Source organism: Oreochromis aureus, linkage group 5 (genome assembly GCF_013358895.1).
Source record: "Oreochromis aureus strain Israel breed Guangdong linkage group 5, ZZ_aureus, whole genome shotgun sequence".
Lineage (NCBI taxonomy): Eukaryota > Metazoa > Chordata > Actinopteri > Cichliformes > Cichlidae > Oreochromis > Oreochromis aureus.
Genome location: NC_052946.1, coordinates 25969806 through 26221524, shown reverse-complemented (window position 1 = coordinate 26221524; position 251719 = coordinate 25969806). Strand labels below are relative to the sequence as shown.

At 40.1% G+C, this 251719-nt stretch overlaps 13 protein-coding genes and 1 long non-coding RNA gene across 30 annotated transcripts in view; 7 read left to right on the top strand and 7 right to left on the bottom strand.

Annotated features, from left to right (window-relative positions):
• appl1 (adaptor protein, phosphotyrosine interaction, PH domain and leucine zipper containing 1) overlaps positions 1 to 3986 on the bottom strand; it is a 17344-nt gene extending 13358 nt beyond the window's left edge. For both annotated transcript variants that reach the window (XM_031751763.2, XM_031751764.2), the window contains exons 1-6: positions 3785 to 3986; positions 2294 to 2392; positions 2122 to 2181; positions 675 to 746; positions 441 to 528; positions 130 to 171 (exon numbers count right to left, since the gene is read on the bottom strand). In XM_031751763.2, the coding sequence (XP_031607623.1) occupies positions 130 to 171; positions 441 to 528; positions 675 to 746; positions 2122 to 2181; positions 2294 to 2392; positions 3785 to 3838 (415 nt within the window). In that variant the 5' untranslated portion in view covers positions 3839 to 3986. The remainder of the gene's footprint in view (positions 1 to 129; positions 172 to 440; positions 529 to 674; positions 747 to 2121; positions 2182 to 2293; positions 2393 to 3784) is intronic.
• A 1929-nt stretch (positions 3987 to 5915) lies between these two features.
• Positions 5916 to 12864, top strand: LOC120440158. 5 transcript variants are annotated; one of them, XM_039611969.1, is made up of 8 exons: positions 5916 to 6281; positions 7965 to 8074; positions 9295 to 9504; positions 9622 to 10668; positions 10794 to 10962; positions 11049 to 11911; positions 12030 to 12089; positions 12189 to 12252. In XM_039611969.1, the coding sequence occupies exons 4-6, from the start codon at positions 10131 to 10133 to the stop codon at positions 11179 to 11181; spliced, it is 840 nt and encodes a 279-aa protein (XP_039467903.1). In that variant the 5' UTR covers positions 5916 to 6281; positions 7965 to 8074; positions 9295 to 9504; positions 9622 to 10130; the 3' UTR covers positions 11182 to 11911; positions 12030 to 12089; positions 12189 to 12252. The 5 variants fall into 5 exon arrangements, 3 of the variants coding, with proteins under 3 accessions (XP_039467903.1, XP_039467902.1, XP_039467904.1); XM_039611968.1 differs by having other exon boundaries at positions 5916 to 6286; XM_039611970.1 differs by lacking the exon at positions 5916 to 6281 and adding an exon at positions 7402 to 7644.
• Positions 12865 to 15305: 2441 nt separating this feature from the next.
• On the bottom strand, positions 15306 to 21218 carry LOC116315265 (kelch-like protein 10). 2 transcript variants are annotated; one of them, XM_031733517.2, is made up of 5 exons: positions 21003 to 21218; positions 18167 to 18656; positions 17060 to 17671; positions 16235 to 16384; positions 15306 to 15665 (listed from the first exon to the last, which is right to left on the bottom strand). In XM_031733517.2, exons 1-5 carry the CDS (start codon positions 21146 to 21148, stop codon positions 15312 to 15314), a joined length of 1752 nt encoding a protein of 583 aa, XP_031589377.1. In that variant the 5' UTR covers positions 21149 to 21218; the 3' UTR covers positions 15306 to 15311. The 2 variants fall into 2 exon arrangements, with proteins under 2 accessions (XP_031589377.1, XP_039468657.1); XM_039612723.1 differs by lacking the exon at positions 16235 to 16384.
• Positions 21219 to 24993: 3775 nt separating this feature from the next.
• il17rd (interleukin 17 receptor D) lies at positions 24994 to 57816 on the top strand. Of its 2 annotated transcripts, none has more exons than XM_031733527.2 (16): positions 24994 to 25157; positions 37485 to 37539; positions 42490 to 42612; positions 45350 to 45468; positions 46570 to 46690; positions 48278 to 48322; positions 48660 to 48811; positions 51249 to 51314; positions 51481 to 51535; positions 52467 to 52577; positions 53017 to 53201; positions 53307 to 53422; positions 54091 to 54339; positions 54423 to 54974; positions 55131 to 55402; positions 55599 to 57816. In XM_031733527.2, exons 1-16 carry the CDS (start codon positions 25038 to 25040, stop codon positions 55724 to 55726), a joined length of 2469 nt encoding a protein of 822 aa, XP_031589387.1. In that variant the 5' UTR covers positions 24994 to 25037; the 3' UTR covers positions 55727 to 57816. The 2 variants fall into 2 exon arrangements, with proteins under 2 accessions (XP_031589387.1, XP_031589385.1); XM_031733525.2 differs by having other exon boundaries at positions 24995 to 25157; positions 55131 to 55408.
• Positions 57817 to 58767: 951 nt separating this feature from the next.
• Positions 58768 to 92354, top strand: arhgef3 (Rho guanine nucleotide exchange factor (GEF) 3). 3 transcript variants are annotated; one of them, XM_039611772.1, is made up of 12 exons: positions 58768 to 59033; positions 67838 to 67904; positions 71678 to 71740; positions 85140 to 85247; positions 86396 to 86656; positions 87408 to 87470; positions 87562 to 87658; positions 88140 to 88216; positions 88304 to 88561; positions 88679 to 88849; positions 89452 to 89641; positions 90424 to 92354. In XM_039611772.1, the coding sequence occupies exons 1-12, from the start codon at positions 58999 to 59001 to the stop codon at positions 91134 to 91136; spliced, it is 2103 nt and encodes a 700-aa protein (XP_039467706.1). In that variant the 5' UTR covers positions 58768 to 58998; the 3' UTR covers positions 91137 to 92354. The 3 variants fall into 3 exon arrangements, with proteins under 3 accessions (XP_039467706.1, XP_031589367.1, XP_039467707.1); XM_031733507.2 differs by lacking the exons at positions 58768 to 59033; positions 67838 to 67904 and adding an exon at positions 69492 to 69952; XM_039611773.1 differs by lacking the exons at positions 58768 to 59033; positions 67838 to 67904; positions 71678 to 71740 and adding an exon at positions 80582 to 81275.
• On the bottom strand, positions 88444 to 92461 carry LOC120440112. The gene is made up of 4 exons (XR_005612971.1): positions 92353 to 92461; positions 89429 to 89577; positions 88672 to 88828; positions 88444 to 88549 (listed from the first exon to the last, which is right to left on the bottom strand). It is a non-coding gene; the product is annotated as an uncharacterized LOC120440112 (long non-coding RNA).
• Positions 92462 to 98162: 5701 nt separating this feature from the next.
• Positions 98163 to 133258, top strand: tasora (transcription activation suppressor a). 4 transcript variants are annotated; one of them, XM_031733530.2, is made up of 28 exons: positions 98163 to 98868; positions 106290 to 106435; positions 109464 to 109556; positions 109816 to 109888; positions 110476 to 110567; positions 111962 to 112093; positions 113105 to 113235; positions 113598 to 113629; positions 113777 to 113882; positions 114875 to 114978; positions 115164 to 115267; positions 115873 to 115945; positions 116696 to 116770; positions 117068 to 117264; positions 117348 to 117626; positions 119050 to 119233; positions 119553 to 119681; positions 119840 to 119994; positions 121255 to 121435; positions 121793 to 122281; positions 123283 to 124676; positions 125048 to 125170; positions 126717 to 126876; positions 127061 to 127169; positions 129243 to 129421; positions 129814 to 129963; positions 130186 to 130975; positions 131290 to 133258. In XM_031733530.2, exons 1-28 carry the CDS (start codon positions 98601 to 98603, stop codon positions 131792 to 131794), a joined length of 6453 nt encoding a protein of 2150 aa, XP_031589390.1. In that variant the 5' UTR covers positions 98163 to 98600; the 3' UTR covers positions 131795 to 133258. The 4 variants fall into 4 exon arrangements, with proteins under 4 accessions (XP_031589390.1, XP_031589389.1, XP_031589388.1 ...); XM_031733529.2 differs by having other exon boundaries at positions 98164 to 98868; positions 123286 to 124676; positions 129814 to 129972; XM_031733528.2 differs by having other exon boundaries at positions 98164 to 98868; positions 129814 to 129972.
• A 766-nt stretch (positions 133259 to 134024) lies between these two features.
• On the bottom strand, positions 134025 to 150160 carry ccdc66 (coiled-coil domain containing 66). Of its 3 annotated transcripts, none has more exons than XM_039612046.1 (21): positions 149999 to 150160; positions 148775 to 148833; positions 148514 to 148536; positions 148107 to 148346; positions 146136 to 146394; positions 145887 to 146037; positions 145577 to 145671; positions 143560 to 143612; positions 143058 to 143150; positions 141702 to 141839; positions 141387 to 141619; positions 141174 to 141258; positions 140938 to 141096; positions 140715 to 140793; positions 140017 to 140094; positions 138822 to 139044; positions 138513 to 138723; positions 138324 to 138376; positions 137839 to 138005; positions 136900 to 137009; positions 134025 to 136374 (listed from the first exon to the last, which is right to left on the bottom strand). In XM_039612046.1, exons 1-21 carry the CDS (start codon positions 150007 to 150009, stop codon positions 136234 to 136236), a joined length of 2661 nt encoding a protein of 886 aa, XP_039467980.1. In that variant the 5' UTR covers positions 150010 to 150160; the 3' UTR covers positions 134025 to 136233. The 3 variants fall into 3 exon arrangements, with proteins under 3 accessions (XP_039467980.1, XP_039467981.1, XP_039467982.1); XM_039612047.1 differs by having other exon boundaries at positions 140017 to 140091; XM_039612048.1 differs by lacking the exon at positions 148514 to 148536.
• Positions 150161 to 156035: 5875 nt separating this feature from the next.
• ip6k1 (inositol hexakisphosphate kinase 1) lies at positions 156036 to 192345 on the top strand. Its single transcript, XM_031757566.2, has 9 exons — positions 156036 to 156253; positions 175199 to 175446; positions 178739 to 178884; positions 179170 to 179296; positions 184357 to 184597; positions 184896 to 185077; positions 186625 to 186800; positions 187226 to 187459; positions 187575 to 192345. Exons 3-9 carry the CDS (start codon positions 178768 to 178770, stop codon positions 188070 to 188072), a joined length of 1575 nt encoding a protein of 524 aa, XP_031613426.1. The 5' UTR covers positions 156036 to 156253; positions 175199 to 175446; positions 178739 to 178767; the 3' UTR covers positions 188073 to 192345.
• A 1661-nt stretch (positions 192346 to 194006) lies between these two features.
• On the bottom strand, positions 194007 to 207885 carry LOC116334264 (dynein heavy chain 12, axonemal-like). 2 transcript variants are annotated; one of them, XM_031757647.2, is made up of 14 exons: positions 207811 to 207885; positions 207620 to 207706; positions 202120 to 202298; positions 201758 to 201807; positions 200692 to 200826; positions 200447 to 200605; positions 200089 to 200334; positions 199762 to 199933; positions 198554 to 198659; positions 198094 to 198273; positions 197547 to 197675; positions 197329 to 197457; positions 195724 to 195877; positions 194007 to 195637 (listed from the first exon to the last, which is right to left on the bottom strand). In XM_031757647.2, the coding sequence occupies exons 3-14, from the start codon at positions 202257 to 202259 to the stop codon at positions 195459 to 195461; spliced, it is 1779 nt and encodes a 592-aa protein (XP_031613507.1). In that variant the 5' UTR covers positions 202260 to 202298; positions 207620 to 207706; positions 207811 to 207885; the 3' UTR covers positions 194007 to 195458. The 2 variants fall into 2 exon arrangements, with proteins under 2 accessions (XP_031613507.1, XP_039467930.1); XM_039611996.1 differs by lacking the exons at positions 207620 to 207706; positions 207811 to 207885 and adding exons at positions 202406 to 202478; positions 204013 to 204260.
• Positions 207886 to 209945: 2060 nt separating this feature from the next.
• Positions 209946 to 212009, bottom strand: rps23 (ribosomal protein S23). Its single transcript, XM_031757563.2, has 4 exons — positions 211897 to 212009; positions 210724 to 210883; positions 210460 to 210580; positions 209946 to 210139 (listed from the first exon to the last, which is right to left on the bottom strand). The coding sequence occupies exons 1-4, from the start codon at positions 211898 to 211900 to the stop codon at positions 209993 to 209995; spliced, it is 432 nt and encodes a 143-aa protein (XP_031613423.1). The 5' UTR covers positions 211901 to 212009; the 3' UTR covers positions 209946 to 209992.
• A 3526-nt stretch (positions 212010 to 215535) lies between these two features.
• atp6ap1la (ATPase H+ transporting accessory protein 1 like a) lies at positions 215536 to 225445 on the top strand. The gene is made up of 8 exons (XM_039611792.1): positions 215536 to 215657; positions 221989 to 222011; positions 222141 to 222214; positions 222762 to 222830; positions 222970 to 223124; positions 223288 to 223338; positions 223434 to 223671; positions 224486 to 225445. Exons 1-8 carry the CDS (start codon positions 215569 to 215571, stop codon positions 224741 to 224743), a joined length of 957 nt encoding a protein of 318 aa, XP_039467726.1. The 5' UTR covers positions 215536 to 215568; the 3' UTR covers positions 224744 to 225445.
• Positions 225446 to 229186: 3741 nt separating this feature from the next.
• Positions 229187 to 235333, top strand: pde12 (phosphodiesterase 12). Of its 2 annotated transcripts, XM_031757618.2 has the most exons (9): positions 229187 to 229342; positions 229764 to 230170; positions 230507 to 230934; positions 231018 to 231123; positions 231740 to 231884; positions 233496 to 233574; positions 233677 to 233799; positions 233952 to 234157; positions 234686 to 235333. In XM_031757618.2, the coding sequence occupies exons 2-9, from the start codon at positions 229779 to 229781 to the stop codon at positions 234803 to 234805; spliced, it is 1599 nt and encodes a 532-aa protein (XP_031613478.1). In that variant the 5' UTR covers positions 229187 to 229342; positions 229764 to 229778; the 3' UTR covers positions 234806 to 235333. The 2 variants fall into 2 exon arrangements, with proteins under 2 accessions (XP_031613478.1, XP_031613477.1); XM_031757617.2 differs by having other exon boundaries at positions 229187 to 230170.
• Positions 235334 to 236642: 1309 nt separating this feature from the next.
• On the bottom strand, positions 236643 to 238380 carry LOC120440337 (lymphocyte antigen 75-like). Its single transcript, XM_039612664.1, has 5 exons — positions 238341 to 238380; positions 237877 to 238251; positions 237362 to 237766; positions 237202 to 237281; positions 236643 to 236771 (listed from the first exon to the last, which is right to left on the bottom strand). Exons 1-5 carry the CDS (start codon positions 238378 to 238380, stop codon positions 236643 to 236645), a joined length of 1029 nt encoding a protein of 342 aa, XP_039468598.1.
• Between the last annotated feature and the right edge of the window lie 13339 nt (positions 238381 to 251719).

Genomic DNA, 251719 nt, shown 5'->3' with positions numbered 1-251719 from the left:
TATTAACATCAGCACAAACCCTGTCTGCCAGAGGCTTCATGGGAAGGGCTTTCATGACTGGAGGTGCAATGCAAGCGTAATGTGTAGGCGATAAAGTGCACTGACTGTAGTTTATGAGGTACAGCTTACCACCACTGGCTATTTGGAAGACTTCTTTAAGTGTAAGGATCTCTGGGGAGACAAAAAAACACTCACATTAGAGAGTAAAGTGCATCTGTTTATGTAGCAAGGGCTGCTGCTTCAAATTTATTCTACTACCATAAATATTAAATATGTATATTAAAAGCAAACAACTAACATAGCAATGCACAAAATAATTTAAATTATGTGTCACTGTTGATGGCAAAATAAAATTTGTAAACTGAAAATTGACATTATGCATTATTAACGTCTCTAAAGCAGTTTCAAAACTGGGTGAAAGATCTTAAAGTGTTTTCTACCCTTCAGGTCTCGCTCTTTAAACTGAGTAATGGGGAACATCATGGCATCAGCAAGCTGGGTGGACAAGACAGCATGACAGGAGCTGAGCTAGAAAGAGGAAGACAAGGGGGAAGTTAAAATCCTAACCATGAATCAGATCAACAAACACAAATATAACACTAGTTTTTCTTATTCTTTTTATTTTGCACCAAATTTGCCTGTTTGGGACATCAAAACATGCAAACCTAACTCACTTCATCGATGACTTTTGCAAACTGTTGCAGGGTAGAACTCATCACCTCATCATCACCCCCGAGAGGAAAACGCTGCAAACAACAGCAACAATAAGGAAACATTACACAGCTGAGATTAACACACAGATTTCTGGATGTTATTAAAATCGCTGATATTTTCTATTATGGTAAAGAAAAAATCTGAATAATGCTGATCCAAAGCTGTTTCTAGAAGACAGGAATGGCCAGACTAAATTTGACAGAGGTGTGGTAAAGGCAGATGTGTGTGAAGTAACAGATAAGAGCAGAAGGCTCGTTGTTACAGGATTACAGTTAGGGTGATAAGTTTAATGGATGGTGTTACAAGGCTGACATTTAGTATTTTATTGCCCTTTTTTAAGGGTCTATTGGTATAACAAAGATAGGCTGTTATAACAGTGAGGCTATTATTATACTGTGTGGCCTGTGGCTTGTGTGATAAGACTGGGAAGCTACACCAAGCAGTGCCAAAACCTGCAGTTCTCCCAACTGACCACATAAAGCTGGCTCCAAAAATGTTTTTCAGAACAGTGACTTCGAAAAAGGCGGAGCATTCTTAGGGAAATTGGGGTAGCTTAAAAGAAATTTTAAAAGTGAAACTACGGCAGAATTAACAAAACTTTTAGAAAACTCAACTCAAGAGACGAGATTCTGAGACCGCCCAAGTGGAAGCCTTCCGCCACTTGCCTACAACCTAGAAATTCTGTCCATAAAAATTATGAACAGAATCAGTGACAAAGGGCAGCCCTGGCAGAGTCCAACGCCCACCAGGAAGGAGTCTGACTTATTGCTGGCTATGCGGACCAAGCTCTTGCAACGGTTGTATAAGGATCGAATGGCCCGCAGCAGTGGGCCAGACAGCTTCTGGAGTATTTTGAATTGCATGAATCCTCCTTAGTTTCCAAAAATCAGTCAAATATTGAGGCACCACTGGGAGCTAAAAACAGTCCAAATTCTTTCAACTCCCAAACGATTCTCCAGAGAAGTGACTCTAATTATTGTCTAATGCTGATTTTTATCCTTATTACCATTTATCTTCTATGCTTTGTATGGTGAGTTTGGGTTTTAAAAAGGCGCTCACAAATAAAATGTATTATTATAAAACAGGATTGATGAAGTTTAGCCAAGTTAGAAGTTAATAGTGAGGTATCTCAGCCAAGTCAAACTTCCCCCAAGGGAATATGTGAAACAATCCATGCACAACACAAAGTTAGTCATTTATATTTTGCCGGCTGGCTATGAAAAAGTCCTGATCCTAAGCTTAATGTCCACACTGAGATCTCAGTTGGTTCAAGGGTGATTCATTTGTGAAGCTTTCAGATATTTAGTGTCCAGCACTTCTTTGTAATAATAATAAAAATAATAAAATAATCTAGTGTTTGAGTGTGTAGACTTGTGCTGCGGTTGGGGCAAATATGGTGTTTCCTACCTGTTTGTCGTATTCTTTCAGCAGTCTGGAGGTCAGGTGTGTTGCAGCACTCAGCTCATTCTGGAAGACAAATCAGCAGCACTAAGAGCTGGACACACACTATCCAACAGCAGCACATTATTGATTTTGTGTTTATGTGAGTGAGTGAGTGTATGTGTGTGTACATGTGTACCTGTGCATCATAAATCCTCTGCATGGCCTGATACAGTTGTGTGCAGTAGTTGGAGATGGCTGCAGTGTCCTCCTCAAAAACTCCCAGCAGAGACCGTGTCTGCAAACAAAAACCATCAAAAACAAACAAACAAACATCATGCAGCTGATTTAACTACATGATCTGTTTTTGAAACCACACTCAGCTTACTTGCTCCCGATTATTTCCTATGCAAGTGCCAAAAACTTCACCCGGATCCATTTCTGCAAATCAAACACCTGCACCCACTACTGCTGCTCTCAAGGTGTGTCTTAACATCCTGCTGGTCCCTGTCATTTTCAAGGCATTAGTCACTGTGAGAAATAAATCACACTCTCAGGCTGTTTTCCTGAAAGCTGAATGGTTGCAACATGTTGTGTGATTATCCTGAATGTATTTCACCCTGCTGTAAATCAGATTTTACTGCTGCGGTAACCTGGTTTCTCTCCAGCTCCCACTGTTAAATTACAAATATAACAGAGCAGACGCCTAATGTACACCGAGAGAGTTAATAAGAGACTGGAGTGGATGAAGCATAAATCATTAGTTATATAGACTAAAAGATTTTGCAAAGACTGCAGAGTCATACCAGCAAATCTGAAAAGTTCCCACCCAAACCTGATAGAGTCAGCTGATTTTTTTCTACTCTATAACTTTAACATATCATGCAAAACTTTATCTTTGTATTATGAATATGTCTGAGTTTCAGTCCATCAGAGTACAGGCAGTCGTCAAAATTAGTTTCCCTTATTTTAATGCTCTTAGAATTTCTTAGAAACATGAGATAGCCACATTACATTTTCAGGGTTGAAAGAACAGTTATGCAAATTCTTTTGGCTCTTGCAAATGATTTCTGTGCTTGACGGCAACAAGAATTTCCCTGTGCTTTGAGAGCCGATACCCAGATTATCCTGACTATTAACGTAAGTAAATCCTGGGTATGTGCAGCTTCAAACCAGGTAAGTTTATACACTTTGACCACACCTCAATCCGTGATGTCACAGCAGGTGTTATTCCTAAGATTTTCAGGAAACAACATCATTGCTCGAGTTGTTTTTCTGTCCATCTGCAGCAGTGCAATTGAAGCTTTGGGCACGGTGTGACACCAACAGAAACACAACACTGGTGTTTGACCAGATAACCATCACTGGGCAAGAGGGAGGAATGATTAGCGAAGTGGCTACGGAAGTTGCAGGTTAACCGTTGATTTATGTGCTAACCAGCACCAAATCTGACATTTCAGGATCTGACAGCTTGGCGAAAGCTTCCACCACCTGATCCATAAAGCAGTCAGTTTATGATCCCACTGCATAGCTGAAGTATCCAGCTTGAGAAGCTGTGATTAGCTGTGCCGTTAGCGATTAGCATCATTCCGATGGATGTTGGCAAACAGTCTACAAAGACAGTTAGCCTAGCTATAGACGTGGCTAGCATTAGCTTTTAGCTAAAGCCCTCGGGGAGTAGAGCTGTTACCTGCGGGCTGTCCTCCAGCGTCTCCTCTATCGGTAGCTTCTCTATCCCGGGCATAGCTGTTGCAGGCGTGTCGATGATCTCTGAGAAACGCAAGACAAACACACAACAAATCGGTCCGACAACTCCCACTCAGGATTTCTGGGCTACACGGATTCACAACACCCCAAAACAGCTCCTCCCGGTTCCACATGCCACGCCCTCTACGGGGTTTTGGATTGGATAGAAGAAAATGAAGCCAATGTGATTGGCTTATTTTTTTAAAGGAATATTCACCATTTTGGCTCTAACCATCAGTTCAGTGATAGAGGGATAGCGCGTACACGTCAGAGCCGTAATGGCGACTACTTCGGCGAGTTTCCTGTTGAGATATTTTTTTAATCTTATTCAGAAATTTACTGACGCCACATTGTGTACAATATTTTAAAACGCGTTTTTTACGGATAGTATTTTTGTAACAGATATTTAAATTTTGAAATGTTCAACTTTCCAAAATTATTACCACAAACCATATAAAATGACCATGTTTACAAATATAATTGTTTGTTGAGAAATGATGATGATGATGATGAGCTGAATAATAACTCTTCTTCTTTTAGCGGCTCCTTTTAGGGGTTGCCACTGTGAATCATCTGCCTCCATCTCATCCTATCCTGGGCATCTTCAACCTTCTGCAGGTCCTCCATAACTGCATCCATGAATCTTCTCTGTGCTCCTCCTTTCCTCCAGCCTGGCAGCTCTGTATTCAACATCCTTTGTCCAATATATCAACTGTCCCTCCGCTGCACATATCAAAACTTTCTCAGCCTTGCATCTCTAACTTTGTTTCCAAAACACTCTGAGTTGTCCCTCTCATACAATATTCATTCCTAACCATGTCCATCCTGTTCACTCCCAATGAAAATCTTAACACCTGCAGGTCCTCCTCCTGTTTCTTTTGTCAGTGCCACCATCTCCAAACCGTACTTCATGGCAGGTCTGATTACATTCAAACCATTCACTCTTGCTGCTATCCTTCTGCCACAAATCACCCCAGACACTTGTCTCCACCTACTTCATGCCTGTCTTCTTCACATCTCTTGTCTACGCAGTCTCCGTACTTTGGACAGTTGACCCCAGATATTTAGACTTCTCCAACTTACCTCTGGTCCTTGTAGCCTCACTGTTACACCTTTCTCCCTCTCATTCATACTCGTACTTGTTTCTGCCTATACTTTAATTTTCACACCTCCACTGCTCCAGGCTTTCTCCCAACTTCTCCATACTCTCACAATGACATCTGCAAACCTTATAGTCCAGGGAGACTCCTGCCTACATCTTCTGTTGACCACTGTGATCACCATTGCAAATATCAGTGGCCTCAGAGCTAGACATCACTCTACACTGTAACAAAAGTCAGTAAAATATACAGCAAAACACCGTCAAATTCCAACGGTAATGGAGCGTAAAACCAAAAACTTCCTTTTACTGTATTAAATAGATTGAATAACCGTTAATTGTGAGACTGGATAAAACTTTGTTTTTTACTGTAATAAAATGTTGAAATTATAAATATTGTCTGTGAAAACAAATAAATATGCATACATTTTACAATTAAATATTGTAATGTTGAAAATGTCTGAAAAACTTAGATTTTACGGTATTATTTGAGTAAAACTACATGTTTTGGGGTTGTGCACATTGCAATTCACAGTATAAAGCTGTGGATTTTTAAGCAAACAAAACCATTCATTTTTACAGAAGCAAGATATTAAAAAATAGGGTCCACTGTAATAATACAACCAGTAAATACCTTAAAAAAAAAAAAAAAAAAGCAAATATCAGCAGTGAAAGACAATAAAATTGATAGTATTTTTTTTTTTTTTTTTTTTAATTCAGATACTGATATACTGATTAAAAGTTAGGCCTGCAGTATATCATTGTTAACCTTCTGATAAAAAAAATCAACAGCAAAAGAAGATGTTAAAAATAAAGTTCATGGTTGTGAATAAAATTGATTTCAATAATCTTTTTTAATTATTATTTTAAAACAACTTTATGTTGTTGTGTTTCACGCCATATTATCAGACCACCTTAAGTGGGTCCGCCTTAAATTTCGAATTTGTTTGATCGCTGTTGATTGGTAGCTAAACTGCTGGTAAACTGTGTACAGACTTTTTACGTTCGAATTGCAGAGAAAAAAAATTCTGGTAGCAACATTGTGCAGTATAAGCGAACCATTTCACCAAAAAAAGGGGACGCAAGGCAAGACGTGGCTGCAGCGGTCTGCAGACATGACTTCTGATCAAATTCGAAACTCCTAAAGAAACAAAGAGCGACATTACATTGCGGGATGACGTCACCTGAAAATGACCAATAGCGCGGCGCGCTGCTGAAAACCGCTCTTTTTTTCATGCAAGAGACTCAAGTTGGCTTCGCTAACGGACACAGTTTTGAACTTTTATATTAGCACCATTTATTGCGGCTTGGACCACAGCATCCTGGCAGCTTACAATTAGAGGTGAGGTGAGTACATGCAACTTCAAGTTATCTCTGTTATAAAAATCCACCAACCCAGCGTTTATAGATAATTTTAGCAGTTCGTTTTTTTTATGAGTGAGGTTGTGAATTTAGTTAGCATTTGTGAGTTGAGTTAGCATTACTGTCGCGAGGGAAACATTGCTCTGGATTAGTTTCTGTGTTTGGCGTGCTTAATTCGCTAGGGAGGAATTACCAAAGTACATGAAGTTATGTTAACCTGTAATTTCTGTGGTAAGGTAGTTCAGTCATCAAGGGGCTACATGCTTCATTGTAAACTGCATCGGAATGAGCCACGTTGTTTCTTTCGGTGTATTGAAGCAGGCTGCAAGCAGACATACACCAGGTATGGCTCGTTTAAGGCTCATTTTTACCGAAGACACTCTGCCCCCACCCATGTCACTGGTGTGGCGGTGGTTTCTTCGTTTGCATGTGCAATGGCGATGTGTCAACGTCAGTGTCAGAACTCCAAAGAGTTAATAGCTCATCTGAAGAGCCATATTGTGGAAGGACACGTGGTCACTTGTCCAGTAAGAGGATGCACAAATACCTTTAGAGTTAAATCATCTTTTACTGCTCACATGTCACGTAAACACAGAGAGTTTTCAGACAGCAGCATTGGTAATTTATATAGAGAGTCTGCATGTCAATCATCATCTGTTCCAACCACATCAGATGACTTTGTACCCTTGATTTCCGAGCCTGCTGCACAGTCTATTACAGATGAAGATAACATGGAAATACCCCCTGAATTCTGTGATCTTTTTCTGAGAAACGTTTTACTATTCTACTTAAAATTGCAGGGTCAGTTTCTACTGCCTGCTTCAACCATACAGAACATTGTGGAGGAAATGCAGAACATACATGAGTTGGGACAGACATACAGTTTGGGTAAACTTGCATCACTGTTAAAAGATGACACATCATTATCAGAGGAGGACATCAACAAAGTCTGCGAGTCTGTCAAAAGCTATGATCTTTTTTCTGCATGTCATACCGGGCCATTGAGGACAGTGCACTCCAGAGCTCAGACCTTTAAAAAAGCCTTCAACTATGTGGAACCAAAGAAAATATTTTTAGGGAGAGATGAAAACAGAAAAGATAGGTTTGCCTATTATGTGCCTTTAAGAGAGACTTTGAGATGTCTGCTAGAGTCTGATCTGTGGCAGAAATCAGAAGAGCCCTCTACTGAGCCTCCTGCTGATGTTCTGTGTGACATAAGTGATAGTAAGCTGTTTAAATCAAATGATTTTTTTGGTCAAAACCCATCATGTCTCAAGCTAGTACTCTACCAGGATGCCTTTGAAGTTGTTAACCCTTTAGGCTCTGCAAGGACAAAACACAAGGTATTAGCTGTATATGCATCAGTGGCAAACTTGCCACTTCATGTACGCCAGACACAGATCACATGTCTCTTGTCTTACTGTGCAGGGAGAAAGATTTTAAAGAGTTTGGTCATGCTAATGTGTTCTCTGAATTACTGGCAGACTTGAAAGAATTGGAGGACAGTGGGATTGTTGCATCAGATGAAACTAGAGTCAAAGGAACTTTGTTTTGCATTGCTGGTGATAATCTGGGCTCTCACTGTATTGGTGGCTTCACTGAAAACTTTAGTTCTTCAAAGTACTTCTGCAGGTACTGCCTGATAACGAAATCTGAATTTCAGGGTGCTGACCCAAATCTGTGTGGACCAGAACGTACCAAAGAGAACTACAACTCTGCTGTTGATCGCCTCCAGATTGACAACACACCAGACGTCGAAGGAGTGAAGTTCAGGTCAGTGTTCAATTCACTGAAATACTTCAACGTTTGTATGCCAGGCTTGCCACCATGTCTAGGTCATGATATCTTTGAGGGAGTTTTGGCTTATGATGTGGCACTGTATCTGAAATACTTCATAAAGACAAAAGCATGGTTCACTTACTCCACTCTGAACCGACGCATCAAACAGTTTAGTTACCATGCCTCTGATGCTTCTACAAAGCCATCTGAGGTCAGTCCTCAAGCAGCTAAACTCTCAGGACAGGCTATACAGAACTGGAACTTCCTCCAATTGCTGCCTCTCATAGTTGGTGACATAGTGACAGACCCCACAGATGATGTGTGGAACTTAACTCTGCAGCTGAAAGATATTGTAGACATGGTGTGTGCTCAGAAAATTTCAGTGGCTCAGGTAGCATATCTTGATATTCTTATTCAAGAATATTTAGAGTCAAGAAAAGCTCTGTTCCCAGAATGCAACCTGAGACCAAAACACCATTTTCACGCCATTACCCAGCACTGATTCTGAAATTTGGCCCACTGATAAGATTATGGACAATGCGCTTTGAAAGTAAGCACAGTTATTTCAAGAGGTGTGCCAGAAATCTGAAAAACTTCAAAAACCTCTGCCATACACTCTCTGAAAGACATCAGATGTTTCAAGCCTATCTTGCAGCAGGGTCATTGTGTCAGTCTGTCTTGAAAGTCAAAGATGGTTCTCCATTTTACTCAGTGCTGTACAGTAAAGCCATTCAAGAAGCAGTTCAAATGTTTGACTTAAATGAAACCAATACAAAGGTCACAGTAGAAATGATGTACAAGGGAACACAGTACAAGAAAGGACACTTCCTTGTCACAGGGGGCTCTGACTCTGTTGAGTTTGGTGAAGTAGTTCTCATTTTGATTAAGAATGACAGTGTTTATTTTCTGGTGTCGGTGCACGTGACAGAATACCATTCTCAGTATCATCTGCACTCAGTGAGAAAGGAAAAAGAAAAGATGCAGTGTGTGAACATCATTGACTTAATTGATTTCTATCCATTAACATCTTACATGAAGTATGGGTACCAAATGGTTCCATTGAAACACAGTGTGCTGTCACAATAATGGTGCTGTTAGTTTGGTACTTACGAAACACTGTATAAAAGTGTAGTATCAAGCAAGATCAGCTTCATATTTTAAGACCAAAGGTACCACTTGGTGTATATTGACCTTTATTTACATTCTTTTATCAGACATCTCGGAAATGGGGGACAGCATAAGAAGTTCCATTACTAAGGTGCTGCCGGACCTGTCTGTCTCAATCCTTGAAATTGTACTGGAGGCACTACAATCATTAGGAGTGGAGACATCTGAGGACTTGCAGTTCATCAGTGAGACTGATCTGAACTCTGTCCTGAGACCAGTTCAGGCAAGAAAACTGCTGGCTGCCTGGAAACAAACCAGTAAGTATTATGATTTCATTGCACAATAGCCATGAAGGGCTTTCTGTTTTTTCTATTATGCTTTGGCCAAGGTCCAAAAAGTACAATTAATCTATTGTTTGTGATATTGTTTTACAGCACCAAATATGGAAATTTCAAGCCAGGCCAGCATATCGTCTCCATCTTCTTGCTCCTCATTTTCTGCCTCCCCCTCACCCAGTCCAATATATTCTCTAGACTGGGTAGATAACTTTAGAATTCCAAGTGAAGATTTTCCAGAAGACTTGATCCAGTGTCTTCAGAGAGAGAAAAGACCAAAGCCTCGACTGCGGAGGGAGATGATCCGCATCATTGTGAAGGAGATGATGAAAGCCTGTGCCTCTCCAAGTAGAAGAGCCTCGACTGAAATTGCAAAAAAACTGGTTGCGATGTATCCCAAGTCACTGCAGGATGTCATAGAGGGGGATGTGGTAGGACAGGGGTACCACTCTTTGGTAAAACAGATTCAGGCACGAATTGAAAATGTGAAGAGGTCTACTTTACCAGTGTTACAGAAGCGCAAACAGGGAGGATCAGATGACACCGATGAAGTGACACCTGAAAAGTGAGCATCTGTTCAAGACACATATGGCTGCATAAAGTGGGACATGAAGTTTTTGCCAGTCAGTGAGACACTGGAAACCCAGCAGGAGAAGAAGGAACGTATGAAGATTCTCATTGAACAGACAAGCTTCAGTCATGAAGAAGTAAAAACTCTAATGAAATGCACCTACTACTCTCAGCGCAAAGCAATAAACAGCGGAGCAGACATGCAAACCCTCAAAGAAGAGTGGCCTTTTTTGTTTCAGGCGATTGGAATGACAGTCCATTTTGAAGAACTTACTGGGGTACCGCTGAAAGAGACTTTCCTCACCAGTCTGGAAAAGAAGGGAAAACGGCTTCTGGACTTTCTGAAAACCACTTGTGCAGACAAGAGCAAGCGTGTCTTGGAGGCTGTCATAAAGCTTCGAATGCAGAGGGGACAGCTGAAGGGCTGCTCAGAAGACGTGAAAGATATGATGCTCCTCCTCCTCTCCTATTTTGATGAAAAAGAGGAGACCCTCTTCCACTATGTTGATGAAACATGTCTGGCAAAAGAAGTCCAAGTGGAAAGCCTGCCTGTGACACCATGTATCATTGTTTGTGGTGAGTTGAAAATCAGTACAGTGTTATGCTATATTAAATGTCTGCACTTTCACTATTTTAAGACACATTTGAATGGTAAAGGGGGTTTTACAGTTAATTCTTTTACACTTGTATTTCATTCCAAGGATCCTCCTGCTTTGCATCGAGACTGTTCATGCTCAGCATTGACCACAAAGTTGTAAATGACCAAATAACTGACTTCATCTCTGCAATCTGTCTGATGCTTGGTAGCTACTACTGCCTGAACATCCACTATCCCCTGGAACTTGGCTCCACACTTGAATTTCTTCAGAGGTAATTCTTTTACTTTTCCCTTGCCTTTCCCTTTCTTTTTTTTTTCATTGTATAGTGTTTTATTATGGATTATTGTGTTTATCAAGGTGTTTCTTCAACATTAACCCAGAGAAGGGAACAAAAGTTGAAAAAACTAAGAAGAAGACACTGCATGTGAACCCAAGAGTACTCACCCTCATCGCCGATCTCTCTGATCACGAGTGGCGAGAGACCGTTTAAAGACATTTTGAACAGATCGGTACAGTCAGTTTAACTGTACCTTGACTGGGAACTACTGTGTTGTTTATGTTTTCAGTTATCCCAGCTGATATTGAGTACTGTGCTCTTACCTGATTTCTGTTATCACAGGCATGCTTTTCAGAGGTTTTGACCATATATCTTTAAACAATCCCTCTAACTGGGGATTGTTACTGAGAACTGTACTTTTGATGTTTCAGAGATGTTCTATATTCTATACAACAGAGTTTAAACTATTTGAATTTTGTATTGCCCTAATTAGCAAACAAGTTAAGTGTTGCACTGAACTGTTAACATTGAACTTTAAACAGCACTGTCTGTTACAAACATTACTTGACTTTAATTGTTATTATAGCATTTTGTAACTGTACGTTTCTGCAAAAGTGATGTCGCAAGCTTATGTGCTTGTTCAAATTCATGTTTTCCTGAAAATGGTTAATATACATTTGTTAGTTGACTATAAGTGTAGACCTTAAGCAGTTTTGGCTTTCTTTTTTCATAATGCCAGGAGAAGCTTTAGATGCTTGTTTTGCCTTTATTTGTTTAAAGCAATATATTTGACTAGCAGCAAGTGTGTGGAGGTCAAAATATGTTCAAGACAATAAAAATGTCAGTGAAGGACATCTGAAATTCTGTTGCAGTGGTTTTCTGATGCATGTGTTTTAAGGTTTAAGGGTGGTGGCACAGCTAAGACCCAAGAGTCTCTTTCAAGGTTAGTAAAGTAAACGGATTCAAGAAGATATTATACACATTTCTTTGTTGTCTGTCTCTAAATCTTATTTTGTCTTTATTATGTTTAAAAAGGTTTGTTTTGTTCCTGCCCTTTTCAGACACTGAATTTGAGCAGAAACCATAAGGATACTCAAAGGACCTGTGACTCTCAGGAAATGGTGAGATTTCAGGTCATAATCTTTTTTCCTTTTTTTTTTTCCATTAAATTCATTTTCCTTTTTCCCTTTACAATATTGCTGTTTTGTTTTTGTAAACAGCATCAAATGAGAGGGACAGATGAAACAGTTTCAAGACAATGGCAGGAAAAACATGCTGAAGATTGAAACAAACCTTGGCTGGAAATATTTGGTATGTGTTTTACCGTAAATCAAATTGTTGAAAAACATTCAGCTACACTGCAACACAGGGAAACTTGATTTGCACTTATTTTGTTACTTTAATTTCTTGTCTCATTATTTTTGTCAGTTATTATTGTTTATGGTGTATGCCCTTCTTGTTTTCTTTCTGAATGCAGAAGGTATCTAGCCAGTCCACAATGAAAGCTTCGGTGCACCCCATGAGACTTCTGGCAGAAATGATGGCGCCTGTATTCTTTGGTTTCCCTAAACATCACACCCTGCCTGTTTATACGAGGCTCTTCAATTAAGTCTGCACCCAAAGATTCAATAAGAGGTAAGCAGTGGTATTATTCAAGTTTTGCTAAAGAAAGATGGACAGGAGACACTAATCTTAATCAGCCGAGCTCAGGTTCATGTCCAGGTGAGCAGTTTCATACGCTATAAAATGTAGATTGAATGATAGGTCTCATCACCATGCATTCAGCCATTAACTTCAAGTTCTATGATAAATCAATAGGAAACTTAAATACGTTTTCCAACAAATTATGATTGTGATTAGGGCTGCGTTGTCTATGTATCACTTTTACATAAGTAGATTCAAAGGATAACTATTGCCAAAACGCAACCTGGGCTGTTTTTTTTTTTTTTTATGTATCGATTTTGATGCGCTCAAATTTATGCCCTGGCCCCTAGTATTCCCATTCACTGGCTATTGACCACAAAACAAAATCACGGTCAATCTCAAAAACGGCTTGTTTGTCGTAATTATGCTTTTAGATATATGTTTGTCTCTGTTTACAGTAAAAAAAAAAAACAGCCCAGGTTGCATTTTGACAATAGCTATCCTTTAAGAACTGTATATTTTACACTTAAGAAATCATTTATCATTAGATCTGTTTTTGGCAGCACGTTTTGTTCATTTCTGTGCATTTTGCTCAAGCACTGATCAAACTTTGTCCATTTTTTGCTGCAGAGGGATCCTGCCAGTCCAAAGTGAACTCCTGATGGACATTGAAGTACTCCTGCAGAGCTTGTATCTTCGACACCATGCGCATTAGAAACTCCACTGAGTCCTTTCCTTCACCAAGGCAGGACCCAGTGACTCATTACTGTTGATAGGTCAGGGCAGGTAATATTTTGTTTCATGTTTATTCATTCCTCCATGGATTACCAGCCATATATATGGACACATGCTGTATTCTCAAGATCTATGCTGTTTTGTAGGAATAGAGAAAATGATATGTTTATTCTGTTTTCAAATAGTATGTCAAATTTTCTCATTGTTTATCAGTAATATTCACTACCTTGGCTATATATGAGCATCTTTAGGTTTTTCTATATTTAGCGGTTGCAAATGTAAAATGTACGGTAAACCATTTATGTTCCTCATATTGTACTGTATTTTTAGCGGTAAAATACCGGCAGCTGTGGTTGCCAGGAATTTACCGTAAAATGTATCTGGTCAAAATAAAATGCTGTAATTTGTTATACAATTTCACTGTGTTTTTACTGTCAAAGGTTTTAATAAGGTTTAACATATTTCTGTTATTTTTACATTTATTTACAATAATAGGGTCTATCCTATTACTGTTAAATTAACAACAAATTACTGTAAATATTATTATATCATAACCTTTTTTTTACTGCAAATATCCGTAAAAAGCTATGGAAAGTTGCATTTTTTACATTAAATTGCTGTATAATTGACAAATATATTTGTTTTTTTCTATCATGATTTTGGTAAAATAATACGTTGTCTACCTTAAAATTTAGGGTTACAAAACCAGTATACCGTATTGTCTTTTACAGATTCCACATTTTTTTCACGGTATATTCCTGGCTACCACAGCTGCCGGTATTTTACCGTAAATTTGACAGTTTTTTTTTTTACAGTGTACCCCAGCAGTCTCACTAATCCTCTACACTTCCCGATCCACTAACTTTCATCCAACACATCCTCTCCTCCCTCTCGTTTTCTTCATTTATCAGGTCCTCAGAGTACTTCTGAGTACTTCTCAACACACTCTCTTCACTTGTTAGTACATTTCCATTCTATTCTTGATTAATCTTTTCCAGCTTGATTTCACTGCCTAGCCAATCAATACAAGTTATTTCTCCTTCCTCAGTGTCCAGCCAAAGATATCACTTACTATAAACCTTTAGAGTAGGGGTGTCACCACCAGGGGTCCGCTTGCGGCCCACGTCACTCCTATTTGCGGCCCATGTATTGAAGTGAAGAAATATAAAGCAATTTGGCCCTTGAAGTAACTTTTTTGTTAGGGAGGATTTGTTTTAGTGTTGAGTGCAATGTTAAAATAAGTTATTTAGAAAGCAAATAATTATTTAATATAAAGGCAATATGAGCAGAGAGTACAAACATGTTGAGGGATTGGTTGTGTTAGTTCAGTGAGAGAGTTAACAATTTTAACTAGCAGTCAAAAACTAATTTGTACACTTATTTCTGCATTTTTATTTTGTTATATACAAACAAAATTATAGCAAAGAGGAAAGAGAGTAACAATTTGTTCATTTGGTAGTTCAATGAATGGCTTCAGTTAAGTGTGAGAAAAAAAATATTTTGCTCATGTTTGCATTTTTGTCTTGTTATACAATATTTGAAATATAAAACAAACAAACAAAACACTACATTTTCTGAAATATTTGTGGGGATTTTCTTGTTTGTTTCTTTTGTACTAAAGTGGCGCTCCAATGAGATGACAGTGCCAGCATTGGCCCACAGCTCATGAGATCCCTGCTTTAGAGGTAGAGGTGCATTTGCTATGTTTCTTTGTGCTGTATAACCAGCCTCCCAGTAGTCCTGTCTACTTTCTTCAGCTCCCTCACTAGCCCACTTTCTCTTTATATATACTGTATGTATACTTATCCATGATATTAATATTAATATTAATATAAATCTGACCAAAATCATACTATAATACAATACACATAAAACATACAAATATATAGATAAAGTAATAATAATGCAAAAAACTTTTATTATTAATTAATTAAAATGCTACTATGATAACAGGCAAGCTGAAGTCAGAAGGTTCCACCTTCCTCATCCACATTAGGCAGCATTAGGGGATCACGAGGGAACAAATTCTCCGCCAAGCTGTAGAATCCATGTAGCACGCAGCAGCTCAGGCCACTGCGGGACTCCGCAATGTCCGAGGTACTGTACCACCAACCGGCCTCCCCATCGTAGCGCTCCACAGAATACATACCGTGATAGCCACCATATCCTCCGACCACAAAGAGCTGGTCATTCACAACTTCAATTCCAAAGTGGCTGCGGGGGTAATGCATAGATGGCAGGAGGCGCCATCTGTTGGTGATAGGGTTGTAGGCCTCAACAATACGCAGCGGGGTGTACCCATTAATGGTGCCACCAACCTGGGAGTGGGAGAGTGGGATGAGTTCATAGGAGAAAGAAGTACCACTGAATAAAAAAAACTATGAAATACAACTCTTTTGGACATGTTTTCCTCACTGCAATGCTGCGACTGGCCACTAGGAAAAATTTGTTAGTAAGTCTGAATGACTGCTCTGTATTCATGTTCTAACCTTCAGCACTTTAAGGGACCTAACCCCAGTGACCAGAGTCTAAATGAAGCTCCTGAGAAAGGAACATGAAGTAAAGGAAGAAGAAGACATGCAACAGACAACAAAGCACCAGGATAGTTGTTAGATCTGACAACTACCGTGGGGAGACTGTGGATGATTTATGTCATGCAATCTATGCCCTATAATGCTAAAGTCAAATTCATGGTGGTATGTTTCTTTCAGCTTGTGTAGGTGTTTGGCCCTGCACAGTGCATGATTTTATGTATGCAATCTACATTAACTAAGCAATGAACTGGGAGCTGCGCCAAGGCTCAGTTTAAGAGAAATAACAATTATTTTAAACTGTGAAGCTTGCAAAGTTACTCTAGAGTACAAGAAAATTACTGTGGTACACTTACTGCATATATCTGGTTTTTGTAAGCAATAACCCCCAGGCCTCTTCGCCTGCACATCATGGGAGCAATTGTGGTCCACAGGTTGGTGTCTGGATTGTAGCATTCAGCTGTAGGGAGGCTATAAGTTTGATAGAAACCCCCACAGATATAAACCTGTAGTAAGGATTAAGAGAAATTAAGAGCAAATTATTATTCATGAAGCGCTAGCCCCTCCCACGGTGTAGTGGCAACACAGTTGTAGTTAAGACATTTGCTTGGCAAGTGAAAGGTTGCTGGTTTCATTCCAGCAGACACAAATTCCCTTTGAAGTTGTGACAGGAAGGGTATCAAGTGTAAAACTGCAAAATCAAACCTGTGGAGCTATTTGTAGTAAAAGGAAGCAGCTGAAAGGGAAAGTAGCTAATTATCCATGAAGAGCTAATCAGAGTTTGGTAGGCAGGTTCAGGAATAAAGATATATTATCTAATAGCGGAAAAAGAAATGGCAACAATTACTGCATTTTTACAGGACATACAGAGAGAGGTTAAAAATTCAAAGAAAAAATGGAAAACAGTGTAAGGGTATCTGTTATCTCTTTAATGGTGGCTTTGTTTGGGTCCACCTTGGAGACAAGTGTCAGATCAATAGAATGGTGCTCTAAATGAAAGAAAAACCTCTATTCTGATAGGAGTGGTTGTTTCTAGGATGATATTACACCATTCACTGAGCCTGAAAAGTCATTAAATTGTTCCTATAGTCTGGCTTAAAGAAACATGTTGTCAGGCTGAACAATGAAGTGAAAACAACATAGTTTGGTCACTGCTTTCAGTCATGTCTCCTTGCAAGTACCTTTCCATGCAGAACTGTGGCACTGGCTGCAGCTCGCTGTGCATTCATTCTTGCCACGATGGTCCACTGGTCAGTCTCAGGCTTGTAGCACTCAACACTGCTCAGGGATATTTCTCCGTTGAAGCCTCCCATGGCATAAATGCATCCATTCAGCACAACAACGCTGACATAGCACCGGGCATTGTACATGGGTGTCACAAGTTGCCATGTAGAGCTGCTGAGATCAAGTCTTTGCACAGTTTTCAAGTTAGTTTCATGGTTGCAGCCACCAATTAAGTAGACAAAGCCATCCAGGGTAACGGCTCCATGGTGAGCACGATGAATGTCACAGCCCACAGTGGCCCAGCTGTTGGTTCGGTAATCATATGCCTCATAGCTGCATCGTGCAGTGGAGCGATTTTTGCCTCCAGTGACCAATAAGATGGAAGAAGGCAGACGTGGCCGGCTCAGCAAGCTACTGTAAATGAATTGTGGACGTCTGTTGAGACCACAAGCTTGAAACACCTCCGCCACTTCATTGATAATGGACATGCATTCAGCATTGTTCTTTATCATGGCATTGTTCATGACGCTGTTTTGGAAGTATTCAGAGGTCATCAACGTGAGCCGTACCTGGACAAATAAAGAATGAGGGTTTAAGGCAAAGGTGTCAGGCTAATTTTTAATTAAGTCACATGCAGCCTAATGTGATCTCATAATGGCCTCAATGAAAAAAAGTCACTCCTCTAAATTTTTTCTTGCTTTAAGTGTAAAAAAATACAAGTGCGTTGTGGAAACACTGATTTTCACACAAAATGATCCAACTCCTGACTAAACTGATTGTAATTCAAATTAAACCACTAGTGGGGAGCAATTTAACATATGTGTTGATATGTTTTCAGATATAATATTCTGCTGTTATAACATTTGACATTTCTTTTTAACCGTAACCCCATTTTATACATACAAAACACCTGTTTTGAAGTAAACACTTTTGAGTTGGACCCTCTGACGGGCCAATTATGGTGCCTGGACTACATGTTTGCCACCCCTGGGTGTTAGTATACATGTTACAATACATGTTTTATTAAGCTGACTACAGCTACAGTTGATTTGTGGTTAAGTTACCTTGGGCAGCAGCACAGAGATACTTCCTTGTCTTTGGTCAGGCATATGGTCAATCCACAAGAGGATGACTTCAAATGCTGTGTTTTCACATTTCACATTGAGGTGATCGTTCTCAAGTACAGCGGCTAGCTGCTGCTCAGAGAGATCAAGCAGCTCCTCTGGGGTACCGATGATTTCTTCAAAGTGATGCAGGATGTAGAAGAAGGCCCGTTTCCTCAGTTCAGGGCAGTAGTAGAAGTCCACCAACTTCCAGATGCCAATGCAGTTCACCGGAGACAGCTGGTCCTCCAGATAGGAGCAGCAGGCCCGAATTATCCCCGGGACCAAGAACTGGTCTGCAGCTGCTAAAATGGGCACCACATTATCCTCTGTCAGAGGAACAGATTTGGTGTAGGCGTAATTGATGATGACGTTCATCATCTCAGATGACACGCCAGGGATGGTGTACATCCGCTTCTCCGGAGTGGCCCAGGCTCCAGTGAAGAGAGTGCTGTGTGATTTAGAGGACATCAGGTTTTCAGAAAGTATATGTAGCACATAAACTACTGCTGGATCAAACAGGAAGTTGTTAATTTGGCATGAATAAGAGGTTATTTACAGTAAAATTTATCTAGAGCTCAAACCCAACAATCTTCAGTGCACATTCATTCACTAATAATATGACCATATCCAGAGAAGGGGACTGGGTGACAATGCCCCCCCTAAAATAATCCCATACCAATGCCATTGGACTAATGGACACAATTTTATAATATTAGTTTAGTACTAGATTATGCTTTAATATTAAAAACTAAAGCTTACATTTAAGTAAATAACATTTTCTCCAGCTGAAATATTAAAGTAATGTACACATTAATGAATTAGTAACTGCAATCTAATATAATGTCTTGATGCATGCATCATCCAAGTAAGGAAATCCCAAAAAAGTTGATTCTGTTCATCTGGACGTAACGTTTTCAGTGGGAGAAACATTTCATCACTCATCCAAGCGACTTCTTCAGTGTAATAATAAAATGTTTATGTTTGTGCAATATGAGAACCTTCACATTAGGTACTTTAAGTATATCTGAACACAAAAACTTTTTGTTTCTTTTCTTTACTCAGTGGAATTGTCACTTACTTAAATATGTGAGGATATCCTGTAGTCAGACTAACAGCAGATTTAGAAATGTGATGGACTTCAAGTGCCCACAGATATATTAATGGTCACTTATTGTTCTGACCAAACTCTATTTCTCCATTTCTTCAATGATACACAGATTTGCAACCCTACCAACAGGAGAAGGTGTGAAAGGTCGCGACAGGTCCTGACAGTTAAAAATGTACCAATCCTAGGAACTATTAAAGTATTGCACTCTGATGAAACTGCACACAATTAACCTCCAATGAGTGTGTTGCCACTTCCATGGTGGTTCTTCTTGTAGGTGTGGTTACACCAAAGTGTTGCACGAATATAAAAGGTGGCTGCACAAAAGACTTTTTTTTTAATAAAAACTTTTTACTCGTACACGTGACTGTGTTTTGTTTTGTTTTTTAATCTCAAAGGACCTCTAGATATTCGCAAGTGAAAAACAGAGTTTGTTTGGTTTTAGTTTGTTTTGGGGGGTTAAAAGCAAATAAACTGGAAAAAAAGTGCTCTTTGGCTTTGCATGAGTAAAATGTCAGGTGCCCCTTGATACATATTCAAAAATATATGATATATATATATCTGCTTTGAATAAATACTTTTTTCTTGATAAAATGGAAATTTAATTTGGTTAAAAATGTCTTAAAAGGACATTTAACACTTCTATGACCATGCAAATTTTTGTAGAAGTTTTGCTGCAGGACAGAAGTTGTCTCCATCATGGTTTTAAGGTAGACTTTTTGCAATGCTGATTTCAAGTTTCAGTATCCCATACTGTGTAATCTGTTGGACCAGGATTCTTTCCCATACCACATGTTGTAATACCACAACAAATACTCCCATTAATCGTAAGCCTTGAGGAACTTATGCTGTCACACATATCACAGTTGGTACAGTGAAGGCCAAACAACCAAGAAAACTGACCAAAACAAATTTCTAAATCAGGGCCTGGGGGCCACTTGCGGCCCACATCACCCCTACTTGTGGCCCGTATAATGACGTGAAGAAATATAATGCAGTTTGGCCCTTGAAGTTACTTTTTTTGTTAGGGAGGATTTGTTTGTTGTTGAGTGCAATGTTAAAATAAGTTCTTTAAAAAGCAAATAATTATTTAATATGAAGGCAATATGAGCAGAGAGTACATACATGTTCAGGGATTGGCTGTGTTAGTTCAGTGAGAGAGTTTTTGTAAAGAAAACAATTTTCACTAGCAGTTAAAAACTAATGTGAACGTTTATGTCTGCGTTTTTATTTTGGTAAACACGAACAAAATTATAGCAGAAGTCCTGCCACATGTCTGGCCAGAAAGAGAGTAACAATTTGTTTATTTGGTAGTTTAATGAAAGACTTTAGTTAGTTAAGAGTGAGAGAAAGACATTTCAGTTCATGTTTTCAGTTTTTTTTTGTTACACAATATTTGACATTTAAAAAAAACAACCAAAACACTACATTTTTGGAAATATTTGTGGGTGTCTTCTTGTTTGGTTTTTGCACTGCACTAAAGCGGCCATCCAGTGAGGTGACAGTGCCAACAGTGCTAACAGCTCTAAGTTTGAGACCCCTCTTCTAAATAGAAAGAAGGACTTGAAAATGATGACTTAAACTGCATTTTGTATTAGTTTTCACAATCAGAGACATTATGTACCTTCGAATTTGGTTACTTACAGAGTTTTTTGCTATACTTTAATCCTGCTGAGATAACCTACTCACCAAAAGTATGAGCTGCAGCTACTGAGGATGATCTTGTGGGCGTCAAACATAACATTGTCCACTACGAGCACCACATCACACAGTTTTCCATCCAGAAGGAGTTTGCTTGGGGCTGTGCATACCGAGTCGCTCATCTTTTTCTCCATTTCTCTTCAGTGAAAATTTAAGTCTGTGCAAGTTTTTTCCTGTTCTGTCTTCTTTGACATGTCTATTGGTAACCAGGTCAGCTTAGTAAAGTAAATCTATGAAGAGATTTTTTCAGTTGGAAGTGTGAGTCTGTTCACAGAGTTTTAGAATGTTACAATGTGACATCACAGAAAATCATCAAAATGTATTACATCAGTAACTAATTTACATAAATTTAAATAATAATAATTAAAAAAAAAACTAGAAGAATGATGAAGACTAACTGAAACAAAACTGTATACTTTTCAAACTAAACTATATTCCATTTAAAGTATACAGGAAAATAATTTTAAGGGAAGTAAGGGAAAGAAACTTAAGAAAAAACATTTTGGTTTAGTACATTTTTACTGAGACTGAGGTGTCTGTGTTGCTAGTTTAATTTATTTCCTGTCTGCAGTTTCCTACATTTGCCACTTTTTGCCTGTCACACAGCCAATCTTTAAAAGTTTTACCTATCCTGAACTTTGAAAATCTTTCCACTCACAAATACTGACCTTTTGTGATAATAAAACTAACAGAAACTAAATGTAAAAGAAAAATTATCTATTTTAAGTGTCAGCACCAGTGCTGTTACTTCGTTTGGCCACAAGATGAAGCTGTCTCATACAATACAAGATACATATTGAGAGTCCAAGTAAGAACATACACAGCAGGGTACCACTTTTCTCTTTTTTATTTATTTGTTTTTATTTCCTGGACTTCCTCGTCTTCTTTACCATCCATCCTCTTGCCTGTGGTGTCTCAATTTCTAAAGGAGAGGAGAGCTAGGACATAACAGGAGTGTACACATATACACAGGCATACTTTACAGAATTTTTAAGGTTTTCTTATTTTATTTATCCAGACTGTATGAAAGAACACACAGTTTTGAAGAAAGATGTGTACATATTAAAGTTGTCACACTGTAATAATAATTACACATCTCTGAACTAATAAAATGGACAGAAAGCAGTGTCAGTTAAATATGATTAGCACCACTCTTCATATTTAATTCACACTGCTCCAAACCAAAGATCTCTCCTTCCCCCTTTCTCATTTCTGTTTGTACATCCTTGAATCCTCTTTTTACCTCCATTCCTCACATCCACCAGAGATTGAGGCAGAGGAGGCAAGACACACACGGAGAGAGGAGCTGAGACAGCAGGCATTTAATGAGACATCTTTACTTTCATCCATCTTCTTACATTTATCTTTATCAGGGTCACTGGAGCCTATCCCAACTACCACACGATGAGAGACAAGGTCACCATTCGGACGCAGGGCTAACACAGAGCACTGTTCTGTTAGGGCTCAACTACAGCTGTATTTTATCATCTCAGCCAGACAACCATTCACATCTATGGGCAATTTAGAATTACCAGTTAACCATGTCTTTGTCAGCATGTCCAAAGACAATGTTAGAATGTCTTTGTACTGTAGGAGGAAGCTGGAGTACCTGGGGAGAACCCACTCAAACACAGGTTAGAGTTAAGCATATTCTCTCAATGTTAGGGGGGAAAGCTCACACAGAAAGGCCCCAGCCACACGGTGGAATTGAACTCACCTGCTTGCAATATCAGTTAAATATGATTTGGCACAGCTTCAGAATGCATTGTTCTGTTAGAGTTCAACTACTGTTGTATTTTATAATCTCTGGTGTAAAACGAACTCTAAACCATGACATTTCTTTTTTATACAAGGCAACTTTGAATGAAATTTACAACTAGCACAAAGTGACAAGATGATGCACCTTTTTCTGTCACACACATAAACCATTTTTGATTGCACGGTTTATCATTTGCAATGAGTGAAGCATATGAATACATAGGAATAATTGTTTGTAGAGTCCTCCACCCTCCTTCGGTTGTATTCTCCAGCTGCATGCCACACCTCTTTTGTACACCGAAGTCAAAAACACTTCCACCAAGGATATACCTGTGCATCCTCAGATATACCTTCTTCTGCAGCCACCTCACTCGTCTGTCTTCCACACGCATTTCAGAATTCCAGATATCCTTCAATATGTTGTAACAAGATTGATGTCAGGGTTGTAGGCAGAAACATGGAGGACACAGAACACAAAGATGGACAAATGAGGTAAATGAGAACTGCATATTTGGTGGGAGGGTCTAAGGCACAAGCAGAGGAGGTGGGGAAAAGAATTGAGGATGTAAAACCTGATGAAGGGAGAAGTGGGGAAAGAAAGTCTGCAGTGACATGGTTGGTATTGATTTCATTATGTGTGCATAATGGCAAGTGTGGTTCTGGAGACCCCTTATTAAAGCAGGAACAACCACACTGGCTCTGAGGTTTTTGAAAGGGGTTTATATGCCACAACTATGCAAGATTCAGTCACAGAGCTTAACAGGTGTGCAAATAAAGGCTCATTTTGAAGATGGGTGTGGTTCAACCAGCTGTTAAATGAAGCAAACAGCTGTTAAAGGAAGTATATGTAGTGTGCAGGTGGGATTTATATGAGAGTCTCCTCCTATAAATCATATCTTTATCCAGTATGTAAACAGATAATGTTCTTACCTGCAGAAGGCATTGTTTGAGTCTTTGTGTCTGCGTGTGTGAGTGTCAGGATGCCAAAATGACTTCATGCAGACACCAACTGAAGCAAGAACTACCACAAAGGTTGCTTTGGGTGCTTTGGCAGGTGTTTTTCTGTGGTCATACAGTCAAAAACTGTGCAGGTGAGATCAAACTGAACTTTGAGTATAGGTGTGGTCTGAAAACTTATCTGTGATATGGCTGGTGTCATCTCATCCCAATCCCATCTCATGGATAGGTTTTCGTTTTTTGATTTTGTTTACTTTGTGTTTTGATTGATAGCCACCCCAGACGCAAATGTGAATTTCTGAAAGAACCAATAAAAAGTAAGCAAATACCTCAACCTTCCACCCTATTCAAGTCATGCATTGCTCCAACGTGTAGTTACATTCCTCAGGGTGTGCATGCCAGGTTACATAGAAGGTTAAGACGCAGAGTTAAAATGGTGTAAGCTATGACCTAGATCTGACGCAGAAATACAATTCACATGGTAGACCACCATGTGAAGGTATGTCTCAATGGCTAAGATGTCCTTACTCCCCAAAGTACAAATCACACAAACACAGATTCATCCTTTTAACCAATTAATGGATTTTCCAGCCTTCTAAACCTAACTCTTATCTTATCCAGCCTCTCCTTTTTAAATCTGATTCCTAATATCAGATTTCACACTGCTGTGTGAAGGGGTGAGGGCATCTTGAGCACCAGCCAAGATGTCCTCAACCCACAAATTATAATTCACACAATGCAAATTTGTCTTTTTAATTATTAATGGATTTCCCAGCCTTTTACCCGATCTAAATCTGATTCTAATCTGCACCAAAAATCCCGTTCTGAATCCCTCAACAACCACCCAAAAATTGGCCCAAAAGTGAAAACTGGCCAAAGAGCTACACCCCCAAAAGTACAAAGCTCACAACCACAAAAGACTAGCTGTAACTTATGAATGCCTGTTTATTTCCCATTCTTTTAACTTAAATCTGAATCCTAAAACCAAGTGTGCAGTCTTGCACTGGCCTGTGAATGTCTGTCTCAAAATGAGCACTGGCTAAGATGTCCTCAATCCCCAAAGTACAAATCACACAAGATCAGTACTGCAACAATATTTCCCAGCCTTTTCGTCCTAATCCAAGGGTGGAACCTAAAAAACACAGGGGGAAAACCCCTTTGAATATCACTTCAAGAAGGTGAGTACTGGCCAAACTGTCCCTGTAGGTCCCCCACAAAGATATGCGTGCGCAGTACACGCATGCACGCGCGCTCACCTCCTCCGTCCTCTCCTCCTCGCTCTCAGAGTTGTTCAGACTTGAGGGAGGAATGGCGGCCCCTCAGAGTTTCTTCATCTCTCTCTGCGGTTTATACCTGCTTTTATATTTCCCATGTGGATCTACGACATCGGGCACCAGAAGAGCGAATCAGGATCGATGCGGGTTTAAGGTAAAACACAGAATTAAACTTTCTCCGCGGTGTTCAGCGACTTTTCGTTAAAGCTGTCGCTGCGACGTCTCAAGTGTCCAAAAAGTTCCGTTTTCGGAGACGGTCGTGTTTTTATGTCACTTCTGCAGTATATGCAGTCAGGTTCTTGATGAATAAGCCGCCAGTTTAACACATTCACGTGTGAAGTTACAGTTATGCTCGCTTTTTATTTAATTTGCTGTGTTTTTAATCTCAGGTTGCGTTACCTTTACCTGTCTGTCTGCGGGGTTCTAGCTGCAGGTCTTTTGCGTAAGGCTGCGGACCAAACTCCGTTGTAACAAGAATTTATTTATCTTTTTCTCCTTTTATTGGAAATTTGCAGTCCCCTCATAAGCAACTTCAGATATTTTCTGAATGAGTCTGATATCATGTTTAATTCGGCATATAATAAAATAAAAATGATTTTATTAGCTTGACACTATTATCCTTTTCCTAATCTCCTGTCTGGTTGGTAGCGTAATTCAAAGAGATAGCAAGGGGGGTGTTTTAAAGTTTATAAAATAAAACTTATTAATGATATTTATGTGTCGTGTTTGCCGAGTTGAACGTGTATTTTTCTGCTTTTAACCAAAACGCTTTAAACATATTGTCGATATAAGTTTTGCCGCTTTGTGGCAAGTCTTAATATCCTTAAATTATTATTTGTCAGTGTTTGGTGTTCCCTTGTTCTGTTCGGCATTTATGTAATGCTACAAAGTGCACATCACTTGGTTAAAACTCTAACCCCAACAGCCAAAGTCGAGGCGATATTTGCAGGCCCTGTAAATTATCGTAGGTCGTAAAGCTGATTTCCTGCCTTTTGTGTAATCTTTTAAAAGCAATTGATGTGGAAAACAGGAATATGTGAGCTGACCCACCGCCTCCAAACGCTTGTCCTGCTTTTGTACTTCACAGCAGCCTTGCTTTTGGCCATGAATGAACCAGTGTTTGGTCTGTGCCAGTTCAGAATAAGTCTCTAGATTCCGTAAAGGCCAGTGTGCATGAATCTCACTGCAACGTGAAAAGAACAAGTCTCAGAGATTTTTCATTTGTGGGAATTTCTATAGTTTCTATCCTCAGGCTTGTTTTCTCCTCCTCTCTGTAATGATTTTAAGCATCATAAATGTTAGTTTATTTCAAAGATCCCAAGGACCTCACGTTTGTGTTGGGTTTTCTTTATTACCGAAAAGGGTAGATTTTGTGGCCATTAGACTTAAGGTCCTGCAGTTGATGATTCAACATTGAACATTTGTTGTTTTTGGCCGAGTAAAATTGTATCATATGCTTAGGCTGCACTATTAAATAATTAAACAACTAAATATAGAAAATTTGATAAAGGCAGTGAAGAGTTGTCCATAGTTATTTCTTTCAAATCTTAATTTTTTTTTCTTTCTCTGAATCACACCAACAGGTCAGGGAGCACAGACTAAGCTAAACTAAGATTAACTGATAAGTTTCAATCATTGCCAGTTAATCTGTAAACCCATCTCAATTTTTCAGTCATTTATTTTAAATTTGGCTCATTAAAGTTGCCAAGAGTGCCAAATGTGACGTCTTCAGGTTTTTTTTTAGTGTTGACTGACTATTATTTACACTGATCATATACTCTAGTTACTGTCATATATGACAGAAAAGATAAGCAACCTCTCACAACGGAGAAATTGAAGTTCAAATATACTTGTCAGTTTATCTTCCATAAAATAATAACTCTATAATGAAGTGTTAAGAAACAGTTTTTTGTTTCCGTGTTTTTTAAGTGAAATAAAAGTTTCTCTGGTTGCATGTGTGTCCACTCTGCAGGTTTTAATTTTCCTATGTTGATAGATGAGTCCTACATGCCTTTGATACGCTCACTCTCCGTATGTGTGTGTGTCTGTGTGTTATCCTGGTTTCCTCTTCGGCTTTGAAGTGTTTTCTACAGGAAGCTTCACACTGTTTACTCTGCTGAAACATTCCTTCCTGCAATATCCCCCCCCCTCCACACACACACACACACACACACACACACACACACACACACACACACACACACACACACACACACACACACACACACACACACACACACACACGCAGTCTGCCACCTCCCCCTCTCTTCTTCTGCTTCCTCTCCTTTCACACACACTTCAAAGGCTGCTGGATGGGGGTGTGAGGGCCTGCTATTCTACAGGTGTGAGGTTATTAGAGCTGCCTGTGTGTGTTTTTGACTGTGTGCTAGTTTTACGTGTCAGCATCATGCAGGAAAAGGCTCCTGATTCAGGATAGATGTATTTATCAAGTGTCATTTTAATGACCTCTTGGTTTCAAACACTCCACCTTCTTCCCACAGTCCAGTGACATGGATGATGTAAGGATGCACTTATCCAACATTTTCCACTTCCAGCAGAATATTGATACCTTTGTGTTGTACTAAATAATAAAGCTATATCAGGAACAGACTGGGAATCATTCCTTTGTTAGGGACATGGCTGCTTTGATTATCATGTGTCCAGGTACAGGTTGTGAATGCCAGACCTCACCTAGTGTCACTGAGCTGTATATCTACCCTGTGTTCAAGATATTGGTGCCTTGTAGAGTATTTTTTAATCAGACTAATATTCTGGCTTACTTTATGGTACAGAGCACGCAATAAGTCTGAGATTCAGTTTTTGTGAGTAAAATCTTAGTATTTCATTAATCTCTTAATTAACAGGTATCTTTGTGTCTGTTAATGGGTGCAGCTAGCTAACCCAGCTTGCCAGTGCTAGCTGATACCTTGGGACTGAGGCTTTTTGATCAAATCTGGTAACTTCTGGCTGGTGAAAGCAGAAAAGCACCAGAAAAACCCAAACTTTGAGGCGTCAAAACACAGTCTTAAGCCAATGGGTGATGTCACTATGGCTACCTAAATCTTTCATACCCAGTCTCTGGTCCTGAAACATTTGCAGATAGTACTCTCTTTTTTTGTTAGGGTTATCAGAATCTGAATAAGAATCAGCATACTTTATTAATCCCTAAGGAAATTATCTGGGTTACAGTTGCACCATTATAAATACCAGTAACAGAAACAGACTGGACTATTTAACAATACAATATGTTACAGATTTAAGAAATTTAGGAAATATGAACAATATATATGAATTGCTCAATAATGAATATCACGGATTAACAGAGGTGATTATAAATAACTAGATATATAATATAAATCACTCGATACAGATATCCTGGAAAATACTGAATACCATTTTCAGTGGTATCAGTTGCTGCTTAAATAGTTTTTGGGTTTTTTTTTAAGGCAGGATGCTGTTGTCTTTTTTGCTGGTAGACTTTACAGACTTTAAACATTACAGATGGGCACGACTTTAAGGCTCCTTATCGTTTTATTTTTAGCTCCTAGCTGCTAACTTAACAGATGGCTAATGTGGCTGTCAGACTAACGGTTGCATTTACGATGTGTCTTTAATACTTTACGGACCTCCCGAAATTGCTCATGACATTTGTTCTGTGTCGTGAAGATCAACAGCTTCAGCTGTTAGTGAGGGGAGGGGCTGTGTGCCTGCTTGTCTGTAGCATGGTGTGTGATGTTGTGCGTTAATACTTCTGCAAATAAGTATCTCATCCGTTTATTAGTATCAATTAATATCAGAGTTTTTTGATAATCCTACTCAACATTCCTGCTTTGAAGAGCTACATGTTGGTCAAACTCGATGGTACCATTGTAATCCAGATGTTGGCTGCAGTGCCTCTAATGATGCAATGAAGTTTATTTTATTTAATTATCTAATGTAGCCTGTAAGCTCCAAGCCTCTACATTTATTTTAACTGTCTTCAAATTGTTTGCTCAGATTTCTTCAGCTCCCTCTGGAGCCTTGCAAGACTACTGCAGTTTTTTCAAAGATGGTGTATTACTCATCAAAACCAATAAACAATTTTTTATGTGTGAAAACAATTGTGTTTGTCTACATGGAAAAATTGTAGTTTTTTTTCTATTAAAATTGCAAATGTGTTAAAAGGAGGTTTGATATTAATCCTGAAAATCTTGGAGGAAACCTCCTTTTTTCCCTACATCATCCAGAAACCCGATTAATGCAGAGAAAGACAGAATGATTTAAGTCAACGTAAAATCTCTTTTTGTAGTGAAACACATCTGCTGAAGCCATCACATCTGTCTCAGCGGAGGAAGGAACTCATTCGGCTTCCTCCTCTCTGTATCCCTCTCTGGATTCTTCATCCTCCCGTCATTTTTCAAATAAGGTTTCCCCTGTGAAACCATGTCACATATCTAGGGCGTCGGTGTGTTTTTGGCATCAGGGAGCCTCAGAGGACATCATGGCTGGGTAGGCGTCGGATGGGAAACGTGTGTTTTCTGATTTCTGGCGGCTGAAACAGGCAGAAGGTGAAGCGTGAGTGCTGGAGCTCCACCTCGATCATAAAACAGCTCAGGGAAATATTTTTCATCGCTGTCCTCTGAGGCTTTCTGAGGAAAAACTGAGTTTTACTACTTGAACTTTACTTATGTTCGCTCTGGAAATGTCCTAAACAGTCCTGAGCAGAAGTACGAGGTAATAAAAGGAAAGTGAGGATGCTTTAAAAACTTATGCATAGAACAGTTTTGATTTATTGAGTTAATATTTGGTTCTTAAACCTTTGGAAAACTTGCCACAGTTCTTCTGTGGATTCAGGCTTTGTCATTGTGATTCCATCTCTTCATGTCTTCATGAGTGAATGATGTTAAGCTCTGAGTACATCATTCTGTTCCCATTCTGCTCCAGTCTGCATGCCAAAGTCTTCCTGGTACCCCCAGTTGATCTATGTTGCGTTTGTCAGAGTGTGAAAGCACTTAGGTAAAGAAAAAAGTGCATGTGTGGATGGTGAGTGCTCCAGTACAGAAGAAAAGTGCTATATAACAACTAGTCCATTTGGGATTCGAAGCATCTGCTATTCTTCTGGGTGAAGACGGGGTTTTTGGGGGGGGGTTTCAACACATGTACTGCAAATCTTAATTTTTCTAGACACCTTAACAGAAATATAAATGGTCTTCGGTGGTCTTCCAACTTGGGTCGTCTAAAGTCTGTCGTGGTTCACCTAATCCTGTGAGAATAGAGCAGGTAATTGGTCAAATCACAGCAAGCTAATGGAGTCTCTACTTAGGAAGTAGTGTACTTTGAGAAGTGAGAACGTGTCGGGCGTGCACTTTCTCCTGCTGTGTGGCTACACGTGTGAAAGGGAAACATCAGACAATGTCCCGACCTGATTCCTCTGACGTTGTCAGGAGCTCATGTGTGAAAATGGCCCACAGCTCTTGCTTCAGAGTCAGTTTTGTTGCAAAGAGATGGCCCCCTGACGGTGTTGGTGGTGGAGAATTTCATTGTGTATGTTTATGTCCTTCAAACAAAGAAGAACTTTGTAGTGAAAGGAAGATGTTGGATGTTAAAATCCTAAATGAAATTAAAATGGAGTTTTCTTTGGTTGCAGCGTCTGCAACCTCAGGTATTAAGTGAGCGTCACATGACCTCGTTCTATAGATTTGGACCGTCACTCACTACACATGTATAGTGTTGTCCAGGTCGTGTCTTTTCAAAGGAAGTCAGGATTTGGCCTGCTCAGAGTCTCTTAAAGGACAAACCGTCACAGCGGGAGTGAAGCAGCTCCTCCTGGGTGAGGAGGAGGAGTCCTGATGAAGAGGGGTGGGAGGGGTTGGGGGACATTGAGGAGCAGTCATGCAGGAGGAGGAAGCCGCAGGTTTTGTTCTTGCGGTGGGAAATCTCTGGTTGGCTGCTCCCGAGCTCACACTCACACAGAGTTTGTATTGTTGGACCTCACTTTTGTTTCCAGCTTTTTCTTTCTGGATTTGGTGCCGAACCGAGATCATACATGATTTCATGTTCCTGTTCAGCAGTTTGTCATGTGACAACAGATGTGTGCGTCCCTGCTCTCCGTGTTTAGCCATTAATAAAACATATTGACTGGACTGCGCTCACTGATTGGCAGTTCCAGAGTCGTTGATGATGCACAGTTTAGGTCATTTCTAAAGATGATTCACCAAAGTCAGCCTGTTTATGAAGTACTTTGTGTCTCCAGTTTTCATCTCTGCATGTCTGACAATCTTTATCAACAAGTACATGCTCCTCACTTTAGATGCGTCCTCTCCCCTGTGTCCTTTCTCTGGATGGATTCACACTTCCTCACTTAATCTATGATCCCAGAGGGTTTCCTATCAAACTGCGAGCATGGTAACATTAAGTTTTAGGCTTTTACTATTTTGTATATTTAATAAGTAGCAGAATATTTTGCTGTCTTTTCATCTTGGTTAACTTATACACTAAAGGGATGAAATGATTCAATTCAGTGCCGTGTGGAGGCAACAATCTATCTACACTTTTAAGGTGGAACGCTTTCATCCATCCTACTCAAGCTGACTGAACAGAATCTATGAACAGATCTCAACATAACAGTGTTTTTACTGGCTGCCTTGTATTAAATATGCTTTAGTGGGGATTGAAATGTAACTGTACTATGCAAGAATCAGTTTGAGTTATTAAAATAAACACTGGAAATCTCATAGTGTGTTGAATTGGTGTGTTTTATGCATTGCATGTTGAATATCTGTTCCCTGTGTCTCAGCAGTATCTGGTTCTTTCATCAGTATCACTCTCCCATGATTTATGAGGATGAAGTTAAACTATTTCTCAGTGCATGCTGAAACTCCCAAAGCACTAAAAATAAATCCTTTAACTTTTCTTCTGATAGAAGAATAAAATCAAACATGACTTCATTACATGAGAAAGATTTGATCTCTACAGCACGATGCTCTGCGCTACTTTGTCACTTCTGGCCACACAGTTCGTGTGTCCTGACATAATTTTAAAAAACAAAGTTCACCAGGTGATCATAATAATTACAAAGTGCATAATTTTCTCTTGTGTAAAATACCAGTTTACAGGGAAGGAAAGAAGGAAAGTACAGTATCAGCGTTGATTAAAGGTCTCCATCCGCCTCAGAAACAGCCTTTTTTCCCCTGTGATGATGATCACGAAGATGATGCAGCGATTCGTCAGAACTGACAGTCTGCATCTGCTCCAAAACGGTATTTTGCACACAGTGAACAAGATCCTACAAGACCAGAGCAGACTGAATCCAACTCCGACTCAGGGGCTTTGTTATCAGCGGCCTTGTTATGCCATATGGAAGTGTTTGGAGGTGTGTGTTTGTCTGTAAAAGGCAGGAAGACATTAAGAGGGCTGAGTTTTTAGCCTCGAGGCTTTTGCAAGAACAAGGACCTCATCAGCTTCACACGGTCTCGCTGTTCTTTGTGTGCAATGAAATCCTCAATGAAGTTTCAATGAAGATAAAGTTAAGGTGGATTTTTTTGAAGTAGTTGCCATAAAGGAGCACCTTTTTTTTTTGTAAGTCTCTGGTTGTTTGCAGAAAAAAGTGGTTTGTATAGCGTCTCATCTCACCTGTGTGCAGAAAACAAGTTCTCCAGAAGCAAATACTCAGAGACAGACTCAGAACGGGAGATGAGTAAAAATACATTAATTGTAGCTCAATAATATTGACATAATTAACATGATAGGAGTAATCTAACTCAACTTTGCACTTAAAGAAGAACGATCACATGTCCCCGACCACATGTAAGCGCACTTCATTTTTATTATGGCGGACCTAATTATTCCTTGGGATCAATCTAAGCAAATATTTATTGATTACACTGAATAAACTGAAATAACAGCTGGCGCTCTCTGAATGTTGATTGATTGTGCCTAGCAGTCTTGAAAGAAATAAAACAGAGAACCAGCTCTAACTTTATCCCTCAGGTCCTTTCAGCTGGGCATGAATGTAGGATGGCTGGTTTAAGATACAGCCCACTTCAGACTACTGGACCATCACACAAGCAGCTGTGATTATTGCCATATTAACATCCAGGCCTGGCAGTGGGCTGGTAGTCTCTGGGTGCTGCTCAGAGCTTTGGAGATCCACATCTGCATGTTGTGGTTACCTGAGGGCAGTGTCAAAGACATGTAGAGGCTTTTCACATTTCCTGTAAGCTACTCCTGTTTATGTTTGTGGTTTTGCTGCTTCTTTAGCATTGACTTAGAAGTTATAATAGACAAAGAACTTTATTTTATTTTCAGTGAAGTGAAACCAAGTGTTGAGGATGAATATAGCTTTAATGTGCTGAAGAGCTTAGTCTCATGTTTTATTTTTATTTATTTATTTTTATTTACCACAAACCCTGAAAAACTATTTGGTCATCAATCTCGGCCTCTTCAGCTTTTTATTAGCGCTGTCCATGTGTAGCATATCTAATGTGTATGTTAGCCTAACCATTAGTTAGCCCATCACTACATGTGAAGTTCAAAGTTACAGTTGTGCTGTGTGATTTTTAGAAGTGTTTCACTCAGTACAAGGTAAATCATCTTTATGTGGAGACTTCCTGCCTGCAATTCAGCTGAAAGCTTTACATCTTCTTTTTTCATTGATGGAAGGATGTTAAACTTTATTGTAGCACCTGGAATAACAGCGACACTGAAAGAGTTTGGACTGTTTTTAACTCTCGGTGGTGATTGCTTTTGCCCAGTGTTTGTTTGCTTTTGGGAATTCAAGGACCATTTCAATACGGAAATACCCGATGACGGCAGAGTTAACAAGCAGATAAAGATAAGATAACGTTAATGGCTGTATGAAGACTGGTTGCTAACCAGGCTTTAACCCCACCTTTGTTGAGGACACTACACCCTTGTAGGCCATATGGACAAAACTGGAGAGAAGTCTGAACATTTGGACCTGAGCTGCCTGAATTCTGGAAGAAGTGGAAAAATTGTTGTCTAAACGCAAGTAGCTGCACATGAGCTTACATGGAACTGCGTTTTGAAATCTGTGATTTAAATCTGAAAATATCTGAGGAGCAAGTGAGCAGCATCATAAGTGATGGTGCCTGACAGACGCTCTGCTCTGCAGGCACTTCAGCTCATCGTGCAGCTCTAATCTTCCTCTAATCTTCCTCCCCTGAACGGAACTTTTGTTTATGCTTCAGCCCAAGAGCAGTATGTTGATTAGAGGTCAGCTGGGAGTTTGTCCCCACATCTGGAACTGGTCTGGCTGGCCCAAACAAAACGAAGCAGAGGAGAAGTCTGCTAAGTGAACCTTAAAAGCTGTAATTGAAGAAGTTCCTGTTTAATCAGATCCCTCCTTCTTCTTTCCTCCTTCCTTCCTTCCCTTTTTCCTTCCCTGCAGGCTCGGTCATTACTTCTCCCATCATCCTTTACTCCCCCATTCCTCTCCTCTGTCCTCAGATCCTTTCCTCCCTTGTGTGCGCTGATTAATTACTGTTTCAACTAACTGAGCCTGCAATTAGCTGTCTGATTACCACAGGAACTGATTGTGTGTGTCTGTGTGTGTGTGAGATGTTTGGGGATTCCCGAGGGAAATTCAGTGTTTCTTCAAAAGTTTTTATGTTGTTTAAAGAGTTTTGTTCTTCTTGTCTGAAAAAGTGAATTATTATTTTTTTTGACTGGTTTGTTTATGTGTCTGCGGACAGGATGTCAAACAGCTGCTCCTCCGGTCATTTATTGTGAGTGATAATGAACTACTTGTATTTTCAGTTGTTTACTGATGTGGATTCATGTCTGCTCAGGCCTCAGGGGGTGTGCGTATATTTGTGTGCATGGATATTTGTGGGGAGAAGCATAATGATTATTACTAGTGAGAAACACCTGGCAACAGGAAAGAAGAAAGCTTTTTGTGTGTGTGTCTGCTGTAAAGTATTAAAGTTTGACTCACAGCGGTGGGCGGTTTAACTGGCGGTGAAGAGGGGTAGAAATAGTTCATTAATTCTGAATTATCTAAGTATGCAAGTTAGTAAAAAGTCCAGGTGTTTTTACACAGCTGGTTAACTTTAGGATAGCTTAGAGTCGCCATTAGTTGGAATGTGAAATGAACAAGACACCTTTGACTAAACACTGAGATTTAGCCCCTTAGAATCAGGGCTGGGTGGATAAAGCACTTAATGAATGTATGGTTAAATCTACCTTGTAGTCTCAAGTCCTTTGAGTCCTCAGTAAGACTAGAAAAGTGCTACACAAATACCAGTGAATTTCCAATTCTTGTTTTATAAATCAGGTGCACCCCTTTCCTTTCCATCTGTGTACCGTCTCTCGCCGTTTAGTTCATCTTGACCCAAAATGGCTAAAAATAGAGCCCTTATTCGACAGGATCTCAGTAGATGTCACAACATTTTTTCTGTAGGTGAACCAGTCGATGCTTTTTCCCTTCAGATCAAAGGTCTGCCAGCTGTTCAGCTTTTCACGGTACACAGTCAAGGTGTTGGTTGGATGCCTGCTTTGGCCCTTCGTTGCTCTTCCTGCAGCTAAGGTTGTCGCATGGGCCTCGCTTTTCTCTTACTGCCACTGCAGATTTTCTGCCCTTGCAAGATGGCCAGTATAGTCAGAGTCTGGGCCTGACTCCCTGTTGGATGGCTTTTACTTATTTGTTTTTCATTTGATTTGTTTTTAAATTGCAAGGAAATTCCTAAGGCTTTAATGAAGACACAATGTTTATACCATGTTAAATGATTAACCTTAAATTTGCTTAGCAAAATAACATTTGCTTTGGATTGGAAACAAAAGAATTCATAACCAGCTGTCAGAGGGTGGAGATCAGAGAAGAGTCAAGTGTTTCTGTCCTGTAAGATGCTGGAGTGTTTGGAAGAGATACAGGAAACGTTGTAATGCAAAACCCATAACAGAGTAGGAGCGGATCAAAAGTACTGACTTAATTATAATTTATGTTTTAAGACATCACTATTAAATAGACTATTACTTAGAAAAAAATAAAAAAATTAGACATCAGACATTAGTCATTCTAATCTACTCTCATGAGTTATTTTATTTAATCATAATAAAACCACTGATGCTTGTCAGTTTTTCCACTCCAGCACAGTAAAATAATAACTGTTGACAAGTGAATTCAGCAAACTTTGTTTTCCAAATTGTAAACAAACACAGTATAAAACAGTGCTACGGTGTGACACGGGAAACTGAACCTGTCAATCACAGAGGCTGTGGTGACACTGCTGTTAAAACAAACCAAACCATGGGAGAAAGCTACAAGTTGTGATTCGTACCAGAGTGAACGATCTAATTTGAGGAATTTAAATACGTGTTCGCAATGAGTACTTGCACCTGTGACGTTATACATTATGTTTTATCTTGTACGCCATTTTTGGCAAAAATGTAGTTCCATGCAAAATCAGGTTTTTGTGGGTCAGTGCAAGAAACCAGGAAGTCTGTTTTTTTTGTTTTTTTTTTGTTTGTTTTTTTTTTGTGCTGTCGGTGGAAAAAACGTCCCCCTTGATTTTTAATTAGCCTTTTAGTTCATGCTGCCAGCGGGACACGTGCACACACCACAGCGTATAAACTTCTAAAGGTCAAAGTTCACACAGCAGAGGCCAACTTAAAGCCCAGCGTATGATTAATGCAAACATGATTAGATGAAACTTTGTGTATTTTTGTCATTGTTCTGTTGCCTTTAGGTGGTTTACGATCGGGACAATGAGGGACTTCACAAGTATGTCATTAAAAGTGTGTGTGTGTCTTTTTGTATGGATGGGTTGTGTTTGTGAGGTACAGTGGCTGCTAATAAACAGCACACCGTCAGGAACACTCGCACACACTCAGCTGGGTGTCTCTTTGATTGGTTTCAGGTGTGTGAGACCAGTCTGACACCTCTGTAACAAGCCGGGGGGGGGGGTGTGTGTGTGTGTGTGTGTGTGTGTGTGTGTGTGTGTGTGTGTGTGTGTGTGTGAGCGAGTGAACATAAAAAAGGGTCAAAGCCGTAAAACTGCTGAAACAGTTGAGGCTGAAACATGCGTAACGAAAGTCCTCATCTTTGTGTGGGAACGTGGAGAATGGGCTTCTGGGTAATTTTAGCTCACAAGGGAGCTGATGTCTCGTCTTATCTTGCTGCTCATCATGTGTTACTCTATCTGCTGCTCTTTGTATTAAATAGACCTCATGGGTGAGGTTGCAAGGATATCCCAGTCCCGTCTATTAAATGGAGATTTGGTGACCTTTCTCAGGCGCCAGCTTTTATCTTACAAAAATGTAATTATTGCTAAGATTTCCACTGCTAACACCATCTTAAGACCAAGTAGACTTAACATCTGTTCACCGTTATTGTCATTTTGTTAAAAAGAAGTGAAGCAGCCATGCTTTGACATGCTAGGTGACTGGTTTGCATAATCTTCTGCTAAAAGTTTAAGCTTTTTCACGCCTGTCATCAGGAGTGGTTACTCTCATATGTCTCATATATCTCTGTTTTCTCCCTCAGGTGCCTTCAAGTGCAGATGGAGGCCGCAGGCTGGCGGTCACCTTCAGAGCCGACAGTGAGTTTCTCTCAAACATCGTAAATCTGCTACAAAGTGGCTGACTGAATGTAGCAGAAATTGTAGCACACGTAGTACTTTTCCTCTGGTTTGCACATTGCATTGTCTGCATCAGGTGTACTCTCTTAATTCTTTACCCATTAAAAGCATACTAGGATTAAGTAAGCCTCGAAGCTCTGCTGGTGTCCGTCATATTTCAGGCCTATAGAACAAAGTGATTGGGTGGTCATCGGAAGTTGGCAAGAAGATGAGCTTTTCCTGTTCAGATACACTTGGAAAAACATGTAAACTATTCTAATGGTCATGAAACCACTTTTGTTGATACATACATAGGTGTCAAAACTTGTCACTATGGGTACAAGGGAGGTCATCAGATGTTATCTGAAAGGGGGTGGGGTGTTGAGGTAGACTCCATGTGTTGCTGTTCAATTATAATCCTTGTTTAACTGACATTGGATCGTAGTGAGCCCATGTATAAAACAAGCTGTTCAGCTCTTCACCCCTCAAAGTCAGCTTCTTTCTGATTGGCTTCCCCTTGTAAACACGAGCTTTGAACTTAATGAGCTGAGCTGTGAGCCTGAGATGGCAAACAACAGTCTGAAAGTGTTAAGAGCAGTTAAAAGCTAAGCTTTTAATTCGCAGACCTCATTACTGGACACTCTGGCCATGTTTAACACCAGCCACTGGAACATTAGCTGTATAACAAAAAATAATCTAATCTAGTTCTGATTATGTTTGCTCTACCTAACTTGAATTTCAAGGTATTTATTAGTTAATCCAAATGAAATCATATTTTAATATCAAATTTGAAGCATTACAGACTAGAAGAGAGCTTTCATGCAGGCATTTTATGGAGGTCTTTTTGTATTTGCCGCTTAAAATCCTCCACAGGTGTGACCTAAAATCTTTCACAAAGATCAATTTGATCATAAAATTGTTTACTTTCTGTCATATTTGATATGAAAATCTGCAAGTCCTCCTTACCCTCACCCACATCATCTTCTCTCTCCTCCTCCTCCACCTTTTCCACCAACACCCTGTGCCTCCTCTTCTTCTTTTGTTCTTTTCTGTGTAAAAGTCAAGTTCCTGAGCCGTGGCAGATCCCTGCCTCCCCTCTTTGTCTGTGACCATGAGCGAGGAAACGCTTTCAGATCCCTCAGTCTGTTTGTGTGTGTCTGCGTGTGTGTGTGTGTGTGTGTGTGTTGTCTGCAGTGTTATTGCAACCCCTGCAGCTAACAACTACATGTGGTTTAACTATTTTAATGGGTTTGCCTGTCTTGATTGAGGTTTGTTTTTTTTTTTTGTTTTTTTTAAATTGTTATATTTGTGCGAAAGGAAAAATGTCGTCATAAATACAGATAAAATTTAAATAAGAAAACCTGTCTTTGGATCCAGGGACTTGATACGTGGATGGAGTGAACAACATCATTATCCTTGGTGGACATTATTAGTCTGTGTTTCATCTAATAAATGTAAAAAGTCCTCCTTCTGTAAGGTTTAAGATGTTTTTTTATATTTTCAAAGTTAGTTTAACATTGCGTATGAGGGGAAGTGCAGTAGCAGATTTAATTCATTAACAGTTTCTGCTGTGACTGCAGTTCCTGTCTTCAGTGACTCTGAGTTGATTCACAGTTTTAGTTTTTTAAAAAGTTAAAGTGATTCTGATTTCCTAAAGATTTCCGCCCCTGTGTTTGGACACCGTTAGGTCACCTCTTTCCTTGTGTCTCCAGCACTTTAGCTACGCTAACATGTAGGTTTGTATTTGCTGACAGTTAACTGCAGATTAAACCAAATGACAGTTTTAACACGTATTATGTAAGCAATGACGTGTGGGTCAGAGGTCAGAAGATCCTGTGAATTCTGAAGATCAGATGAAATGAAAACACGCTTGGAGCTAAAGTGAAGCGCTGAGGTGTTTTAGCATGACAATCAGAGAGAGTGTGTGTGTGTGTGTGTGTGTGTGTGTGTGTGTGTGTGTGTGTGTGTGTGTGTGTGTGTGTGTGTGTGTGTGTGTGTGTGTGTGTGTGTGTGTGTGTGTGTGTGTGTGTGTGTGTGTGTGTGTGTGTGTGTGTGTGTGTGTGTGTGTCACACCTCAGTAGTTTGAGGATCAAGGAGAGCCAGAGGCTTCCTCTCTCACACTCTCCCTGCTGGAGGTGATGTCATGGGGATTATAAAGCGGGGTGACCTTTGACCTCCAATAGGTTCCCAAGAAAGGATTGTGGGATCAGCGATACTTTGAGCATGGAGTTTTAGAAACTCCTGGATATTTTGTCAAATTAAAACTGTACATTTGTAAGCTGTGTTAGATACCTGTCCAGTGTCATGTTTGGGATATTTTCTGTAGCTCTAAGTTACAGACGCACCATAAACTGCTCACGTCCCGGCAGTCATTAGTCGTGAAAGTTGTGGAAACATTTTTGCCAGAATATTAGACCTCCTCTTTCAGATGATTTCAAACCTGACATCACACTTCCTTGTGTAAACGAGGATGAAATATGAAGCTAGCGAGCTTCATATAGCAGTGAACAGGTGCCTTATACCTGTACAAATACATGTCTCCTCTGGTCATGTCAAGAAAGAATACATAAAGAATAAGGTCGATGCATAATCTTAGGAAACACTTTCCTGATGAGAGGAAAGATTTACAGTCTTTGTTGCTGGTTTCAGCACTTACTTAATGCACCAGTTTCAGGGGGCCAAAACTGGAGACTAGTTTTAAAAAAACAAAGCTAGTCAAAACATTTATTTGAGTTTTATGGAGTTTCATTCTCCATGGGTGATGTCAAAACAGATACGTCCACGAATTTTGTTGCAGATGGGATAGGTTCCAGCACTCCTTAGCTGAAAAAACTTAAGAAAATTAAATGATAACTAATTGTTGGCTTTGGTCTTCGTTTGCTGACAGTACGTCCAGGCAGAGCAACCAGTCTGAGTGCTTGAAACTGTGTCACGTGCTCCAGAGGATTTAACCAAAACTAAAGATTATGCTTTATAGAAATCTGACAGCACCTCACTGTCATTGAATTATGTTAAATTTCTTACTCAGACTGAAATCTGCTTCAGAAGAACATCAGCTGAAGCTGATACTTTAATAAAACAGTACGTTCAAGTTGTCATAATTCTACTTTGAAGGATGAAGCGTTCTGTTGAAAGGAAATGAGGATCCATAAATAAATGGAGCAGACCACTGTGATGGTCTCCTTCAGCCTCCTCTTCTTCCCATGCTTTGTGTGAGCGCCTCCTCCTTTGCTCCTTAAATTGGAAAGCGAAAAGGAAGAAGAAAGGAGACATCTAAAGAAAACGGTTGCTGTGAACTTTGGCCCTCTTTTCGTTCTTCTGTCTTTACGCTGCTTTGTTTTATAAACGCAGAAACCAAAGATTAGTAAAGGAGGGAGAAGAGTAAAAAGAACTGCAGCCTTCCTCTCCTCCATACATCCTACGGAAGATGGAGGAAGAGGAGCAACCAGCTGTGACCTTCTCCTTTAGCCCTGAACATGACCCCGCTTTGAGGAGGATGATGAGGCGAGAGGAAGAGGAGCAGTGACTCGTGTCCGCTGCTCTTCTGACGTTCTCTCATCCGTCTCCATCTTTTATAAGCTCCTCTCTCCCAGCTTCTTCCTCCTCTTCCTCACTTCTGTCAATAGATGGTTAGCAGGAGGAAAGGGAAGCAGTCAGTCGTGTCTGAGTTCACGCCTCTTTTCTTTCTACATCCTAAGTCCATCTTTTTTCCTCCAATCCCTCTCGGTTCATGGCTGGCTGCTCCTCCTCCTCCGCCCCTCCAACTTCGTGTTTCTCAAGATAAAACAAGAGAAATGTTGGAGACGAGAGGAGGTGAATGACAAAAAACCCAGAGCGATTGAATTAATGAAGGTGCGGTTAATAAAATATGGATGACAGATCGGACAGCTGTGGAATCTGCTAATAATGCAGATTCTTAATTTAACTCAAAGTATCTCCTTAGAGGGTTATCTAAGGACGAACACACACACACACACACACACACACACACACACACACACACACACACACACACACACACACACACACACACACACACACACACACACACACACACACACAAAAGATGTCAGCCATATAACTTTTAAAAAAGTAGACCTGTTATGTTTAGTAGTTCTCTCATTACAGAAGCTTTGAACAACTCACAGTTCAAATTAAGCCTTTCTTATCAGTTCAAACAAGCGGTTTTAGCTCCGCCCTTTAATTCTAACTTTCTTCTGATTGGCTGCAGAAACTTTAACCAGCAGGTTTATGAAGCTGTTGAAGTGAAATGACGACATATGGACCTAAGAATAGAAATAAATGTCTGAAACTGAGTGTTTGTATCAGTCTGAAGTCTGAGTTTAATCCAGACCATTAAGGAAAGCTCGATAGTGCAGAGGATCTCACACCAGAGCTCTGGACCATAAACTTTCTTATATTTTAAATTCTGAATTGCATATCCTTCATTTTAACATGGTCTTAGCCTATTGTTACCTTGATCAGTTTTTATAGTTTTGTGGTTTTATTTGTTTATTTTCCCATTTCCTGTTATGTATGTATTATGTTTAATTACTGTACTAATGTATGTCTCAAATTTCAAGTTATTCTCTCAATTTTGAGTTGTTTTCTCAGACGTTTGAGCTGCTAAGTAGAAATTTCAAGATACTTACTTTTAAATTTTAACTTATTGGATGGTAACAAGCTGGAAACTATAAAAAAAAAAAAAGACTCGTCAGAGTGGACAAAAGTCCATAACCTTCCTGCAATTCCTAGAATTGAGCTTGAGTGGTCCTTAAAGGGCTGTGAAGATGTTAACTGCAGTCTTTAATCTTTACTCTGTCCATCAGGCTCAGATTTCTGTTTCAAGAACCATTAAATTTGTAATCTTTTGTTAAAGTGCGGCTCTCTGTGCTGTTGTTAATCTCTTTATATCTCTGTTTCTCTCTGCAGACTGCTCATTAAACTACCCACTGGGGAAGCACATGATCCGTGAGGTTACCAACGTCTCCTTCAGTCATCTAGCCTGCGACGATCAGGCCGCCGTGGTCGTCCACTGGTCTGCGAGCCCACTAGGTCTGTTTACCTGTCAGCCTGCCTGGTTGCACGATCATCCGGAGAGACAGTTTTAGAGAGAGAACAGGGAAAGTTGAGGGAAGAGCAAGAAAGTTCAAAGTGCTCAAATCCGTAAGATTACCCAGCTCTGTGCATGTGTGTCCCTTTGATCGGGGCCGGAAAGAGGATCGCATCTCACACAACAATGCCGCGATTTGACCGTGAAGGAATGTGTGTGCGCACAGTGTAAGGTGAACCTCTGCTGCCTCTCCCTCTCTGTGACAAAACGGCCTGTTGTTTTCTCACACAGAGAGGGAGAGGCAGAAATCTCCCTGAAATTCTCCATGTCATACTCACATGTTGCCAGATTTCCTCTTTGAGATCTGCACAGCTTAAAGTTTCTGCTGTAACACAGCCAAGACTTTACCGACAAACCCAGAATTTATCTGAAACAAGGCTGAAGGCTGTGGCAGACCAGATGAGTAAAATTAGGGAGTTGGACAGGAAGACTTCACAGATCCCATTCAAAACTTTCATGGACAGAATTCTTAAAGGGTGGAGGTTGTCGGATTCAGAGGTCTCAGGATCTTGTGTGAGTCTGTCGGCTTTCTTGAGCCATGACCTCCACGGTGTGCTGAGTCACAAGTCTGAGGCCATGGTTCTTAGCCAGGATAGGGTTTGGGAACAAGCTGCTTCCCCCGGGTAGGAGTAGTAGGAGTCTTGCGGTCTTGGCCTTGAGTGATTGGTGTGGTTGTCTGCAGTGATGCTGTACAGGTTTGCTGTGGTGAAGAGAGCACTAAGCATGAAAACAAAGCTGTCAACTGGCCGATCTACGTTTCCACCCTCAGCTGTGGTCACGAGCTGTAGGATGGGTGGCTGGACTCAGCCTTAGAGACTTAGAGGGTCTGGGTATCTCTGCTTAAGCTGCTGCCCGAACGACACAGGATAAGTGACAGATAACAGATGAATGGATAGCTGGTTAGATATTTCCACTGTGTTTTTCCCAGAGAAGGCAAAGCTTCTACTGTTACGTACCAGGGATAAATAAGACTAGTTGTTGGAGACATTTAGCATCATCACATTGAACTGAGCCTAGTCTTAGCGTTTAACTTCTTGCAGCTACATTTAATCTTCAAAAATAATGTCAGGAATGTTAACAATGTCTATATTTGCTGATCACTCAAAGCAACTGAAGTACAAGCTATTTTTACCCATACTTTCATTCTTTTTTTTTCCAATACATTTTAATCCTTTGCTCACATGCGGAGCCTACATAGAATCACAGATTAACTTTAACATGTCTTTGGGGTGTGGGAGGAAACCGGAGTACCTGTAGGAAATCCAGGAATGCAGGCTCCTCACAGAAAAGCCCCGGCTGAGCAGGAGATTGACACAAGAAACTCTTTCCTGTGAGGCAACATAACCATCCATGCCACAATTCAGACTACTCGATCGACTTACAAAAAAACGTCCACCACAAACACTAAACTCTTTACATGTGTCCGATCTTCTAAAAGAGGTGAAAAGGTGTCGTTTTAGATTTGTATTTGTGATGAACAGACACTTGTGGTTCTTGTTTGATTGGTATTGAGTTTGAATAAAGATTGTCCAAATTTATACTGAAGAGAAGGAGAAAAAGAAAAACAGATCAAATCTGACCTCAGGCTGCTTCTGCTGTTAAAATGCAAAACATCAACTCACAAAGAGGGAGCGAGAGAGAGGTGTTCAGAAATCTGCCTCAGGACAGAAAAACCTGCTCTACTGCATCTCTCTCTCATGTTCCCTGTCTTTCTCTTGGAGAGCTAATATGAAAAACATGTCCGGTCGATGTATAGGTATAATTAAAAGACAGGTGTGCTTTCAAAGAGGAGGGACGAGGGTGTTAGGAGTGGAGGATTGAAGGAGAAGTGAAGAGGACTGAAAATAAGGAGGGTGGAGACGAGAGGAGATGCATGCAAATGAAGGAACAGAGTGGAGGGGGGAGAGAAACGAGAGCAGGGGGATAGGCGGAGATATGAGGAGGCACAGGAAAGAAGGAAACAAGAGTAGGTTTGAAGCCTTGTTATCACTGTGTGAATTAGCTCTGCACACTATTTGGTTTTTAGTTGTAGCTATCTGCCGTGACTGGTTGCTGTTTAGCTGGGATGATTCCCAGCTACGCTGACTGGTTACGTATCAGAAAGGATAACAGAAGAAAGTCCCCAAACTATATTATCCCCATAATGTCAGGAGTTCATGCATAAAAGTGGCACAACACATCAGATTCCCCCCTTTTCAGTCTTTTGCCTTTTTCTGTCAGGAAATTTGTCGAGTAGCTGTGACAAGCACGTACTGACAAGGTATTGCGATAAATCTATTTCTCCTGTGTTTATATCAAGGTATTTTCATGCACCTCCACCATGACCACCTAAAAATCCCACCTCCAATCAAAGAGGTACTAATACAGTAGAAAATTTACTTAACTGTGCAACAGAAATGAGTGCAGCAGAGAAAAGGGGAAAGATGGATGAAGAGGAGGGAACAAGGAAAGGCAGAAAGGAGAGTAAGAAGAAGGTAGGAATGAAACTAGATCTGGTTAGGAGTGGAGTGTAGAAAGTGAATGAGGTAAAAAAGGGAACGAAAGGAATTAGGCGAAGAGGCAAAAAGCAAGTGTGTTGGTAAAAGTCAAGGAGAAAAAGACTGGTGAGGACAAAGGAAGAGAAAAGATGGATGCTGACGTGGTGAGACTGAACTTCCTGTTGCTGTTGCATCTCTGCAGGGATTGAACACATTAAAGGCTTCAGAGTTTACCTGGAGGACAAGAATCCAGAAGGGAAACAGTGTCAACACCTCATCCTCAAAGACCCACGACAGCTCAACTTCTCCTACAAGAACACGGTAGGGCCATTTCCACAAAAACACTTTGAACTGCCAGCTTTTCACATTTCCCGCAGTAGCACATCGCTCAAAGGATAAGATGCTTCTTCCAAATGTAAGCATGTTAGAGGTGGCTATCAAGGGTGCTGGAACCAAGGGACAAGGAGCCCTGAAGAAAATCTTGATTTCAGGGATAAGCATGTTAATCCCTGCCCACTTTTGGTAAAATGAAGCAGACATGCATAAACAGGCAGAACACTCCTAATTCATTCTATTTTTCAAAATAGGGATTTGTAATTGACGCCATTCTGGGTTTGCTTGGGAGTGGACAGAGAGTTTGGGTCTCCATAAGGCATACTTTTGGATCTGCATCTGCAGTGTCTTGGGTTGCTAATGCATATTAGGCCTTAACATCATCAGTTTTCATCAGTCATTGTGCAGACCTCTCAGAATATAGTGTTGTGTATTTGGTTTACTTTATTCTGTTGTTTTTTGTTGCTTTTTGGCCCTCGATCTATATGAAATTACTTCAGCTCTTTTGGTGGTTTCAGTCAATCCTTTCCGCTACAGGCTGGCTGTGTAATAATCTCCTCCTAAGCTGACGGTAATGTACTGTAAGAGATCAGGAACACAATCTGCAGTCTTCATTCTTCCAAAATATCGTCATTATAGGACACTGACAATAAACTCGCACATGACTGCCTGGACAAAGATAAACACTTGAATCCTTGAAACATCTGTGGCCCTGAAGCCTTGAAATAATTACCACACAGTGTAAGCTGGCTCACTGAGTCACTCTTCTGTTGAGATGTTGTATTTAATAAGTACACATATACGTGCTCGTTAGAGTCTGCTTTTATCTTTTTTACTGCTTTTAATCAATGCATGCCTGCAGCCCACAGATAAAAAATGTTGGCACAATGACCTCAATTAATGTGCACGGTTCCCGATGAATGGATGAAGCAAACATGCTGTTTGTGTTTTATTAACTCAGATATTTACTCTTGCTGCTAAACTGTATTATTATTTAGATTTACTTCATTTCCTCTGAAGACTGTTGCTCATCATTTCCTTCTGATTTCACTGTTGAACGTTTGTGTTTGTTAATGTTTTCCTGTACAGAAGCTGAGCAGTCAGCCGTTCAGCGGTTTGAACTTTGACACCGACTACATGGTTCGTGTGGTTCCCTTTCCATCTCAGATGAACGAGAGTTTCTTCCCTCCGTCTTTCCTCAAAACTAACTGTGAGTCCTACATGCCTCACAAATGTATGGGACTGAGCTTTTAGCCGATCAGCTGATTCATTGATTGTTTAGAAAAGCCTTTTCAGGCGCCTCTTACATCATCTTACTGTTCCAAATCACAAAAAGCCACCTCAAGGCACTTTACACTTTAAGGTAAAGGCTTAACCAGACTCAGGGAGGGGCAGTCATCTGCCACGACTGGTTAGAGGTGAGCATAGTTTTACGTTTTCTTTGTTATAATATAATTGTTCCATTTAGGCTTCGAAGGGACGATAAAACAGAGTATGATTTAGGACGTGGCTACCTTAGGATGCACAAGTCTCTACCAGTGTTTATATATAGTTATATACAGTCTATATGTAATACCCGTGACAACATAAACAAAAACAAGATACAAGATGCTTTGTTTTTATGTTTTCTTTTTCCATTTAAATCAGTTCAATTCAGTTTTATTTATAAAGGACTAAATCACAACAACAGTTGCCTTAAGGTGTTTTATATTGTAAGGTGAAGACCCTACAATAATACAGAGAAAACCTCAACAATCAGATTAGCAAGTACTTGGCAACAGTCGGAAGGAAAAACTCCTTTTTAACAGGAAGAAACCTCCGTCAGGACTGCTGTGACTGGTTGGGGATGAGGGGAGGAAGACAGGACAAAAAAGAGCCAGGGAAGAGAGCCAGGAGATTAATATTAACTCATGATTAAATGCAGAGAGGTGTAAACACGCATATTGAGTGAAAACAGATGTGAAAAAGAAAGAAAAAAGAGTGAAAAAGAAACACTCAGTGGATCATGGGAAGTCCCAGCAGTCTAGACCTATTGCAGCATAACTTAAGGGAGGATTCAAGGTCATCTGATCCAGCTAAAACTGTAAGCTTTATCAAAGAGGAATCTTTTAAGCTTGGTCTTAAAAGTGGAGGGGGTGTCTGTCTCCTGAAAACTGGGAGCTGGTTTCTACAGAAAATGGGCCTGAAAGCTGGAGCGACTGCCTCCCATTCTACTTTTGAATACTCTAGGAACCACAAGTAAGCCTGCAGTCTGAGACCAAAGTGTTCTAATGCGGTGATATGGTACTATCAGGTCATTAAGGCCTTATATATGAGAAGAATTTTAAATTTGATCCTGGATTTAACAGGGAGCCAATGAAGAGACGTGACATCAGTGTCGTCACCTCTTGAGACAGCTAAAAATTACCGTTCTGAAGAAAACTCTGCTTACTTTAATGCTGGAGTCAGATGGAGACATGTTCATTAAATACTGGAAGCAAGATAAAAACAAAAATGCTGCTAGACTGACAGATTTACTGCACTGCTCCAAGATGCATGCACCATCTTGGAAGCGAGTTTAAATGCATCACAAGACAGAACATGCATAAAACTTTAGGGTTGCTGTGAGGTTGTGTGTTTCACTATGTGCCAAGCCAGACTAGTTTTCTGTTAGAGGATACTAACTGAAAGGGCAAAACATCCCCTTTTTTTAATAAGCTGAGACAAAAATGAGTCTATACAATGAGAACAATAAAACAAACTTTGTAACCATCTCTCTGTCTGTGTGTTTTGTTTTGTTTTTGTTGTTTCCCTACAGCGTGCGAAATGCTCCTCGGCTCAGACAACCTGGTCTGCAAACCATGTAAGTTCCTCAGTGTCGTCGTCATAACCAGAGCCACATGTAGGCCGACTTAGTCGGGAGCTGGTTGCACTGCCATAGCTGGACCCAGCCCCGCCTCGCTCTTACATCAGTTTATTGTGAATTAGTTTTTGCACAAACAATTTAAGTTTTCCTGTGTAGTTGAAATGGTGAGAAATGGTGGAGGCTACGGTGACCTTAAGTGGAAAAAGACAACAATGTGTTCCTACATTTCTGAAATGTTGTTGTATTGTTTGAAAGGTTCTTCTTCTTGTACTTGTTTTATTGCAATATCTAAGAGGACGTGGGAGTTTAGAGTTCTTATTTCTTGTGTTTGCAGTCTGGACACCAAAGACGCTGAACGTGTCTCAGCTCGGATCGAGCCTTCATGTGGCCTTTGATCAGGCTCCGCCCTCGTTTGGTTTCCATTTCTACTACCTGTACTACAAACTGCGACCGGACGGATCCTCCAAACTGCAGCGCTGCAAACCGGTAAGATCAGCTGTGTTTAATACATTTTGACATTGATCGTCAGTTAAGTTCAGATTTATGAAAGTTTTCTAAAACCCGCCATGTTCGAGCAGGTTTTCAGTGACTTCACATGAGAAACGTGACAGTTTTTGTAATAAATACCCTAATAAATCTCCGTAAACAGATTCAAATGCAAAGGACTGTGTAGGCGAATGAACATATACTGGGTAGCAGTAGATGACAGAACCTGAGGGACTGGTATCATATTTAACCCTTTGTAATCACCTTTTGCATATCTAGACCAAACAAGTTACAGCAATAATTCTTTCTGCATGCAGCCGCACTTAAATATCACGAGATCAGCTGTCCCAGAGCGCTGTTTCCTTTGGTACTGTATTGATCTGACCAGCTGTTAACAACACTTCTTAAGTTGAAATATACGTCATCTCGTTGTCAGCATGAACCGCACGTGGTTTTCCCGCAACAGCGGGGAAATTGTCATTTTCCGAGGAGCTGTAGTATTTTTTTTTTTCTCCAAGGCCTATCACAGATCCACTGTGGCTGCTGAAATCTGTTTAACTTTGTTCTTTGCGCATATTAGCTGGACACGTAGAACTTTGAGTGCACTACTGGAAATAGTTCATTTTGCTGTACATGGTGTGTTTCTTCAAACTGCATATGCATTTTATTTTATTTTTAATACAGTTTATAAAAACGAGTGCATCACAAAAATTTATGAACACACTCAAGCTAAATTTCCTGTTTACAGTTTTGAGGGACACACCCATGACAACTCTGTATCTAGAAAAATGTGTAAAAAAAATACATATTTTATTTCACTTTTAGTAATGTATTTGGTTACTATGGACTTATTACATACACGTTATTAAACTTTTGGCTCTATCAATATACAGCAAGTTGAATTTCTCCAAAAAATGTCAGTACAGCATGTAAAAATATGAAGATAAGCTTGGGTGGACTGTGATAGTTAAACTGGAAGAGGTTATATTGGTGCCTATTGAGTACCTGTAGACCACCAGAGATTTTCTCATGAAAGATCTTAAGTTTTGATTGGAAAGAGGGTTTAATCGTTTGAGGGGAAAAAGCTGAATTAAACTGTATGGAAAATTACCAAAGAATGTTTTTTCTACTTTGTTTCGGGAAGCGGATCAGCTTGTGGGTAAAAAGTGAATGCTGTTGTTTCCAGAGATGTATTTATTTGGATTACAGAAGAGGGTTTACTCTGTCCTTTTTTTTTTTTTTTTTTTTTTTTTTTTTTGCCACCACAAAAAGAACTGAAATGCTTTTGTTCGTCGCTGCTGAAACCCTGTAAAGAGGTGTTTTTATTGAATTCTTTCCTTTCAATAAATACATTTGTTTGGACTTGCCTGAAAAGAACATTTGAGATTGCTGGGGATTAGATTCCTATCTGAATCTAATAGACACAGGCATCATTGGACCTTATTTTGCTTTGCTTGGTGCTTTACAGTTGAGGGGTTCGTGGCAGAGTGTGTGATGCTCTAAAACATGTGCTCTTGGGCAGATTCACACTGAAGTAGCAAGCTAGCAGTCTGTTACAAACATGTGATTGTCTCTGATTCTCCAAACTATTCTCATAGTTTCTTCTAGTATTTTCTGTGAAAATGTGTTGTCCCACCCCCTTCCAGCTCTATATAATGGTCTTATTTTCACTTCGCCTTCACGTGTGGCCACTGTGGAGCAGCTGTAAACACATTTTATTTGCGATGAATTTGATGTGGAAGCCTATAATTCGCCCCTAAATCTTATCCAACCACATCAAGAGTTTCTACTTGATCATGTCCGGACTGGAAGGTGGCGTGAAAAGCTTTTGTTCCAGCCTCGTCCTAACTGCATCTTCCTCGATCTCGCGCCAGCAGCTCTTTTCTTTTGTCTGTCTTCGCAGTATCAACACCATCAGGAGACATACAAACTGCACGCAGTCACACACACACACACACACACACACACACACACACACACACACACACACACACACACACACACACACACACACACACACACACACACACACACACACACACACACACACACACACACACACACAGAGGGGAGTTTCTGTCCTTTAAGGGGTTGTGAGGACTGAAAGAAGCAGTTTTGTGAAGAATGAAAAAAGGCACACCTGTCTCGTCACTATATCAGGGTTGATATTAAGGCTGCACCAACTCCCCACTGATACCGACACCACTGTTTAATATTTGTACAATAAACTGATGAATATACTGTTTCTCATATGCTTTGAAAACATTTTTACAACTTCTTCTTTGGCCTTCAGTTGTACCTCCTCTCCTCCTGAGCAGGCTTTTGTTAAAATGTGTGTGTTGTCAGAAGGAGTTTGGGATTGAATCTGTAAGCTAAAATTTAATTGCAGATGTTAGTCTTTATTGAAAACTAAAGTGTCGTGTTTTACCGTTTCCAGGATGTGAATCAGCCCAGAACAACATGTATCCTCCAGGACGTCACTCCAGGGACCTACACTATAGAGGTACATGAATGTAGCACAGAGCTGAGCTTCATTTAGAGCATTCACAGCTGGTTAAACTGGTTTCTGCTGGATCCTAGTCCTCACCAAAGATGATTTATAGACCAAAAATGATCAGTTTTAAACAGTAAAATCTTCTCTTCTCTTCTCTTCTCTTCTCTTCTCTCAGTTGAGAGATGACAGCAACACCACCAGGATGCACACTCAGCACCACGTCAGCCAGGGTGAGACACGCACAACCACACTGTACGCTGTATATAAAAGATGGCCACAGACACCTTTGCATCCCACCATTTCATCTTTAGTATTGTTAGGTCTTTAGTTTGATTTACAAATACACCATTAAATAAATATTCCTACGATGACTGCACTGAAAATAACTGAGCTGAATCCACTGTGATCAGCCCACCTGTGCAACACTCCTGTTCCTGATTTACTGACAGTTTTAATCCATTTTTTTTTAAAAAGCCACTGAGGGGCTGTCATAGTGAGACATTAATGACATGTTTTCAATGAATGCTCTGGTCTGGTCCATGACTCCGTATATCATCTTACCACATGCTGAGCACAAGGCATTGTCCACATTGAGGCAACAGACTACAATAAAATACAATGGCATGTTGGCAGTCAGAAAGGAGTTTGCCTCTTCACTAATTTGTCAGCTCATTAAGGATCTCTGATTTCTTTACCTTATAATAATAATAATAAATTAGCACCACCTAGTGGCTGGAGGTGTAACTACAAACCAAAATTGATTCTACACAACAAAGGGGTCCAAGGTGAATTTTAGTAAAATAAAGCTCAGCATCCCGCTTCTCCCCCGAGTTGAAAAAAGTCTGTTGGACATTAGGATGCCTCCTGGTAGCCTCCCTGTAGAAGTTTTCCTGGCACACTCAACTAAGACGAAACCCTAACGTAGATCCAGAACCCACTGGAGAGATTATGTATCCACTGGGTCCAACGAGTCAGGATTACTCCAGGAATCAGTTCTGATTGTGTGCACACAATGAAACATCAACTTCAGTTCAGACCTAGTTAGCTCAGTCGGTGACTCTCCCCTGCCCACTACTATCATTTTTTTGTGGGAAAGAAATACTGAAATAACAGTCTGATCTAATTGCCTCAAAAATGGGTATGTTTGTTTCCATCCTCCAGTCCACTCCCCCTGGGCAGGACCTATCCGTGCCATGGCCATCACTGTGCCGCTGGTTGTCATGTCAGCATTTGCCACCCTCTTCACAGTCATGTGTCGCAAGAAGCAGCAAGGTGAGGGGAACCATGATTCATATTTTAAGGGGCTCAGTTTCTTCCCATTTTAATTTTTGTTAGTAATCATTAGTGATAGTGATCATCTGCTGTGTAAATGAGTTTCTTTCCTTTAGACAGCAACTGGTCCCAGATTTACTATCTTGAGGTCTACACTGTATATAATAACTGCTCTTGTAAACCTTTGCATTACAAAAGGATGGGAATATATAATTGTTACTTCTTTCCACTCCTTTTCGAGCACTTGTTGTACTAGAAGACAGTATTAACTGTATTTATGCTGGGAATAAACGATCAGTCGATCAATCAATGTGACTGCACGACATCCCTGGTATCTTAATGTTTTTGTCATTAAATTCAAATGCAGGTGCAGAATTTCTGTCACCTTACTTTAAGTTTATGGCTGTATTTTAAAACAATCCTCTCTTCCCTCTTTTAGAAAACATCTACAGTCAGCTGGATGAGGAGAGCAGCGAGTCATCCAATCACAGCGCAGCACTGACCACTGAGCGGCCGTGGCCCCGCCCCAAAGTCTTCATCTGCTACTCGAACAGAGACTGTCCCAAACACACCAGTGTCATCCAGAGCTTTGCCTTCTTCCTGCAGGATTTCTGCTGCTGTGAGGTGAGACGATCATGAAAAAGAAAACTGAGGACCAGTAAGAGACTTAGTGAAAATAATCAGTTTGATGTTTTCTTGTTTTCTATATTCTTTTCCTCTGATGTTCAGGTTGTGTTGGACCTGTGGGAACACCTGGAGATGTGCAAAGAAGGTCAGATGTCATGGCTCAGCAGACAGCTGGACGAAGCAAACTTCATTATCATCGTCTGTTCCAAAGGCCTGCGGTACTCACCTTACCCTCCTGTTTCTATAGGAAAATAAGCAGACAATCAGATTTATTTGAATTTAGATTTCATTAGTTTGATTTGGTTTTATTTATTTTTATGCTAATTTTTATGAGTGTAAAGTATCATTTTAATTAGTCTTTGTTTTTGAAGTCTCATGTTTCCTTTTTAAATTTAACTTTAATATATTTTCTTCATATTTAATTGTATTTTTTTTAATATTACAATTGAGGTGCTGAAAGTGCCTTCAGCCGCAGTTCCTCAAATGGCCACTAGATGCCTCTAACCCTTTTTATTGAAAGTAAACATCAGAATTTGAACTGAAAAAATTAGTCAGGTGCTCAATAGTTACTTTATGATTTAGTTTATGGTTGGCTCACAGGTTTCTAAACCTAACTGACAAGTGTGTCACCCCTCTGACCCACCTCTTTTTACAGGTGTCATGTTTTCTTCATTGTTTGTTCACTTGTTTCCATCTTTCCTTTCTTTCCTTTTGTCTCGCTTGTCTTCTTGCCATAGTCGTGTGCCTTTTCTTCTTCAAAAAAAAAATGCAAGTTTCTAAAATAGAAAAAAATGTTGAGTAAAGAGTCAACTGAAAATTTACCTTTATTCTTTTCCTTACCAGATTTTTTTCAACCCCTTTTGTCATAACTGTTGTTTTTCTGCAGCTATTATGTGGAAAAGAAGAGCCGTCGAGGGAAGACACCAGTGAGCCGCCGTGGTAATGGCAGCAGCTCTTCGATTACTGCGGTTGGTGGGGACCTTTTCATTGTGGCTGTTGCCATGATTGCTGAGAAGCTGCGGCAGGCGAAGCAAACCGAAGACAGCGGGACTCAGGAGATGAACCGATACATGGCGGTTTACTTTGACTATTCTACAGAAAGCGACATCCCCACCATGCTGAGTCTGGCTACCAGGTAGATGCAGGAACCATGAAATACCATCTTTAATGAAAATCATGAATACTTGAGCCTGATAAATAATTTTATTTCCTGTTTAGGTTCAAGCTGATGGACCAGTTGCCTCAGCTCTTCAGTCGTCTCCATTCGAGTCATTCCAGTCTGACTGATCGTGAGCAGCAGCCTCTTAACGTTTCCCGGAGGAACTATTTCAGAAGCAAGTCCGGGCGCTCACTTTACGTTTCCATCTGCAACATGCACCAGCACATCAGCCAGAACCCCGACTGGTTCGAAAAGCAGCTCGCTCCTGCAGGAGCATCCTCTACCTCCCCTGACTCCTCCTCCAAACATCCATCTCTCGCTGCTGTCCAGGCTCCGAGCCTCCCGCCAAAACCTTCCTGCTTGTCATCTCAGGCCGAGCAGAGGTTTGACTCTGGCTTGGTGCTGAATGAGGTGGTGGTGCGAATGCCATCGCTGGAGAGTGGGGAGGGTGTGACGGGGAGGAACGTACTCCAGCTGGCCCCTGGTTCCAGCCCTGATCCCAACCTTGGCCCGAGTCCCAGTTCCACCCCTGACCCCTGTCCCAGTCCTGGTGTCTGTCCCAGTCCAGACCTACCACACTCTTCTCTGTTCATGCTAGATCCCAATTCAAGGTAAAGTGTGTCACCCCTCATTTTTGTTTTCTTTTAATTTCACTGATTAACAGCAGGTAACACAGAACTATTATTATTATTATTATTATTATTATTATTATTATTATTATTGTTAATGTTATTATTCTGACTGCAGATGCTTTTTATCTGTTACAGGTCTGCTTCTGGAATATCTGGACTGTTATCCGAAGACTCTTCCTCCTCCTTGTCCTCCTCTGGTCCTTCCGTCCTCCAGGATGGCGTTTCCCCTAGTCAGGGACATGCTGATGAAGGCCTTCCCCATGTTCCAGAGGTTCCCCCTCCTCGTGATTCAGGCATCTATGATTCATCTGTACCTTCGTCAGAGCTTTCTATTCCCTTAATGGACGGACTGTCACATGACCAGGCAGACTCCTCCTCCCTGGCTGAGAGTGAATCATCTTTCTATGGTCTGAGTAAGGCATCAACTTCAACAGATGTTTTATAAAATATAATGCTGTTTGTTCTGTAGAAAAAGCAACATTTTAAATAACATGCATGTGCCAAATTACCCTGACTCATGTCCTTGTGTGACTTTTGCACAAAGGGAATTTAGTCTTAAATGAAGATGAGCATGGTGCTCAAACTTGTCTATGTGTCTTTCAGGTGATGAAGAGGCACCCGCTGCCACACCGCTCAGCTGCAGTGCTGCCACGGTGTGCAAAGCTGAGCTGCACCACCATCATCACCTCGAGCAAAATGACGTTGTTCTCACACCTGTGGCATCATTGTAGGGGTATGCCTTCAGCCAATCAAAAGAAGGCTCAGTGTGCCAACTCGGACGAAAAAGTTGTCTTTGTGAAGAAGGCGAAGCTGGAAGAACCGGAGTGGGAAACAGAAACTGAGTTCTGGAATGCTGATCTGTCATAACTATGTTAACCATTGAGTTCTAGAACACTATTCCATGGTAACTATGATAACCAGTATGTTGTGAAACACTTGACCATAGTGACCATGGTAACCTTTGAATTCTAGAATGTTGATAAATAGCTATGATAACTATGGAACCACTGAATTCTATAACAGTATTCTTTTGTAACTGTGGTAACCACTGTGTTCTAGAACAGTAATGACTGTGATTGCTATAGGTAGCCACTGTGTTCTAGAGCAGTATTTCCTGGTAATTGTGCCAATCACTGATTGCGAGAACACTTTGGTAATTGCAGTTCTTTTTTCTTTTTTGCCCACTGGAGGATTTTTGAAAGACTGGAACTCCAGATGTTGCCAGAGGTGACCATTTCAAACCAAAGATGGCCTCAGGCCACTGTGTACTGATTGGCAGACAGAAATGTATGACTTGATGCCTGGTACCAAAATGTGATGCTGTAAACAAACCAGCTGTTCCACTACTTTTTGATGGGAAATGCAAGATAAAGCAGAACCTGATCAAAGAGTTTACTTGCTGCCCAGGACTGTCAAAGCAGTTCTTACTTAAAGCTGTTGAATGTATAAACACCTTAAAGACATCAGTAGACACTTTTGGACCAAACACTTCTGGGAAACTCCCTTAGAATAACTGCTCCACAGAAGTGCATACCATCAAGGACACTTTTTTTTCTTTTTCAGTTTGCATTCACACCTTTGGTAAAAATGCTACCATGAAGTTTGACCCACCTGGCTGCTGGCATAGCAACAACTTATCACAATTACATAATGGAGAACATGGTAGTTGGAGCCGTTTGTTTGTTTTGTGACAGGCTGAAGAAGGAAGCAATGGCATTAGAAAGGGGACAGATATAGACTTTGCAGAGGGAAGCACCAATTCTGGGCTTTTCCAGCAACCACAGCTGTCATTGCTGCAGATAACCAAATAAATCATCCCTATTCTGTGGCCAAACATGTTATCAAGTAAACCAAAACAGTTCAGATCTGCTTTGGTTGTGGTGATTCTTGTAATTTTGTTTCCGTCTCTTTGTTTTCTCTCTGTTTTGCTTATCGGTGTATACAGTCGAGACAAAACTCTAGCAAAGATTTCCCATTTCTTCTGTCACATACAGGCTGGACTTAACAGATGCCTTGTCTACTGTCTTTCATTTTTAGTAATCTCTGGCTTACATAGGTAATGTTTACTATTCCTATTTTATCATGGCAATTGCATTACTCAAAAGGTTCCTCATGCACTTTTAGTTCTTGTATTATACAAAAATGCAAAAAAGGGGGGACTGCTCTGATTAATTTGTAATATTATTTTGTATTATCATGATTTAAGACCAAATACTGAAAAGTCTTGTACTATAAGATAAAGAATTAGATGAAGCTTGTTTAAGAGATGCCTTTTTTATTTAAATGTGCCCACTTGTTTCTGGAAATACATTTACATCATAAAGAGAAACCTTTAAGAGCACATCTTGTTTTGAAATACTTATGACATGGCATGCCTTATATTTGTTGACTAAGATTTATTGTCGGAGTAACAAAGTAACAGGACCACTATTATCCGATCATAAAATCTAATATTTTGTTTAAAGAAGTGACATAAATGTTAGTAAAGCTGGCTAATGTGATAAACAATGATGGAAGACTGTCATTTACGTGAACTCAAATTATTTTGCTTTTTGAGTTTTTCTTTTTAAAAATTGTTTTCTAGCTCAAGATTGTGAGTTGCTGCTGAACGCGTGAGCAAGGATTTCTGGTTCATCTGCAGGTTTGAGTTGGCTGGAAGGGACGATGTAACATTTCCTACTTGTAAATATAACTTTTATTTTTCTCTGGAAATGTCTGATATAATTTTGTATAGTTAGACTTTTATTTTAGTAAGCTACTTGTTTTTAGAAAATGTACTGTTTTATAGTACCTTTTATACAGAAAATAAAAAATCCATATTAAAAAAAAAGTTTTCTATTTCCTTTCTTTGTCGTGACTTCCTGCTGGGGATGATTTGGATATGAGCAAGCTTTTATTGTTGCAAAATATAATTTGGATCAAAATATGCTTTATGGCTGATAGTACTCTGTGACATGCTTCAAGCTGACTAACAGGTTTTAGTTTCTTGTGGTGAAACAAACACTCTTCCCTGATATAAAGGCCAGTGGACAGCTCTATAGTTTGTGAGCTGTGAGGCATCAAGGCTTAAATAAACAGAAGCTACTAAAACTTAGAGATCTTCTACAAACAGTCTGCTTTTATTTTCAGAATAAAAGCTTAAACCCTGGCATGGTTTAGAGATGATTAACAATTAATTTAACAAATATTTAACAATTCAGTGGGCTACATATAGTTAGCTTGGAGAAAACAAAGTATCAATTCTATTGCACTAATGTCAATCCAATACCAACTTTGCTATCGATAATAGAAATATTTGGATTATTCTGCCCACCTTTGGTTTGAACTCTTGGATATGTATGAGGTCACAGAGAGCAGATATAATATGGTCATCTTTGGCACAGAAGCTCCACCCACCTGCTGCTCAAACCTCGTTTTTAATGAGTGAGTATCATCCAGTCAGGAGAAAATTGGTGTAAAGGTGGAGGAACTAAAACAGCTTGTTTGAGAGGATTTGTGGTGCTACAACCAAGGAGCAGAGCTTTTTTGACTGAATCATGCAAAGCTACTCTAGGATAAAAATAAGCCTGATCTGGAAATGCATAATACAACCCTATGTTAAACTTTTTGTTCTTGACATCCTCTTTTTTTAAATTTTTTTTCCCTCAATGCATTCTAAAACACATTTAATGTTAATGTACTCATTGTTGTAATATCTCATTTTATCTTCAAAGTCAACCATGCTTTTATTTTGAAGGCGAGGTTCGAAGGAAGACGCTGCTCAGACTCGACTGTACAGAAAAAGGAAGGATTTATCACTCTCAGGTTGTTTTCCGGCACAAATCTTCGCACTGAAGCTGGACTTTAATTTATTTTAAGAAGAAACTTTTGTTTTCACTCACTGGAAGAGCTAAACTCACTGAAACAGCTGATCCGACTGCTGTTTGCTGTTTTTGTTTTTAAATCAGGTTTTTTTTTTTAAAAGAGGGTTTGTTTTCAGCTCGTTGGGAGGAGCTGCAGTCCGATGCAGGCAGGTGATGGATGTCAGCGGGGTTCGAGGTGAGGGGAAGCTCCTCTGTGAAGTTTGAGGTGTTTTTACTGAAGTTTTTTGGTAAAGAAAATGTATTAAAAGTTTCGTGGAAAGGCATGTGATTCTAAGATTAACCCTATCACTGCCGGTGTGTGTTTAATTATAAGGTGTTATAATGTGGAAGATTTAAAGTCAAGAGACTCTGAAGGGGCAGTCAGTCTACCAAAGAGAGAAAAAGCTGAAAGAAAGAGGTTTTTATTGCTGCTTCATGAGTCACAAGTTTGCATGAGAGGGTGACTTATAGCTTGTGCAAACACACACACATAGAAGGCTCCAAGTCTATCTCTGTGAGGACCCCGAGCTTTACCCCTAAACTTAACCTGGACCTGATTCAATTCTGAGCCATAAAAGAAATCTTTCTAGCACCAAAAGACAGGATCTCTCTTTTCCCAAGCTGTAAAACTCAAGCTGGTGCTCGCAAAAAGGAATATATACCAACACACACACACAGTGGGTACTTCTGTCCTTGTGAGGACCTTCCTATGATTTTAACCTGTACCACACAGTACATTTCAGATAAACAGCCTTCTGCAGACAGTTTGGTGTGAGCTGATGTTTGTTTGCTGTTTAAGTCAGTTTTCTGATACTGTTGAATTAGCAGCTGAAGCTCTGGAGTGATGGGATTTTATGATAGTTTGTGTTAGTTTTGGTTACTTAAATGCAAAATAGCATTTGTTGAAGCTGGGGTTTACCCACGCTGCTCCAGGATGAGCTCACAAAGAACTTCCTCAGTCTTCATAAATGTTCAGTGAGGTTGAGATCATGTGATTGCAGGGAAATTCATGTTTGCTGGGACGCCTACTTTGTTTTTAAGTAGTTCTTCAAGGCTTTGATGTGTGTTTGGGGCTCATTATCCTGCTGCTGTGCGAATCCCACTCCACAAATATCAAACCAGAAGGTGGAGCGAGTCTCTGAAGGATGGAGAGCTGCTTTTCTTCGGATTCAGGCAGTGTGGATTCATAGTCCTTCTAGAAGCAAGCCTCTTATTTGGACAGTTATTTTAAAGTTTCAGCTGAACTAACTTCTAATTTAGCTGTTCATTGGGAGCTCAAATCAGAAGTTGCTCTAAAACAAGGTTTAAAAAAATCTTCTCACAAAATAATACTTCCATAACCATATTTGGTGCAGGTGTCCTACTCTGTGAGGCAGGCAGTAAATACAGCGTAGAAGTCAGCATGACTTTAAACATTTAAAATGGTAGAAGAGTATTTACGTCATTTACATAAAGTACAAACATTATATATAAATTAAAATTACTGAGTATGCAGGATCGTAGCAAAATCACTGATGAAAAAATGTCACTTTATTGCTGCAGTGAGAGATTATTTTAATTGCCTGGATGCTACTTCATCTATATAAATACAGGATAATTTATCACCTTTCAGTAACTTCAAAATCATAACTAGCTAACACTTTTAGATAAAAGTTATAGAGTACAAACTGAAATATTCGTGTAGCGTAGAAATATTTAAATAAACTCAAAGTACTTGAGATATGTTCCACCACGGTCATTTCCATGCTCTCATCCAGTGGGAATTTTAAAATTAAGACAGTATATTATTGGAAAATTTTACCCACTGGTGATCTCTAACTGGCATTCTTCATACTGTATTGTTTCTTCTTCTTTTGGGTGCTCCCTTTATAGGTAGTCACAGCAGATCATCTGCCTTTGTCTCACCTTATCCCTAGCATCCCCTTCTTCACTACATCCATGAGTCTTCTCTTGGTCTTCCCCTTCTTCCTCTGATTGGTAGCTCTGCCTTCAACATTTCTTGAGTAGTATATCCACTACCCCTCCTCTGCACATGTAGAAAACTCATTTCACTCACTCGCTTCAGCCTGAGTGGTGCCTCTGATGTTCTCATTTATAACCTTGTCCAATCTCGTCACTCCGCCGAAAATCTTAACATCTTCAGCTCGGCGTCCTATCTTTTGGTCATTGCCATTGTGTCCAAACCATACATCATAGCAGGCCTCACTCACTTGTCTTGTAAACCTTCCCTTTCTTTCCTGCTGCCATCATTCTGTCACAGCTGCTCCACACTGCCTGCACTCGCTTCTACATCTCTCTTGTGCACTGTCCATTGCTTTGGATGGTTGATCTCAGGTGTTTATTCCTCACAGCTTCACTGTTACTTCACTGTTTCATCTGCCTCCCACTCATTCACACACATGTATTTTGCTTTGTTTCTGCTTAATTTCAGTCCTTTTCTTCTTTATAGAGCAAGCCTCTGTGCAGAGGATACATCAGATACCTTTCTGGAAGTTTCTCTCAGCACTACAGCTGTACTTTCACACTCTTCTTGTAACTCTTGTCTACCACTTAAAGCCTGTGTCAACTCCTCCCCGAACTCTGTGCAGCCTTTTTCCTTCTTCCTTCTTCAGCCTCTGTCTTCACTCACTTCCTCTTCTTGATTTCCAAAGTAATCATACAGACTGTTATCCAGTGCTGTTTTGCTGCATTCTCCCCTGACACCACCTCGCAGTCTCCTATGTCTTTAAATGGCACTTTCTGCATAAGCTGTTGTCCACTTTTGTGCACCTTCCTCCATTCTTTTACGTCAGTTGATGTTCCTCCCTCTTCTTAAGCACATATTTGCCATTTCCATCCTTTTTCAAAATCCACCACCATTTGTGTTTCTTCTCATCACCTCCTCATCACCTATGGTTCCTTTGCTTTTATGTCAATTAAAGTCTACCTTAATCAACAGTCTTTCTCTGCTGACATCCAACCTGTGGCTCATGTTGACTGCCAACATTCAACATCACCCCTTCTATTTAAAAGGTTAAAAGGGAGTTTTTCCTTCCCACTGTTGCCAAACTGCTTGCTCATAGGGGGTCACATGATTGTTGGGTTTTTCTCTATGTGTTATTGTAGGGTCTACCTTACAATATAAAGCGCCTTGAGGAGACTGTTGTTGTGATTTGGCGCTGTATAAATAAAACTGAATTGAAATTGAACTGAATATTTCAAGCCTCACACTTGTGATCCTGTCTGGCATTCTCTTCACCTCCACAGCACTGCTCATATACATTTCCTTGAAGATTGCCCCTACTCTCTTCCTCTTCCTATCTATACTATAATAGAACAGCTTAAATCTGCCTTCAGTGCTCCTGACTTTGCTTCACTTCCACCTAGTCTCCTGTACACACAATATATCCATATATATCAGCCTACTCTCATCTCCACACTCATGCCTTTCCTTCTCTCTCACTGCCTCCTGACATGCCTTCCCCCTCTCCTGTTGCTTTCCTTCAGCCAACAGTACCACAGTTTCCGCAAGCTCCTTGTTGGCGAACAGCACCAGAGGCAGTCATTGTTAACCCGACTAATCCAGTATGGAAATGCCATTTTTTATGAGCCACATGTTCAATTCGGCAAAGATTTTGGACCGGATGCCTTTCTTGATGCAACCCTTTCCATTTATCTGAACTTGGGACCGGCAGTAGGAGTACAGTGGCTTGTGGCCCCCTCGTGGCTGGGTTCATCATATACTGTATTTAAAAGATGGATGTAGCTACTGTGATCATTTGTAAATAACAGCATTAACATTATTTGCTGTTCTACAAACATCACACCTTGAAATCTCGTCCTGCTGAATAAAAAGACATTGAAAGACCTTCCATACACAAGTTTTTAGATGGAACGCCACCTCCACACACAAAGTTTTAGTAACCAAGCATGCAGTAAATACAACCTGCATTTCTTTTGTGGGACAGGCAAATTCTGCTTGTATGCAGGAATTCTGCCTTCGGGGCTTCAGTAATGTTAAGAAACATAAAGAGATGTGTTCTGTAGTTACTTGCACGTGTAGTAACTCAAGTTTCTCCACATTTCAGCGGTCCACAAAAGGCTGATTGTCAAATGTATTAACTGCTGTTTTGATACTTGTTTTCACAACATTGGTAATTGGTATGTAATATTAGTCACAGTTCTCCTGTGTTGTTTGAATACCACTAACTTCTACTCCTCAGATGAAGCTTTCAATGATTTCTCCGAAGCTCATACAGACCGAAAACTTTCTGTCCGTATACAAAGACAAATGCACCCCAGCTGCATTTGTATGGTGAAAGCTGAACATTTAGACAATGACTGATTACTCCCGTTAAGCTGCTAATTATGGAGCTCATGGGATGTAGATCTGCTGATGTAATTTAGAAATAAATTCTGTAGATAAAATTAGGATATAATAATGATACAATTGGCACCTGGGCACTTGTGAGAGCCTTCCCATTCCAGAAGTTGGACTAACAAATCAAAAGAGATGTTAAAGAGGATGTGTAGATGCAGTTTGTGTCTTCGCAAATTGCGTTTTTTTCTTTTTAGTGCTTGAAATTCTGATCATTTTGCATCTTTTTAAAACAATTTTCCCCTAGCTTTTTTACTTCTTATAATGGTCTATTTGTTGGCTTCTGTATTCATGGTTCCCATATAGTAAGATTTTACTTTTAGGTAATAAAGGCTAAATTTGGTCACCTTTTAAAAATTCATTTAATCCTTTATTTTTTTTCATAGGATTGTTTGTACTTGTTGAAAAAGGGATGAATGAGATTATCTCAGCTCTGGTTCAGTCCAACAGAGAGAAATTTCTGACTCGTTGTATAGAAATTTAGAAATGTTCGGCAGATTGGTGTTAGCAGGTAGTTTGCGGTGAGCTGTCTACCTAAAAGAGGCTGAGGCTGTGTAATTTATTTTAACCGCTTTTGCTATGTCTGAAATGCTTCTCAAGAGTCATAAAACAGATGATGAACTGGGTGTGGGGAGTTAATCTCTGGAGGAATGTGGTTCTGCTGCTTTCAAGGGACAATGCAAGATGTTGTTCAGGTGTCATTTTTTCTGTTGTTTAGACATAATTGTTCCTACCCAGACTGCACGCCGCTCTGCTGGCTTCATGAGACGTTTTTGTGCCTGAGCTGTGTGCTGTGATTTACAGTGCTGACAGAAGTGGAAGCAGCACAAAGAATGAAAGATTTCCTTAATGGTTTGACATTTGAGATTGATACCACTTTATGGAGTTCTCCTAAATAATCCACTGATTTGCAGATAGTTTCATATCTGCATTTTTATTAATGATGATAACCTGGTGTGTCAGGCTGGATGTAGTGAACAGAACAATGTAAAACTCCAAAATGTCTCCCACAGTCAAGGTTAGTCTCACTACAGCTAGCCTCTCCTTGAGCATAGCAGCTTTTTTTGTCTGAAAACTGAATGTTTGCTGCGAAAGAGATATTAAAAACAGATGAGGAGGTAAAAGATTTACCAGGAGAACAGGGAGGGAAAGACTGGAGGAACGGGTAGCCAAACAAACCTCTGATCTCCTCTGCAGGAGAGTTCAACCACGTCGCCTCCCTGTTGGGGAAAAAAAGTGAGTTTAAAACATTTTAAGGTTTAAGGTTAGAGTAAGGGTTATAGTACATGTATTTAAGTCAGAGTAATGTCCTCTGAAGTGATGGAAACAGAACTCTGTGTGTGCAAGTGTGCGTGCGTGTGCATGTGTGTGAGTTCATCCAGGATGGGATGGTTTGCACTGTTGGAAAAAGCCCTGCAACTCCCAGGAATGAATGAGTCACACACATAAAGGCACAGACACACACACACTTTAGAGCTATGATGAGACAGAAATACTTTGTTTGTTTTTTTGCTTATTGATTAAAAAAACAAAACAAATACTGATGCCTGGTAGCATCTGTATCTTCAGATCCATCCATGTCATTGTTATAAAATCGTCGTAAAACACAATGAAGAAGCAACAGAAAACTGAGAAGAAGCAGCGATCGCTGAACCGTCTCCCACCATACACTGTGTGTGAACACATTCGCATCTTATTGTTTTACAGCTGTTCACTGTTTTCCAGTTCCTCCTCCTGGCATTTATTTTATAGCTCCAACCAAACCCTTACATCAAAGCAGGAGAGGTGGAGCAATTGCGCCTCTTTATGGTGTTGCATTAGAAACTTTTGAAATAAAGACGGAGCTTAAAGTAATTCACAGCACAGTACAGGGATTGCTTTCTCCTCTAAATATTTGTACACATTTTATTTTATTATAAGGCTCAAAGAATAGTTATTACAATCAAATATTCCCTTTTTAAAGTACAACATAATTTTAACATATGGGCAATGCACCGCTTTTGGATTTTGTGCATGCATAAAATCTGTTGTGAATGTTCAAAGGATAGCAATAAAGGATGTTCAGCCTCAGTAGTTTGGAGATTTTTTTTTTTTTTTTCAATTTACAGTCTGACAAAAACAGAGCAGTATGCACTGCCAGCTGTGCTGAAATACACAACTTTAAGGAAAGGTAATGGCTCAAACCTGCTTCATCCTCTAAAACAGTGTTTCAAAATGCTGCACCATCCAGCAAACATGCATACATAATTATTATAGGATATAGTAACTGCCTAAAACAGTGAATGAGATTTTAATTTATGATATCAGTATTTTGTAGGCTTTGTCGCAGATGCCAGATGATGGGAATTATTACAGAGTTACACATCAAAGTCTCTGATTGTTAGAGAAGGGGATCACTTATGAGGGGGGGGGATTATCACATTTTTCTGTGGATCCAACCACAATGAACAACTAGCGCAGATGGTCTACCATCTAAAGAAAAAAGAGGGGAAAAAACTGTGCAGCCCTCAGCCCGAGTGCGTCATCTTTTGGGAGAAGTTGGCACAGGGTTATGGCATAATGAGACAAAGATGTCATTCCCAGCTGGTCATTGTTCAACACAAAGGGTTACTGGTGAGTGGGACATATTTAAACCCAAACAAGGATCTTCTCCTAACAGTTTTGGTACTTAAATCTAGACAGCGAGTGAAAATCAAAGTAAAAAAAGCAGGTCAAACCAAGTGCAAAAACATTAAAGTCCAAGCAGGCTCATAAACCTGATATTTACGCCACCACCAGCCTCCAAAGCTTCCTAATGTGGTCATTGTGTGAGACACGGTCAGCATCTGACAAGACAGGATTATATGAGACATCCTGATGAAGTTATTTTTCAATAATAAAGTGGATTGATACTCATACATACATACAAGGCCAAAGTTTCGAATAGTGAGGTCAGCATAACCGAAGTAATTTATGTGTTTGCGAGTGGGAGTGAACTAGAGGAAAGTCAGTTTACAGCAGCTTATTTCAGACCAAAGTCTTTTAAGAATGATTATTATACTGATCTGTGAATCATACAAAGCTGCTCTTGTTTTCTCAAACCAGTCTGTATTTTTCAGTGTGAAACAAGTTCTGGAGCAACTTTGTTTGGCTATAACTTCATTTATTGTCATAATTGTTTATCAGTGAGCCACACAGGCCTTACATAAGCCTAATTCTTAAGGTATAACTGACTTAAAGTGAGTTCTACCTTAAGTAAGAAACATCCAATCAGAGAACTCCTGAGCAGTTACCGTGCCGCTGACAGCAGAGGGAAGGTAGACACTGAAGTCACAGACACAGTTAGGAGCTTCCTGGGGTGAGAGGCCAGGAAACAGAGCAGGACTGCTGTCACTCTCTGTGTCACACAGCCAGAATAGGGAGAGGCTCTAATGATGTAACATGTTTGTCTCTGGCTTTCTGTGTCCTCTCTGTCTGCTCGTTCTTCTGCAGCTTCACCAGCATTCATAAGCCTTTTGTTCAGATTAGAAATGATGAATATGCTATTAACAGTAAATAAAAGTGATGCTGAAGTTGACTTTTGCTACAATTTGTCTTATTTTGTTGAATCTCTATTGTGTCTCTAATTTTTGCACAGTCAGTTGCAGGACTTGCAGAAGCCCAGGTTGGTAGGAAGTTGTCAGGTTATTAGGACAGGAAACACACTTGCAGTTTCACACCAGTTATTTCCACATACATATGCCGATATACACCATATTTCACTTTTTTGTCAGTTTAGCGGAGCTGCTTTATAGTCATCCAAGTGTACAGTCTACAAACTAAATGTGACAGTTACAGTTGTTACTGTTGCTGAAAGTTTCACTACTTAAACAAATAATCTGTGCACCTTAAAAGTCTGATATCCATAATAAAAACAAATGAAGTGCAAATATCCTGTATTTTCTTTAAAAGTCATGATGTCAGCTTCTCATACACATAAATGAAGTGAAGGTTTTTTAACTCTGATGGATGCTAAGACATGCCAGAGTGCCTTCATCCCCTCATCTGTTCAAAATTCTTAAGATTTGAAGGTTAGTAAGGAATTTAATCAAACTTACACAAACTTTTCACCTAAAAGATCTTCACACAAATTTTGCACTGGGTAAAAGGTCGTGGGTGTAGTGACCTTGAGAAACCACCTGGGGGAGCTCTGCCCACTTCATATTTTACACACCTTTAAATGCTTGCCTACTTTACTCATCGCGACAATCTGCAAAGTTAAAAAGTCAAACCTTAAAGAAATTAACTTCATTTTTAATCAAGTATGAAAATGAGTTTTCACTTAATCTGCTTAAAAACTGCTCACATTTTAATTTCCGTAGTTTTAATTTTAAAAACTTTTTTAAAATCCTACTGAATTTAAAATGTGTGTAAGAGGTCTTTTTTCAGTAATTTTAATTTTGATGATTTTTTTCATTTATGCAAAAGTCAAAATTATAAATTCAGAGGCCATGCTTAGAACTTAAAATAAATAAAGCAGTAACTGAAAAACACATTGAAAATCTTTTTTTTTCTTCTTTCAGTTATTGTTTGAGGTAACAGCATGTTATCATGTTCCTTTCATCCTTTATTGCTTCTCTCCTCTCCTCATCGGTCTCTCTTCCTTCCTCCTTTTCTTCCTTCAGGTCGAAGCGGCAGAGGAAAACATCCTCCTTCTCTCTCCTCTCTACTGATGGCTGGACCCTCAGAGGGGTAAGAACAATGTTCCCACACATGAACGTAGTCATGTTATTCCCTGCGTTACAGTAACTGCTGTGACTCCATTATTATATAACACAGGATGTGCCAAAGTCCATAATAAAAAAATTAAAAGCGCACCAAGCTGTGGCTCACCTACGTTATATTACCTTTTCTTTATTTGATTTTTATGTTTTGAGGTTTGGAGATGAGCACGTTATTTTAAACATCACACAAAAAGTCCCATTTTGAAGACTCACATTTAGGCTATTTGGTTCAGCTTAATTCAGTAATTTGTTATTGCCCCTACTGGGAAAACTGGTTTACAAACAGATTCGCAAGAAATCAGCCACAAAAATCAACAAAAACAATACACAAGAACCATGAAAAAATAAATCCACATAGAAAATTAACTAAATATTCAAAATCACTGCATAATCCCCCGGTAATAATCACTAAATTAATTTAAAAAAACACACTAAAACAAGCCACTTAGCCTTGGGAGACAAGACCAGCATAAGATTCATTCTGTTTATCTGGGTTTAGCTTTGGACATTTCGCCACATTAAAGGAGCCAGTTGAGGTTGCTAAGGCATCTGACCCAGATGGCTCCTGGACGCCTCCTGGATGAGATGTTACAAGCATATTCAAACGGTAGGACACCCAGGAGAAGATGCAGGACAGGCTGTACAATTTTTGTCTCGCAGCTGCATCAAAAACACCTCAGTTTGTCTTCCAGACAAGGTGGTGGAGGTCTGGGGCTCTGCTGAGACTGCTGACTCCTGCAAAGAGGCACAAAACAGATAGGTGGTTATGTCCATTTGTAATGTTAAAGGAGACCTATTATGGTCATTTCCAGCTTTCCAGCTTTTTTCCTGCTCTCTGGCTCTACTAGAGTAGCTTTGCATGACTCACAGTTCAAGCTGGTCTGTAGAAGTGTTTGTGTGTTAGTGCCAGCAACATGAATGCCAGGACCCAGGGTTTCCCAGCAGAACACAATGCACTGTAATGTGATGATTGATGTAATTCACTTAAAACCATCTGGGGTTTATTGGTAATATTGTGGCTGAATTCTCATTAATAATATGTATAATGTAACAAACACAAGAACTGTGCAGTATCTGTGCCCAGTGAAATTAGAACTGTTTCACCTTTAACAATTAGGTAAAAAATTGCTGATCGGCACAGCTGAAAACAAATTTCTCTCTGTCAGTTCATCAGGTAATAGTTTTATCCACACTCTGCTTGATTTTTTTGCAATTCACACTCTTTAAATCGTTTACTTTAAATTATAGTCTTAAAAAAAGAATCTCTGTGTTGCAAAATGAAGAATTTCCTTTAACATAATTTGATATAAAGACAAGAAAGAAATAAAATTCATAATTTATTTTTTAATTTTTTTGTGTCATTTTAAAAATAAATGTAAGTGATCAGTCTTTGTGTGTAAGTGTTTGTCCTGCCGCTGTCACCGTGCTCCTTCAGCTCCTAATTATAGACGTCTTGTTTCCCCCCCCCGACATCCGTCATTTCCTGTTTGTCCAGTGGGAACCGAGGGGACAGACAAACACACACATATACACACACACACATACATTGTAAAGGGTTCCTGTTCCTGAGGGTCTGTAGATCCACTCAGGAAGGTGGTAAGGCTGAGGAGGCTCAGACTGTGGCTGAGGTGGTGAAGCAGGAGAACGCAGGCGGAGAGAAGCAGTGGGCAAAAGAAGGTTAAAAAAGAGGAGAGGAGGTGCAGAAGAAGAGGCTTTTGGATCAAGAACCTGGAGAACTTTAACGGAACAAGAAGGTGGAATAAAATGTGACTGTGAAGGAGGTGATTCACAGGAGGTAGCAGGAACAAAGGAGAAATTATTTCAAGTGCTGTCCAGCATGTGAAGAGAAGAAAAGAAAAGAGGGCGAATGTGACTTTGGGGTGAAAAGAAAGGGACCTGGAGGAAGAGGAGAGGAAGAAAGAGGAGGATAAGGAGCTGGGTTGATTACGTTTCAAGTGTCTTTGAGGAGCAGATCTGATCCTGATGATGGGCTGTTGTTTGTTTGTTTACTATCGGGTGAGTGTGAAGAATCAGAACCACTTCAATGAAAGCACAAACCTGCAGTACCAATGTCGTCCTGTAGGGGGGCATGTTTCTGGATTTGGTTTTTGTGCGCATGTTTCTATATTTATTAAGTACAAGTTTAAGATATGTTTATTTCACTGGGCTGGTTCCCTTTGTACTTCCAGCACTTTGGGGATAAAACAAGTGGTGGCTCGCTGTCAGAATGGGTGGAGCTGGACCCCTGTCTTTAATGCATGTCTGACAACAAGCCAAGTCAACCTTTGACCTTAAAAATGAACATTAGAGTCTGAGCGCCCATTGTTGATTATACTTTTGCACCTAAATCAGAAATCAGATTGCAATGAGGATAGGAGCCTGTAGTAGACTGTTTATAGAAGAAACATTTAGGTTTGAGGCCTTGTCTCTGAAAAGGACTCTGGTCCTAAAGCGTCCTTGATCACTAAATGCTTTTTATGATGAGTTTATCATCTCTAGTTAGAAGTTTTATTCAATACGACACAATGCTCAAGCACGGTGTGCTTTTCTTTGTTATAAACAAGTCTGGTCGCCATCACGTGTGGGGGATTTAGTGGTTTACAAAGTCTAAAATGTCAGAAGTGCTCATCTTGAGATGTTACTGGACCTCAGAAGCCATTGGTTGACCACGTCCATCTTTGTAGTTTTTGTAGCCCCCACTGTCTGGTCACAAGATCACAACCCTTGGTCGGTTATTACTCTAACCTAGTAGGCCTTTTTCATCACACACATTAAGGCTTCCTGTCCCACTTTTTAAGGGGTCTAACTCCATCTGGAATCATTTTTCCATCACCTGGAAAATCTACTGGGACATCCTCTCCTTTCTCCAACAGAAGCAGGAACTCCTAGTCAGGATCCACAAAGATTTGAGTTAAGATTGTGCCCATTGTTTAATGGAAAAGCATCTACTCCATTTAAATCACATTCAGACTAAACTACTCTCAAAGGAAAGGAAACGAGGGACTTCTTGTTGTATTTTTCACCTCTTAACACCACCTAAACCGCCTAGCTTTGAAATTAGAGCACAGTTTCCTCGTCCTGTCTGCTGACCCCCCATGACTGAGCCTTAACCTGTACATATGGGGAAAAAAGATATAACACATAATAATATGTTAAGGGTTGAAATGTTTTTTCATGTTATTTTCCATTCATTGTAATCTGGGTAAATTAAACTCAGTTTATCAGATGGGTAACAACTTACTGAAATGTTCATATCTGAGCAGACTTGAGCAGACAAATTAGTTATTATTATTCTTGCTCATTTGCCGTAAGTTCTGCCTCTCAGGATACTTACAGGTTACTGTTCGACTCTGTGTTGAGTTGGAGGTTAGCCCAGGAAGGTCTGCAGACACTATTAAGTGATTAAAAATGCTAAACTCTCCTCTCCAGATTGATTGAAACAAGGCAAAAACAAATTGAACAATTACACTGAACAGATTTTTTTGTCTGCTTACTTTTTTTGTATTTACGTTTTTAATTTATAGCAATTTATTGAGAACTAACTCACAGATTATTGCAAGCTGAAACCAGAACAGTGAGCTAAAAAAAACTGCATGGAGCTGTGGGTCCATCACAAAAACTTGACTTTCACATTTCTGAGTAATCTGATTTAATAAAGATAAAAAAAGAATTTAAAGCACACTAAAATCAAGCACCTGCTCTCTCTCTGATGCATTTTATTCTGTTTATTGTGTTTTGCAGAAGAAGAGGAAGCAGGCTAACAGAGATGCCGACTCCCTCAGTCTCTGCAGTCTGGAAATCAATGTGAGTTCAGCTCCTCTTCAAGTGTGTGTCGAACTCTATTCTCGTTTAAAAAATGGTGATGTGTTTGTGAAAAGCTCTGCCTTCCTCAATGTGTGGGCAGCGTTTTCACACATTTAAAATATGACCTAAAAAAGAAACCTTAAGCTAACAAGATGATGATGTCCTACCACTCGGGAAGTGTTCAGCTGTATTTGTCTCCATTATCCTCATATGCAGAACACAAAGGAGGCGGTACATGTGACCTTCTAATCAGGAAGCTGTTACAAGGCCTGTATATGAGAGACCTCACATTTGTCATTTGAGTTAAAATACCAACTGATTTCAGTTTCTAATTTGAGGACAGAAGTCTTTTAACCACACTTTATTGATCCTGTGAGTTGGTTTTAAGTTTCAGTGCATCGAAATGGGGGGAAATCACAAAAAAATTATATGTACAAAAAACTTATATGGTAGTAAAAACTTAACACAAGACATTTTTATGGTTTTATCCACAGAATCGGATAATAAATGTCCATATTTTCCTACAATTATCAGACTGTAGGAAAATATGGACAGGCAAAGGTTAAAATATCAATACTACAGTCTAAATATCAGGAGAGCAAATCAATATGCTTTCAGATGTGTGGCTACAATATTAAACTGATTTCTTTGCTCTTATGCTGTCATGCACTTGTGCACAATCAAAAACTGAGACATTGTTCTTCCTTCAGGGTTGAACCTCAGTTAAAAAGAGACTAGCTGTAGTGAAACTGTGACAAGTGCGACACAGACCAGAAACTGGGAATGTTTGAACTGTGCCTTTTGAAATACGTTGACTGCAGAGACTTTTTTGAGTTTCACTGCCACTTGGCCTGGAGTTTGCTCGTGTTTGTAGAAAAACATCAGCATCTTCCATGAAAACCACATAACATCAGTAATCTGCTAGTGACTGAAGTATTCACAAGAAAGTTTTTGATGCAGCACCATCTTTGCAGCTGATTTCAGTGACTGCCGGAAACCACTGAACCATTGGTTGGCGAGTAGTTTCTGGCAGTCACTGAAATCAGCTGCACTCTCTAAGACAAAGAGTATCTCCATACATTTACTCCCACATTCTGCCAGAGTAGCTTGGCTTGTTTACTGTTTGAAAATAATCCTCATTTATTGTACATTGGATTCAGTTCATTCACTGTCTGCAACAGCGACAGTTTAACTCCTCCTCTTTAAACCAACTTTCTTCTTATTGGTCACCCCTCGTAAAGCCGATTGCTTAATTTAAATAGAAGGTTTATTATAGGAGTTCTATGAAATGCATCCCTATATAACATAATGAAAGAATACAGCTGGAAATCTGTATCTGTAAATATTAAAATACAAAACCTCCAGGACACACTGTAATTATATCTCTAAAAAAGTAATATTCAATAAAGTTTTTTTTTTAATATTTGACCAAATCACAACAGCAGTGACCTCAAGGCACTTAAGATTGTAAGTTAGATACCCAACATTTATAGAGAGAAAACTCAAACAATCAAATGACCGCACTTGGCGACAGTGGGAGGGAAAAACTCCCTTTTAATAGGACAAAACCTCCAGCAGAACTAGGCTCAGCAACCAGTTGGGGATGATATGGTGGTACAGTGTTTATCCCAGAGACAAACAGAAAGTTCCCGCATTTATCAGATATTTTTCTCATCAGAATTTTTATCACACTTGTATAAACTCTGAAAAGAAAAATGTTCCTCTTAGAGCATCCCTCTGTCCAATTTAGATTTGCCAGGGGGCTGATAGGTAACCTAAAAACTAAATTCAGTTAGAGAGGATAACACAAATTAACTGGAAATCTTGAGCAGATTTTTCTTTGTATTTGAGTAATAATTATGACGGTGAAAGAAATATTGCAGGGAAAGTACACTGAACAGTCAGTGTACTGTCTGCAGGCCCTTTGGGGCCCCCGGCCCTTAAGTTGGGTCCCTCCTCCTGTATTTTTAGCCCTCTGCCAGGAGCCTGTTCCTTCCTGGGCGTTTCCCCCTCTGCTCGGTCTAACACAGGATGTCCAGCCTGTTCAGCACACTCCGGCGGCTCCAAGGGGACAAACAGACCCAAACACACCATCAGTCTTACTTTGTTCAAACCGGCGCTGGCAGATACTGAAGCTGGAATGAATTACACTCTATTGTTTCTGAGCTGTCGCTCAGTGAATCACACACACTCGCATTGTTTTCTTACTCAAACTCCAGGACCCAGAGACCACTTTATCTGATTTAAAAGACACGTGTAAGGACCACCGGGAAACGTGCTTTACATCAATAATTTAACCCTCCTGAGCAACTGTCTGTTTTTGGAGTGGAGATCAGTAAAGATTAATTCACTGGGAATTATTATAATTTATTGGTCCATCAGTTTAGGAAACATTTACTACAGATTCATAACTTTATACATCTATTTATTTTAGGACAGTTTTCAAATATTTTTACCTAAATTGATTTTTATATAAACTTGGCAAGTTTTGCGTTGACACAGCCCACATACTAACAAATCCATTTAAAACTTTTAAGAGTTTTATAAAATTTGACTTGTTCTGACTGCATAATTACAAAATAAAATAAAGACAATATGCAGACCTTTAAAAAAAAGAAAAGAAAAAAAGGTAAGTACTGTGAAAAATCCACAAAACCAACAACATTAAAGTAAAAAAAAACCCCAAACAGGATTAAAAGCACTGAAGTGTAATCGATGTAAACAGACATTAAAGTAATTATTTATTCCCTTATTAATAATTAATGTGGCACTATATTTTGGTTAACAATAATAATAATAATAATATTAATGATGATAATAATAATGATAATAATAATAATAATAATATTAATTGAATATCTTTGTTTAAACCTAAAATATTCGACTGGAATTATTTGCTATTGCCATTAATTTTGTTTTATTTGTGAAAAAAGCTGCTCTAGATGTAAATTAGTTGTTAAGGGGCTGATGCTGTCATTCATAATTATAATTATAATACATTTACTGTGGAGGTTTCTGTTTGGCATTGGATTTTTTAATAGATTTTTTTTTTCACTTGTTAATTAAAACAGGCATTCACTATTGATCAGTTATTGATGTGGTTTAGTAACCCTGGATTAAAAAAAGTGAGGGACGTTTATCTGTTTAGATTTTATACACATTGTCTTTCTGACTACAATAAAACAGCATCCCAAGCTTTCTGTCAAAGATATTTTTAGTCGTAATTACAAATAATAGTTAAAAAAAAATGCCCTCATCAGTACATGAGATCCCATCCTCAGCATGACTGGATAAAAACATGGATGGGACCAATACTGGAATATTGGAAAGTCTTAATTTACTTAGTTTTAGTTTACTTTTTTCATGTTGTGCTTTCTCCTACTTTTATGTATTGAATGTAAATGTTGTATTATATGTTGTGTTCCTTAAATGCTGTTTTAAAGTTTTAAATATTCATTATTTTGCTGATTTTTTTAATGTTAATTTACTCAAATTGATGCTCTGTCAACTTAAAGCTTCCCAGATTAAAGGTAATTTAAAAATTCTCCAACTGCATCACTAAAGTGAGGTTGTGCATTAATTCATCAGTAATTGTATCATATGTTGTGTTATATAATTAAAACTTTCCCCTTTCACCTTGTACTTTTATTTAAGTCTGAAGATTTTACTTAGGGAAACGGTTTAGATCAGGGGTGGGCAATTCCAGGCCCCGAGGGCCGGTGTCCCTGCAGGTTTTAGATCTCACCTTGGGTCAACACACCTGAATCACATGATTAGTTCGTTACCAGGCCTCTGGAGAACATCAGGACATGTTGAGGAGATAATTTAGCCATTTAAATCAGCTGTGTTGGTTCAAGGACACATGTAAAACCTGCAGGGACACCGGCCCTCGGTGCCCACCCCTGGTTTAGATCATGCTGCGAGAAATGATAACGGGCAGAACAATTACCTTCTCTTCCACCAGAGGGCAGTACAACTACCTGCTCTAATTAAATGGGTTGCCAACTGCCAGTAAAACAGAAGAAGACAAAGAAAAAAATACATAATAGTGATGCTGTGAGACCACGCAGTGCGAGAAATAGATAAATGTTTGAAAAGAAAACGTAGTCAGTCTGAGAAAGTCTGGAGAACATTCTGACCCAGATGAAGGCCCTAGCATGAGTAGTGGTCAGAAGAAAGCAAAAAGGGTATACTTGGAACAAATGTGCACGGGGAAAAATTATCAATATGCTTTTTGTGACATTTTTGTTTGGCGGTGTGCCGTGTGATTTTTCCAATGTGAAATATGTGCCGTGGCTCCAAAAGGTTGGGAAACATTGGTTTAGATATACGTGTTTCACCACTTAAATTCTTGCACAGCCACTTTTCTGGTAATAGGTTTCAGGAACTGGACAATGGAAAAATTTGTGGAAATCTGTGTATTTTTTTTTTTTAACATTATAGGTTTCCCACTTTAAACCACTACATTGTAAGGTTTGTGATAAACAGAAACAGGATCGTGAGTATTCCCTGGTCTGTCATCACTTGGAGGCTTGAGGGTTAAATCTGATGGGGTCATACTGCAGAAACAGGAAAGAAAGTTGCACAAGATTGTAATGTTTCCTTGCCCAAATGTGCATGTTGATTGAAATATGCACATATGTGTGGAGTACCATCTACTGTATTCTTCATGTTTTAGGAGATAATATGTATGATCCGTGTTTTAAAATCTCTATGATTGAAAAAGAGTGTGTGTTTCCATCTGTAAATGCTTCACCACATCCCTGTAAGGTTTAAAGACGCAGTCGATGTGTCACACTACAGATCGAACGAGGCTGTGTTAACAGTTGAGCGAGTTCCTCCCTGGGCGTCTACAAACGAAGCCTCCTGATAACAGACAATAGAGCTTAGTCACAGGGAGCCGCTTTTGTTAACAGACTGTGAGGTGTCGGAGGCCAACGCTGATGCTCTGACTCTGATACCAGTCATAGCTTTTAAAGGAAACAATGAAAACACTAATGTGAATGATGCAATCTTGTTCTGATGTCTTGTTGCTTTCAGCTGAGACAGGATGTCTGTTTATTTAAAGCTACTTTTTTGGAACTTGGATGTACCCTGATTATAACAAGGGTCCTAATGTACCCAAATCTGGTCAAATCAGGTCAGCCAAGCCGATGTATGAACATATATAGCTCATTAACATGCTTTGGTAAACGATGGATGTCCCACCTCTTCATTAAGCACTCGAAAGGCTTGATAAAGATCCTCTTTGTAACATCAAGTGAAGCAGTACAATTAAAAGAGACTTTTTCATAAAAGTGAGAGTGGAGTATAGGAGGAGATGGACTGATGTGCTGACCCCAGTTCAGTGTCTTCATCAGCAGTGATGAAGACACTGCACTGGTCTGTTGTGGTGAAGAAAGAGCTGATTGTGAAGGTTAAACTGTTGATTTACTGGCTGATTTACTATATTCCTATCTGCACGTATTGTAATGAGATGTAGAGACTAATTCAATTCGATTCAATTCATTTTTATTTATATAGCGCCAAATCACAACAGAAGTTGCCTCAAGGCGCTTTATATTGTACAGTAGATAGCACAATAATACATACAGAGAAAAACCCAACAATCATATGACCCCCTATGAGCAAGCACTTTGGCGACAGTGGGAAGGAAAACTCCCTTTAACAGGAAGAAACCTCCGCAGAACCAGGCTCAGGGAGGGCGGGGCCATCTGCTGCGACCGGTTGGGGTGAGAGAAGGAAAACAGAATAAAGACATGCTGTGGAAGAGAGACAGAGATTAATAACAGATATGATTCGATGCAGAGAGGTCTATTAACACATAGTGAGTGAGAAAGGTGACTGGAAAGGAAAAACTCAATGCATCATGGGAATCCCGGCAGCCTCACGTCTATTGCAGCATAACTAAGGGAGGATTCAGGGTCACCTGGTCCAGCCCTAACTATATGCTTTAGCAAAAAGGAAAGTTTTAAGCCTAATCTTAATAGTAGAGATAGTGTCTGTCTCCCGAATCCAAACTTGAAGTTGGTTCCACAGAAGAGGGGCCTGAAAACTGAAGGCTCTCCCTCCCATTCTACTTTTAAATACTCTAGGAACAACAAGTAGGCCTGCAGAGCGAGAGCGAAGTGCTCTAATAGGGTGATATGGTACTACAAGGTCATTAAGATAAGATAAAAAGATGGGGCCTGATTTTTTTAAGACCTTGTATGTGAGGAGCAGGATTTTGAATTCAATTCTGGATTTAACAGGAAGCCAATGAAGGGAAGCCAAAACAGGAGAAATATGCTCTCTCTTTCTAGTCCCTGTCAGTACTCTTGCTGCAGCATTTTGGATTAGCTGAAGACTTTTCAGCGAGTTTTTAGGACATCCTGATAATAGTGAATTACAGTAGTCCAGCCTGGAAGTAATGAATGCATGAACTAGTTTTTCAACATCACTCTGAGACAGGATATTTCTAATTTTAGAGATGTTGTGCAAATGGAAGAAAGCAGTCTTACATATTTGTTTAATATGTGGGTTGAAGGATATATCCTGGTCAAAAATTACTCCAAGATTCCTCACAGCATTACTGGAGGCCAAGGTAATGCCATCCAGAGTAAGAATCTGCTTAGATACCATATTTCTAAGGTTTTCAGGGCCGAGTACAATAACCTCAGTGTTATCTGAATTAAGAAGCAGAAAGTTAGCGGCCATCCAGGTCTTTATGTCTTTAAGGCATTCCTGCAGTTTAACTAATTGGTGTGTGTTACCTGGCTTCATGGATAGATAGAGCTGCGTGTCATCTGCATAGCAGTGAAAATTTATGCTATGTCTTCTAATGATGCTGCCTAAGGGAAGCATGTATAATGTAAATAGAATTGGTCCTAGCACTGAACCCTGTGGAACACCATAATTGACCTTAGTGGGTGAAGACGACTCTCCATTTACATGTACAAATTGGAGTCTATTAGATAGATATGATACAAACCACTGCAGTGCAGTACCTGTAATAGCTACAGCATGTTCTAATCGCTCTAATAGGATATTATGGTCAACAGTATCGAACGCAGCACTGAGGTCTAGCAGGACAAGCACAGAGATGAGTCCACTGTCAGAGGCCATAAGAAGATCACTAAAAGAATAATGTCACAGACACAAGCGTCAGAAAGAAGAAGCTTCCTCTGAACAGAGTTCAGCCTTAGAGACAGGGGGAGGAGCGCTTTGTTTCAGGAGGGACTCAGAGTAGAGCTACTCCTCCACATTAAAAATCAGATGGATTCTTTCAGGATGCCTCCTCAGTGAGGTGTTTTAGGCATGTCCACACAGGACACCAAGGACACTCTGGAGAGATTAGGTCTCTGCTCAGTGCCCATCTGAAAGAGCTGCAGTAGATGGCTGGGGAGAAGGAGGTCTGGGCGTGGATAGGTGACAGAAAAAAAGATGGATTGATGTCCCTAAAAGTCTTCTCATTAGTCATTATGTTGTTTCAAAATGGAAAAGCAAATTTTATTATTTGTAAAACACAGTAATCTTGTGGTGAATGGATGGACGGGCCTCACCCGTCCCCTCACCTGTTTGGACTCTGGAACAACTAAAACCTGAACCCGTGTGACTCATTAAACCAACTGGATAAAAACTAGTGGAAGACTGTATTTGACCCGTGACACGTGGCTTATGATGAAAGAAAAAGAGAAAAGCAAAAGTAAAATCTTCACATTTAAAAAGGTTGGAAGGACAAATTGATTTGAGTTACTGATTTAAAATAAAATTCAGTAAATAAAAAAAACAAAATGCAGATTCTCAACATAACTTTCATAAAATCTTGCTTTAACTAATAAAAAAAAGTGTTTCTTTGTCCCCACGGTGGGGCTGAATAAACACATTGACTCAGAATTTAAAACCAGGACACAGCTTTGGCTGCCTGCAGGCCTCTCTCTGTTTATTAATTATACTTCGGACTGGCATTGACTGATGAGGACTTCCCAGAACCACCAGCAGTTCCAGTCAGGGATTTCATAATTTACTTTTGTCCAGATTATCAAAATAATAAATAATAATAAACTGAGTAAAGATAATTTGAGTAATGATATAAATATTAACCTTATACAGTTTATATTATCATTTCTTTCACCTTAAAGCTAAATTTACTTTTTATTTCTGGCATAAAACATTTTCAGGGAATGACACATTTTAAATACACACAAGAAAAACAATATACATTTTCTTAAGTGCATTTACAAAATGTCTTATCTGTAGGATTCATATTATATGTTTTCATATTTCATACCAGCTCTTTTAACTTTATTTCTGATTCCCTAATGTGTCTGTGGCACTGAGACAATTGGTTCAATATCTGAATATCTGGAGTGTAATTTTTAAGGAGGAAATGGGGTTTGGAGTTTTTCTTTAAGTAACTGTGCACAAGTGTGGCTTATGAAGTTTTAGTTTGTGGACCACAGTAGAGCTCTATGACACAAAGGAATCAAACATATCGGGGTGTGGATGCACTCAGTACTTATGAGGATGACTTCATCATTGTTGTTGTTGGTCATTTCTTGGGATTTGTTGACAATGGAAGCTGCATAAAAATATATAACAGTACAGGAAAGGGACAGGCAGAGAAATGAAAAGTACAGAATAAAGAAAGGAAGGAAGTAAAGCTACAAGTGAGTGGGTGAGAGCGCTGCTGAGTAAGTGAGCCAGTGACAGAGAGAGAGAGAGAGCATTAGCAGCAGAGGAGTGAGAAGGCGGACGAGTGAACAGCTACCACTGAGAGGATTACACGTTTCAGAGCTCTACACGGTCTAAACTGCAGACTAAACTTTTCCTGTATGATTTTTCTGGGAACAGAACTAAATCCAACCTCTTTTTGAACTCTTGTTTGGGGTCTGATGGTTCGGCTCTGGACCTCAAGCCCCCCCGGAGCAGTGTGTTTAAAAGCTCTGGTCAAAGCCAACTTGTCTTTATGAACACTGCCAGCACCGAGTCTGACTGGATATTTTGCCTCTGGCAGTACTCTTATGGCACCAGGCCTTTTTAGAGCTGTTACATCAACTCTTTGAGGCCACTTTACAGCTATTAGGCTTTTAGTTGAACGGCTACTATTACCAGGTGTTTTAAGGGGACTCTCCTTGTCTTTCTGTACCTGTGCTACCACCAGAATTGTGCTTGGAACTCCACTGATAGCACTTTCTTTCTGGTTTCCCAGCTTGTATCAGTCATCGCTTCAGTGGTAGAACAGCAAGCTGAATTGTTCCTGGACTTTGTGTTTATACTAAAAGACAGTACCAAACTCTCTTTAGTGTCACTCTGGACCCTCTGCTGTTTTCAGTCTCTCTCTGGACATTAGACTTCCATACCCCCTTCTCTCTGCATTCTCTACCAGTCTGAAAATCTTTATGGACGCTTTCTTGGTACTGGGAATAGTCCAGATTGTGTGTTTGGCTCTGGGGTGAGCAATATGGTGGCAGGGCAGGGGCCCCTCAGCCTGCTGGTACAGCGGTTCAACTCTCGATGCTCAGTGGCAAACAGCAACATGGGAAAAGAGGTGGAGGTAAGATCGAACATTTATCCTTCTGTTCAGCCTGCTTGGATTCAGTTAATTTTGTGACATAAATTAGATTCTTTTGTTTGTCTTTGTGTGTGTTTTGTTGTCATCAGGCAAATGTATTCAGTTTTTGTTGATTTGGTAGTATTAAGGATTTGTAGTTTTCACAAATGGAAAAAAATCTTGGCAATGAAGCTAGTGACAAAATCTGCAGTTCCTCTATTGGCCACTTGAGGCTGACTTCAAAGTGAGTTAATCCCCATAGACTGAAGTAAGCATAAAGAAAATAAGCCCAGCAAAAAAGACATTTTATGTCATTTCCACCTTCATGCACTGCAATTGGGAGTTAATTTTTTAAACTAGACTATTTACGTTTTTCTAATAGTATTAAGTTACTATAGCTCGCTGGTAGGCCTCACCTCCTCTAATCGAAGTCAATGAACTGGACACTTTAACCTTGTTTGAGATGTTGCGTGTTTGAGTTCATTGAATATCTGATTGTATGATAATGATAAAATAATAGGGCCTGACGTGGAGTTGATTGCATTAACACGGTGTTTTATTTATAAGTTACTATGCTGTAATTACCAGGTGTCTGTATTTTTGCAGCACTTTCACTTTCATACTAACCAGTATGTCACCAATAGATGACATTAGTTTTCTTATCAACACAGTACTTATCTGTACAGTAATTAATGATGAATATACAGAATCTGACCTAATCTATAACTTGTATTCTTGTTTTATATGATGTAATCTGATTGGGCCTAATTTACTCTATCATATGACTGATGTGAATCAATCAAATGGGATCTAATCTGATGTTATATGGTCTAATTCAACAAACTAATATAAAAACTAGCACAACTAGTTACATTTAATGTTATTCACTTTAAACCAAAAAGACTGAACAAGAAACAAGAAGTGAAACTATGATGACCAACACCTTCACTGAGGGCAGGTGTTGACTTATTAGGTTACTAGCTGATACTGTCATGGAGGAAAAGGAATCACTGTTTCTGCAGCCATTTAAAGGGGAAAAAAAGACAAAACATGTAGGTTAAGGGGTTACAAATGTTCTTTATAGTAAGTTTCGTTTCTTGAAAGTCTGGGGTCATGCTAGGTATCACTACAGACTATAAAGTTAATTGTAAATCAAATGACTGAACAAATGTTGCAGTTCAGGGATTCAAACTGCAGACCGGAGTCAACCTGCTGTGAACTTGCTGTAATTAGATAACCAGCCAGTGGCTGACGAGCTGTATTGAATTGATTGCTGTCAGTTCGAATCAGCTGAAGCACCATCATGCACAGAAAACCCATTACAGTTTGTCCGATGGAAAGTTCTCGAGCATGAAGCAAATAAGCAGATAGTTTATGATCCAAACTGAACCCAAAATCTGCAAAAAAACAAACAAACAAAAAAAAACCCAGCTGCAGTGCATCTAAGCTCATAACCTCCACCAGGAAATGACACTGACTTTATTTCCATGTTATATTACTGAGACTCATCACTGACTCATCATTTTTTGAGAAGTTGCTGAAAACTGGAAATTCTATTTCCAGATTTGGGGGGTGAACTTAAATCGAAAGGTGAAGGAAAAAAGAAAATTATCTCAGAGGTTGATTTATTTTTAGGCAGCTGGTTCCTGACTGTGAGAGCTGATGGTTCCTGTGTTCCAGTAGGTCAGCTGACAGTGGGCTGCCGGGCAGAGCTGCACACACACAGACACATAAACACGCTGATTTACTGTAAGTCTCCATTCAGGGCAGATAACCCAGGGCAGTTTCACACTAAGAGATGTGCCCTTTCCACTGCAGAAACTCCAGGTGCACACCAGGTGTCCCTATTGTTTACAAGATGCCGTCCTAATCAGGGCTTTGAGTCTGTCTGTTTATAGACTCAGATCCATCAGACTCACTACTACGACTATAAAAAACCAATTGAAATAGTACCTAGTCTTTAACAAGCCTTTTTAGGCTTAAATGTATTTTTAATTAAGCAATCAGTTACCACTTGCAGCACATTGAATATTATTTTCGAGATCCAGCTTGGGTGAAGCTGCTGCTTCTGACAAACACTGAAAATGGAGAGATTGCATCTGAATGCATGTGCGATAAAAAAATTTGGGGGGATTTAACATGTTGACATACATGAAATCGGATATTTTCCATACTTAAAACATTAAGCATAAAGTATAAATGCTGGGGTAACATCCTTATGAAGATAACTTTGCTTATTATTATTAACTGTGTGCATTGTTTTTAAACGAGCTGTGATACTGATTCTTCTTTACACTCGACTTTTGGCAGTTTGTTGTAACAAAATACAGCCACAAAGATGACTTTTTCCAGTTAATTTGCAGTAAGTGTAAACATTAAATAACCATTATGCTCATCAAAACTTAAAATTTATTAAAAACTTTGACTGTAAAGTTTATTCTGAGCATGTAAAACACTGTATAGGATGAATGAGACTTAAAAACTCTCCAACAATTGAAGGACTCAACTAATGTTGTTGTTTGTTTTCTGTCCCTGTATCACAGATATTAAAATTGCTGGTTTGGATTGGTGTTTTTTTTGTCAACATCTATCCCTCTCCAGCAGTTTTGCAATGCATTTAAGTACCTGCTTCAGGGTATAAGTACTTTTTTCAACCAATAAAAAGAACAAACGCAGTTGAATTTTAAATAATTTCACTCCACGCGGTGTAGAAATTTGGAGGCATCATGACAAGAAAAGTAGCCCATCACATTTTATTTTAAACCTTTTATACCACCTCGAAAGAGGTTGGGTTGGGTTGGTTTTTGAAGGGAAAGGGAAGAGATGGATAAAGGGAAAAAGATAATGATGAGATTTAAACACAAGGGGAGTGAAAAGAGGAAGGTAGAGGAGAAAAGGTCAGTGAATGATGGGAACTTCCCAAGAATTGTGAGCCAATAACCTAATAAAGGGATGGTTATAAAGGCGGTTTTTGGTAGTCCTGCAGCGCTTTTTCACTTTACTCACGTATGAAAACACATCCATGTTTGTTCATTTATCATTATGAAATGATAATTTTACTCTTTTTATCTTCATTATGTCACTGCACATAACGAGATGGCAAAAATGGCTGTTTATAAACATCAAATAATTGAATAATAAATACATATATTCTTTGTCTTTGCAAGCTGCATATTCGTTGATTAAGACAAAGTAATCAAAAACAGGCGCTTTTAGTGTCATTCTTCAATGAAAACTTATTTAGAGATATGTATGAAAACTTATTCCATTGACTCCAAAGTTTCATTACACTAAAAAAATTGTTTTTAATTTTTTTTATTTACAAGCAACAATCTACATGTAATGTCAAAAATGTAGCCCTAACATGGATGTAATGTACATATTCAATTTGAGATCAGCTGCTATACGTAATACATGAATTTGTAGGGATTTCAGTGTTATAAAAATAATTGGCTAAAGCAAAATGCATGTACATTTAAGTTTTACATGAAACCACAACAGCCTCTTATCACCATGATCATCCAGTCTCACACAGTGGCCATAACAACAGTCCTGTTTAGTGTGTGCGTGACACAAGTTAGTGAAACATGACTGCATGTGTGATAAAGTCTGGTACTGAGGGAAAGACTTTGAGTCACGCTATTGTTTAATATGTCAACAGAACAGAGTCGGCTTTTCCACAATCAACTAGAACATTTGCACACACGCAATCCTCTGACTGGCTGATATAAAACAAGAAAAATGTCTGCTGGTGCTGATGTTTGGTTGATTAATTTATGTCCTTGTTAACCCTTCGGGTCCTTTGTATGCCAGATGTGTTGTTTTTGTGTGATAATGTAACCGTGTGGCTCTGCTCACCCCTTCCAGGAGCCCAGCACCAAGCGCAGTAAGCCTTTATCCCGGGTAGCGTCTCTGGCCAGCCTGCTGCCCCCTGTCAAGACAACGCCGCTGAAGAGGATTGGCCAGACACTGCAGGTAAACCAACAATCACGTCTTCAGTTTTTTAGTATTAGGTTATTTAAGATGGGAAATGAGAGTGGCTCTTATCTTGCTTCCCATTTTAAGGACATTTTATTAGGACATTGTCAGGTTTGATGAACTTAGATCAGAGATCTCGTGTGGGAGCAGCTATGAATACTACAGTTTAGAGTAGAAAATAGCAGTGAAGTGAGTGTGGAAGTGCCTTAAAATTGCATTCTTTCTAATGGCAAAAAGAAGTCTGGTTATACAGAAATCTCTGAAGATATCGCCGCCATATGAATGTGCAGCTAGATCCTGTCCGATTTCAAAACACAAAAATGGCAACACCCAAAACACCCAGCTTGACTTCAATAGCAGGTGACATTACAGTATACTGGCACCTATACTGAGGGAGTGGAGGGAGGTCATAATTCAAAAAACAGTTTTATAGTCAAATAATATTATTTAATAATGTCGTTTATGGGGAAAATTGATGATTGATGAGTTTTTACTTCCAGAATAAGGGATGGTGTTATGGCCCGTCTAGGGGTGGCCAGACCATAACATAAGGGTGATCCATCCCCGTCCGACCCCAAGCAGCACATCACACAATTAATACTTTTTGACGATGATTTATTTACAATACGTGAATTTAGAAACAAAGGAAGGGAGCGAATTATAACTTCGGGGTGGACCTAAGGCCAAAATGACAAACAAAGGGAGCCTATCTCAAGGATAAACCAAACTTAACTATTCAAAAGAATTAAACCCAATAACAACGACTTACCTCCCTAACTAACAAAAACAGGAGAAAACTGTAATCAAACAAAAAGGCAAACGCTCCTGCATTAAACAAACATTACTAGACAGGGAACACACAGTCTGCTGGTTGCGGTGGGCCGAGAATGAATGACTGGCCGTCCATGGCCGTGTCTTCTTATATGCTGCCTCCTGGTCATTAGCCAATTGGTACGATCCGTCCCCCTGGATGCACCAATCATGGAGAGGCACCTGCACACTCAGATTTGCATATTAGATAAAAGTACGACAACAGTCGTAACAGGTGGCAACAAAAGTTTTAGGCTACAGAATAGTACAATTAAACAAAACAGAAATAAGTTGTAATAATAATATATATTTAAACCATCCTCTGTTTCTTGCAGCGCACCATCAGTCTTCGTAATGAGGGCCGTGCAGAGAGAGCTGCTCCTCCTCCTCCTCCTTCTTCTTCCTCCTCAACAACAAAGACACGTGTTATCTCAGCGACACTCTCAAACCCTTCTTCGTCCATGACTGCCCCGAGGGTTTCAACTGCAGCTGCTTCGGCCTCCAAGCGTCGGGACAGCAAGCTGTGGAGCGAGACGTTTGACGTCCGACTGGGAGCGGCACAATCTCTGAGCCCCAAAGAGATAAAACGACAGGAGGTGAAAAGCAGTGAATTTTTATCAGTGTTTTTCTTTATTTCCCACATGTCTTCAGGTACATAATTTCATTCATTATTTCATTTCATTATTATCATTATTATAATTTAAATACTAGAATATAGTCTCAAGAATGATCAATAGAATATAATAGCCCTTTTTTGTCACTGTACATATACAATGAAATTGTGAAAACCCTGCCAAACAACAATGATGAATGAACTGTCTTGGCCTGAATCATAAACTGTATATATAAAAAGGGGAAGTAGCCATTGTGCTGTCACCCATTTGTTTCTGGACTCCACATTTAGAAGCCTTAATCACCCCCTGACACAGAGAGCTGCTAATTAGTGATAAAAACTAGAAAAAGAAAAAGAGAATGTCACCCATCAAAATGAAGCACAGCGTTGTGGACCAGCTATACAGGCACCAACACCAGAAACGAGTCCAGTTTGACTCAAAAAGCGGCTGACTGCAGCTGTGTCGGCATGCCTATTAATTAAAGGGCCTCATACCAAACCTCACCATAGAGTCGTTATAAAGGGGGAAATATCCATAGATTCTAAAGCTGTTTATATACCACACTGTAAACATGTTTGTTTAATATGGGAGTCAATGGGGCTGACTCACTTTTTAAGTCAGCCCCAAGTGGCCACTCCAGGAACTGCATGTTCATTTTTCATCCCCTGAGCCAAACTAACACTAAAGTCAATCTGTAGCATTGAATTCTTAAAGTAATTGTTCATCTTTGCAGGCTATATTTGAGCTGGCTCAGGGCGAGCAAGATTTGGTGGAGGATCTGAAGTTGGCCAAGAAGGTGAAGTAACCTTTATTTATTTATATTTTAATGAAGAGCTTGTTTTCAGTGTCAGTATAGTCACCTGTGTTTCTTTATGTGTGTGCTGTAGGCCTACCACGACCCAATGCTCAAGCTATCCATCATGACCGAGCAAGAACTGAACCAGATCTTTGGTACTCTGGAATCCCTTATACCCCTGCATGAAGGTAGGAAAATATTTTAATTACTATTATTTACATTATCGTTTCACAGGAATCTTTTGCAGTCATTTGCATGAACTTTATGTAGACATACAGATGAATGACATATATGTAACAACCTTAATGCTCTGTGTATATAAAGAATCTGTAATGGATGTTTGATAATTCAACACATCTGTGGGTCAGATGTGCTTTCTTAACTAAAATTAAACCGAGCCTCATTAGCGTTCAGGTGGAGGAGTCATGGCAGTTAAAGTAAAACATTTAGTGATTCAGGCTGGCCAAGTGTTTTTTTTAATTTTTGGTCAGTACATTTTTATATACACTTATATATTTACACTTCTATTGTATAAAATATTAGAGTATAAGTCTACATTTCATTTTGTGGAGTTTTCCTTTCTCGGTATTACTTGATTCCACTAAAGCATCCATTATTCTCCCTCTGACGTCTCTTTTCATAAATTTTAACTTTTCTGTCTCACCTCAGATTTGCTGAGTCGCCTCCGAGATGCCAGAAAACCCGACGGGTCCACAGAACATGTAGGACATATTTTAACTGACTGGGTGAGTGTTTTTCTAATCAACAGACCAGTCCAGATATTAGCTCTTCACCAAGTATTTATCAAACTGTTTGTCTGTGTGTTGCTGTAGCTGCCCTGCCTCTCTGCTTACACGCCGTACTGCAGTAACCAGGTCAAAGCCAAGGCTTTGTTGGACCAAAAGAAGCAAGATCGGCGAGTCCAGGACTTCTTGCAGCGTTGTCTCCAGTCACCTTTTAGCAGGAAGCTGGACCTGTGGAACTTCCTGGACATCCCCCGCAGCCGGCTGGTGAAATACCCGCTGCTGCTGAGAGAGATCCTGAAGCACACAGCCAACGACCACCTAGACCGACAGCACCTGGACGAAGCGGTGAGGAAAACTAAGATTGCAATACTTTATCAGTTTGGATCACCAGACAAAGCCTTTAAAAAGACTAATGACATATGTGAGATGACATAACAGTGTGTGTGTGTATCTACCCCACAGATGCTGATGGTTCAAAGCGTGGTGGCGGACATCAACAGGCAGACAGGAGAGTCGGAGTGTCAATACTACAAGGATCGTCTGGTGTACACAGAGGACGGACAAAGGGACGAACTCATCGACCGCTCCAAGACCCTCAGCTGTCATGGAGAGCTGAAGAACAACAGAGGACTCGTCAGTACCGTTCTATAACTTTACCGTCCTCCCTTCCCCATTTATCCATTCATTCATTTACCCAAAGGTCAAAATGGACCTCAGAGTTTTAGATATTGAAATCATTGTATGTTAAAGTAATCCTTGTAAGTGGTAAGATCAGGGTTCAGACTGCTCTGCTGATTAACTTCACCTGATGAGGTGTTGATGAAGACATGCCTGAAGTCTATTGTATTCCCACTGCAAGGTATACAGAGGGGCGTAACATAGTTTCAGACAGGTTTTCTAATCTTGGGTCTTTAATATGTCATAGAGAGGATTGTTGCCTTGGCTAAATTATTCACAACAATAATGATTAAATCTGATCAATAAAGTATGTTTATTTTCAACATATTCTTGAAATCAGTGATATGCATTATATGCATTTTCATGACATACGTGAGCTTTTTAAAGGTGATTCCTTAATTTGATTAATTTACTGCTATACCGAGATGCTTTTTATGCTTTCATAACATTACCATTTTTATGACCAAAATCATTCATAAATATCATCCAAATATTTTATTGTTTATCTTTGGAGGGAAATATTTAAACCTGTACTCTGTATGACTCTGTCTTTCCAGAAGCTCCACGTGTTCCTTTTCCAGGACGTCCTGGTCATCACCAGATCCATGTCGTCAAACGACCAGCCAGTCAGCTATCAGCTCTGCCGCCAGCCAATCCCCATTCGTCAGCTGGACCTGGAAGACCTATCAGATGGAGAGATAAGAGTGGGCGGATCCATCAGAGGGGCCTTCAGCAACAATGAACGAAGTCAGTACTGGACAAAATCTCACAGACTACAAACACAGATATTTAAATCAGCGTCAGGTTTGCTGCATGCTGAGGATGTCTTTGTGACCAAAGTTAAAGTTACAGAAATGTTTTTTGTAGTTTGGTGTGGTAGAAACTAAGTGTGTCCTATTCAGCACTCACCAGATGAACTACTATGATGATTGTAAGTAGTTTTGACAAGAGGAGTGTCATTTGTCAAATGACTCCAGAGACAGAAAAATGCATTAAATTATATTAAAACATGCTGATAGAGCTGACCATGTGATAATCAGACGGTGTATTAGATTATTGGAGTGATTAATTTTTGCATAATGTCCGACTTTTTTACCAGTGTTATCTTTTCGTCTGCCTTTAAAGGGTTGTTTAGGGGTTAAAACCAATTTTTAGGGTTAAAGTTAAAGTTAGGGTTCTGAACTTAGTAGTGACGATAAAAATGATAGTTGGATTGACGTACCATCAAACCATGATGTTCAGGTTGTGATCTAATGAAAATGGCGTATCAAGGAAAACTAAGAGATTTTTGTGCTGTGGTGTAAAAGTTGTACACAGCTCAATTTTGTTTTAGTAAATATACACCTTTATTGGTCATTTGTTTGTTTTTGTATTTATTTCTGATAATAATTTAGCAACAATGTTTACATATCAGTTTATTCTGTTTATTTATGTATCAATAAGATCAAAATAGGATTTTTATCCTATTCCAGCCTATGTTCACCACCTCTGTCTCCCGTTTCCTCTTCCTTATTTTCTCCTCCACACAGCAAAGAACTTCTTCCGGGTTTCATATCGTACTGGAGGCCAACTGCAGAGCCACTGCTTTCAGGCCAGTGACGCCTTCAACAAACAACAGTGGATCAACTGCATTAGACAAGCCAAAGAAGCTGCAGCACTGACTGGAGACCAGCTGCCACAGACGGGACAGTGTCCAGAGACGGGGGTCAGTGAACAAACAGGGCCACCTGTTGAGACAGGGCGGAGTTTGTGCAATGACTCAGAGGCTGTGAATGAAAAGGGGTTGTGGGGTGTGAAAGGACAGGGCTTGGAGGGAGAGGCAGGTCTGCATGGAAAGGAAGATCTTGGACTGAGTGATGGAGATGGGCTGGGTTTAACTCAAGAGACAATGACGGGGAAGGAGATGGAGGCAGATTTGGATTTGCATGGTAAATCAGGGATGGACGGAGCGCCACAGCCGGTGATCAGTGAGGCGAAAACAGGTTTGGAGATGGAGAGAAATCAGGGTGTCGGTGTGGAGATGGGAGCTGAACCAGGAGCCACTACAGACTTTAAGGTGGATGAAGAGGGGCAGACTCTCATCAGATGTGAAGATGCAGTTTCCATTTCCCTCCTCTCCTCTTCAATTCCCAAAGAAGTGGAGGAGGAGGTGATGGAGGAGGAGCGGAGCAGTGCTGCAGAAGAAGGAGAGGATGGTATGGACACTGGCGAGATGGACTCACTGCAGTGCCACAGGTGCTGATAGGACGACACCTATCAGGAATGGAACTGAACTCAACCAACTGTGGTATTTAGTAATGATGTAACTGACAAAAAGCCAAATGAAACGTATATAAACAACCTTATTGGGAGAAGTCACGTGACCAACCGGTGCTCACTGCTCACAGACATGCTGCTCAGAATTGAGGCTAAAGGTGGCAAATGCTTGTACTGTGCTATGTATGTAAGATATTAAGTCTGGGAGATATGGTGAAGTAACAAAAATGTGCTCCAGGTGAAATAAAGACTTAGAAAAGGCCACTTCAAACAAGATTAGATCAAAAACATTAAATAAAGAAGACAACTGGGTGCTCTATCTGATGAGAAGAGAGAAAAGATGACAGCAAACATTACACATTTAGAAATAAGTATATCTCAAGGAGATGAGTCAGGAGGATACACATTTATTCTCCACATCAGAGTAAACAGTTACTCCCTAGCAATGTAATAACACAGTGGGACACTCCTCTCCCTTAGGTTAAATACTCCCAGGACAGTCTCACTGCTGCACCCACTCTGGTTGACCCACAGATGCAAAAATAAAACTCCCTATAAAACCTTGGTGAATTTAGAGTTTTGATTGTTTAAGGAAATTTGAAAAAGTGAAATAGAGGAAATGATGTTAGCAGTTGCTAAAACGTGTGTGCACAGGTTGGTCATAAGACTGAGGATTGGAAGTAAGCGTCTCCCATGCTGCTATCTGCTGTATCCTAACTGCAGTTAGCAATGGATGTCATTAAGAGGACTGGATACCACACCCTGTGGAAGTTGCTCACCAGGCACACACTGCTGAAAGATTGCTCAAAGGCTCTCCCTCCCAGGCTTCCTTTCCAGCTTCCCCCTGGCTCCATCATAGCTAACATTGACCCACCTTTGAAGAAATAAATCCTGTTCTAACCACCCCTGGCCAGCAGCAGAGCTCAACAGTCTTTATAGTTGTGACCAGGCTAACAACACTACTTTCACTGAATGACAACAAAACTTGTGTCTCCATTCACTGTAGTTCAAATCGCCAGTTATTTGGTCACTTTTATGTTTGGGTTTATGAACACAGACGTATGGGGGTTGCTCCTGGACAGGCTTCACCACTGGTCCTGTGAGGTGAGCAGTAGTGAAAAACAGAAAACTGGGAAATGTGAAAACACTCTTAATTGTGCCATCATCTCATGTATTATTGCTCATGGTTATATTTTACATACCAATTCTGTTGTATAGATTGGTGGAGACAGAGACTGTATGTAAAACGTGGACTCTTCTGGTTGCAAAAACTAGTCTGCAGCAATGTTCCCTCTAAGCTGCGCAATTGCGCACGGTTGGCACGGTCTCTGCGCAGAAAAAAGTCTGCGTTGCGCACACACAAAAAATTCTAACCTGAATTGACATTAAAGTAAATATGTGCCGACACCGGTGTTTTAGCTAGCAAAGCGGCGTGGCTGATGTGGAGTGAAGCCACGTTAATGACAACGTGTATAACCATTGGAGATGTGAGCAGGACAGACGGACAATTGACGGAAAAAGTGTGGACTTTTATACCAGTTTTTAAATTGTGTTGATAGGCCACGTAAAACCAGAGTTATGATAAAAATATATGCAATGATTGGTTTTCTTCCTGAATACTATTGTTGTTTATATTTACTGCGGGAAGGAACGGTAAAAACTGCGTTTTATAAGGAAAACGCTCGAAAGCACTCTCCACCTGTGAGTAAAGACGAAACCAAAACACCCCACCCTTTCACACTGGTCGAAAAATGTACCATGTCGACCAATCAAAACATGGCATTTAGTTGTTAAGAAACAGGAGGAAGTTTTAGGAGGGATGGCAGTTTTGAGATGTGAGAGATTTGAGACGTTTAGCGCAAATCTTGTGTAGTTAGTGTGTAGTGTAGCCAGTAGTTTTGTTGTGTGTCAGAACAATGAGGCGACCGCTGAATGTTACAGATGTTACAGGAGTGATACATCTCCTGTTGTCAGGCCTGCAGGTATCAGGCTGTTGTTCTCCTTTATCTCATAGTGGACAGAAATTATTTTTTGGAGTGGCACAAATAATTTGTGTGGCATCAAATTTGATGCAGAACAGCTGATTGTTCTGTAAATAGTTTGAAATGTTTGTTTAAAAAACTCCTTGGCTGCATTTTTAGGTAAACAGCTGCAAAAAACTGTGTTGTTTGCAAAACTCAGTAACATTTTTGAAGAAGTAACTAATTAATTGCCCAACATTGGTCATTATATACTGTATTTTGCAGACAGAGAGTTACAGACTCTCTCCCAGACCACAGACTCATAATACAAGTCAGAGTTTTCTTTTTTTTTTTTTTAAAGAAAGTTGTGTTTTCAAAATTGGAGTTCAAGTTATTTTTACTTCCAATAGTGTTAACATACTACACAGGTCATGAACAAGATGTTTTAAAATTTTCATTGTAAATGGGCTAAAGCAGTTAATTAAAAGTAGTCTAACATAAATGTAAATGCTGTAATTTGATTATTTTAATAAACCATGTAACTTGGATGGATTCGATGCTGGTGTGACCACAGTGCACACGTCTGCTGTTGCTCACAGTGGTCCAAGAGATCGCTCAGGGAGTTTGTGTGTTCGCTCAGACACATGAAAAATTAGAGGGAACATTGGTCTGCAGAATGCCATAATTTCAGTCACCAAAACTAAAGCAGAGATGTCTTGGATGGGTTGTACCGCACAGGAAATTACAGTATTCTTAGATAATTCCTTTAAAAGCAAAGCAACAAATCCCCTAACTTTGAGCTTAAAAGTTCCCGTCTTGTTGAGTTGTTATGGAGGGGAAGAAACTATTCAATGAAGCCAAAACATTAATTGTACCAGGCTGTAAATATGTTGGGCAGTTTTGCGTGGGAGTCTATGGGAATTGATTTCCTTTTGGAGCTAGCCTCAAGTGGCCATCAAAGGAACTGCAGTTATTGGCATTTGTGCATGGGCTTTTTTACATGTGCATTTTTCAGCTCTGGAGGGCGTCACTTGGTTTTCATCTCCTGTTTTAGTTTTCTTGTCAGATGTGGGATTGTTTCCTCCTCTGCTGCTGTGTTTCAAAAACTTTTTAAAGCATGTCTGAAAACACTGGAGAGAACTCAGCTGTACATTCACTTTTAATGAGTTAGCAGATTTTATTTATCTTCTGTGTTCTGTATTTACAGTTTTTATCATGTATCCCAAAAATATTTTGTTAAACTGAAGTAGCCTGCAGCAGATGAAGCTGCTGCTAAGTGATATGCTCTGTGTTAAACTCTGTATTGAAGGAGGAGCCTGTTGTATATGTACTGTATGTATATAAAGAATGTATATGAAGTATTTGTGTAATATGAATGAAGGAAAAAAACAAGCTGTACTGTTTGTTATATACATGCTTACATATTACACACAGAATGATTGCTGTGTTAACACAGTCAGCTCTGTCAATGTTAGCAATGCTGAAGATGCTAATAATGACATTTACACTAAATTAAGGCTGCCATTTTTAAATGAATTACAGTACTGTGCAAAAGCTTTGAACCACCCTTCATTTTTTTCTATATATCTTGCTAGGAAAATAGGAAATAGGTGCAGCACTTTATTCAAACATGTAGAAGCGTACATGGAAATAGTGTTTATAAGGCAAAAAGAAAAAAAAATCCTTAAAAGTCAATATTTGGTATGAACACATTTATTTTTTCTTAGGCAAGCTTTCTAATAATTTCTTTATGCAGTCTTCGGGAGTAGTTTTCCATTCAATTCAAAGCTGTTCTTTGGATGTTGCTCCATTCTCATATTTTTGTAGATTATGCCAAAAAAGGGGACTAAATGGTGTATTTCTGCTTACTTGCTTGTTATATGTAGACAGCACCAGTACATCCATCGAGTTAGATGCATTTTTAGTGCTTGAATATTACATAGGTCAATGTGAAGTGGTTAAATAAACAGAGAAAAACATTCTTCTAAAAATGTTCAGGTACAAGGACTGGACTGAAAATTAGTGAAATAGCAGCAATTGTCCAAAAAGACTAATTTTTCACTTATTGGGAGCAAAATGTAAACAAATGAGAGGCGGCTCAAAACTTTTGCAAAGTCCTTATAAGAGGAGATTTGGGCATCTCTGCTCAGAGAACGCTAACTCTTGTGCAAAAAGGAAGAAGGTGAATACAAGTTGAAGTGTTATTGTGAGGACCAAAACATCAATAAATTGTTTTAAGAGAAAGCCTTTCATTGGATGGATGGTTACTGTTAGTTTAAAAAGAAACTGCCTATCGCACACACAGAAATGCAATCACTCAAATGCACAAAAGCAACAGTTAAAACAAGCTATTCTGATTGCCTTCAAATTTTCCAAACCAGGGGTTCCAAACATAGGGCCTTGGGGCCAGAATCGGCCCATCAATGAGTGTGATCTAGCAGACTGGATGGATGGCTTCAAATCATTTGAAAGCTACAAAGTAAAAAATTTCAGATACAAGGACATAAGTTATGGCATAAATTTTGTCCATGGACTGTATTTTTGTCAGCTTAAGTCTTCTTCCTGGCAAAGATGTCACCCATAGCCTTTCATAAACCAAAGTAAGTAAAAATAAACCAAATTACATAAAATAAGGCTTTTTGGTAGTATTAAATAAAACAAAAAAGTCCTGTTTTTCTTCACTACTCTGGATATTTTGACAGTGATTCTACATTAAAAATAAGACATTTTCTCTTAAGTTAAAAAAAAAAAAGACAGATCATGTCATTTTCATGGCATTGTCGTGCACCAACAGGAACCACTGCACACGCTGGCGCAGTGGTTCCTGGACACATTGTGTCCAAAGATTTCATCTTAATACCTAACAGCTGTCAAGATACAAATGTCCTCCACCTGTAAAACCATTCCTGTTTTGGGGGTTGTCTCATTGTTGCACTTCTAGTGCATCGATTGGTAATTTCATTAACACCAAAGCAGCTGAAACTGATGAACAACCCCCTCTGCTACTTAAATTATCAGATCAGTGTCCAAGAAGTTATGTTAACTTGCCACTATACTATGAATAAAAAGTGTTCATGTCATGTTTTTGAGTAGTGTACATCATGGAACCCAAACAACTTCCTCATCAGGTCAAGGCTCCACAGTCTATTTACACCTACAGTCCAGTGATGAGAATGTGCACATCCTGGACAGAGAGGACCGCTGGAGTAAAAGCCATCTATGTAAAAAGTAAAAACCCATCTCTGAAGCAGTGAGGGGGCCTTGTTCATCTTCCACCACAATGCTGTAATTGCAGCCATTTCCCGGCTTTCTGTGAATGACTGCTCATCGACATTGATCGATGGTCATGCCAATTTGCATATTAACGATCATGAAATTGAGCTCACAGCCTATTGTTAGTCAGTGGTCATTATGCAAAGGTACTCCTCAAAGGTATAGGAAAGCTGCAGTAAGCTGAGACTGAAAAAGTCACTTAGATGGGTGATGAAATATTTCTCTCACAGATCGTTAGAACTTAGTGGGATTTCCTTACAGAGCATGCATTTAAGACACTCCAGCTTAGTCCACTACTGCAAACTACTGTTAACCCTGCACTGCTCATTACAACCTCGGAATAGCATTACATCATTTTCGTTCAGCTGCTGTAAAAAAAGAAAGAAAAGACAAGAAAAAAGTATGAAATATTTCAAAACGAATCTCACGTTTTTCTTCTCAGTTCTTTTTCACTATAAAATAAACATTTATTATAAATATACATTTATTTCCGACTGCAAAATACAGAAACTGTATCTTTAGAAAGCAAGAGACACCGTGTGCTAAACTACAGTTGGTGTGTCTGTTTGTATTACTTGAACTTGTTTGCATTTCAAATGAACTGCCATACCAGAAACAGTAGTCCCGTTTATGTTCGCCCCCCTGCTGCAGAGCTGCCTCGATGGCTGGAGTACTTGACTGTCTGTCCATATCAAAGCATGAACAAGCAGGATGTGCAGGAATAAAGGGTACACTGTGTGCAGGCGGGATCTCACTGCAGGACAATTGGACATTTTGAATGAAAGCGGTCAAGGCATTATGTACCAGCACATAGATAAATCCCCTTTCCTTTGACTCTCCGTCAGGGTAACTGATGTACAGCTTGATGTTGAATCCAGTACAGCCCTTAGTAAAATCAGAATTCCAGGAAATTACAGCAGGCTTTAAAGCAGGACTATGTCTCTATGTGCGGCTGATATGCAGGGACCGTTTACAAAGTGCAACACTGAACAAATATTAGACATACAAATTCATGACTTTCCTGTCACACGGAGCACTGCTCCCAAAATCACTTCATACTTTAATCACTGTACTAACATGCCACCGTATAATTTAGTGTATGTTTTTAAATATGCAGAACTTTCCCAGTAATAGAGTAAACAGTTACGTAAAATCCCCATTTAGTCTGTCCACAATTTGCAACATCAGGGGTGGAAGTGGGGGTGGATTAATCCCAATAGATGGCTGAAACATTTTATGTGAATTTCTTTCCAACCTAACACTGAAAAGAGAAGAAATAGTTTTAATAAATTTGTAATTTTTCCTGTGAAGTTGTCATCTTTACTACAAATTCGCAATTTTTTCATAAACTGTTTCCCTTGGTATGAAGCACTGTTGCTTCATACTAAGGAAGGTTCTGTGTTCGAGTCCACCATTTGTGTGGAGTTTGCAGTCTGCGTCATGGAGCTGTGGGTCCTACATCTTCCTTCCACAGTACAAAGACATGCAATGTTAGGCTGAATGGTGATTCTAAATCGTTCATAGGTGTGAATGGCTGTCTCTGTGTTTGTCTGCCCTGCGACAGACTGACCTGTCTGTAGCATGCACTCCTTATGGCAGCCCCCCTCCCGACGACCCTGACTGATCGGTAGATTAATTTGGACACGTTTTTCCTCATAAATATGCCGGTTTATTCAAGTTTTTTTTTGTCTTTTCTTTCCTTTTTTGTGTAACATTTCCATTTTTGTATATTTGTTTCTTATAAATTTATTTATTTATTGCAGATGTATGACTTTATTCACTCCCCTCTCTGCTCGGTTTCTTATTTTCCCTTTCAGTGGCCCTTTATACCACCATTCTGTGCTACTTCGTGGAAAAACACCGTGGGAACTCTCGCAGTTTTAGGCTCGAGGCTTTGTCCTCTCTGAACCCTGACGTGTTTTATTTTTTCCATTTATTTATCCATCGCTGTTCTTCGTCCACTGAAACCGTAATGAAACTGTGGGGATGGGGTTAATTTTCCAGAAGATGGCAGCATTGAGATAACCAGATGCAGCTAAATCTCAGTGAAGAAGATCTGCGCCCACAGGAAGCATGGTGCGGGTTGAGTGTTGCTCCGACTCCCTCCGCTGCGGGATTAGGAGGTAACAGCGGTGTCATCGCGGGACTGTAGCCGAGACGAGGTGCCGGAGTGACGGTTGAGGAGAGACTCGTCCGTTACGTCCAAAATACATACAATGGACGACAGCAGCCTGCCCCGGAGGGAAGCAGGTCGTCCGAGGAGGGTGTCTGCTGCTGCGGAGCTTGGAGCTAATGTTAGCCTGCAAGATGGCGAGGTGATCGACCTAAACTCTTCCAGAGAAAGTCAGCCTGGAGCGGACAGACCGGGCGCTGCTGGCGGGAGGATGGAGAGGAGGAACTCAGCCCCGCTAATAGTCCATAAGAGGCATATGCCCAAGGAGCCCTACAAGTTCCACATACCGAAAAAAACCGAGGAGAAGAAAGGTGGGCCATTTTGTCTGAATATCAGTAAAATTACACCATAGTATTCAGGACTTTTTTACGCTAATTTGTTTAGCACCTGAAAGACTGCCCTGACTGCCCGTTAGCAACGGGAAAGTTCCATTATCGGACGTGCGAGTATCAATTCTTAGAAAACGTTGTTTCTCTTCTTACATCGCACAACATTACGGTTGTGTCCACAAATGTGTATTTCATATGTCCAGCCCTACTGTCGCCATCAGTTTTAGCTGTATTAAACTCCGTACAAGCTCCAGTGTGTTTGAGGACACGGTTAGGGTGAGTGAGGGATGCTAGGAGTTAGCGTCGCCAGCCAGTTAACATTAATTACATGCTTGTAAGTGCAACAGGTGTTTATTTTCACTTTGTAGATGATTTTAGGCTGTTTGTGAGTGAAAGTAAATATCCACGCATTCATGTACGAAATTTTAAGCTGCATTTCACCTTTATGTTGACATTAGCTTCTGCTAACGAGGGTTAGCTAAAGCGAGGTAACCGCCTCCTTGTTTACATTTCATTTATAAGTGTCCAAGTGCTCACATGTACTTTGCGCTTTCTGCTCTTGTGTTTATGGCTATTGTTATCGTGCTGACCCTAAAATGTGATCTTGAGGACATTTTTTGTCGCTTTTTACAGAGTCTACTATAAGATTAAGACTAAAAGTTAAATGAGCCTTGAGATAAAGTTTAGTGTTGTTCTTTTTAGGGATTGTTGGTCAGATAGATGTAAGCCTGAGGCCAAGGTGATTTTATTTTTGCCATGAATTAGAATTGGTGACTTCCAAGCCTAATGGACCAGTCCTACTGAGAAAGTCCAAGAAAAATCTTCTTGATTTTTTTTCTTTTCCATCGATTAACAAACAAAGTTAATAACCACCATGCTGATGATTATAGGTTTTTTTTTTTGAAGCAGTAGTTTCAAAGATGTTCAGCCGACATGCTGACATCTTGTTGTATCTTCTTAATCTATTATAGCTGTCTGAGACCACAATTTGAAACTGCGACCACATTCTTTTTTGTCTTGTGTTTGAATGTTTTGTCTCAACCCTGGTATTGTAGCTGTGGAGCGCACAAATATGTTGTGGGTTACTGGGGGCATTAGCTCTTTTTGTTAAATCACACATTAGTGTTTGATGCTCCAGCTGAGCCCTCCCCGCCCCGAGGGAGGCAGCTGCTACAGGTTTTTCCTGTTCTCCTGAGAATCTGGCTAAAAAAAGAAAAAAACAGCACCTGTCCTGCTGTAATTAAGCCAGTCTGTCAAATATTTCTGTGGGCCTCCTCATGAGGAGCCTTGATGCTGGAAGCGGCATAAAGGGTGGGGCATTTTGGTGGCATTATTTCATATTTTAAAATTTTGTCTGATATACGTGAACAGCAGAGTTACTGACAAGCGCAGTAATATTCTATTCAAGCTCAAGTTAAAGTCCTGTTATTTGACTTGAGTTTATGGTCCTTCTAGAAGCAAGTGTGTTAATGTCAGTGATGGCAAGGACTCACCAGGAAACCTGAAGATAAGGTTAAGATAAGAGCTCCCTCCCAGCTCGTTATATGCCTGTTACACATACACAAAGCAAGGCATCAAGTTCAGTTAACTGCATCTTTTTTTAAAAACTAGGGCTGTCATGATATCAGTTTTTCACTGAATTAATATTGTGGCCCATTGCTTACTAAATCTGGCTTCTGATCTCTTCCTGTGTGGACGCCCCATAAGAAGTTACAGTGGTACCCTTGTTGTTTTATTGATCTGAATTCCTTTAGCACTAATTATTGAAACATAAAATTTGTTTGGTAAGCTCATTGACCCTTGACCTACATACACAGGTAAATCCAGTCATGAGGAAGGGTATTTAGGGTGGCCAATTGCAAGTTTTTCTCCTCTTTGCATCTTCTCTCGAGAGTGGCTACATGGGAGCCTCAAAACAACTCTCAAATGACCTGAAAACAAAGATTGTTCAACATCATGGTTTAGGGGAAGTATACAAAAAGCTATCTCAGAGATTTGAGCTGTCAGTTTCCACTGTGAGGAACATAGTGAGGAAATGGAAGACCACAGGGACAGTTCTAGTTAAGTGACAGGTCAAGGAAAATCTTAGATAAGCAGAGGCAAAGGATGGTGAGAACAGTCATAGTCAACCCACAGACCAGCTCCAAAGACCTGCAACATCATCTTGCTGCAGATGGTGTCACTGTGCATCGTTCAACTATTCAGCGCACTTGCACAAGGAGATGCTGTATGGGAGAGTAATGCAGAAGAAGCCTTTTCTGCGCACATGCCACAAACAGAGTTGCTTGAGGTATGCTAAAGCACATTTGGACAAGCCAGCTTCATTTTGGAATAAGGTGCTGTGGACTGATGAAACTAAAATTGAGTTATTTGGGCATAACGAGAGACAGTATGCATGGTGGAAACAGAACACAGCATTCCAAGAGAAACGCTTGCTAGCCACAGTAAAATGTGGTGGCATTTCCATCATGTTGTGGGGCTGTGTGGCTGTGTGGCCAGTCCAGGTACTGGGAATCTTGTTAAAGTTGAGGGTCGCATGGATTCCAGTCAATATCAGCAGATTCTTGAGAACAATGCTCAAGAATCAGTGACAAAGTTGAAGTTGTGCCAGGGCTAGATATTTCAACAAGACAACGACCCAAAAAACTGCTCAAAATCTACTAAGGCATTCATGCAACGGAACAAGTACAATGTTCTGGAATGGCCATCTCAGTCCCCAGACCTGAATATTATTGAAAATCTATGGTGTGACTTAAAGCGGGCTGTCCATGCTCGGAAACCATCAAACCTGACTGAACTGGAGATGTTTTGTAAAGACGAAAGGTCCAAAATACCTTCAACCAGAATCCAGACTCTAATTGGAAGCTATAAGAAGTGTTTGGAGGCGTTATTTCTGCAAAAGGAGGATCTACTAAATATTGATGTAATTTTTCTGTTGGGCTGCCCAAATTTATGCACCTGCCTAATTTAGTTTAAGTAACTATTGCACACTTTCTGTAAATCCTATAAACTTCATTTCACTTCTCAAATATCATTGTGTTTGTCTGCTGTATGATATATTTAAATGAAATTGCTGATCCAAACAACCAATGATTTATGAAGGAAAAACATGAAAATTCTCAGGGGTGCCCAAACTTTTGCATACCACTGTACATGCATACTGCCTTTGGGCAGGGGTGGAGGACTGGCAGTGGTCTTTAGGAATAAATTCCGAGTACGGCACCTGCCCTCCCCTATGTTCTCTAGCTTTGAAGCCCAGCTGCTGGAACTTGCTGGTACCCCCTTGACTCTCTGTGTTGTGATTTACCGTCCCCCGAAATATAATAAGACTTTCATTAACGACTTTGGTGACTTTTTAGCATCTCTTTACCTAAATTATGATCGTGTTCTTATCACTGGCGATTTTAACATTCACATTTGTTGCAAAGATGGTGTGTTTGCCAAGGATTTTCTAGCCTTAGTTGACTCTTTTAATCTTATCCAGTGGGTTAATGCACCTACCCACCTTAAAGGTCATACCCTTGATTTGATTTTTTCTTATGGACTGGACATTTGTATCAGGGACATCAGTAACATTGGAATCTCCGATAGGGGTGGGTTTTTATAATCGATTTATCGATTAAAATCGATTCTGGCTTGGATAACGTAAAATCGATTCATTAAAATCCTGAATCGATTTTTTAATATAAATTTATTTTGCCCGAAATGCCAGAATCTCAGGTGAAATCTCACAAAATTTCAACAACCACCAAACAGCTAAGACAGTAAGTGAGAGCAGGTACACGGATTCTGCACAAAGACGTAAACACACAGCGCGGATCAGTGAGACGTCGCCTTTCTCACCTGACGGCACAGACGCGGTCGAGGCTGATTCTGATGTTTCGGCGGGTCCGCGCTTTGTGTTCACGCCCTTTTTGCGCTGATTCTAAAGCTGTTAGTTTTATCTCTCTCCAAACAATATTGACCGAACCAGCAGCAAAAGAAGATCCAAACTACGCTTCACATAAACAACAACAACTCTGACTTTTACTGTTTTGCTTCCACCATGATAAAATCACACTTCATGCACAGCTCTCTCTCTCTCTCTCTCTCCCCTTCTCTCTCTCTCTCTCTCTCTCTCTCTCTCTCTCTCTCTCTCTCTCTCTGTACTTCAAGAACAGTTTCCCGTCTAAAAATCTGTTTTCTGCATTATTCGCTTGCTTGTTACGCACAAGTCTACTGTTGTTTACAGCGCTGTTGGCCGCTGTTTTTTTCCCCTTTTACATACTTCTGAAAAGGAAACCCAATTTCTGCCGTTCAATACTGAACCAATTTAAACTTTTTAAAATTATGCAAAATGCAAAACGCTCAGCCGTGCCTCTAATAAAACCGCTGTAACGTCAGAGTTATGACGTTACGTTCATATGTTGATTAATGGTTTTCTTTCGTTTTTGATGTACTGCAGAATATTTTTATAAAATCTCAGGCCAGGAATATTCACCTTCATGTTTTTCTGTGTTTTATCTTCAGCTACTTTGACACAAAGGCATCTGCTGTGACGCTCACACCTTTGATAAAGTCTTGCGTGTGTCAGCTTCCTTTTTATAGATACAAAAATATGTAAATGTACTGATCTGAATTATAATATTTCTGACTGTCAAAATTTCCCAGATTTAAATCGAATTGAATCGAATCGAATCGAATCGAATTAAATCAAATCGTGGATCGAATCGATTCGGGACCTTGTGAATCGGAATTGAATCGATTCTAGAAATCAGTGACGATACCCAGCCCTAATCTCCGATCATTTCCCAGTCATCTTTGATGCTGAGCTATGCAAATTGGACCAGAGCTTTGAGGGTCCTCGACATCTTGCGCGCATTATCAATCCTGGGACTGTGGCTGAATTTTCAGCTGCTTTCTCTAAATCTGTTCTCCCTGACATTGATCGTTCTACACCCTCTTCAGTTGATGATTTTGCTAACTCCTTTCTCTCTACCTGCTCCTCTTTACTGGACGTTGTGGCTCCTATGAAAGTAAAAAGGCCTAGAAGCTGCTCGCAGCCGTGGCTAAATGACTGTTTACGCGCTTTACGACGCGTTTGCCGCCAGGCTGAAAGGCGGTGGAAAAAAGATAGGCTCCAGGTGTCTTTTGATATCCTTTGCAGGACCCGCCTGGAATTTCAGAAATCTGCTAAGTTGGCTAAAGCGGCTTTTCTGTCGGGTGTCATTGCTGATAACAGTCACAACCCACGTATTTTATTTAAGACTTTTAACTCATTGATCAATCCTTGTCCTGAAACGCCTAGATTGGCTTCCTTAGCCCTTTGTGAAATTTTTTTAACTCATTTTACAGGCAGAATCTTATCTCTAAGAGTCTCACACCCCCCTGTGATGAGTCAGGCCCCAGCATTAAGATGCTCTACTAACTTCAATCAGTTTGATCCAGTTTCGCTCCCTACTCTTAAGGGTATAATTGATCACCTAAAAAACTCAAACGCTGCCCATGACATCCTTCCATCTCGCATTATTAAAGATGGGTTTAACATTATCGGGCCCTGTATTTTATCATTAATTAACCTGTCATTGTTATTGGGTTGTGTTCCGGCTGCTTTTAAACACGCTGTAGTGCAACCTATACTCAAAAAGAGCTCCCTTGATCAGAATGACCTCGCTAACTTTAGACCTATTTCCAAACTCCCGTTTCTGTCTAAAATCCTAGAGAAGATTGTTCATTCCCAACTTCAAACTTATTTGGATGCAAATAATATCGGGGAAAAATTTCAGTCGGGGTTTAAGCCACGCCATAGCACGGAAACTGCATTACTGAGAGTCTTTAATGATCTTCTCTCAATTGCTGATTCAGGGCGCCCTGTGGTGTTAATTTTGCTTGATTTGTCCTCTGCTTTTGATTTGGTGGACCATAATGTCCTTTTAATGAGGCTTGAGCATCTGGTGGGCATCACAGGCAGTGCCCTTAGCTGGTTTAAATTCTATCTCTCAGAAAGGTCCTTTTCTGTCACCATGGGTACCTATGCCTCCTCCATTGCTCCTGTTACCTCTGGTGTCCCCCAGGGGTCTGTGCTGGGTCCCATGCTGTTCTCTTTATACTTGTTACCCTTGGGCCGAATCTTTGATAAATACAATTTTTCTTTTCATTTTTATGCGGATGACATTCAAATCTATTTTGAACTAGCTAAGGATGTCACGTCGTCATTGCAACACTTCTTTGATTGTATGAATGAAGTTAAAAACTGGCTACTGAGCAATTCTCTCATTCTAAATGATAAGAAGACTGAAATTGTAATCTTTGATACTCCCTTCCCTTGGGCTGAACTAACTGGTATTTTTGGGCCCTTTGCTGACTCCCTTTCTGACACTGTGAGGGACCTGGGTGTTGTCCTGGACAGTTCCTTCAAGTTGGACAAACATGTGTCCTCCGTAGTTAAATCGAGTTTCAATCAACTACGTCTAATCTCTAAGGCCAAGCCCTACATACCACGTAAGGACCTGGAGAAACTTATCCATGCCTTTGTTACATCAAGGTTAGATTATTGTAATTCCCTTTATACTGGTCTCCATTCTGCCCTTGTTCACAAACTGCAGCTCGTTCAAAATGCGGCTGCGCGTCTCTTAACTGGAACTGGCAGGTTTGAGTCTATTACTCCAGTTCTTTCTGACCTGCACTGGCTCCCTATTAAATTTCGTATTGATTTTAAAATCTTATTGCTCACTTTTAAAATCATAAATAACACTGCGCCCAGCTATCTTACGGATCTCCTCAGCTTTTATATCCCTGGGAGAGCGCTTAGATCAGCAGGTCAAATGCTCCTGGTGCGACCTAGATCTCGGCTCAAGACCAGAGGTGACCGCACATTCGCCGCTGTCGCACCCTACCTCTGGAATAACCTCCCCCTAGCTATTCGGGCGTCTGATTCAATTCAATCTTTTAAATCTCAATTAAAAACTTATTTGTTTAGCCTTGCTTTCCCCACCTCCTAGAGCCCACATTTTTAGTGTACTGGAACTTATCTTTTTCACTTTGTTAATGTTTATAATGTTTTAACCTTCAGCCTTTCGGGTTGTGCCTACTATGCCTGGTGTATTATTGGTTAGTTATGTCACCCGCCTGTCAGTATATTTTTTTGTATTTTGTGCTTTATATTTGTATTTATTATTGCTCTTAACTCATTCTGTGAAGCACTTTGGCATACCTGTGGTTTTTTAAATGTGCTATATAAATAAAATTGTATTGAACAGAGAACACTGCAAACAGCCAAACACACCTGTTTTTTGTTACAAAATAATGAAGACCGTGTAAAGGTATATATGTAAAGTATAAAGGTAAAATGGATTCATCATTCTGAGGGATTATTTGTGAAAAGTGTTTTTTATTGGCTCTAATCTCTCCTGTTTTTCTTGTAGCTCTGTTCCAGTATGTCTCCACTGAGTCCAGGGAGTATGAAGACATGATGACTATCCTGACCTCCAGCTACATTGACACTAACTCTGCTGGCTGCTTTACGTACTCCATACCTCGGCTTGTCTACAGTGAGCTGCTGGAGAAAGAGGTGAGAGATAAACAAGTCAGAGTCGTGAATTTATTAAATGACTAAATGGGAGGGGGGAAAAAATCAAGATCACCGTGGGTTACGTGCAGGGCCTACTTTACTTGCAGGTTGTGACCACACGTCTTTGCTGGGATGGTCTGGTCAAGTGGTTTTGTAACAGTTTACTTAGATTGTGGGCAACACAGATGATAATACTAAAAACAAACAAAAATATTGTCTCTCCTTTCTTTCCATATAAAGAAGTTTAACTACACATTTAATCCTTGATATATCTTAAGACAAATAACTGCAATGTAAATCTTACTTTTATCATGCAGAAAAACTGCGTTGTGATGCAGCTGTAGTATTAAAAAAAATCCAGATGGCACAGTTCTTTGTGCTTATATTTTAAGAAAAATATTTTAAAGTACTTGCAGCTCACTACCTGGAGTATAAACTAAAAAACAGGTCAAAGAAAATGTCTTTTTTAATGGAAACCACGTCTTAAAAAATGAAATTTTAAAGTAAATAGTGATAATAGTGATAAATAGTGTTATTTTAAGGAATGCTGACAGTAGAAGGCAGCTCATTTTATGCCCCTTAATGGTTCATCATTTACTTACAGGCTGTAGATGATGTCTTTGTCAGTAAGAACATTATACAACAAACACAAGTTTTAACATTTTCAAAAGCTGTGCCATGGGTTGGATTGGATGATTTGGTGTGCTGATTTTGGTTTCAGCGCCTTATGTTGAAACAGCTGGTGTACTCTGACATGACCTATATGTAACTGTTTATTTTCTAGATCAAAGTATCACAAAACCACTCTGCTGTCTTCTGCTTTTTTTTAACACCTTGCTTGGGTATCTAACTTCCTTTCCATGAGAGAGTAAAAAGGAGTCATAAGCAAGCCTTGGCTGGTAGTTGGTGACTTAACTTCTTTTGGGGCGTCCACACAGGAAGAGAACTGGTATGGGCTCAAAATGTGGTCATAAATATTTTGTACTTGTAAATCAGGATTTGTATGTGTAAAAAGAATTTGTGCGTGCGTAAAAAAGATTTGTATGTGTAAAAAAGATTTGTGTGTGTGTAAAAAAGATTTGTATGTGTAAAAAGAATTTGTGCGTGTGTAAAAAAGATTTGTATGTGTAAAAAAGATTTGTGTGTGGACTTAGCCAAAAACCCCCCTGCAAGTTACAAGTACGAATTTTGACCCTATTTTTCTTCCTGTCATCTGATTGGTCAATGTCATGTCAATCACAAATGTAACAATCCAATCAGAGAACAGATGGGTTTGGCTGTCGGAGGGCACTTTTTGAACTGCAGGTCCTTGAAGGAATAAATGCCCTTTACATGCCAACCCAGCGTTTTCCTTTATCACCACGAAGGAAAACAGTCTGTGGTCGTCCGAGTTTGGTGATTTTTGTGTCACAGGTCTACGTGCTTTATACAGGGACTTCCACAGCCTTTTCAACAGCGCTGCGGACCGGGGGGCAGTGTTTTGGAAATGACAGTCTTCATTACAAAGCTTTCTTCGTTATGAATTAGCATACATGTTTTATTGAACATTTGAAGAACTAGCAAAAACCCAGAAACTGTTGTAGAGGACATAAAGTCAGAGATAGAAACGACAAGGAGCAGGTGCATCTAGTACAGGTAGAGCTGCTGCAAAACCCACAGAGCTCAGCAGCCAGCGCAACAAATTCTGGATCCTTTGCTTTTAGTTAGCAGTTAGCATTAGCAGCACATCCTGCGTCCGATGTGAAAGGACCTTTATGCTGCGCACTGTGACTCACAGCAATGGTCCCGGTCAGCCCTGACTTTGTGTTAAACTAATCCTAAAGTAATAATGGTATTTCTAACCATTGACATACCACAACTTTATCCTTTCAACAGCTGCTGAAAGTAAGGGGACCTAGCTGCTATCGGATATTTTTATAGAGATCCTCCAGCTTCAAACTGTATCACCCTTCAAGGACCTGCAGTTCAAAAAGTGCCCCTCCGACAGCCAAACCCATCTGTTCTCTGATTGGATTGTTACATTTGTGATTGACATGATGACATTGACCAATCAGATGACAGGAAGAAAAATAGGGTCAAAATTCGTACTTGTAACTTGCAGGGTTTTTTGGCTAAGTCCACACACAAATCTTTTTACACATACAAATCTTTTTACGCACGCACAAATTCTTTTTACACATACAAATCTTTTTACACACACACAAATCTTTTTTACACATACAAATCTTTTTTACGCACGCACAAATTCTTTTTACACATACAAAACTGATTTACAAGTACAAAATATTTATGACCACATTTTGAGCCCATAAACTGGGGCCAGATTTAGTAAGCCATGCAAATGTGTTTTTTTTAGTGTAGTGCCACAAAAATTATGCCAGTATTACTTAGCTGTAGATCCTGTTAACACATCTGTCAGTTAGGGCGGTGAATGAACAGACATTGTCACAGTATAACTGACTCGATTTTAGGAAGAAAAAAATGTCATTTTAATCCTGAACTCTGAAATCATATATTTCAATATTAAATGAAGTAAAAGGAGATGTTAAAGGAGATTTAACCTCGACAAGCAAATATAAAAAAGTTAAAACAGAATCAGTTCTTATTTTGTGTATTCTGCTCTCTGTATTTGTCTAGCACGATCACGCAAAACAGATTGTTCATCTTTTTTTCTTTTTTTTAAAATTTTGCTGGTTAAATAAATAAAAGAAATTAAATAGAAATATTTTAGGTTTATCTCTAATGGTGATTGGGGTACAATAGACATTTGCAAGTGTCAGTGCAGTTCTCAGGAAATGAACAAATCAATATTTCATTCAATAAAAACTGCTGTTTATTTACACTGAAATGAGCTGAACAGGAGTGAGTGTATTGGAATGAATTCACTGAATTGAATTGGATAGGTTTGTCATTAGGAAAAGCTGGTTAGAGAGATGATATTGTTTGTTTAGTGATCATTGTACTGATAGTTTTTGTGTGTGTGTTTATGATTGATCACATTATTCGCGTGTGTGTGTGTGTTTTTAAGTTTGTGGAAAAAAGGAAGGAGATGAAGGCAGAGGGGAGGACTGATAAGGAGCTGGAGGAGTGCTACTGTTTCCTGTTGACAGACACTCAAAAGGTAGGAGTGACACTGAGCTATTGGTGAGACGTAGTCAATTTACATAGTTGATTTACGTAAATGAAGTATGTATTTCTTAGAAGATTCTTCTTAAGAAATGAGTTTACAGGGAAAAGACACTGATTGTAGTTGTTCTTAGAAAACAGAATGACTGTGTTTTCTCTGTAAAATAACTGGGGTCACGCCAATAAACCATGTCCCTTAAGACTGAGCTTTCACCCTATCTGTGATCTAACTTGTGTTTTGTTTATTGTTTTAGCTTCCCCTGCTCTGTGAGAAGGGACTGTTTGTGGGTCAAAGCTGGATCACAGTGTTGGGAAACCCCAGTAAAGGTAATAGTGCACAAATGATCTACATATTGAGTTATTGCATGCTAAAAGGAGAAGTCACAACAAGCTGATATTGAATTTATTTTGTTGAATCAGCTTTCCAATATATATATATATATAGTGGTGCCTTGATTTATGAGTTTAATTGGTTTCGTGACGGAGCTTGTAACTCAAATTACTCGTGTGTAAAATCAGTTTTCTCCATTGAAATAAATGAAAAGCCATTAATCCGTTCCAGGCCCCCAAAAAACGCCGCCTTCGGATGGATGGAAAAACAAAGTTCTTGCAAAATAAATGCAAGAACAACACTGATGCTTCCACTGCGAGCTAACCGCATAAAGTGACTGAGTGAAACACAATGTGCTCGGCGGATGTTACGGTGTTCACTGTGGTGTTCGCTCTGCCAAATAGTGGTGGGGTATTCAAAGCTGGCTTGTAGCCCCAATTGTAGCTCTCAACTCAAAATTGCACGAGAGACTGGGCGCATCTCGAAAAACTTGTTAGATGGGGCACTCTTAAGTCAAGATACCAGTTTAATTCTGTAAGTATTAATTTTATTACTTCGTGTGTGTGTCTGCATATGTTCTTAGGAGTGTATCTGTCAAGGTACTCAGACCTGCTACAGATGAGTTCACTAACACCAGGATCCATGGGGGAGATTGTCATCTTCAAAGTGATGAAGGTAAGTTACAGGGTTCATATGTGTGTGGAAAAGCTGAGAATGGTCAAGGAATTTTACAAACGTCTAAAAATGTTGGAAAATTCAATAAATCCACTAAGTCTTGGAAAAGTCATGGAAATATGTTTCACAATTACTTCTGTAATCGAGTATTTGTGATTCAGGTAAAATAATCTGTATTGGTCAAATAATTATATTTTATGGAAAATCTATCACTTTACTCAGCATCATGTTGTTCTCTGTTTAGACCCTAGCACGAGCTGAAGCCTGCACTTTGAGGATAATTGCAAAAATACTAAAATAATGCTTCATTAATGTCTTGCTGCATTTGTAAAAGCACAAAGTAAGAGCAGAGAAAAGCCAGGACATGAGACATGCAAACTGGATTTTGTAGAAGGGATAGTCATCGTCATTAGTCATCATTTTGAATATTCAAAATGTTAAAAAAAAAAATCCTCAAGCACTTTAAGCTACTATTTTTTAAAGTACATAGTTTCTCTTTCATTGACCAACACTTAGTAGGATATAACAGAAAACTGCAATATTGAATCAGTGATGTAAGTCAAGAACAGAGTTTGTGAGGCAAGCTTTCTTATAAATATCGATTTGATTACTTATTTTATGTTTTGTTTTTTTTGTTTTTTTTTTGTTTAAAGTGTTTTATTGTTTGCTGACTTGTTGTGACTGTGGATATGACATTTGTTAGATGGCTGACTTTGTGGACATTTAAATACTACAGCTGTGAAATAAAAAGTAAATTATTTGGGCCACAGCCAGAAACTGGCCCAACTAGAAATGCAGCTCTGAGGTTTGATGATATCAGCTAATCCCACCTTCGACTCATCTGCATTGGCGATGCTAATTTAAATTAGGGGTGGGTTTTGATAACCAATTTTCTGATTAAAATTGATTTTAGCTTGAATAAAGCGATATCGATTCATTAAAATCCTGAATCGCCCGAAACGCCAGAATCTCAGGTTAAACCTCACAAAACTATTTCGACAATATTCTGCTGCAGAATATTTTTAAGGTTATCTGCTATAAAAAGCCAGGCCAGGAAAATCTCCTTCATGTTTTTCTGTGTTTTATCCTCAGTTACTTTGACACAAAGGCTTCTGCTGTGATGCTTACACCTCTAATAAAGTCTCACAAGTGTCAGCTTTCTTTTTATAGATATAAAAATATAGATTTGTACTGATAAATGATCAGACTATCTGAGGCGAAATTTCCCCGAATCAAATCGAATCATGGATCAAATCGAATTGGGACCTTGTGAATTGGAATTCTAGAAATCAGTGACGATACTCAGCCCTAATTTAAATCTTTGTTGTTAAACTCAGTACGTGGCAGTAGAAATGATTGTAATCTGCAGTGGAATTTTTTGTTTGGCGTTTTAGGGAAAAGTCAAGAGCATCTATGAAAACATGAAAAACCTTCTAGATCCAACGCCTCGCTTTGACAGCCATATCTCCAAGAACGCCAGCAAAGTCACCTCGCTGAACTCATACCGCGCGTTTGAACTCACACAGGTAAATACACTCAAACACGGAGAAAAAAAAAAAACTGTGACACTAAGATCCCTGGACAGAAACAATGATCTAATACACAGAAGTGGACATCTTACTCTGGGACAAACATAGTGTTGATGCACTTACTCACATTTTATCTGTTCAACACTGAAAATAGTTTCAGTGCTTTGAGATGTTTTATAGTCAACATGAGTCTTTCAGTTGGTGCTGGCGGTGTTGTTGGGGTTCAGTTTTTGTTTGGCAGGAAATGCACGTCTGAATTTAACTTTAAAAACAATATTCAGAGAGAATTGTGTGGAAATGACTCGGTTGTTGAAAAAGCTGACATAAAATTACATGTTTGTCAGTATTTTTGTTTTTGTTTTAAATTGAACACAATCCAATGAAAGATAGCTTTCAGCTTCAGATGGTTTACTCGCATCTACTAAAACAGATTTTCTGGTTAAAATGTTTTTTGTTATGTTCAAATTTTCAGTTTCCATATTTGTATTTGGATTGACTTGAAAAAGAAGTTTTCCATGGTTTTGGTTAGGCCTCATATTTAATGTGTGTATGAATTTCATTTCATTGGTCAGGTCAGTGTTGTCTCAAATGGAACATGTCAGGCTGTGCACTCGCACAAATGACTGTTGCAGCATTTGACTCTGATTGTTGTGATCGCCACCTCATTTTGTCAATAACTTGTTGTCCCATCCATGCATCCATCCATGTGTTTTGGGTGGATAAAAAACATCCACACTCACTCTGCATACCTAAACCCTTTGCAAACTGATACAAGTGTGCCACCAAAAATCTCGTTCAAGACGCTTGAGCCACCTCAACTTGCTCCTTTCGACATGGAGGAGCAGCCACGCTATACTGAGCACCTCCCGAAGGAGCATAGAGAGGTGCTCCGTTCGGTGAAGGAGGCTCATTTCTGGTTATCCGTGATCCCATTTTGGCCCTCTTTTGAATTTTGTCTTTTGTCTGTAATGACTGCTTTAAACACCACAGTTTTCTTGATTATTCCAGCAATACTTCTACGAGTATTCATTCGACGAGCTGCGACAGCGACCTCGCCAGGTGTGCCCGTACGCTGTGGTCTCCTTCCAGCTTAAAGGAAAAGACTCTCCTCTTCCCAGTGTACCTCTAGCACCCATCAGGTATGTGACACATGTAAATTCAAGCTATTCTAGCGAGATGACACCAAAAGAGAGTGTTCGCAGGTGTCCAGGAAAAAGCAGCCAGAGCAGCTTCAGCAATAAACTTTAGAATTGGAGTCTTTTAATGAGTGTGCTCCTGTTTTGTTTTCTATATTTTATTCCATGAAAGTCTGAATAACATTGAAGTAATTTCAAAATTCAAGTGTAACCGACTAAGTCATGCACTTTGAAGTAAAGCAGCAAGCTTTGATAAAATTAAAAAAGGAATTCAGACATGTGGAAATCAACAATGGTTCTGAGTTTTAACCTCCATCTCTGTTCCAAAACTGACATGAAGTTTGTGATTTGTGTTTGGTGGGCAGGTCGAACAGTCAGTCAGCAGAGGGGAGTAAAGGTGAGCACTGGTCCCTGTTTTTTGTCGATGTAATCACACCTGAATGTGAAAGGTCACCTAAACCGCTTGGATATAAAATACAATAGGAAGCTCTGTGTTTTTTCAGTCTTGCTCTGGTGCTGATGAGGTTTTATTTTTCTCCCACAGAGCGTGCTCAATTCACAGTGTGGACTGGAGACCTGGTGAAAGGCGACCGAGTGCTCTTTCAGATCTCGCTCTGTTCCCTGTCTCCTCCCTTCCTACCCCACAAACTGTGAGTACTGAGCTGACCTTTAGGCTGTTTAAAGCAGTGGTTCTCAAACTGTGGGTCATGGAGTTCCTGTAGGTGGGGTGTGGATGACCAGAAAAGTCATTAGTTTGCTCACTTACTGACCAATATTTGTGACTTCTCTTTATTGTTTAAAAGGTGGATCAAAATCTAAAGTGTGCTTTAGATAGACTTGAATGATATAATCAGCTACTTCTCATGTGAGTTTCCCATTGTGATGCGAACTCCACCAACTTGGACCACAGCTAGCAAGAGTTGAGTTCGGTCTAGTAAAACATAAAATGTTAGCGTGGAGCTGCTGCAGTCCAAGATGGGCAAGATGGAGTATATTCGATTCCATAGATTCTCTCTATCTAAGCTGAATGATACAGAGAACCACCACATCAGCAACCTGGCCAACAAGCCCGGAGGTAGGGCAAAAGAAAAAAGGAAGGGCTGGGAATAGCCGTTTAGTTGTTGCTGAATTTTAAAAATAAGACTGAGGATATTGTCCACTGCTTAAGTGCTTATGATGGTTTTTCTCTCAGACAGATGGAAAAAAAATAAAAAGCGAGTCACTGAAAAATAATTAGTAAATCTCAGCAGTCTGACTGGGTAAAGTGTAAGCATGGGAAACACTGGATGGGGGTGTTTCTTTGAATGGGGAAAAATAAAAAATTAGAGAAAAGGTTTCAGCTAAAATGAAAAAGCACACAGACATATTCCATCAACACCTCGAAAGTTTACCTGGCTTAGTTGACTAAATTCCATTGTTGGTGTCCTTTATGACATTTTTTTCTGTGATGCATTGTGCTCAACTCTTTAGCTTAGCCTTACTAAAATAGCTTAGCAGCCTGCCTTTAATGATCTGTAATCTCTCACAGTATTATTTTTACTTTTACTTACTTCAAAAAAACTGCATGCACATTTAAACAGATGCATCCTTACCATTTTAAAATGATTCGCTCTGTGTCCGTCTCACCTTGATCCTCCTTCAGACCAGAGAAGCTGGAAATTGGTCATTTGATGAGGTTCGACCAGGTGACCAAGCTCCTCCCTGCCAGCCTGTTCTCCTATAACCTCTACAACAGCAGCCAAGAGGGTAAGATCACATTAACCCTCTTAGTGATGCCACGTTACACACCAGAACTACAGTAACTTTAATGTTACATAAGATTAGATAAGATATTGCCAAAAATCCTTTCTTAGTTATATTTTCAAAATGTACGTGCATTGAACTTAAACGAGGAAGTGGATGGGACTTATTTTATATTTTCTTTTTGGTAGTTGTGAAGAACGGCTATTACTGCAGTCTTCTGGAAGTGATGGACAGAAATCGGTCTAAAACCAGCGTCACGAGACTGCTGCATGAGCTGGAGATAAAGCGAGTGGTGGGTTCCGCTTACTTTAATATCACAGAGGACTAGCAGATTCTCATGTACAGTGCATGGAAGCTATATTTGGAAACTATATATCTGCCAGAGTCTTTATTTACCTACAGAGAAAAGCAGCTTGCCTTTATTTGAAATGGCCTCACATCAAGGATAGCTATTTCACTTTGATATCACAGATGAATAGATTGTGAAGTTCTGAGCCATGATCAGCTGAAATTCTGTCCTGATACAGTGATTTTTACTCTATTTTTGAACTTTTATTCAGTGTAAAATGTATGTTAGACAGCAGTTGAATATTATCTTGTTATCAGGGCAATGATTTCTAATTAAGTGTCCCGGTAACTCATTTTTGACTTTTCTTTATAACGCAAAATGATAAGTGGATTTGTGGAAACGTTATTTTATCTTAAGACGTTGTTTGTTTAGTTGTTTGGAGAATTTTTTTCATGCTTTGCATCACTATTGGAGTCTCAGAGATACTAAAAGTTGTAAATATATCCCACAGACAAAAGCAGTTTGAATTAACTGTAGCAAGGAAGACAAAAATAAAATGTGAAAAATGACAGGAAGTGTTGAGTACAAGTTGTCTGCTCTCTTAACAGGTTCTAGTGACTCCGCTTGTAGATAAAGGCTTTCTGTTCCTGTTGTCCAGTGTTCAGATGGCCACGCCCACAGGTAAGGAGTGCTACTGTGAGTTACACTGGTAAATTGTATGCAGGATAATATTTGGATAAAAATAAAGAATAAAAATAAATAAATTGGCATTTCTCACGGTTCAGTGTTATCTTCTCATTCAAATCCTGGCAGTATCTAGCGCTGGTGGTATTTTTCCTGTCAGATCACTTCTCTGTCAGTCCCATATTGACCCATTTCATGTTTGCTTCTGTAAATTGTTTTGCTAATTTCAAACTTGGGCAGATATCAGCTTTTATGTCAGACTGTCCCAGTCTTCATGTTTATAGTCATTGCCAGCATGGGGTTTGAAGCACAAGCAAAAACATGCACATTAATGTGTTTGATCCATCCCTCAGGCTGAGCATTCAACTTACTGTAACATCCTCTGATGGTCTCTGATGGAGAGTGTGAATGAAATGTGTCTTGAGGCCATCTCACCTCTTCCTAAATGATAGTAAAATACTGCATAATAACTTTGAAGGGGAGGTTGACCAAATATAAATCCTTTTTATGGGTTTTTTCAGCCCATTTCAGTGCCTGAAAGGCAGATTTGGCACAATCCAACCCATAGTAGATTTATTCTTGTTTGAAGTAGTAAACCTTAATTTTATCACTGCTGTGAGTTTTCTCTACAGAGAAAATATTGGTAGATGTCAGTGAAATGTTCATGCGCTATGTTTTTGCTGGTTGTATAATCATTTATGAATTTACTATAATGAAATGAGTAAGAGTGAGCTAATGTGTTTTCAGAGAGAGGAGAGAACTGGAAGAGGTGTCTTCAGGCATTGTTTGTTTTCCCAGAGACCAGAGATGTGTCCAAAACTGGTGAGTATCACCGTAAATGAGGGGTATTCATTTAATTTAATTGCCTTTTGGTACAAAGTAAAGTTTAATATAGAAAAGAAAATAACAGGAGTATTAGTGGTGTCCCCGAAAACTCATTTTTGATTAGCTAAATTAAATGGAGTCATAATACAAGCATTTTTAGTGTAACCACAGTTCACAGGATACTCAGCCTAAGTGTTAATACTGAGCATTGACTCTGCTGAAGGAGTTAAACAGCTGAAGCAACATTATTTTCAACCTAATGATGTTTTCCTTGTTTTGTTTTTTTCCTTGTAGCACCGCGCTCTGCCTTCACTTCCCATGATGCCTCTGAGTCTCAGACATCTGGTGCCGCAGTGATGTCACGGCTGAGTCAGTTTATCCCAGCAATGCATCACGCCCTGCTCAAAGTTCGTGCCAACCCCCCTCCTGAGCTGTCTGCTGGTGTGGAGCGCCAGGCACGGGAATACCTCATTGGCCTGAAAGACGGCAAGGTACGACCCAAATCTCTTGAAGCTGGCATCTTCAAATATCCACTTCCCCTGGGGACTGCAACGTTTCTGTGTTTGCTCCCAAGGTTCGCCAGTACCCGATGGGTGAGTACGATTCCCAGATGGATGACAAGGAAAAGTCGTTTGCTGCTCCCATACACCATCGGGTGAACTTGGAGGGCTACCTGCGCTCCTACCTGTACAGCCCCGCCTTCTACCTTCTATCAGCAGCTCGAGCCAGGCTGTTATTAGAGGCGCACTGTGGCATCGAGCAGCCGCAGCAGGGAGCGAGAGCCAGGAAGAGAGAGGCAACAGAGAAGGAAGCGACAGGAAATACTAGGCACGGGCAGACCAACACACAAAAGGTGAACAGTCACACAAAAAAACATAACGCGTCTTAGTAAGTCCTCTTGTCCTGGTCATGTCCATAAGTATTCGGACAGTGATGCAGCTCTGCGCACCAATATTGTCTATCTGAAAGTTAAAGAATCAAGATTTTATTTTAATGGTATTGAAATTATTATGTTGTAATTCAAGATTTTATTGAATTACAGACTTTTAGCCTTAATTCAAGGAGTTTAATAGAAATGTTATTGAATTTACTTAAAAATAGGTCATTAGTTGTTTTTTGGGTAAAAGACTACATTTGGTAGCAGTTTATGGGTGCTCTCAATATCCCCTTCCAGGCCAGAAAGCTCTGGGGAGTACTCTGGGTTAGATGAATGTTGGACATCTTCAGCAAGAACAACATAAATTATCTTTTATTTTAATGAAATCCTGTTTCAGCCTTTTCATTTTCCCTCTTCATTCTCTCTCTGCCTCCCTTTGTGGTGGATGCCGGGTAACAAGTTGATGGAAAATTATGGCAAAAATTTATTTTTATATATTTTTTTTATATATTCATTAGTTTATTTCTCCTTGTTTCGTTCAGTTTCTTGAAGCAAACAAATAGGCATGTTGATTACATTTTGAATATTTACAAATGTTACACTTTTCAAAATTCTACATGAAGTCTTTAACTGTTTACCCCTTGAAATCCTGGAGTAACCCTTGAAGCTCTTTTCTGAGCGGAGTGGTTTCTGTTATATTTCAGCCTTCTTATGGAACCAACTGACTGTGTTTGCATCAGAAGTTGGTGAGGGTGGTCTCTGCCTACGCTGCTACCCTTGGAAAAACCCAGAAACTATTCTAATGGTAGTCAAACCAAATCTTTATTGATATATACTAAGGATACAGGGGAGGCATTGTTGTCATCAATACTGTTAGAAAGGAGTACCTAATCTGATAGTTATTTTTAGTATACATTTTTCTGACAACCCTACTCAGTACGGGGAAAAAACCCCAAATGCATTTAGATTTGTGAGTCAATGTAAAGCTACTCCAGTAGAGTCCGTAAATAAAAATGTGGATATTGAAATGTGCAAAATAATCCTGCGAAGCAAAATAAATCTCCTTGAGTCATTCACCTAAACTTAGACAAACAGCGCATACTTTTGAAACTTATGAAACTGAGGGCTAAAAGACCCACAAACAAGCAGCAACTTAAAGTAGTAAAGACCTGACAGGAAATCTCAAGGGAGGAAACTCAGCTTGGTGGTTTCAGATTTAAGGCAGTTAAGATGAAAGTTTACACATTATTCGTAACTTGATGTCACAGTTTCAGTTTCACAGTTGCGTCTGAAATGAGAGCGAGAGACCCACAGTGGGTGGTTTACTGAAGTAAAGTGACGGAAATTGTTTTTGTCCTATGGGGTTGATGAACTCATACCAGTAATGCTTGTTGTTCAGATGCAGCAGCTGATCGACCTTGTTTTGACCTGCAAGAGGAATGCAGAAAATGAGGTGAAGAGGGAGGAAGGAGGGGTGCTCCAGGCTCCAGGGAGGAAGAGGAAGATGGAGCAGCAGGCAGCAGAGAGGGCTATTAAATACCTGAAAGCATCCCAGGAACCCATAAGGTCGGGCAAGATCCCAGGTGAGGAGAAGGGAAAAGCATGTCTGCTTTTTTGATATGACCAATCCCAGGCTTCATGAAAATCAGCTTTCAGGTCCTGAAATGTAACCTCTAAAGTCATGAATGAACTTAGGTTTGGTAGCAAATCCTCATGAGTGAGTCATGTTTGTACATTTATGCAACATCAAGGGAAGCTCTTTTTCTTTCGATGATTCTTTTTTGTCAAATTTCCCTCTAAATTTTTTTAAAAACACCAAAGATTGTTTGCTTTTCTCATTTTGCTAACAAGCTCACAATCAATGACTGATGACATGTTTTCTCTTTGGATTTGCCTCCTAAGTTGAAGGAAATCAAGGGTCCTTGTCTCCTGTCTCCTTCACGTCTGTGATTGGCTCATTGGGTTTGAGGGATGCTGATTTGAGAGAAGAGGGATCTGAACTTGCCGCCAAACTTCTGAGCCTGCTAACAAGTGAGCGGATACTCGGACAGCATGCTGAAACTTTCCATTCTTCCTGCTCTTCTTTTGGCTCCTTTGTTTAACCAGAATCGTTTAACTCTGTTTCCTTCTGTTATGGAGCAGCTTGCAGCTTACATCTTATTTCAGTTGATTTTTCTGCTCATTTCCAGGCCTCTACCAGGCTGCCAGAGGAACGGCTAATCAGAGCCTTTATGAGGCACAAGAAGATGGGCTGAGGGGGTCGTATCCATTTGATAGGCTGGCTACAAAACTAGGCCTGCCCACCAACTGTGACATTGATCTGAGAAAGCAGGATGAGCTGGAGGTATTTTATGTTTATGGTATCTGTTCAAAAAATTACTGTCTAGATCAGCGATGTTAAACATGCAGTCAGGCAGCCAGAACCTATCTGCTGAAGGGTTCAATTCAGCCTACTGGATTGTTTTGCAAAGTGCAAGAAATTCTCATTAAAGTGTACTTGTTAGTGTGTGGGTACCAGTGTTACACATATTTTTTTACCTTCTGTTTCCTGGCAAATTTTTAGAGATGCCATGCGAGGGCTTTCTTTCACTTTTTTTTTTTTAATTTATAGTGAATAAAGCGAATACTGGACTGCAGAACAAAAAGCCTATTAAACAAAAAGCCTATTAAAACCTGAAGCATATCACAGCTGTGATACTGTTGTGGTTTCCTGTCAAGAGCCTTTAAGGGTTGTTTACAACATGATCTCAGTGGTTTTTAGAGTTTTCTTAGCATCTTCAGACCAACAAGAGTTAAGGAAGTTGATACCAGTGCAATCACGTAGGTTGTTATGTATTATTTCAATGTATTAGTCATCTTCCTGCCTGCTTTCTGAAGCTGGGACTAGGATCTAAGATAACAGCTAGATATTTAATTTTGACTGTCAAAGTAAATGTTAATGATATGACTTTTGTTTAAATAGACTAGTGAAATACTAATATTGAGTATAAGACATGAAGAGTTAAGCCATTTTAAAACTTTGCTCATACACTCACTGGTCACTTCATTTGTTTATACCGGGTTCCCTTCAGAACTGCTTAATTCTTCATGGAATCGATTCAACAAGGTGCTGGAAACATTCCTCAGAGATTTTGTCCACATTGACATTTACAAAGTGAATTTCCTATTTCAACACTTTCCAAAGATGGTCCATTGAATTGACATCTGGTGACTGTGGAGGCCATTTGAATAGAGTTGTCATGTTCAGGAAAGGAGTTTTAGATGATTTGAGCTCTATGACACAGGCAGCCATCAGCAGATTGGTTGTCTGAGGTGATACAGGGATGGACATGGTCAGCAGCAATGCTCAGGTAGGCGGTTACCAACGTTTAAACAATGCTCAGTCGCTCCTAAGAGTCATAAAGTGTGCCAAGAAATATCCTCCATGCAGTTACACCAGTGATCCTTTCATCTTGTTTACACCAAATTTTGCAGCAGAAATCATTTGCATTACTTCTAAATAAAGCTCCCACACTGGATCAGCTTCTTCCAAAAAGTGTCATAAAACATAACCATTTGAAATCGAGCAGGTGAGATTACAAAGTGTGTTTTCTTGTGTTTGTAGGAGCAGACAGCAGGTAGCGTCAGTAGTTTGGAGGGATTCAGTCCCAGCTCGCACAGCGGGGAGATGAATCACCATGGAGCAGCAGCTCGAGGAGGAAGAAGAGAGCTGGAGAGAAAAATGGAGTTTGATGAAGATGACGAGGAGGAATATGAGATCCCGTGGGTCCTCATCCCCATAACAGGTGTGTCTGTCTGCTCAGTCAGACATCTGTACTCTAAAACAGACCGTGTGCATTTTTCAATAATAAAAAAAAAAATCAGCAGTCATACCACACATTTAAATACTGTAGATTTTAATATGAAGAGTAAATTAAAGTCAGAATAGAACTAAACTCAAAAAACTAAAAAATGTACGAACAATAAAAAGATAAGGGGCCACATTGTTTACTAACATTCATCATAGGAATAAAGGTTTTTGTGCTAAAACCGTGTCCAGGTACAGTTAGGATGAATACAGCAGCCTGTAGTTTAGATCACAGATCACAGAGTTGGAGAACTAATCAGACTGAAAACTAAATGTTGGTGTTTTCCGTCTGCAGGTCTGAGTTCAGAGAGGTACACCCTGGGAGACAGGAACATCCCTCACGATCCTCGTTTCCTGCACCTCACCACCGCTACAAGCATCACCACAACAACCAACCCTCCCAGGCAGAGCCCCACCTTGTCTCCTGAGCCCAGTTCTCCTCCCTCCCCCTCCCTGTGCCCATCCCCTGAGGCCAGCCTGCCTCCATCCCCCTCCCAGTGCCCCTCACCTGACCCCAGTCTTCCTCCTTCACCTTCGCAATGTCCTTCTCCAGATCCCAGTCCCCTACCTTCCCCGTCTCAGTGCCCATCTCCAGAGCCCAGCCCTCCCCCATCTCCCTCACAGTGCCCATCTCCTCAGCCCAGTTCCCCACCTTCTCCTTCCCCGGAGGCCAGCCCTCCACCCCACACATCCTCCCAGCCTAATGAGCTCAGCCTACATAATAAGAACCACAAAAGTGCTAACGAGGAGTTGTTAACCTCCATGGCCTCCAGGGAGCTTGCAGGTAACATCAGGCAACCTGAGAGCGTCTTGCTTAATGTATCAGTGAATTCTGGACTTTTATGCCACCTGCAGTTTTGGTTGCCAACTCCAAATTTAAAAATTAATACAAGTTTATTTTTCCATTTTATGTTGCACATTTAAACTCTGGGTTATCGGTTGTGTAAATCATTGTGGCTGATTTATGTATGTATTTATTTATTTTAATAGCTTTAATTTACGATTTTTGCAGTATGAAGCACCATTTTATTTTTACCAGTGTTTCTGAGCACTTTTGACATTCAAAATTCCAGATCTGAACAGGAACCTGAGCATTTCAGGTGTGTTAGAGGCTTCAGCTACCTACTGCAAAATCTAAAGACAAAGTCCCTCTCACCCTCTGCAATCCATACCATTCATCTAAAATATGACTATTATATGCTACTGATGAGCCTGCTCTCAAAATGTAGGTATTGAGACAGAAACAAGGATAATGTATATAGAATAGTGTGTAATTACATCTTCCATCAAACTGATGCATTCTTAACTCTAAACTTATATTTAATATATCAGAAATGCATAGGAGCAGGCGCCAGTTTGTGGAAGCTGCCATGTTCCCCTGCCCCTGAACTTATAGCTAGCTGCGTTTTACATATGTGGCAGGAGATGAGCCTTGTTAGTAGAGACCTATTCCCTGAGTATTTCCATGTATTTATTTATTTTAACTTATTAATTCAAATATTGATATTTGGTGTTCCTGTATTGATTTTAACGACTTGTAACTCAGAAAATTTTCATAGTATGAAGATGACAGTTTGTAAGTGTAAGGTGAGACTTTAAAAAAAAAAAAAAAAAAAGTTATTATATTTTACGTCTGATGTATAGTGCCAGTGCAGTCACATGATCCTCATTGGTTCTACTCCTGTAATCCTTCCCTCTTGTAATATATGCTTGTTTTTAAATGGGCTGACCTTCGTGTACAGTTAATATAATTTGTCTCCAGTCTAACACTGTCTTCTCCTGCAGCAGCATCCAGTGACAAAGAGGAGAAACCTCAGGGTAAAGAAAAGAAGACTGAAGAGCCATGCGTTTCTGCATCCATTCGTCCATCTATTCCTCCATCTTCAGAGAGAAGGATCTCATCACCATCCACTGAGCGAGTGAAGGAAGCAACAGAGAGAGGAATGGTTAAAGTGAAAGAAGAAGCGGTAGAAGCTTTGGTGAAGGAAAAAGAATGTCAGGCAGGTGAAAAGGTGCAGAAACGAGAAATAAAAGCGACTGATGATCATGAACAAGATTGGGAGATCCAAGAGATGGATTGTAAAAAGGGAAACGTGAAGGAGCTGGTAGGTGGTTCTGCCTCCTCAGCCTCTGCTTGCACAGATATTAACAGCATTGTGGACAGACATCTTGGTGACTTCTCCTCTGAGATTCAGCTGCTCCTGCAGGAGGAGAGCACCCACTATAACTTACCTCAGTACCCTCACTCGACTTTAATCACAGAAACACCTACACCTCAACACACAATGTCCTACGCCTCCGTGTCTCAGTTTTCACAGTATGTGTCCTTCTACAACCCCTGCCCTTCCGTGCAGGACTACGTGGACTCACTAAAGGACGGCATTGACAGCATGATAACAGAGTTTGATGATGGCTGGCGAGAGCGCAAGCCCGAACCCAGTGGGACTAACCCTGACGCCACTTTAGCGAATAGAGTCAGTGCTTTTGTGGCCAGCGTTCGAGCAGCTAATACTATAGGCAGAGATGACGAGGGGTCTGCTTCCTGTGATGAGCGGACAGCTGCTGACTCTGGCACTAAAGTCAGTCAAAGCCTAGCACTCTCCAGAGGAAATGAGGCATGGCTGCCAGACAGCACAAACTACAGGAATCCCACAAGTTCTCATGTTTCTTTATCAATTCCTACCCCCTCATCTGGTTTGATCTATGAGCCTGCAAACACTTCTGTCCTCTGCCCTCCACCTAGCACATCACCACATTCTCAATGGACACCACAGCAGAATGAAACTGTAGAAATCAGCAGGACAATCACTCAAGATGTCAGCCAAACACAAGAAAACAGCACCACGAGGACTGTGCTATGTACTGCTGCTGCTGACAGTGGGGGTGTTCTTCCAGCTAAAAACATCGTTGTGACTCTGCCGGGGCTAGGAGGTACTTCTGACTCTTTGGGAGAAGCTTCCCATCCCTCTAAACCGGCATCCAGCCAGAGCTCTGTACCTGTCCCCAAGCCCAGTGTGGGGACTGCACCCCCTGCCACAGACCTGAGCTCCCTGATCAGCCAGTTGCAGCCAGATGTGTTCAACAGCCTGGTGGAGATCATCAAAGAAGTCAAGAAAAACTCCCTGCAGTTCTACATCCACTGCACTGAACCAGGAGACGAGGTCACCAAAGATATAAAGGTAACCTCATGGGCAGCTCAGTTCACACTACACGTAGAGCCAAAGGAAAGTCTCCAGAAATTGTTTTTTTAACTGTTTTTTAAATTTGGGTTTCCTTTACTTATTTATAAATAAACAGCTTGACTACTTTGACAAGATGATCTCAAGAAAATCGCAAATAGAGACTGTTTAACATGTCAAATATGAAAGAGGTAATGCCAGTTATTAATGCGAAAGGAGCTAAACACAAAGCTGCTGCTGTGTACGCAGAGTTGAGGAATTTTTTGTTGGTATAAATGTGTATAATCTCAGGTTAAATTGAAGAATAAGCCATAGAAGTTCATCTTTACTGACGCAGAGTTATTTTATTTGTGTTTGACGTTATGTTGTAGGAACTCCTGCTGAAGCAGGGTAACGTGGAGCAGAATCCAATCACCTTTCTGAGCCAAGAAGACCCTGACAACAGGCTCCTGGTCATCATTAAGAACAAGGACATAGCTGGACACATACACAAGGTAGTTAACAGCTGTAAAGTCTTGACGGACTCTGCTTTAATCCACACGTTTTGTCTGATGATGACATCTCCGGTTGTGGTTAAATGTCCCCTGGCTGGTACACTGGAGCTGCCTGTACTATAGATGTCAGCTGTTTTCACTCAAGCTCTCCAGGCCTCATTTTTTTAGACACCAAGGATTGCTGCATGTGGGTGAACCTGCAGCTTTCTAGTACAATGCAAATAAAGGGTCTAGTAGTCCTGTGCATTAACCCCCAGTAAGAAGTCTCATGTGTCCTACCTCCTCATGGGAGCTCCCTTGACTACGCAGAATATTTGCCTTTAAGGGAATGGGATTGTATTTTATGTACTCATTTTGTCATCTTTGTTCTTTTTACTTTAAGAAGTTTGTAGTGCAGTAAGGCTAACATGACACTACACAAACATTTTAAAAAATGGTATTGATTTGTAAATAATTGGACATGAGTAACTTAAGCTTATTATATAATATTATACTACTGTATATTTCAAATTACCTCAGCAGCTCTTTCTCTTTCTTTAAAGATGTAATGCATTCTGGGGTCAGCTTAAAACAAAGGCATATGTGAAATGTAAACCTGAGGTCAGAGTTCCAATGTGATCTTTGGATCCAAACTATAATCCCATATTTAGAACCAGTATGACTTCATGAATGTTGCCAATACAAACAAAGTAGCAGGTGAGCGGTGGCACACCTTAAGCTGGTCCCAAATTTGTGTCCATTTGTGTAGCTCTTCATTATTAACCTTTATTTAACCAGGAGTTAACAGACCTATACAAGCACCCCTGCTAACTGCTGTCTTTGATCACACAGAACCAGAATCAGTTTTTATTGAGTAGGTATGTGTACACATAGAAGGAGTAGGGCTCCGATTATTTCTTTGCTGTTTGCACAATACTGACAACGTGACATCAACATGACACAATAACGATATGTATACTAGATTTATGGTGCAAAGGTGCCGAGTCCAAACCTGTTGGAATAAATTTGGGAATATATATATGTGTGTGTGTGTAGCTAGCTAGCTACCAAGCATGTTTTTATACTGCAAAGTAGAAGCAGTACAATCAATGCAGCGGCTCATGTGATCACGGTGGCATTGTGCATCAATCAAATGCTGACTTAAAAGGTGGCCTGGACAGGAAAGACCAGTGCATTTAGAGCTTAAATGCTCTTACACACAGCGAACACAACACCTGTGTGCACTTTTAAATGTAACACTGCAAACAAATAATGTCTGTTGTGATTTCTGCCTTCTCTGTGGCAGGTGCTAACTGTAGGATAAACATTAGTACTAATGCCAATAACAGGTTTTCCACATATTTTTGATTTAATATGTATGTGCAGTATGCTGCAAAGGTTCCTGCAGTACTTAGCTGTCAGCAACTGCACTTTTTATGTGCCGCTGCTGTGAGGAATTGGGTTTTTCATGCTTGGCAGATGTTTTGATGTAGATATTGAGTCATGAGAAGCCCACACTGAAAACACACATACAGCAGCTGTGTTTATGTGTTTGTGTTGCTGTCAGATCCCAGGGCTGGTGTCTCTGAAGCAACACTCTGCTGTGGTGTTTGTGGGAATCGATACGCTAGATGACATCAGGAACAACAGCTACAATGAGCTCTTTGTAGCCGGAGGCTGCATCGTATCAGACGAGCTGGTCCTCAGTCCAGACTGCATCACTCACGGTAGGTCAGAGAATCAGAAAGCAGCCATGTAAATGTAGTGAAAAAAGCCTTGCAGTTCACATCTACACATGGAGAAAATTTTCTTTTTCACAAAGATAAAAACAGATTTTGTCTTTTCTGTCAATCAAAACAAATGCATTACTTATATAACTGTAGTGTTAATTAATGAAATGCTTTTCTGCAGAACAACTGGCGGCACTGCTGATGTTCCTGGAACAGCACAGTTCTCTAGAGAGTGTTTGGAGGTGGAAGATTCACTGCAAAACGCACAAAAAATTAAAAGAACAAGCCAGGTAGTAAATCTGCTTCTCACTGTGTAATGAACAGCCTTTAGCCATTTTAGAAACTATAGGTGTCACATTTCAAACAAGTTTCTTTTACATTAGTTTAGGCCTTACAGATTAACTGCTATATAATTCTAGCAGGATATGTAAACTTTTACTTTAAAAACTTTAAAGGAATTAAAAGAATACATGTGAAACTAACCTTAACTGTAAACAGGTCATTGGTGACCTTGTGGATAAAAGGATACAGTATTCAGTTTTCCAAACTGGACTACATTCTGACTGGAGAAGTGTAGTTGAATGGTAACAAAGAGAGGGATGGTAGTCAGAACTGAGGGGATTTTCCTATCAAAAGGAAGCATTGCAGATAGTCCGCTGAATGGTAAGAACAAGATCTGGGCTATCAACACCTACGCCCTGCCCGTGATCAGGTACCCTGCTGGAATAATAAGCTGGCCTGATACAGATACTTCCAGATACAGACGGACAAAATGGTGGTAGCTAACCAACCGGACATAGTAGTGGTGGACAAGGAATGAAAATGGCCACAGTGATAAACATAGCGATTCCAAATGACAGCAACATCAGGAAGAAGGAACACAAGAAGGTGAAGAAATACCAAGGGCTCAGAGAAGAGCTCAAGAACATGAGGAGGTTGAAGGTAACAGTGGTCCCAGTGGTAATCGGAGCCCTCAGTGAAATGACCCCCCAAGCTAGGCGTGTGGCTCCAGCAGATCCCAGGAATTGAATTGAATTGAAATTGAATTGAAAGCCTTTATTGTCATTATACATAGTATAACGAGATTAAAACAGCTCTATAAAAGTGCACATGTGCTTTAGCACATTATAAAAACTATACAATAATTTAACTATACACTTAATATAAATATAAATACACGGTACAGTACTGGATGACAGACAGACAGGCAGAGAATTGATGATATTTCAGTGCAGATTACTTTTTGTGCAAGTTTAAATTGAGTATGGTGATAGCTTTGGGGAAGAAGCTATCCCTGAGTCTGTTTGTTCTGGCCCGTATGGATCTGAAGCGCCTGCCAGAGGGCAGTAGGTTGAAAAGATGGTTGCTGGGGAGGGCAGTGTCCTTCAAGATGTTTCTGGCCCTGCTGAGACAACGGGAGTTATAGATGGCAGACAAGGAGGGCAGGGGGCAGCCGATGATTTTTGTGCTGTGTTTACCACCCTCTGCAGACTCTTCTTGTCTGCCTCTGTGGAGCTGGCGTGCCACACTGTCACTGCATAGGTCAGCAGGCTCTCGATGGTGGATCTGTAGAAGGTCACCAGCAGCGGGGCGTTCAGTTGCTCCTTCCTGAGCATCCTTAGGAAGTGTAGCCACTGCTGGGTCTTCTTGACTTGGGCCATGGTGTTAGCTGACCAGGAGAGGTCTGCAGCGATGTGGACGCCAAGGAATTTGAAGGACTCCACTAGCTCTACACATTCTCCATTTATGTGCAAGAGGGCAGGGGCAGTTCTGTTCCACCTGAAGTCCAGGATGAGTTCCTTGGTCTTGGTGATGTTAAGTGCCAGGTTGTTTGATGCACACCATTCTCCCAGTTTCAGCTGCCTGTAAGCCGCCTCATTTCCCCCTGTGATCAGCCCCACCACTGTTGTGTCATCAGCAAATCTGACAATGATGTTCTCTGGTTGGGCGGGACTGCAGTCAGATGTATAGAGGGAGTAGAGTAGTGGGCTTAGTACACAGCCCTGGGGAGAGCTGGTGCTGAGAGTGCGATGGGAGGAGATTTGAGCACCCAGTTTCACCCGCTGGGGTTTGTTGACTAAGAACAACAACATCCGAGGTCTCTGTCCAGAAGAGTGCAGTCCTAGGAACAGCTAAGATGCTGCGCAGGACCCTCAAACTCCCAGGCCTCTGGTAGAGCACCTGAGCTTGAAGGATAAAGACTGCCAGCAGCGGGGAGAGAGGGGATTTTTTTTTTTTTTTTTTTTTTTTAAATTCTGTACTGCACTTCCCACTCCCTTCAATTAAAGAATAAGATGTTTGAAGAAGCATCTACATCCTCCTGCAGGTTGAACTTGGATGATTTTTATGTGTTTGATCATCAGATTCAGGAGAGAAGCAGCCAGCCTGCTGGATTTGCTGTCAGCTTATCAGAAGCGGCAGATCGTGGAATTCCTCCCTTATCATCACTGCGACATGATGAACCATCAGTCGCCTGACCTGGACTGTCTGATCGAACTTCAGGGACGATACACGCAGTACCGACACACGATCTTCCTCACAGGTACGTATGTGTGAGCAGCAGTGACTCTCCGGGCACCTGATTAATACTGGCGACTGGTTACCTGATTGCAAACTAAACCCAACATCTGAACTGCATAAGCTTTTACTTTTTGCCTTTCCTATTTCACCTGACTTGGAACCGTGGAAGCGGTGTGCCTGAAGTGCATTTATAGGACGATAAATTCCACCAATAAACATTTGATCATTTGATTGGTCGGGTGGTTAATCAAATTTTTGTTGTTCATGATTGTGGCTTCAATTAGTTATGAATGACAAGAAATCTTCATGTTCTGTGCACAGTATGACTGCATGTACAGTGGCTCACCTGACTGTTCAGAAAATAATTTCATCCTTTAAAGTGTTTTTTTATTTTATTTTATTTTTTTTATTCAGAGCATCATAATGAGAAGTTCCCGGCCTACTCCAGCGGGGGCATTATTGTTGCCAATATCGATGAAATTCTGCACAACTTCTCCCAAATAGTTGGTTGTCATGACCCCAAGGCAAAGCAGCCAATCATAGATGACATGTTGTCTCCCAAAGGTGCCAAAGGTTTGCAATGTCTGCTCTACTATCTCTCCTACTTTTCTGTTTCTCCTACTTTTCTACTGACACTCTTCTCTCCTTCCGTCTCCTTCTCTTCAGATTCAGGTTTTAAAGTCAAGTGTTAGAAATAACATCCAACCTAATTTAAATTCAAGCATTCATTTAAATTTAAATGCAGCCTTGTCATCGATTGTGATGGGAGTGCTCCTCTCTCCTCAGGTTTCGGGGGTCAGCTGAGTAATAGTGACTGTGTCTCGGGTCCTGAATGCTCTCCGTCCATCTTCCCAGAACACAACCACTCGCTCTCCTCTATCACCCAACCGCAGCAGCTTCCACAGCCCAGCTCGGGCTTCCCAACCTCTCTCCCTCACCCCTCTGACCAGCTCGTCCCTGACGCCTCCTGTAAGGACGGGGTCCCTCGCCACTCAGACGCTGACTGTGAGGTTCTTCGACAGGCCATCTTACAGCTGCGGGCAGAGCGTCAGGCGCAGCTGCAACAGCTTCAGCAGCAGCAGCAGCAGTTGGAGTCCCAAGCAGAGTTGAGCATCAACCCCGTGAAAGGCTTCCTACTCAGTCCCTCCCCTCCTTTGGGTCAGGGAGGTCCTCCTGACTCAGTACAGCTCACTCCAGGCAGGAAAGCCGTGTCAGCCACTCTGGACTCGATTCACTCTGTACTGCAGCCAGAGCTGAGCAGCAGGAGAGAGGACAAGGTGGAGCCTCCTATAGAGGGATGGAGGAGAGGAGGAAGTGCAGGGAGAGAGGCTGAAGATCAGAGAGGCAGCACTCCAGTGCGAGTGGTGGGCTCACAGACAGGAAACCAGGCTACTGGCAATAATGGCACGTCAGCCTTTCTGAGCAATCAGAACGCAGCTGTAGTGACAGCGCTGAGTAATCAGACACATGGCGAAGCAGATCAACACGGAGAGCCTGTGTTTTCCAAAGCAGACGAAAGTAGTGCACCGCCCTGCAGTACCACCACCTGTCCAGCAGAGGGCGAGGACCGAGCAAGGTAACATAACACGCTGATTTGAGTCCTGCTCTTTTTTTTTTTACAGTTCAGTTTGTAATATGACAGAACTGCAACACTAACACTGTTCGAGTATTCATATAAAATACAAACAGAAAAATTAAACTTACCTTTAGAGTCGCAAGTGGCCTTTAGTGCAACTGCACTTTTTGGCACTTCTATGTACACTTCATTTTGTGGCCCAGAGGTTTCCATGTGATGCCGACATGCATCCATAAAAGCTGTGCTGATTTCAGTTTTCTACCTCTGACAGTCCTGTTCCTGCTCGGTCTCTTCTTCTGCTTCTGTTTCTGTAGTGAATCAAAGGACAGCTATGAACAGCCAATAACAGAAGATGCAGCACCACCGGGCAACAGTGAGGTACCTGGAAAAATCACCTCGGTCACAAACCACGAGAGTGTCTCACATCCTGCTCTGCCCCAACTACAACAGATCCAGCACCCTCAGCAACATGTGAGTGAGCAGCAGCAGGGTGCTACACACCTGCAGTACCCACCGACCAGCCAGCGGGGCATTGGTCTCCTTCACCCCCACCTACCTCGAGTCCACGGACAGCCTTTTCACCGGGCCCCCATGCTGGGGCCCCTGAATGCCCTGGGAGGAATCAGGGGCCTCCTGGGGCAGCCACCCCTGTGGCCTGGAGGTTTAGGACCTGGAGGTGCTGTCCCCCTGGTCTGGGGTTTCCAGCAGGCAGCTCTGGACTTCACGGGTCCTTCACTGCTGGGAGGGTACCACAGCCCTGCAGGCCAGGGCAGCTTCAGGTACAGAGGGGGGCAGCGAGGAGGCTTTAATGGGATGTAGACAACCAGCAGATTAAACTATGACCCCAGAAAACTAACAGCCAGGAGTCTGAACAGGCCAAATTCTGAGAGGTGTCCACACTCTGTTTCCAACAACAAAATTAAAAAAAAGATCACAGTTTTAGCCAGTTTATTGCACTACAAAAAATTTCACGTTGTTTGTGGTTCAAAAGTGGGTAAAACTAGAGTCTAAAAGTATGCAAGTTTCTGATGGTTTGTATAGTCTGCTTCTGATCCTGAATCATCCCAGGAGGTCAAAGAATCTGCATGTTTCTGTCAGTCAGGGCTCATCACCTCTTTTTATGTGCAAGACCCTGTCTTGAAAATGCCGCACACTAATTTTGCATCAGTGCTGCTGGTCTTTGTACAGTATTCAAACTTAAAAACACAAACTTATTCAGCCTGTACTGTAAACCCCAGGAGATATGTGAATGTGTGAATTAGCAATAATTTTCATACTTAGTTGATTTCTTTTAAATCAGTCTTCTAATGTTTTTCATTTAAAACATCAAAAATGTCAAAATGTTATTTCTCACGTAAAATGATTGACTGTCAAGCCCTTCTGTAGTTGTTTTATGCACCTCGGAGCGACTGAAATGTCTGAAGACATTTGTCTCTGATGGCTGGCAGTCTGAGACCAGATCAAAAAATGTTGTCCTCAACTACTTTCTGTCTCTTACTGAAGCTCTGTAGCCTCCAAAAGCCTCAAAAAGCACCAAATATATGTCGGTCTGTTTGGTGTAGTTGTAATAAATAGTAAGCCTGTGCAGAGTGTGGACTAAAAAAAAAAAAAAAAAAAAAAAACCCCCATTAAAGTACCAGCTGTGTGCTGAGCCTCAGCGCAGAAACCTGTTTACTATCTGAAAAACACTGAAAGATGAAGCCCCTTTCTCAGTTTTTGAACATGATTGAGAGATAAAAACAAGCACAGCAGTTGGTGTACCAATTCAGTGCTGACGTGGATACAGGACAGTTTCTGACTGATTCAAGCGTCTCATGTAAATCAGTATCATTTGGACCTTAAGTGTGACTCTTATTACTCTGAGTGGTAGTCCTGTTTTCCCAGATTCCCTGAACGCACCACAGTTTCACACTCTGGGAACGTTTAATAAGTAAAGTTTTTGTTTTGTTTTGTTATGAAGATGTTTTGTCTTTGTGGAAAATGGCACTGCAGAGTAACCTGTACAGGAGGCTGACAAACAGACTGCCTCATACCTGTGGAGGATGTTTATATCCTGTAAAAAACTTTACTTTGTACAGAGTGTTTTGGTTGTTACACTCTGAGCTGTTTGTGTTGAATTTTATGTAGGAAGAGACTGTGGAACAGACTGGTTTTAACTTAAAAAGCGTTTTTTATGTTTTCTTTTTTTATATCAGAGATTTTGTTTGTATTAAAATAAACATGTAAAACTTTGTGCTCTGAATGCAGTTATAACAGTCAGCATTAATGTTGAGGTTTTCCAAAGCTTCTGAGTGATCTCTTTTTTTCCTTTCCTCTTGCACGGTGCTGCTGTGGCGCTCGGCCTTTCTGCCTGGGGAAATCACGCAGTAGCTGTTCCCAGTCACAGGTGTCAGTAATCCCAAACAAAGACAGTGTAACAGGTGGATGAAGTCACAGGGATGTCACAAACATCTTGAAGACATCAAGCTGCCGAAGTCCTGAACGCTACATGCGTTTACACACTGTTTAAATACGTTAACCCAGACTCACAGACAACTTTTCTGGCACAGTGTCAGTCAGTTTGGATCCAACTAGAAGAAAATAGTACACTGATCAAAAAAAATGACAGGAACACTTTGAAAGTATGTCAGATTTCAATTTTTTGGGATCATTACCCAGAGGTGTTTTACTGGGTTTAGGTCGGGCGAGTGCGTAGGTCCTTCATCCTCCAGGAACTCAGTTTATCCACTATGTGAAACAAGTCGTTAGCTACTCTCCCTTTAAACCAGCTTTCTCCTGATTGGCTGGCCCTCACAAACTGAGGGTAGGTGGGGCTGTGTGTTGGAGATGACCCATATTATTAGCGATATCCCCTCACTATTACTGCCTGAAACTCTTTACAGCACTCCTGACCTTCTGGCTCACAGGGATTACTGTACATACACTTACCTCATTATGTGAAACTGTCTCAGAACCAGGGAACCAAACCAGAACAAAAATGAATCTGACCAGAATAAACTGGTGTCAGCAAGTTTTAACTAACTATGCATAAAAGAAATGAAAGTCAGTATAAACCACAGGTCTCCAAACATTTATTACATTTAAAATAAATAAAAAATACATCAGCACAATGAAAATTACACAGAAACACAAAGCTTCTTAGGCAGCAGAAAATAAAGAAACATTTTTTGTTCCTCACTTCTCTGCAGGAAAAATGGAAAAACTCAACAGTTGTCAGGTACCGTGTCGTTCTTATAAAAAAAGTGCATTTAAAAACATTAAAATATGTTCCTCATGTAAAGCGATTCACCAAGAAACTCAGCCAGTGAGCAGCAGGAGAAAGACTTCCCGTTTGGAGGAGGCGTTTCAGTTTCAGTGCTGTCTGTTTGAATTAACTTTAAAGGCTCACTCTGCTTCTTTTTTAATTTGTGAGACTTTTGTGTCTCTTCGAGAAAACCTCATGTTTTTAAGGTTTAGCCACTAAAATTTGATTAATTTTCCCATCAGGCTGTGAAATCTAACAGCCTCCCTCAGAGAAAAGGGGCAGATTTTTATCTTTAACTCATTTAATAGCGTTGGACTCGTGAGGAACGAACGAAAAACACAAAAATAAACTGAAGCCACAGGATGATATACGTCACCTCATTCTGCCGTCTTGTTCCAAAATCAGCTTCTCACATTACCCACAATGAAACTCAACCACCAACCTCAGCAGAGATGAGTTGTATGTAAAAGATGGACATCCAGGTCTAAGAGGTGAAACCAACCCATTGATCAGTACAGAAGCTGCAATTGCTACAGCTCGGGTTTTGATTATTGCAGATAACAGGCTCTGTGGGAAAGATGAGTAAAATTCACTAATTTTACTGTTAAACTCAAAACAGACTACACTACAGTTACATGACTTTAGGGGCGTGACCACTGAGCTCCTGTGTTTGGCTTGATTAGACTTAATGTTCCCCGACAGCTTCTGTCGTCTTGTTAGCAACCTGTTAATAAAGAATCTTCTTTGGGGCGAGTAAAACCTTCAAGTATTTTAAGTAGAACTAAATGTAAACTACACTAAATGTTGAGCACCAACCTTAAAACATAGAAAACAAATAAAAAATGCAACATTGAACTGAAGTCTGCATGTTTATGGCCATCAGACTCAAAAAAAAAAAAAAAAAAAAAAAAAAAGATAGTTTTAAGGCGTGTGTGACTGACATTTCGCTATCCTACGAGCATTTTAGTTACATCCACACTCCATCTGCAATGCCTAGTTTCAAAAACATCAGCTAACACATGGGTGATGTCACAGTGGCTATGTCCATCTTTTATATACAGTCTATGGCCACCCCTTGTTGGTGGTCTGTAGGCGGGGCGTCGATACTACAAAGGATTTCATCTTCAGCTATGATTCTTAGCTGAACATAGAGAAACGATTATCATCAGACTTTCATATCTGCTCAGTGCCCACGTCCACATCACTGGTTCACTGTCGCAGTCAAGTACACCTGCAGAGTGCTGGACGGTCAGTTTCCCGTCAGAGTCTTCAGCTCTGAGCCTCAGACACCGCGGCGTCTGATTCGTGGACCGCTCCCCTCTGCAGCTCTGAGGGATCAGTTTACTCTGACATATTCACACCAGTTCAGCTTTTATGCACCATGAACATTTGTCTTAACTCCGTTTTATTACTATTGTGCTTTTTTTTTTGCTTAAAACATGACACCTGTAGTTCAGTACTCCATTTCCTGGCTTCTTCTTTTTGTAAAAGGAATATTTTAAGGATATTCCAGAAAACTTCCCTGGTTTAGAATGACCCCCCAAAAAAGGGCAAACTTTGTATGCCTATTCATCCAGAACCTTTTCAACAGTCCAGCTGGTAGACAAGCAGTGTTGCAATTTCAGCGTTAACAGAATTTTGAACATCGCTGTGTCCCCAATGTTAAATAAATTAAATATTAAGAAAAATAATGATTTAATTTGGGTTTTTCTATAATTGAGCAGCTCATGAGAGCTACAACCATCTCTGGAATATTTACTCTTCCCTTTTGTGCAGTGGGAAGAAGAGTTTATGGAGAATTACACTCAGTGACTCATTCAGGGGTTGCTTGAATCCATTGTTAGATTAGTTTAACAGTGAAACAGTAACAAACTGTCTATCTCCTGGTCATAGGTGCAGTGGAGTCTACTGCTGATTTGTGACATTGTAGTGCGCTGATCATCTGTCCCCTCAAGGGCTGGACCTCCTGAGGTCGTCAAGTCTGAAGGACTCTATAGTATCAAAATAAATGCACTCACATGAGAGTGCTGAGGTTTTTATTTGACACAGGTCGGAGGTCACGTGCGGTGTGATGTTGAGGGAATCCGGTGCTCGTCGTGACACTTTGGGAAGGATTCAGATCTGACTCTAGCTCCCGCTGCTTCAGTAACAAACCCTGAGAGCACACAAACACAGTTTGTACAGGTGAGGATGCTCATCACTCATCGTCTTCATGTGGATCAACTCAGGCGTGACGGGGAAACTGTTCTGCTCATTGTTAGGCAACTGAATTTACTGAGAAGAGGAGAGCGGCAGACAGCTGGGTTTGTAATAAACTGGCAGAAACTCTGTTACAGATATTATGTTTCTGAAGACTTCAGCAGATAAAGACGGCAGACTTTATCTGCTAACCCTGGTTTCAGGGTCATCATACATGATTAGTAAACCTGACAAACCTAAGTTGGAGAATGATTACTTCCTGGCTCTCTTCCACAGTGTGTCTTTTGTCCCGTCTCCGTCCCCCAACCCCCTACCAGCAGATGGCTGCCCCCTCCCTGAGCTTGGTTCTTTAGCTTTATTCCTGCTAAAAGGGAGTTTTTACTTCCCATTGTTGCCAAGCACTTGCTCACAGCAGCTTGTTTGATTGTTAGGGTTTTCTCTGTAATGACACCTTGTGTGGGGGTTTTCTTGTGCGTGTTACCTGGCGGAGCTGAGCCAGGCATCTGAGGATCTCCTGCTGTCGGTGTGTGTGGGTGTTACGAAGCAGCTCTGGGTGGAGGAGGGGGTCTCGATGTGATGGAGGAGGCGCTCCTATACCAGGAGAGAACGTTTATTTAGATGCAAAGTGATCCACAGTAACACGTTCAGAGGTTTTTCTCTGCATTTATTTGCTGCAGTTTGTAAATTTGCTTCCTGAAAAAAGGTTTTGAGTTACTCCCAGAGGTGACCAAATGGACTGTTTTTATCCGACTAAAGATCAGGTAGTTATCATGATTGTCTACCAGAAAGAAATAAAGATTTATCTGTTTCTGTGCAAAGACTTTCAAAGTGACATTAGATGAAACATAAAACTGGTGCATGTACTCTGACTATTCATAGTAAAGCGTGTAGGTACGTGAACATTTCTGGGAGAAAGAAACTGGAAAAATGGGAGTCGTTCAGGAGGTGCTTTAAATTTTGGGAAAAACCAGAAAAAACAGGAGTGCTGGAAGTTATGAGGATACAAAATGGACCCAGCTTCCAGGGTCAGAATAATCCTGAATAATTTTGTTTTAATGGCCACCAAGGGTTATACCTTTGGCTATATAAAGATTATGTAGAAGTCTGTGGGGAAATTACCTTTAGCTATGACCTCCGTAAACACTTTCCTGATAAGTTAATGAGCTCATTCATTATTTTCAGGCTACACTGAAACATTGAGCCTATTTGTAAATTCTGGTGATTCTAAGAGTGAGAAAGGAGAATTCTGCAAGATATTTCTACTGTCAGGCAATTAATTGATTGGTTTTTAATGTTTTGGGGACTTGTTGGATATTCAAACCCAAATCATTTCCTCTACTGGATCGTAGAATTTGTGTCAATGGTGAGGCTGGAACTTGAAAAATTTTGGGATCATTAAATCTAGTTTGGTGTGTCTAACCTGAGTGTGTGAGGGGTGGAGGAGTGTCAGCAGCCTCCAGAGGGTCCAGGTTGAAGACTTCATCAGTCCTGACGTAAGGAATGAACTCCGAGACCAGAGGAAGAGTATTGGAGGCATGCTGACTCTGTGCTCTGTGTTTGACTGCAGGGACAGGAGGAGAGCGCCCTCTGGAGGACAAAAAAATAAACATGAAAAAGCCCTTTACAGTGTCCATTTTTTGTTTTTTAGTCTAGAATAAAATGCACAACCAAACTACCTAAAAACTGGCTGAAAATACAATCTCATAATGATTTTAATTGTGGGCTGACCAAAGTTAATACAGTTTTCCATTTATTCCATTAGTTTATTTAATTTAGTTAGTCTTATTTTTCAGTTTACGTTAGTTTAAAGAGTGAGTTTGCAGGTAAGTTTTTATCATTTTGTATATTAAAATACACAGAACACGGACATCCAAGTCTCAATAAACATCTACAACAAAGTCTCACCTTTCAGTGTTTAAGCCTGTGGAGATGATGTGCCCTCTGGAGTTGGTTTCCACCTGAAACAGTAGCAGTCATCAACACACACATCCACCTGCAGCTGGGAGGGTTACAAATGACCTCCAGCCAGCAGAGAAAACTAGAAGTAACAAAAGTCTTCATTTTTAAGAAGTTGGTATGAGGGGGGAGTCCTACCTTCCTGGTGGGACTGGTTCTGGTTTGCATGATGTTGGGGCACAGGCGAAGCTCCTGGGGTGGAGGAGGAGGAGGTGGGTCAGTCCTCGGCAGACAGGTCCTCTCCTGCAGAGCGAGGAGCTCAGCTTGCCTCTTTAGTCGACTCTCCTGTCTGTTCCTCTGCAGAGAAGCTGGGTAACGCTCCGAGGCTGGAACGAACCGACGGTTTGGTCTGAAGCAGAGCATGGGTATGGACAGATTTTAAAAATAATATCAATACAGTCCCTGTGTTTCAGATGTATTACAGTGTGATCGTCTACGAGTTTCTACCTCTGCGTGTTCCACTCAGGTCTCCTCTCGTCCCTCCTGCTCTTCTCTGTCCTGGCAAACGGCTCATATGGGTCTCCTCCAGCTGGCAGACAAATGTTCTCCTTTCCTGTTCTCAATGCTCTGCTCCTGCTGTTTGGAGGAGGGGCAGCAGTGGGCAGAGATGGAGGAGGCTGCACGGAGACATCTGGAGTCTGAGCTCTGAGCGGGAGAGAAGGAGCAGCTTCTGCACAGAGAGAGGGATACACGAAAATATACAGATGTGAGGCCTTTCACCAAATATTAAATAGGGCTGAAACAAAAAATGATTTGTACTGTACAGGAAATAATGAGCAGCTTTCTAGAAATACTGCTCCTTCACACAATGAAAGCAAAAACAAAACAAAACAAAAAATCGAGAATCATTTAAACAAATTTTGAGTCTGACTGTTTAAGTTTGTAGGACCTAAGAGGTAAAGATGACACCACTACAACTTTATTAATATATTCACAGAGAGCCTCTTCACTTATAGTCATTTATCTTGTAGAAAAACTGAGAAAATATAAAATACTGCAAAGGTATTAGATACCCATATAAAGAGAGGGCAAAAGTGTGAAAGAGACAATCGTTGATATTCATATTAAACATGGACACATTTTCCAACAATGACATCACCTCTAGCAGACTTCAGACAGTTCTGTTTTCCTCCACTTAGATATGAATGATGTCAGAGTCGATGTCCTTAATACGGTAATATCAGGCACACAGCTCCGACTGTGACCGCAAATTTGCCTGCTGTTCAAACCTTTCGGCAATGGGGAGCCTATCAGAAACAAGTAGTCTTAAAACGGAGAGTCTGTTTTAGACAGAGGATTAACTTCAGGAGCTGCACCAAGGCTCGGTCAAGGATAAAAAAAAAAACTTTTTTTTTTTTATAACTGTACATCATGAAAAGCTTCTCTAGAGAGAAAAATCTGAAATCGTGCTAATTTAGTCATAAACTAGAAAGTAAACTGGTACTTATAGTGCATTTTCTGCTCTAATTGAGGACTCAAAGCTCTTTTTACTCCACCCTGATGCGGCACTGAAACATTTCAATCTCACAAACATGGAAACAGAATTTTTTTAGTGGCTCAGTGAAGATAGACTTGAGAGACACAGACATACTGTCTCCCACAGCAGCAGTGTAAGTGGGTGTAGTAGCATTAGATGCGTTACCTGTCTGTACAGCAGCGTCTTTGTAAGAGAAAGCCGAAGTGCTGGTGTCCTCCAAATCTTCAGCCTGCCTGGTAACTGCTGAAAACACAAACAGACACACACACACAGAGCTGATTATTACAAACATGTTTACTTTAACATCATCTGCACCTCAATTTATTTTAATCAGCTGTCACCAGTGCTACACAGGGGGGAGCAAATCCTGAAGCAGGTGTGTTTAATAAACAGTTCGGGAGTGAAACGCTCTCTTCTGTCAGAAACCAGAAAATATTAAACATGAATGAGTACCATTGAGTTTGTTCCTTGGTAGGGTACTTATGAAACTAATTCCTGTGGGTGGAAATCACTTTCATTGCTGTTTATCCGTCTCTCAGCAACAGTTTTGGTTCATGGCTGAAGTGGATTACATTTCAAGTTTTTAGAAAATGACTCCCTCCATAATCCTCACAGTGGTTTGATCTACTGTTTAGCACTGATTTACTTTGCCAACTATTTCTGAGGCCATGTTCTGTAGTTCTGCCACTCAGTAGAATAAAAGATATGCATGTTTGGACCCAGACTCTATATTTTTAGCAGCTTTACCATGTGGTTGAATCCTGTGCTTCAAAGCATTGATTCATTACTGAGCAGGCAGAGTAAAAATATTGGTGCATATTTTCAGATCTAAAGTGCAAAGACACTGCAGAAGTCTTACTGACCGTTGGCCTCCAGTGCCTGTTGCAATCTGCCATCATTGCTCCTTTTTTTTAGCTGCTCCTCCTGATCAATCGATTGCTCCTGAAGATGAAGAACACAATGAAACAATTGCAGATAAGTACAGTTAGCTTCATCCTCATCAGAAAATGTTTAACAGAAAACATGAGAAATAAAGGAGTGCAGAGAGTTTACGTAAATGTTTCTGTATAAGAATCTCTCTCTGACCTTTTCCCTCTCCTTCAGTGTGTCTATCTCATACTGTCTCTGCAGCATTTCCCTTTCCAGCGCCACCCTCCTCTCTTCTTCCTCCTCCTCCCGTCTCCTCTTCGCCTCCTCTCGTTCTCTTTGCAGACGACGCTCCTCCACTTGGGCTTCGATAGCTCGCTAATAGGAAAAGATAAAGTTTATTAAATCTTGGTGAGAAAAACCTTCACTGATCTCTTCTCTGTGTCTCCTCCTACCTGCTGTTCAAGCTGTTTGAGCCTCCTCTGCTCTCTCTCCTCTATCTGGGCAGGATCCAACAGGGAGGTCATGGTCCTCAGATAGCTGTACGTACCACATGAAAACAAAAAACTAAATATATACACATATACATCTGCAGCTCATCTCAAATAAGTCACCATGGATCGTGTACAAAGAATCTTTTAAATATTTGACGAGACAATCCTTCCAACCTGGCCCTGGTTGGGTACCCACGGGTTGTGTCCACACTGTTTCCTGCGACACTATCTGCTCCACAGCTGCTCGTAGCATCCCAGACGAGCGAAAGGCTTGACAAGGGCTCCCAGTCTCCCCGTTCAGAGCTGCTGAACTGAGCCGGTGGCAGCGCTGATGGAGCTGCAGGCTGGACAGGAGGCCTCCTCTGCAGCGAGTCAAAATGTGTAGCCCAGAGCTCGTGGTCCTCCGCCTGCAGACACAACAACACCAGACTCAGGGGGACAACTTTGACCTCTCAAACCTGGCTGGTCTGTGCCGTGTCCCTGCTGTACCTGACTCTGCAGCACTTTCTCTCGTCTCCTGCGCTCAGTCATCTCCTCTCTCTGACGGTCCAGCTCCTCCAACCAGCGCCTCCTCTGTTCTTCTCTCCTCTCAACACTTAGCATCTCCTCCTCCATCGGAGTGACCTCCTACAGAGACGGCAGGATTTAATTTTAATTCATATTTTTTGTTGCCTAAACACATACTTAAGATCACAGTTAAATTTTATTGTGAATAAATTTTAAACAGACACACACACACACACACACACACAAAGAATATGCTCGAATTCAGTCAGCAGCAGTTCTGAAATGAATAACCCTGAACTGCATAGATAAACAACACTTGAGAGAAATATCGGATTCAATAAATCTTTTCCCCTTTCACTCTCCCAGTGTGATATTTAAAAAAAAAAAAAAAAACTCCAATGAAAGCGACATTTTTTCTGTACTATAAGTTAGAGAGGGATTAAAAGGCAAATAACGACAAGTTAGGGAAAGTTATGTTACTGAGAATCTTCTAAAAATCTTCAACTGCACTTTACTCTTAAAGAGTAAGGTATAAGAAAAAAAGCAGATAAATGCTTCATCTGATTTAATTAGTATTTAAGGTGAGATGGAACATGTTTTATCTATTCCAAAAGTTCCTGTTCCAGCGGCTAAAACAGGAAACCAGTAATGAAAGAAAACAGCTATTATTGAAGCAAAATGACAAAAAACCCCAAAAAAACCCCTGAAAAAGAGCTGAACTAAATACAATAAAATAAAAACAAAAATCTGTGTAATACACATTCAATTGCTAAGTAAAAAAAAAACTAAATATACAATAAAAAGACTTGAGTAAAATAAACCAACAGAGTATATTTTTATTTCAGTTTTTAGTGTTTTTTGTAATTGCTTAGTCACCAGGGTCTGATTTAGACTGCGGGTAATCGTATTTATGTTTAACCTGTAATGGACAAGTACAAGCACAATTACCTGTGTGGTTGTATTCTGGTGTTTTACGTCACATTAACATCATCTCTAGAGATAATATATCTAACTGTAACCCACAACATGCAACAAGTACTAAAACACATTTTGTAAGATGCATAAGATCATAAGAAAATAAAGAATCCAATAAGACCAATCCACCCATCTATATCCATCCATCTAATACAAATAAAAAATTACTGATAATTGATTAAATATACTTTTTCTGTTAGTTACAAATTTAACTGATGTTTAGTCTTGCTGAGGACAGAATGGAAAGTTGGTGTTCTTACATCAGGAAAAGTGTGATGGTATGAAGATATGAAAAAAAGCTACTGCATGGCTGCTCCAACCTCAGTGTTGATTTTATCTGTGAATTAAAAGTACTTTTATTACCCCGAGTCTGAGGCTGGATCTGATGGCTGGCGGCTGCTGTTTGTGGCCGATCGAACTCTGCACTGACAACACACTCTGTGTGTCCTCCTCAGCCTGAAAAACACATACATACACAAAAGGCTTTTACACATGCTACAAATAAAATAAAATACATCAACCCAGAGTCCAATCACGTCCTGCATAAGCCTGTATTCTTCTTAACTGACAATAGAGGGCGACAGCTTCATACTGAATAAAGTATGATGCAAATAATTCAAGCACATTTTGGCTATTCTAAGAGTCAAGCCCACTTTCCTAAATCAATTCATCCATTCCAACTAATTCTTGAGCATTACTTAACACAATTCAGCTTGTAGTTCTAGTTGTAAAAGTTCTAGTTTTAATATTTTTGGAACAATGGGTAAAATTTTAAATCAGCAGTTTAATTATTCAAAAAAAAAAAGAAAAAAGAAAAGAAAAAAAACATGAGCACAGAAACTCAGAGGTGAAATATGCACTGTACCTGCAGTCTGCTGGGTGCTGAATGTTGCTGCTGCTTTAAGGCCACCTGTTCATCTAACCACACACACAGGCGCACACGCACACACACCAAAACACAGTATTACTTTGATAAAGCACTCACTGTCAAATGAAACCAGTTTGACTCTTTGATAACAGTTTGATAACCATATGAGGTCTCAGTCATTGTTAGTGTTGAGCTATCAGTATGTCATTTCACGTTACCCATAAATTAAAATAAACTTCACAAGGTTAAACACTGATTTTGGAAAACAAAAAAACAAACAAAAAAAACCCCCTGTTTTTCAAAAGTGTTGAAACGTAGTACTCAGAGTCTTAAGTCAAAGTCAAAATCTTACTTAAATAACACTAAAAAGGTTTTAACATCGAGTACTCATTATGCACACTCTGGTGTAATTGTGCTCTTGGAGCCGTTAAATTGTGACCATATAAAGAAATGGTCATCAACAACAGTCAGAGAGCCTGTGGCGTTCACATCATGAGCAGTTGGTATTAATGGACTCAAAGTGTGCCAAGAAAACATTCCCCTGAACATTACACCACCAGCAGAAGCTAGGACTGTTGACACAAGGCAAGTTAGGCTCCACGGAGTTAGGTTTTTGTTTCTGACTGAGCATCTGCAGACTTGGTACTACAGACTACATTTTGCACTTTGGTTCGTGGTACCAGTAGGTTGGAGCAGATTCTCTGTTCAGCAAAAAAGGGACTGAGTAAATGAAATCTGTCCTGTCTGGCTTCTGACCTCTCGCTGGATGTTTTCCCCTCATAGTTCAGAGTAAATCTAAACACTTGTGCTGAAAATCCAGATGGTCTAACTAATAAGTAAAATTCAGAAATCAGTGAGGTGTGTAAACACTAAATTTCCATTTTTCAGGTCATGAAAGTGGCTTTCTTTTTACTTGATAAGACCAGACTAACTTATGTTGAATATATAACACAATCCAGTGTAAAATAAAGTTTCTTTAATGACAGCATGCTCAAAATGCGTTATATATTCTCTACAGACAGAATATATTTTATACATGCAACCTGTGGAGCCATATTTTACTGACACCACTGAAGCAAGTCTTGCTGCAAAGTGACTGCAGGACAAACTGTTCGTATTATATTTTCTCAAGAATTCAGTTTGTAAAGCAGAAAATGCATAAATATAATTTCATACTTTGCTCTAATCTGGTGCCATTTCTTTCTTTTTTTTTTTTACACTTCTGACATCATACATACAAATACAACACAGAGTCATGTGTCCACAAACTAAAGGCATATTTGTAAATGGGCTGTGGGACAGAGTCTGAAGAGTTCTGAAGCTACTGATTATAAAATGACGTATAAATGGATCAAGTTTAAAGTCTCAGAGCTCTAATGTGCACACAAGAAGTACACGTAATGATTTTCTGCAGCATTGCTCACTTGCCTTACATGCAGCACCTGTGTGTCCTTTGCTGTGTAATTATTTTACATTCCTTATATTTGTCTATTGCCCATTCCTCTGATTAGGATTCTTAAGTAAGCAGAACGATCAATTACGTGCAGAAGAAAAGTGAAATGACAAGCGAAACACCCCCTTTAATGTGCAGCAGAAAGCCTGAGTTGACTGAGAAAGTGATAACCATCACTGTATTAATGGTCATCTCTTAACTTTGGTTTTAAGCTTTGTCAAGCCAGCTAACCAAAAGAAATCACAGCTGTGTCTAATTGCTTCGTAGTACGCCTCTCTGCTGTTTCATAAATAGCAAAACCAGCATTGCAAAGTGACTGACATTTTTCCTCATTCTGATTTTTTAACATCAACTGAGGCTTGACTTTAGGTTGCAGTGAGTAAAGACAATATAAGATAAATCAATAATTAAACTCTTACTGTTTTTGCTCTTTGCTGTTCAGCAGGTTTATCAGAGCCATACAATGATGCTCAAACTCTCTGGTAGAACTGTCAACATTTTTAATATACATGAGGATTACTGGTTTAAAATGCCTGCATGTGTGTGAGTAACCGTACGTACCGAGTTCTTTCTTCCACTGAGCTTTCTTAGCTTCAATGGCTGCCTTGCTGTCCGACTGTCGCTCTTCCAGCCAGCTGAACATACCTCCAGACAACCTGAAGAACAACAGCATCATCACAACATCTTAAAAAACTTGAATTTTTTTGATCTGCTGTAACAGTGATGTGACATTCCTGTTGTCTAATTATATTCATGCTTGAATTAAAGAGTCAGCTAAATTCCCAGAGTCCTATACACTGACTGCAATCTACAGTAGGTATGCATCAAAAGGAATTTGATTTTGCCACAAGAACTGTAACAAGCTCCTCACTTGTTGTCTTTCTGTTGTGAGGTTCCCATTGAATCTGTTCCTTCTCCATCTCCTTTCTTTACTCCCTCCCCTCCTCCTCTGTCTTCCTCCTTCATATTCCCTCCTCCTCCTCCATTCTGTGAGTAGCCAGACTTTGAGCTTGCTTGATTTCCTGAAAGGGAAAAAAAAAAACAAAAAACATATGAGCTTTTTAAATTGCTCTTAACTCTGTGCTTCAATCCTTCTCAGTACACCACTGCACCACTCTACCATTGCTTCCTTGAATCTTGTCATCCTCTGGTGGGTGCTGCATGTTGCTGGAGGTCTGGACAGTGCTGAGGATGTGCTGCAGCTCCTCATTGGTCAGACACACCATGCTGTCCTTCAGTGCTGCATCCTTACTGGCTGCTGGGTCTTTAAATCCTGCCTTTCCAGCTCCTCGAGTCCTAGTGTTTCCCGCTTGTCCCGTTTTCTCACCGGCTCTCAGGGGCCCAAGAGTAATACTGTGTTTCTGCCTGTCAGACTTCACCTTCAGCAAAAAGACAGAAAATCAATGGATGAGGTGAGACAGTTACAGAGTTATTTTAAATTTAAGGCAACTTACAATACCCTATTTTATAAATAGTGCACAGTATGGACAGTCTGTTGTGGTGAAGAGAAAGCCAAGTGTTAAGGTTAAACTGTTAAATTACTGGTGTATCTGTAGGTCTTTGACGATGACCTACAGATAGTGCCTGAATGAAAAAGATTGCAGATACAAGCAGTACAAATTAACTTCTGCACAAATGTGTCTATGTTCAGTCATCCAGGAAGAGCTCAGAGTAGACCTGCTGCTCTTTCACATCAAAAGAAACCATGGTTAAGGCATATAACGAGAACAACACTTTACAACTGGTGTTTTAGGCATTTTCTACTAGGAGATGACCCCACAACATGCTGGTGAGATCATGTCCCTCAGCAGGCTTAGAAGGGCCTTTGTTTCCCCACCCGGACGAGCTGGATGAAGTAGGTAGGAGAAGAATTTCTAGGAATCTTTGCTTAGGCTGCTTCCCCCATTGCCTGCATCCAAATAAGTGGTAGAATCCAAAGAACCCCAAAATATTTGAACTAGACAGTAATAACTCTAAACCAGTAGTGCATCAACAGAACAAAAATACAAAACATGAAAGACACATACATATGTATATAAGAAATATTTACATGAGTATTTATAAGAAAAAGCCCCATGTCCTCTGATATAATGCATCTCCTCCAGTATGTCAAAACAATGATCCTTGAAATTTATTTTAATTTTTTTAGGAAGTAAACAAAATCACAGGAAGGTATATCTGGAAAGTGAGACAGGTGGTGAGCAAAGATTGTGTTGGTGTGGCAACCCCCCCAAAACTGCTGTGTTTTTAATGTGCTGTGTGTCAGCATATGATGGCACCACAGTTCAAACCCTTTCCACCAAATGCTCTCTGTCAGATGCCTCAGGACATCTGACAGAACATTCAGCGGAAATCTCTGTTGACAATCTCATCCCAGGAGACAAATTCTGTGAATTATGGAAAAAAAAAAAAAGAAAAAAAAATGTAATGAGCACACTCCTAGTCTTGCTTTTGATGGGCTGCCTTCTGGCTTGGAAACTGTGCACTCTTGTCACCAGCAATGATCCCTCACACGAAATTTGTGCCAGGCTGAAACAGAAGTTGATGTTTGCTTTCTGTGCATGTTTGAGGTCTATGATTAAATCATAGAAGAAAATTGGTGCAAGTGGTCATAACTGGTCTTTCAGAGAGTTCTGAAAGTGGTCTTTAGATGCACAAGAAGAAAAGAAGGTCGATCACATTTAGATCACAAAAAAGAAGAAAATTATCTTCAAAACAACTGAAGTGAAAAAAGTAAAGCAAGAAATTACAATATTACCAAAAAACAAACAAACAAAAAAAACAAAGAAAAATATAGTAGGAGACTGAATTAAAAAAAGCAATACAAATTGGGAAAAAATGTCTAGAAATAGAACAGCCAGTTAAGAAAAACAGTAAAAAATGTGAACAAAAACCATTGGAGCACTTCAGATTCAACAGAAAGCAAGTGAAACTAACAATGACATGCTCACTCGGATTTTATGTGTGAATGGTCCAAGTCGGAGAGGAACAAACAAAAAATAAAAAATGTTTTGTTATCATTTTATTATTTCATAGAAGCTTTTTGAAAGTGTGTCCAAACGTTTACAGGTATGCTAAACCAGATCCTTACCTTGGCCACAGCTTTGACGACGCCAACTTTGTGATGATCATGTGTTTTCATTGAAGTCAAGCTGGCACTCTCCCCTTCAGTATTGGAGGTGACAGATGCACCTGCTCCTCCTGCCTTAGTCCTGGCCCCTCTGTGCCTCATTGCCAGCTGTCGGAGTGGATGCTCCTCCCCCTGTACATCTGACACACAGGAGGCCTGCCGGCAGCTGAGGATGTTTGCTGCTCTAGGCCTGAAGGACAGCTGTGAGGAAACACACCAGATCAGACAAAACTATAACAGTCATTAAGCCGACAGACTATCATGCATTTGTTACCGATTATTAGAAACATAAACAATATGTCACAAAGTATTTGGATAAACACACTTTCATGAGAATATAATAGCCCAACTTTAAATTGGAGTCCTACCTTTGCTGGATTTTTATCAACACCTGCAGTGGAACAGGCATGGGAGTAGTAAGTATAATTTCAAAAATAGGAATTTTACATAAAGTAATCTTCACAGTGTCAAAACACAGCTTTACCAGGAAGGTTAACTGACTGTTAACTGTGCGTTTGTTAACAGGATTACTCAAAGAGCTATGGATAGATTTGGATGGAAAAACATTATTTTTCTACACATCCAAAATGAAGATTAAAATGTAGATTATAAAAGCTTAAAGGTCTCACCATGACTGAGCAAAATCAACTTGGGTTTTCCATTTTCAAGTTCAAAAAGCAGGCCGTCCCTGTTCACAAAGACAACATCGATTAGGGCACAGAAAAACACAATAAACACCAAAAATTATATTGTAGCTGTACTGCACTTACAAAACAAACTGTTTCTACTTTCATTTTTCAAAGTGTGTTTTGTCCAAGTCCAAATATGGACAGGATCACTGAAACAGCACTCAAATAACAACTGTCCTACCACAGGAGGGTCATGGTTTTTCTTCACTTAAATGTCCCATTTATGAAACGTCACACAATCACATCTTATTTGCTTAGTTATGAGTCAGTACAGGGCAAAGATCGATACTCTATTAAAGTCTCATTATCTAGTCTAAGTGGTTGGTGTATGCTCAATTTCCACTCCATACTTTTTTATTATTGTACTACAGAAGCTTTACATATTAACAGTTCAAAATAATCCTTATTTATCTTATAGTGATGATGTGAGTGCTGACAGAAGTAGTAGGATTAATTGTGAAGTGTACCAAGCTTTACTCTCTGCTGATTCAGACAAATGCTGCAGAACTGATCACATTGTGCTTCACAGTACAAATGAATAATGACCCAAAGCATACCAAAAAAAGCAATCTAGAGCAAGCTTTTCAGCTACTGAAGACCAAACTGAAGGCTTAGAAATCCACAAACTAACAGAAACTGAAGGTGTCTGCAGTAAGTCTGCAGAGCACCTCAAGTGACGAAAAGGATTGTCATCCAAGTATTTAAAACAACCCTTGTATTTAAAATTGTGTTAGTTTGCAAAATTTATTTTGCGCACATAACAATGAGGCTAAAAACGGCTTCAATTCCGTAATAGTTAATGCAAAACCTGGAAAACTCAATTAAACGCGGAAAACTGATGTACAGAAGCAAACTTCTAACTGTTCGACTATACTTAGGGCTCCAAACCTTCTGCCCGTAAATCAATACAATGTTAAGATGTTTTGGTGCACACCAGTCTCACGGTGAAATTTTCTGAGATGTTTGTAAGGACTGGTTAATGGGACCTTTGCGGGTTGACCTCCCCTCTTTTATTACTACAATGTAGTGTTTTTAAAATGGGTCAAGTTATGTATTGATTCTCTTTGGTTTTAAGCTAAAATAATCCCCCTTCATCTCACTGCGACACATTCGCCCCCGTGTTAGCCTAAGCTAGCTCCCATTACCGTTATAAGGAAGACTCACCCGAGATTCATGCCGACAGAAGACGGCTACGCGTTTACCTAGGGCCGTATAAAACCAGATGTGGAAACTCAGCACATGACGTACAGCTTTATAAAAGCGCTTTTGTCAGGCTCTGACTGGCCAAACTGCTAGTTCCTCTATGTACAAACAGTGTACGTTCGTTGCTGGCGACGACCAAGAAAAGTGTCACTGATTGGCTAATTCTTGATCGTGTTTAAAATTAACAGCCAATCACAAGTCTTCATTAGAAAGATTTAAACGATGTTGCATTTGAAGTAACTCGGAATTAGGTAAACTATTAAGCCCTTTTCCCATCAGCTTGCTACCTCTATTTGTTTATTATGTGTGCCTATGACATGAGGCACACATATTACTATTCGTCGGATTTATTATTATTATTATTATTCTTCAGTTTCCGCCTGAAATTTTGCAGCGAAACTCGCCCCGCAGTTTTGAGACAAGCTTCATATATGTTACCTCATTTTGTGCGGCTGGATCAGGAATGGTGTGCTATGATTTTTGGTGTTTATAACTATTATAGTTTTTAAATATTAATATTTTAGTGAAAATTTTCCCGCTTCTCTGCCAAACAGTTTTGAAAATAGGGTTACATATGTTAGATCATTTTGTGCGGCTGGAGCTGGACTAGTATGGTATACACTTTTGGTGTTTATGACTTTTATAGTTTTTGAAATATTTAGATTTTAGTGCAAATTTAGGCCAATTTCCATAGAAACAGACTTTATTTGTGGTGGGTTGGCTCTCTCTAGTGGTATACCGGGAGTAGTACGGCTGAAAATCTGTATGCTTGTTACAAAACTCCATATCCCATAATTCATAGCACCCCTCTTCCGAGTTAAACAATGGCGGACACCACTTCGTTTTATATGTCTTTTATTCATGTTTCTAGGTCACAAAATACACTTTTAAGATATTTTCAGGCGAGAATGTAGGTGTGTAAACTTCAAATATCTGCTCGTTTTATCAAGACATCCCATATTAGCGACAATTCTCCTAAGTGTTGCTGATAGCCGGCTAGCTAGCTAGAGCCGCTAGCTTAGCTAGCTAGCGCCCCTTCGTGAAAAACCACCCAGGCTTGGCTGATAGTGAGGTGGCTAAAATTTGTTTAATCGCCTGATCGCTCGGCAAGGGTCTGTGTCTTAGCTGGACTTATTTTTCGTTTATATGGGCCGATGATGCTGGTCGATGTGGAAAAAATAACTGAGTTGTTTGGTGGTGGAGCTACAACAGAGGGCAGCTACCCACCGGTGTGTGACAGAAAGGACATGCCGCCAACGAGACATATGAGGCCGGGCAGGCGATTGCTAACGCGGTGGTCAATCATGGATCAGGGAAAGCGAAGGCAGGAGCGTGAGGTGAACTGAATTTCAGGTAAGAAGTTATGAACTGCACTCTATTTGGGTCAGATATAAACAGAGTTTAGGTGTAGTTTATTTTCGTTGTGCTGACTTTTTACAATCGTACTGCGTGCTAGCTAGCACGAGGGGAGTTTATATACAGCTGTGTGCGCGCTAAGTTACTGACGTTGGACTTTATTTTATTCATAATGGTTAGTTCGTAGAGTTGCCGTACAAACGGAATCGTGCCACATTATTCAGAGAAAATATTACGATTTATTCTGTCGTTACTGAAGCCTCCCTGTCATTCTCTCGCCTGTTGAAACTTCAGTCATGAAACTGATCAATGATCGGCTTTTCTCTCTTGTTTGTTTATCGCGCTAAACAACAGCAGCACGTTTAAGCTTGATCAGCTGTTGTTAGAATCATGGATCAGGAAAGCGAAGGCAGGAGCGTGAGGTGAACTGAATTTCAGGTAGGAAGTTATGACCTGCACTCTATTTGGGTCAGATATAAACAGAGTTTAGGTGTAGTTTATTTTCGTTGTGCTGACTTTTTACAATCGTACTGCGTGCTAGCTAGCACGACGGGAGTTTATATACAGCTGTGCGCGCTAAGTTACTGACGTTGGACTTTATTTTATTCATAATGGTTAGTTCGTAGAGTTGCCGTACAAACGGAATTGTGCCACATTCAGAGAAAATATTACGATTTATTCTGTCGTTACGAAGCCTCCCCTGTCATTCTCTCGCCTGTTGAAACTTCAGTCATGAAACTGATCAATGATCGGCTTTTTCGCTCTTGTTTGTTTATCGCGCTAAACAACAGCAGCACGTTTAAGCTTGATCAGCTGTTGTTAGAATTCATTTGCTTTTAATTTCTAGTATCAGCTGATGTTTGCTGCAGCCACAGCTGTAAAAACGGCTGTTCCAAACCAGATATCCTTACTGAATCATCAGAGCTGAACAGGTGATGGAGAAACAGGTTTACCCTTAGGTGACATGAATGAGTTGAAGGAAGTTATGAACTGTTTCTGAGAGACAAACACCAAGCTCATTTTTTGTGTAGCTGACAGCTGGTAACTGTGCAGGGGCGGATCTAGCAAAGCTTTTGCCAGGGGCCAGGTAGGGCATTAACAGAGAAAGGTGGACACAAAGATATACTTTTCTTTCTTACTCTCATACAGGGAGTGCAGAATTATTAGGCAAGTTGTATTTTTGAGGAATAATTTTATTATTGAACAACAACCATGTTCTCAATGAACCCAAAAACTCATTAATATCAAAGCTGAATGTTTTTGGAAGTAGTTTATAGTTTTAGCTATTTTAGGGGATATCTGTGTGTGCAGGTGACACTTCCTGTGCATAATTATTAGGCAACTTAACAAAAACAAATATATACCCATTTCAATTATTTATTTTTACCAGTGAAACCAATATAACATCTCCACATTCACAAATATACATTTCTGACATTCAAAAACAAAACAAAAACAAATCGGCGACCAATATAACCACCTTTCTTTGCAAGGACGCTCAAAAGCCTGCCATCCATGGATTCTGTCAGTGTTTTGATCTGTTCACCATCAACATTGCATGCAGCAGCAACCACAGCCTCCCAGACACTGTTCAGAGAGGTGTACTGTTTTCCCTCCTTGTAAATCTCACATTTGATGATGGACCACAGGTTCTCAATGGGGTTCAGATCAGGTGAACAAGGAGGCCATGTCATTAGTTTTTCCTTCTTTTATACCCTTTCTTGCCAGCCACGCTGTGGAGTACTTGGACGCTGCGTGTGATGGAGCATTGTCCTGCATGAAAATCATGTTTTTCTTGAAGGATGCAGACTTCTTCCTGTACCACTGCTTGAAGAAGGTGTCTTCCAGAAACTGGCAGTAGGACTGGGAGTTGAGCTTGACTCCATCCTCAACCCGAAAAGGCCCCACAAGCTCATCTTTGATGATACCAGCCCAAACCAGTACTCCACCTCCACCTTGCTGGCGTCTGAGTCGGACTGGAGCTCTCTGCCCTTTACCAATCCAGCCACGGGCCCATCCATCTGGCCCATCAAGACTCACTCTCATTTCATCAGTCCATAAAACCTTAGAAAAATCAGTCTTGAGATATTTCTTGGCCCAGTCTTGACGTTTCAGCTTGTGTGTCTTGTTCAGTGGTGGTCGCCTTTCAGCCTTTCTTACCTTGGCCATGTCTCTGAGTATTGCACACCTTGTGCTTTTGGGCACTCCAGTGATGTTGCAGCTCTGAAATATGGCCAAACTGGTGGCAAGTGGCATCTTGGCAGCTGCACGCTTGACTTTTCTCAGTTCATGGGCAGTTATTTTGCGCCTTGGTTTTCCCACACGCTTCTTGCGACCCTGTTGACTATTTTGAATGAAACGCTTGATTGTTCAATGGTCACGCTTCAGAAGCTTTGCAATTTTAAGACTGCTGCATCCCTCTGCAAGATATCTCACTATTTTTGACTTTTCTGAGCCTGTCAAGTCCTTCTTTTGACCCATTTTGCCAAAGGAAAGGAGGTTGCCTAATAATTATGCACACCTGATATAGGGTGTTGATGTCATTAGACCACACCCTTCTCATTACAGAGATGCACATCACCTAATATGCTTAATTGGTAGTAGGCTTTCGAGCCTATACAGCTTGGAGTAAGACAACATGCATGAAGAGGATGATGTGGACAAAATACTGATTTGCCTAATAATTCTGCACTCCTGTAAACACCAAGCTCCTTTGTGTAGCTGACAGCTGGTAACTGTGCAGGGGCGGATCTAGCAAAGCTTTTGCCAGGGGCCAGGTAGGGCATTAACAGAGAAAGGTGGACATAAAGATATACTTTTCTTTCTTACTCTCATATAAAATATTTAGCTTTTATTAAATAGTTATCTGAATCTCACAACCAAAGTTTGTATAATAATACACAAGATTGGCTGTAGACCATTGTTCATAATTCAGAACACTGTGTAGAAATAACAAAAAACAAAAAGTGAATGCATGTGTGAAAAGTGGTCTATAATGTAATGCTTCAAAGCGTGTTCATGCAAACATTGTCGGGTCTGCCGTGGTACAATGGGACTTCTGCTCATGAACCTGTGTGCACAGCGCCTGCAAATCGGCGCTGTACTGAAGTAACTTCATCTTTACACAAAACTGTAAGCTGTCATCTGTGAAGCGTGAGCGGTGTTTGTTTTTACCATAGTTCATGGTGGAGAATGGCTGCTCTTCTGAGTTTTGCTGTCTGTAGCCGTATGAATGGCAACTACAGTGATTAGCAGCGGCATAGGCACACATAAAATTTCTTCTGAAATTTTCGCTTTCTAGTTAATTACTACTATTAGCTAGTAGGGAATTTTAAATGGTCCACCACCACCTATCAGGAGGCAGTATAAATGTTGTGTGAATGAGGGTCACAGTGATCGACTTGATTTTTTTTTTTACTTTTCAAAGGGGTTCTGAAGGTAGCCTCCAATTATTAATGCGTTGTTTACAGTGAGACGAATTTATGTAGTCATCCTTTTAAGTCACTCATATTTATGTATATCGTGGTTTGTTCTTTATATTGGGACAGCTTTTTTATGTCCCCACCTCGCTTACAGTATCATAACATAACTACATAACATAACTACTGAACATAACTACTGTAACAAAAATAATTTCCCAAATATGGGATAAACAAAGTATTCGTCACATCAAAGAATACTCATCTCATCATAACCACCCCATATCATTTTTTTTAATCTTAGCTTCTTTTATCTACTTTAATTGCAATTTTATCAACACTGTTAGTGTGGCATCTGCAGTCAGTTAGTTCTATAAGTGTTTATGTTGAAATGATATCAGTATTTATGACCTAAATTATTCATGAATGAATTTAAGTCATATTGTATTATTGTAATGTTATTGTTGTTGCTATTGTTGTTGTTGTTGTTGCCAGAGGCGTTTGAGAGGTTCAGACAACAGTTTACATAACTGTAAAGCAGTCATGTAAACATCCCAATTTAATAAACAATGTCGACTCATTATTTTTTGTTTTGGAAACTGAAACCAATTGAGATCAAAACTAAAGACATTTCAAAGTTTTTGTAAGAACTCACTATTCATATTTCTTTTTTTTTTTTTAAGTTTAAGTTATTTCTTGAATTGGATTTCTTGATTAATATGTGTTTTTTACAAGTTGTCTTTAACCTTGTGTATACCAAATATATTCAAATAACATTTACATAACACATAAATGTAAAGTACAAAACACAGGAAACAAAGATAATTTGTCATGATTTTCAAGATCACCCCAGTAAAACCCCAAATATTAAAATATAAATGTACTTATGATTAAATAATATAATGCATATGATTTGCATATTAAGTAAGTAAGGTAAGAATGCGAATGCTACTTAAACAAGTTCCACATCAGTTATCTGCACTGGATTTATTTCTGAATAACTATTCATATATGCCCCCCTAACCCACCTCCTGTATGCCACTCCATTTGAAAATTCATGTAAACACCTAAGACTACTGGTGACGTTTGGCTTGCAGCAGTTATAAAAGGATTATTCCTCATGTTTCTTCCCCAGTTAAAGCTTTAAGTTTAGTTTTGGTTAACAATCCTGGTAAACGAAAAAAAAAAAGGCTGCAGCTTGCGAGTAGGGTCGTAAGAAACTGCAATTCCCGTTGTGACCTGAAGATGTCACTAAGCCATTGTCACGCAGATGAACCGTAAAATCCAAACAGGCTGACGTTAGCCTCCTCCTGGATGTTTTTCTTCGCCGTTAAAGAGTTTGGCTACAGTAGAGCGACATTAATCAACCGCTTCAGTCTCTGAAGCACCTCCAGCGACACCTGAGCGGAGTCTGCTCCTCGTCCACTCGATGCTCCTGAAGGTGAGTAGCTATCGTGACAACTCGGTGCCTCTCTAACCGGAGAGACTGCGTAATGTTAGCCGCTAGCGTTAGCATGCACCGCTGCTCAAACGGCAGAGTCAGACCAGTGTTTACCGTCAGAGTCCGACACTCGGAGCATTAGTTGAAGAAGAGAGGAGGTTTACCACTGACATGAAAATTAAACAGCGCGAAGATTTATTTTAACTCTAAGCCGTTTGAAAACGAGTCTGGCTGACTTAGCTAGCTAGCATGTTGTCAGGCTAAGGTCAAGAAGCTGTCCAATCTGACAGCTAACGCTAACTAACATGGTACCGATTCTACAAACGGGATATGTAGGAGACAGGCACGCCAATAGCAGGTAACATCAGCACCCGTTCTGATCGCTGGAAACGGGGCTGTGTCGCTCACAAGATTTCCAACAAGAGGTGGGTTCCTGAAAGTTTGACTGGGGTAAATATGGTTTTAAGGGAGGCTGATGGAGTCAGATGGGCTGCCCAGTGTGGCATACTGTGATGGGTTGGTGGTGGTATTGCTACCTGGCATTGTATGAGGGTTTACCCGGGTTTAGTCGTAGCTTTTCTGGGTGTGATGCTGCTGCTCCACAAATGGCGACAGTGTTAGTAAATAAACCGACTCATCCGCTTTACTTCTGCTCTGTGGCGTTTGTGCAGAGGATGCGGTGGTTTCTGTGGCTCCTATGTAGTTCTACATAACCAGCAGCTAACAGCCTCTTCTCAGGCATCAGTCAGCTAAGCTCAGCGATGACTGACGAGATTTCCAGGTCTTAATATAATTTTCTGATCATTACATTTCTGGTATGTAACAGTGCTGTGCAAAAGTTTTGAATGTGTCCTCATTTCTTCATATTTTGGCTTCCAAGGAGCCAGACTTTGTTGTAATTTTTTTTGAAGTGATCTTGAACAATAGTTCTGCTCACTTTCTGGATCTTTTTCCCACTCGTTTTCAGTCCAATCCTTGTACCTGATCATTTTCAGAATATTTTTTTTGTTTCTTCAGCAACTTAAGATTGACCTATGAATCATTCAAGAATAAAAAGGCTTCTAACTCAAAGGATGAATCAGTGTTGTGTCTACGCAAAACTGTCAGCTTGGTAAAGAACCAGTAACCAAGTATATCTTTAGACACTTGGTTACTGGCAGTCTGTTGCATAACACATAATTTGCTCCCATTCATTTAGTTGAATCTGTGAAAAGATCTAAAGATAACATAGTTTGATAGACATAAAATTGTATTTTTGCACCAACAAGGTGATTCTCAAAGAGCTATTGGCCCAAAACTATAAGACTACGTTGTGTGAGTTTGAGTGTGTGGGTAAGCTAGAAAAAATGCCCTTTTTGGAATTATTAAAGTTTCCCTATCTGAATCTGAAAAAATAACTATATCTTGGCGTGGAGAAAAAAATCCTACAAAGACCTGACACAAGACCTGAGAGTTCCATCTGGCGCTTCAGTTGATTCAGCTACTGTTCACTGAAGCCATGTCAGAAATGGTTTTAGTGGAAGGGTGGCTGTCTAAAGTATCTTAAAGCATGCTCAAGAAACTATTCTTAAGGGAGGAGGCTGTGTTTCAGCCAGTGGTTTTTGGAGATCTTGTCAAAACCGGTATAACTGTAAATGCAGGAAAGTACCATGAAATTTTTAATTACCATGCAGCACCAACTGGAAAGCATTTGTTTGGGAACAGCTTCATTTTAAAAAAAATTTTTTTTAGCCTAACAATGATCTCAAACACACACTAGTGCAGTAAAAGCATACCTGGATAGAAAAACACACAAAGGAACGCTACCAATCATGGACTGGTCTCCACTGAGCCCAGACCTCAATGTTATTGAGGTAGTGTTACAGAGAACAGAACAAAAGGCAGCCACCATCCAAAGAAGACCTTTGAATTTCCTTCAAGATGCCTGGAGAACTATTCCTGAAGACTACTTACAAAAATGACAAGGAATCTTGCCTAAGTTCAGGCTGTGATGAAGAATAAAGGTGGACATACCAAATATTGACTTTCAAGCTCGTTAGAAATGTACAAACTTTGTTTTAGCCTTATATGCTGTATTTTCGTGTATGTCTTAGCACAAATCATTGCACATGTTCCCCATCCTTGTAGCAAAATATAAAGAAATGATGGTGGCTGAAGAAGTGCAGATACACAAATGTCAGTGTTTTATAAGCAGTGTTCTTATTTTTCAATGTTTTATTTATTTGACGTTTTCTCCTCCTTTTCTGTGAGTTTTCCCATTTACAGTTTTTGTCATATATATATTTTTTTCTTGCTATACTGTAAATCTCTTGTCAGATTAAAGATAACTTTTTGTTAATATTTTTCCAGTAGCCTGAAATGGGTGGACAGTCAGTGTACACATTCCAAGTGTTTGTCTCAATATTTACATTTTTCAGTGTTGACCAGTAGCAGTTTATCTTTTCTGAACAATCAAAAACAGAAACTGACTCTGAGACCGATTCTGATGCTGGACAGTACGATGTTATATTATGATATTATTATTATTAATTTTTTTTTCATATACATTTAAAGGACCAGAAATACATAAAATCTTAAGGTATTTAAATTTAAGAAATAATGCATAAAATATGACAAATGCAAAAAAACACAACTGAAAATAAATAATCTACACTTTGACACAGGGAGTTAGTCCTCAACAGGACGCTTATGTTATGTTTCAGTTTGATTTAACGTAGCAGTGAGTGTTAAAATGATAATTGTCAAAAACTACTTTCTTCAATAAAAAATGTTCAATATTAATTTGATAGAACTCATTCCATCAATGGCTTGATAGACAGCACAGAAAGGCTAATGATGATGAGAGTACCGCTAAGTTGAACCATTCATGTGACTTGAAGAGAGTTAAAACTACAGCATGTTAGGTTGACGCACCAGCAGCACTTAATGTATGGGTCTCTGCAGCCATACACACTGAAAGACTGATCGATGGTCTGTATGGCTTATATAGTGAGTCATAAATACAGAACAGTGGCAGTACAGATTAAAAGTTTTACAGTTTTTTAGAACCAAACTATTGTCATTTTGGGTTGTTAAGTCAGGGTAAATGGGGCTGCTCCGATTGTCTGAGTTGCAAATCCAACTTGTTGAAGTGTCCTAATTCAAAATTCACTTCCAGCTTCAATTGGAATGTACTAAAAATACCAGCAGCAGCATTATAGTGCAATGTTAGTGACACAGGAGGATAAGTGAAATGTATGCACAAAAGTAGCCCAGGAAGGGTTTTCAATGGGAATTTTAATTAAAAGAATAAAATAACTGCTTAATATTTTAGTTTACCTTAACTAAAGTAATTTAACCTTTTAACTTGTCAGGAACTCCGGCTCATTATTAGATAATAAAACTGAATAATATTTTCTGTCTGGGATGTTGCATCTTGGGTTTAAGCTTTTCAACCAGCTCCTTAAAGCCATGTTCTTCTGCCATGTAACAAGATCAGCCATTTTCTGTTCACTATTTGATTTTTCTGTCATGTGGAGTGCAAATAGTGATGCTCAGTAGAGTTTTTTGTTTACTTTTAAGTTGCATATTACTTGCTATTTCTCCTCCTTCATAGCCTGGTTGGTGTGTTTTTTGCCTCAAGTTAGTGAAACAAGTTTGTGGTTTTCTCATTTTGCTTTAACCGTTTTTATTTTGTTAAGTACTGTGATTTGTTGGAGGTTGTCAAAGTAGCTCCTTTTCTAAATCCATGCACTGCTCTCGCTCTCTGACATGCCCTTGTTTCATCTTTTGTTATCATTGTGCACCAGGGAATGTAAAAGCAACCTGTTGCCTTAGCAATGATATCGCAATATTATACATTTAGATCACAAAAACAATTATACAGGTGTTATTGCTGATGCTATGCTATGGCACAACCCTAGTTAGTAACTCCATGGCCTTAAACATTTCTATTAGACAGCACTTCCCCAGCTGTGTGTAGAAAGTTGAACATCTCTTTATTACTTCACTGTTACACCAAGTGTGGTCAAGTTGGGCATCTGATGCAAATCTGAAATGGTCGGAATTAAGGTTTTAGTTTATAATAGATGCTTATGTTACTTCATTGAAATACAGTCATATAATTTTCTGTTGTACATTTGTCATGTTCAGTTTCTGACAGAAAATAAATAATAAACAAACCAAAATTAACCATTATATGTTCACATCTCACTTAGGAGTGTGAAGGAACCTTTAAGACCTTTAAAGCTTTAAGAGAAATACTGATTTGGTTTATATCATGATGAATATCAATATCAACTGTTGGCGTAATAATTAATTTTGGCACCAAACAGATTTGGTGTACCACCAGTCACTATCCAGGCTCATTAAGTTTTCTTGAGATGTTTAAATTTAATCAAACATCATTGCCAGATGCAGACCTTTCATATAACGTACAGTCCAAATTAATATCATTACAAAAGACCAGTCAACAAAGAGTCAAGAAAAATGCTTCATTGACTTCAGGATGACAGCTCAATATCTGTGCAGAAAGTTTCATAATAAGAGAGTGACAGATCTTTGATCTTGTGGTACAGCTGTAACATACAGCCCAGCCTTCTGCCATAAAATTCACAACACATCAAAATGAAACTTCTTTTTACAGCCCTTTGAGTCTTAGAAACATAATTTGCTGTAGCTGAATGCCTTTTTAGTTCACTGACTTTCTGAACCCTCAGTTCTCTGTGACTCCATATGACTACTTATTTGTGGAATAAAACTAAAAATGATAATGCAAATTATTCTCTTTGAAAACGAAAATTGTCTCATGTTGAATGGAGTCCCAGGTGTCTCTTAATAGGCAGTAAACAAGCATTCATTCTCTGACCTCAGTTGTCGGCCTTCAGTATCAACTTTTTTTTTTTGTCTGCATCCAGTTAAAGTGTGCGGGCCTAAATTTATTAAGAAATTTGAGTGCTGGATTAAAATACTGAATATAAAAGCTGCAGAGTAGAAACTTAGTTGAACAAAAGTGATTACTGACACACTAATTAGATAACTAAGGATAATTGGAACAAAATGGACTACACCTGTGATTTCTGATGAGCCTAATTGCATGCATATGGATATGAAATTACCCGTGAACAAGAACAGCATCCAAGAAAATAAACCATTCCTTCTTTTTCAGCGTGAATAAACTTTGGTAACAAACATGAAAAGATGCCTGATGAGTACTTGGGGCACATCTTTAGTCTGATGAGACCAGAATACAATAGTTCTAACCTCACCAGGACCACCATGGTGAAGTGCAAAGTAATGAATGGAGGAGGGACTAAAATGATATCGAGCTGCAAAAGGTGATGGGGGAGATGACATTTCTAAATGGCACCTTGAATATTTCTGGACCAAAATACAAGCTGACAAGGTGGCTTCCAGTCACTTGATGCCAAATAGAAGATGCCAGAGAGAAGAGTCAAAGCAACACTGCCAAAAGAATCTGAAAGAATAAATGAATTCTTGCAACTCTGTAACCATCTAAGAGGAGATTATCAGGGGAAAAAGTAAATAAAGGTGAAAATAAGAAGAGGGAGGAGGCAAATGGATGCAGAAAGATTCAAATCTTTGTAATACAAGATGTACTATTTGTTTGTTGCATTGAACTCAAACTATAGGGTCTGTATTCTTAATGAAAATAACTTCTGAAAAGTTGAATACATTTTACTATTCTTTTGTGAACTTTTTATAAAGATACATAGTTTAAATATCTCAATAACAAAAATAAACATTTTTAATAGATTTTTAATGCTATCAAAATTGTTTGACATACCCAGGCCAATTAATTTTTTCTAACTCTGCATTCACACAGGAAGTGACTAGAATTGATCATAGAAGGTCAATGACATTTAGCAACTTTATGCAAAAACAAGTGAGAAGCGACCACCTATAACCATAAAGAAGAAGTCATTTGACATTTCAGGTGGGGTGGGTAGGCAAATGGCGCCTGGAATGTTCATTAGTGACCAATCACTGATGAGTCAAATGCTTTATATTAGGATGAAATTAAAGGTTTAACTCAAAGGGTTAAACCTATGAGTTTATCTAAAGAGTTAAACCTTTAGTACAAATCATGTAAATTATACCCTGGATTTTAGACACACTTTAACTTTTGAACTTGATACTATCTTTGGCTCTTCCAAAGATAATTTAGATGCAGTCCCTCCAAAACCAAACCCCCCCCCCCAAACATTTAGGTATTCATACTTAAGATATATCTAGTTACCCTTAAAAGATTGTCCAGATGAACAGAATCAACTTTTTGGGATACCCTTAAAAGACTTTAAACACTGTTCAACACTTATACTTGTTAACTGTCTGCACCTGGAGGCTCACAGAATTTTCCAGGAATGGTGACGCTATTTTCCAGAGAATCACTTGGTGATGATTTTGCACAATTTGATCTTTTATCTCAAACACAACCTGTTCCAGGGCATTTTGGACATGCAAAATAAGTTATTGTTGTGAAAAGTTAATCCTGAAGTGACTTCGCTAATCCTGCTAATCCTAATTCATAAATTTCAGTCCTCTGCTCTATGTTTTACACAGAACTAGTTCACAAACATCAGAATATGAGAAACACATTTTTACCATGAAGTTTAACCATGAACTTGACATGACAGGCGTTTCAGCTGACAGACTGACATGTTGAGTTTTGGTTGCCATGTTGACACTACCATCTTGAGTTTGTGGTGAAAAAGGAGTCCATATGGTAGACGTGTGTGGTCTTGGTGGTTGTTTTGACCGATGCAAGCTGACTTTTCTCTGACATCATACCCAGCCCATTGTTCGTGTGTGCGTGTGTGCGTGTGTGTGTGTTTCTCAGCAGCTGTTTGGTTGTGTTAGGGGACCCTGGCAGCAGCTGTGTGTGTGTGTCTGTGTGTATTTGTTTCTTCCCTGTTGTAGTTTATGATTTTTGACACTGACAGATGTGTTTTGGGGTTTTTTTGGGGGGGGGATGTTGTTTTTCTTCCCACGGGACTGCATGATACTGCAAAACAGCTCGATCTGCTTCCTCTGTTCTTTCCAAGCCTCCTCGTGGCATCATTATTATGTCATGAACCGTTATTTGTCCTTGCCTTCTCCCTTTTCCTGGGATTGCTATTGAGAACACAGTTATGTATATGGATTGACTAATTATCTGTTACGCTTAAACCGGCGTCTCTCTTTTAGAAACCTGAACACTACTGGAAGCCTTTTCCTGTTTGTGTGTCAGCAGTACCAGCCTCCAGCCCTTATTTAGCATCGTTTAACCTAGTCATGCTACACTGCACTGATACAACCATTCAGCAGTGAAACACAAGCTGCTGACATATGCTGAGGATGTTGATGGTGTCTTTTGGGGATTTTTCTAGAATGTTTCTCCTCATGGAACTGCACTAGAGAGGTAAAGGGCGGGAGATGGGATCCTGACCGTTGTAAAAGGTATAATTAATTGTTTGTGGTGGTAAAAAAGACAACAGAACATTTTAAAATGTTTTTATGGTTTTATATTATCCAGTGCGATGTTATCAAACGTCTTTCTGGAACACACAACTAATGATGACATACGGGGGGAGATCTCCCTGTCATCTCCCTGTGTGAGACTGCCTGATTCAGTTTAAGCGTTGTTTTCAATAAATTGCATAGTCAAAAAAATGTTTTGTCTCACTCCCATTTCTTCTTTTTGCATGTTGAAGCTCTACTTGGAACCTTGTTAAGATCCAACCATGCAATATATATATATATATATATATTTATTTTTTATTTTTTTGCCGTTTTCCAGTGGTCTTAAACTTTTGCTTGGGACTGTGTAATATCAAAAGAGTTAAAATAATAAGTCATTTAAGCACTGTCTGTGTGTTTTACTTGTTTAGTTAATAAACTTTTTCACTTAAAAAAAAAAAATAAATATTTTGTAGACTTTTAAACTTAATACAGGGGCCCTCTTACTGTGTTTTAATTCAAAGACTAATTGGTGATTTTGTTGCATAAAGCTACCTCAAAGAGGCAGCTACTGTTCTGCCTGCATCATGGGAAGCTTACTTGTGTAAACAAGGGCAAAGAGAGGCGTGCGCTGCCACAAACTGGACCAAAGAAAGGAGCCAGGAGGCAGCTATAGGCAATTCACTGCCATTTAACGTATGATTTTATTGTCAGATAATATGATGATTATTATTTTTTTTAAGATTTTGTTAAATGTCTCTTAAGCATTTATTTTAGTTTTCAATTTTGGGGAGGGAGTAAACCTTTATTGTGATAGGACCATGGAGAGAAGACAGGAAGGATGGGAGAGATGAACCTTGGTGAAGACACACAGCATGGATTCAAACTTAGGCCCTATAATAGTCTTACAGCATATGGGTCGCCTGCTCAAACCAGTGAGTTATATTGGTGACCTAGTTTTCAATTTTGACTGTTGCTTGAGTGGTCTCATTTTTAATTTCTGCCGTTTAATAATTGGACCAATAATTGAGTTGCCAACAACATGCCTAGTACATGCTACCGTACATACTGTGTGGAAATAGCTGCGTGACCTGTGTGGATAGTGTGTAGCAGGGAGCATCCATCTAGTTGTAAAAACAGTGCACATTGGCACAGTCTTTAGATAGAAGGTCATTCCTGTATTGTGTCAGAAGTGTGCATTCTCATGTCCACGTCCGCTGGATAAAATGTAGAAAGTTCAGAGATGCAGCACATGTGTCCTTACAACTAAACAGTAAGAAGAGGAAACATTTGTTTGTTTTGTCCTCTTGGTTCTCACACTCTTTATTGGATCATATTTGCATTTCCTGGTTGGAGCCATTAATCTGTTTTTTGTTGTGAGGTGATTGCTTTGTAGTGGGTTATGAACAGGGATGCACATAAGTGGTCTGCAGGTGTGCATTCGCTGTCAAAATAAAAGACGTGTATGGGCTCAAAATGTGGTCATAAATATTTTGTACTTGTAAATCAGGATTTGTATGTGTAAAAAGAATTTGTGCGTGCGTAAAAAAGATTTGTATGTGTAAAAAAGATTTGTGTGTGTGTAAAAAAGATTTGTATGTGTAAAAAGAATTTGTGCGTGCGTAAAAAAGATTTGTATGTGTAAAAAAAGATTTGTGTGTGGACTTAGCCAAAACCCCCTCTGCAAGTTACAAGTACGAATTTTGACCCTATTTTTCTTCCTGTCATCTGATTGGTCAATGTCATGTCAATCACAAATGTAACAATCCAATCAGAGAACAGATGGGTTTGGCTGTCGGAGGGGCACTTTTTTTGAACTGCAGGTCCTTGAAGGAATAAATGCCCTTTACATGCCAACCCAGCGTTTTCCTTCATCACCACGAAGGAAAACAGTCTGTGGTCGTCCGAGTTTGGTGATTTTTGTGTCACAGGTCTACCTGCTTTATACAGGGACTTCCACAGCCTTTTCAACAGCGCTGCGGACCGCGCGGGGGGGGGGGCAGTGTTTTGGAAATGACAGTCTTCATTACAAAGCTTTCTTCGTTATGAATTAGCATACATGTTTTTATTGAACATTTGAAGAACTAGCAAAAAACCAGAAACTGTTGTAGAGGACATAAAGTCAGAGATAGAAATGACAAGGAGCAGGTGCATCTAGTACAGGTAGAGCTGCTGCAAAAACCCACAGAGCTCAGCAGCCAGCGCAACAAATTCTGGATCCTTTGCTTTTAGTTAGCGGTTAGCATTAGCAGCACATCCTGCGTCCGATGTGAAAGGACCTTTATGCTGCGCACTGTGACTCACAGCAATGGTCCCGGGTCAGCCCTGACTTTGTGTTAAACTAATCCTAAAGTAATAATGGTATTTCTAACCACTGACATACCACAACTTTATCCTTTCAACAGCTGCTGAAAGTTAGCGGACCTAGCTGCTATCGGATATTTATATAGAGATCCTCCAGCTTCAAACTGTATTACCCTTCAAGGACCTACAGTTCAAAAAAGTGCCCCTCCGACAGCCAAACCCATCTGTTCTCTGATTGGATTGTTACATTGGTCAATGTCATGTCAATCACAAATCAGATGACAGGAAGAAAAATAGGGTCAAAATTCGTACTTCTAACTTGCAGGGGTTTTTTTTGGCCAAGTCCACACACAAATCTTTTTTACACATACAAATCTTTTTTACGCACGCACAAATTCTTTTTACACATACAAATCTTTTTTACACACGCAATTTTTTTTTACACATACAAATCTTTTTTACGCACGCACAAATCTTTTTTACACATACAAATCCTGATTTACAAGTACAAAATATTTATGACCACATTTTGAGCCCATAGACGTGCACCAGACAAGAAGTTGCAACGCGCATTTGCTTACATATAAAAGGCACTGTTTTTGACCGCTAGAGGGGGATTTTCACAGCATATTCTGCACCACATCTCTGTGCGTTCATCATTTGTTTGAAGCCAGCTCACCTCCTGCAACCACTTTTCCGAGAATACGCGCTTCTTTTGTGGTTCGGACTCCTTCTGACATTTCTTTGGAGGTGGAGGAACACCAAAGTAATTGCTTAAAGGAGATTGCTTCTTCGACATCTTTAAGAGTTCTAAACAAATGTCTGTCCTCCTCCAGAAAATCTTATGTACGCAAACGCACGTTGCAACTTCTTATCTGGTGCGCGTCTTTTATTTTGACAGTGAATGCGCACCTGCGGACCACCTATGTGCACCCCTGGTTATGAATTGTGGCTAATAGTTTTTCTCGCATTGTATTTATTAAAATTATGGAATGATTTTTCTTTAATGATATATTATTTTTATTACCAATGGGAAAGTGGGCAAAAATGTCAGTTGGCATGTTTTGGCCTTCTTTGAAACAGACAGGGTATAAGGCTTTGCTTGAAACTTTGATTCCCACTTGTGCAAATGAGTCAGTAAAAGTAGTTTATTTTACTAATAAAAAAAGCAGATAGTAGTCAAATAGCTTTTTAAAAAAAAGACCTCTTTCGATTTAGGTTCGACTAAAGCCGCAGATTTGCATACTTACTGGTAAGCCATCAGCACTGGCAAAGGAAACAGATTTGTTCATGCATGGTTAATTCTGTATTTTCCACAGTGACTTTTACTTTTTGGATTTGGAGTATAGCTAGGGGGCCTCACGGCTGTTTCTTTTGTTTTTTGTTTTTTTTCATTGGAGGTGTGATTTTTTTTTTTTTTTTTTTTTTTTTTTTTTTTATATTTTTCTGTTCTGACATTTTGATTTGTTGGTTTCCTCCTTGAGTGTCAGAGAAGCTGCAGCAGTGATCGGTAGGTGTACTTAGTGTTTGTCATGTCAGCTGTACAAATATGTTGAGTTAAAGAGCCAATTTAGCAGCAGCCTCTACATCTACATTTACATTTGTCAAAGTGTTCTTGGCTGTTTGTCTGTCGCCATTAGCCTCGTTCCAGATGAATGGCGCCTTGCCTGGAACGCAGACAAGTGCAGGCAGCGTCTGTAATCAAGATGTATGGTTCGCAAGGAAGTCGAAGAAATTTACTTCTGGTTCTGCTGATCTGCTGATTTAAATGAAGTTATCGGCTTGGTCGTTTCAGCTTGTATTCAGCCTCCAGTAGCGCCATACTTTAGTTTACTGAAATGGCATACAGGCTGTGTTCATGGTAAGACATCCCCATTACTCAACTATTTCAAATTAGATTTGCCAGAACTAATATAAGGCAGCCCCATATGGAACAGAAATATATGTATAAAGGAAATCTATTACAGTCTATTACCTGCAGTGTCATGCTAAGACTTACCGTTGAAAGTGGCCACTTTTTTCAGTGTTCTTACTATATATCTAACATTTGGAATTAAAAGACAGACCTCACATTTCTTTTACGTTAGGTGGTCATCAGTTTGTTGCTGTCCTTCTCAAATCATAAAGCTTCAAAGTAATTCAAACATCTACCAGTACCGTTTAGACTCTCTAAAATTAAATTGGTACTATACAGCTTCTCTTAACTCTCATTATGCTGCGATCTAACTGAACTATCTAAACCAATCAGGTCCTCATTTATGTTAGAGGCCAGGCATTTCTCATCATGCACTTGGTAAAGAACAAGTAGCAACATCTGCAATTTCTCTAAAGGCCACTTGAGGTTGTTTCCAAAAATGAGTCATAGAGCCCCATGTAATTTAGAGCATCAAAAAATTTGTTTACAGCCTGTTTAAAAACAATGTTTTAGGTCTTCAAAATGTGGTGTCCAGAATATTTGACTGAATGATAAAATGTTTGTCAGCAACAGAAATCACAATAAATATGCAAGTAAACTGTTGGTTGCAAGATGTTAAGCCACCCACCACAAACCGGGACTGCAGCGCTTACAGGCAGCATGGTCTCTTCATCTCTATCTGTGATGTCAACAAACAAGGCAGAGAGAAGTTAAATGCCGCATAAATTACATTACTGGGCAGGAACATCCCAAGTCTAGAAACCAATGGGTGATGTCACAATATCCTTTTTATAAACAGTGTTTGGTAGAGTAGGTGCAGTGCCTGGCTCCAAATACTCCAGGTAGCTTGATCTCCTTTAAGTCGTTGTTTTGTGTAAGTTTGAATGACATCAGACATGCGTCTAACTAAAATAACCTTTTTGTCATGTGACCACTATTAATTGCACCTGTAAAGCTCTGATTGGCTGGCTTCCTAGAACATGGTTGTGAATATATGGTTGAATTTCCAATGTGTGGTGGCGATGATAGATTAATGACTCCCTGACCTTTGCTGCGTCTTGGGAAAGTTTCCACCAGTATGATTATAATCTGATTACCTCAGGCAGTTTAATGCAGGTGCAATGGATATCTTTGCTTTCTAAGCTTTTTCAGTCAACTCTGCTGAAATAAAGGGTTTTATAAGGTGAGAGAGACCTTGGAAAACCTGAATAGGACTAAAGCTAGTTGTGGAATTGATTACATTTATTTAGATGGATAATTGATTAATCTTCCCAATAAGGATTAGCTGGTTACTGCTTGTATCTCTTCTTTTTGGTGCTTTTTGAATCAGCGAATGCAGTTTCAGGAGATAACATGTTATAAATGTCTCTGAGTAGATTAGATCGAGAAGTGCCTTCGTTATGTAATTTGTGTCTCAGACAGTTTAGCTGTGTCTCCTGTTATTCTTTCTGGGTGTTTTTACGGCACCGTGCCAAACTTTTCTGTGTCCAGTCTGAAGACGGGTCCAAGAAAAATAATTCTTCCTTTTAACCCTGCTGGAAGTGCTGTGTGTCCAAACCACAGCAAGCACCCATGGCTCTTTGCTGAACCACTTCACAGCATTAAATTGACTAAAATAGAGGACGACAGCAGTAAATGCAGCAGTTTCAAGAACTGATCTATGTTCAAGAAAAGATTGTTTAAAGAAATTTCTTTAAACAATCCTCTTCTTTCCATGTTATAATCTTAGATCGTTTGGTTATGACCTGGAAGATGCAGATGCAAGATGCAGATCCTAAGTTGATGCTAAAAGGCTTGTTTAATAAACTGCATCTATAAATTATTTGGGACAAACCTGCAAATTAGTGCTACATAACAAATTAATTAAATCCTTATATTTCAATAACCAAAACAGAAGCATCAAAATCTTTTGGAGGTTTTTTACCACAAGGCAGGCCATATTATTTCAGATAATTATATGAAAAATGATTCAGAAGCCACCAACGGCACAGAAGGGGTCTAGTCCAACAGATGTCCCATTCAGATTGATGGAAGTGAAGCATATCAGACACCTTCCAGCTCAGTCAAAGCAGCTACTCTCCTAACTCCAGTATCCATATTTTCAAAGAATAGAAAAATAAATAATTAAAACTCCTGTATAGTTGTTATGAAGGGTGAAACTATCCACAGAAGCCTAAACTGTTTTTTGTACCACTCTATAAACATGTTTACTGCAGTTATTTTAACATGCCAGTCTGCAGAGAATAACTCTCTTTTGAAGCCAGCCTCAAATGGTCATTATAGGAATTGCACTTTTTGGTTGCCCAGTGGTAACCAGTAACACACCTGTGTAGACCAGAGCTCATCTTTTTAAACAAACTTACACCTATTATGCAAAACCAACACAGCTAGACTTAAAAGCCAATTAAGAAGAAGTATCAACGTGTCAAGTTCTGATCACAAATGTTGGTGGTTTAGCTCATTTACTATTATTGATTAGTGCTAGAAATTCTTAGCTCTTTGTTAAAGCTTGAGTTAAATTAATTGTTGATCTAAATTTCAAATAAAAAAAGTTCATTCATGATGTGCTCAGCCTTATATTGGATATTTATTTAAATAACTAGAAGGATTGGCTTAAAAAGACAAAACCTTCTAATCTATGCATAAAAACAGAACTAAAAATGTAAACAGCAAAGTTGTTGTTGTTGTTGTTGTTTTCTTTTTTTTTCTTTTTAAAATTGGTTTTGATTCTGCATGTGCAGTTTTATGTCAAGGTAAATGGCTAAATAAAGTTCATTTAGATATATTTTCAAAACTAACTGCCCAAATATGTGCTGAGTTTGGTACAGCTATCTTTTCACTGGACTTGCACAACCGTTAAAATCCAACAACAAGGTGCCGAGGTGTGTCCATCTACTCTTAGATATTCCTGGAAGTCCTTAATTGGCTCTCTCATCTCTAACTTCATGAAGGACATGAGGATTCCCACACACACAAACACACCGTCACTCAGTCAGAAATAGCAGTTTAATCAGCGTTCGAAATAGCAGCTTAACCAATCAACGTTGCTGAGCCGTAGTGAGCCTCCAGCGTTGTCACATTAATGGCTGGTGATGTAGGCTATACTCACAGAGATCCTCTAAGCTGATTGGCTGTCTGCTGGAGTTATTCACCACACCGGCATGACACAGGGGGCTGATTAGAGATGGAGTTATTTGTTTGTTTGGACTGTGGACAAAATTCAGCACCTCCTCCTGGAGTTTGCTGCAGTGACAGATGATAGACAGAGCACCAACGACACACAGCAGACAATTATTTCTGAACATCCTGCAGACTGCCACATGTAGAAAGTATACATAGATACACAAAACCATATGAAAACAACATACAGCCTTGATACGTCCATCAGAGCATTTGCCCTTCATTGTCACACACCCTCTTTCCTCCTGTCTTGGCTTCCCACCCAACCTCCCTCCCTCCAAGCTAAAATCCCTCCCTCCTACCTGTCTTTCTACCCACACCTCTTCCTTCCCAACCTCCTTCATTCCTTCGTGCATTCCCTCCTACCGTTGCGTCCTTCCTTTTCACAGAATGACACAGCACATCACTAATCCAAGCTGTACTAAAGCTGTAGAAATTTCTGCATTATATTTTACTGTGCAGATCTCAGACAGATGGGGACTGAAATAGGGAAGGAGACAAGAATGGGGCATTTGAGGGGAAGGAGGATGATAGGAAAGAAGAAGGGGAGTTGACCTTGATTTTGTCCCCCACCCAGCTCACACTGCTTACAGGACACTGCTCGGTGGACGTACACCTGTTGTTTTTCTGCTGGGGATTCACCTTAGATGCATATAGAGCCACTAACCGAGAGCAGACCACCAACCAGAAGGGTCAACAAACAAGGGGTATAGCGAAACTGTCTTTCATTGTTGATATAACAGTCTCCTCTTAATCAATTCAAGAGTTTAAATTACATGATAAGACATTTGTTAGAGGTGTGTTCAGACTCACTGGCTATAGCAAACATTTAGTACTCAAACCACATACTCTCTTTTATCATATAAGAAAAGGTTTCAGGACTTGTTTCCAAGCTTACACTCTCAATTGATGCAGCATAGGTCAACTCACCATAATTTTATCTGACTACTAATAAATAATGAATGGAAAAAATTTTGCAGCTGTATTTTGAATGGATCCATCTGTTTCGGCGTATTCATCACTCTAAAGTACAAAGATGCACAGTTGAAATGGTGTAAAGCTGCCAAAAATACAGCAGCACTAGTCCTATTAATAATAAAATTACAATATTATAATATTATAATTATAAGAAGTTTAATCATAAGTCATCTAATCTTGGTTACAAAAAATGACACAGCAACTTCTGGTTCAAAGGGATAGGTTTTAACAGTTATTAACATTCAGGGGTACATTACTTTTGCATGCTAAAGTAATGCAGCAGTTTAGTTATGCTATTAAAAAAGTTGTCACATTTTTGGACCAAACAAATCTAAAGCATCTTGAATGGAAACTTTGGAAAATTCAAAGTTAGGATTATTTAATGTTTTCTTTTCAAACTGTTGGATTGTAGCAGTGGAAAGTTAGATTTGAATCATCAGGACGAGTTCACCAATCCCAGGACAGAACAGATGTGGCCTGATGTTTGTGTTTGCTTCTAATGTTAGAATTCATTGCTCATGGGAAACACTGTTTACACTCTGTGTGTGAGGTTTTGTGTGAGGGTTTCTGTGTGTGTGGCTGTGCACCCAGCCTGTATCTGAAGCTCACGCTTGGTCGAGGTTGGATCGTGACTTGAGAACAGGCTGTCCCATCGTGGTTAAATTTGTGCGCTGTGTGGTGAGCAGTCGTGATCCACTCCTGTGATGTGGGCCCAATGCTAGTGTGTTTTAAACTGAAGGTATTTCTTACCTTGATGACATGTTAGACGTTTGAGGTTTTCAGGATTTTTGGTAAGCGCCGGGTGTCTGTAGCTTCTTGCTCAAACATCTCGCTTGTAGGTTTTCCCTCTTCTGTTTTGTTAAATTACAGAAGAATTGAAGTTATGATAGAGTCACGATAAATGCCTTTCAGACTGACGCTGGATCCTGAACAGTAGTTTAACCTCTGACATGTTTATGACCAGGACTTTTATCATGGTGGTTAAAAACAAAGTCTGGTTTTGTACTGTTAAAGCTGCGTTTATGCTGTAATTATCCAAACTGGTGTTTATCGTTACTGGCAGCATCCACATTTCTCTCACAGGCTCTCGTGTATTGAGCTGAATGTCTGCACGGGGCTGCAAGCGGCAGCTTTAAAAAAAATTTTATTGATTATTCTGCTGATTATTTTCCCACTGGGCTATCTCTGTAGACACCATCATTATGTGCAATGACTATACACCACCTTTTCACTCTCCTGGTGCTATAGAACATGTGGTATAGTACAAAAAAAGTCTGAGGGGCAGAACTGGCCTGCAGATCATCTCAATCTGACCTCTAACATCCTAAGAATAAAAATAAACCATATCAACATTAATCATTTAAATCTGAAACAAAAGTTCCCCCTGATCCCCCACCCCCAGAATCAGCTGGGTTTTTTTTGTTGTTTTTTTTAAGTCTTAAATGGCCTTAACAGGAAAATGTATTGATCTCTGTTAAAAGTAGATAACACAGACTACTTTACTGTAATTTTTTTGAGCCAGGACAGACATTTGTTTCTTTTTGTTTTGTTTTGTTTTTGTTTTTTTAGCGTTGCTTCACATAACAGATCTGTAAAAATAAAAAATGAGAGCTACGTTTTAAAGTACTGACGGTCACATCTTGTCACGTTGTGGATTTAAAATTCTTTGTTCAGAAAAATAAGCCTTTGATTTTATTTTATTTTACTGAGCAATGTTTTTGTGAATGAGAAAATAATCCTCAATCATAATGTACATAATGTATTAGTGTGGAGCACTTAAGGAAAATCAGTATGGTATCTTTAAACAGAGATGTTCTTTTTGGGGATGACCCTTCAGTAAATGGACTTCATTGTGTCCATGCTTAAACCTTCTGACAGAAAAGGTTCAGAAGTGAAGAAATAATTATGGAAAATGCCTCAGCAGTTGCCCATTATATACTTTTATTTATTATACTTTTTTTTTTTTTTAATCCATGTCTCACTGAGATTAAAAATCTGTTTTTCAAGAGAAATCTGGCCAAGAGGGCAGCAGAAATGACAACAAATAAAAAAACATAACAATGTAATAAGTCAAGAAACAAATAAAACTGATATACAGTACAGATAAGTGAACGCAAGCCTGTGAATCATACGCAGTAACAGATCATTATGAGAGCGACATCAAAGCATTCACACTGACCAAAAGAGCTAGTCTCTTGCTCTCCAGTAAAATTGACTTAATCTCCCCCCATCATAACCAATTCTGATAATTTCATCTGCTTTCATAGATTATTTCAGGATTATTCTGTTGTGATTCTGGAGACAAACATTCATATAATAATGTGAGAGTGTAGGCTATACTAGTTGTTGTGGTGTTTACACATATAGAAACAGATCGGAAATAACCCAGCCAAGCAGAGATTTATAGATTAAAACACAACAAAAAACAACTGACTGGAAAGTCTGCAGATATATGAGATGACCACTTAGCAGTATGATGTACACGATTTCTATAGCCAGACTTAAAGTACAGTGTCATTAACAGGATTTTTTGTGTGTGGGCGTGTGTGACAGTTTGGTGGAAGCTGATGTGCTGAAGGATTTGATGTCAACTGTTTGTGGCAGCTTGTCCAGGAAATGCTGTTTTATAAGGCGAGTTCAGATTCACTTGTTTGCAGTTGTTGTAAATGAGAACATTGGGGGGTTTTTTTCCCCTCAAGAACAATCTAATACATTGTTTATGGGATTTTTTTTTTTTTTTTTTTTTTTTTTTTTTTTTTCTTCCTGGAAGGATACTCCCAGTCCTCCACTTCCAATGAACTCCACGTTTAAAGATATAAAAGCTATTCATAGGGTTAGACAGAAGCTGATGAGCCGGGGCCAGTGAAAAAGTATTTTGTGCAAGTTGACAGCCCAGCTTCTGACCCATTAGAGCTCATGTCATGTTTTTGTCAGTCACAGAAATGATGTGAAGACGTGAAATATTTGAAGAGAACTGTCACTAACAGTAGTTTTTTGTTTGTTTTTTTCATCACATTAAAGAAGTCATCACATTAAAGAAAGCCAATTTTCCCCACACAAAATAACACTGTACACCTTAAATGAATGCTAAACTATTACAACTGACATTGTGTCGTTTCCTGTCTTTTCAGGAAGTGGTGACCCTGCCTAACTGACACGCTGCTTTCCCAGCCGTCCCCCCATCTCTGCCCCCCAGCCCCCTGTCCTGATTGGATCTCCGTGGTGCCGGTGGTGGATTGGAGCACTCTGATTGGAGGCTTTGCGAGGTGGTTTTTCGGTCTGGCGCCGCCTCCCCCCGGGGCCGGCGTGCGCTCCCAGCAGCCCGTGGTGCCCTGCGCCCCCCCGTCCCCGTCACTGCACAACCGAGCCCATGCCCAGGGTACGATCAAAGGATGAGTTTTCAGCATTCACACCTGTAGTTCAGTTTCCTCTCTGTGTACCAAAACAGACATCTCATCAAAACCACTTCCTTGTTTTTGCCCCTATTAGCCTGAGAGTTGTGAAGATGAATTCACCAGTGTAGACTGAAAAATTAAACACAACGAAGAAAATATGAACCATTTAAAAATAAAAAGCACAAATGTATATCGCAGTAGACATGACTAAAACGTTTTAGCCCATTCAGACTGTTTCAGTATAAATGTGGCCCCTGATGTTCATGTAAGCAGCAAGGACAAGAGGTGGGTGTCTCTCTTGGCTATATGCCACGGCTGTCTGAGTTAATGAAGGTTGATTAAACCTTTTTTCCAGTGTTATGGTTCACTGTGTTACCCTAGCAACCAGTTAAACCACACCAATGTAATCACTGAAGGATCTAATTACTGAATTATCCGCCTATTACTCGGCTCTTTCTGCAAAAACTCCTTCTATTAGGAGCCAATCAGTCTCAAAGTTTGGGTAATACATCTGCTCTGATATCAATCTTTTAACCAAACCTGCTGCTTTTATGGTGTCATGTTCTTAACATTTTATATTAAACTTTGTTACATGTTTATAATAAATTTATGGAGACTGGGTCCTTCTCTAAATTGATTTGAGGTAACTGTTGCTCAGACAGTAGACCATGTCCTTCAGTCCTCTTGGCAAAGTTAATGGACTTGATACTAAAAACATGTATAAAAAATTCTATAACAGTGATCCATTTACTATTTCTAGTCAATCTAAGTAAACATCAGAGAAGCAGCTTTAACTATATGATGTCAGAAAGAGAAAAGAGTAGCTTTGGGTGATTCACAAGTCAAAATAACCTGTATCTTGTACTGAGCCCTGCTGTTTGTCATGAGGCTCCTTTGCTCAGAGTCAGGGCTGTGTACATGAGGTGTGACCATATTAGGGATATCCCCTCTGAGTGACATCATACAGAGCCAAGAGCAGAAGAAAACTGTTTGAAACTGGGTGTTTAGAGCAGTCTGAAGCTGCGGCTTTTGGAATTACTCATATCTGCATGTTATTTAAACTACTACACATATTTTGTTTTGTTTATTTAGGAAATAAGGAAAAGCAGAATAAATTGTTTTTACCCCTGAGCCATTTTACAACCATTTTTACAAGCCAAAAGGCTGATGAGGCAATGTTTGTGAATGCGAGAACTTGAGATGGAAGTTGCCTAGGATTTTGAAATTAATACCATAGGTCCATCTACTACAAATCTTGGACATTCAAATCTCAGAGACCTTGACCTCAATGTCAGAGGAAATGAGGAAAGTGTTCTTAAAATCTTGTGACTGCAATAACTGGAGAATAAAGGTGGCTTAGGATTTTCAAATTGATACCATAGGTGTACTAGGATGCTCAGGAGTAGCACTGGCAAAGATGCAAAGGAATGTGAATTTGTTGCTTATCTTTATTTGAGTATTGGAGTTATGGGCTCTTCCCAATAAATCTTAACACTTTTAAACATTAACTGCAGCACAAGCCCAACTCCAACTCTAGTCAGTCCTCTCCACCCTTTTCCTAACTGCTGAAAAAAAATACAGCAGCAAGCTTTGGGATATCCTCATCTTTCTCCAACTTGTCAGCGTGTGTTGCTATTTTTTTTTTTTTTTTAAATGGTGTCAGATGGACGTATTAACATCATGGCATAATAGAAAATTTGCTTATTCATTCAGGTCATTACAGTGACATTTCTAAACTCCTCCCACCTGTCTTAAATCTCGTCTTGTTTCTTGTTCTTTACCCTTTATTATCAGTTCTTTAATATTTATGGGGTGTTTTTACATTTTGGCACCAATTTAAATACTACTAATACTACTGCTACTACTGATGATGATGATGATCATCATTTAAAAAAAAACAAAAAAAACCTTCAGCCACTGTGTTTTGCACAGGTGCTGGATCAGCTGCAGTGTTCTGGTATTTATTGGATTTGACTTTTATTCTGTTTTACTTTTTTTTTTTTTTTTCTTTTTACTTGTAGTTTTAATGTATAGTTGTCAACATTCTCTTGTGTGTGGCACATCTTTGTATTTCAGGATCTGTGCTGGTCCACACTCTAATTTCCAATAACAGTGTCCCCATAACAATGAGGAAACTGGTTTGTGTTTAGTTTGAGTGGTATGTAGCAAACATTAAATAGGTTTGTGTCTGTCCTGCTTTATGCCCTCTATTCGATTGTGTTTTAATGTAGCCGAATTGACAATAAATATAAAGTAAATCAGTCTTTACCTTCAAGTAATTTTCTAGCTCTCCTTTCTTTCCTGCCAAAGCTTTGATTTTATAACAAAGAGGTTGTCTGACTGAAATTTCCTTTCACGTCAAGTCTTGGCTGTATATTCACGTGTAAACTCACAGCCCAGAGACAGCTGAGGCTAAAGCGTGTTGTTCAGAGTTAAACTAATGGTTCATAGTCAGCTCTTTAGAGGTCTGCGCTTGTTATGTAATTAACTAATGTTACCTCACTTTCAATCTGTCAGCTTTCTAAGAGGGGAGACGGGCTTCCCACAGAGGGTCATGCTGTAACAATGCACACTATAAGAGAATGTTTTTTTTGTTGTTGTTGTTGTTCTGGTCACCCCACAAAATAAAATTAATGAGCTCATAAACGGCCAGTTTGCCAGATGCCAGATATTAAAAGGCCCATCCAGGTGAGAAAATTGTGAAAGGTTTTGGCTGACAAGAATGACTTCACTTTGTACTTCACTTTGTAATTTTAAATGCAACTATGCAGATGTGTATTTTTACCCTATAACTTGTGTAAAATACTGGTAGTGAAACATCTTCCCTGCCAAAGACGACTCATGAGTTTTATTATGTAGGATTTGTTTGTTTTGTAAGACACGAATTACAAAGCTTCTGTCAAATAACACAGTTGCATTTACTGTTACGTGGAGTCACCTCTGAAGGCTAATTCTGACTCAGGAATCCACCGGTATACCAAAAGCAGTAGACTTAATGAAACATGAAACAAACTGATGGACATGAAGTACAAATTTTCCACAAAGCAGTTTCATTTTAGGTTTTACTGAGACAGTCCTGAAAAAATCACAAGGAACTCACTTTTATATGCAAAACATGAATTTTTTTAAATGTGGAGTTCAATATTCAATATAGTGGAATATTAAACTTTATTACTCCAAAGATAAATTAATTCGCTTTATCAGTATTGAAACTACAGCAGGAGTTCAGGACTTTTCGGCTGTTTCCTCATGGTTAAATCTCCCTCTTATCTACAGGAGGAGGCGCGGTGCGTCCGCCAGGAGCCATGTGCCTCCCTCACTCCAACAACATGGACAGCAAGCTACAGGGGGCGGGCACAGGGGGAGGGGCTTCACTACGACTACGAGCAGGAGGCGTTCCACTGGAGCCTTTTATACACCAGGTGAGTGCTAACAGTCGGTGATGGTGAAAAGTCTTTATCTAAAAAAGGAACGTTTGCATTAGGAAAACTGCCAAATATTCAGAAACATAAATATTAAGAGGTTGTGCATACTACATGTAAATTTAAAGCACTTACTGGTATAACTATGGTATAATAATATTTTTTTTAATATTCTTGGAAAGAGGCAGGAGTTGTAAATATCGTCCCTTTGTTAAGACATTTAGCTTTTTGTTTTGCCTGTTAGCTCTTTTTATGTATGTGTTCTGTATGTGTTTGTGTTTTCAGGTTGGCGGTCACACCAGTATGATGCGTTATGATGACCACACGGTGTGTAAGCCTCTCATCAGCAGAGAGCAGCGCTTCTACGAGTCCCTGCCTCCTGAGATGAAAGAGTTCACTCCAGAGTATAAAGGTCGGTGACTGCTCACTGATGTCAGGTATCAGAGCAGCAGGCGGGAGATAGCTGGAGTTGTTGGTTTATAGTCAGATCTACTTCTACAGCTCATTTATGAGACGTGCATAAATGCAGCCAGTGACTGACATAATCAATGGCCAGTTTAAAAAAATAAAAAATAAAACGAGTAAATTAATTGTCTGGTTGTTTGGCTATTCAGCGAGCAATCAGTTTTGTTAAGCAAACTGACTCAAGAGAGCGCTTATGTGCAAATAACTGGTTGATAACATAGCAGCAGTTAGGATGACGCTGTCGTATCTCGTTTCTCTTTGGGTCTTAGTCCTCTCCTGTCGGAGATAGCGAGGATTTTATGATATCAGACAGTGTGCGTGACATGTTTATATTTAGGGCCACGTTTAATTAAATTCATAACAATTTCCAATGTAACAAGATAATAAACCTCACACAGAAACAGTGAAGGGCAGATCATCTGTGCATTGTCAGGTTTTTTTGTTCCTCCAGCCAGCCTCCCCTGCTTTTAAGAATTAAGACATCTGTCATAATGGTGTATTGTGTTCTGGTTGTAGGCTGTAGGTTGGAGCACATGAGGAGGAACAATTTACAGAAATGAGAAAAGCTTGTAGTTTATGGGGATGGTGGAGCCTCTTTTCTCTGACACACCCAGCAAATTCAAGGCTGCTACCTCACGACTGAGACACTGAACCCAGGGTAAAAACAAAATAAAACATTTTTCTCGGAGCAACAATAACAGTGCTTGCTGCTGTAAATGTTATTATCTCTTTATCTCTTGACAGTAACGAAGAGTAACCCTTGAAGCTGTTTTATGAAGTGGGAGGTTTTTGTCATATTTCAGGCCTGCTTATAAAACAAAATGACTGGGTGTGCATCAGACGTTAGTGAGGTTAGTCTGTGCCTATGTACCTACCTTAGGAAAATCCCAGAAAATGTTCCTATGGTCGGCAGACCACGTCTTTATTGATATATACTGAGGTGTCAAAACTCATCATTAAAGGTAAAGTGATGTCGTCATCATGAAAGAAATAGTTAAAAACTTAAAGGATTAAAAGCCAGTTAGAGGCCTTTGTCCAGTAACCTGATCAGCAAGTATAAATATAAAAAAAACTCTTTTTCCAGCTGCTCTAATCCACAGCAACAAAGCTATAAAGAAAAAACTTAAACTAGTTGTAATCAGTTAAACTGCTCTCTCTCGCTCTCTCTCTGTCATAGTGATACCTGCATAATACCAAAGCAAATTTGAAAGGGGTACATATGGAGTGTTTCCACTATATTTATTTCACAGCTTTAGTTTCGACTAATTGAAATTAGTTTGCCTATCTTTTGTGGGCCAATAAAACTCTAATCTTGAAAACATATTAGAATTTTATTAGGTTGTTTTTAGCTGTTCAGCACTTTGGCCTACATACATTGTTTTGGGTTTTTTGGGGGGTTTTTATGTGTCATATCTATAACCGAATCATGGAGAACCTGCCTGATACCCGATCCCAAAGGCAAGCAGGTTTAGCCACATCCCACCAAATGCTAATTGTACAGGATCCAAAATACAGTGGACCTGAACAGACCCTAATAGAGAGAGAAGCGAACAATGACAGCAGCATAAGGGTATCAGTTAATGAGATCAGTTAACAAGCTGCTGTGGTGAAAGAAAATGAAAGCACTGTATTATTAAATGGAGTGAATGTAAAGTCACATTAACTATGGTAGATTGTTTATAGGCTTCAAAGACAAGCGTATAGAAACACAAAATCTTGTTGAAAGTTCCCGCACCACAAATAAAAAGCTGTTATAAATTCAAGAAAATGGGTACCCCATGTACTATGGCTCCAGTCAGCAGCGGCTGTTTTACTCTCAGTCTTACATTCATTTATATAACTATCCTCAGAATTGACTATGAAACCTTAAAAATGCTTTTGATTTTGCAGATAAAATCATGTTTCATTTTCTTCCATATTAAGATCATTGTGAAGAATTTGGTGAGCCTGCTGCAGATAACATAGCAGATGTTTTTGTGTGACTCAAGTAGGATTAGGTTAGATCAGGTCACATCAAATTGGCTGCGCTCTATCATCTGGAGGGAGGAAAAAACAAAGATAAATATGATATTCAGACAGCAGATGAGGATTGGTTATTGACCACTGAGGGGGAAAAAATGTAGCTCATAATGTTTAGCTTTATTAGCTCAAATTGCATATAGACCGCTAGCTGTAATGTTTTGGGTAAGGCACTGCTGTTTGTAGTTGGGGAATCTAAAATAAGTCCCTGTATTAGCAGTCAGTACCCTGCAAAACAGTGTGCGCTCTTAAATCTCATCAAAGAGGTCTGAAAAGGTCTTTTAATGTCTTTGTGACATTTCCTGAACCTCCCGTTAGCCTGAATAACCCAGCAGTAAAAGACAGTTGAATTTTATTGATTTCACAGCAGTAAGGTCTCTTTTAGGGGAGCTAAACCCTCATTGGTTCAGCAGCAAACACTCATGCTCTATATTCCTTATTTTCTAATGTTTGGTGGTGAATGGAGAGGCAGACTGACAGGAGAGAAGGAAGGAAGTACGGATGTTTAATGGAAGTGGAGAGGTTTAGCTGCTCTGCTCATCATCACCAGGCATAGTCTGACTGTTTCTACTTGATTTTGCTGTAGTAACAGACCCAAGCAAATGTCAAAGAGCACTAAAACGCAAATGAAACGCAGGCTTCATTATGAAGCATTAGTTTCATTTCTGTGATATCAAAATGTCTGCCAAAAGGAAGGCAGACGAGACTAAACAGCAGCGTCTCAGTTGAGCACTGCTTACTGACTCTTAGCAGGTTTGAGCTCATAGTCAGGTCAGATTATATACTATTCCCTTATTAACTGAGACATTATCCAAGCATTTCCTGCTTTGGAAAAGGTGTTCTTTTAAACTGCAGTGATTTGTCTTTTTTTGTTTTAACAGACATAAGCCCCTAAAACTATTAAGTCACATCTGTAGCCTTTGTTTTTTTGTGTGTTTTGTTTTTTTGGCACTAGTTACGTGCAGTTTTTAGAAACTTTTTAGACTGCAGGCCATGCACTCACACTCTCTTAGACACCGAATCTTTAAATGCCTTAGAAAAGACTCTCAGGCCAACACTAAGGCACCAACATTATAAAGAGAATGTTCCACGTTTCACTCCTGTGGCATTTAGTCTGTTTAAATTGAGCTCTGGTTTGTTCTCCCTCTTGATGTGGTTCGCTTGTGCAGGTGTGAACATGGTAATCGGACTCAGGTGCAGACCAGAACGGGCACCCTTTGGAGAAGGTGGTCACTGTCCAGTGTCAAAATCTTCATAGACATTTGTTTATGGTGTGAACGTGATCCGGTCAATTGGCTTGTGACTTGTGGTTGACTACTCATTAGCCATTGAGCATGTGGTTTCACATTCAGACTCGCCCCTCACTTGTCACATCTGGTTTGAAAACACTAAAACGGCATCAGTGAAAATGCTTATCTCAGTGCTTCAAAATGAGATTGATCAAACCAGTGCGTGATTTCATGATGGCTCTGACGGTGTTTGTCTCTGGCCATCAGGGACTGAACACATTGCTGCTTCGTCTGCTGCTGATTGGCTCTGTGGGGGGAGTGGCAGGACAACCATGCCACAGATTTCTGCAAATTGTTCTTGTTGCGGTTATCCATGTCTCTGGCACACTTGGCTCCTTTACAAGAGATATGATGGACGTATTCCAAGGGTTCTGTACTGCAGTTGATCGGAGGCTTGTACTCCTATTAGTCCACCATGCTGGTGTTCTGGCTCCCAGTGCCATGACAAGTGTGCTCTATAAGGAGTCTAAATTTATCTCTGGATGTCTGCCCACTACCCATTGTCCTGCTGATTAAATAACAGCAGACAGACGGACAGCTGCCCAGGCATGACTTTCTGTATCTGTCAAGGTTGTTTCATCCACCGCAGCTTGGCACCGTCAAATCAAATTAGTTCTCATGATGCGGGTAAGGAAGAGGTCAAGTTTTCTGAGGATGGAGAACTCGCTCTGTGCTGTTGAGGGAAGTTTGAAATTCATATTTGGGGTTGGCTTCTCCACTGATGAGCAAACTGACAGCTAAATTAAATTAGGACTAAGATGGAGGATGTTGAGTGTCTGGCTTAGCAGGGATGACATGCTCTGGTCTGTTTATAAAGCTAAATATAACAGATGTTCAAACGTACATCTGTTATACAAAAACATTACTGTCTGCTTATTTTATCCATAAATCGTTGTTCAATCAAATTTTAGAAGCACTCTGTACATCTTGATGCATATTTTTTTTTGATAGATGGGTAGATATTGATATCTAAATACAATCTTATGCTTTTTACATGTTGTTGGTACAAAGTTAACAACTTCACTCTCTCAGTTATGTCTATAAAACAAAGTGGTGATCTTAGGATAAGTTTTAGAATGTTTCATCCTTGTGATGGGTTGCCTCTAACCAGCTGCTTTATTTGTGTATGTTAAATATGTGTATATCTCGCCCCTGCGGGCGGTTTTATCCTTCAAAGTGTGTGTGTGTGTGTGTGTGTGTGTGTGTACATGTATATGTATACATGTGTATATATATGGACTATTGTCTATGGACTATTGTGCATAAAAACCTGGCCTTGGCTCCAAGAGAGGCGATGATTTATTGAAAATTCTTTACAATTTTTAGGTAAAAGCAAAATTGGATATCATGCTAATTTTAGCAGCAGGAAGGACTGTAATGATGCAAGTGTTTTTGTTTTTAATTTCTGTGTTGATGATACAGGCTGTTATTGGTGAGTCTGGTGTACTGTCTCTGATGTTATCAGACCGATTAATAAAAATAAAAAACAAAAATACATACAAAATAATAAAACTGGATCTGTTTCGGACTCAGCCTGACTCTTCTGTGGGTCGCTGGTACAAAAAATACTGACCTTTAAAAATGCATTGTTTTCCCTTTGGCATTTCAGAGTATTTCAATAGTCTGTTTTTTCTCTTCTGCTCTTTAATGTTTTTAATAATTCCCAACATCCTTTCTGTGTTTGGCTCCGTCCTGTCAGGTGTGGTGCTGGTGTGCTTTGAAGGTGACTCTGACGGTTACATCAACCTGGTGGCCTACCCCTACGTGGAGAGCAACATGGAGGGAGGAGCGGGCGAGCATGAGGAGCGTGACCCCCCAGAGAGGGAGCAGCCGAGGAGGAAACACTCCCGCCGCAGCCTGCATCGCTCCTCATCCACCTCTGAACACAAGGAGGAGCGGCCCGACCGGAGGGAGGCGCACGACACAGAGACCTCGGATAAGTAAGATATACTCGAGGAAACAATGAACTCGTAGACTGATTTCACTTGATGTAGGACGGTTCGTGTGAAAATATTTTATTGATCTATGTCATAAATTTGACGACAAAGGAGAGAAGCTGAAGGCAGATAACAAGAGAACTTGTAGTTTATATTTATATTGGGTCATTTGGCATCAAACAGTCCAGTGGTCACATTTATAACATAACCTTGAAATCCACTGTAGATGCAGCAGCCAGAGCAGAGGGTCACCTGCAGTGCTTTTAATGATCCTCTCTCCTCCTCTTTCTCCTCTCTGCAGTCTGGCAGAGCTGAAGAGCCCGAGACTCGACCCAAAGGTCCTCTCAGATGTTCCCTTCCAGATGCTGGACTGGAACAGCGGTTTGACGTCAGAGAAGATCAGCCACAATCCCTGGAGCCTTCGCTGCCACAAACAGCAGCTCAGCCGAATGAGATCTGAGTCCAAGGACCGAAAGCTCTTCAGTATCCTTCCCCAAAAATGTTGACGTCCATTAACCCCATGTAACCAAGGGTCCTGCTGTTTATCCTGCTGATCTGTGTATTAAGACAATATATTAAATTTTAATTGGCCCTAGTTTTCAAAGATGATCATAGGAAATAGGAATAAACCAGTGTACAAAAATTGCAAAAATTACATTAAGATAAAATACTGTATGTTAGTTTTTCATATGATCGATGCCTGCACAGTTTATTTTTAAGTTGGGTGTATGAAACATCTCATTCTACATCTCATCATTACTAACTCAAACATACTCTTTGGAGCTGATAGTTTTTGCAGTTTTATCAGTTATTTGTGACCCACAATAACTTTTATTGATGCAGAGGTCAGTATGAAATCTGAAAACTGATGTTCATGTTTATTCAACTTCATTCAAGTTTCATTTCATGTCATATTTTCTCCCAGTGACCCAAACTCTTCTAGTATTGTTTTTTTTCTGGCCATCCAGGGTGGTCAAACCAACAGGTGGGAAGCACTACTTGACATTTAAGCGGTGATAAAAAGGTAATGAATGTACCTTAAGGTATATTTAACCAATCACAGCATATTAAAAACACTGATTGGGGAAGTGAATAACATTGTCATGTTTTAAAGGCACATTTCTCATGATTGAGAGGTCTGCCGGAGGAAGTACTTCCTAGTATCCCTGAAAATTACCCAGATGGGTCTTGATGCTGATTGGTTAAACCTGGAGAACATGACCACATATTCATTCCACACAAATACCTTTTTTATGCCTGTTACCTATTGTTTTGTTTTTATTTTTAAAATGCTGATTTACTTTTGTTTTTTTACATCTTCATGTATCAGAGATATTGTAGAAAAGAAGAAAAGGGGCAATGACACACAACAAATGACCAGCTGTGGGCCATCAGATAATGGAAAGCGCAGAATGTAAATGTGAGAGAGAGTCTGTGCAGACCAGAGTGGGAATAAATAGGAGGGCTGGAGGTTATCAGGTTAGAGGTCATGTTTTGATCTGCAGCTTCAAAGAGAGCAGCCTGCAGCTGTCTGGATATTAGAGCTGAGGGGAGTGAATGAGCAGCACACACTTTGTCCTCAACAAGCTCCATCTGTCTTCTGTCAAAGCAGATTCAGCACGCTGCTGTCACCTCAGAGGTTCTCCATATTTACTGTACAGACACAAACAGCACTCACATAACCAAAATGATCAGCGTCCAGGCCTGTCGTCTTTGAGTGTGACAGGCTTTTCTTTTGTTAAGAGTGAGGTTTTCAGAAGGTCTTTGTTTTAGTTTTAATCATTAAAGGCGCTGTTGGGAGAAGAACAATCAAGATTGAAAGGAGAGGAAATTTCTCCCTTCCTGGGTGGGTTCTTAATGTCAGTCATATCCCAATGACTTTAACTTTCAGTTGAGTTTGTGTACAGTATTTTGTTTGCATACATTTCGTTTTTTTACATTTAGTAGTTGCTTTTTTGCACAAGAGATCAAACATAAAAAAGGGTGGAGGTCAAGGACGGTTGGCTCCTTAACTGCAGCTTTTTAACCAGAGTTCCTGTTGTTAGAGAACGTGGTGCACCACTTCTCTTACCCCTGCATCCTCGACCTGAAGATGGGCACCCGGCAGCACGGAGACGACGCCTCGGAGGAGAAGGCAGCCAGGCAGATAAGGAAATGCGAACAAAGCACCTCAGCGACGCTGGGAGTCAGAGTGTGTGGCATGCAGGTACAAAGGACGACTCACACCGCTGAACACATGAGAGCAGTGGTCCATCACGGGTCTGAACAAAACGATAAACACATGCTAGTTTATTGTTTGATCCTGCAACAAACCGAATGCTGCAGGAGAAGCGGGTGCAATATCATCGCAATCTGCTACCACCTCTGCAAGATAAGCTCACGTGTCTGCTGTTATTAGGACAGCAAAGAGCACTAGTTCTAATTGTCCTACTAATAATAATCATGATATTAATAATTTCACGAATTAGTGGAGATATTTAGAGGGAATGGAATAAATATGTAAATAAATATTATAAATGGTTGTATGCATATTTTTCCAACTATAATGATTAAATTGAATCAAAGGGAACATCTGTTAATATCTAATCCAGACTCACGTTGTACTGAGCTGTTGCCCACCTGTCCCTGCAGGTGTACCAGCTGAACACCGGTCACTACCTGTGCAGGAACAAGTACTACGGCCGCGGTCTGTCGATCGAAGGCTTCCGCCAGGCCCTCTACCAGTACCTGCACAACGGAAAGGGCCTGAGGCGGGACCTCTTTGAGCCAATCCTGAATAAGCTTCGCACCCTGAAAGCGGTGCTGGAGCGGCAGGCATCCTATCGCTTCTACTCTTCCTCGCTGCTCATCATCTATGAGGGAAAGGTGCGCCTGATGTTGAAATAACTATTTTTATACTTCTAATTTTTTTCGATTTTGGAAGTGTTCTGATTCCAACTGATTTCCTTTGTTTGACCTGATATTTTTTTTTCGTCTGTAGGAACCTGAGAGCCCCTCTGCCTGGCAACCGAAGACCTCCGTGCCGCCCACAGAGCCCCACTGTGGCCTCGCCCCCCATGCACCTACGGCCCCCGATGCACCCTGTGAAACGGACATGAGCCAGAAGCCAGACACAGGATCCCTGCCCTCTCAGGGGTCTGGACTGACGGTTCCGGCCTCCCCATCACCTTCCCCTCATCCTCCCACACAAGCTCCGCCCACTAAGTCAGACTGCCACTCCTTCCTCCCACGCCCCCCATCGCCTCATCCTCATCCAGACTCCACCTCCTCGGCTCCCAGTTTAGGTTCCTCCCCCTCTCCCGCTCCCCTACCCCAGCAGCCCCCCTTGGTGGACGTTCGCATGATCGACTTCGCCCACTCCACTTTCAAGGGTTTCCGCGGCGACACAGCCATACATGATGGGCCAGACAGGGGCTACATGTTTGGACTGGAGAGCCTTGTCCAGATCCTGGAAAGCCTGCGGGACGACAACCTGTAGCTCCATCACTCACTTCTGTATCTTTGTGAGGACCCCCTGAGAAGGTTTGTCCCACAGTGCGGACCAGCCTCACACCCAAAGTATAACTGGTCCTCACAAAGATAGACACAGACAGACACACACACACACGCACACACACACACACACACACACACAGCTGGTTGTGAGATAGTTCAGGTTGTGCTGTCAGTGCAGTTTGTCTAGCTGTGTTTCCAGCAACAATCGGCTGTAAATATGGAACATGATTCTCCAGGACATCGCTGTGCAACTGCAGGGAAGTGGGACATTGGAGCCAAAATGGCTGCCAAATAAAGATGATACGGAGAACCAACACATACACTCACAGCTTGTGCTTCTATTCTTGTGAGGACCTTTGACATAATGCATTCCCTGAACGTAACCACAGCTAAATGACAACCCTGTAGTCGCCATGCTCATCTTTAAAGTAACTTTTGTCTTTCTGGGCGCCATTTTAATCATTCTGAAATTACAGGATGTGGTGGAGCACCTCCTGAGCTTTCTCCTGATGGCTTTACATGTTTTATTTTATTTTAATTTTATTTTTTTTAGACAAGTTTCAGAAGTCTCTTTCAGCAGGAACATGACTGTCTCATTTCAGTCATTCAGGAGGCTAAAAATAATTTAAAAGGAATGAAGTTGTGGATGAGATCCACTTTAAAATACAGGAACGTCTTTCTGGGAAAGATTCAAATTACAGAACAGTCCAGTCTGAATAGAGCTTTGTTTATTTTACCATCACTTTCAGAATGATGAGTGTGCATAGTTGGAAGAGGACGGTTTCTCTGTGTTCGCCTAATTATGTAAGTGAACTAGTTTGAAAAACAAAAAAAGGGGAAACAGGTAAAACCAGATCAGAGCAGAGTACTTAATGTCCTTTGGTACAAATCTGGAAACTAGAGCAGGGGCGTCAAACTCATTTTAGTTCACACAACCCAGTTTTATCTCACATTTTTCAAACCGTGCATTTACAGCTAACAATAAGTGCAATTTAAACAGTGTGTATCGTTTTTTTTCGTCTTTCTTGACATTACATTTGCATTACAGTTTAACAGTAGTTTTTTGTAAACACACAACTTTCATATATTTAGGATTTTGGAGCTAAACGGCAGTCCATCCTCTGTGCGGAACAGATGTTTGACACCCCTGAACACGAGAAACATTCCTCTTCCCTCCTTTCAGTTTTGAAACGGCCTTCTCACACGTTCTGCACAGTGAAATAATAAACCAAAGTCGCTCTTTAACCATAACAAAATGTGAAGGATGTCCTCACAAAGATAGAGGGACACACACGCTCACAGACACACATCCTGGGAACAGTTGTCTTTGGAGCTGTTTGACAGCGTCCCAGGACACAGCGTCCTGTCTGATTGACCAATCAGCTGAATCCCACAGACCGCCCACTGAACACTTTATTCCCTCACTCCCTGACCTCCCATCACCTCCTTGTCCTCACTCCTCTTCTTCTACAGAAACCAAATCTAGACAGGTGAACAGACCTCATGCTCAGAAAAAGACCCAAGAATCTGTGAAAGCAATAGATGGCAAACTCTTTTTCTTTCTTTTTGCCCCCCACATAAAAGTATAACAGAGACATAGAAGTAGGCTTCAGGGAGAGAGCATAGATGCATTTCAAAATGTTGTATGGCCTTTTTTTTTTGTTTTATTTTTGTTTTGTTTTTGTTTTTTGGGAGATTGAATCAGGAAAAACAGGAGTAGTCGGTGTCCTGCGAAATCATCCTCGGGGTTATTGGAAGCATAAGTGTCACTTTTCCAAATCTGGTGTTGGTGATGCTTGAGCCCCTTTCAGACATGTGTCGCTTTAACATGAGTGTTCCTCACGGTTTCTTTACAACACTCCCACTAGAATGATGGCGAGAGCTAAAAGTACACACACAATGTTTACTGCATCATAGAAAAACCCAGTGTTGTGAGCAGTGTAATCGCACTTTGAACTGCCGTCTTCCATAAGAGCAGCGTCTCTCTGTGCATCTGTGAGCACTGCTGAGAAAGCTGTTCCTGGCCCTCTTTAACCTTACTACATTATATAAACCGAGACATTATCTACATGTCAGAGCTGTTTAAGTTATTCTGTTGAGCACTAAGAAAGTCACATTACAGGACTTTCTTAGCGCTCCGTCTGTGAGTGTCTGAAAGGGGGCTTCAGATCTGTATTCTTAATTTATTATTGTCAACAAATGTCATGAAAAAAATACCCAAAACACTGAGACACACCTTCCTCATCTTGTAGATACTCGCAACAGCAGGTGTGTCAAACTCATTTTAGTTCACGGGTCACATAAAGCCCAGTTTGATCTGAACCGGGGCCAAACCGTTTAGACCATACATCTAAGACACCTCTGCAGGCCCCCCCCCTTTTTTTTAAGTGCAAAAGAAGTCAATTCTGACAACAGATGAGATGTTTTAAGCAAAATAAGAAGTGATTTTTGGTTTTAAAATTTTACTTCTTTACACACAAAAAAAAAGTTTTAGAGATTTTTTTGGGGGGGGGGATAAACAACAACATATTTTTCACTTCAGATATCATGTCATCAGAATCGTTTCAATGGAAAAGCAGTAAAATTGGGGTATATTGCGCCTTCTGGCGGGCTTGTTCTGGCTCCCGGGCTGCATGTTTGACACCCTTGCAGCTACAGCAAGAAATGAGCATTAACCTTCTGCTGAAAGTCTTCCCCAGCAACAGCGCTGTTTACACCAGTTACAGTAACATTTAGAAGGAACTCAAGTGTCTGCACGCCTCCCCTTAAAAACATAGTAAATGTGGGAGTAGTAGTAGTTTAGTGGCTATACTTGAGCTTCCTCAGACGATGGGGTTACTGATTTCTCATTTTAAGTACTTTTCATTGATGTTTTAAATACGAACCTACGACCTTTTGCCTAAAATGATGTCCCCACAGGGTCCAGTCTTGTGTGTAAGGGTCAAGACTTGAACTTTTACTCATAACACATAACACTTAAGATGGCCTGAACATGCCAAAACAAAATAAAAAAACAAATGCTCATGGGCTTCGTTGCTCTAAAAAGAGAAACTTCACAAATCTCGCTAATTTGTTGACAATAATGAAAAAATTAAGAGTGACAACAGCCTAATTCTTTAAGTTAGGGCTGGGTGATGTGGCTGATTAACCATATTCAGCATATATTATACACAGATGAGTGACAGATAAAAGGAAAAATCTGCACACCTACAAGATCTGGTGAGTGAGGTTTTCCTTTAATTTGTCACCCTTCTGTATTTCATAACACAGAAAACAGGCAAAATCACACGAAAGTATTAAATTCATGTTCATTGAGCTCTTATTTTTTTCAGCTTTTATTTTTTCAGCTTTTATTCTATAAAAAAATATTTTTATAGATGAAAACACTGAATTATCACCCAGCTCTGCCTCAAAAATAATATTAAAAATACATATATATATATATTTATTCCCTCTGATTGGTCTACCGATAGCCAGTCGTATTTGTCCATTTATGCTTCCTCCAACTGGTACCTGAGGCTGGGCTTGATGCACCACCGCCCCCTGTTGGACAGCCACAGGAACTTAACCCCAGGAGCTGGAATGAGAGAGAGGGAGGGTGAGCAAATATGAATATTTTATTTTTGGTTTATGAAGGTGATAATTTATTTTTTTATCCTGCCTTTACCTAAAATCTGTGGGTACATGTTCTTGTCTTTTACATGGCTCCCCCACCCCCTCTCAATGTATAAAAGTTTAAAGAAATTTAGTGATTCTGAGACATGGTGTGTGTGTGTGTGTGTGTGTGTGTGTGTGTGTGTGTGTGTAAGAGAGACGTTGGGAGCATTGTTAACAGTGTTTTTGGAGCCAGCTGAAGTCTGATTTATTTACCAGATTCCAGACTTGAGGCGCCTCGCTGAGCTCCTGAGCTGTTTGCTGGGACGCTCAGCTGTGTGTGTGTGTGTGTGAGTGAGTGAGAGTTAGAGCCATCTTCAGTCTTCGGTTTGTTTCACTTCATGTTAAAGGAGCTGGTGAAGAACTGCATGCACATTAACGCCCTCCTGTTTGAGTCTGTTTTCACCACCACATCAGACCGCCCTCGTTCCAGTCGTCTCTGAGTTTCAAGCGGCGATGGGTCCACGCGTCCTCTCAGATCATGGATATTAGCCTCAGTGATTGATCGGACTTGTTTAGCAGCATTCTCTGCCTCTGCCATCGTCCTGACTGTTTGTTTAGAACAGTGAAAATAAGTGAGATTAAATCTTTCCAGAAGCTTTTGGGCTTGTGTTGTGATTCTTGAAAGCACACTCGGGGAGGGAGGGGACCAGAATTAAAAGACTCAGTAAAGTAAAGACTCACTCACGTCATCCAGTGTCTGAGTTCAGAGTGAATAATCAGGGAAAAAATTCACCTCTGGGCATTTGGGACCAGGATCCAACTAAACAAACATACTTTAATGCCTTCCAGTCACAGTTTATCCACAATTCATCCTCTCAAATCTTATTTCCTCCCCCTGGACTTGAAAGCAGGGGAGGAAGAGTAAAAACGAAAACAGGGGTTGAGGCAACAGGTGCTTTAAATAAATGAGACCCAAAAAAGAAAAACAATCAAAAGTGGGGATTTAATGAAAAGCTTGGTAAAGAAAAATTTTACTGGCTGTGTTGTCTGTTGATAGTCATGGAAAATAGAGAATTGGGCAGGCTGACGTGGCTGAAAAGCAACATTCTGTTTTACACACAAAAATGACAAATTAAAGGAAAAATCTCCACAACTACAGTAAGGCCTAACACCTTGCTACAACACTTCCATGGATTTTCCTTTAATTTTTCTGGTGAAGCAAAAACCTTGCTTTGAAGTCCTTTTTAAAATTATGTCAAATAATGGTGTTTAGTGCAGCCCAACTACAGTGTGTGAGTGCAACAATGTTCCTTTATAACTCTTATATTTAGCCCTGCTTTTAATTAAATTTGTAAGTAGAATAAAATGCAGGGTAAGAGTCCTCCTTTCATCACGCTTTGTACATTCCAGCTGTGCCACTGCTCTTGTAAACATGGAGGGTAAAAACACTCCAGCAAAAGATGCACCTGTGCATCTTCTCTTCTATTGATCTCTTCTATCTCTTCTTCTCTTCTACCAGCTTCTATTTAGAGGCTGAAACATGCTTTAAAATTATTTACTTTTTCAGGTCACAGGCAGAAGGGCAGAGCAGGTAAGAAGGCATGAAATGAGAGAAATCTTCAAATTCTCTGCAAACATCAGAGAACCACTTCCACACAAAAAAAGAACCACAAGTGAAAGCAAGATTTCTCCATTTACATACTCACTGGCCACTTAATTAGGTACACCTGTTTAGCCGCTAACCAGTCAGAGGCCTGTAGACATGCTCCAGACTACCCACTGAAGGTAAAATCGGGACGAAAGGTGATGTAAGTGACTTTGAACATGGTATAGTTGTTGATGCCAGACAGGCTGGTCTGAGTATTTCAGAAACTTCTGATCTGCAGGGATTTTCCTACAAAACCATCTGCATGGTTTACAGAGAATGGGGGGAAAAAAGAGAAAATATCCAGTGAGCGACAGTATTCTGGGAGAAAATGTGTTATTGATGAGAGGAAAACAGAGAATTGTGGCACTGCTAGCAAAGCAAAATTAACTCAAATAATCACTCATTACAACCAAGGTATGCAGAAGAGCATCTCTGAGTGCAAATGCCAAACTATGAAGGAGATGGGCTGCAGTAGCAGAAGACCACATCGGGTTCCACTCCAGGAAAGTGAGCCGCACATGGAAAAATGTTGCTCCAATGTAATAAAAATGTTGTCAGATTAAATTAGTCTCTAATATTGTTGGATATGAATAAAACACCCTGAGGCGATCGTTTTACGCTTTAACTTTATAAATAAAATATAATCAAATAGTAGCACTCAGCAAATTTAAATTTCACATATTTGTAGTTTAATATTTAGAAATATTTTCTTTTTTAATTCGATATTATATTCGATTGCATTTATATAAGCTGTATTTAAAAGCTGGACATAGCCATTGTGATGTGACACATGTAATTCCATACATAACCCTTAAAATATATTTTCATGCACTGTTCCTATTCCAAACACTAAAATTGCTTACAGCCAGCAATAATACAAGGAAAAAAAATATAGATATGTAATTCACCCATAAGCATGTCATCAGGTCTGTTAGGCTCGAGAGAGCCCCACCCTGAAGCTTGTACATTACACGTCCACGAGTACGCAAAGGCCCGCTTGACCTGCATGATTCAAATTTTGTCATCAGACTGTGGATGTGAGTATTGATGATTTACATAACAGTGCACCAAATTACAGCATTATTATGTTTATTTTTGCTGTCATTGTCATACATCACCATGTTGAAAACTGACATCAATTTTACACTGCTACATCACATTTTATAAATTTACACCTAGCAATTTAAAGCAATATGTGTATAAAACATGTAATCTTATATTCACGGGCTATTAGCGGGCTATTATAACGTAAATATCCAGGACATGTGGTAATGTGTTTGTATAGTCCCGCACATTATTTGGATATTCAAAAATATTAAAACTAATTAAAAACACTGTGGAAACTGCTGTTTTATCAATACAATAGCCTACAGATCTCTAACCTTACTGTACACCTGTGTAGCATCAGTAAAGACAATGGGGACCCCCATCACACGTTTCTTTAGCAGATACCACATGTGTTGTTTTCCAAAATAAATAACCTTACAAAAACAAGATGGTGCTTGATTTATTATTTGTATTTTAAAATCTGCAAATGTTTTGTTTTGTTTTGTTTTGTTTTATTAAAAAAAATATGCATGTGTACAATAACATATTCGCACAGTTGGCTCTCGGGGCAGTATTTACTTTTAAGGGAATAGTATAGTATGTTCTACATCTTCAGTTTGTTTGTTGTTTTTAAATGTAAATGATTAAACAAAACATTATGCATCAGTTGGTAATGGATGATTGGAATTGATTTGTAAATGACTTGTCATGAATAACTCGAGCTTATATATAATATTATACTGCATTATATTTGCATCACTTTTTCTCTTAAAACACATTTTAGGGTCAAGGGGGAAAAAAGGCAGATGTGAAATGTAAGAGTGAGGTCAGAGGTCAAAGGTGACATGACATCTGGATTCAAACTGTAATGTCATATTAAGAATACACCAGCATCATTTCCCATTTGGTGCCTTTGACCTTCACATCAATCTATCTTTTTGAACTGTGGTGTTTATGAACGCTACCAAAAAACATATGTTTTGCATGCTCCTTAATTCCCCCCCATTTTCTTTGTGAAATAAAAATATGCATATGTGTATGTCAGCCTAACACGCTCCTCTTTTAGCCCCTAAATTATCAGCCCGGATTGCCGCCCCACCGGCCCCGCAGCAGGTCGTACTCCCGGTACAGGATGTAGTCCTTCAGCCGCTCCGGCAGCGGCACGAAGCTCATGAAGACCTGGGACCGGAGACGGAGGCGGCCGAGGCTCCGGCGGATCCGCAGGCGGCATAGATGCTGCAGGCAGCGGGCGTTTTCTGAGAAAGCAGCGGAGGAAGTGAAGGCCATCGGTGAGTTCAGTATTTTCCCTCTGAGATACGAGACAACATCTAATTTCAGTCACCTTGCAGTCTGCAGATGTCCGGCCACTGCTTCTGCTCCATCAGAACCGCCTTCAGTTTGGAGCACATGGTCACGTGATCCATATAGTCCAGCAGGACACGAACCACGTGACCCGACAGATGTTTCAGCCAGGAAACTGTGATCACCTCGCAGAACTGCGCTGACGGACAAACGGAAGAGCTTTTATTTTATCACTGAAAACAAACAGAGAAGGTTTACCTTCTGAGTCTGAGTCATTAGTGGTGATTAACCTTAAGCCTGTGATCTGGAGAAAGGAAAAATCGGCTTTTTGTGGAAAGTAACATGTTCCTGATCGTTTTATGTTTCCTTGGAGAACAATTCAACAAACGAAAAAAATCTACATATAGACCTAGTAGTTGCTTAGGGTTGGGGTTTTCACTGATGATAAAGAGGCTGATGTTCTAGCAGCTTGTAGTATAAAGAACAACTCTATTCACTGACATGCGTTTTGGCCTATTGCCTTAGGTCATCAGCAATATATTGCAGACAGCACTTAAAAACAACATGTGTGGGGTATACTATAAAATGTCCTTTTAGACATAAGTTTCACGTCTATTTTATTTATAGTCTAGAGCTCATTTAACAAAACTTGACCAAAGTGGCTTAGAGACAGGCACATTTACGTTCCAGGTTTATAAAAAAAAACCCGTTTTAAAATACATGAAAAGCTGAAAGGCTTGTTTTATTGTGTTAACTAACTACTGTAGATTGTAAAAATGATGGTAATTTAAATAGTCGTCATTAAATGTGTTCATGATTTTCAAATTGATGATTCATCTCACAAGTCATGGTACACTGCTCTCCCCTACGCAAGCTGCCCACCTGGGCTCAAGACTGCCATGAACTGGAAACTGCTAGAACATTAGCGTGACTGTCCACAGTGAAGTGAATTTTAAATAATTATGGACTGACAGGTTGTCAACCAAGAAAGAAGCCCTGCGCCAAAATTGACACTTTCAAGCTTGACTGAAATTTGCATCTACCCACATGGACAAGCTAAATACCTTGTGGAGAAAAGTTTTATGGTCTGGGACTGTTGGATAGAATAATAAAGAGGGAAAATACTTTCACAACTCTATCTCTAATACAGAGCTAGATGGTTGAAACTTGGACATAATTGAGTCTTCCAAAAGGACAATAATCCCAAACACATATCAGAACTGGTTTTGGGATGGATGAAGTGGGCTAACATTAAGCTTCAAATCTGTATGTGTAATTTGACCCTGTGTGGATAAGAGAAAATCCAAAATGAATTCAAACTTGTGCACCTAATTCAGTTTTTTTTTTCATTAAAGACTTATGCCGTACAATCATTCCACCCTGGAAAAACAACAGTTCAAAGAAATCATGAAAAGCCTGAAATTACCATGGCATTCATTCCCATGATGTGTGTGTATAAACTTCTCACAACTAGTAGGTGAAGTTGTGTCAGAAACCTTTATCTCATTTATCACTGGTAATGACTTCGACTGATCATAGGAGCATTTTGGTGGTGAGATTTTTAAATATCTTGGGTCACCTAGAGAAACATGCAGGTTTTACTTCCATCTTTTATGTACAGCCTACATGTCACCTTTTATATTACCATAGTGTCTTTGATCACGCTGTCACTCCATCCCTCATAGTCTTCAGGGATGTGGGGTTTGTTTCCATAGGGACAGTCAAAGCAGCGCTCCACATTGTAACCATAGTTACACAGCATCCTGAGAATCACCTGACACACATGACATGAAAACACACAATAACATGAGTGAAGCTGTTGAATCTGCAGTAGAGATGTACTGAATAAAAACGGCGGCTCACCTTGTCTTTGAAAGCGTACTGCAGTGCTGATGGGAAGTGAGTCGTGTTTATCCTGGCGTAATAGTTGACGTTGGCTCCGAACCGCAGCAGCAGGTCGATCAACTCATAGTTGCCCATGCGCAGTGCAACCTTAAAAAAACAGACGCTGAATCATAAACAGTGGTATTATTTTTTCCTGATGAACAGATGCAGATTCATTCACCCAGCTCAGGACATTGTACCAAACCTTTAAGGAAGCCACGCCCACATCAAGAAGTTGAGGTTTTGCTTGCATATTAGGGAAGAACATAAGGTGAGATAGCTGGGTGTCATCCCTGAGGAAATTTTAATCCTCAGACAGTCAATGTCATAAATTTCTGGCAAATTTGTTCATTTTCTGCATAAATTTATGATGGAAATGCCTTTTCTAATGTAAAGAAACCACATGACAAAGACACACACTGGTATTCTGCTGCTTCTTTGATGTTTTAATTTGAGAAAAAAGCATGTGGAGGGCACATGCCCCCCACCCCACCCCTGAGATCAGCACCTGTGCTCGCATTTGTACCTGCAGACATTTGACCGGGTCCTGGTTGGTCATGGCTCCAGCCTCCAGCAGCAATTTTGCTGACGGCATATCATTATTAGAGACGGCAAAGAAGAGAGCTGACTTCCTCTCATCATCGTAGCTGCGGCGAACCCAGGGGTGGAGCATGTAGTTGGGGTCGTATCCTGCGTTCAGCAATACCTGGTTGGAGTTTGAAGATAAGGGAACATCTAAACTGGGAACTTTTGCATGAGTAATAAAAAGAAGGCATTCTAACATGATGATTTAGCCCCAACAGACCCAGAAATTTCACACTATGAAATGAAGTTGCTTTGAGTCAAGTTCTTGTGCAAAAAATGTTATATTGTCACCAACAATCCTTCATTTAGGAGAAATCTCTCTATATAAATGGTAGAGCAACCAACACGTGCTGTTTACACCTACTTTTATTGATTATGGAAACACCCATAAACACACACACCTTGATGCAGTTTGTGTGTCCTCCCGCAGCAGCTGAGTGAAGGGGACTCATCCCGCTGTCATTTATGTCCCTCATAGAGGTGACAGGAAGCAGCAGTTGCAGAGCTCTGACAGCAAACACACAAGATACACATTTTTCATGCTTGTTGATTTATTCACCAAGTTCAAATTAAGGAGACATTCAGCTGTGCAAAAGACAACAGGTGCAGCGATTTACTGAAACATGTCTAAACACGCATGCAAATATGGTAAAAACACTGTTCGTACAACTCCAATGAGCTTGAAAGTCAGAATTTGATATGAAGACACTCAGTTCTTCCTTGGATGCTGGATTTGTTCTGTTCTCTGACCCTTGCTGATGACTAACGCAGTCATCAGCAAGGGTCAGTGTGAGTGAGTCCAGCTCAGCTCACTGGATGACTTTGAAAAATGTAAAAAAGACAAAGGAGATCATCCATTTTGGATATCTTGTTGTTAAGTGTGAGTCAGTACATTTAATTTCAGGTGTCTGAATTCTTTTAGAGCCTTCTTACCGATCAAACAATAACCTGCAACACTACATTAAATAATAGTAGATAAAGCATTAAAGAGAAAATAATGTGATTACAGAAAAACCTCTGTATTTTCACACTGAATGAAACATTAAATGTCATGGTCCTTGGGTCTTGGACCCATGGTTATGAGTTTTGGAGATGTTTATGGATTGTCTTGTTTTGTATTTTTCATAATCTTGTATTTTGGGTTCTGTATCCTGTGTTATTTAGTCTTCTGTTTATGGTGTTCTGTTTACATTCCTGGGGTTTGTGTTGATCCCGTTTCTGTTCCTTTAGTTGCCTGATTGCTTCAGTTGATAATACCTTTTTAATAACCCCCTTAGGTTTTCCCATTCTGTCCCCCCAGTCTTGTCTCTGTGTTATTTCCTGTCTTATTTTGATAGTCATTTGTCTCATGTGAGTTTGGTTCTACTTTCCTGTGTTTCTTGTTTTTATTTTTCCGTGAATTAATACATTATTTCAGTTTTTTCATTTATGAGACAATGAGCTTCCAGTATTTTTTCTATATTTTTAAGGATTTATATCTTAGGTGTGGTTTCTATGATAATTTACAGCAGCATTTATTTGTAAAGTGGAAACCCTGAAATGATTTTTGCTTACATAATCATAAATGCATGCTTTATTAAATATTTTCACAAGAAGTTTAAACACCTACTCCAGGTGTCCTCGGTGAGCGACACGGTGGATTGGCATGTGTCCCGTGTGTTTGGCAACGTTGGCATCGGCACCATATTCCAGCAGGAGGCTGATGACGGCTGGATTACCAGACGCTGATGCTTCGTACAAGATGGATGCCTCATCCTGCGCCTGAGAGAAGACGTCGGCACCTGCAGGAAAAACAACATGCCAGCAACATGCTCTTAAAGCCATGTTGTGTTTTCTTCTCTTTAACCCAAGACTGGTTTCTTTCTCAGCTGAATCTAACTCTGACAGTGACTTTCCAGCATGTAATGGACCATTATCTAGTTGAAGCTTCTATCACCTTTCTTCAGCAGAATCTGCACCACCTCTAGGTGACCATCCTGAGCTGCTAGAGCCAGCGGCGTGAGGCCATAGTGGCTGCGGGGGTCGGGCCTTGCTCCGGCCTCCAGCAGCACCTTTACCATCTCCATTCTGCCGAACCGTGAGGCCTCGTGGAGGGGCCGGCGACCGTGGCAACCCTCCTGGTGCACGTTGGAGCCACGCAGGAGCAGCAGCTTCACCAAGTCCAGGCGGTCTAAGCGGATAGCTACAGACAGGCAGCATCAGACAACAACAAACATCACAGAAAAAGCTGTGATCTAGAGTCTGGATCAGTGTCGGCTCTTGGTATTGAAGTCTGGAAATGCCATGCATCTTACCCACAAATAGCGGTGAGTCCTGGTTGTCATCCTGAATGTCTGGGCTGGCTCCATGTTTGAGGAGGAAGGAGGCATTTTCTATAAAACCATGTTCTACTGCGAGGAAGAGTGGAGTCTGACCTCGTAGCGTACAACACTTCACTGAGTCTGGGCCAGAAGCTGGAAAACAGCCATCAGGTTAGTTTAAATGAAGGCCATCATCACTTACCACACATCTACACAGAAACACTGAAGCTGACACAAACCTTTGTACATGAGCTCCAGGATGCTCTGGTTGCTCTGAGATGCTGCTTCGTGGAGAGGCGTCCAGCCTCTGCTGTCTGCCAGTGAAAAGCTCTCTTTCTGTCTGACACACAGATCCTTCAGGAGCTTCTCATTACCTGCAGGTATGGACATTCGTACAGAGTCTCAGTCTGCAGCATGTAAACATCAGAACCACTTTTTGTTGTTTTATGTGAAGCATACAGTGGTTCAACAAATATTTGTCCTCATAGAAAGAAAAAATGATAATAATAAGAAGAAGAACAAAACAACAACAATTTTGGTGCCTTTCAAAGCACTCAAAGTCATCTGCAGCACCAAATTAACAACAAGGACAGTATTAAAAGAGATTTAAAATCCAGGAGAAATGATTAAAAACAGAAGGTTGTAACAGTCTTGCTAAAGAAGGTGAAGTGGTAATAAGTTCTAAAGATGACATGCAGAAGGTTGCGATGGGTCTGAAGCAAGAAGGAGTCGTCAGGAGAAGAGCTGAAGCTGAGTGTAGGAAACAGAAAGGAGTTTAAGGATGAAGATATGCAGGAGCCAAATCACTGAAAGGTGGATACTTGTTATGTTGGGGAATGGGGAGCCCATGAAGCTGGATAGGATGGATGGGTGTAAAATGATCAGCAGACAAGATGATTCAGAGACTTTTAACATTATGGGAAAGAAGGACCTGACAACAATCCATGCAGACAACAAAAGGGTATATGTTGGAAAGTGAGTCCTCAGAGCTAACAAGAATGACTTGACTTTTATTGCGATTGAGTCTGGGCTGATTGAGTGTCATCCAAGTGGTGATGGCCTGTAGGTAGGAGGTGAGGAGAGGAGGGGGGAAGAGAGGATGTGGCACATGTTTTTTATGTGCCAGGGAAGGAGATGCAAAATCTTAGCATAAGAACTAAGATCACTGATGTTTTTCAAGCAGTCACATGCTAGACTGCATTGTGTCAAAGTCTTTGTGTTATTCCAGTGCTAAAAAAAGAAAACAATGCTTTAGCTTATTTTTATTATTTAACAATAAAATCAGAAGTGTTCATCTTGTCTCACCTTGTCTAATAGCAGTGAAGATCTTGCTGATGTCTGCAGATTCTGAGCTGCTGGAAAGAAAAAACAGAACAGAACAAAACAAAAAAGCCACCACACTCTATTACTGGCGCTGTGTGATGTCAAAGAGAGCAGATCTTGAATATGGTCACATATCAATCACAAAAAAGCTGCTTAAACAAACTTTTTTCAAACAGAAAGCAAACTGAGGGGCTGCATGACGGTTCAGTATTATTTTAAAGAGTGAATCATGCAAAACTGCTATAAAGGATTCCAAAAATAAAAATCTGAAGTTGAATATGAGCATAACAAGTTCCTTAAAACATGGCAAACACCTGATTTTTCCAGGTATCTGCTGGACTGACCTCCTGTCGTCCCGCGTTGTGGCGTTTCTGTGCGTCTCCTTCTGCTTGCTGCTCTCCAGCAGACTCTGTTCAATCATGTACTGAGTGGCTGCATCATCTTCATCATCCTCATCGTGAATGCCCAACCGATCGAGCTCCATGATGCCAGAATAAATGATCGCGGTCAGACCAGGTGAAACCTGCGTATTTAGATGGGGTCAGCGTTTAGTCAATCTCTCCTTTCTGATGTTGAAACCGGGCTGCTGAGTTAGAGGTCATATGTTCATGTTAAAGGCGAGAAACCTACACAGGTCATTCCAGACACCAAAGACCAGCCTGTGGTTACGGCTCTAAGGAGACCTTGGATCCGACTTACTTCTCTGAGAAATTAATCAGATTACTTAATCTGTGAAACCAGTGCAAGAAATTTAGAAGCAAAAAAAATCATCATTTGCATTTAAAACATGCAAGATTTGACTCAAGCTGTGGACCTTTTATTGAAGGTCATCCATCTGTCTACTGTCAAATTAAAGCTTTTTCATGGTGTTAACCTTTCGCATACACTCACCTTTCTGTTTATTAGCAACAGCTGTACACTTGCTTATTCATGCAGCATGTGGCAGCACAAGGAGAAACTGATAAATCTCAGTGATTTTATGGTACGACTGCTGTGGCTGATCTGGAGTTTTTCTCCACAAAAAGTTGTTTTAGCTTTTCCTTTTCCTTACATTTTTCTTGTTTTGTTTGGCCTCAGTGTTCAGCTTAATTATTGACTTTGTCTTCTGAGAATCTTGCTTTTGTCTGTCTGTGAGCTAAATGGAATTTATGGTATTTATATAGCACCTTTCTACTCAGCGGAGCACTCAAAACACTTTTTACTGGAGCACTCATTCATCCGATCATACAGCACTTTTATCTCTGCCTGAGTGCTTTCTAATAGTCTGATTAATGCATCAGGGCAACTTAGGGTTCAGCATCTTGCCCAGGGACACTTTGGTACACAGCTGGAGGAACCACTGAACCACTGACCTTCCAATTGGTAGATGACCCACTCTACCACCTGAGGCACAGCTAAGTTTCTTATGTTTTATTATTGTCTTCAGCCTGTTTTAGTCACAGTTTTTTTTTCTTCTTTTTGGTAAAAGGCAAAAATATCCCTGAGCGCAGGAGCACTGAGATTCAATGACGTGATACAATGGGATTTTTTGGAGGTCATTGCAGGTAAAAGAAAATAATATTGGAGCTGTGGAGGCTAATATTCCAAGAAAACATACTCAGAGTTTCAGTGATTAAAGTCTTAAAATATGGGAGAAAAAAACATTATAATCATAAAGCAACGAGGTGGGACCACTGATGTGGTCTAAAATTAAAGGTTCTTATCTAAGAAAAATACTCCTAGAACAAAAGCAGCAGGAAGTGGTGTGGAGTGATTGTTCCAGGTCTGTGTTTTTATTCTTGGAAGTTCTTGAAAGTTCAAAATAATCCTCTGTGTCCTCGGGAACACAGATTTCCTTCCTTCTTATTTGTTTGTTTCTGAGTCACCTGAGAGCTGAAAATTGGTGCTACTCAACACATTATACTCATTTTCAGACACACTGTTATTTCTGGACTCTACTCACAGATCAAAATAATCTTTATTCATCCTTTTCTGGGCCTTAGTGCATCCTTAGTGCATTTATGTGCATTTATGTAAGATGGCGCCGAGTATGGCAGCCTCGTCGCGAGCTCCCCCAAGCAACAGCTGTTTTTTGTGTTTAATTTTACTTTTTCTTTATTTTTTCACGAGTAGCACATGTCTCCTTGTGTACGACCGACAAACCTTACTGGACATAAAAGACGGACTTTCTCATCACTTTCCGGAGTTCAAGTTTTGCAACACGGACCCTCCGTTTGCAGACCCCCCATTCATCTCACCTGAGACGCCTTTGTTCTGGGCCCGTGGAGGCCGCAAACGCCGACGCAGAGGGAGAAGATCTGGCGTTCTGGTTCGACTGAGACGGCGCACTAACAGACCACCGTTACCCAGCTTATTACTGGCTAATGTGCAGTCTCTGGAGAACAAGCTGTGCGAGCTTCGGGCACGGATCTCATTCCAGCGAGAGATGCGGGACTGCTGCGTGATCTGCCTCACAGAAACCTGGCTATCGGACAAGGTACCGGACTCCGCAGTACAACTACCGGGGTTCTCTGTGCACCGCGCGGACAGGTCACAGGAGCTTACTGGGAAAAGCAGAGGCGGTGGTGTGTGTTTCATGATCAACAACAGCTGGTGTGATTATGCGAACGTGCACCCGGTCAAATCCTTCTGCTCACCGGACCTGGGTACCTGATGGTTAAGTGCCGGCCATTCTGGCTACCGAGGGAATTTACAGCAGTGATTATTACGGCTGTTTACATTCCCCACAAGCCGACACTGACCGAGCACTCAGGGAACTGTACAGCGCGATCAGCAGTGAGGAAACCTCACACCCAGAGGCGGCGTTTATCACGACCGGGGACTTTAATAAGGGTAACCTGAAGAAAGTCTCACCAAAACTCCACCAACACATCCATTTCAACACTCGTGGAGACCGGCTTCTTGACCACTGCTACACCTCTTTCCGGGATGCGTACAAAGCCCTCCCCGCGCCCCATTCGGCCAATCAGATCACCGCTCCATCCTGCTTCTACCCGCCTACAGGCAGAAGCTGAAACAGGAAGCTCCAACCCTGAGGGCGGTGCATCGTTGGTCGGACCAATCGGAGTCTACGCTGCGGGACTGTTTTGATCACGCGGACTGGGAAATGTTTCACGTGGCTGCTAAAGACATCGATGAATACACAGACTCAGTCTGTGGATTTATCAGAAAATGCGTGGAAGATGTCGTCCCATCCAGAACAGTTAAATCCTTCCCAAATCAAAAACCCTGGATTAACGGAGATGTTCGCACGGCGCTAGCGGCACGGAGCACCGCTTTTGCCTCCGCGAACACATCGGACTACAAACACGCACATTACCAACTCCGGAAGACGATCAAAGCAGCCAAACGTGAGTACAGGGACAGGGTGGAGCAACAGTTTGACAACCCTCGGGTATGTGGCAGGGGACTAAACACGATCACAGACTTTAGAGGAAAACCAGCACACCGCAGACCACGGCCTCTCTGTGTGAGGATCTAAACGTATTCTACGCTAGATTCGACACAGCGAACACCAGGAGACCGGACAGTGTGCGCACCGCGGATGACGTCAGTGCGCACACTGTGTCTGAGGAGGATGTGCGGAGGTACTTCAGGAGAGTGAACCCACGCAAAGCTACTGGTCCGGACGGGATTCCCGGCCGCGTCCTCAAGTCATACGCGGCTCAGCTGGCTGGAGTGTTCACACATATCTTCAACCTTTCCCTCTCTCTGTCTGTAGTCCCAGCCTGCTTCAAAATGGCCACCATCGTCCCTGTACCCAAATCCTCCACCATCTCATCATTGAACGACTGGCGACCTGTAGCCCTGACCCCATCGTGAGCAAATGCTTCGAGAAGCTGGTCAGGGACTTCATCTGCTCCGCACTACCCGACTCACTGGACCCTCTACAGTTCGCATACCGCCACAACAGGTCCACTGATGATGCCATAGCCCTGACACTCCATGCTGCCCTGTCACACCTGGAGAAGAGAGACACGTATGTGAGAATGCTGTTTGTAGATTACAGCTCAGCATTCAACACCATCGTTCCCTCGAAGCTGGACAGGAAACTGCAGGATCTAGGACTGAGCAGCTCCCTCTGCAGCTGGATCCTTAACTTCCTGTCTGACAGACGCCAAGTGGTCAGACTGGGCAGCACCACCTCATCCCCATCACACTGAACACTGGTGCTCCACAGGGGTGTGTACTGAGCCCTCTCCTGTACTCACTCTACACCTCACGACTGCACGGCCACTAACAACTCCAACATCATTGTGAAGTTTGCGGACGACACTACAGTGGTGGGTCTTATCACCAACGGTGATGAGACAGCCTACAGGGAGGAGGTCAGCGCCTGACCCACTGGTGTCAAGACAACCATCTCACCCTCAACGTCGCAAAGACAAAGGAGCTGATAGTGGACTTCCGGAGGTGCAGAGGAGTACACACCCCATCACCATCAACGGCGCCGCTGTGGAGAGAGTGAGCAGCTTCCGCTTCCCTTGGTGTACATCTGGCTGAGGATCTTACGTGGTCAGTACACATAAACAAGACAGTGAAGAAGGCGCAGCAGCGCCTCTTCTTTCTCAGGAGACTGAAAAGATTCGGCATGAGCCCCGCATCCTCAGGACCTTCTATCGCTGTGCCATTGAGAGCATCCTCACTGGATGCATCACCACCTGGTATGGCAACACCACCGCTTACAACCGCAAAGCTCTCCAGAGAGTAGTGCGGTGTGCTGAACGGATAATTGGAGGTGAGCTTCCCTCCTCCAAGACATCTACAGGAAGCGGTGCCTGAGGAAAGCGGGAGGATCATCAAGGACTCCAGTCACCCCAGCCATAAACTCTTCAGACTACTTCCATCAGGAAGGAGGTTCTGCAGCATCCGGTCCCGTACCAGCAGACTGAGAGACAGCTTTTTCCACCAGGCCATCAGACTGCTGAACACATCATAGACACCTCACCCTCACTACTGGAACTTCAACATTATGCACTCCATACTGTACATTAATGCCACTGTTTTGCACATACCTACCTCTGTATATTTTATATTTTATATATCTTATTTTATTGTTTACTCTATTTCATTTGTAAAACATGTATATACACACTCACACACACACACACACACACACACGTAGAAAAACATATTTAGTACACACATTCAGTAATGTATATACCTTTATATATGGTACATATATTTATTACTTTTTAGATTAACCATTTTTATATTTTGCTTGTTGCACGTTATTGTATTTTGCACAACTCTGTTGCTTGTGAAGCTTGCACACAAGAATTTCACTCGCATGTACTGTACCAGTGTACCTGCACATGTGATGTGACAATAAAGGTGATTTGATTTGATTTGATTTGATCCCCTCCAGTCATAACCTGACTGAAACAAGTTGTTTTAGCTCTTCCCCTTTTAAGCCAAGTTTCTACTGATTGGCTGCCCCTCATTAACGTTACGTTTAACAGCCACAGCAGGTGAACGAGGGCTGAAGTGTCTGAGATGAGCATATTAGAGATGCCCGCTCTCTGTGACATCATGCAGAGCCAAGAGTTGAAACAACAGCCTGGAACTGAGTGTGTACTACAGTGTGAAGCAAGCGTTCTTGACTCACAGTGATTGCTTGTACATTGTTTGGACCTTATTAGATGAAACTTTGGCCATGTTTAATATGAGTACCCACCAATGTAACAGTATATATGTGTTAGGAAATAATGCAAGGCAGAATAGGTCCATGTTCAGGAGACAGGAGGCCTGAGTTCACCAGACCAGTTTGAAACTTTAAAGTAAAACCATCATCTCATTGTAGGTTTGTGAGCTGACAGATCAGATGTCACCTGTTTCCTTTACCTTGTGGTTTGTGTTGGGTTGGCTGAGGAGTCCTTGCAGATTCAAAGTTGTTGTTGCTGAAAGCTGGCAGCAGGAGAAGGAGGAGGTCTGTGAAACCAGACACGGGTTCTCTCAATAAAGCTCCACAGCTTCTGTGTCCTTCAACAATATGTTCATACAGCATGACTCCAAATTTACTGCGATTTACTCACCAGATTAACACATCTGCATCAGATACGTCTCACATGTGTGACAATCCTGCAAAGCTCAGGCTCAGGGCCTGTCATGTTTCCTCTGTGCAGCTACAACACTCTGGCTGAGAGGACGGGGATCTGACACCAGTTACTATATTTACCTGCTGTAGACAGACAGCGTGACACTGCAGGGTGGTTAGAGCTGTTTACCCTGACACACCTCCACCCTCCAGTCTGTTTGGTGTCTGCTTCTCATTGTCAGCTCGTCTGCCTGATTTTGTTGACAATTTAGAATTAAAACAAGAAACTGTTGACACAATTCATCAGAGTTTGCCTGAATTTTGTCATCAAATTGTCCCAGTTTGAAAAAAAACACACCTCAGATTTGCCTGAAAGGTTTTCCTAATAGCTAGGTATTATCCCAAATTTCAGGTCCTTACTGTCATATGACTGTTTTTAGAGTGGTTTTTTTGAAGAAAACATTCTAAGCTCTGTTCTTCAAATTGTTTAGAGCAAATATCTGGTACTGTGGCAGGGCTCCAGCTGTGGACCTGCCTGGCGAGCTTCACGACGCTGAGCTGTGAGCACAGACCTCACTAAAGGTTGTCAGCTGGAGGTCAGTTTGTAGGGCTCTGGTAGTGCTCCTCCTTTTGGACCTGGCACAAAGGAGCAGATACCGGTCCCGCTGCTGGGCTGATGACCTTCTATGGCCCTGTCCGGCTCTCCTTGTAACTCCTCCACACTCTTAAAGCTCAGCTGGAAGACAGAGTAAACCTTCTGATGGCACTGGAGGAGCTGGACTAGCCTGCAGGCACCACCTCACACTATCAGTGCCAAGGACCCAAGCATAAAGCAAAACTAGACAAATCAGTCAGGAGGAACAAGGAGAGAGCGGTGGTCATGGATTCAAAATGGTTTCTGGATCCAACTTGTTATCCATGAAGTCTAAACGACTTGGTGTCATGCTGTGACTTTTATTTATTTTAATCAGTGCAAAATGTAATTCAAACTTTTTCCACCAGAGGGCAGCGTTTTACCGTGTTTACTGAGACGTTATCAGCTGTTACTGTTAGGCATTTCTTTTTTTAGTTTGTTTTAGCTTGAAGCTCGTTTTCTCAAGAGGTATTTCATTTCTCCAGGGCACCACCATCAATGAACGTGTTTTTAATGACCTCCTTAAATAAAAATTACAGACTCAGTGCAGCATCTGCTGTTACAAAGTGGTATCAGACTAAAAGCACAGACAGCACAGATACAGCTGTGCTGTCTGTTTATTACTTAATTTCCAAGGAGATAGAGGCATGAAGCTTGTATACCATTTTTAAAAGAATAAGTACCTTTAAGTGTAGTTTTTATTTTTATTTCACTTCTTAAAATATTTTTGATTTGTTTGTATTAATTGTGTAACACTCGTAGTACCAAAGTAACTGGAAAACTGTTTTTTTTTTAAACTTAAAAATAATAACAACACAGGTTGGGACACAAAATGCCATCATTTTGTGAAACTGGACCACAACCAGGTCAACAGCACTTTTAGATTTTTTTCTTCTTCTGCTGAACTAAAAAGCTCCTTTTGGGAGATAAACCACTGGAGGACTTTGCTTGGTATAACCCAAAAACATGTTGTTCTTTTTACATGAACGGCAGGTCTGTATATCTTCACTTGTTTTTGATCCACAGCATTATTACCCAGCTTTCTGATCTGAGATCAGGTATAACTGTGTCTACATTCAAAATCAGTGTCAGAATCTTTATATTATCCCAGCCCTGCACTTACTGACTGTATGTGCGTTGAGACGCCCACATATTTTAAATTATTTACTTCACATGAAAGGGTGAGTGCAAAATGATGACCAAACCGCAAAAATATGTTCATGTGAAACTTGTTTTTGCTACTGTACACATTAATCAGATTTTACAAAATTACATGAAGTCCTTATTTTGAGGATATATACAGAAAAGACTGACATAATTGGCCTGAATTAAATGTTAAACATAAGCCAGTTTCTGGTATATTGATGCAGTTTAACTTGAAATTCAAGCAAAAACAGTTTGCATGATTCACTGCTTAACGGTATCAAAAACATCAGTTTAACTCACTAACAACTGTGCCTTAAAAACACAAGTGAAATGAAAACACGAAGCAAACAGGCTGTAATTGAAAATGTGTTTATTTTATTTTATGTTATTCGTTGACTGTTTATGATCTTGGTCTCTCCTTCTTGCCTTTGTAGAGTGCCAGCAGAGACACGTTGGCCACTTTGACCACCTTGAAACGAACTCCGGGAATGTCACCGACGGCGTGACCCTTACGTCCGAAACCTGCCACCAGAACCTCGTCGTTCTCCTGCAGGTCAAGAAATAGACGCAAAAGAGGTTAGAAGAGCGAAAATTGAGAACAGAGCTAAATTATACATTTAAGAACTTTTAAGGACCCAAGAGAAAATTACAATGAGATCTGTAGATACACGTACAGATCAAAAACTGGAGAAAGTTAAAATCTGCAGTTTAGCTTACTGCAACTTAGAGACATTTCATAGACACTTCATAGACACAGACACTCAACTCCACATAAACAGGACTATTGCGGAAACAATGACTCGATGTTTCTGTTGTAGAATCTACATAAACAATCCTCTAAAGAATAAACTCGCCACTGCCGTTTACCTCGATGAAGTTGAGGCAACCGTCATTGGGGACGAAGGCGGTGATCTTTTTGCCGTTCTTGATGAGCTGAACTCTCACACACTTCCTAATGGCAGAGTTGGGCTGCTTGGCCTCCACACCACTGCACAGAGGAAAAGTACAAAGCTCTTTAAGTTCAACACAAACACCCTTGATAATGGATTTAATAAAGAGGAACTCAAAAGACCAAAAAACTGCTTTATATCTTTCTAAATTACAAGTGTTAGCTGCTGTTGTGATACTTACACTTTCTCAAGTACGATCCCCTTGGCGTGAGAGGCTCCTCCGAAGGGGTTAGCCTTCAGGGCAGTGCCCAGGTGGGCCTTCTTGTACTGTTTGTCGTGCCATTTCTGCTCACGCCGGTGATTGCGGAGCTTTCTGGCAGTACGCAGACCACGACACTTTCCTGAAAGAGGGGAAAAAAAGAAGAAAAAAGTCAAAGTCAGCACAGTCAGGTATGACCATTAAGATGGCACTTCAGACCTTCCCGAGTCATGCTTAACTCTTTCCCCCCTAGGGGTAACTTAAGAATATCCCCATTTGTGCATCAATTAATGAGGATGAACCTATATAGCAGGCATGTCTAAAGTCTGGCCCAGGGACAGACTGCAGCCAAAGTCTGGACACCCCTCTATTACAACTTACTAGGGCCACCCCTGTAAACCCAGGAGCTGTTCTAATAAACATCAAACCACCTCTTTAATATACAACACGTGTCTTTGTGGGGAAAAAGAGAAACATCAAACACAGTGATGCTGCAGATCAATTAAACGGACTCCTTAACGAGAAAGGCAAAAAGGAACCCAGATGCTTCTCTTCGGTGGGTACATTTAAAAACTGTTCAGCCCGCTGTTCGCAGGGTAGAAACATTTCACCATCAGTCCCTATTCAACAGAAATCTGATTTGTCAGGCATCCTTTCCATGAGACCCACCTCGTGGTGTGAGGACCGGGCTTCAGTTAAGCTTTACTTTTGCCAACATATCCAGCTCTCGTTAATTTTGATAAGCGCTGGGCTAAAACCGCAGACAACAGCTAAAGCTCGGTGCTCTCACAAAGACAACCTCCGGCTTTCAAAATGACACTTAACCCCTATCGGGTGTCACTTTAACGACATTTATAAATCTTCTATTTAAGTACAAAACAAAAATAAGGCACAGGCAGCTTAAACTGTAACGGGAATCTTTGGTGTGCTGAGCTAATACCGCTAACACGCCGCTAGCTGCTCAGACATGTTATGGCCGCTCCACGTTGCGGTTTCAAAGAAGCATAAAAACGGATTTTTTTTAATAATCTGCAGAATTTTACCGACACAAACGAGTTTAAATCTGTTCGTAAGACCTTTATACGCGGCACTGTTGTGAAAACCCCCCACAGAAGTCACATTTTTGGGGTATTTCAGATGAACTTTCAGACGTACCCATGATTGCTGAGCGAGCCTGGGATGGAAAGGAAGGAACCAGGATGCACCGCGGCGATGTCTACACCGAGGCCCCCGGACGGACGTTGCCACGATATATGCCTGATTAAAATTATGCCATTTCACGCCAATGTTTTCATATTTAATTCTTGCAGAACAAAGAATTTAGACTCATTTTAGAATTTGGTAATTATACATACAACCAGTGTAGTTTTATTATTGAGAGCCGCTAAATTCCTTCTCTTATTTTTGTCTTCACTGTTTTATCTCCCTTTCAGTCAGTCACACTATTATTATTCATCATACTTCACTCCCGACCCTCCCGTTTTCTCAGTTTTTGAGTAATTTGCTGTATTGTTTTTATTTAAAAACTGAAATTAGAGCGAAACCAAATAATTGGACATCTAAACCTGCAATTAACGGCTAATGGATGTCTTGTTAGTGCCCTCTGGTGGACAGAGTATGTAGTTCACAAATGTGACAAATTAAAGGAAAACCTCGAATCTAGGTATGAGCAGTGTTGGGCAAGTTACTTTGAAATAGTAATTCAATTATAGTTACTAGTTACTTCTACAAAAAAGTAACTGAGTTAGTAACTGAGTTACAATATTCTAAAAGTAATTAATTACTTGGAAAAGTAACTATTGCGTTACTTAAAAAAAAAACAAAGAACATTTAACCCTCTGGTGTCCAGGGTATAATTGGCCATTTTTTTTACTACTCTTGATTTTCTCTCCACATTTTACCTTTAAAAACTATTTACTTTGCCTTGTTTGGTATCATTCTTTTTAGCGCAACCTCACGTGTCTGAATTTAAAGTTATGTTCTCATTTTGTCATACTGTATAACCAGAATTGATCTAAAAATCAGACAAAAAACATAAAATCACAGTAGAAAAAGTTATATTTTTACTGTAACAACATAAACATGTTTAATGAATCATATTTCATAACTTCAAATGCAAATATTAATTGTCAATTTTAAAATCCTATGCACAAGTTTTGCAAACAACAAAGTTATTTGCATCCATTTACTTTTTACCCCTTTTTAAAATAACCATTTCAAACTATTTACAGAACAATCAGCTGTTCTTCAATAAGATGCCACACAAATTATATGTGCCACTCCAGAAAAAATCATTTCTGTCCACTATAAAGGAGAACATCACAGCCTGATACCTGCAGGTCTGACAGCAGCAGGTGTATCACCTCTGTTTCTACCCGGAGACAGCAGTCGCCTCATTGTTCTGACACACAACACAAAACTATCCACAACACTACACACTAACTACACAAGACAACACATTAACTACACACTCCAAACACGCTAAACGTCACAAATCTCACATCTCGCTCTGTCTCTTTTCCTGCTCTCTCTCTCTTTCTCTTTCTCTCTCTCTCTTTCTCTCGCCGTCACTCCTAAAACTTTTTTTTGTTTTGTTTTTTGCTCATAAGCAGAGAGTGCTTGCTAGCGCTAACGTGGCGAAACTATTGAGGAAAAAACGCCGCGTATATATTGTTTATCATGACTCTGGTTTTACGTGGCCTATCGACACAATTTAAAAACTGGCACCTTGTTGCTTTGTCTTTAAGTGGTCATGTGATTGACTTACCACGACTACTTTATTCTTCCTCAGTCAAACAGCAGCACTCATGCGATTGTTTTGCCTCCTTAGCTCCAGGTGTTGTGCTAGACAGTGATCGTGATTACCGTCCGCGCGCGGGAGCGCTGGCTGCTAAAAGCTGTAGCGTCCAGATTACTTACAGCTACTTCCGTGCAACTGATATAAGATGCGGTAAGCTGAACACAGCTTCAACCGTCTGTTTGTTGAAAAATAGTAACGGACCGCGTTTCCTTGTTAGTAACTGTAACGCCGTTGTAACGATAGGAATAGCAATTAGTTAGATTACTCGTTACCTAAAAAAAGTAACGCCGTTAGTAACGCCGTTACTTGTAACGCCGTTATTCCCATCACTGGGTATGAGTGACAAATTCAGCAAATGGCTCCTTCACAATTCATGAATTCCATGAATCTTCACTGTGGTCTTCCTTTTCCCACTTTTGTCCAATATACCCACTACCCCTCCTCTACATGTCCAAAGTATCTGAGGTATCCCTCTGATAAACTCATTTCTAATCCGGATTATTCTAGTAACTTGCAGCAAAAATCTTAGCATCTTCACCTTCAAAACATACATAATATCAAGCCTCTTGTCATCCTATAAACCTCCCCTTTCAATCTTTCTGTCACACTCTCTTCTTCCGCTCTTCTCTGCACAGTTCATTGCTTTGGATGGTTGACACCAGGTATTTAAACTCATCTACTGTCACTACCTCTGATCCTTGCATCTCTGGTGCACTGATGACAAGACCTTCACTCACAATGTCTGCTCAGCAGCAAAATTTAGCTCTATGTGAACATTTAGGACAATGATGTTTCTGCATTACTGACATAAGCAGGTGACTGAGAAGGTCAGTGCAGGACACGATCAGGCTGTTGATTAAAACCAAGAATGCTGGGTGTGAGATTTACCAGGAAAAGCTGGAAATGTCCTTAGAGAGGTCAGTCTGATTTAAAAAACGATGCATGAAGATAATCACCAGGCAATAACACAAAAGTATCAACCCTAACCCTAACCCATTTGGGGGATTATATGCTGTTATCTGACAAATAAAATCACTTGCTGTGAGGTAAAGGTTTTGGTGAGTGAAATTCTAGCATGTTATTAGCACCAATTCACAGATATCTGAGTTTTTCTGATTCACCCATAGAATTTGTGAATATTCTTGTATCAGCTGCCGCATTTAGTCATCACCACCACACATCGTCTTCCTGCATCTCATCCTATCTTTTGCATCCCCTTCTGCCACACAAACCCTCTGCATGTGCCTCCCTAAATCCTAAACACTAGACCACCAGTGAAACTCATCCAGTTATTATTAATACTGTAAACTGTAGATACAGATATACTGTATATACTTGGTAAATAGTGTAGTGAAGTAAAGACAGAATTAAGTTTAAGCTTCTAAGCTTTAAATAAATAAATAATGTTTAATCTTAAAAATACAGATAAAATGCATTTGCAACAAATGAGTCGAACACGAAACCTATTTTTTGTTTATTTATAAGAGGCTTAAACTTCATTCTGTCTTTACTTCACCACACTGTTTACTACAGTACTGTTGATATAAAACTAAATCTGGTACATACAGCAACAAATCCAATAAAATCGGAAAAACCAGATGTGATCCGTAAGCCACTGTTTCCCTGCCGGTAATGCATTGTTATTGTAACTGTATTGTGTACATTTCATTCACTGGTATCCCTGTAACAGTGCATCTGAACACCTTTCATACACGACAAACATATTTACAGACAGACAGCTGACCAGTGCTTTGTTTTATGTAATCATCATTTTGCTGCCTTTAATCTCCAGACATTAAATATATTTTGACTGAGCTGACCTGAAAATGACAAACTGAGGGAACAACAGTGTGTTTGACCTGTGGGCGGGGCTCCTGTCACCGTGCTTACCACTGCTGTGTCCTGTGATTGGCTAATTCTGCCATCTGTCAGGGGGGTTTAAAGGCATGGGGCAGATTAAAGTAGATTAGGATGGGCAGGGAGGGAGAGAGAGCGCATGCTGGCATCAGACTCTGGTCACCACAGCGATGGCTTCACCAGGGAAACATTGCTGCATCCTCCTCCTCTTCCTCCATCTGCAGGCGTCTGCCTGCCTCCACCGACAACCTGCAGAGAGGTAGGTGGACAAACACAAACAGAGCAGGTGTAGTAGCTTTATGTTAGTTTTTGACCTCACCTAACTGTCTAATCTTTGATTTGTGCTATGCTCACCCACAACTTTCTATTCACTACACCTCATGTGGTGCTATGGTATAGAATTTATTTGTTTATTTTTAATATGAGCTCAGAGGAACAAGCTCGGCAACTTTTCCTGCAAACAGATACCTACTTTCACATCTAGCACACACAGAGTAACATTATCATCCTTTTGTACTAATGTGTGTGTGTGTGTGTGTGTGTGTGTGTGTGTGTGTCCATGTGATTAAACTAAGCCCCACATTCACTCTCCTTTTAGCTCCACCAAAGCCTGAGAATGAGGTACCTGCTTAATCTGGAGACAATGAGCCTTCAGCAGAGAGTTAGCATGCCATTATCAAACCCAAATCAGGACCTAAAACAGGAATGCTTTGGTGATCTGCAGAGCGTGGAAGAATTCTTTGTAGCCACACAAAGTCCCCAATTACTTCAATAAAGCATGATGACGCTATCTAATGACATATAATGTTTCTTTGAGATGCCATCAGCAGTAAGACAGGAGTCATTTTCAGCAGAATCATTTTGATTCACATTTAAAAGCCCCTGGTTTCTTTAAAGTTGTTTTTTTTTTTTTTTTTAGCTCCATTAATTAAAATACACAGATTTTTAAAGGATAGTAAGTATGCAAGTTGTTTAAGTACTGATCTAGCAAAAGTAATGCTGATTGAATGGACAACATTTGATCCTGGAGCTCTCTTTATTACTTGAATTTCCAAACCGATGGTCACGCTTTCTTTATTTTCAGTTTTTATTACTCTTCTTCTTTGCCGTTGATGGTAACAGACTCTTTTTTTTTACTGCATCAAATACAAGTGGTAAAAATGAAGGCAATGCACAAGTGCTAAAAACTGAGCATTTTTAATAAAATTATATGACAAATAATACAGTGCCACTGTGTGCCACAGTCTGTCCAAGACTGATCAGCAGGTATTAGTTTGTATATGTCACAAATGTACAGTTTTATTGATGCTTGTCTCTAAACAAACCTGTAAACACTGATGTCATACTGGTCACTTCTGACTACCAAAATAAAGCATGGTGACAACCAAAATGCTAATGCCGAAACTTTAAAAAGTGGTTTCTAGAGCCAATGAGTGACATCATGGTGTGTGACATCACGGTGTGCATGGCCATCTTTTCTATACAGTCTGTGGTCACATGGATTGAAATGAATACATTTTCACCAGTTATTTCAATTTTTTTCAATATGTTATACATGTGTATTTTCTGTTTTTTAAACTGTAATCTGTCCTTTCGTTCAGATTTAGCAAACAGAATCATGGTCTGAATGCTCTGTTGTGACAAACATAAGAGGGGCACTGCAGATTCTCTGTAGGCTCCTCTTGTTCACCTGTTTTGTTTTATTTACTTACTTTATTGTATTATTTAGATTATTATCAGAGTGGGTATTATGTCGGGTGAACAGGAGTTGAAGCTCACGTTATACACATTTGTTCAATGTTCAATTATTTATATCCTGTTTTTATTTCGGCTTATTTAACCTTTCATCCCTTTCAGTCTATACCATAGACTGTATATGAAAGATGGCCACAGTCACTGTTACCCTGTTTTGCTGCCAGTCTGCTCACTGGTGGGGCCAGTAATGTAAAAAATTAACATCATGTTGTATCATGAGACTTTAATCAAGTGACTGGGATGAAAAATTAATCTGGAGCATGATCACAGGATAATAAATTAAAGTAAGCAGTAGGTCTGTTTGTCCCTTCATACCCTTTTGCAGCCAGAGTCGACCATTAGAAAGAACAAAATGTTTAAGGCACCTCCACTAATGCTTTAGTTCAAGTCTATCAGTCGATGGTCAGCAGTCATCCAACTCACTTGCTTCCAGTGACCTCACAACACCTCTTAATACAAACCAGCAATCATGCCTTTGTTTTCTACCTCTTGCTCACAGAGATTTTATCCTGACTCTTGTTTGTTTAATCCTCTTTGTTCCTTCTACCTGCCAGCTTACTTATTATATCTCTGACACGCTAATGAGCTCCAGCTCATCCAGCAGAAGTCTGTTAGTAATTCCTGGTTGAGGCTAAAAGCCAGGGGAGACTCAGGCACCTCCGTTTCATCTATTTCAGATTGTTTCTTTGTTTTTAATCTGTGTTTTAGTACAACTAATGTGTAGAATCATGCTAGCCGTATGTGGTGATTTAACTGTTATTTTCTCTCCTGTAAGCCATTAAACATATGGCAGATGTTTACGAAATCATTCAGTGTCTGCTTTCGTCTGGCGATACTTGCCTTAAACTCGACCCCAATAGGATGATTATGTTGCCCCGTGTCTTTTGAGTGTGTGCATCAGCAGCTGTTTATTGCGTTTCACAGTGTGCAGCTGTTGATGGTAAAGGATTGAGAAGCTGTAAAGTCTTCTCTGGCTGCAAGCCACCCCATCCTTCATCCTTGGGGTCTGTGTGCTTGTGATTGTATGATTATGCAAACAGTGCAATCCCACAATCCACAGCCCAGTGCCCTGACCCAGCACAAGAGAGCAGCTAAACCTTGTTTTTGGCTGAAGAGGCTCTTTGAATGAAGGGGATTTGATCGCTCTATTGTCTGATTCTCTGACCTGATGTACATTTAAAATACATTCAGTATGTGCTGCATTTTATTTTACATTCACTGAGAGGATTTTGATCTTGAGAGTGCCCATACAGAGATCCACCGTGCTCGTGGCTCATTTAGATTAGATTATCCATAGCTGGACAATTTTGGCAGATTATTCAGAAATCAGGCTGCAGCTTTAAAGAAACAAAATCACTGCCCAGAGTAAATGCATGCTTGCATTGTACACACCGGCTGTTAAATAATGTGAAACAACTACTAAACATACACATATTTTTACTAAAAGAGAAACTAAAATTACAAAATCATTGAGCAGAAAATTTTTGCAGATTTATTAGCCTGTGTACAATGATGGCAAATACACCGAGACGTTAAACATACTCATCGGTAGAAGCAGCACTTATGTATGTATTTTACTTAAGTACTGGTACCACACTAATATAGTAGAATTTTTTAGTAGAAGTCCTGACTGTAGGGCACTTAAGAGCACTTAATGTAGAGCAGCAATGTTCTGTCCTCTTGTGTATGAAAAATCTCATCAGTACCTGTAATAGTCAAACAAATAATGTTAAACAGCACAAGCCTGTGAAACTATAAAAAAAACAGAAAATATAAAAAATCTAAATAGAACTTCAAAACTATAATCTGTTGGTAGCTGTCTTGTACTTTCTGCTCATATATTCTGACCACTGCTTTACAGCATCAGTAAGGAGTAAGATTTAAAGATTAAAGGCTCGTGGCTGAGCTGTAAAACCTTAATTTGAGAGCTTTTGACTATTAATCAAGAATCTTCAAATATATATATTCCTACATATTACATATTTAGACATGTTATTTAAAACTAATCAATAAATCATGGAAGGTCTATATAGATAACAGCTATTGATGGGCTAACTAAATTAGTTAGCATTAAGCAAGACTTATTAACCTGGTATTTTCCTTTTTTTAATCATGAATAAGAAAGCAACTACACTCACCAGGCACTTTATTAGGTACACCTGTTCTGCTGCTCCTTAAAGCAAATATCTAATTAGCCAATCACATGGCAGCAACTCAACACAACCAGGCATCACAGTGAGAAAGAAAGGTGATTTACATGACGTTGAACCTGGAATGGCAACCATATCTCGAGTTTACAGAGAATGATCTGAAAAAGAGAAAATATTCAGTGAGAAACAGTTTTCTATGCTTTGCTGATGTTAGAAGGGAATGGATGGACTGCTTCGTTCTGATAGGAAGCCAACAGCAACTCAAATAACCATTTATTACAACCGAGGCATGCAGCAGCGCATCTGTGAAGAAGAACACATCAAACCTTAAAGCAGATGGGCCATCAGAGGAAAAGCACACTGGGTGCCACTCCTCTTAGAAAAAAAAAGAAAACTGAGGCTAGAATTCACAAAAACTGGAGAACGGCAGACTGGAAAAACATTGTCTGGTCTGATGAGTCCCAATTTCTGTGGCAACATTCAGATGGTCAAAATCTGGTGTAAACAACATGAAAGTATGGATCCATCCTCCCTTGTATCGACTGTTCAGCTTCCTAGTGGTCTAATGGTATAGAGGATATTTTCTTGGCACACTTTGGACCCCTTATTACCAATTGAGCACTGTTTAGATGCCACAGCCAAACATGTCCATCGCTTTATGACCACAGTGTACTTGATTGTTGTTACACGTGTGTCTGCAACAATACTACTACTGCTACTACTAACAGTAGTAACACATTAATGGGAAAAATCAAAACGTGATGGAATAGTTTCTGTGTTTGAATCCCAAAGTAAGTTTCTTAACTTTGACCAAATATGGTCAAAGTACAAAGCAGTAAATTGATATAGAAAAGTTCAATCTGGGCCTTTTCTTGACCTTGTGTGTTTTCTTATTATTCATCAAAATGTGAAACAGTTTTTCTAAAATTGCTTCTTTGTTGTTTTTTCCACCTGTGCTCCTTTCACTGGTGTGACCATGTGCAGGCTTTGGTCAGCCTGCACATGGTCACACCTCTCTGCTGCTCTTAACAGCATCTCAGGATTTCTTTAAACAGGTGGAGTTGCTCAGTTGTACTTTGACAGGTGGCACAGCAGGTGGTTGCATACCTGGTTCAAGACAATGTTTTGACATCTCTCCCGCTGTCCACTAAACCCTGGCTGATGACCTTTGTGTAGTTTTCTCAGTGGTCATTATTAGGCAGTAAACGAATCATTAACATCAATCAGATTGGTTCCACTCTCTCTTCATTATTTTAAGTTTTTATTGTAACGATACATATTTTCTGTAATTCCAGATTAGAAAGAGGATGAGCTCCAGCTTTAACCTTGTTATTGTTGCCTGATCCAGCACATCAATCTGAACCAGCTGAAGAGTCATCACATAAAACCTTCAATTACAAAGAAAACCGTCAATCAGACCTGCTGCTAATTTGATTCTAGCATTAGATCTCAGTCCATTATGTTTCTGCTACAAGACTCTGTCTGTAATCTGGGTCAGAGTGTATCCTCTCAACAACTACCCACCTCTGTGCCAGACTGATCACTGTTATCTTAACTAATCCACTGGGTCAGCAGCCGGGTCACTCAGGTGTACTCTGAGGACTTACACTCTCACAGGTTCCTCCCTTATTTAGCTTGGATTTCTATTGGGTGATTTGGAATGATGTCTTTCTTGCATTATGCACAAATCAGCATCTGAGAAATGAAGGTGAAGAACACCAATCATCAGTTTGCTTTTGATGTTTTGCGAGAAGGAGCAAGAGCCATCTGATAAGTCCCTCCACACACTCTGCGTGAATAGAGTCAGATGCAAAACAATCTGCAGCTAGATCAGTTTGTGAAATCAAGAATATTTTATCTTGAATGTGTTTGATGTGTATTTGTGACTTCTTTCAAACTTTCTGAATCCAGTTCAGCTGCAAAATGTAAGCACATCTAAGCTGGAGCCGAACCAGTTCTGCCAGGGTGCCCTTTGAGAACCAGGCCACATTTTGATGGGCCTGAAAATTTATTATGATTCAATGTTCCCAGAAGAAGTCTGAGAAACTCAAACAGAATTCACTGGTTACATTTATCAGTCACTGATGAATTTATTGAGGTAGCCCAACAGTTTTCTAGTGTCATACTGGTGCAAATCTTTAAAACTGGTTTTCGATTGGGCACTGGCATCACATCAGCAAAAAAGGGGCAAAAAGGTGCCTGCAGGTATTAGGCTACCAACGTGGGCAGAGAAGGACAGCTGGTGGTTTTGATGTGGCTGATGGTCCACATTAAACTCAAAGTTGTAAAAGTTGCTGATGGTTGCTTAAGTATCTCAAACAGTTAAGTATGAGTGAATCAGACTCTTTTAAACATACTTTCACTTTAATTCTTGGATATTTTTTTTTGTTCAGAATAAACATAATTCGTATGAGACAGTAAATTATTTAATATTTCACAATAATGTAATAAAGATTTATTTTAAGATGATTTTTTTTTTTTTTTTTTACCTTTTTTACCTTGTTGTTTTCGAATACTGATATTTAATATTTTAACTGATTAATTTATTTCATGTATTGAAATCATTACTTAAAAATAAAGTTACAGAAGAAAAATAACTAGTGGAAAAAAACTGTGCTGATGACAAATATGAAGAAATGACAACGTTAAATATTTTACTGATTCTTCTTTCAATTCCTTTTGCAGTGCTGCTGTTTCTCTGGAATACGGTGAGATCTATTTATCAATCTACAATTTTGATTTGTTTATCTTTCTCATATTTTAGTATAAAAGGTCAAAGGTATAACACGTATATTCTCATGGCTTATTTTGTTAAACAAATCCTGTTGTCTCTGCAGACATCGGGAGCAATAAAAGGGTGAAGGCAGAGCAATATTTGATACCCGCAGAGAGAGGATTTGGACAACTGCAGGTAAAATATGAGTGGGGAGGGAAAAACGTAACCCTACAATTTTTTATTAAAGTTTTACTGATTTTTAACCATTTAGGTGCCGAGAATGTCAATAAATGGAAGATGTGTCACAATTTAATCCTAATCTAAAAATGTGCAGCCACAATGTCACATATGCCAACTGTACCAGCTTGAAAATGACTTAAATTTTTTATGTCAGGTTCATAATGTCAGCAGATTAACTTGCTTTTTCAACAAATAAAAAAAAAATCTTCATTTAAATTTAACAAACATTCCAGTTTTTGGAAACAAGGTTGTAAGAGTGGAAAAAAATCATGTCCTCTCTGAGAAAATGATGATTCCTGTTTTTGGAAGCATACCAGGAAAATGCTGGAATTTATGAAGCACAAAATTCTCATTAAAACACATATTTTATTAAATAAACAAAAAAAAACCAAACAAACAGACATGAAAGAGCAAAAACAGTTAATGCCTTTATATAAAAATTGAAAGTTTGGCTTTAAGAAGTTGTTTCACATGATTGAAGTTTGCTTCTTCCTGCCTCCAGTCTTCAAATGCATCACGCAGGAAATTACTTCAGACACCAGGAGCTGCAGTTCCCCTCCCTCCTCTAAAGGTTCACTGAGCATGAGTAACATTTTCTCCAACACAATCAGTTGGAGATATATATTATAATAAAAAACACATTATATATTCAATTTCAAAAGAAGGCTTTTAAATTTACTGCTTTCTAACTGGTTGTACCTGCCCACCAGGTGTTGTCCGATGGGCAGCCCTGCCTCTTGTTCCAGGCCAGGAAACTGTCTCTCCGCTATGACAAGCAGAAACACCTGGACCTCACAGAGCGAGCCTTTTCTCCTCAGAAACCTGTCGACACCAGTCAGTCTGTCTGTCGCAAGGACAAAGCCACGTAAGTGCACCTCCTACTTGTCTGTCTACTTGTATGAGAAATGTCACAGGGTCTAACATGAAGATTATAATCCCAATTTAAAGACAAGAACAATGCAGTGTGAAGAAAGGTCCAGGTGTGCTGTACATCTGAGAGTCTTACTTGTCTCTTTGTTCCTCTGTAGGCTGGTCATGAGGTTTGGAGATGTGGAGGATTTGAAAGGCCTTTCCATCAGGTTAGCTATGCCACCAAATATGATCACGCTAAGCAGTTTGTACACAATACATGAACATTTGCCCTGACCGTCTCCTCTCGCCTCTCTTTCATCAGACTGCAGCTGTCCAACAGCTTTTATGAGTCTTCGGGGCAGTGGTGGTTCTCGGTGGACAGCGTCTCGCTGCTCTACAACATTTCTGAAGAGGCTGTGTTCAATGCCAGCGAGGTGTACGCTCCAGCTTCCTCCTCCTACCGCTGCATCCACGTCAGCAGCCTGGAGCGATACAGTGCCCTGCTGCTACCTGGCACTGACCAAGCCCGCCGCTGGTCCATCACCTTTACAGACTTCCAGGTACCCGTCTCTTTACCCTGTCTTTGACTGATTCTTCAAAGAGGGTGTTTCATTTCTTGTATGGTGTCTGGAAGACACAACAAAGTCTTGTTAGAACATTTATTAATTTTTCAGTGTTTTTTGTGGTTAAGGGTCATTTTCTCTCTAGTTCAATACTTTGTTAACACATCTTGAACTTAAATGTCGAAATGAGCAAACACAAAGCTGGGAAAACAGCGGTATGCTGTCAGCTCACAGACCCAGAGACTGGCAGAGTACATGATTTACACAGGTGAGCGGGTAGAGGACACAATACAGTTTAAAAATGACCAGTAACAGCTTCTAATTGGACAAATACAAAAATACAAACAAACAAAATTTATTGAAAAATGCAAGTTTTAAAGGGTGTTGAAATGGTTTTCCAATATTTAAATCACCACAGTGAAAAAAGCAATCACCCCCTCCTGAGGTTATAGCTAGTTGTATCACGTTAATGAGTTAATAATAAATTCTAGCTCTGGGTTTTTATTCTCAGACTACTTGGGCTAGTAGAATAGCTATGCATGATTCACAGTTCAGAATAGGCTTATTTGACTTATCCTGGACCACAGTGCAGCCCCTCAGTTCACAGAAGCTGTTTTAGCTCCTCTCTGTTTAAGGCAAATTTCGGGCCCCTCATAAAGATAAAGTTAGACCAGTAGGAGGTTCTGAGATGACTGTATTAAGGGTACCTGATCTATGTGATGTGATATAGAGCCAGAAGCATATTGAGAATATTACCTGTATTTTTATTTTTTTATTTTTAAAAAAAAAAATGTTTCTGTGCTCTCCTCAGATTCAGGCCTTCAGCGTCACCTCGGGAAAGTTTTCTCCTGCGAGCGACTGTACCACCTTCTTGACGCCAGCCATCCTGATGGGCCTCGTCACCTCCCTCATCCTGCTGCTGGTGCTGGCCTATGCCCTGCACATGCTCATCCACTTGAAACACATTGAGCATGACGAGGAGCACAAAGCCGACGTCTACTTCCCCAAAAGCCCTGAACACTTGGAACAGTACTGCGTGGAAAACCTCACTGAGAAAAATGTTATGTAGGTTAGGCAGTGAGGTGATGGACAGACTTTTAACAGTTACAGTTTTGAAAAAGTGAAATGCAGCTGATCTGATAGCTGGCACCAAACCGGGTGTGACATACTCTCAGCCCAGGATCAATTTTTTTTTAAACGGACATTTCTAAACTTTTGTAATTTACCCATGAGAGGATTTCTGTTTTTGTCTTAATAAAAATATAAAATGAAAATTCTGGTTTCTTTTATATTTGTAGTGTTTGATTGAATTTCTTGCTTTTCAGTTTGAAGACATAGCAGAATAATTGTTTATAAAGCTAGCTGTATGTCAGCTATAAGTACTAGTCTCTTCAGGGAAATACAAAAAGAAAATTAAAATTTGGTTAGAGGATTTAAATCCTGAAGGAGCAGACCGAGACTTAAAAGAACCATGAAGACAGCTAAAAACAACTGAAATTATTTAATAAGCTAGCAACCTCCCTTGCCACGTGTAGGGAAAATACAAATATACATATGCAAAATCATTATAGTATGATGTTGCCAGTAAATATAGACTTTGACATTTGACACATGACACAAGACTTTGTCAAAAAATTAGTTTTCATTGAAAGACCCATGCCGATTTTCCTAAATCTTGCCTCTGTCATATACCCTACATAATATGGCCTTAAAAATATGTAGCTTATGCTTCTTATAGATGAAGCAGGAGTATCACAATTACAGTAAAGTAAACGAGTCTCTGCACTGTATGGAACGCCAGGACTGCCATAATGAATTACTTAAATACACCATTAAATAATTAATTAAATGTGGCAATAATTAATTAAAATGGGAATTAATTAATTAAATACATAGTTATGACACATGTAATTAATTAATTATTGACACATTTAATTAATTATTTATGTATTTCACATTTTAATTAATTATTGACACATTTAATTAATTAATTATTGACACATTTAATTAATTATTTGTGTATTTCACATTTTAATTAATTATTGACACATTTAATTAATTATTTCATGATATATTTATTTATTTCATTTTGGCAGTCCTGGCGCCTGGCTCTCACCATGAAATAATTTTTATCTGTCAGCTTCACCCATCAAACTCAGGGGCGGGGTTAACGCTGATCGACTCAAAACCATTGCTTTGGCCTGGTGGCCATTGTTTTAGCCCACAACAACCGGCAGAACTGAACTTTGAAAAACCCTGTTTGTGTGTCACCAAAAACAGTTTTAATATTTTTTAGCCGAGAATGTAGTGGTTTAATCTTCATATGTCTGGTCGGTTTGTCAAGATACAGCCTCTTTGCAAAAGTGCTTCGATGATTTCGGAGATGTCTGCCCAGTCTCACGGCAAAGCCTGGGACAGACCCGCTCGCCTCGCAAGCAATCGAGCTGTTATTACCGCCGACAAAGCGCAGGCCCCGGTACACAGCTGTAATAACCCCGCTGACACTGACTTATTTTACTGAGGTTATATTTATCGGGGTGTTATTTCCTGATGTTCGTATGTGTCCTACGTGTTTCAGTCGCCAATTCTGAATTATAACTAACATTAAAAACATGTTTAAGAAGGAGAGAGAGCAAATAAATTCGATTAACAGCTGATCTTTGGGTTTCTGTTCAGTAATCAGCGTGACCTGCGTATAAACGCAGAAGAGAGATAACGTTGGTGTTTCCGTCATGTAGTAGCTGCTGGCTTTAACTGTACAAAGGTGGTTCGACACTATGAAACACATACAGACTTCATGATGTTCGGCTAATATTTTTATTGTGAATATTAATCATGAGGGTAAACGGACCTGTACACCACGGAGCAAGATCAGCATACCCACGATATCTTCAGATCTCTGAGTTAACACAGAGTTTCCCAGCTGACTATCTAACTGTCATCTACGAATATGTCACGGGTCATATCAATATGATTTTACAGAAAAGCATCCTTAATACTGCCAACTATTCCAGAGACGTGAAAATCTACAGCATAAAGAACACAAAAATATAGCAGTCTAACGCAACACTGTAACAGAGATGAACCGTCAGTTTGTCGCAGATCAAAGTGGAATGAAAGTGATTGGTTGAACAGGTGTTCGTGATCTGTGTTATCTGCATTTTCATCAGTGTAAAAGACTCAGCAGCAGATTAGACTAACAGTTATACATTTAATAAATGACCAAATGAATCCACGATCGAACCTGTTCCGACAATTTGAGTTTGTATTCCCTCAGCTGCAGACTCGCTGCTGTTTAAATGTTTGAGAGGAAGATTAGATATAAAGCAAACGTCAAACATAGACTCAGTCTGCGTTCACATTTGATATGAGGCCAGGACGGATATTGGCTGTGTCCTGTTTTAAGATCATACATGTAAAATTGTTGTCTGACCTCCGTCGATCCAGAGTCCGTGGTTACCATGGTTACTGCATAAGCAGCTATAATGTAAACATTACGCAGCATAGGTGTTTATGTTTTTCATTGCAAAAGAACTGTCTGAATGGTTAACTGAAGTTAACTTGGATAAATTATAGTTAAGGAGTATCACAGATAACGCCCATGTGAGCTGCTGAAATCAGTAGGCTATTACTGAAATATACGTGCTATATCATAAACTACGATATAAATAGGGAGGTCCTATTAACATGTTTAGTTTTAAAGGACACCTTCCTGCCTTTAGTCTCATTCATGAGCAGTATTAGTTTTCTTCTAACATCCAGAAGTCTGCACGATGTGTTTCATAGTTTGTAACAAACCTTTTACAGTTAAACATAACATGACCGAAAAAGAAAAGAGAGAGAGAGAGAGAGAGAGAGAGAGAAATCACACAAATTATATGTTAAGCTCATTTATTTTTAGTTAAGTAAACTCTAAAAATTCTAACATAGCTGGTGCTTAGAATACAGTTAAATAACTATTAAAAACAGATGATATAATATTTCTGTCCAGGTTGCAGTCTTCATGATGAACACGCTGTTGCAAACTCTGCTCCTCTCGGTGGAAATGCGCCTTCTCTTTCCTCTTTGTATAAAACATTTTAAAAGTCAGTTTAATCTCAAAATTCACTGTTAAATCCGAAACACACCAGATAAAGAAAAGCGAATAGTTCAGTCTAACACATGTGCCAGTGAACCATTAAACGTCAGTAAAACTCTGCAGTTATGAAACGTAACTTTAACCTCGGCCAAACCGATTTGCTCAGTTGTAAATAAAACAGCGAAGTAAACGTGACCCGACAGACAAAACCTGAGTGAATTAAGTCCAGCGTTTAACCACTGAGAGCTAAAACTCAGGTGAGGTTTCAAAGCTGTGTGCGGTGATTGGACATCAGCTGCCGATAAAGTGGCTTCGCCTACAAAGTGCTCTGTAAGGAAACAAGCTCCAGCAGCTCTGCGCTCGGGAAAAATACTATATTTACTTATGTTGTGCAGAAAAATGCGCTGACATTGCGTTATATCGAGCACCGGCTGCCCAGTTAAACTGTGACTATCACCAGGTAACGTGGGCGTGTTTCTTGAATTAGCAGCAGGTGTTAAACAGCTGACAGGTGAGGAGGAGGATGCATGCAGGTAAACTGAGGGCCTGCTGAGCTGATCGCTGGTGTCGTGAGAAACATGTCAGCTCGTTCTTTATGTTACAGAAGCACAGAGACACAAGACCAGGCGGAAAGAGACGATCGTTCGGTGAAAATGAGAATCTGCGAATGCAACATGTGGAACGCGGAGAGTGGAATATGTAAACAAACCGGTTGACGTAACCCCCTCGGTGCACTCTGCATGCTGACTGTTAGCAGAGCTACTGAAATCTCTGAAAACATCTGAGCACTTTTGCAAACATGTTCTATGTTGACAACCTGACCAGACATGTGAAGATTACGGCGCGACATTCGCGGCTAAAACACTGTTAAAAGTGTAGTTAGTGACAGAAAAACGGGGTATTTTAAAACTACACCACCACCATTGCTGCCTGTGATTTGAAACGCATTCTGGGATACCTGGCTGCCTCAAGTCTACAGAAGCAATCGATTATCTAGGATCGACCTGTTTTGACTTACATTGCACGGCAACCAATCAAATGTTAGAGAAGCTGCATGGGCAGCGTTAACCCCGCCCCGTGAGTTTGATGGGTGAGTCTGACAGATAAAATTAATTCATGATGAGAGACAGGCGCCAGGACTGCCAAAATGAAATAAATAAATATATCATGAAATAATTAATTAAATGTGTCAATAATTAATTAAAATGTGAAATACATAAATAATTAATTAAATGTGTCAATAAATAATTAATTAAATGTGTCAATAATTAATTAAAATATGAAATACATAAATAATTAATTAAATGTGTCAATAATTAATTAATTACATGTGTCATAACTATTTATTTAATTAATTAATTCCCATTTTAATTAATTATTGCCACATTTAATTAATTATTTAATGGTGTATTTAAGTAATTCATTATGGCAGTCCTGGCGTTCCATAGCACTGAAGTGTAACTGATGTAATTCTGATTCTGTCCAGTGGGGGCGCTCTGAAGCCTGTGAGACGAAACATCCAGCCAAAGAAGAAGAATCTCACACTAACCTGAGGAAAGTGCTGCCCGTCACTGAACTTACAGATGAATTGTAAATATTGAAACTCGTATCTGAACCAGCAGCTTTCTCTACGAACCACGTGCCATTTTTAGTTTTAATCCACAGAGCCGGAGCTGAATAAACACGTAATTTTAACGGTTTCCTGTTAGGGTTGGCTTCCAGCTGATTAGCATCGGGCTAACCGGTGTAGTTACTGACAGCTCTACCTGCTGGTAACCGTTAACGTTACCTGTCCAGGTACTCTCCCGTTCAGCCCTGCTCTCCTGTTCTTGTCGACGGGGCCTTCATGTTGAACCACCTCTCCACTGCTCTAACGCTCTTCACCCGCCGACTCCCCGCTTCCTCCCCGCGGACTTTCTCCGGAGCCCTCCGCCGCCTCTGCAGGATGGAAGCGGCCGTGGTGAGGTGCCTCCCCGGGGAGCCCAAGCTGACCATCTCCTTCTGTCTGCAGGGCAGCCACAAGCACATGCTCCGGGACCAGGACGAGCCGCTGGGTAAGGTCCTGGCCCGCATCTCCAACGGGATAGCCAAGAACCAATCAAAAGCAAAGAAGTCCAAGAAGAACCGGGGTCAGGAGCAGCCGGATGAAGCTGCGGAGCCCACCGTGGTGAAGCTGTTCTACGACGGGGAAGAGGTGCCGGAGACGGTGCTGAACGCGGAGGCTTGGCAGGACGGCTCCGTGCTGCAGGTGGGAGATGTTAAATATTCAGTGCAGAGGAACGCGCCCACCTTCACCACCGCGGAGCTACCGGTGTCCTTGTTGGCCGGCTTCCCCGTCTGCCCCAAACTGGAGGTGGAGTTTGGGAACGTCCAGGACTGCGAGTTCACCTGGTTCAGAGAAAACTGCCCACACACGAGGTAAATACCCAGAAAAGAAGGTGTAAATGTGAAGCAGAGATTGTGTGGTGCAATCCAGCTGTTTCAAGAACTGCATGCCTTACACGGTCTTATCATGGGAGAATTGGGTCAGGAAGGTCTGCTTATCTCTACCAAGCTGTTTTATCGACACAAAAACATAGATAAGTTTGCCAAAGGGTAAACAAACCTTTACACTGAAGTGTTTTTAACACCCTGGATGCAGAACAGTACAGCTGCTTTTTCTGTTTTTGTTATAAATCTGGTGATTGTTTGGGCACATTAATAATCAAATTGATTTGACATCCTGCAATCTTCTTCTCTTTGCTCTTGTTCCAGGTCTGAAGCTCCTGGCGAAACTTCAGATCAGGACAGTGGTTGGACTCAGGTTGGATGTGAGAGAGTTTACATCCCATCCAATCAGGACATCAGCTTCAGGCTCAAACTGAGCTGCACGCCCAAAGATGGAAGTCGCAGTGGCCCGGCCAAGGAGCTGGTTTCTGTGGGAGCTGTGGAGGCTGGACCAGGCGTGTGCTTGTTTGACAACCGTCATGCTTTCACAGCCAAAGTCACGGACTGGCCGACTGTGAGAGTGGTGTCGTATAACATCCTCGCCGACATCTACGCCCAAACGGACCTTTCCAAGACGGTGCTGTACCCGTACTGCGCCCCCTACGCCCTGCAGCTGGACTACAGACAGAACCTGATCAAAAAGGAGCTTGCCGGGTACAACAGCGACATTATCTGTCTGCAGGAGGTGGATAAAGGTAATCACTGATAAAAACACAAAAATACTGATGATTTTTAAAAATAAATCTTTGACATTAGTTGTGCTCTCTGACCTCTGCAGGAGTGTATGTGGACAGTCTGACTCCAGCACTGGATGCCTTTGGTCTGAACGGTGTTTTCAAGGTCAAAGAGAAGCAGCATGAAGGACTTGCCACCTTCTACCGCAGGTTAGGCCAATCACCAGCCAGAAGCTGGATTAACCTTAACTTGCTTGGTAACTTTATCACTGGCAAAATAATATGCAGAGCCACATCTGTGTTTGTTTGGTTGAAGCGAGCATAAGCAGCACATTTTTTAGATTTTTGAGTAAAAAGCCAAACCCAGCTTCACTCCACACGCTGGTAAAGGTAATGAAGAGAGTTGGATAAAGTCTCAGTTTTTTAAGATACATTACCATCTTTACACAGGCCAGAAATAAAAAGCTTTTAGTACATGAAATACATTTTGTTTAATGCACTTTTAATATATTGTGTGTCTTACGTGACGGTCTGTGTTGATAGAGTAGCAAGCACCTACAAATAAGTGATTGTGAAGAAAGTATCGAATATCTGAAGCATAACAGAAAGGCCTCTTTATTTATATGCAGCCCTGATGGCAATATCACAAATTTACTTTTAATTCTATAATGATTATGAGCCCTGCAACTAGTCAACAGTCCAGAGTTTACCTCGCCTCTCGTCCTATGACATCTGGAAGCCCCGTGTGACCCTGAATTGGATAAGCGGAAAAAGTGGATGGATGGATGATGATTATGATATTTAAGTGAATCCTGTTGTGCTGTAGGTCAAAGTTTCGACTCTTGAGCAGTCACGACATCATGCTGAGTGAGGCGTTGTCCTCTGACCCCATGCACGCTGAGCTTCTGGAGAAGGTTTCTGCTAACGGTGCCCTGAAGAATAAGATCCTGCAGAGGTCCACCTCGCTGCAGGTACTGCTGCTCACCATCAAGGCTGATTAACTGTTATATTTTAGCTTTGGGAATCAGTGATGGACATTTTGTTATTGCTCCCATCCAAATATCGGGTCAGCAGTGTGGAGGTCTTTCAGACCTACTGCACTCACAACGTTTTGACTTTCTTGTAATTTTTAAGTAGTTTTAAGACATTTCAAGCATGAAAAAGGTGGCAAAGAAATGCATTAAAATAGCTCCCTTTTGTTACCAGCAGCCACAGCCACTGTCACAAAAAATTAATTTCTTCACAGTTCATTAGTCAATGAACATTTGTGACAATAATACTGTTTGACAGACAAAAAATCCTATTTTTGCATGAACAAGGTGATTCTGAAAGTGTCCATTAGCTGAAAACAAGTGGAGAAGTGGAGTAAAGAAGAGGTGGTAGGTCTAAAAATATGTCTACAGTAACTGAAAGTCACATATTTAAGAAATGGTAAAAATCCATGTATGGAGGTGTTCATCAGAGAGGTAGAATAGAGTATCTACAGCCATTTGTAAAATATGGTGGCGGCTCTATCATGATTTGGAACTGCATTTCAGTGTTGGGGATTTTGTAAAAATTCACGTAAACACGAGCACAGAAAAGTACTATCGGATTTGATCCAGCGTTGAATACTGTCTGGAAAGCATTCGATTGCTAACAGTTTAATTTTTCAGTTTAATAATGATCCCAAACACAGTGCTAGTGCAGTAAAAGTACCTTGATAGAAAAATTCACATTGGAGCATTGTCGCTCATGGATTGGCATCCTCAAAGCCTAGACCTCAACATTATTGAAGCAGTGTGCGATCATCTTGACAGAGAACACTAGAAAAGGCAGCCAGCATCCAAAGAATGTCCTTCAAGAACTCTGGAGAGCTATTCCTAAAGAAATTAGAGGAATACTTGTTCAGGCTGTTTTGAAGAATACAGATGGCCATACCAAACGCTGACTTTCAAGATTGTTTAAACTGTACAAACTTTTTTTTAAATTAACTGTATTTCCATGTATCAATACATCAGTGCACCTATTTGTCATTTTTCTAGCAAAATATAAAAAATTAAGGAGTAATTAAGGAGGTTCAGGACTTCTGCACAATACTATGTTTGCAGACTTTAAAAAACATTTTAGCACAAACACCGGCTTGTTATGTTCAGTGTAATACTTCTTGGAAAACTTTAATTGCACTTAGGGTAACATCACATATTGCCATCAACATTTCACTTTACCTGTCTTGTTTATGTGTGTGTACTCAAATCAGCTATATTTACATGTAAAATGATAATTCAGGGAGAGTTACAGACAACAGGAGATCATCTCTGCTCTCAGTCACTCTTGAAGTCGCTGTTTGCTCACACAGCAAACGGAGAGAAAGGAATGAGAGGGTACACCTGCTGCAGATGAATCAGAATTTGCTGTCTGTGGATGTTTTTCTAAACTAAATTTTGATTGTTGGCTGTTGTCTGTTTGAGAGTTTGTCCTGGTCCTGGAATTTGCTTCTTGAATATGTGAAAGAAATGCCCACTACAATTAAAAAGTCAGCAATTTATTCAGTCATGAAAAGAAATGTTTGTCTAATCACTGAATTGTTTGTTTCCCTGCAGGTCACTTTCCTCGAGGACCTGAATAAACCCGGCAGGAAGGTCTGTGTGGCCAACACTCACCTGTACTGGCACCCGAAAGGTAAAATGTCCTGTTTACTTCCATGAACACCTGAGTTGCTCATTTTAACCAGCAGAGATTGTCAGTACGGACTTCTGAGGATTTAATTCATTTCCTTTGAAGGGGGGAATGTTCGCTTAGTCCAGATGGGCGTGGCTTTGAAACACCTGAGTCATGTGATCAGCGAGGTCGCACCTGGAGCTCCGCTGGTGTTTTGTGGAGACTTTAACTCCACCCCAAGTGCAGGTAACTCCAGAAAAGTACCTACAGCCGAATCTGAGATGGTTTACTAGAACATAATGACCCTCAGGTCAAAGTTCATCTTCACCATGTCTATAGTTTTTTTTAACACAGTCTTTATCCAGGTTGGTTTGTTTCTTGATCTTGTCCCCTCTCAGGTGTGTTTCAGCTGCTCAGTGAGGCTGTGGTTCCTCCGCAGCATGCAGACTGGAGCAGCTCGGGGCCGGGGGAGTCCTGCAGTATGGAGCTGCTCTCTGACATCCCCCCTCTGCTGAGCGCCTGCGGATTGCCGGCCTACACCAACTATGTGCGAGGGTTTCAAGGCTGCCTGGATTACATCTTTATACAGCCGGACTGCATGCAGGTACTGATGGCAGAGGATGTAGAGAGACATTTTTGTTTTAACAAGCTTTCTTATGGGAATCTTAGTGAATTAGTATTTATTTATTTTTAAATTATTTTTTATTTCATTGTTTTATCGTGTCTTTTTGTTGGCTGTTATGGTATTTAATTTTCATATTTATTTTACTCTCGTTTTTGCACAGGTTTGTGACTGTCTACAAAAAGCCCTTAATAAATCAGCTTTACTTACTTACTTTACTTAGAACATCTTTTAGCCAAACTATGTGTACCACTCAACCAAATGAAATCAGTCTTTTTAATTACTGAGATCTTGAGCGACCTACTTGCTAAGTTTGAAGTACATCAGAAAAGAGTTTGTAAAACAGGTGAAGAATGACAGATTTCTCAGATTTTCACTAAGTCAAAGATGAGGAACAGAAAACAAACTCAATGGAGATTGGTTATTTAAAAAAATGATGATAAGGTAAAAATGGAGTCGGGTGTTCTTTGTGTGAATAACTGATGTAACACATATATTGTTTGTGTGCAGGTGGAGCAGGTGATCCCTCTGCCCAGCCTCGAGGAGGTCACCACCTACGAGGCTCTGCCCAGCGTGGCTCACCCCTCCGACCACATCGCTCTGGTTTGTGACCTCCGGTGGAACCCCTGACCTCTGACCTCCAACCATGATGGACAGAGATGCTTAAAAACACTGAGATTTAAACTGTGTCCCTGCAGGTTTACCAAGAAGAACCAAAGCCAACAGAAGCTCAGAGGATCAGAAAAAAGAACTTAAACCACAACACAGTGAAAGTTTATTTTAAATTATTCACAGTCCTTATTAAACAATAAATTATTTTCATCACTTATATTCAGTGTTGGAATGAGAAAAGTAAGTAATTGCACATTTTGGGAAGGGATTTAAGAAAGGGATTGATTAAATACTCAAAAAACAAACTCACAATACTGCATCATAATAGTTTGATGATTAATGATCACTCTGAGGTTATTCACTTTATTTCTGGGTTAATAGATAAATATTGACCTTTTAATATAAGTATTTATTATCATTGTTCCCAAATGTGCTGCTCAGTGGGCCTTTCAGTTTTTAAATAAAGTCTACAACACTGACTCTCACTTGTTGGCTTAATGTCATATACTCTGTACTTACAGACATCATTAAAGAAGGTGAACATCCTGTGATGCTTAAATGATTTGTTCATTATTGTGACAATATCCTCGAAATATAGATTTAATTTAATTTAGTCCAACTTTTACCTTCTTAATTTAACTTACATTTCTACCTGTTTTCGGAAATAAAGCTGTGACAATCTTAACATAAATTATATTTAGCATCCAAGAAATGAGCAATATCTATCACATATTCACAGTTCAGATGAGTAAAGTAAATAAACATTTAGTTTTACATTGTTTTTTTTAGAAGAGCAGAAAAATGATTTGTTTTATATTTCTCTAGGAAGCAGTTTTGAGTCACTTGGTTTTAGGATGTTTGTGCACTTAAAGGCAGCGCTCCATGGAAACGGTAACAAACAATACAATTCAGCATTTTGAATTTTTGTTATTTTATTTTAAAATAATCATAGAAGGTGTTACACCTGAATGTAGGTAAATAGGACAATAACAAATGTTTCTGGATGAGTTCACCGAACAATGTGATTTCATTTTATTTGAAATTATTTCCGGGCAGCACGGTGGCACGGTGGTTAGCACTGTTGCCGCACAGCAAGAAGGTCCTGAGTTCAATTCCACCATCAGGCCGGGGGTCTTTCTGTGTGGAGTTTGCATGTTCTCCCCGTGTTTGCGTGGGTTCTCTCCGGGTACTCCGGCTTCCTCCCACCGTCCAAAGACATGCAGCTTGTGGGGATAGGTTAATTGGATAATCCAAATTGCCACTAGGTGTAAATGTGTGAGTGAATGTGAGTGCGAATGGTTGTTCGTCCCTGTGTGTTAGCCCTGTGACAGACTGGCGACCTGTCCAGGGCGTACCCCGCCTCTCGCCCTATGACAGCTGGGATAGGCTCCAGCGCCCCCCGCGACCCTGAAAAGGATAAGCGGAAGCGAATGGATGGATGGATGGATGGATGGATGAAATTATTTCCATTGTTGTTTTCTGTATTGTCCTCAGCCTCTCTCTGAGAGGCTCTCTTCAGGGAGCAAAACACTTTTTGTCTAAAAACAATAAATCTCATACAAAAGCAGAATTCTCCCAAGCAGACAGAACAAGCATCTACACAGTTTTTACTTTAGTCCCACACAGGACGTCATCAGGAATATTAAAACCATGATAGGATCTTTTAGTCCAAAACAAAACACTCTGATAAAAACAATGATAAAACTGTAATTATATCTGATTATTTTCATGTCACCAAGGTGACAACTGTGAATGGTATAATTTGCATAAACAAATACAGAGCAAAACCACAGTATGTACAGCAGCTTCATGTACACTAAGCGTGAGTTTCAGAGAAGTCGCAGAAATGTTGGTTTTAAAATTCACAGCTCAGTTTTCTTCTTTGAGTACTTTCCCTGTCTTTATGGAAGACGGCTCCATCAGGCTGCTCTCTCCACTGCACAGTGACTCCATTCACTCCTTTCTCCTTCAGTCTGTCCTGCAGCTGAGAGATCCAAACATTACACACATGTTAAAACAGAGACTAAAAACAAACAAAAGACACCTTTAGAAAAACCATCAATAAATGAAATGAAAACCATCAGCTTGTTTTCTGACATTAATTCATACCTTTGTATTTAAATTGGGCTGACTAATGTATACAGTAAAATATAACTCATAAACATGAGTATGAACATTATTTCTGTCATTTAAAAAAAATCATTTGTAGATGTCAGAATTTTACGAACACTTGTCAGGATTCAAAAATTCTAATTTACAACCTTAATTTTCACGCAGCAGCTTGCTCATAGACACTGTGAACAATGAGGACAGGCAATCACATTAAATTAAAGAGATGGGTAAAACCCACAGCACCTATACTAAAGTGCAAAGGTGATGAGGTGAAGTTTTAAGGCAGTATTGTGGAGACTTGCCTCTTTCAGGAGTGTTGCTTCGGCAGCTGTGTCATTCAGATCCACAGAGGAGTCCTTCAGCTTCAACCTGATTTTTATTACTGAGACAGAGAGGACAAAAGGCGTCATGATGAGTTTTCAGTTATTATATTTTTGTGATATCAAAACTGTAACTTTATACCTTTTCTGTAAACAATTTCTTTTTTGGGAGTTTCTGTGGTTTCAGGTTGAGGAACTGGCAGGTTGTCATAGCAGACAAATGGTCGTGGTGTATTATAGGGCAGTAACCTCCATTTTCCTGATCTCTGCATATCTGCAACACCACGCAGGTCATTTGAAATGCCAAATATTTTTCCTGATTCATCCCAGTATCTGAATGAGGAGTCTCTGCCATCACTCCAGTAAATGTGAGGATGTGCAATGTAGCCGATCCATATTTCAGTCCCATACGACACCAGCCTCTGTGCATCACTGACGGAAAGCGAACTGCCAGCCAGGTCTGTGAAGTTCTCCCTGCAGTACCTCAAAGCTCTGAACCAGTCCATGCTTTTATTCACAAAAACAAATTCAGGACTCTGGTAAGTTCCTGCAATTAGAAATTGTGGTTAAATAAGTCATGTTGATTTTTCTGTGAATGAAAATAATCAAATCAAAACAATCTTAATGAGAAAAGAAAATCCTTTGCTATTTTCTTACCATTGTAACAGATGAATGGGTATTCCAATGAGCAGTTGATATAGTAATACCAAGACCAGTACGGTGCATTCACTAAAACTTTTGTACACAAATAGTAAACTGAAAAGGGTTCATTTTTAGTTTGGTTTTCCCATTTCCAGTAATCATCATTGATCTGAGATACATAACTCCAATAAAACTTTAGGTAAGCACCAATCCAGACCTCAGAGTTGTAACCAGCAGATGAAACTGTTTTGTTAAATTGTTTCATTTCTGTAGCGTTTTCGAAGTTGGCCAGACCTACGTAGTTCACTCTACAGTAGCTCCGAGCCTCACCCCAATTTAAAGACTCATTAACAAAGTGGTACTGACGGCACCTGGAGAAGATGAGCCACCCTGTGAGGAAATATGATCGATCAACATCTCTGAACATGCAATCTGGATGTAACATATCAGAGTGATAACCACTGCCAAAAATGACTGACCTGAGAGACAGAAGACACCCAGCAGGATCTTCACAGTCATGATGCTGCTCTGTGGACTGTGAAAGAAAACTCTGCCTTTATAATAATAAAAATGCAGGGAAATCCCACTCCTGCTTCATGTTCCTGTTTCTGAGAAATGTTACAGGTCTGTTGATCAGTTTATGCAAACTGTGTTACAGAGACTCCTCTATGGAAACACAGAAGCAACATCAACCAGGTTTGTTTAAAATTGCTAAAAATTCAAATTTCAGGCTTAAAGTAATAGAAATTATTTTAAATGAGAGTGTTTTATCTTGTGTTTAATGACATTTATTTCCAACTGCAGTTTGTTTTCTTAAAATTTGAAGACGTTTTATTCATTTCAGTCATTGTTTTTAATGATACTGCACAGGAGTGAAGCTAATCTGTTTGATTTTAGAGATAAAAATGTGCAAATCATGTCATTGAATTACCGAAGTTATATATTTTTTTATTTTCATGATTTGATTGAACCAAAGAATTGCCTAAAACAATAGATATGACTGATGAATCAGGTAAAGGAAACATTTAAAAGGCATTAGAGAGATGAAGTTAAATGTCTTAAGAACACATTTTACCATCAGACGCTTCACTGTGTGCATCCTGACTGTCTTATAGAGCAGTTATGGCTCAGCTGATAGAGCAGGCCATCTGCCAGTTAGAAGGTGGGAGGTTCAGTCCTTGACTTCTGTGAATCTGTCAAAGTATCCTTGGGCAAGAGCCTTAACCTCAAATTACTTGTGATGTATCCACCGTAGCATAAAATAATGTGATTTGTAGTATTTCCGGTACGTATTTTATTTTCACACCAGTGATGAATTCCTCAGTAAAACTCAAACATGTTTCGGTAAGATCTGTGCTCATGTTGAAAACCTTCTGCACCAATATCATGTATCTACAGTATTTCAAGATAAGTTTCAGTAATCAGCTGAAGTTTGTTCTGGAAGCTAAATTCTCCTAAACAATGCCTCTAAACACAGACATTGTTTGTTTAGTGACCAAATCTTTTCTTTGTCTTTTTGAACAAATAAATAAAAGTCCTAATATTGGAGCTCCTTTTTTTCCCCATTTGCTTCTTCCATGACAAGAAACCTGTGCCACTGCTGATCACAACACTGGTTTTCGAAGATCAAATTTCATAAATCAGTCACTTTTGAATGCAGTCATTTTCAGAGGCTCAAAAGTAATTGGACAATTTATGGGTAAAATCATGACCCAGAGAGGCCTTTTTCTCATTCAATCTCTCGGGGAAGTAGGTATAATTGTCTTCATACAGAAAGTTTACAAGAAGATGTAAACCAAAAAACAGGAAGGCTAGATTAAACTTTGCCAGGAAATATCTAAATAAGCCCCAGAAAATTCCTCCGATCTTGCACTGATGAAACCAAGAATAATTTGTACATCAATGATGGAAACCAAAATGTGTGGAGATGATGTCACTGTTGATAGACGTAGCAAGATATTCTGGCCTTGCACGTTATAGAGCATCTCATCTTTCCATAGATAAAGGCATTGCATTGGATGCAGAAATGATAGAAATTAATGCAAAATTCACTAAATGTTGTTTATGAAGTCTGAGTCCCACTCCCACCCCTCCTCCCACATTCACTTAAAACATACAAGCTTAACGACAGACTGGTTTAGGACAAGTGACCACATGAACTTTTATAATAAGGATGTGTTCTTATATTTATTTAACAATAATATCTGTCTATGTATGCATCTAAACTATCTAAACAATCTAAACAAGTGAAATCCTAAGTCTGACACCACGACAAGACCCAAATCCCTTTTGGGTTGTGTCAAGAAGTATAAGTTAAATCTGCTAAATAAAACACATGGAGTTATCTGCTGTGGCAAACAGACATGAATATAGGAGCAGTTAAAAGTACCTTTATCTGAATCTAAACTGCAGTCCCGTGTGTCGGGTTATCAGGAATATGCTATCTTTCTTTTAACAAAGCGCCAAAGAAATTTTTTCTTGGAAATTTGTTGTTTTTCCTTTCACTGAGGCAGGAACTATTCGCAGCATCATTTGCATGAACAGAAAGTTGAAGGAGAGCCAGAATGCACTAAACAGCAGCTTCATTTACACAAAACATCACGCTAGAGTGTTTTTATGAACAGAAGCAAAGCTGGCTTTGAATTTCACAGGTCAGTTTTCTTTCTGTCGTCATTTCCCCCTTTATGGAAGACTTCTCCATCCGACTGCTCTTCACTTCAGAGTGACTCCACTCACTGCTTTCTCTTTCACATTGTGAAAGCTGCTGAGTGATACAAAAAGCAGGTTAAAAAAATAATCTTTCTCAAACATCACATTCACAAGATTGACCGTGAGGTCAAAGTTACTGACAACTCATGTGAGATTTTCAATAGATACACAGTATTAATTCTAGGTGAGATCCCAGCAAACAAGGGAGCGTTCAGGGATTGTTCACTGCCCCACTTCAGCTAACGTTTTCTAAACGTTGTGTGAGGAAAGTTTTCCTGATGTTTGGGGAAAGTTCACTTTTGATTAAAAAAAAGAAAGATGGTTTGGAGGATGTTTTAAAAACATTCCCCAGACTGTCAAAACCAAAACACAATAACTCGACAAAGTTTATATAGTCTAAATCTATAACCTCGACCTTAATCTTCAGGTTGAGGTCAAAGTAATAGATTTTCAAACTTGTCAGAGACTTTTAGTAGATCCATTTGAAAATCCTACATCTCCTTTTTCTGAAGTTATCGTGTTCACAAAGTTGGGTGTCATCACCACCGTTCTGCCTAGTGGGGTAATGCTAACACCCCATTAGCCTTTTTCCAGTCGAGGGGTAAAAATGAAAAAGATCTTTCAATTCATTTCAGTCTTTATTGAAAGACTTTATGTCCATAAAAAACAAGACAAAACACAATATATAAACCATAATAAAAAACATTAAAAATATTAAAAATTTGTAAAAATATAAAACCATAACACACATAAAATACACAATTACTTAGAAGAAATCAATAAATACACAAACACTTAAACTAATGCTTTCTCAGACTGGATAATTAACGGGAACCACTCGCTGTCGGATCTGTGAGTGCTAAAATTATACTGTTACTAGAGCCATGCAGTCGTCACACAGTCACACCGCTCTCAAGGCGCTGCTGCTGTGGTGCTACTCCCTCTCCCACGCAGAGCGGGCCGAATAACTCCTCTCTCTCTCGGGCCACTCCCGAGCTCATGGAGAGCACGCTGTCCTTGCTAGGAACGGATGTGAGCTGGCCCCGCCAACTCCCCGCTGCTGGCCATGAAGGATTACCTTTCACTCGCAAAAGAAGCAGATCGTATTCGCTTGGCTAGGAGCTTCGACATCTAGGCGATAGTTCCTGACTCACCAACGACATCTCCCGTGCCCCCACCGATTCTCCCGGGGGCCTCCAACTCATCGATGCTGGCTGGGATTGCGGCACAGCAGCACCGTGGAAAAGGGCTGTGTTTTTACCATCAGCGTGACAGTGCCGTGCCACCTTTGCCCAGGGAAATGACCCCGCCAGCGCTCTCTAGCAGCCGCGATAAGGAAAGGCTGCTCTTAATAGAGGACTCACGCTCGGGGAGACGTTTTCTGGTCGACTCCGGCTCCCAGAAGAGCCTCGGGAACTCTTGTGTCATCTTTGCATACCTCCACAATGGTATATCATTTAATCTTTAAAAGTACCACCAGTGGTATGCGTACCATAGTTTGAGAACCACTGCTTTAAACAAAACCCCTTTAACTGGAAGTGCACAAGAGCTGAATTTAGGTGCAATAGTATTTGCCTCCACATAGAGCTTACACCTTTGTTTGTATATGACATCATCATCATTTATTTCATCAGTATTAAAGTGACTGAGGTATTTATAGTTTAATAGTTTAATTATTTATATAGCACATTTAATTACAACAGGAGCGTTGACCAAAGTGCTGTACAAGAATACAACATACCTAATAAAACAACTTAGAGTATTAAAACAAACACCAAATATGAATTAACAAATAACTCTCATGCTGTATTAAAAGCCAGTACATAAAAATGCGTTTTAAGATAAGATTTAAAAAGATTGACAGTGGGAGCCTGTCTGATGTGTAGGGGTAAATTATTCCACATCTTAGGCGCTACGACTGCAAATGCTCGATCACCTCTATGAACCAGCCTCGACCTTGGTACAGCTAAAAGCAAAAGATCACTTGATCTAAGAGATCTAAGGGGGGTATAAGTCTGCAAGAGGTCAGCCAAATACCCAGGAGCCTGTCCATTCAGGGCTTTGTAGGTCAACAATAAAATTTTAAAATTAATTCTGAAGCGGACAGGGAGCCAATGAAGGGAGGCAAGCACCGGGGAAATGTGTTCACATCTTTTAGTACGTGTCAGAAGGCGAGCTGCAGCATTCTGGACCAACTGCAGCCTTGCCAGGCAGGTCTGGCTAACTCCAGCATATAAGGAGTTACAGTAGTCCAGCTGGGATATAATGAAAGCATGAATCGCCCGTTCAAAGTTTTTAAAAGATAAAAATGATCTCACCTTAGATAAAAGCCTCAGTTTGAAGAAAGACCGCTGTACAACTGAGCTAATTTGTTTTTCAAAGGTGAAATTACTGTCAAATATAACCCCCAAATTTTTGGCATGCGATTTGACAAAAGGCTCACCTTTTTATGAACTTCAAGAGTTTTTTGGGACAGTTTAAACAGGGAAATTTAACTGTTTCTCCTGCTTGGTTCTACATATCAAAACAGCACTTTTAACAGCTTTGTAATTTACACCGCAATCCAAATTATTATGCAAATTTTTCTCTGTTTTTCCTAAATAGTCGATTCAAATGAGAGTTGGCATAACTTTTGAGTCATTGACCAATAGAGTATAATTCAAATGTTACTGAACAAAACTCCCAATGAAAACAGTATGTTTTTCAAAAATAAAAAACTTAAAATGCACTGTTCCAAATTATTACGCACACAGAGTTTCAAAAGATTTTATAGGTTGTAGAGAATTGAAAGTGGTCATTTGTTGAATTTGCAGCATTAGTAGATCAATTTCATTGACATCAAAAGCTATTTCAATCAAAAACATCTTAACCGGTCAAGTTACATATTAACATAGGACCACTTATTTGATAGCAGTTTTACAATTCTTGCATCCATGGAACTTATGAGTTTTTGAAAAGTTTCTACTTGAATGTCTTTGCAGGATGTCAGAACAGCCTCCCAGAGCTGCTGTTTGGATGTGAACTGCCTCCCACCCTCATAATTTTTTGCTTGAGGATGCTCCACAGGTTCTCAATAGGATTGAAATCAGGGAAGGGCCACTCCATGAGTTCCTCTCCTTTTACGCCGATAGCAGCCAATGATGCAGAGGTATTCCTTGTAGCATGAAGATGGTTGTGTTGCAGAAAGCACAGTTCTTCTCTTTCTACCATGGAAGAAAGTGGTCAGTCAGAAACTCCACATCCTTTGCAGAGGTCATTTTCACACCTTCAGGGAGCCTAAAGGGGCCGACCAGCTCTCTCCCCGTGATTCCGGCTCAGTACATGACTCCACCACCTCTTTGCTGACGACGCAGCCTTATTGGGACATAGTGGCCATCCACCAACCATCCACAACTGCATCCATCTGGACCATCCAGGGTTGCACTGCACTCATCTGTGACCAAGACTGTTTGAAAATTAGTCTTCATGTAGTTCTGGGCCCACTGCAGCCATTTCTGCTTGTGAGCATTGGTTAGGGTTGGCCAAATATAAGGTTTATGCACAACTGCAAGTCTCTGGAGGATCCTACACCTTGATGTTCGCAGTGCTCCAGAGGCACCAGCAGCTTCAAATATGTGTTTGCTACTTTGTAATGGCCTTTTAGCAGCTGCTGTCTTAATCTGATGCATTTGTCTGGCAGAAACCATCATTGTGCCTTTATCTCCACGAACCTATGTGTGCTCTGACTCAGCCACAAATCTCTTAACATTATGGTGATCACGCTTAAATTTTCGTGAAATATCTAAGGTTTTCATTATGTGTCCAAGGCATTGAACTATTTCACGCTTTTCAGCAGCAGAAAGATCATTTTTCCTTCCTATATTGCTTGAAAATGGTGGTCTGCTTAATAATGTGGAACATCCTTCTTTAGTAGTTTTTCCTTTAATTGGGTTCACCTGGCAAACTAATGATCATAGGTTTCCGAGATTGATTTCAGTGATACAAAGAGTCCTGAGACACAATTTCATCAATGGGTTTAATTGAAAAACAACTTATTTAATCTTTATGACACTTAAACACAATTTGCATAATAATTTAGAACGCGGTGTAATCATATTGCACACCACACTCAGTACAGACAGTAACGCAGCACTGCTTGGACTAAAAACAACCAGGTTAACTGCATACATGAGATGATTTATCAATGTTTTACCTAATATACACCCAGTGTTACAGGCTCTCAGCTGCATGGACAAATCATCAACATATAAATTAAATAAAATTGGAGATAAAACCCCACCCTGTCTGACACTATTGCTAACACCAAAGGGGGCAGAAATACTGCTTCCCCATTTAAACTACATCTTCTGATGAGCGTGCCAGTAAGAGAGAATCCTCACAATGTATCCAGGAACTCCCCGCCGCTTCAATTTATCAAAAAGTTTTCTGTCGTTTACTCAATCAAAAGCTTTAGAGGCATCAATGAAATACATAAGGACAGATGAATTTTTTTGCCCTGACTATTTCTTTGAGTGCATATATGCACATGTCAGTGATGTGCTTTGGTCAGAAGCCAAACCGATTATCCAGGGAATAGATGAACACACTAACTCTGTCAATCAAGATTCTTTCTAGCACCTTAGATAAAATACTGGCTAGTGCAATCCGCCTATAATTATCCAGACAGCTCAATTTTACAGCTTCATTCTTCATAACTGATACAAGTAAAATACACAGCATTGAGTCTGGTAGTATCCCATGAATCATAAACCCTAGCAGAGCGCTAGAAGAGGAGCTAGCCTTAACCTAGCATGTTTTAAATGTTCTGCAGTGATGTGATCCAAACCACAAGCTTTATTATCAGATAACCTATGAATGGCTTAATATACTTAATATACTTAATGTGTCCTTACACTTCTTTCTTTTTTCCCCTTTATCTCTTTATCTGGATTTTTTGACATTAAAAAAAAAACAAAAAACAAAAAAACAAAAACCCCAAACAACAACACACTAAGCAGTCTGAGCCAAGTAAAAGAAAAACAAAAACAATATGGTAAATAATTGTGTCTACCACCCGTTTACACATTTGACCTGACAAACCCAACCTGCCATTAAAGTGGGCCTGCCCCTCTCCCCCATAGTTTCCCTCAGATCATCAGGTAAGTATTCCATTAGAGGGCGCCATATATCCATAAAGATATCATCATTACCTTTTAATTTTGCACTCAGTCTTTCCATTGGTAAGACTCTGAAGATTTCTTTATACCAGTGTACAGTATACCAGTTGAGTTATTATTGGTGGTTTTTCATTGATCCAACTGAAAAGAATACATTTTCTTGCCAAGAACAATAATTTTCATATAGTTTATATTTGTTTTTATCGGGAAATTTGTTCACAGTTGGCAGAGCCAATAAATACTGAGCTGGATCTTTTTGTACTCTGCATTTAAATATACCCTTTAATTCGTTTGTTACACAGAACAAGAATTTTGACATTTTTGAACAAGTCCAAAGACAATGCAAGTAGGTCCCCACCTCAGATTTACATTTAGTACATTGTGATGACCTACTCGGATCAATTTTATTCAGAAAAGTAGGCGTTCTATACTGTCTGTGTAAAATTTTATATAAAGAATGCGCAGATGGTATGCACTCACTCCAGGCATAATCATCACAATGACACTGGAGGTCTCCCTCCCAACTCCTGATATGTTTTCTAATATTATGTTTGTTATGGCCTTGTAATGTATTATAGAACTGTCTTATAGTACTTTTATCTGAATTTAAATGTAAAAAAATGCATTGGGTCCTAGTTGCATTGTATTGTGCAAAGCATCAAAATTTGAAGTAATGAAGTGACGAGCCTGTAAAAATGCAAAAAAATCCTTTTGATGTATTCCATATTTCCTTTGGACCTGCTCAAAAGACATACAGACTTTCCCATTAAACAAATCACCAACCACACGTTTCATTACTCATGTCAGAATTGTCCTCATATGGTTCACTTTTTATACAGTTAAACAATGCATGATGCTGCAATGTTATCTGCCCCAGAAACACCTTCAACCTCTTTATTATTAGTCTTATAAACGGTCACTATTTACTGTTGTGGAAATAAGAATCCACTAAGTGTAATCAGCGACTTCATTATTTTTTGTTTAAGTTGGACTTTCTCCTGCTTTCTTGTTTAGTAGTGCAGAATCCTCTCTTACAACATCATCACCATTATTTCCTTCACCTGGAGGGCTACACATTTTCTCATGTGGAGAAACGGTATGTTTGTTGTATTAAAACTGCAATAACCTGCTGGTTCTGACCGAATCTCGTTTCCTTACGAGGGCTCGGAGTTTTAAGGACCTATCCTCGCCACGCTGTTTTTCTCTGATTGATCAGACTTGGAGAAGAGGCGGGATCAGTGTGTGGGACATACCATTATCCTTTCTCTGAAATACATAATATATTTTGACAACCGTGACGTTTTGACCTATTTTACGGCAACAATAAAACTATATAAATATACACTCACTTTTTAAAAATATTATTTAGGAAGCTTTCAAGTGTGCGGCTTAGACTCTGTTAGAGTTGAACACCCCTGAGTTTATCAAGGCAGTTAGAGATGACCTTCGAGTTCGACAGACTTCAGGCAGTCAAACCGGAAACTGAAACATTTGGCCTTTAGAATAAAAACCATAACGTCTCCGAGGCAGAGAGGACCTGCCCTAAGTATTTAGAGCAACTTGATTTTAGTATTGAAAAGGCAATTTGACATGGAAAGATACAATCTGAAACCAAAAAACCCTAAGACTGAAATAAAGTCAACAAAAGGAAAAAAAGTTACACTGGAACCAAACCATAGCCTTGTTACCACCAAGTTTTTTTTACTTAAAAAAAAAAGAGAAATATTTCTTCACATTGATAAACACACTTAACTCATATTCCTTGCTCTTGGAACTGCCCTTACATAAAAGTTAGAAACAAATCGCTCTTTGTGCAAAAATGGTACAAAAAAGGCAACTGGTCAGTGATGCATTTATTAAATGATAAAGGTAATATTTTGTTTGAAGATTTCAGGGCCAGTTATAACTTGCAAATAAACAACAAAGAGCTTCAAAAAATTATTAAGGTTATCCCTCAAAACATTCTTTGTACAGCACACAATCTCTTTCAAAACCTTGACTAGATCCCCTGACCTCCCTGGACTTTTAGTAAATGGGCACAACATTACAGCTAGCAGTCTAAAAAACTCTAAAATTAGTGAATTATTCACTAATGCTTTTTTCCCATATAGATCAAATCCAAATTCCATTTCACAACTGTTTTTCTGCGATCAAAAGAAAGAAATCAGAACAAAGTACGTAAAACTTCCCATTCTTCCAAAAGCTAAGGAGATCCATTACAAAATCCTCTCAGGTGTTTACCCTTCCAAATAATTTCTCAGACATCGTTTTGCTATTGATGATAACATTTGTTCTTTCTGTCATGGGAATATTGAATTGACAGAACATTTATTTTACGAATGTATATACTTTAAAACCCTGTGGGACGATGTGCACTACTGGGTTTTCCCAAAGATTCCAAACTTCCTTGAATTTTCTAAAATTATGATATTATTTGGATCTCTAAGAAAAGAAAAGAAACTTAAAAATGTCTTATACAGTGGGTATGGAAAGTATTCAGACCCCCTTAAATTTTTCACTCTTAGTTATATTGCAGCCATTTAATCATTCAAATCATTTAATCATTTAAGTTCATTTTTTCTTCATTAATGTACACACAGCACCCCATATTGACAGAAAAACACAGATTGTTGACAAAAACTGAAATATCACATGGTCCTAAGTATTCAGACCCTTTGCTTTGACACTCATATATTTAACTCAGGTGCTGTTCATTTCTTCTGATCATCCTTGAGATGGTTCTACACCTTCATTTGAGTCCAGCTATGTGTGATTATACTGATTGGACTTGATTAGGAAAGGCACACACCTGTCTATAAGACCTTACAGCTCACAATGCATGTCAGAGCAAATGAGAATCATGTGGTCAAAGGAACTGCCTGAAGAGCTCAGAGACAGAATTGTGGCAAGGCACAGATCTGGCCAAGGTTACAAAAAAATTTCTGCTACACTTACGGTTCCTAAGAGCACAGTGGCCTCCATAATCCTTAAATGGAAGATGTTTGGGATGACCAGAACCCTCCCTAGAGCTGGCCATCCGGCCAAACTGAGCTATCGGGGGAGAAGAACCTTGGTGAGAGAGGTAAAGAAGAACCCAAATATCACTGTGGCTGAGCTCCAGAGATGCAGTCGAGAGATGGGAGAAAGTTGTAGAAAGTCAACCATCACTGCTGTATGGCAGAGTGGCCCGATGGAAGCCTCTCCTCAGTGCAAGACACATGAAAGCCCACATGGAGTTTGCTAAAAAACACCTCAAGGACTCCAAGATGGTGAGAAATAAGATTCTCTGGTCTGATGAGACCAAGATAGAACTTTTTGGCCTTAATTCTTTTTTTTTTTTTTTTTTTTTTGTCTGTCCCATTTGGTTCTTAAGCCGTCAGAATTGTTGTCTGAAGACCAACAAGGATACCAAATGGATTTATTTTGCCAAATGGATCATCATGGCATTGCCGTATTGGTCCATTTGATCAAACTTTGTTGTTATTATTTATTTTATTTTCAGTTGTTACAGATGGGACAGACATGACTGGGGGATAGGAAAGGGAGAAAGAACGAGAGGAAGGAAAAGAAAAACAGAAGGGAAAAGGGACAGTGAGAAAGGGCACTTACAAAGACAAAGAGAAAGAAAAAAAAAAAAATCCTGGATCACCTGTTGAGAGAAAAAGAAGAGACAAGCAAAAAAAAACAAAAAAAAAAAACAAAGCAACATACTAAACACAACACCATCACGTTAATCTAGCTGAGTGTGAACAGCAGTAAATACTAAATATTGAAAGTTGTTGTGCAGCACGCAGGACAGACAGTGCACAATGTGCTTTGAAGTAGCAGCTAAGAAAGGTGTAGTTTATGTCTACGAACAGTGAAGACCCGTGTGCACACCTGTGTGGATCAACGTGCTTGTATACAAAAGGTTTCCCCATGTAACGGTCTGCTAGAGGGTGTGGAGGCCCATAGCCCCGTCCCCCAGGGCATGAAGCAGGCATGGAGGAGATCCAGGCTCCAGACATCCAGAGGACCCAGAGTGCGAGAGCCCAAGGAGTACCACCGGAGGGGCATCCGTGCCACCTTCCTGGGAAGGGCTGAGGAGATCCCCAGGCGAGGGGTCACCCAGTAGCCACGGAGCAGAAGCCAGAGGGGCTGCACCGGCGTGCCCGCCCGGCTCTGCCGGCAGCCAGCTGTGCCAGAGTGAACCGAGTTGCAGGCCCGGGCCGGGGCCCGAGGGCCCCTTTGCCCCGGAAGAGGCCTGACCGGCGACAGGCATCGGGCCCGTCAAGTAGCCGGTGCATACCTGAGCGCCCAGCCCGGACACCAAGAACCACCAATGCACCAACCCCTGAGGGCATCAGTTACCAGCAGGGAGTGTGGTGAGGGAGATAGGCCTCCACACTTGGAGGGCCTGGGAGTACCAGGAGGTGGAGTCTAAGACCCGACCTGACATATAGACACAGACAAACAGGCACACACAGACATAAACATGCTTTCCCACCCTCATGCACACATATACAAACACTCAGCACTCACCCAACGTAGGGATAGACATACATAGACATGTACACACAATCATATTCCCCAAACATACTCTATGCCCTGGGTCCAGGTACCCTCGCCCCAGAGGGGGAAACGGCACCAGACCCAAGAGATGTGACCCTTTCCCCGGGTGGAGGCAAGCAGACCGCCCAGGCTCCGCAGCAGCAGGGAGGCCAATCGGACAGCCAACACCTCCTCCCAGCCCCCGCCCGATGGCTAGTAGAGAACGGGGTGTGTGTGAAGACCCCATACCTCCCTCCTCCCGCTCATGTGTAGTGTTGCTGCGTGTTGTTCTAAAGTGCATTTAAAACAAGGGAGGGCATGGTGCTGCTGCCAGAGAGCAGCAGGTGTTAGCACGGCCCCTCCCGAGAACCCTCAATGTCTACATGGATTTAAAATTGAGAGGTGGGCACCGGCGCCAGAGGTAGGGTTGTTTTGGCCTTAATTGTAAGCGGTATGTGTGGAGAAAACGAGGCACTGCTCATCACCTGTCCAATACAGTCCCAACAGTGAAGCATGGTGGTGGCAGCATCATGCTGTGGGGGTGTTTTTCAGCTGCAGGGACAGGATGACTGATTGCAATCAAGGGAAAGGTGAATGTGGCCAAGTACAGGGATATCCTGAACGAAAACCTTGTCCTGAGTACTCAGGGCCTCAGACTGGGTTAGGTTTACTTTCCAACAAGACAATGACCCTAAGCACACAGCTAAAATAACAAAGGAGTGGCTTCACAACAACTCCGTGACTGTTGTTGAATGGCCCACCCAGAACCCTGACTTAAACCCAATTGAGCATCTCTGGAGAGACCTAAAACACCATTGTCCACCAACGTTTGCCATCCAACCTGACAGAACTGGAGAGGATCCGCAACGAGGAATGGCAGAGGATTCCCAAATCCAGGTGTGAAAAACTTGTTGCATCTTTCCCAAAAAGACTCACGGCTGTATTAGCTCAAAAGGGTGCTTCTACTAAATACTGAGCGAAGGGTCTGAATACTTGGGACCATGTGATATTTCAGTTTTTCTTTTTTAATAAATCTGCAAAAATGTCAACAATTCTGTGTTTTTTCTGTCAATATGGGGTGCAGTGTGTACATTAATGAGGAAAAAATGAACTTAAATAATTTTAGCAAATGGCTGCAATATAACAAAGAGTGTAAAAATTAAGGGGTCTGAATACTTTCCGTGCCCACTGTATGTGATAATTGTTATGGGTAAATTCTTCATTCATAAATGTCGATTTCTGAAAATAAAGCTGTCCTTTTTCACCTTTCACAAAGAACTCTGCCTCTTCCTCTCATCTGTAAAGTTTATGGTCAAAAAACAAACTGTGGATCTGCATCATATGGTTAATGAACTAAAGCTTTTAGAAAACCCCAAGGTTATAATTTTATTTTATGACTTTTAATTTTAATTTTAATTTTTATTAATTTCATTTATTTCTTTAGTTGCTTATGTTTATTTTAT

Excerpts from the sequence above, each read along its gene's own strand:
- LOC120440158 (XM_039611969.1), top strand. The coding sequence starts at position 10,131 with ATGAAGTTTTTGCCAGTCAGTGAGACACTGGAAACCCAGCAGGAGAAG. Across the intron at positions 10,669-10,793 it reads ACCATGTATCATTGTTTGTG|GATCCTCCTGCTTTGCATCG; the intron begins GTGAGTTGAAAA and ends TTTCATTCCAAG. Across the intron at positions 10,963-11,048 it reads ACACTTGAATTTCTTCAGAG|GTGTTTCTTCAACATTAACC; the intron begins GTAATTCTTTTA and ends GTGTTTATCAAG.
- LOC116315265 (XM_031733517.2), bottom strand. The coding sequence starts at position 21,148 with ATGGAGAAAAAGATGAGCGACTCGGTATGCACAGCCCCAAGCAAACTC. Across the intron at positions 18,657-21,002 it reads AGCTGCAGCTCATACTTTTG|CACTCTCTTCACTGGAGCCT; the intron begins GTGAGTAGGTTA and ends TAAATCACACAG. Across the intron at positions 15,666-16,234 it reads ACAAAAACCAGATATATGCA|GTTGGTGGCACCATTAATGG; the intron begins GTAAGTGTACCA and ends TCCCACTCCCAG.
- il17rd (XM_031733525.2), top strand. The coding sequence starts at position 25,038 with ATGGCGGCCCCTCAGAGTTTCTTCATCTCTCTCTGCGGTTTATACCTG. Across the intron at positions 51,315-51,480 it reads CAGGGACCTACACTATAGAG|TTGAGAGATGACAGCAACAC; the intron begins GTACATGAATGT and ends CTCTTCTCTCAG. Across the intron at positions 55,409-55,598 it reads ATCATCTTTCTATGGTCTGA|GTGATGAAGAGGCACCCGCT; the intron begins GTAAGGCATCAA and ends TGTGTCTTTCAG.
- arhgef3 (XM_039611772.1), top strand. The coding sequence starts at position 58,999 with ATGCAGGCAGGTGATGGATGTCAGCGGGGTTCGAG. Across the intron at positions 88,562-88,678 it reads GACAGCACCTGGACGAAGCG|ATGCTGATGGTTCAAAGCGT; the intron begins GTGAGGAAAACT and ends TCTACCCCACAG. Across the intron at positions 89,642-90,423 it reads CTTCAGCAACAATGAACGAA|CAAAGAACTTCTTCCGGGTT; the intron begins GTCAGTACTGGA and ends TCCTCCACACAG.
- tasora (XM_031733528.2), top strand. The coding sequence starts at position 98,601 with ATGGACGACAGCAGCCTGCCCCGGAGGGAAGCAGGTCGTCCGAGGAGG. Across the intron at positions 113,630-113,776 it reads GTCAGCAGAGGGGAGTAAAG|AGCGTGCTCAATTCACAGTG; the intron begins GTGAGCACTGGT and ends TTTCTCCCACAG. Across the intron at positions 115,268-115,872 it reads AGCTGGAGATAAAGCGAGTG|GTTCTAGTGACTCCGCTTGT; the intron begins GTGGGTTCCGCT and ends CTCTCTTAACAG.
- ccdc66 (XM_039612046.1), bottom strand. Across the intron at positions 141,097-141,173 it reads TCAAACAGCTTGAACAGCAG|CGAGCTATCGAAGCCCAAGT; the intron begins GTAGGAGGAGAC and ends TTTTCCTATTAG. Across the intron at positions 139,045-140,016 it reads AGACGCTGCTGTACAGACAG|AAGCTGCTCCTTCTCTCCCG; the intron begins GTAACGCATCTA and ends CTCTCTGTGCAG.
- ip6k1 (XM_031757566.2), top strand. The coding sequence starts at position 178,768 with ATGTGCCTCCCTCACTCCAACAACATGGACAGCAAGCTACAGGGGGCG. Across the intron at positions 185,078-186,624 it reads CAAGGACCGAAAGCTCTTCA|AGTTCCTGTTGTTAGAGAAC; the intron begins GTATCCTTCCCC and ends CTTTTTAACCAG. Across the intron at positions 187,460-187,574 it reads TCATCATCTATGAGGGAAAG|GAACCTGAGAGCCCCTCTGC; the intron begins GTGCGCCTGATG and ends TTTCGTCTGTAG.
- LOC116334264 (XM_039611996.1), bottom strand. Across the intron at positions 200,606-200,691 it reads CCTGGAGCTCATGTACAAAG|CTTCTGGCCCAGACTCAGTG; the intron begins GTTTGTGTCAGC and ends GCTGTTTTCCAG. Across the intron at positions 199,934-200,088 it reads GCAGATTCTGCTGAAGAAAG|GTGCCGACGTCTTCTCTCAG; the intron begins GTGATAGAAGCT and ends TTTTTCCTGCAG.
- rps23 (XM_031757563.2), bottom strand. Across the intron at positions 210,581-210,723 it reads GGGATCGTACTTGAGAAAGT|TGGTGTGGAGGCCAAGCAGC; the intron begins GTAAGTATCACA and ends TCCTCTGTGCAG. Across the intron at positions 210,140-210,459 it reads GTTGCCTCAACTTCATCGAG|GAGAACGACGAGGTTCTGGT; the intron begins GTAAACGGCAGT and ends CTTGACCTGCAG.
- atp6ap1la (XM_039611792.1), top strand. The coding sequence starts at position 215,569 with ATGGCTTCACCAGGGAAACATTGCTGCATCCTCCTCCTCTTCCTCCAT. Across the intron at positions 222,215-222,761 it reads GAGGATTTGGACAACTGCAG|TCTTCAAATGCATCACGCAG; the intron begins GTAAAATATGAG and ends TCCTGCCTCCAG. Across the intron at positions 223,672-224,485 it reads TCACCTTTACAGACTTCCAG|ATTCAGGCCTTCAGCGTCAC; the intron begins GTACCCGTCTCT and ends TGCTCTCCTCAG.
- pde12 (XM_031757617.2), top strand. The coding sequence starts at position 229,599 with ATGTTGAACCACCTCTCCACTGCTCTAACGCTCTTCACCCGCCGACTC. Across the intron at positions 230,935-231,017 it reads TCTGCAGGAGGTGGATAAAG|GAGTGTATGTGGACAGTCTG; the intron begins GTAATCACTGAT and ends TGACCTCTGCAG. Across the intron at positions 233,575-233,676 it reads CCTGTACTGGCACCCGAAAG|GGGGGAATGTTCGCTTAGTC; the intron begins GTAAAATGTCCT and ends TTTCCTTTGAAG.
- LOC120440337 (XM_039612664.1), bottom strand. The coding sequence starts at position 238,380 with ATGACTGTGAAGATCCTGCTGGGTGTCTTCTGTCTCTCAG. Across the intron at positions 238,252-238,340 it reads GGGTGTCTTCTGTCTCTCAG|GGTGGCTCATCTTCTCCAGG; the intron begins GTCAGTCATTTT and ends ATTTCCTCACAG. Across the intron at positions 237,282-237,361 it reads AGAAATTGTTTACAGAAAAG|TAATAAAAATCAGGTTGAAG; the intron begins GTATAAAGTTAC and ends TCTCTGTCTCAG.